The sequence below is a fragment of the Scyliorhinus canicula genome, chromosome 5 (genome assembly GCF_902713615.1).
Source record: "Scyliorhinus canicula chromosome 5, sScyCan1.1, whole genome shotgun sequence".
Classification (NCBI taxonomy): domain Eukaryota; kingdom Metazoa; phylum Chordata; class Chondrichthyes; order Carcharhiniformes; family Scyliorhinidae; genus Scyliorhinus; species Scyliorhinus canicula.
In genome coordinates, this window is record NC_052150.1 from 26,284,298 (window position 1) to 26,552,568 (window position 268,271).

A 268,271-nucleotide genomic window follows, 5' to 3' on the forward strand; every position below is an offset into this window, starting at 1 on the left:
TTCAGCACAAAACAGTCAACATACTGAGAAAATATTTTTTTTATGTTGTGAGGAGTGAGAAACCAAGAGCATTGAGTGCAGGTGGGGTGGGGGGAGGGGTGGACGTGAAAGCCACTGTGAGGGTGTTTAGCACAAACTTTATTGTCAAAGTAAAACAAATAAAAGGTCAACTGGTGGAAGATTATCAGACTCTATCCATCCATTGAGTAATGCTGCTGTACAGGCTGAGGTGATCACTGGTTTGAGCGCCAGTCTCTGCCCAGTTAGGCTAGCCCTCGAAGCACTAAGTTCTGGAATTTTCTCCCTTCGATCTCTTCCCCTACTACTTCTCTCCTTTAAGGTTGCCTTTAATCCCAACCTCTTAGACCAAGGTTTCAGCCAACTTGTGCGAAGGTCCCCAGATGAAGTTCTGTGTCACTTGCCTCTTGTGAAACCCCTCAGAATATTTTAGAATCACTACTGCAGTGCAGAAGAAGGCCATTCGGCCCATCGAGTCTGCACCGACCCTCTGAAAGGGTACGTTACCTAGGGTCAGGCCCCCACCTATTATTTTTGTATGGACACTCCAGGTGGTTCCAGTGTCCTTGGGTTAAAAAAGAGGAATAAATACACTAACCTATTGCTTTATAATTACCTCATGATTTTCCTTTCTAGCTCTTTTAATTGCACTCTTAAAAGCAGCAGTGGTTTTCCTCAGTGACATCAACTCAAATAAATCTTAACAAAAGTCTCACCTTTTCTGAGCAGACACAGGTGAAAGTGCAAACTTCACACAGACAGTCCATCAACGCCTAATTTTCCATAGTCCCTTGAATCTCTACAACTGGGAGATTTCATGTATCTTCCTTCATGGAAACAGACACAATGGGGGCGATCTGACCAAATTGGAACAGACTCCCGTGAGAAGAGCATTTAGCCATGCTGTCCAGCGGGACCCAGTTTCAATTTGGGGCTTCAGCGAGGAACGCCCCGCAAAGGCCGCACTTAGTCCCATTTCCTGCATTGAGTAGTGCCGGCATTTTTAAATGGCACCCCGATCTCTCTACCCCCCACCCCCATCCACCGACGCGATCCCCGAACTCCTCCCCAAAGCCCCAACTCACTTGTATGGGGTTCCGTGGGGCCCTCTCGCACCCGACCTAACACACACAGGGCATCTCCGGGCCCAATCTCCACTTCAGGAAAAATGCCACCCTGGCACCATCAGCCTGGCATGCTGGCAATACCCCTGCCTGTGCTACCTGGGAACCTTACCAATGCCAGGCTGGCAACCCAGGTGGCACTGCCAGGCTGGTGCTGCGAGGCTGGCAATGCCTAAGTGGCAGGCTCACACCAGCAGTGCCAGGGTGCCACTCTACCCCATAGGGCAAGCAGCTGGGGGCCTCCAAACTTCTGGGAGACCCTCATATGTGCTGCTCCATCTGGTCCCCATTTGTGGGGACCAGCATTGAATGGCACTCGCCCGATGTCTCTGAGGAAAAGGGGCTAGATCCCAATGCTTTGGGTCGATCAGGGGAGTGCATATTACAATGATACATGCAGATTTGTCAGATAGTGATCGCCCACATGGGACAGCATTCAGATCGCGACGTCTTGCGAGATCGCATGAGATATCATGAGGCATGGCGAGCCGGGTAGATCCCGGAAGAGGGATCTCCCGGAAGCTACCATCTGCGCCACCTCTTGGGCGCGACATGGTTCGTAGTTCGCGCACAAAGTAATTATCTTGCTTCCCTGCCATTTCTCTATTGCCCATTTTAAATTCTCCTGACCCTTCCCGTAATGGACCCACATTTGTCTTCGCCAAACATTTCCTTTTCACATGTCTGTTGAATCTTTTACACTCCAATTTTATTTTTTTTGCTAGGTTGCATTCATATTCTGTTCGCCCTTTATCAGTTTCTTGGCCTTCCTTTGCCGTTTTCTAAAAACCTCCCAATCCTCAGGTTTATTACTATTTCTGAACCTTTTCGTTTAATCTTATACAATTTTTTGCTTCTTTTGTTTGCCATGATTAACTGGCTTTGTTTGGGTTTTTGCACCCTGAAGGAATGGATGGGTGCATTTTGGAAGGGGCATGAAGTTAGTTGAGTTAGTTACAATTTACTATTACATACAGCTCCAGTAGTTCCCCACTGGGTCTTCTCTCATCAGTGCCTTACTGGCCAACTCTATTTATACAAAACGAACATTGTTAAAGGTTCCGGAATAAAATTAAATATATTTTTTAAAAGGTTCCTCTCCTCCTTATTGGGGAAGCTCGTATTCTGCAAGATCCACAGGATAGTTAAACACCCCTATCCCATAAAACGTGCGGATTATAACATTCTCTCCTCCTCCCACAAGTCCGAAGAATCCTCCGAAGACCGTGGAAAAGGAGGGTGACGGGCCTTTGTAGCATCTGGCTGGGTGTAGTGCACCCGAGGTTCTGGATGGGATGGCGTTTGTCAAGAAGGCTAATGCCGCTTACAACACGAACGTCACGGTGGCTGCCATTCACGAGGTTGTGGATCGGAAGGTTCCCCATTGGAGACCTCCTGCATTTCCATCTCCGAGTCCGAATCGACGACCTCAGTCATTTTGGTGTACTGACCCCCTTGCGGTCCCACTGAGGCCTGAGCAGGCAGCAGATGCGGTTTTAGAAGAGGTTTCCAAGGACAAGTTCTGCTGTGGCTTGATCAGGCAGCGGTTTGAGGAGACGTTTCCTAGGACGAGGAACTTTCGCCTAGACCTAATGTAGTTAAGTTGCTTTCGTATGGTACAACCCGGGGCTTGCACCTGGTAAGAAACTGGCCCTGTCTGGCGAAGGATAATGCCGGAGATGCACTGGACGCCATCGGCGAAGTTTCAAACAAACACTGAGTTACCTGGTACAAAGTGCCTGGAAGGTCGCCTCCGAATAGGGCTGAATCCTTGCTGTTCCTGGTTGTGACGCAGCTTCACACCTTTGTCTGGACAAATCACGCTAAGGCGGGTGCGAAGTCTCCGGCCCACCAGTAGCTTTGCGGGGTCTGCCCTACTCATTGTGTGCGGACTAATCCTGTAGCAAAACAAGAAATAAGCCAGCCTAGTGTCCAGCAATCCCGAAGATTGTTTTTTTAAAAAGTATTTTTATTCAAATTTTTAACATTTTGACATTTGCAAAACATTACAACACAAAACAAAGTAAACCCAGCACAAAACCCTACCCCCGCTCCCACCTCCTTCCTCCCAATCATCTCCTCCTTCCAACAGTTGACAGTAACCAGCTCCCCGAAATGCAGAATAAACAAACCCCATCTCTTGTGGAACCCCTTATTTGCCCCTCTTAGGGCAAACGTCACCATCTCTGAATGCAGGAACCCCATTAGCTCCCCCAGCCACGCCAAGGCACAGGTTGGAGAAGCTGACCTCCGCCCCAACAGAACCCGCCTACGAGCGATCAGTGAGGCAAAGGCTAAAAAATCTGCCCCGGCTCCCGCCTGCAACTCCGGCAGGTCTGTCACCCCGAATATGGCCCCCAGGGTACCAGGCTCCAAATCCACGTGCAAGGTCGCCGGCATGGTGCTGAAGAACAATCTCCAAAATTTCTCCAACTTCGGGCAGCACCAGAACATATGTATAGGATTGGCTGGGCCCCTCCCACACCATTCACAAATATCCTCCACCCCCTCAGCGTCGCTGTGACAAGCAAGGAGTCCATGAAATTCAGAATCACGACTACTTCGAACGTCTGGGGGGGAAGGGGTCAATAAGGGGCCAGTTGATAAAGTCAACCAGCTCAGTGCATCGGCATGTGCAATTTGAGTTCCTGGCCTAATCTCAAAGGAATACTCGCAGGCGGCTGGTAATAGGACCCAGCACTGGATTTGCATGGAAGCAATGGGTGGAATCACCTTATCCTCCTTGAAGTGTCCGAGCAAATCCTTATGATCCTTAGAGATAATAAAGTGGCGGCCATAGACGTATTGATGAGAATGTTTCACGCCGAATACCACTGCCAGACCTTCCTTCTCAATCTGCGCATACCCGCTTTTTTACTGCAGTCAATGTGCAGGAGGCGAAGCCAATCGGCCTTTTTCTTTCATTCTCCATTCGGTGGGACAGGATGGTCCTGACATCACAGGAAAAAGCATCGCATCTGATGAGTAAGGGCTTGGCTTGATCGTAATGGGTCTATAACCTGGAAGACAACAATTCATACCTTACCTGCCAAAAAACAGTTTCCTATGGCTGGCCCCAGGCCCATACATGATTTTTTATGAGGTGCAAGGGAGCCAAGGTTGCAAGGTTCGAGAGAAACATCCCGTATTAGTTAACGAGGCCAAGGAAAGAGCAAAGTTCCAAGGCGTGCGTCGGGATGGGGCCTGTTGGTAGGCGTGCACCTTCTCCGCGAGTGTAGAACTTTGTGGTCCAACAGATAGCCTAGGTAGACTACCTCCCTCACATGGAATATGCACTTTGCTAGCCAGAGGTAGACACCAGCTTCAGAAAACTGCTTCACACAGCCTCCAGGTTACCCAAGAGCTCTTGCTCAAAGGCTCTCGTGACCAGCGCATGATTTAAATAGATAGCTATACGTGGAAGCACTTGCAGTGTGTTCTCCATTAGGTACTGAAAAATAGCACAGGCAGAGGACACTCGGAAAGGAAACCGCGTTTACTCATATAGGCCCCTGTGCGTATTGATGGTGACATTTTGACATATTGCGGGAGGTTCAACCTACCTCGAGCTGCAAATAGGCGTGGCTCATTTCAGGCTTCATAAACAAATGTCCGCCCCAAGCTATGCGTAGAGATCCTCAATGGGAGCATGGGGTAGTGGTCCAATCACAAAGCCATCACTGTTAAATTATAGCCCCTGCTTTAGTGAACCGCTTTGTCCGGCATTACCATTAACGCTGCGCAATCAGCGAACCGGACAGGTCTGATGGTCCGCAAAGACTCCAAATGGCCAAACTCACTCTCCACCTTTTCCTGCAAGGCATAGGGAACCGGGCGGGCCCAAAAATACCGAGCTGAGGCTTCCAGGGTGACCAGTATGCAGGCGACAGCCCCTTCTATCTTCCCCAATCCTGCCTGGAACTCTTCGGGGTATTTTCCTAACACCTTTCCCAAACCACCGGAACCCATCTGGAGGATGTGCTGCCACTGCAGCTGCAGATGGTGCAACCAGTCACAGCCTAGCATGCTGGGCCCATGGCTCTTTACCACAAAGAGTGGGAGGTACAACAACTGGAGCCCACAAACCACCGGGGTGGTAGTAGTATCTGCGGTATCCAACGGTTCCATTGTGTAGGTGTCCAATCTGGCCTGGGTGTCCGTCATATCCAGGGTTTGAGCTCCCTTCTCCACGCAGTCAAACATTCACTGACCGACGATGGAGAGAGCTGCTCAGTGTCCAACTCCATTTCAAACAGGTGCCCATTCACCCGCACTGTAACCTAAATGAAGGCCACCCGGGGCGGCAGCTACGCAATGCAACTGCATGGAGTGGTCCTCCTCGTCTGGCTCATCTAAATGGAAAGTACAAGCCATGGTCTGGCGTTGGTCTCTACCAGGACATCTGTGTGGTGAATGTGATTCACTCTATATATAGTTGCCAATATCACTCCATGTATATATGTTCGTTATCTACCCATTGTAAGTGCAGTTGCACTATCCGACACCAGGGGGAGTCGCTCTGGGAGTACGTGAGAGTTTGTACTGGGCTCCTCCCTTGGCTCCGCCCAGGACTCCTCCCCCTGGGACCGATGTATAAAGATCAGTGCCTTAGAGCCAGCCTGTCAGTTCACCTGAAGTTCAACGACGAATAGGCTGGCTCTATTGTAAGTGTATTAAAGCCTCTGTTCAGATCCAACTACACGTGTTCGCTGAATTGATGGTTCCATCAATCTGGACCTCTGGTTCACTCACGTCCTGCGTTCACGCCAGGATCAGTGACCACACGCCCCAACTGGTTCCCTGTCTGCAGACTCTGGGGAGGTTTCTCGTCGTGAGCCTGTTCCTTCAGCTGGCAGGTTGGGCCTTTATGATCTCCGGTCCGGGGCAAGGCAGCAGTTTGGGAAGGGGCCCCTGGACGGGTGCCGGCATGCCCTATATTATCCAGCTACATGCCCTGTATCTCCTACACCCCTCACTCTCCGCGTTCCCGGAGCAGTGTAATTTGGATGGCCTGTTGCAAAGTTAGGGTAGGCTCATTTAGCAGGTTCTTCCAAGAAGCCACGTTGTTTTTTTTAAAAATAATTTTTATTAAGATTTTCAAAAACATATCCAAAACAGAAAATAACAAAAAGAAAACAATATTAACAACAACAAAAAGAAAAACACACTAACCCCCAACCTCCCTCCCTCCATCCCCCCGGCTTGCTGCTGCTGCCGGCCTATTTCCCTACCGTTCTGCCAGGAAGTTCAGGAAAGGCTGCCACCGCCTAAAGAACCCTTGTACTGATTCCCTCAGGGCAAACTTCACCTTCTCCAATTTAATGAACCCCGCCATATCATTGATCCAGGCCTCCACGCTTGGGGGCCTCGCATCCTTCCATTGAAGCAAGATCCTCCGCCGGGCTACTAGGGACGCAAAGGCCAGGACACCGGCCTCTTTCACCTCCTGCACTCCCGGCTCCACTGCAACCCCAAAAATTGCGAGTCCCCAGCCTGGCTTGACCCTGGATCCTACCACCCTCGACACCGTCCTTGCTACCCTCTTCCAAAATTCCCCCAGCGCTGGGCATGCCCAGAACATATGGGCATGGTTCGCTGGGCTCCCCGAGCACCTAGCACACCTGTCCTCGCCCCCGAAGAACCTGCTCATCCTCGTCCCGGTCATGTGGGCCCTGTGCAGCACCTTGAACTGTATGAGGCTAAGCCTCGCACAGGAAGAGGAGGAATTCACTCTTTCCAGGGCATCCGCCCACGTCCCCTCCTCAATCTCCTCACCCAGCTCCTCCTCCCATTTACCCTTCAGCTCCTCCACCGAGGCCTCATCCACCTCCTGCATGACGTGGTACACGTCTGAAATCCTCCCCTCTCCACCCCACACCCCGGAGAGCACCCTGTCCCGTACCCCACGTGGGGGCAGCAGAGGGAACCCCTCCGCCTGCCGCCTGGAAAACGCCCTAACCTGCATGTTCCCCGGGCGAAGCCCAAACTTCCCCTCTAACTCACCCAGGCTCGCGAACCTCCCATCCACAAACAGATCCCTCAACCTCCTAATACCTACCCTGTGCCAGCCCAGAAACCTGGCATCTATGCTCCCCGGAACAAACCGGTGGTTCCCCCGTATCGGGGACTCCATCGAGCCCCCACCTCCCTCCTATGCCGTCTCCATTGCCCCCAAAGTTTGAGGGTAGCCGCCACCATCAGGCTCGTGGTATACCTCGTTGGAGGGAGTGGCAACGGCGCCGTTACCAGCGCCTCCAGGCTCGTGCCCACGCAGGACGCCATCTCCATCCTCTTCCATGCTGCCCCTGCCCCGTCCATTACCCACTTATGCACCATCGCTGCGCTGGCAGCCCAGTAGTACCCACAGAGGTTGGGCAACGCCAGCCCCCCCCCCCCCCCCCCCATCCCTGTCCCGCTCCAAAAACACCCTTCTCACTCTCGGAGTCCTATGCGCCCATACAAATCCCGTAATACTCCTATTGCCCTCCTAAAAAAGGCCTTCGGGATAAGGATGGGGAGGCACTGGAACAGGACCAAAAATCTTGGGAGCACCGTCATCTTGACGGACTGCACCCTGCCCACCAGCGACAACATGTCCCATCTTTTGAACTCCTCCATTTGCTCCACCAGCCTAGTGAGGTTAAGCTTGTGAAGGGCCCCCCAGCTCCTAGCCACCTGGACTCCCAGGTACCGAAAGCTCCTTCCCGTCCTTTTCAGCGGGAGCCTACCAATACCCTCCTTTTGATCCCCCGGGTGCACGTCGAGCAGCTCTCTCTTACCCAGGTTGAGCTTGAACCCAGAAAAGCCCCCAAATTCTCTAACGATCTGCATCACCTCCAGCATTCCGCAAATGGGTCCGCCACATAAAGCAACAAGTCATCTGCGTATAATGACACTCGGTGCTCCTCCCCACCTCGCACCAGACCCCTCCAATTCCTCGACTCCCTCAACGCCATGGCCAGGGGCTCAAGTGCTAACGCAAAGAGCAAAGGGGACAGGGGACACACCTGCCTCGTCCCCCGGTACAACCGAAAATACTCCGATCTCCTCCTATTCGTGGCTATGCTCGCCATGGGGGCCTCATATAGCAGCCTCACCCAACTGACAAACCCCTCCCTGAACCCAAACCTTTCCAGCACCTCCCACAAGTACCCCTGCTCAACCCTATCAAAGGCCTTCTCCGCGTCTAATGCTACCACTATCTCCGCCTCCCCTTCTACCGCCGGCATCATTATAACATTCAGAAGCCTACGTATATTGGTGTTCAGCTGCCTTCCCTTCACAAACCCTGTCTGGTCCTCATGAATGACCCCGGCACACAGTCCTCTATCCTCGTGGCCAAGGCATCCACATTTAACAACGAGATCGGCCTATATGATCCACACTGCAGGGGGTCCTTGTCCCGTTTAAGGATCAAGGAAATCAGCGCCCGTGACATAGTCAGAGGCAACCCCCCCCCCCCCCCCCCCCCCCCTTGCCTCATTAAAGGTCCTAACCAACAGGGGGCCCAGCAGGTCTGCATACATTTTGTAAAATTCAACCAGAAACCCATCCAGCCCCGGCGCCTTCCCCGACTGCATGCTGCCTATCCCTCTGACCAGCTCCTCCAGCTCAATCGGCGCCCCCAGCCCTTCCACCTGTCCCTCCTCCACCTTCGGAAATCTCAGCCTATCCAAGAAGCGCCCCATCCCCCCCCCCCCCCCCCCCCCCACCGGGGGATCGGACCGGTACAGTTCCCCATAAAAGTCCCTGATGACCCCATTAATGTCCACCTCCCTTCGCACCACATTGCCTCCCCTATCCATCACTCCACCAATCTCCCTGGCCACGTCTCATTTACGTAGCTGATGCACCAGCATCCTACTCGCCTTCTCCCCATATTCGTACACCGCTCCCTGTGCCTTCCTCCACTGAGCTTCCGCCTTTCCGGTGGTCAGCAAGTCAAACTTGGCCTGCAGGTTACGTCGCTCCCCCAACAGTCCCTCCTCCGGAGCCTCCGCGTATCTCCTGTCCATCCTCACCATCTCCCCCACCAACCTCTCCCTCTCTCTTTGCTCTCTCCTCTCCCTATGGGCTCGGATGGAAATCAACTCCCCTCGAATCACCGCCTTCAATGACTCCCAAACTGTCCCCACCCGGACCTCCCCATTATCATTGGCCTCTAAGTACCTCTTGATTCACCCCCGAACCTGCCCGCCCACCTTCTCATCCGCCAGTAGTCCCACCTCCAGGCGCCACAGCGGGTGCTGGTCCCTCTCCTCCCCCAGCTCAAGGTCTACCCAGTGCGGGGCATGGTCCGAAATGACTATGGGCGAATACTCGGCATCCTTCACCCTCAAAATCAGCCCCCTGCTCAGGACAAAAAAATCGATCCGGGAATAGGCTTTATGCACGTGGGAAAAAAATGAATACTGCCTGGCCCTCGGCCTCGCGAACCTCCAAGGATCCACCCCTCCCATCTGGTCCATAAACCCCCTCAACACCTTAGCCGCCGCAGGCCTCCTGCCCGTCCTGGACATGGATCGATCCAATGGGGCATCCAGCACTGTGTTAAAGTCCCCCCCCAGTATCAGGCCCCCCGTCTCTAGACCCGGAATGCGGCCCAGCATACGCCACATAAAACCCGCATCGTCCCAATTTGGGGCATAGATATTCACCAGCACCACCCGTTCCCCTTGCAACTTGCCGCTCACCATCACATACCTCCCGCCACTATCAGCCACCACCTTTGGCGCCTCAAATGACACCCTTTTTCCCACCCGAATCGCCACCCCCTGATTTTTTGCATCCAGCCCCGAGTGAAACACCTGGCCTACCCAGCCCTTCCTCAGTCTAACCTGGTCCGCCACCTTCAGGTGCGTCTCCTGGACCATAGCCACGTCCGCCTTCAGCCCCTTCAGGTGCGTAAACACCCAGGCCCGTTTGACCGGCCCATTCAGCCCCCTCACATTCCAAGTTATCAGCCGGATCAGAGGGCTCCCTGCCCCCCTCCCCTGCCGACTAGCCATAACCCGTCCCCTGCCCGCCCCAAGCCAGCGCCCCCCCCCGCTTGGCCCGTTCCCCACGGCGGCAAACCCCCACCCCGGCCCCCCCTGCAGACTCCAGCTCCTTCCTGGCCATTTCAGCAGCAACCCGGTAACCCCCCCCTCCCCCCCCCCCCCCCCCCCCCCCCCCCCCCCCCCCGGGCTAGGACCCCTCCCAGCCGCGTTACTCCCTCCGTAGCACTCCCGTGAGCCAGCTAACTTCTGCTGACCCCGACAGCTCCCGCCACCCCTCCGACCCCTCCCAACGTGGGGCTACTCCTCCTCCCCCAGACCCATCAGCAGACCCTCCTCCTCCCCCTCCCGCTCTCGTGCAGGAAAAAAGCCCGTGCTTTTCAGCTCTGACCCCGCCCCCATCCAACCTCAGCGCGGGAAACAGAAGAAAAGCCCACGCTTTCCCTCTGCCCGACCCCGCCTCCGCAAAAAAAGACAGCACGCCACCCACCCTAGAAACAACCCACAACCAGCTTAAAACAGCATAAAACAGCATAAAACAAAGACCCTTCCCACCAAAAGTTAACACAGTTATTTACAAACCCCCGACCCTCAGCCAGAGTCCAACTTCTTGGCCTGCACAAAGGCCCACGCCTCCCCCGGGGACTCAAAATAAAAGTGCCGGTCCTTGTAGGTGACCCACAGACATGCCAAACTTCACACTCTTTCTGTGGAGAACTGCCTTTGTCCGGTTGTAACTGGCCCTCCGCTTGGCCACCTCCGCACTCCAGTCCTGGTAGATCTGCACTACCGTGTTCTCCCACTTGCTGCTCCGCTCCTTCTTGGCCCACCTAAGCACGCACTCTCGGTCAACGAACCGGTGAAACCGCACCAGCACCGCCCGTGGCGGCTCATTCGGTTTGGGCCTCCTGGCCAGTATTCTGTGGGCCCCCTCCAGCTCCAGGGGCCCCTGGAAGGATCCAGCTCCCATCAGCGAGTTCAACAGGATGACCACATAGGCCCCCAGGTCTGACCCCTCCAGCTCCTCCGTGAGGCCCAGAATCCGCAAATTTTTCCACCTCGACCCAGTTCTCCATCTCCTCGAACCGCTCCTGCCACTTCTTGTGGAGCGCCTCATGCATCTCCACCTTTACCGCGAGGGCTGCGGCCTCATCCTCTCTTTCGGAGGCTTGTTGTCAGAGCTCCCGGATCTCCACCCCCTGGGCTGTCCGTATTCACCTTCAGCAAGTCCAGCAGCTCCACTTTGAGCTCCTGAAAACATCGCTGGAGAGTCTCCTGCTGCACCTGCGCCCACTGCCTCCATTCCTCGAGGCCTCCACCGGCCGTCATCTTGATTCTCTTCCCCTGCTTTTTCTTAGGCGCTGCCACCGCTATTCTGCTGGCCCCACACCTGGTCAAGACTATAGACCGCTGCAGACACCTTCCCACATTGGGAACCATCGAGCAAGTACCGCTGGGGGTCCTTAAAAGAGCCCAAAAGTCCGTTCCTGGCGGGAGCTGCCGAACACAACCAGAAGTGCCACGCTGTTAATGTCGCAAACCAAGCGATCGTGTAGCAGTTCAGTCAAGGTGATGCCATATTTACAGAATTCTGCAATATTATGCAATCTGGGTGAAAGACTCACCTGGGGTCCTTTCAGTGGTATTAAACCAGTACCGGGTTGTACTATAACAGACTGGGTCAGGTTAAAATGTTGTCCCACTAATGCCACAAGCTCATTGAACATTTTAGTGTTTGGGCCCGCTGGATGTGTAAGGCTCCATATCACTCCGAACATATGCATACACAGGCAGTTAGCAAGATGACCACCTGGCGGTCATTCTCCATGATACTGTTGGCCCAGAAAAAGTAATGCATCCTCTGTGCATACTGATTCCAATTTGCCAGTCTGGCATCAAACACTTCAAACGATCCAAAAAGAGGCATAATTGAAGGAAATTTCCAACCTGCGTCCGATAAAGATGGGGCAGTGGCTCAGCAGTGTCAATAGCTATTCAGTTTTTATCCTTGTTGCCAGTTTTGTAAGGTCCCGAAGAGTCCACACTAAGTTAGTCGAAAACAAAAACTTACTTAATTTTACAATTGCTATTAGACACAGCATCAGTTGCCATATTCTAAATTAAAACATACAAATGCTTTTAAGCACACATGTAAAATTAGGTAATGATATATTGCAGATTTATACAGTAGTTTCAGAAGTTTTATTTTTTTCAAATCTATGTTCACTTACAAGTATTGAATAATAATCATAAATCATGAAAAAATAAATATTGCACTTCAAATGAGCTAATAACAGTAGCATTAATTGTTTAAAAGAAATAACAACAAACGATATTAAAATTTTCAAAGTACCTTAATAGGTACCTTAATACTGGGTCTTCTTTAGTCGGTGCCTTAATGGCCGACTCTATTTACACAAAACAAACATCGCTAGAGGTCCCCTGCCCCCTTATCGGGGGAGTTCAAATCCTGCAAGATCCATGGGATAGTTAATCATCCCTACCCCGTAAGACCCGTGTGCATTGTAACAGTGCTGTACATTATGTAATAGTTCTTTGAAGATTATCCATTGCCCATGCGCAGTCATACATTTTAATGTATTTTCCCAATCCACCCCCGGTAATTTGACCCTCAGGCCTTCATAATTTCCTTTATTCAACTGGAACACCCTGCGTTCAGGTCTAACTTCCTCATTTCAAACATAATGGCCCACAACTTGCACGTATCGGCGCAAAAAACATGGCCCGCCATACAAATTGAAAAAACACCTGTCTGTTATGCTTCTTGAAAGAATGCTCGAAGTCGTCTTTAGGTTAAGGATGATTTATTGTGTCCCACAATAAATTACAGATTACACTTGAGAAAAGGCTGCTCTTCAATGTTCTGCAACTAGGCCCCAAACAGACTAGCACCCTTCAGTTACTTGCACCTCTTGCCACTTCAACCCCTCCGGTTTCAAGTGGCGGAGGCGGGCCTTCGGCGTTCCTTTTATGGGTGTCCCCGCGCTGCCCCCTGGTGACTCAGGCGAGGATCACCACATCCCCCTTCTTCACTTTTTTTTTTTTCGTAGTTGCAGAGCTGTAGTAAAACACAAAGGTAAAGAGTTAGGTTTATATATATATATACACAGAACAGGGCAGGGCGATGCATTTGTCAGTCCATGTTCACAGGTTCAGACGGTCAGGTGCACGTCTGATCCGTGTAGACCTCCTGAGTGGGCTTGGAGATCCAGGGTCGTTTGTGTCCGTGCGGACATCTGCTGCTGGGGTGTCAGGAAGATGTATGACCGTGTCCTGTGGATCCAGTGTGTCCTGCAGATCGAGTGTCGGAAGGACCCGTGGACGAGGTATGACCTTCAGAAGGTCTCGCCGATTTCGTCGAACCATTGTTCCATCATCCGACTGCACGACGTAGGACCGTGGCGATGTTAGGCGGAGGACCACCGCCATTTTGGACCAACCCCCAGCTGGGTTTCGCAGCCTCACTGTGTCGCCGATGGCCAACGGTGGCAGTACCTTGGCCTGCTTGTCATAGTGCTGCTTTTGCGCTTGCCGCTGTTGACGCATTTGATCCAGGACAGGCGAGTGATCAGGATTGGTGAAGTGTAGCGCTGGTAAAGTTGTCCGCACATCCCTGTTGAAAAGCATCTGAGCTGGTGATAGTCCCGAGCTCAAAGGTGACGAACGGTACGACAGGAGGGCCAAGTGTACGTCAGATTTTGAGTCCGCAGCCTTGCTGATGAGTTGCTTAACTATGTGGACACCTTTCTCCACCCTGCCATTCGATTGCGGAAAGTGGGGACTCGACGTTATGTGCTGGAAATTGTAAATCTTGGCGAAGTCCGTCCACTCCCAGCTGGCAAAACAAGGACCATTGTCGGACATGACCGTCCGTGGGATGCCATGCCTGGAGAAAGTTTCTTTGCAGGCCTTGATGACGGCTGCTGCTGTGAGATCCGGGAGTTGCAGGACTTCCGGGAAGTTGGAGAAGTAGTTAATGATCAGGACATAGTTGCGGCCCATGGAGTGGAACAAATCAATGCCCACTTTGTCCCATGGTGACGTGGCCATCTCATGCTGCTGCAGTGGCTCCTTGCATTGTGCCGGTCGATGTCTTTGGCACGTGTCACAGGAGAGCACCATGTTGGTGATGTCCTCGTTAATCCCTGGCCAGTAAACAGATTGGCGCGCTCTCCTTTTGCATTTTTCGGCACCAAGTTGCCCCTCGTGAATCCTGTGGAGGATGTCCGCCCGGAGAGCCATTGGAATGACGATCCTGTCGTTCCGCAGTATAATGCCATCGACCACGGATAGTTCAGTCTTGACATTCTGGAACTGTGGGCACCGCCCCTTTGGCCAGCCATGCTGCAGGTTGTGTAGGACTTGAAGGAGGGTGGCGTCCTCCTGTGTAGCCTGACGAATTTGCTGCAGCTTCTCGTCCGTTGCCGGGAGCGTCTCCTTGCACCACTGTGCATGAGCTTCCACATCATTGATGGACGCCAGTGGCGGGTTGTCAGCGTCCATGGCTCGTGATAACGTGTCAGCTATCACAAGGTCCTTGCCAGGGGTGTAGACCAGCGTGAAGTCGTACCCGCGCAACTTCATCATCATGCGTTGTAGGCGCGGCGTCATATCATTGAGGTCCTTGTCAATGATATTGACCAGCGGCCTATGATCCGTTTCCACGATGAAAGTGGGGAGACCGTACACATAGTTGTGGAATTTGGTCACTCCTGTTATTAGCCCTAGGCACTCCTTTTCTATCTGTGCATACCTGCACTCTGTGGCGGTCATCGTCCGTGAAGCGTAAGCCACTGGAACCCAGTCCAACTGGTCATCCTGTTGCAGTAGCACAGCACCAATCCCATGTTGACTGGCATCAGTGGAGATCTTGGTAGGTTTCACCGGGTCAAAAAATGCAAGCGTTGGAGCTGCCATCAGCTGGTATCTTAGATCATCCCATTCAGCCTGGTGAGCCTGGGTCCAGGCAAACTCCGTGTCCTTCCTTGTCACGTTCCTCAACGCCTTTGTCCGTGCTGCCAGGTTGGGTATGAATTTACCAAGGAAGTTGACGAATCCCAGGAACCTTAGAACCGCTTTCTTGTCCTGTGGTCGCTGCATGCTCTGAATTGCAGCGATCTTCTCAGCGTCCGGCTTCACCCCGTGCTCTGAGATTGTGTCGCCCAGGAATGTCAGAGAGGACTGTGCGAAAGTGCACTTGGCCCGGTTGAGCTTGAGTCCAAAGTGGTGGATCCTCTGGAAGACTTGCTTCACCCTCGCAATATGGTCTTTCTCCGTCGCCGACCATATGATGATGTCATCCACATAGACACGTACGCCTTCGATGCCTTCTACCATCTGCTCCATGATTCTGTGGAATATTTCGGATGCAGATATAATGCCGAAGGGCATCCGATTATAGCAGTACCTTCCAAACGGCGTGTTGAAGGTGCATAGCAGGCGGCTGGACTCATCGAGCTGCATTTGCCAGAAACCCTGTGAGGCATCAAGCTTGGTGAAGATGCGAGCTTTTGCCATTTCGCTCGTGATTTCCCCGCGCTTGGGGATCGGGTAGTGTTCCCTGCGAATGTTCTTATTCAGGTCTTTGGGATCTAGACAGATCCGAAGTTCACCAGATGGCTTCTTGACGCACACCAGCGAGCTGACCCAGTCAGTCGGCTGTGTGACTCTTGAGATGACGCCTTGAGTCTGGAGACGCTGAAGTTCGGCTTTTAGCTTGTCCCGCAATGGAGCCGGGACCCTCCGTGGGGCATGAACAACCGGTATGGCTGTCTCTTTGAGCAAGATTCTGTACGTGTAGGGCAGTGTACCCATGCCCGAGAAAACGTCGGGGTAGTCGGTGAGTAGCAGCTGTATGTCCTCGTAAATGCGTGATGATGCAGCCGTGTGCATGAAAATCCGCTGAATGAGCTGCAAATCCTTGCAGGCTTGAGCACCGAGCAGCGAGGACCTGTTGTCTTCCACAATCTCAAAGCGTAGGCCTGTTACGACAGTTTTGTTGGCAACTTGTAGGTGGCAGGATCCCTTTGAGATGATCGGGTTGCCGTTGTAGTCAGTGAGCTTGCATGCTGCAGGTAACACCTCGTGCGTCCCTGGGACCGATGCGAGATCTTTGCTCGTTAGCAAGTTTGCTGAGGCTCCCGTGTCCAGTTTGAACGTGATGGGGAAGTCCTGTACGTGCACCGTGGCAGTCCATTCACTTGCAGAGTTGATGGCATGCACGTGTCGAGGTTGTGTCGTCAGCTCCTGTGGTCCCGCTGTGGCATTAATAATGCCAATGCTGTACGTGTGCTCCCAGGAGTTGAATTCTTCATGGTCGGAAAAATTGTCGTCGGGAGCCTGAGTGTTCGTGACATCAACTGTGCGGACTTTCAGGTTGCCATGCCGTTGAGTGGACGAGTGAAATTTAGCTGTGGATTGACATTGGGAGGCGAAGTGATTCATTTTTGAACACTTTCTGCACCTTTTTCCTTGGGCAGGACATTGCCCTTTTAAGTGGGAGGAGCCGCAGTAATGACACGTCATGACGTCATGCGTATGCTGCGTTCGCGCATGCGCATTGCGGTTTTCAGACCAGGGCCGGTATTGTGAATAGTGCGCATGCGCGGACCGATCACTTCCCGGTTCGCGTCTTTCAAGATGCTGCGCATGCGCAGACGGGCCAGAGAACGGAAGAGACGGCCTGGAAAACGGAAGAGACGACCTGTGAGGGGAATTCACCATCTTTATATCGTCCTCGTGGTGGGTGTTTTGTAAGGAATGTTTTTCAAATAGCTCCTGTACCTGCTGCATTTTCTGCTCCTGTAACAAGCATTTTTCTATGGTAGTTTTTAGTGTTAAATCGTTTTGAAGTAATAGTGAGTCTCTTAGTTTTTTGTCAGCAAGACCATAGATTAGCTGATCTCTGATGAGTGAGTTTGTTAAATCACCAAAGTTGCAGCCTTGTGCCAGCAAGCGTAACTCTGTGACCAAGTGGGTGATAGTCTCCCCTTGTTTTTGGAGTCTGTGACGGAGGGTGAATCTTTCAATGATCTCATTGGATTGAGACTTACAGTGTTCATCCAATTTTGCCATTATCACTTGAAACTTAGTTTTGTCTTCAGTATCCGCATATGTGAAAGAGTTATATGTGTCTACCAGTTGCTGGCCACACGATGTGATTAAAAGTGCAATTTTCTTTCCATCGGTGGCTGTATGTAAGTCCTGAGCTAACAAGTACATTTCAAATTGTTGTTTGAACATTTTCCAATTATAATTTAAATTACCTGTAGCTCTCATTGGCGCTGGAAGTAGCGTGTGTTCCATTGTTGCAGAAAGTCGTCTGAAGTTGAGAGGCTGCAAAGTCTGGTGGCCTGCCTGTTGCTGGTGCTTCTTCTTTGTCTGCTGTCTTTTTCTTTCTTTGTCTTGCTGGTAGCGCTGGTTCCCTCTGTTCAGAGAAGCCACTCCTGTACCATGTTATGCTTCTTGAAAGAATGCTCGAAGTCGTCTTTAGGTTAAGGATGATTTATTGTGTCCCACAATAAATTACAGATTACACTTGAGAAAAGGCTGCTCTTCAATGTTCTGCAACTAGGCCCCAAACAGACTAGCACCCTTCAGTTACTTGCACCTCTTGCCACTTCAACCCCTCCGGTTTCAAGTGGCGGAGGCGGGCCTTCGGCGTTCCTTTTATGGGTGTCCCCGCGCTGCCCCCTGGTGACTCAGGCGAGGATCACCACACACCACACTGTCCACGAACCTGTGAGCAAAAATCCCAACAGAGTTTCCAACTCCAGCACCCACCTCTGGCCTGTCCCGGGGCAGAAAGCGCAGGCCCCAGCCTGGCGCAGGAGGAGTGTAGCCACGTACCCATATGACAGGCCCAGATTGGGAAAGGCCATTTTGAGCATGCTGTGAAAGAGCAGTTGTAAAGTGAAGGCAGGTACAGCCCAAGGATTCCCCGCTATTATTAAGGTACATTTACGTTTTTAACAATTTTTTGTTTTTATTTCTTTTAAAGAATTAATGCTACTGTCATTGGCGCATTTAAAGTGTAATTTTTAATACTTTCATGATGATTGATTATTATTCAATATTTATAAGTGAACATAGATTTAAAACAAATATCAAAAGCTATGAAGTCCATGCTGAGGCAAAGTTGTGCAATGCACAACCCGCTGCAAGTGTCGTGAGTTCATCTTCACTGTTAAGGCTGTGCAGCAGTTAGAGTTCGGCTTCAGGTCTTCCTTCAACATTTCACAAGGGCATCCCATTGCTTTATTGCTGAAGTGCCGTCTCCTGGCACACATCTCCTCTGACATCATTTCATATGATGTCCTTTGCCTGCACACTCTCGGGGGTGGGTAATTGATCCACGTCTTCACCAGGTAGGCATGTAGCCTGACTCCAGATTTTGAAACTGCACTGGATTCTACAATACCTGTCAGAGAGATAGTTCACATTAGCTTACAGGAGACTTACATATGTCAACTAAGGCATTAAACATTGCTAAAACTTGGCACGTTTGTAATGCGCAGGTCCATGTGTTGGGACTTCCAAATAGTTGTACAACCTCCTTACACCAGAAGATTTAATGGAAGTTGCAGAAAATGTCAAATCCTATTATATCGTGGTCACTCACCTCTGAATGCTATTTTACAGCAAGCTTATTAATTACATGATCCTAGATCTACAGTAGCCAGTCCTCTGGTTGGCTCCTCAACAAACTGCTCTAGAAACACACCACTAACACATTCCAGAAACTTACCTTCCACACAATTAAAGCTCACTTGATTTAACCGGTCTATATGCAGTTTGAAGTCTCCCATGCTTACTGTATTGCCCATGCTACATGCGTCTCTCATTGCCTGATCAATACCATGCCCCACAGTACCATTACTTTTGGTTGGTCATAAGCAACTCCAGCCAATGTCTGCTGGTCTTGTCTGGTTCTTAGTTCCATCCAAACAGATTTCACACGTTGTTCTTCCAATCCAAGATCTTCCCTTACCACTGCACTGATCACACCCCTGATTATCAATGCAATTCCATCTCCTCTCCCTTCTTGTCTGTTCTTTCTAAATGTACAGTTTGCTTGAATATGAAGTTTCCAGTCTTGGTCACCAAGCAACCATGTTTTCATACTGGCACTTACATCATACGCATTCACCTCTAGTTGTGCCTTTAGATCATCTACCTTGTTACGAATGCTGTGTGCATTCAGGCAGAGTGCCCTTAACTATTGTCTTTTTGACACTATTCCACATTCAACACCTTCTAGTCCCACTACTACTACCTGTTACCAACTCTACTTCCTTCCAATTTGGGCTACCCCCCAAGTTCCCACCCCCCGAGAAGCTAGTTTAAACCCACCCCAAAGCACTAGCATATCTCCCTGTGAGTATATCAATGCCAGTGCTGTTAAGATGTAACCAACCTTTCACAAAAGCCATTGCTAAAAGGACTCTCAGCTGCTGTATTCATGACCATGATATTCATATTCTCTCACATAGATCTGAAGTCCTCATTTGCAAATTCACCTCCATTATCAATCAAAAACTTTGTTGCTACCCCAACTATGTCATTTTTTTCATTCTACATTCTACTTCCATTTTCCATTATTTTATCCATAATAATTTTCTTGTCCCAATGATATATTAGCGTAGAAATGCTAAATCTTGTAGACAGGTCAATAAAACACAGATGAAAACACTTCTGTCTTTGTCCTATACATTTATATCCATGGCAACTACATCATTAGGATCATGTGCTAATGGGAGGTTTACAATAAGATGAGTGGGCGTCCTAATGTACAATCGACAAATTTCATAATTCTCACTAATCAATTCCATTAGCCTTGTATACTTTTCATCAATTACATCTGCATCTTTTAACAGGATTTTTAACCATTAACAAATAGGATGCAGCTGCAAATTGGCTGCCTAGCTTTAAGAAAATCGAGATTATTTTCCCTCTTATTCCTAGGGTGGCTATAGATAAAATTTCAAGCATTGACTCATCATAAAAGAGTTGCCCCTTTAAAATTTCAAAAGACGTTTGGCGGGATTCTCCATCGGTGGACGTCGGAATCGGGAAACGCCATTGGGCGGATAATCGGTTTTGACGCCAAAATAGTGGCGGCCGCCAGTTTCATGCCAAATCTCAATTCGCCGGTGCCACGACAGTGGCGTCAATGCATTCCAGAATGCATTACAGTAAACACCGTTGGCATCTCATTAACGGACCTGATCCCGTATTCTCCGAGGCCTCCGTGATACTCCGCCTCCACTGGGGCAAATTCCCAATGCCGAGGTTCACTTTTGCTTTTAAATATCGTGAAACAGGCGCCGTGGCTGCTGAGGGAGAGAGAAGGAGGGGGTACGGAAAGTGTCCAACATCGCCATAGTTTGTTGACAGTCGGGCCACTGGCCGGGGGGGGGGGGGGGGGGGGGGGGTGGCTTCTGCCAGGGCAGGGAGGAGTAGCGGGGGGTTGGCCAGGAGGTGGACTGCATCATTGCCGGCAGCCATGCAGCTGCACATGCTGCTGACTGCCCACTGTGAACTTAGAACCAGAAGGAGGCCATTCAGCTCATCGAGTCTGCACCAGCCCTTGGAAAGAGCACCCTAACTAAGCCCACACCCACACCCAATCCCCGTAACCCAGTAACCCCACCCAACACAACCTTTTCGGACATTAAGGACAATTTAGCAGGGCCAATCCACCTAACCTGCACATCTTTGGACTGTGGGAGGAAACCGGAGCACCCGGAGGAAACCCATGCACACACTGGGAGAACGTGCAGACTCCACACAGACAGTGACCCAAGCCGGGAATTGAACCTGGGACCCTGGAACTGTGAAGCAACTGTGCTAATCACAATGCTACTGTGCCCACCTATTAGAAGATAGGTGGGGGAGTTCTCCTGATTATGGCTAATATTTATCCCTTAACGAACATCAGTAAAATCAAATTTCTGGTCATCAGAACTCTGTTTTTGCTGTGTACAAATTTCGATACTTTAAGAGTGACCACGCTGTTACCTAAGCTAGAGCAAATCTTTGAGCTGCTTTTCCCTCTCAAAATCCAAACTGCACTGCGTCCACCTGTTTGCAAACCCAAGTTTGCTTTTAACTCCAAGCTTGTTTGCATTGCATTTACTTCAGGGCTGCTTATCGGTTTCTCAATAAGATGCTCCATTTTTCTACAGTTAAAACTTCAATTCCTAAAACTAAATTTTATATTCTAATGCATAAGAATTATGAACTAGATGTTTGCAACAATTCAGAAAATGGTTTGTATTTTCCAGGATCTCGCCATTGATATTAATTGATGGGGGAGGTGTTGTGGCAGCTGATTGCAAGATGTAATGCACATGCCTGATGCCAGACTCCCAAAGCAACTTGAGATTCATAGATTCATAGAATTTACAATGCAGAAGGAGGCCATTCAGCCCATTGAGTCTGCACTAGCCATTGGAAAGAGCTACCTACTTAACCCCACGCCTCCACCCTGACCCCCTAACCCAGTAACCCCACCTAATCTTTTGAACACGAAGGGGAAATTTAGCAAGGCCAATCCACCTAACCTGCACACCTTTGGACTGTGGGAGGAAACCGAAGCACCCGGTGGAAACCCACGTAGACATGGGGCGTGATTCTCTGCTCCCACGCCGGGTGGGAGAATCATGGGAGGGCCGCTCTGGCACCTCCTGCGATTCTCCCAAACCCCCAAAATGGCGTGTCGCGTTTTGCGACACGACGCTCGGAGAATCGCGGGCCGCCGTTTTTCACAGCGACCCACGATTCTCCGACCCGGATGGGCCGAGTGGCCTGCCGTTCCCGACCGGTTCACGCCGGCAGCAACCACACCTGGTCGCTGCCGGCGTGAACATGGCACCAAAAGCTGGTTTGTGGCTTGTGGGGGGCGGAGAAGGGAGTGAGCACCACGACCGTGCTCGGGAGGGGACTGGCCCGCGATCAGTGGCCACCGATCGTCGGGCCGGTGTCTCAAAGGGACGCACTCTTTCCCCTCCGCCGCCCCGCAAGATCAAGCCGCCACGTCTTGCGGGGCAGCGGAGGGGAAGACAGCAACCGCGCATCCGCGCATGCGCGGGTTGGCATGGCCAACCTGCACATGCGCGGCTGACGTCATTAGGCGCGCCGGCCGCGTCATTCTCAGCGTGCCGAGCCTCGACACCAGTGACATGGCCCCGCGGCCAAGATTTACGGCATGGCCCTCCTAGCCCCCCGGGGGGGGGGGGGGGGGAGAATAGCGGATGAGGAGCGGCGTCTGACGCTGTCGTGAACCTCTCCAGGTTTCACGACGGCATCGGGCTTTGGGGAGAATTCCGCCCATGGGACGCGATTCTCCGCTCCCACGCCGGGTGGGAGAATTGCGGGAGGGCTGCTCTGGCACCCCCCGCAATTCTCCCACCCTCCCCCCAAATTGGCGTGTCACGTTTTGCAACACACCGCTCGTAGAATCGCGGGCCGCCATTTTTCAGGGCGACCTGCGATTCTCCGACCCGGATGGGCCGAGCGGCCTGCCGTTCCCTACCGGTTCATGCCGGCGGCAACCACACCTGGTCGCTGCCGGCGTGAACATGGAGCCAATATTTGGTTTGTGGCTTGTGGGGGGCAGAGAAGGGAGTGAGCACCACGACCGTGCTCGGGAGGGGACTGGCCCGCGATCAGTGCCCACCGACCGTCGGGCCGACGTCTCAAAGGGACGCACTCTTTCCCCTCTGCCGCCCTGCAAGATCAAGCCGCCACATCTTGCGGGGCAGCAGAGGGGAAGACGGCAACCGCGCATGCGCAGGTTGGCGCCGGCCAACCTGCGTATGCGCGGCTGACGTCATTAGGCGCGGCAGCTGCGTAATTCTCGGTACGCTGGGCCTTGACGCCAGCGACAAGGCCCCGCGGCCAAGATTTATGGCACAGCCCTCCTAGCCCCTTGGGGGGGAAGAGAATAGGGGGCGAGGAGCGGCCTCCGACGCCGTCGTGAACCTCTCCAGGTTTCACGACGGCGTCGGGCCTTGCGGAGAATTCTGCCCATGGGGAGCACTTGTAAACTCCACACCGATAGTCACCCGAGGCTGGAATTGAACCCGGGACCCTGGAGCTGTGAGGAGCAGTGCTAACTGTTGTGCCACCATGCTCCGCTCAGAGTGCAATCATGGCAAATGACTCCCTGGAGAGCAGTGGAAACACTTTAGGATGTCCTCAAAGCACACCTGAAGAGATCTAATGTTCCCAGCAACTCATGGGAATTCTTGGCTTGTGACTAACCAAAACGGAGAAGGTTCATTGGGAAAAGCGCCAAGAGACTTGATCAGGAATACAAAGAGGCAAAGTCGTGGTGTCGGAGAAAGCGCACCAACCCCCAAATGCTTCACCTACCCAACCCTACTGCACCATCTGCTCTACATTTGGCAGAGTCTGCAGATTAAAACTCATCGGACCAGTGTTGTTGCAATCATCCTCCATCCCAAGGGACTGCCTAAGAAGTGGGGTTTCCCTGGCCTCCCACTCTCCCTTCAAATACACTGCCTGTAAAACGCGCTCACAGATTTATATCAACGTGAGCTTGACTACCAGGTCTCCAGAATAGCATGTTGGACCCTGCTGAATAAATGCTACACCACATTGGTTAAAAAGATCCACAATTCTATCCCAAGGGGATTTTCACAATAACTTCATTGCAGTGTTAATGCAAGCGTACTTGTGACAATAAAAGATTATTATTTTTAAAAAGTGTTACAGCAATGGAACAATCGAGAAGATTACAGAAATCAGGAGGGTTGGAGGCCATCGGATGATTTAAATATTTTCTTAAAAGTATAATTTGTAATCTAGACAGCTAACACCAAAAGGCTAAAATCGAAATTAAAGTTATAAACATGAGAAACAATCTGAAAAAGCGTATCAGTAAAACCAAATTAATGTTAATAAAATATCCTCTTGAATTCAGCACTTTTCCTGTAAGCCAACAAGAGGTCAACTGGTGATATGTAGAAACTTGAATACAAATATTGTTAAAATAAATCTAATATAGGGGTTAAGTGTTCACATATCTAAGTGACATTGTATGATGCTAATGGATTATCCAGATATGTATCGCCTGAGACTTTTTCTTCATTTTTAACAGCAGCTCGATGGTTATTCTTTGAAGGGATCGTTCTGACATCTCTCAGTGGAGATAATGCTTTCTTGGTCGGCCAAGAGGAAATGGGTCGACAGGGGCTTGCCTCCCTCTGTGGTGTTCTTTGTGTTGCTTATTTCAGGATGATTGGGGTAGTGTTCACAAAGACCACAAAATAGCTTGAACTTAAACAAAGCTAATACTTTATTTACACTACAAACTTGGATTCAACACATACGCCTTAAGAATACACAGTTGCTCAATCTATACTCATCTACTACTAATCTCACTACTGGTTTGATTTATTAACTACTCTCACTTGCATTATCTGCTCTTCTGACCTTCACTGGCTAACTCCTGCATGCACGCCTCCCCTAAGGTCTAGCATCACTGCCTTAGATGGCTGTAACTGTAGCTCCCTCTAGTGGCTGCTCTCAACACTGCATTAACCCTTGCAGTGCTGAGAGTTATGATAATACCACACTCTCTAGGATTGTGTGAAGTGAGGACTCATCGTGTGTAACTTATCATAGAATTTACAGTGCAGAAGGAGGCCATTCGGCCCATCGAGTCTGCACCGGCTCTTGGAAAGAGCACCCTACCCAAGGTCAACATCTCCACCCTATCCCCATAACCCAGTAACCCCACCCAACACTAAGGGCAATTTTGGACACTAAGGGCAATTTATCATGGCCAATCCACCTAACCCGCACATCTTTGGACTGTGGGAGGAAACCGGAGCACCCGGAGGAAACCCACGCACACACGGGGAGGATGTGCAGACTCCGCACAGACAGTGACCCAAGCCGGAATCGAACCTTGGACCCTGGAGCTGTGAAGCGATTGTGCTAACCACTATGCTACCGTGCTGCCCTTAACTGTAACTGTTTAGATACTACTGGCATGACAGCTGTACTGAACCCTGCCCTCATTTGATGTACACAGTTCCCCACTTTGCTGCAAGAGGTTACTGGATTAAGAATGAGGAGAGAGACACCTTCATTGGCCAAGTTTGCTGAAATCAATTAAGTGTCCCTTTCCCCTCTCTGGTCAGCATTGTGGGCCAGTCACCTGAGTGGAAATCTGATGTGCTTAACTGATGTGGGTCTGTACTGAGCAGTGAATTTTCTGAATAAGCTGCGGTGGTGGTGGTGTGTTACAGATCACCGTGGTAACGTTTACATGCATATTGTAGTCTTGAACTATTCATATTGATGGCAGAGGTTCCAACTTTCTCTTCATCACATGATTGACCAGGAATCTCTTCCACTCTTCCTTCTAGCCATTTGTGCACATTGGGAGAATTTGCCTGTTGATACACACCCGTTTGGCCATTTTTTGAATGCACCTTCCTTGGCCATCAAGTCCTGAGGTGGGATTTGAACCTAAAGGCAGGAATGCTACCCATTGTGCCACAAGATCTTAATAAACTGGAGGATAGAGTATTTCTCCCACCTCCACTCCTTTTGTGATCACAATGAAAGCAAATTAAAGTGAAGGGCGTTGATCTCAGGCCCATAATCCATTATTTACATCTGCTACCAGACACCAATGCGCCTTACAGCACTGGTGCGATTTAAAACTCCTTTCGTTTTGCCCCAGCATAAACATTTCCATCAATGAGAATCTTGCATTTCCCACCAGACTAGGGGCTTGCCTGAGTGAGTTTACTAGCTTATGCAGAGTGGACCTGCATTTGCTAAACTGGTTTAAAAATGCTTGAACTTATTTCATACATGTTCCTTATATAGCCAGTAGAGAAAGGTGACTTTTAAATCTGTCATTTTGGTTGGTTAGGGAACCAGTGCCAAATGGTGAAAGGACATTCAGCTAATGAATTGATCAGATCAATTCACTCATAGGTTGAAGGTTTGAAGTCCGGATATTGAATGTGAAGTATTGGATTGAAAGAGGAGTGGGCATTAAACAGGGTTGTTCATGGATACAGAAGGCCTTCCGTTCACAAACCTGGCAGTCACATCATCATGTCTATTGGTAGTTATTTAGCATTTTGTACCAAATTGACAAAAGTTATTTAATTTAAAAAAACTAAACCTGCATAATTGGAAACCAGTGAGATAGTTAAATAGACAGCCTTAATTGTGAGAAAATTAAAGAATATGTAAGGCTCGTATAATAATGTGAACCGGCCAAGACCGCCCAGCGACCGGAGAATCCCGCCCAAAGTCAATGGACTTCTCCATTTTCCGAGTCTCCTTCATGGCGTTCTTGCGGCGGACGTGGCGGAAGAATCCAGCTCTATCTAATTGACGTGATTATGAAAACAATTCAACGTCAAGGAAATTGTAAATGCTCCCTTCCCAAACAGGCTAAAAAGATAACAAAAACTTGATTAACCTTGACTGAAGAAATGACTAGGCTTTTATTCAGTTATTAATGGCAGTTATGGTTATTGGTCAACACTTAGGCTGAGTCAAGATAAGAGATATCATTAAGAGATTTCATTGCCTTAAATCTGAGACAATGTGCATAATTAGCTTAAACAAAACAATGGGCTAACTAATTTCATTATTGACAATTATAGTCCAATTGGCATTTTTCCAATAATTGATTAAAGTGGGCTGTCAACATCTTCGGGGTATAAAAAGGGGTCTATGCTAATTGACACACTGCTTTTTTATCTTATCTGGCATGTTTTTAATAGTTGATAACATTTCTGAATTCACAATTTAAAGTGTTCTTTCTTGCCATGCCTGTCGAACCTGGTGTGATTTACAATTGGGGAACCATTGCAAGCTAGTGAACCCCATAAATCTAAGTTCAAATAAATCTTGGTTAGAAATATGTTGAAGGGCGGGGCAGCACTGTGGCACAGTTGTTAGCACTGCTCTCTCATGGCACCAAGGACCCGAATTCGATCCCGGCCCTGGGTCATTGTCCTGTGTGGAGTTTGTACATTTTTCCCATGTCTGCATGGGTCTCACCTCACAACCCAAAGATGTGCAGGGTAGGTGGAGTGGCCACGCTAAATTGCCCCTTAATTGGAAAAAAGATTTTTTAAAACATGTTGAAGATCCTAGACAAAGCTCGCAGAATCAAACCTTAGATTCTCAGACAACACAATAAGGTACCGATACTGTCACTCTGCTCAAGCTCTGCCTGAAGGCCATAAGAAACAAAATTAATGGATTTATTTCCAAGTTTTTCTGGGACATAGCGATAACTTGGGGCTGAGCAGTTTGATGTGTAAAAGCCTGCTTAAAAAAAAATGATGTTCCCTGGTCAGTTCGTTGAATTTGCTTGCATAATCGGAGCAATGTATGAGGAACGAGAGCGAGAAGGAATTGCTGATATTAAAATTTATATTGGAATTTCCCCAGGGCTTAATATTAATTACTGGTTTACTTTTATAGCTCCTCTGTGCAAAGTTCTTGAGCACTGGTTCACAATGTTGTGTAATACAAAGTTATCCAATGAATAAAAGATAATATAGGATTGGATTTTCATCTGAGAAGGGGGCAGTGGGATTAGGGAAATTTCCTGGCTCTGTCTGGCTGCCGAGGAAGAAAGCGCCTGCAAAGGACTTTCTTTCCGGGTGGAGGCAGGTACATGCTGGAATCAGGCCTACTGTGCCTGGAAAAAATACGGAGACAGCCACAGGGGCTGCCACGTGCAAGTCACTGCCCTCATACATTCTCCATGCCTTCTCATGCCCCTCCACCCACCCCATGACCCTTCATATTCTCCATGACAATCTAGGCACTTCTATGCCCCTTAACCCAGTACATATCCTGTGTCGAACCAATGACCCCTATAGTAAAATGCCTTTTGTGGAAAAAGCTTTGTCACTTATAGAACATAGAACAGTACAGCACAGAACAGGCCCTTCGGCCCTCAATGTTGTGCCGAGCCATGATCACCCTACTCAAACCCATGTATCCACCCTATACCCGTAACCCAACAACACCCCCCTTAACCTTACTTTCATTAGGACACTACAGGCAATTTAGCATGGCCAATCCACCTAGCCCGCACATCTTTGGACTGTGGGAGGAAACCGGAGCACCCGGAGGAAACCCACGCACACAGGGGGAGGACGTGCAGACTCCACACAGACAGTGACCCAGCCGGGAATCGAACTTGGGACCCTGGAGCTGTGAAGCATTTATGCTAACCACCATGCTACCCTGCTGCCCTCTAATTTATGACTTATTTATGACCTTATTTTAAAAGCTGCTTTCTTCTGCAGCCCTATAAAAATGTCAATCAACGAGACCTTTAAAGTATCAATAGCAGAAACTGCAAGCACTTAGCAACTTTATATGTGCAATTAAACATTGAGCAACTAAGAAATCCATCTCCAGAAAGACGGTGTCAATCAAGCAATATTTTCCCTCATCAAACTATTGCATGTCTATGTTCATTGAGAGGCCATGGGTGTTACACGGAGGAGCAAGTAGTGGGTGTGGGACTAGTGGTTATGATCTTGGATATGACATGCCACGTGACCTCCTTCTGCGATGTAACCATTCTATGGGCAGAATTTTATGGTGCCCTGCCAGTGGCGCTATTGGGCCGGGGATCCATAAAGTTTTCCAGGAGGCTTTCCTGCTGCCCTCCAACCCACCCAAAGACTGTGTGCAATTTTATGGCCGACTCTTGGGATGATCTGTCAACCCTCTCCCCAATTGAGGCCCGGCCTCAGCCTGGTTATCGGGAGGTTGAAAAGGGTGCAGTACCTCCTTCAGTGACTCCTTTCAAGATCGACCCCAAGAAGGGGAATTTAGTGTTGGTAGAGGGGCATAGCTTGACGCAGGCACGACCTTTTGAACTTGCCTTTCGAAAGGTTCCCTCATCCAAACTGTGATTCACGACACCTCTAGAGAGGCCAGCTCATTGAAAAGCTAGCCTGATTCCACAACAAATGCGATAGGCTAGGAGATGTCTATCGCAGCACTGGAATAGCTAGGTCGGGAGTGCAGGATCTGAGCTTACAATCCACACCACTACCCCACATTGACCTATCAAGGTGTTGGGAATATGTCCGGGAATCCTGTGGCATTGGGTCCTTGCTGCCATTTTTAAAGCTATGAGAATCACCTCCGATTCCAGGTCACAGCACTTGTGGAGTCAATGAACCTTTCTCAACTTCAGGGCTTGGTATTCTACAGGTCTACTAATAAAATTGATGTAATGGCCATAATGAGGATGGATGAAACTTAATGCAGAGAGGGATAACTTAAACGTATTGGTGGGAAGACTGAGAAGTAATAAAATGACCTGAGAGATCTGGCGTTGTATGTACATAAATCTATTTTTTTGTAAATAGTTTTATTGAACATTTTTTTAAAATACAAAAACAAGAACATCCCCTATCTCCCCCCCCCCCCCCCCCCCCTCCTCCCCCCCCCCCCCCTCCCCCTCTCCCAGACAGCCAACAGTGACCAGCTCTTTAAAATACATAACAAATGGTTGCCATCTTATATAGAACGACCCAATCAACCACCTCAGCGTGTATTTTACTTTTTCCAAATACAAAAATTCCAGGAGGACCCCAGCCACACCGGGACACTGGGTGGAGAAGCTGACCTCCACTCCAACAGAATCCACCTGCGAGAAATCAGCGAGGCATAGGCTAAAACGTCTGTCCCCACTCCTGCCTGTTACTCCGACAGCTCTGAAACCCCGAATATGGCCTCCAGGGGACCCGGCTCCAGCTCCCAGTCTAAGACCGCCGACATGGTGCTGAAAAAGAACCCCAAAAGTTTGCTAGCTTGGGATATGCCCAGGACACGTATACTTGATTCACTGGGCCCCTCCCACACCACTCACACTTTACCCCCTCAAACACCTGACTCATCCTTGCCCTTGTTAAGTGTGCCCGATTCACCACCTTCAGTTGTACAAGCCCGAGTCTCGCACACGATGACATGGCATTCACCCTCCGTAAGGCCTCGCACCACACCGCCTCCTCCACTTCAACCCTTAGCTCCTCCTGCCATTTTGCCTTGATCCCCTCCAGCTAGGCCCTGTCTTCCGCCACCAGCCTGCCATAGATACCTGAAGTTTTACTCTCCTCCAACCCGACCAGCGACTGCGCCCTCTCCACGCACATGCAACAGGAAAACTCAAATAAACCTTCCTCACAAAATTCCGGACTTGCAAGTACATGAACACCTCTGACTACGTGAGCCCTTACATCTCCACTGACTCCCCCAAACTCGCAAGCCACCCCTCCATGAACAAGTCATGGTCTTCCTAGCACCCTCCAAATTACCCCAAACCTGTCTGCAATTTTATGAGCCGTGGGCAGGCAAGGATTAAGATGGCCTGGCACCCTCTACCTAGTTGAGACCCTTAAATGGACAATTAATGATGGCCACCTTCTGCCTCAGTCAGGTTTTCCTGCTTGTGTCTTGGGACAGGAGGGGAGTGGGGTGCCCCCTAAGGTGATCAAGCATGCTCCCCACACCACCAATTGGCAAGGAGGCATTTGTCCCTGACCACTCTGGTGGCAGGATGGGAAATGCCAGCTTTAAAGACTCTGAGGAGGCTGGCGGTAAATGAACATAGATTTATTTACACTATTTAAAAGGTCTGCATAATGCAACATATCACTCGCACTACAATCCTACCGGGGAGGACTAACCACACCAGACCCTGTTTTAGGCCTGCTTTTATGTTGGCTCATAATGAGCTCTAGGTGGTTGGCCTCCGTCCCCTAACTACAAAGCTCGTACTCCACGTATCCCATGAGAGACCAAAGATGGTTTCCCCGTGGGGATCCTGACACCAAGCCCCCCCCCCCCCCCCCCCCCAATGTTCGAGTCACCCTGCAGCCACCAATGGTGGAAACCCTCTGTGCCGCTTTGCCCGTGGCTGTGTTACCATCCGTGGTAGCACTGGGTCTAGTGGATTGTATTGATTAGCCGATCGCCATTTTGGGTGACTGCCGAAGAGTTACGGCCGGGACCTCTGTTCCAGATACTCTGTCCCCCACCGCCACGGACTCCTCTGATTGCATCTCAGATCCAGAATCATTCTCCTCTTGTTGGACTGGATGTGGCAACGTAGGCGGCTGTGCCCCAGACCGAGAAACGGTTCCTGGTGTGACGAAGGCGCTACCACCACCGGCCGGGTGTCATGAAGGGCGGATTCATGTTTCATCGAGTGACCCAAGTGCTTTCTCTGGATCCTCCCCTGAACCTTATCTGAAACCCAGCCCGTACGTTTCAGCACCACACCCGGGAGCCACAATGCTCCATCACCAAAATTGCGAGCATAGACAACCTCACCGGCGGGACGCATGCTCTGGCGCACTCAAGTTGTGGTGCCTCTTCTGCATCTCCTGTTGCCGAGACTCAGAAAGGTTAGACTCAGCCAAGTCCCGAGCCTTCGGCCTATCAATAGCTCTGCAGGAGCGATCCCTGTCATCGCATGTGGCGTTTTACGGTAACTAAAAACGAACGGAACCGTGCCAACCACGTGTCTATGGACCATGTTGATTGCTTTTTAAAGCACCCTTTGAAGGTCTGGACCACCTAGTCCATTGGAGGAGGGATTATACGGGACAGTTGAAATATACCAAATGCCGTTCTGGCATATAAACAAAGCAAATTCCTCACGAGTGAACCCATTATCCATCACTGGGACCTCTGGAAAAGTACACCTGAGCTTTTCAATCATGAGCCTGGATGTCATGGAAGTCACCTACATACGTCCAACCACTTTGAGTGGGAGTGCATGAGCACAAGGACCCCATGAACGGTCCCGCAAAATCCACATGGAGGCGAACCCATGAGCGTCCCGGCCATTCCCAAGGGTGAAGGGAATCAATCGGCAGGGGTTCCTGACATGCCAGGCATTGTTGCACAACCCTCTCCATATTTCCATCGATACTGGGCCACCAGACATAACGGCGGGCCAACATTTTCATTTTAGACACCTCCAGTTGGCCGCTGTGCAGGTCCTGTAGGAGGGTTTCCTGTGGGGGGATGACCACAAGAGCTCCACGCAATATAACGCCATCCTCCAACCCGAGTTCCAAGAACTTCTTCATGAAAGATCACTGAAAGGACTTCCTTTTTCCTGCACTCAACAGCATGAGGCATAGCTTCACCAATTCCAGGTCCCACTGTGTCCACACACGTACCCGAGCAGTCATCACCAGCTTGGTGTTCATAAAGCTGAGTGTCGCAATCGCCTCATCCGCCACTGGTGAGGACGGGGCACAGATGGGCAATGACAGACGGTGTCCACATGGATAATCTTCTCGCTGACAGGGCTGGAGGGAATATTTGAAGACAGAGCCGAAGCGCCCATTGCTGGATCCTAGCCATTGCCTTATCCGCCCTGAAGAAGTCGAGTAGCAGCTTGTGGTCCGCTTTAATAAAAGGAATGTCGGCCATCAAGGTATTGATGAAACTTCTTTATTCTGAAAATTACAGGCAAACCCTCCTTCTCTATCTGCTTGTAATGAAGTTCTGTGGCTGCCAGGGCCCTTGAAGCGAAAAGAATGGGGCATTCCGTGCTGTCCTCCCAGCCATGGGCCCACACCGCCCCGATGCTGTAAGAGGAAGCATCACATGTTAAAATTAGAGGTCTCACCGGATCATAACACATAAGAAGCAGTTTTTAAGACAGACATTTTTTAACGGCAATAAACACCTTGTCTTGAGAAGAGCCCCAGTACCATTCCTGGTCCTTCCTCAACAGCACTTGGAGCGGAGCTCGGAGAGTGGCCAGTTTGACAATGAACCTGCCATTGTAGTTAACTAGGCACAAAAACGACCGGAGTTCAGCAGAGTTTTTCGGGGTTAGGGCACCCTTTATAGGGTGCACCTTACCCTCCACTGGGTGCAGACCATCCTTGTCTACCCTGTAATCAGGGAAGACACACTTACTGCACTTCAGCCTGGTGCCCAGATGGGAAAACCAATAGGTTTGCCATGTGTTCCTTCTCTGAAAACCCCATAATAAATACATCGTCCAAATAGACAGCCACCTTCAGTAGGCCCTACAAGATATACTCCATCGCCCGCTGAAAAATCGCCAGGGTGCACGAAACCCCGAATGGGAATCGGGTGTACTCAAACAATCCTCATTGCTTATTGATGGTTGCAAGCTTGATAGACTCTAGTCGAGCTCTACCTGCAAGTAAGCATGCCAATGTCCAGATGCATGAAGGAGCATCCCCAGCTAATTTGGCGTAAAAATCCTTGACCCGGGGAATTGGGTACTGACGCGAAGCCCTGTTCACAATCAGCTTGAATCACTGCAGAGTTGGATGGTTTAATTGGGCTTCATCACCGGCACCTCAGGCATGGCCCAATCCATGAATTGAACCAGGCATATGACCCCCAGATCCTGCAGATGCCGTAGTTCCACGTGAACTTTCAGAAGGAGTGTGCAAGGGATAAGCCTCACCCTGAAGTATCGGGGCTGAGCAGCGGGACCACGTGGATAGGGGCTTTGGCCCCATTATCCTGCCCAAGAGATTCCCGATGCTCATCCGGAGACATGGTGCCAGTCAAAATGGAGGACTACTAGCCAGTCTTGCCTCAACAAGTTGAGACCCAGTCACTGCACAACCAGAGGAAGGCAGACCAACAGTTGCCTGTACATTACTGGAGTCATGTTTGACCCACAATCTTCAAAGGCTCCCTTTGTAGGTTGCCCACCTCACTTTGGTGTCACTCAAGGCCAGTGACCTGTACAAAGCCGACAAAATATGCAACGGCCGACAATGGAAACGGCAGCCACTGTGTCTATTTCCATTGACACCGAATGGCTATTGGCCTGCAAATTAATCTGGATTGGTACAACACTTGGAGCTGAGACATGGTTTAATTGCTTTAAATATCTGGGGAATCTACGTGGACAGCCCTGGTTCGCGGCGACCTCGGTAGTTGTTGCCGATGGCGCTCCCTAGCCCTCATGAGTCCTTCGACCACACAATTGGCAATGCGACCGGCTCTCTCCTTCATCCTCAAGAAAAGTATCCCACTGGGTAGCAGCAGTGCCTGAGACCCGAACTCTACCATGGAATTGCTTCAGGGGCTGATCTTTCGGAGGACAGCCGGACCAGCTTTCGATGGCCGGACCAGCACTGTCCCGTGACCTAGAGGGAGTTCAAAACAGTGAGCGGCCCAAACTACGGACGCCACAGTCCATGGAACCCTGAAACCCCTGGACACCTTTCGCCACGTGTTCTCAAGTGAGGGAAAGCTCAGTGGCCAATTTCAACTCTAGAGTGGTTTCAGCCAACAGCTTCCTCTGCTTGGCCGTATTATTGAAACCACGCACGAGCCTGTCCCTCATCATCTCAGAGAGGGACGGCCCAAACTCGCAGTGTTCAGCCAGCCACCGCAGGCGGGTCAAGAAGTCCCTGACTGATTCACCAGGAGAGTGCACCACTTTATTAAAATGATACCACTGCATAATTAGGGAAGGCCTGGGGTAATCGTGTTCCAAAATCAAAGTGAGCAACTCATCAAAAGACTTGGAGTCCACTGCAGCCGGGTAAGTCAAACTGTTTATGATCCCAAATGTCTGGGCCCTTCAGGTGGTCAGGTGGAGAACTTTTGGTCTGTCTCTCCATCACCACCTCCCACCCCCCCCCCCCCCCCCACCCAAAAAGAAAATCCCACTCGCCTGGGGGGGAAAAGCCTCATGCACCCCGCAAATGACTTCCAATCTTCCAGACCCTTATCAAAGGATTGCAACTTTCCGAATAACAGCATCTTAATCCGTATGCTGTGACATCCCCAAACAGTGAGTCTGGAGTCTCCTTTAATCCCCGACAGCACTTTAATAACTCAGAGAAGGGTGGCAGTAAATGAACATAGATTTATTTACCACGGTCTGCATAATGCAGCATATAGCTCCCCAGTACAATCCTAGCTGGGAGAGCTAATCACACCAGGCCCTGTTTTGGGCCTGCTTTTATGTTGGCTCATGTCAAGCCCCAAGTGATTGGCTTCCGTCCCCTACCTGGAAAGCTCGTGATCCATGAGGCCCACGGGGAGATCAGTGATGGTTTCCCCGTGGGGGATATGACACCGCCATTAAATTCTGTCCAGTGATACTGTGCCAAAAGTATGGCATAAATAAAGTATAGTATTGGTGGGGGAAAGAGGAGGATAAAGGTGGCGAGGAAGCAACTGTAGTAATAGATGCTACCAATTTTAAAAGGGACTGGAAATAGTGTAGATGAGAGCGGAAATTGCAAATGGGCATTGATTGGTTAAGTAAGTGGTCTAAACTGGAGAAGATGTAGTTCGATGTGTGTGAGTGTGGGACTTTGTGCCTGAAACAAATGGATTATTTTCTAAATGGCAAGAGGTTAGAAACTGTGGAGGCACAGAGGTTTAGGGCTGTAAGTACATAAATCACTAAAGATCATGCACTGGTCCAAAAATAACTGATGAAGTTGATAAAGTGAATGTTGGCCCTTATCTCATGGAGACTGGAATAAAAGGAATTCAAAGTTTTTACGGATTTATAGTACTTTAGAATGCTGTTTCATTCGGGGCACTTCAGGAAGGATACATTATGTTAGAGGGGATACAGCACAGAGTAACTAAGTTACCAGATCTAAAGTGGCAAAATTATGAAGATATCTTGTAAAGATTGGGCATGTAGTTCCCTGAGCGTAAAGCTTAAGGGACAAGATGGGATGAATTACCTATTGTGCTGCAGACCCTGGTTCCAAGCAAAAGAAGGCTAATTAGATGCAGAAGCATCTCTTCCTCCATGGCAATAGATGAAAAGGCTAAAAGGCATCTTCTTGCTGTACAAAATATAATTTAACTTGTGAAGAATTATCTCCCTCCAATGTCAGAGCACAAGATTTTTGAGCGTTCTTTAAGAATTGTCTTAGAAAACCATGTTCAGGCGTTGTGACCACAATGAGAGAATAAGAACGATTTGGGAATATATATCCATGAAAATGAATCAGAATGAGCATTACCTTGCTTCCCACCATGTATATTTCTAAGCCTATATATCTGCACTGGCATATCTGGGGCATTTGATTCTCTCCCTTTCTTGAATTCAAAATGTTTGAACTTCCTATTGTTACAGCATTTGAGGATTACCATATGCTGTTTTTGAAGTGGATGTTTCAGACTTTATTAAAAATTAATTGGTGGGATGTCGGCATCATATGTTAGGCCAGCATTTATTGCCCATCCCTAGTTGCCTTTCAGAAGGAGGTGGTGAGCTGCCTTCTTGAGCCCCTGCGGTCCCAAAGATACTGGTACACACACCTTGCTGTTAGGGAGGGAATATCAGGATTTTAACCCAACGACAGTGAAGGAACAGCGATATCTTTCCAAGTCAGAAATGGTGAGTGACTTGGAGGGGAACCTCCAGGTGCTGCTGTTCCCAGGTATCTGCTGCTCTTGTCCTCCTAGATGATAGTGGTCGAGGGTTTGGAAGGTGCTGCTTAAAGAGCCTTGGTGAGTTCCTGCAGTGTACCTTGTAGATGGTGTACACTTTTGCGACTGTGCGCCAGTGGTGAAGGGAGTTTATGGTTGTGGAAAGGGTAGCAATCAAGTGGACTGCTTTGGTATGGATGTACTCATCCAGGCAAGTGGAGTGTATTCTAATGCACTGCTGGTTTGTGCCTTGTAGATGGTGGGCAAGCTTTGGGAGATCAGGAGGTGAGTTGCTCGCCACAGGACTCCTAGGGCGCAATTCTCCCAAAGGGAGACAAACAGCCGACGGCGGAGTGAAACCCGGAGTGTTTCACTCCGGCGTCAGAGGCCACTCCTCGCTCCCTATTTCCCCCCCCCCCCCCCCCCCCCCCCCCCCCCCCAGGAGCGGCGGCGCGTGAATTCCGAGTGCCCAGCCTTAACGCTTGCGTTAAAGCGGCGCGCCGGGAATGACGCGGCCGGCGGCGCCTAAGTGACATCAGCCGCGCATGCGCAGGTTGGCCGGAGCCAACCCGTGCATGCACGGTTGCCGTCTTCCCCTCTGCTGCCCCGCAAGACATGGCGACTTGATCTTGCAGGGCGGCGGAGGGAAAAGAGTGCATCTTTTAGAGACGCCGGCCCGACCATCGGTGGGCACCGGTCGCGGGCCAGACCCCTCCTGAGCACGCCCCTGGTGCTCAGTCCTCCCTCTGCCCCCCACAGGTCCCACACACAGCGGTTGCACGTTGTTCACGCCGGCAGCGACCAGGTGTGGTTGGCGCGGGCGTGAACCGGTCGGGTTCGGCAGGCCGCTCGGCCCATCCAGACCGGAGAATCGGCAGGCGCCATGAGAAACGGCGATCGGCGATTCTCCGAGCGGCCTGTCGGAAAACGTGACACTCCATTTTGGTGGGGGTGGGAGAATCGTGGGGGGTGCCTGGGCGGCATGGCGTGATTCGCCCGACCCTCCCGCGATTGTCCCACCCGGCGTGGGGTGTGGAGAATCACGCCCCTAGGCTTTGACCTGCTCTGACAGCCACAGTATTTATATGGCTAGTTCAGATTCTGGTCAATTGTAACCTCCAGGATGCTGATAGTGGGGGATTCAGAGATGGTAATTCCATCAAATGTCAACTCGATAATATCATGCCATAGCTATGGCCAACCTGGCGGCTGTGGTAGACATCGGATTGTTTATTTGTGTTGTTGTATACTGTTCTTCCTTGCTCTGTAACTGCAGTGTATATATACGTAGCTGAAAAGAATTTCTGCACAGCAAAATCGCAAAGACAGCAGTGAGGTAGCGAGTCATCTTGGAACTCGTCCACCAGCACAGTGGCACTGAGTACAGCTTCATGGTCCCCGGTGTGATACTACTTTGAGCAGGAAAAATAGCTTAAATGTCTTAACCACTTTTCAGACTTTTTAAAACAGTTGAGAGTTATTGATATTTTTAAAAATGCTCAAGGCACTTCCAAGAAATGTGGCGTCAATTCTTGCTGATGGGTGGACACAGGCACTTGTGCCAGGGGAATGATGGATTCCTCATTCTATATTGAATACCGATCTCCACCATCCACTGGACCAAATATTTAGCTGTCCAGAATTCTGAGCTACCATCTCCCTTGGCCACTTAGCTCCCCCTCTACTCGTCCATGTTTTCATGTGCCCAATAGCCTGGTAGTGCAGTAAGCAGGGTGATAATTTACTTCAAAAATATGCCAAGGAACTGACATCTGGAACCAAGGCTTTCTTAAGAAAATGCCCATAATATTTTAAACAGCAGTATTAGCTGTTTATAAAACATTGGACTTTCAAAATAAGAAGGCATTCCATAATTTGAAAACTTCTGATCGGGGCCTGCTAGCAATAGGTGTAACCAAATTCTTGAGGTTTGAGAAGAGACCATCTAATTGTAATTAGAAAATTATAATAGAAGAAGTTATTCTGCCCAATATTCTCAGTGAAACCGCAGCTACAGGGAAAAAGACATGGGAATTCCTGAAAACCAAAAGAACAAAGAACAAAGAAAAGTACAGAACAGGAACAGGCCCTTCGGCCCTCCAAGCCTGTGCCGACCATGCTGCCCGTCTAAACTAAAATCTTCTACACTTCCTGGGTCCGTATCCCTCCATTCCCATCCTATTCATGTATTTGTCAAGATGCCCCTTAAATATCACTATCTTCCCTGCTTCCACCACCTCCTCCGGCAGCGAGTTCCAGGCACCCACTACCCTCTGTGTAAAAATCTTGCCTCGTACATCTCCTCTAAACCTTGCCCCTCGCACCTTAAACCTATGCCCCCTAGTAATTGACCCCTCTACCCTGGGAAAAAGCCTCTGACTATCCACTCTGTCTATGCCCCTCACAATTTTTTAGATCTCTACCAGGTTGCCCTTCAACCTCCGTCGTTCCAGTGAGAACAAACTGAGTTTATTCAACCGCTCCTCTATCTAATGCCCTCCATATCAAGCAACATCCTGGTAAATCTCTTCTGCACCCTTTCTAAAGCCTCCATATCCTTCTGGTAGTGTGGCGACCAGAATTGAACACTATACTCCAAGTGTGGCCTAACTAAGGTTCTATACAGCTGCAACATGACTTGCCAATTCTTATACTCAATGCCCCGCCTAATGAAGGCAAGCATACCGTATGCCTTCTTGACTACCTTCTCCACCTGGTTTGCCCCTTTCAGTGACCTGTGGACCTGTAAACCTAGATCTCTGACTTTCAATACTCTGAGGTTTCTACCATTCACTGTATATTCCCTACCTGCATTAGACCTTCCAAAATGCATTACCTCACATTTGTCCGGATTAAACTCCATCTGCTATCTCTCCGCTCAAGTCTCCAAACAATTTAAATCCTGCTGTATCCTCTGACAGTCATCGCTATCCGCAATTCCACCTACCTTTGTGTCGTCTGCAAACTTACTAATCAGACCAGTTACATTTTCCTCCGAGTCATTTATATATACTACAAACAGCAAAGGTCCCAGCACTGATCCCTGCAGAAAACCACTAGTCACAGCCCTCCAATTAGAAAAGCACCCTTCCATTGCTACTCTCTGTCTTCTATGACCTAGCCAGTTCTGTATCCATCTTGCCAGCTCACCTCTGATCCCCTGTGACTTCATCTTTTGTTCCAGTCTACCATGAGGGACCTTGTCAAAGGCCTTACTGAAGTCCATATAGACAACATCCACTGCCCTACCTGCATCAATCATCTTTGTGACCTCTTTGAAAAACTCTATCAAGTTAGTGAGACACGACCTCACCTTCACATAACCATGCTGCCTCTCGCTAATACGTCCATTTGCTTCCAAATGGGAGTAGATCCTGTCTCAAAGAATTCTCTCCAGTAATTTCCCTACCACTGACGTAAGGCTCACCAGCCTGTAGTTCCCTGGATTATCCTTGCTACCCTTCTTAAACAAAGGAATAACATTGGCTATTCTCCAGTCCTCCGGGACATCACCTGAAGACAGTGAGGATCGAAAGATTTTTGTCAAGGCCTCAGCAATTTCCTCTCTAGCCTCCTTCAGTATTCTGGGGTAGATCCCATCAGGACCTGGGGACTTATCTACCTTAATATTTTTCAAGACGCCCAACACCTCGTCTTTTTGGATCTCAATGTGACCCAGGCTATCTACACACCCTTCTCCAGACTCAGTATCCACCAATTCCGTCTCTATGGTGAATACTGATGCAAAGTATTCATTTAGTACCTCGCCCATTTCCTCTGGCTCCGCACATAGATTCACTTGCCTATCCTTCAGTGGGCCAACCCTTTCCCTGGCTACCCTCTTGTTTTTTATGTAAGTGTAAAAAGCCTTGGGATTTTCCTTAACCCAATTTGCCAATGACTTTTCGTGACCCCTTTTAGCCCTCCTGACTCCTTGCTTAAGTTCCTTTCTACTTTCCTGATATCCCACACAAGCTTCGTCTGTTCCCAGCCTTCTAGCCCTGACAAATTCCTTTTTATTTTTGACGAGGCCTACAATATCTCTCGTTATCCAAGGTTCCCGAAATTTGTGGTATTTATCCTTCTTCCGCACAGGAACATGCCGGTCCTGAATTCCTTTCAACTGACATTTGAAAGCCTCCCACATGTCAGATGTTGATTTACCCTCAAACATCAGCCCCCAATCTAGGTACTTCAGTTCCCGCCTAATATTGTTATAACTAGCCTTCCCCCAATTTAGCACATTCACCTTAGGACCACTCTTATCCTTGTCCACCAGCACTTTAAAACTTACTGAATTGTGGTCAATGTTCCCGAAATGCTCCCCTACTGAAACTTCTACCACCTGGCCGGGCTCATTCCCCAATACCAGGTCCGGTACAGCCCCTTCCCTAGTTAGACTATCTACATATTGTTTTAAAAAGCCCTCCTGGATGCTCCTTACAAACTCTGCCCCGTCTATGCCCCTAGCACTGAGTGAGTCCCAGTCAATATTGGGGAAGTTAAAGTCTCCCATCACAACAACCCTGTTGTTTTTACTCGTTTCCAAAATCTGTTGACCTATCTGCTCCGCTATCTCCCGCTGGCTGTTGGGAGGCCTGTAGTAAACCCCCAAAATTGTGACTGCACCTTCTTATTCCTGATCTTTACCCATTTAGCCTCACTGCCTCTGAGGTGTCCTCCTGTAATACAGCTATAATATTCTCCCTAACCAGTAGCACAACTCCACCACCCCTTTTACATTCCCCTCTGTCGCACCTGAAACATCTAAATCCCTGAACGTTTAGCTGCCAATCCTGTCCTTTCCTCAACCAGGTCTCTGTAATGGCAACAACATCATAGTTCCAAATACTAATCCAAGCTCTAAGTTCCTCTGCCTTACCCGTAATACTTCTTGCATTAAAACATATGCACTTCAGGCCACCAAACCAGCTGTTTTCAGCAACATCTCCCTATCTGCTCTTCCTCAGAGCCATACTGGCCCTATTCCCTAGTTCTCCCTCAATGCCTTCACCTTCTGACTTATTGCTCCAGTAGCCACCCCCCTGCCATACTAGTTTAAACCCTCCCGTGTGACACTAGCAAACCTCGCGCCCAGGATATTTATGCCTCCTCAGTTTAAATGCAACTTCTTATACAGGTCACACATGCCCCAGAAGAGCTCCCAGTGGTCAAGATAACGGAACCCTTCCTCCTACACCAGCTGTTTAGCCACGTGTTTAGCTGCTCTATCTTCCTATTTCTGGCACAGGGAGTAATCCCGAGATTACAACCCTTCAGGTCCTGTCTTTTAACTTTCTGCCTAACTCCCTGAACTTCTGCTGTGGAACCTCATGCCCCTTCCTGCCTATGTCATTAGTACCAATATGTACAACAACCTCTGCCTGTTTGCCCTCCCCCTTCAGGATGCCCGCTATCTGTTCTGAGACATCCTGGACCCTGGTACCAGGGTGGCAACATACCCCTGGCGTCTCTTTCAAGTTCACAGAAGCGCCGATCTGTGCCCCTGACTATAGAGTCCCCTGTGACTATTGCTCTTCTGCGCTTTGACCCTCCCTGCTGAACATCAGAGCCAGCCGTGGTGCCACTGCTCTGGCTGCTGCTGTTTTCCCCTGATAGGCTATTCCCCCGACAGTATCCAAAGGGGAATATCTGTTTGAGAGGGGGACAACCACAGGCGATTCCTGCACTGACTGCCTGCCCCTTCTGGTGGTCACCCATTTCTCTGCCTGCACCTTGGGTGTGACCACATTTATATAACTGCTATCTATGACACTTTCCGCCACCTGCATGCTCCTAAGTGCATCGAACTGCTGCTCCAACCAAACCATGCGGTCTCTGAGGAGCTCCAGTTGGGTGTACGTTCTGCAGATGAAGCCATCCGGGATGCTGGAAGCCTCCCAGACCTGCCACATCTCACAGTCAGAGCACAGCACCCTTCTAATTGACATTGCGTTAATTAATCAGTAAATTAAATTTAAATTTTTTTGTTAAAAGTTACTGTTAACTATATGTTTCCTAGCGCTAGATTTCTACTATAAATGTGAAAGCTAAATACAGTACTCTCCAATCACTGGCTTAGATACCCCTCTAAATTATAACGAAGTAATTAAGTAGTTATGTTTAATTTGTTTAACAATGTTTAATTTTTAAATTTAGTGTAGATTCCCAACCAGCCAATCAGGTCACAGCTTTACTGTGATGTCACTTAAGTTTTCCCCCCCACACAATTTGAAAAGGTAATAAAAATAAAAATCACTTACCTTCCCAGGATACTTTATGGTTCTCTCCCTGCAGATTAAAAGTTGAGGCCAGAAGAAAGAGAACGAAACAGTAGAGAAAAAGCACCTTCTCCCACTCTGCACTGAATTACCTCACTGCACCAAATTGCCGAGTTCCAATTCCCACTCTGGATGTGTCTCACTCAGGCTGTGTCTCCTTGACCTGCGCAAAGCTTACTGAGTGTGCTTTCTGTCTGTCTTTTATACAGACCTCAGCTAACCAGGGTGGCTCACACTACTTAAGCTTCAAAGAGACTACAATGTACACCCATGTGCTACTAAACGGGCCTCAGGTGACTGACAGATAACTGCCTCTCAACAATTAGGGTGGGGGCAGCTTCAGCTAATCAGACAAGTTCAGGAATGATGTCAGGAAGGATCTCCACATAAATTGTCTTGGTAGGGGTTGATCCTCGACCAGACACTTAAGGTTTTGGTGAGATCTGGTTACAGACCAAGGATGTTTTGTTTAATGTAGAAAAGTTTGAGGTTCAAGACATTTCTCAGTGAATAAAACTACAAGATTCCACAGGTTTTGAACAAACAAAAGTAAATTTTGCTGGACAAGTCAGAAAGATGAATATCTATCTTGTAGTTTATGTAAGGTACAAGTGAGTCAACTGGTAAACTGTGGTTGAGCATACCAGATTGGACAAGAAATGACAAATGTGACCAGGACAGAGTCCATGGATTTCTTAACAACCCATCCAGACATTAGTGAACACTGAGTCAACCAATGTCGCAAACCCTTTCACACAAGGGAATCTAGTGTTCACCTTTTCACAGTAACGTCATTGCAGCATTAATGCAAGCCTACTTGCGACACTAATAAAGATTATTATTAAAGATCTTGCCTGGAATTCTCTCCAGAAGTCACTCAAACTTTGACATCTTCAATGACTGCATGCCTCGCAGAGTTTTAACCTTGATTCCCAAGTTTCCGTTCCACTGGATTTCAGAATCTGCACTCAAGCGCCAACTAACAAGCACTACTTCAGTCCTTCAGCCATGCTGGGCAAAACTACTCGAAACAGTCACCTTCTCCCCAACGATCTGCCCCACAGCACAGAGTTACTAACCTTCTGCTGCCTTCTTGGACATTTCAGAGCTTCTCCTCAGCCCACTGCCATTGCCTGGGCTTCCCATGAGTCCTTTTTCTTTATGTGCAAGCACGTCAGGCTGCAGAAGTTAGAATGCCAAATGTACATGTATAGCCTGCTGCTAGTCTGCGAATGCAAGAGAACGCGAAGGTGTGCCTGGGGTTGAAGTTCCCAATCTCCGCTTACAGGGTAGTTCTGGTTTTTAGAACAACATTCATAAAGCCACCACAACACAATTGGTTGCTGTGATGCAAGAATTGTATGTTACTCTAGAAAGATGATCAAATGACCACCCTTGTATTAATCTATTTGATAGCTGTATGACCTCACAGTGATGTTTGTGATTCTGTTTGCTGTGGATGATTGGGGATGACATTGAGGTTATACTCATATTCTTAATATCTGGGGCTCGGCTCAAAATGTTCATAACCTTATGTTGCTTGCAGTTTGTTTTAGCATCAGAAGGGGTAAGTGTTTGAATGCGAAACCTGTTTAATCACATCATAAGCCACTTGCCAATGTAACATCAACTGCCAGAGATCCATCCTAATGACTGACTCAGATGAAAGCTGTTTGTGCTCTTTCAATGTTGCACATTCAAACTCAACACAAGGGTTCAAAATAGTGACTCAGTTTTAGCAGGCAGAATGTTGGAGCTTGATTCCTGCATGTGGAAGGCGATGCCAAGATGTTGGTTGGCACAGAAGCCATCTCTACTCCCAGATTATGTAGAAGCTTTGAGTATTAGGAAAGAGCACAAATAATATTGCCAAGATATACTGGTTGAGTCACATTCCACATCGGCTTTTCTGCTATCTGTACAATCTCCTCCATCATTGGCATTAAATTAATTCATGCCCACCATATTCTCGTCTTGTTTTAAAAAAAACAGAAATTAACTTAATGCGACCAATACGTGTAGGCAGAAATCACTTGGTTGGATTTACCTGCTGGTGAAATAATTATCTGCTGGTGAAATGATCATGTGCACAGTGGGCTATAGCAGGTCAATCTGAAATCCCGCCACAGATTTGAATCACGTTACCAAAGCCTGATTACCAGGGTGTGGACCACGGAGGGGACCGGGGGTGCCGGTGAAGTGAAGGGGTGGGGATCGGTGGGGTGGCCTGGCTAGGTGCCAGCTGGCAACAGTGGCGACCATGCAGGCCATGGCACCTGGGTGCGGAGGTGGGTATGTACAATGATGATATATCACCTACCCCTACTCCCTGCAGACCGTTATGTTTGGCCATCACCCAGTGATGTTGGGTGCCATGGCGGGGCCGCTGTCCTGCATGTAGCCTTATGGAACCTGGAGCAGAGACGTGCCACGGAGGCGGCGGAGGCTGCCGCAGAAGGGCAGGTGGCAGCCGCCCAGGCTGGTGGGCCGTTAGCCCGACAGGATGATGAGGTCAATGAGGAGGAGGAGGAGGAGGTGGTGGTGCCACAGCGACGGAGGCCCCCGTTTGTACAGGCATTGCATGTCGTACCAGGATCTCATGAACCGGGCATGCAGGAGGAGGCTCAGGATCAGCCGGGAGACCGCCGCTCATATCTGCACCTGATGGTACACCTGGCACCGCATGGGCTGGGCTGGACACCCTCTCCCGGAAGCCGTCAAGGTGACGGTGGCCCTGAACCTTTATGCCACGGGGTCATTCGAGGCGCCAAGTGAGGACCTGTCCGGCATCACTCAGGCATCGGTGCACACCGCGGTGCACCCGTGCAGTGACTGACGCCCTGTATGACATCGCGGACCACTACATCCAGTTCCCTGTGGACCAGGGCCTCCAGAATGCCCGGGCAGCGGGCTTCACTGCCGTGGCCAGGATACCCATGGTACAGGGGACAATCGATGGGATGCACATCGCCATGCGGCCACCAGCAGATAACAGGGCCGTGTTCACAAAATGGAAGGAGACCTACTCCATGAATATTCAGGCGGCCTGTGACCACCGGATGAGGATCATTCACGTCTGCACCCGATGTCGAGTCATGCACGCGGTTGGGGGAAGGGGGGAAGGGGGGAAGTTGGATGGGGAAGGGGAGATGGGAGAAGCGGGCAAGGGGGAGGGGAAGTGGGGAAGGGGGAAGGGGGAGGTGATCCGACCATCAATTCACTCGAGACATGAATAGAAGTAAACCGAGGCTTTAATCAACTAGAACAGTGCCTGCCTGCGACTGAACCAATACTGAGAACTGCCTACAGGTTGACTGCTCTTAATATCTCCCTTCAAGGGGAGGAGCCATGGGCGGAGTCCATACATGCCCCAACATGTTCCCCTGTGGATAATACCATACAATGGCCCATAGGAGAAGCCCACAAGGGCAACAGCATAGACAGATACAAATACAAGGGCAACAGCACAGATACAAATAAGGGGGAAGAGGGAGGGGGAGAACGGGGCAGGTGGGGGAAGGGGGGGTGAAGGTTGGGGAAGGGGGAGGGGTTATCCAGGAAGCGGGAGATTGGGGAAGGTGGGGGAAGGAGGGAAAGGGGAGGGGGGAAGGGGAAGGTGGGGGAAGGGAGAAAGGGGGATATGGGGGAAGTTGAGGGAAGGGGATAGGGATGGGGAGATGGGGAAGGTGGGGAAGAGGGAATGAGGGATGGGGAATCAGAGGAGGGTGTGGAGGGGGGGAGGGCAATGGGGGTCTCACTTGGTGGTGCGCCCCCAATCTCTACATCTGCGACCTCCCGGTCCTTGGGACCTCCTGCAAGGTCCAGGGCCCTCTCTTCATGAACGGTGACAGGCCGTAATTCAGATGGGCCCCCTCCAGTCCTGTCACGCTCCCGGTTGTTATGGGCACGCTTCTCCTTGGGGAGGGGGGGGGGGGGGGGTAGAGGGGAGACAGAGTTAAAGGTCAACAGTGTTAGGCAGACATATACGTTCAGACCAGCGATTGTGTGTATGTTGGCAGAGGTTCACAGTCCACCCTGCCAATGCAGCCTGCATGGGTGGGTGCAACCATGTCGGTCTCAGCTAGGGCTGTTCCGCCCATCCTGGGGGGGAGGGGGGCCCCATGCCACATGTGTGGGTGGTTGGTGGTGTTGGTGCTATGGGCACAGTGGGGGATACTCACCCTGGCTGCCCTTACTAAGTCATTGACCTTCTTGTGGCACTGGCTGCCTGTCCTGGCTGTTACGGCCACAGCGCTGACGGCCTCTGCCACCTCCATCCACAGGCGCTGGCTGGTGTTTGGTGCGACACTGCAGCCGTGCCCGGGGTACAGGGCCTCCCTCCTCTGCTCCACTGTGTACAGGAGCGCCTCGATGTCCCACTCCTGGAACCTCGGCGCTGCGCGGTGGGCGGCCATCTTCCAACATTGCTGGATGTCTCTCCATTGGTGGCCGTCTTTTGATGAGCGAGGCCGGGCGCGTCTCTGACGCCGTTCCGGGTCGCGCCGCCGTGCTTGGCGTGACGCCGCTGCTTTCCCCTTCCGGTGCGGAGAGTTCCGGAACTTCCAGTCGGCCCGAACCCGGAATGGCTCGTGCCGCGATCACGGAGAATCCCGGCCCTATTGTGTGAAAATGTGAACTTGTCTACTTTGGCGATAAGAATAGAAAAGCAGTATAATATTTAACAGGAGAGTGGTTGCAAAACTCAGTGGTATAGAGGGATCTGGGTAATCTGGTAAATGAATCACAAAGTTAGTATGCAAGCACAGCAAGTGATTAGGAAAGAAACTGCAAGAGGATTGGAATATAAAAATGGGTAGTTTTTTCTGCAGCTCAACAGGGCCTTGGTGAGACCCCATCTTAAAGTCACCAACTGTACAGTGTACAGTTTTGGTCTCTGTTATGCTTCTTGAAAGAATGCTCAAAGTCGTCTTTAGGTTAAAGGATGATTTATTGTGCCCCACAATAAATTACAGAATTGCACTTGAGAAAATGCTGCTCTTCAATGTTCTGCAACTAGGCCCAAAACAGACTAGCAGCCCAGAGTTAACTTCCACACCTTGCCTCTTCAACCCTCCGGTTCAAGTGGCCAAGGCGGGCCTTCGGCGTTCCTCTTATGTGTCCCCGCGCTGCCCCCTGGTGGTACTTCCATGTCCCAACAGTCCCTTCTGTACACACTCAGGCGAGGATCACCACAGTCTCCTTGTTTGAAATAGGATATAATAGCATAAGAAACCATTCCGAGAAGATTCATGTAGTGTAATGGGTCGATAGATTAACTATCGCAATGAGCGAAGTAGGGCATGATGTAACGGTGACATCAGCAGTCACCTTACAGAAGACAGGGCAGGCAACGCTCAGGAGAGATGTTCCTACTCAGTAGCCCACCTTATATATATTTTACATGGTGTAAATAAACCAGTCTTAAGTAACTACCTGAGTCAGGCTTTTGTCTCTCTAGATAAGATGCACCACACTGCCAGCATACGATAGAGTTTACCCGACTCATTCCTGGGATTAAGGCACTTTTCTGATGAAGAAATATTGCGCAGGTTTGGTCTATTTCCATTGGAATGTGGCTGCTCATCTTATTGAAGCATATAACATCCTGAGGGGACTCAATAGGGTGAGGGAGACGAGAACTAGGGGACAGAGTTCAAGGATAAGAGGTCTCCTTTTCAAGATGGTGATGAGATTTTTTTTCTCTCAGAGGAACACTCGTCGATGGAATTCCTGCCCCCAGAATGTCATGGAGGTGGGGTCACTGAATTCATCCGAGGCTGAGCGAGATAAATTTTTGATAGACAAGGGAGTTGAGGGTTATGGGGGGGGCGGACAGGAAAGCGGAGTTGAGATCTCAGCCATGGTCCTACTGAACCGCAGAGCAGGGCCGATAGATGGAATGGAGTAATCCTATATTCCTACATCTGCAGAACCTCCTTAACATGCTTAGAGCGGTCTGGATGGGATAGATCCACCATTGCTACCAGAAACCACTGCAGAAACCATATATTTGCCTTCTCTCAGTCTCAGGATCTAGCCTCCACCTTCTTCAGCCTTCCTATATTGTACCACCGGCTTCATGAGGGTTTTATATAGTTTCAGCATTTTCAGGCTCGAAGGGAGCTCTGGGGTTTGAAACCTTTACAGCTCATCCCAGCTGGTACAAATTAGCCTTATCTTCTCATGGGCTATTAATGGATATGGGGCAGCTATTTCTGACTGAAGGACTAAATGAAAAATAAATTATTAAATGCATAGTTCAATAAATCACAACAAAGCTATCACATTCCCTTTATGTATTGAAATCATCAGTGCATTCTTTGATTTTGCTGCATATGTTGTTTGGTGGGAATCAAGTCCTTATCATGAGGGGTGGTACCAACACCTTGATAAGTTCAAGGCAACTGATGCCTTTCAGTTTTCTGGCATCTTCTATTTGAGCTCCTTTTCTGGATTATTTCCAACGCCACCTTTTGTCAATCTTTTCTTTTCGCCAAGATTTCTGTTCACTGGTTTCAAGATCGAGAGTTAACCACCATCTCATTGAATTTTTTCCAAAGGTCTTTCACAAAAATTAAGATCTGTTTGAACGTGATCTGAAGTTGGATATTGAGCAATTATTACTTGTACCCTTTGCGTTGGACAATGCAGAGCTTCAGTGCCCTGTGGGCAATAATGCGCTGCAAGGTTTAATGATGGTCTGGCCAAGGTGTATTATTGCCAAGTGACACAATCACACTATATTGTCTTAAAGTCAGCGTCCTAGTGTAGCCAACGCTGGTTTATTTTACACGGGTATCATTGTGTTGGGGGGGAGCAGCAACCTGTTGCAGCTTCAACGCTATTATTAAAATGAAACATTGTTGTAACTTCTGGGCGTGGTTTTGTGGGCCCTACAAGAGTTGGAAACGTGGAGCGTGGGGGTGGCTTGTAAGACGCAATGTGAATGTTCAATTTCCTGATGGTGGCTTGCAATGCAGATATAGTGCCACTTGCTTGTTTCCAGTTCGTCGAACCTTATGCTGCCCTGTGATGGGTTCATACTCATAACTCGTTTGCAAACCATGTGTGAAATAGCTTGTAACTAAACCAGCCCTTTGGGATAAAGTTAGCAAAGCAAAGAGCATTGGGGCACCCGGTTCACACTTGTTAAAAGATGGCATCCACCTGTCAGCTTTGTGCAGCAATTGTGATGAATGTAACTAGTTGGCAATGTTGAACTTTGTGTCTCAAGGCCGTGGGTATTAGAACGTTAGCATTCAGGTGCGGAGGAGGGAAGGGAGAGGGTAGGCGGAGGTATTCAGGGATAGGGAGTTACGTTGGAAGGAAGGGCTTAAACATCCTGGGTGGGATGGTCCATAAAATGGAAGGGGGGGGGGGGGTGATTGCAGGAAGGGATGGGAAGGTGGATGGTGTATTATGATACCAGACCAGAACCCAACAGTGGCTAGAGACCTGGACAGAAATCCCAATATTTTGTTTTAATTTTGTAAGACTGTGAGGAAAGGATACTTCGCTCAAGAAGTGATTACATGAAGAAATAGGCTTATGGTATTTTAAAACAAACTTTATGACTAACACAGTATTAAAATCTTTACCATCACACTGGAAAATAGTTTACAATTAACCTTTAAACAATGCTACTCAATACAGTGAATTCAATACCCTTAATTGCTATCTTTATTCCCACTTCAAGCAACAAGAAAACAACCATCTCAGCTCTCAATCCACCTTAAATACCAATGGCACAGAGGAATACTTGCTTTACAGAGTTATTCTTTGAGAAAGAGAGATCTATTGGCACTGCGGAAAATATCGTCTGGCTGTATGTCTTCGAAAGCTGTTTTAACTGGCTTGTTCCCCAGTCCTCAGACAAGTCTGCACTGCTTTAAATACACTCTCAGTGAGATCAGAAGTGCCTCACTTCTGGACATTTCTGAGCTGAATGAAGCACTGAACTGAAAATGCTTTCACAAAAAGCTGATGCCTTAGCTCCACCCAGAAATGATTCCTGGGACGTTCCTGCCTCCACCTGCTATGGCTCATCAACTGTGAGGTGCTCACCAGTGAGTGACCCAGAAGCTTGTCTGCTACTTAATCTTACCGAGGTGTGTGTATCTGCGCTGGTTGAGGGTGCAGGTGACAGATGTGACGTTTTACAATGATTACATCTGAGAAGTCCCCCTCGAAGCTGCTGGGGTCTGTTGATCCCAGGAGGCATGAGAATAGTCTGGGCTGCTCTCCTGATTGCCCTGCAAGGGAAGGAAGATGACGCAAGTACATCACAGGCAATAACTTATGCCAGATATTTACTCACGGCACGGTAACACAGTGGTTAGCACTGTTCCTTCACAGTGCCAGGGTCCCAGGTTCGATTCCCACTTGGGTCACTGTCTGTGTGGAGCCTGCACGTCTCCCCGTGTCTGCGTGGGTTTCCTCCGGGTGCTCGGGTTTCCTCCCACAAGTCCTGAAAGACGTGCTGTTAGGTGAATTGGACATTCTGAATTCTCCCTCTCTGTACCCGAACAGGCGCCGGAGTGTGGCGACGAGGGGAGTTTCACAATAACTTAATTGCTGTGTTAATGTAAGCCCACTTGTGACAAAATACGGATTATTATTATTACGTGAGGTTTGAGGAATAACTGTTTGTCCTTCAGGGTCTCACTTTGACTCGCTGCCCCCACTTTGCTGTCAGCACAGGCACAGTCCTGTTCCTCCCTGGCAGGTCAAGGGCTCTTTCCTCATGCGGGTGTGGGTGAGGTGCAGAGCTCCTGTGCGATTCCGGAAGGCTGTGCCCTTTCACACCGGTGTGCTTGATTTTGTCCTGCGGGGATATAGATGGGGAGAGTATAGGCAGGAGTCCTGCCAGTTCAGATGGTTGAGTATTGACATGCACAGGACTGGAGTGGGAACCAGAATGTGAGGAACAGAGTTCAGACTATGAAGAACCAAAGGCGGTATGTACCATTTTCTGGTAAGATTCCACCCAATAGATATTTTAAAAAGAAGAGAGTGACCGTTGGCCTTGCAGAAAGTAAGTCTGGGGAATTAATAAAGGAAATTTTAAAGAAATAAATTGAAAGTTCCTAATTCATGTTTTTCCAATTCAGGGCAATTTAGCATGGCCAATCCACCTACCATGATTTGCAACCCACGGCAGCTAAACTTCGCAACCCACCATTTTCGCTTGCACTTATTTAAATAAAAATTTTATTGATGTATTTGTAATTTTGTAACAATAACAGAAGAAAAAGTGTACATACAAATATAAAAATAATGCAAAGGCCGTCTTCCTCCCTCACAGGTCCCACCTTTCTTACATACTAATCAAAACTAAACACCCCCCCCGCTTCCCTTCTCTGCTGATGGTCAATTTTCTCTAAAGAAGTCAACGAACGGCTGCCACCTCCGGATGAACCCTGACATTGACCCTCTCAGGACGAACTTGATTTTCTCCAGACAGAGAAAGCTAGCCATGTCAGTGAGCCAGGCCTCTGACTTTGGGGGCTATGAGTCCCTCCAAGCTAATAGTACCCATCTCCAGGCTACCAGGGAGGCAAAGGCCAGAACGTCTGCCTCGTTCTCCTCCTGGACCCCCAGATCCTCCGACACTCCAAAAATCGCATCCTCTGGCCTTTCTGTCACCCTTGTTTTTAACACCATGGACATGACATCCGCAAACCCCAGTCAGAATCCCCGAAGCTTCGGGCATGCCCAGAACATATGAACATGGTTTGCTGGTCCTCCCGCACACCTGTCTTCTATCACAAAGAACCTTCTCATCCGGGCCACTGTCATGTGAGCCCGGTGAACGACCTTGAATTGTACCAGACTGAGCCTGGCGCATGATGTGGATGCGTTGACTCTACTCAACGCATACGTCCAGAGACCATCCTCTATCTCTCCCTCTAACTCCTCTTCCCATTTGTGTTTCAGCTCCTTGGTCCGCATTTCCTCTGACCCCAGGAGTTCTCCATAGATGTCTGAAACCATCCCCTCCCCCACCCATACTCTGGAAACTACCTGTCCTGTATCTCCCTTGGTGGTAGGAGCGGGAAGGTTGAGACCTGCCTGCGCAGAAAGTCCCGAGCCTGCAGGTACCTAAACTCATTCCCTCCCGTCAATTCAAATTTCTCCTCCAACTCCCTCAGGCTGTGAAAGCTCCCCTCTATGAACAGATCTCCCATCCTCTCGATCCCTGCTCTTTGCCATCTCCGAAACCCTCCATCCAGGCTAACCGGGGCAAACCGATGATTATTGCAGATTGGAGACCAAACGATGCTCCCTCTGCCCCCACATGTTTCCTCCATTGCCACCAGACTCTCAGGCCCGCCACCACCATGGAGCTGGTGGAGTACCATGCCGGCGGGAACAGCAGAGGCGCCGTTACCAATGCCCCCAAACTCGTGCCCTTACGTGATGCTGCCTCTACTCGCTCCCACGCCAACCCTCCCAACCACCACCCACTTCCCACATGGACATATTTGCCACCCAATAGTAATTGCTAAAGTTCAGCAGCGCCAACCCGCCCTCCCCTCGGCTACGCTCCAGCATCCCCTTTTTTACTAGCGGGGTCTTGCCCGCTCATACAAAGCCCAACATCACCTTGTTTACCCATTTTAAAAAGGCCGATGGAATAAAGATGGGGAGACACTGAAAAACAAACAGGAATCCTGGGAGGACCATCATTTTCACTGTCTGTACCCTCCCAGCCAGTGATAGTGGGAGCATGTCCCACCTTCGGAAGTCTTCCTTCATTTGGTCAACCAGTCTGGTCAAATTTAGCTTATGTAGCCATTCCCATTCCCGTGCCACCTGGATGCCTAGGCACCGAAAGATTCCCCCTACCACCAAACGGCAACACACCCAGTCGCCTCTCCTGCCCCCTTGCCAGGGGAATCACGAACATCTCATTTTTCCCCATGTTCAATTTATAACCCGAAAACTGGCCAAATTACCCCAGAATCCTCATAATTTCTCCCATCCCTTCTAGTGGGTCAGAAACATATAGGAGCAGGTCATCTTCGCATAGAAAGACCTGTGTTCCACCCCTTCCCGAACCAGCCCCTTGAGGCTCAACGCAATTGATAGCGGCTCTGCCAGCGCAAACAGCAGTGGGGAGGGGGGCATCCCTGCCTCGGCCCCCAGTGCAGCCTAAAATAGCCTGATGTCAACCGGTTCGTCCGTACACTCGCCACAGATGCATGATACAGCAGCCTAACCCAGTCGATGAAGCCCCGTCCAAATCAAATCCACCCCAGCACCTCCCACACCATTCCACCCGATCAAAGGCCTTCTCTGCATCCATTGCGACCACTACTTCTACGTCCCTACCTTCTGGGGGCAGCATGATCACATGCAGCAGCCTTCTTACATTGGCCGCCAACTGCCTGCCCTTAACAAATCCCGTCTGGCTCTCCCCAATCACATCCGGAATGCAGTCTTCGATCCTTGAGGACAAGATTTTGGCCAACAGTTTGGCGTCCACATTTAATAAGGAGATCGGTCTGTAGGACCAGCATAGCTCCGGGTCCTTCTCGGGCTTCAGGATCAGTAAGATTGTGGGCTGTGACATCGTCGGGAGCAGCCGCCCTCTCTCCCTTGCCTCATTAAATGCACTCATCAGCAGCAACCCCAGCATCCCAGAGAACTTTGTAAAACTACACTGGCTACCCGTCCGGTCCCGGGGCTTTACCCGACTGAATGGCCTTCAGCCCTTCTGCTATTTCTTCAATCCCTATCAGGGTCCCCAGCCCTTCTACCAGCCCTTCCTCCACCCTCGGGAACCTCAGCCTCCCCTAAGAATCGCCTCATCCCTTCCGGCCCAGCTGGGGGTTCCGACTCGTATAGCCTGCTATAAAACTCCTTAAACACCTTATTAACCCCTGCTGAATCTCCGACCAAGTTCCCGCCTCTGACCACTGCCTTCAGCGCCTCCCAGACCATTGCTGCCGAGACTTCCCCCGTGTCACTGGCTTCCAGATATTTTTGGATGCATTTCCTCACCCACCCGCACACCACCTCATCCGCTAACCACCGACATCCAATCTCCAATGCGGACGCTGGCCACCCTCCTTGCTCACCTGTAAGTCCACCCAGTGTGGGGCATGATCCGAGACTGATCGCTGAATACACAGTGCCCATTATCCCCGTCAGCAAAGCCCTGTTCAAGATGCAAAAGTCGATCCAGGAGTATACTTTATGTACGTGTGAGTAGAAAGACAACTCCTTCACTCTCCGCCATCCAAACCTCCATGATCCCACTCCCCCTATCTACTCCATAAACCCATTTAGCTCCTTTACCATTGCTGGCACCCTGCCTGTCCTTGAGGTCAACTGGTCTAGCCTTGGGTCAATGAGTGTGTTGAAGTCCCCCCATTGACCAGCTTATGCGTATCCAGGTCCGGGATCTTCCCCAGCATCCTTCTTATAAACTCCACATCATCCCAGTTTGGCGCGTAAACATTCACGAGTACCACAGGCAGCCCTTCCAGCTTCCCACTAACCATGATGTACCGACCTCCCACCTCAAATGACACTCGCTTATTAATCAGGTTCACGACCTCTCTAGTCTTAGAGTCCAGCCCCGAATGAAATACCTGCCTGACCCATCCCTTCCTTAGTCCACCCCCCCCCCCCCCGGATCAGCCATCACCTTTCTTAGGCCAGTCCCCAGCTCGCGCACCCGAAGGCCTGCCGCCAGGCAGCCTCCGTCCCCGATGTCCCTTTTGTCCCCGAGCAACAGTTCCTCCCTCGTCAGCAGAGCAATTCACCCCTCTCCCCCAAATAACAGCACAGTACAGACTGCCCCCTTCAACAAGCATAACATCTGCTCACCTCCCACTGCGCTTCCGTGAGCCGGCCCGCCCAGCTAGCTTGGTAGCCCCCGCCCATGGCACCAAACATTTTCCCACCTATTGTTTCGCCCCCGCCCTCCGCCACTCGGACACACATATTCAAGAGAAAACATGCCCAGCCCAGTTAACCGAAAGGAAAAAAAGAATAGAAAAACACCACATCGAAAATTCACATCTCCTTCCCCCACCAGTACAAATGCAAAGTTCAACTTAAAATACGCAGCAGCTCCAGGATCTGCTCCAGGACAGAGGCATTACAAATATAGTGAAAAAACAAAAACATTTTATCGTGAACACTGCAGCAAAGTTCAAACACCTCAGTCCCCAGCCAGCCCTTTCCCGTACCAGCCTCCCCGGACAGGCGCCGGAATGTGGCGACTAAGGGCTTTTCACAGTAACTTCATTGAAGCTTACTCGTGACAATAAGCGATTTTCATTTTTAATTTCATTTCATTTTCATTTTCCTTCTGGCGAAGTCCATCGCTTCCTCAGGCGACTCAAAATAGAAGTGTTGCTCCTCATAGGTGGCCCAAAGACAGGCCGGATTCAGCAGTCTAAACTTCAGCTTCTTCTTGAAAAGGGTTGACTTTACTTGGTTGAATCCCGCTCTTCTCCTGGCTACATCCGCGCTCAGGTCTTGGTAAATGAGCAGGACGGTGTGCACCCACTTACAGCTCTATGTCTGCCTGGCCCATCGTAAAATACGCTCTTTATCCAGGTACCTGTGCAATCTCACCACCATCGCCCTTGGGGGGTCTCCTATACGTGGCTTCTTCACGAGTGCTCTGTGCGCCCTGTCCATCTCCAAAGGTCGGGTGAACGCCCCATCCCCCATTAGCTTCTCGGACATACACGCTTGTATGCCGCAGCATCCACTCCTATGGATCCCTCCGGGAGACCAACGATCCTCAAGTTCTGCCGGCGGGATCTATTCTCTAGATCCTCCACCTTCTCCTGGAGCCTTTTCTGCTGGTCTCTCACCATCCCCATCTCCACCTCCAATGCTGTTTGGTGTTCCTCATGCTCGGTCAGTGCCTTCTCCACTTTCTGAATCGCCCGATCTTGAGCATCCAATCACTGCTCCAGCCTAGCAATCGACTCCCCAATCGGGTCCAAGCATTCCTGTTTCTGCTTGGCGAAGCACTCTTGGATAAACTTCATCAACTGCTCCGTCGACCGCTGAGTCATCGAGCCAGGACTCCGGTCGTCCACCATGCTTTTTCCCGCTGCAGCCTTCTCTGTGAACCTATTTCTTCCTTTGCAAGCACTCCTGGTCCGCCTATCCATGCACTGGTGTGGGACTCCACGGTGGCATCCACTATCAATTTTCCAAGTGAAGTCCAAGAAAACAAAAATCAGGGAAAAGGTCCAAAGGTCCGACTCGAGCGGGAGCCACCAAATGTGCGACCTACTCCTTCATGGCCGCCACCCGAAGTCCCATTTCCGCTTGCGTTTAATGTGACAGTGAGCCTGATTGGTCCTCATGATCTCACTTGCTTTGTCATTCAATGTTACATTTCTGCTAAGGAATTCAGCTGATGATTTAAGATCTCACTGTATCCGTTGATAAGAATCATGGGCTAGAGTCTCCCTACTGGAGACTAAGTTCCCACGCCAGGGTGAAAACGGTGGCATTTTATGTCAGGAAAACTGGTGCAAAACGGCCACCAATTCCCTATTCCGGGGTGGGCTAGCAGCCGACAGCATAGAGCTTCCAGCTCTGGCTGCCGATACGGCCTGGACAGTGGGCGCACATGCGCACAGCGGCGGGCTGCAGCGGCTGCACCGTGCTTCATGGCGGACGCAGCCCGCAGACCCCGCCCGCAAAATAGTCTCCCCCTTCAGCCGCCTTGTGCGCCCCGCACTGCCCCACCACAGTGCCCCCAGCCCAGAATAATGCCCCTCCTTCCAGCGGATCGACCCTCCCCTGACTGTGATGGCGTTGGACCAAGTCCGCAGCCACCACGCTGAGATCCTGACGGGTGAGACCATGAGAGTCCCATGCCACTGGGAACTTTGCCGGTCGGGGGCGGAGCATTGCAGGGCGGGCCTCAGCCTACATTTGGAGACCATGGATATGGCACGTGGCATACTCCGAGAGTACACCGCTTTTCAGGGGGCGGAGCATCGTGAAAGAGGAGCCGCCCCCGATTTCGGTGTCATTGGGGATTCTCTGCCTCGTCGCCGAACGCAATTTCGGCATTGGGCATCGGACAATCTAGCCCCATGAGTTTTGTCCTTGGACTCGTCTTTTTTTTAATTTTAGAGTACTGTTAGGGGCCAAGGTTTAGAGAACTCCAAAGTATATCATGGAGATCACCTGGCCCACAACTTTTGCTAGATTGTGGTAATGGAGAGGACATGGCCCACTCTACAGTGTTAAGTAATGGGTTAAGTGACATTCCAATTAGTTGTCTCATTTATGTCAAGTATCCAATAATTGACACTGATATGTAAAGGGGCTTCAGGTGGCCTTTGTGTCAGGTTATGTGATGTTAAAGTTTTGTGCAGAGTCTGTTGAAGTAAATTAAAGGTGTTTGTGGAATAGGAGCAGAACCTTTGACTCTTTATACAACAGCAGATACACGTCTAACATACAGGTGTGGTGCAGCAGAAATCTAAAAAGTGTTCTTGAAAGCAAAACAATGTGTATTTTATGAACTCAGTTAACCTTTTTAAAACATACAGTGAACATCATAGCAACCATTAATTCAAATACAACCCCCAAAGAATGCAACCCTCTCATCCTTAAACTTTCCTTTTAACATCCATAAAACAAAAGAATCCTTTGTACAGAAAGACATTAGGTTTAACTTCACTACTGAGAACAGTTACCACGTTGAAATCACCAAATGGACATTTAGAAGCTTTCAGAGATTCATACACATCCTGCAGGTTCTCCAAAACTAAAACAAAACTGAACACACCCTGTAGCTGCAAGTTCAACGCAAAAGTAAAAGCTGACAGACAGCCCAGCTCCACCCACACTCTGACATAACTGCAGTAAGAAACACCCATTTCTTAAAGGTACACCCACTACAGCTATTCTACAAAAAACACTGATTTCTTAAAGATACTCTCATATGTCACCTCCCCACAAGAAAAAAAAAGAAACCATCAACTTCAAGATGGTTTCATTTTCACCTTTTCACTTTCCATTAAGAAATATGGATAATGAATATACTTTTCTTTAAAAACAAAACAAAACACGCAAACATTTAATAATAACATAGTACATTTTTAATTATTCTTCCTCCAACTGGAATCCTTCTTGATTGACAGTCTCTTTGGACAAGAAGGTCTTTGCACGATCCATCCATTTTTCTACGCCTCGGCATTTCTCTTTAATGTTAGATACTTTAGTTCAATCTGATCACAGAGTCCCTTGTAATTCTCCAACACAGGAGCATTGGTTATCACAGCTTTCAGGCAGTCAAATGCCTGCTGAAACTCCGCTGTCCACTGGAAATTTTTGACGTTTCTTTAGCTAGTCCAGCTTTAAATGTTCTTTCCATGTCTGGCTGAAAATTACCAAATTGTCGATGTATACCGCACAATTGGGTAATCCTGCAACAACTTTGTTAATTAACCATTGAAATGTGGCTGGGGTGTTTTTCATGCCAATTGCATAACTTTGAATTGGTATATTCCATCTAGAGTCACAAACCCATTAGGATAAAGATACCTGCCAGTAACCTTTAAGTAAAACCAGTTTGGAAATAAAAGCTGATTGTCCCACTTTCCCCAAACGTGGGATATGATAAGAGTCTGTTCTTGTAACTCCATTAACCTTTCTATAGTCCACACACAACCGTTGTGTACCATCCAGTTTTGGTACCATCACTATGGGTGAGCTCCATTGGCTGCAACCCACTTCAATTATACCATTCTTAAGCATACTTTCAAGCTCCTTGTTAACCTGCGCCAAATTTAAAGGGTTAAGTCTATATGGATGTTGTTTGATTGGAACAGCAGTTCCCACATCTATATCATGAATAGCCATTTGAGTGCTTCCCAAATTATCTGCGCAAAATAAGCCATGTGATATCAATAACTCTTTCAGGTCAGTCCGTTTTTTCTCTGGAAGGTAACTTAACAATTTAACCCACTTTATAAGAACACCCTAATTTTCCATTTTAATTTGAGGTATGTCAAATTCAAAGTCATCTGGATTTGGTTCGACACAGTTAGAATCATTAAAACCACCTCCTTTTTCTCTCCTTCTCTTTCAAAGTACCTTTTAAGCATATTCACACATGGTGAATTTTCCTTCTATCATGCATTCTTACCAGATAATTCACCTCACTTAATTTCCTTTCAATCTGATAAGGTCCACAAAACCCTGCTTTTAATGGTTCACCTACCACTGGTAACAATACAAAAACTTTATCTCCACTGGCAAAACTACGAACTTTGGATTTCTTGTCCACTACCCATTTCATCACATGTTGTGCAACTTTTAAATGCTGTCTAGCCAACTCACCTGCTCGATTTAATCGTTCACTAAAATTTGACACGTAATCCAATAATGAAAGTTCCGATTTCTCACCCACCAATTTTTCCTTAATCAATTTAAGTGGTCCTTTTACCTCATGAACAAAAAATAGTTCAAGAGGACTGAATTTGGTTGACTCATTAGGTGCATCCCTAATTGCAAACAGTACAAACCGAATTCCTTTATCCCAATCCGCTGTATAATCTTGACAATAAGCCCTCAACATTGTCTTTAATGTCTGATGCCACCTTTCTAACACTCCCTGCGATTCTGGATGGTACACAGTTGATTTAAATTGTTTTATTCCTAAGCTATCCATTACTTCTTTGAATAACATTGAGGTAAATTTGATCCTTGATCCGATTGAGTTTCTGTGGGTAGTCAATTTCTAGTAAAAAATTTAAGTAACTCCTCCACAATCTTTTTAGCTGGAATATTACATACTGGAATGGCCTCTAGAAACCTAGCAGACACATCCATTACCAGTAAAAGATATTGATTTCCACTTTTCGTTTTAGGAAGCCGTCCTATGCAATCAATTAAGACCCTTGCAAAAGGTTCCTCAAATACTGGAAGGGTATTAAGGGCGCTGGTTTTTTCACTGCTTGAGGTTTCCCTATCATTTGACATGTGTGACATGATCGACAAAATTTAACTACATCTTTCTGTAGTCCAGGACAATAAAAATGTTTTTGGATTTTAGCTTGTGTTTTCCTTATTCCCAAATGACCTCCCACTGGTACCTCATGTGCAACTCACAACACTTCCTTTCTATACTCGACCGGCAAAACTACTTGATGAACTTCTGCCCACCTTTCATCCTTCTGCGTATGTAAAGGTCTCCATTTTCTCATCAAAACATCACTTTTTCGGTAATAACACTCTGGTATACACACAGATTCCTCCTCCGTGTATGCTTTCTGATACATCCATTTTATTTCTATATCTTTCTATTGTAACTCCGCCAATTCTCCTGAACTAAAAATATCCGGCTCATCCTCCACCTGTTCTTTTGGATTCACAGCTCCAGGGTCCCAGGTTCGATTCCGGCTTGGGTCACTGTCTATGCGGAGTCTGTACATCCTCCCGTGTGTGCGTGGGTTTCCTCCGGGTTCTCCGGTTTCCTCCCACAGTCCAAAGATGTCTCGGGTTAGGTGGATTGGCCATGATAAATTGTCCTTAGTATCCAAAATTGCCCTTAGTGTTGGGTGGGGTTACTGGGTTGTGGGGATAGGGTGGAGGTGTTGACCTTGGGTAGGGTGCTCTTTCCAAGAGCTGGTGCAGACTCGATGGGCCGAATGGCCTCCTTCTGCACTGTAAATTCTATGATCTGATCAAAAACCATTTCTGACAATGGCACTTCACTTTTATCCTCACTGTCTGATTTCTCCTCTTGCCTTAACCGGTAACTTTGCAACCTTGTTACTGCACAATCCGGAAAAATCTCAAGATATTCGTCCTTCAACACTTCAGTTGTCTGATTTTCCACTGGTTTATCAACCGCAGTAAGCATCACTCCCGCCTGCGATTCAGCTCTATCATTACCCAAGATCAACTGTATTCCTGGAAAAGATAGTTTCTCTATTACTCCTACTACCACTGCACCACTCTTCACTGGACTTTCCAACGTTACCTGATATAATGGAACACTAATCTTCTCACCCTGAATTCCACATATTACCACCTTTTCTGTCAATCCACATATTACCACCTTTTCTGTCAATATTCTTCCCAACCTACATAAGTCCTCATCTCTTACCATTAAAGATTGACTAGCTCCCATATCTCTTAAAATTGTGACTTCTTTACCTGCTCCTCCTGATACACAAGTAAACTTTACCCACACAAGTAAATTCTTTAAACTGATCTGGCACCTTCTTATCAATCACCTCTTCATCAGACTGTACAATCTTTTGCCCTCCTTTGCTTGACTTGGGCTTTCTTTACCACTTTAACAAACCCCACTGTCTTTATCTTGTTTTACCATATCAGCCTTCCCAGTGCTTTTCTTCAACCACCAACACTGTGTCTTTACATGGCCTAGTTTATTGCAGTGAAAGCATTTTAAACTTTTCATGACTCTTCCACCCTCCTGGATTTCCTTTTTAGTCTGAGGTACACTCTCCTTATTATCTCCCATCAGATCACCTTTATCTTTACCACTTGAGTATAACTCATGTCCTCAGTTTCTACCCCTCACAGGCTGAAACTGATGTTGGAAACCAAACTTTGATTTATGAACTAATTCATAATAATCTGCCATTTCTGCTGCTAATCTCGCAGTTTTAACCCTCTGCTCTTCCACATGAGTTCTCACTACATCAGGAATTGAATTTTTAAACTCCTCCAAAAGTATAGTTTCTCTGAGAGCTTCATATGTTTGGTCTATTTTCAAAGCCCTTATCCACATATCAAAATTACTCTGTTTGAGCCTTTCAAACTCCATGTATGTTTGACCAAATTATTTTCTTAAATTTCTAAACCTTTGTCTGTAGGCTTCAGGCATTAGTTCATATTCACCCAAGATGTGTTTTTTCACCCCTCATACATCCCAGAAACCTCCTCCGATTAGTAATGCAAACACTTCACTAGCACTACCTATCAGCTTTGTTTGAATCAGTAATACCCACATGTCCTGTGGCTATTTCATTTGTTTAGCTACCTTCTCAAATAAAATGAAAAAGGCTTCCACCTGCTTCTCATCAAACCTTGGCACTGCATGGACATATTTAAATAGATCCCCACCAAGCCTTCGACTATGACACTCTTTCTCACTATCCTCATCACTATCCCCCAACTGTACGTTTCCCTTTACATCCGCCAATTCTAACTGACTGTCATGTTTCATGGCCATTTTCCGAAGTTCAAACTCTCTCTCTCTCTTTCTTTTTGCCTGAACTGTATCTCACTTTCTATTTTTTTTGTTCTGCTCGGGCTATTCTTTGTTTTCCTTTCTTCTCTCTCCTTTTCCTCTCATCTCTTTCTCTCTCTTTCTTTTTCCTCTCTCTCTCTCTTTCGTATTCAAGCTGCTTCAATTATTTCTCATGTTCCATTTGTTTAATTTGGAACTGAATTTTTTCCATTTCCAGTGAGTCAAACTGTATCTCAGGCAACTTTAAATGCTTAGCCACCGCCATAATTACCTCATCTTTTCACATTTTTTCAGGTAAAGTTAACTGCAATGCTTTTGCCAACTCTAAAAGCCTGTTTTTAGTCTCGGTCCGCAAGGTACTGCGTGTGACCGTCTCCACTCCCAAAAACGTCAGAGCCTCTGAAAGAGCCATTGTCCACAACACACTCCCTACTTAAACTGAAATACCATACCTGAAAAGCACCCACAATATGCTCACCCCTCACGGTCTTTAAGTTCACGAAGCCAATGCAATAGATAGACTTTTATCCCCAATTTGGTATGGACCAGGGTTTAGAGAACTCCAAAGTATATCATGGAGATCACCTGACCCACAACTTTTTCTAGATTGTGGTATGGGGAGCACACGGCTCACTCTACAGGTGTGGTGCAGCAGAAATCTAAAAGTATTTTTTAAAGCAAAACAATGTTTATTCTATGAACTCAAGTTAACCTTTTTGAAACATCCGGTGAAGATCTTAGCAACCATCAATTCAAATACAACCCCCAAAAAATACAACACTCTAAAACTTTCCTTTTAACACCCATAAGACAAAAGAACCTTTGATACAGAAAGACATGAGGTTTAACTTCACTACTGAGAACAGTTACCACATTGAAATCACCAAATGGACATTCAGAAGTTTGCAGAGATTCATACACATCTCGCTGTGACTGCAGCATCTCCAAAACTAAAACAAAACTAAACACACCCTGTAGCTGCAAGTCCAAAGCGAAAGTAAAAGCTGACAGACAGCCCAGCTCCACCCACACTCTGACATCACTGCAGTAATAAACACCCATTTCTTAAAGGTACACCCACTACAGCTATTCTATAAAAAAAACACTCATTTCTAAAAGTTACTCTCACATGACAGTACCCAATTGTTTTTTTTCCAATTAAGGGACAATTTAGTGCAGCCAAACCACCTACCCTGCACATCGTTTTGGGTTCTGGGGGCGAAACCCATGCAAACACGGGGAGAATGTGCAAACTCCACACGGACAGTGACCCAGAGCCAGGATCGAACCTGGGGCCTCAGCGTTGTGTGGCAGCAATGCTAACCGCTGCACCATCGTGCCACCCAGCCATGCTTAGTCTTGAAATGCCTTTGAAGATTTTAATCTTTCATTTGCCAGTACTTCTCTGCACATAACACACAAACTTTGCATCCTGTTTTGCTGTGTTACAATTTCTTTTCAATGTATTTTATTCCAAACTTGTGAAAATGTTACAACACAACAATTTGGGAAACAAACTTCCCAACACTTGACTATATAGTTGTACAAACTTTTCCACTTTCTCGCCATGGTTTTCAAACAACGGCATTAACACCAACATCCTAACCCTTCTATCCTAAAGTGCCTCCTCAGCTGGTTCCAGATCATCACTGTGGACTGCCACACAGGGCTCCCCAAGGGGCTGGTTTAGCTCACTCAGCTAAATCGCTGGCTTTTAAAGCAGACCAAGCAGGCCAGCAGCACGGTTCGATTCCCGTACCAGCCTCCCCGGACAGGTGCCGGAATGTGGCGACTAGGGGCTTTTCACAGTAACTTCATTGAAGCCTACTCGTGACAATAAGCGATTTTCATTTCATTTCATTTCATGTATGTTTGGCGCCATTGGCAATGCTGCCATCATCATGGTCCTTAAGCTGGACCCATTACAGATTCCTGCTCCATCCTAACCCATTCTACCCCCTCTACTTCAACCATTGCCTCACCTTCTCCATGTTCGCCACCCAATAGTAATGAAGCAGATTCGGCAACCCCAACCCTCCCTGCTGTCTTTACCATGTAACAGGGTCCTCTTAACCCTTGGCACCTTCCCTGCCTATAAAAAGTCAGAAATAATTGTGATCCAGTTTCCGAAAGAAGGCCTTCAGTATAAAGATCGGGATTGTCTGGAATATGAACAGGAACCTCAGCAGAATGTTCATCTTCACCACTTAGACCCTCCCCGTCAAAGTAGCGTGCAGTACATTTCACTTCTTGAGATCCTCCATAGCCTCCTCCACTAGTTTTGTTGAATACCATTCGTGAAGCATCACCCATTCCCTCATTATCTGAATCACCAGGTATCTAAACCTGTCTCTAGCCACTTTAATTGGCATCCCCCCTAAATTGGCTCGCCAACCCAACTCATTCACTGGGAACATTTTGCTTTTCTCTACATTTAACGTATATTCCGAGAATGCCCAAATGGCCAAACTTTCCCAACAGACCCATGCTCTTCAGCGGATCCGAAACAAACAATAGTAGGTCATCCACATATAGCGACATCCGGTGCTCCCTTTGTTGCTCTCTGCCGACCCCCTAAGAGCCATTGCCAGAGGCTCTATCGCCAGTGCAAACAGCAGCAGTGATTGCGGGCACCCCTACCTTGTTTCCCTGTGTAGCTCAAAGTATGGTGAACCCATGTCATTGGTCTGCACACTCACCCGCGGTACCACATATAACAGGTTCAACCAAACCCAACCCTTCCCATGACCTCAAACAGGTTCAATACCTTCTGCGCGTCCATGGACACCACTACCTCTGGTACCTGACCTCCCGACAGGGTCTTAATCACATTTAATAGCTTCCTTATATTACTAGCAAATTGCCAGCCCTTTACAAAGCCTGTTTGGTCCTCCACAACCACCCCCGGGTCATAACCTTCCCGCCACCAACTGAGCCAGCCCTTTCACATCTGTATTTAACAGTGATATGGGCATATGCGACCCACATTCCAACGGGTCCTTCCCCTTTTCTGGTATTAACGTGACCGTTGTCTGCATCATCGTCTCCAGCAGCTCCTCCTTCTCCTTGCAGTGGCACAATTAATAAACTCATATCTCAAGAAATTACCTTTATGATGGTTTGTTCCCGTTTTTAGCTGCCTCTTCATGGGTTGTCTACCCGAGGCCCTGGAGCTCATATCAGCACTGCTGGCTGCTACAAAATGGAGGAATCACTCTCGCGCTCAGAGCATATGATGTCCGTGTACGGAACACATGACCTTCTCTCTCCCGCCGCTTCTGGAGAGACGTCTCCATCGATTTTTTATTTTTTTTTTAATTTTAAAAGAACCTGTTCCTGGGTCAGGAGGGTCGGTCTGCCTCGCTGGGCTCGGGCCTGCGCACTGCTGAGGGGGCACGCGTGTACGGGACGACCGGCATTCTGAAAGTCTGTCACCACCGGCATTTTCAAAAGCCTGTCGCAACCGTTGGGAACTTTTTCCCCCACAATCAGGAATGCCTTGACCGATGACCCCTGCCCGCGACCCACCCATGGGTCGTGACCCTGGCTTTAAAAAGGAGGTCAGGATGGCTTTGATCCTTTCAATCTTAGTAACCTCCTCCAGCCCTGTAATCCTTTGCGATCTTGGTTTTGTCCAATTCAGGGGTTGGATTCTCCACTTCGCCAGTCGGGTTTTCCTGCGCGCCGCACCCTCGCCAACAGCGAGATCCTCCGTTACGTCAGCCAGCCAATGGGAAACCTGCAGGCGGAACGGAGAATTTTAATTGTTGAGCTATTGGCGGCTAGGCTTTCAGCTGGCTTGGGCCAGCAATTGAATAAATGCCTGTTGCTCACAATTTCAACTGGACTGACAGTTGAAAGTAATGCGTTCCAGATTCCTCAACCTGACTTGTTATTTTTGCTTCACTTTTGCTTATTAAATTGGATTGAATATTTAAAAATCAGGTGTGAATGAAGGTTCGCTCAAGAACTGTTTTGCTGTCGAACAACATATAATTATGTCTGCACCTTGATGTGTTAGGCAGGTTGGTTCGATGTGGACTGCACTTGATGCAGGGAAGTTAGAAGCAGACATCTAACACTAGAGAAGATCCAACACTGTTTTATTCAACTATAGAACTGCTATACATATTCAGCTGTGGGTCGACACTATACTGATCAGACTGGTGACCTTGTAGTAGCCTGACCAGACTTACTCGCTACCGCATGGTGTTTGCACTTGCTAGCTCGTGGACTCTGATTGTCTCAGTAGATGGGTCCCGAGAGAGCGGGAAACCTCGTGCCCTCTGGCTTTATAGTGGTAGTGTCCTGTCTGGTGATTGGTTGTACTGTGTTGTATGCTTACTGGTCATTCTATGTGTCAATCACTGCCTGTCTGCATCTCATTATATACACACGAGTGGATATTATCTCCTCCCCTGGTGGGCGACGAATTCTTGTCGATCGCCGCAGAAGTGGATCAGGAGTCGCCTGCATGTGGATAGGTGGGATCGCTGCCATCGCGGTGGTCGCGTGGGCCGGCAGGATCGCTGGCACATCGGTAGCCTCGTGGCAGGGTACATCCGGAGGAGGTATGATGGCCGGCAGAGCACTGCGGTCAGGTGGTGGGCGTGGAACCCTTTGCAATGCCAATCTGTTGTGCCATAGCAGGGAGCCATCAGCCATATGGACAAGGAAAGACCTTGGGGCAACTTGTTTAACAATAGGTGTGACTGACCAGCCGCCCTCAGGCAACTGGACGCAAACATGATTGGCTGGAGCCAGCTCGGGTAGATCTGTGGAATGAGCATCATATATGGCCTTCTGTTGGGCCCGGGACTGCTGCATTTTTTGTAAAACCGTGAGGTGGTCAAGGTCTGGAACATGGATGGCTGGAACTGTGGTCCTCAGAGTGCAATTCATGAGCATCTGAGCTGGAGACAACCCAGTGGGGTTGCCCTGTATGCCAGCTTTGCCAGGTTGAATTCGGAGCCTGAGTCTGCAGCTTTGCACAGCAACCGCTTGGCAATATGGACCCCTTTCTCGGCCTTCCCGTTTGATTGCAGGTAGTGGGCACTGGAGGTAACGTGACAGAAGTTGTAGGACTGTGCAAAATCAGACCATTCATGGCTGTAAAACCATGGACCATTGTCGCTCATCACCATGAGTGATATACCGTGCCTGGCGAACGTTTCTTTGCAGGCATTAATCACTGCCTTCGACGTGAGGTCGGACAGTTTCACCACTTCTGGGTTACTGGAGAAGTAGTCGACCAGGAATACATAGTCACGCCCCTTGGCGTGGAAAAGGTCTACATCTACTTTTGACCACGGAGAGGTCACAATCTCGTGCTGTTGCAGTGTTTCCTTGGGTTGAGCCGGTTGAAACTTCTGACAGGTAGGGCAGTTGAGGACCATGTTGGCAATGACCTGGTTAATGCCCGGCCAATAAACCGCCTCCCGAGCTCTGCGTCGGCATTTCTCAACTCCAAGGTGACCCTCATGGAGTTGACCCAGCACCATAGCCTGCATGCTCTGAGGAATAACGATCCTGTTGAGTTTCAGAAGGATTCCCTCCACAACCGTCAGCTCGTCTTTCACGTTAAAGAATTGGGGACATTGTCCCTTCTGCCAGCCATGGGTAAGGTGCTGCATCATCCGCTGCAGTAGAGGCTCCTTGGCCGTTTTCTCACGAATTTGGACCACCCGTTCATCAGAGGCTGGGAGGTTGGTGGCACTTGGGTTCTATGTGGCAGATGAAGTCACCTTGTTCACACGGTGCGGTGATGGACTGAGATAGGGCATCTGCAATGATCAGCTCTTTGCCTGGCGTATAGACAAGTTCGAAGTCATAGCGGCGGAGTCGAAGAAGAATTCGCTGTAACCGAGGTGTCATGTCATTTAAATTCTTCTGGATTATGTGGACTAGAGGCCTGTGGTCCGTTTCCACCTTGAATTTCGGCAGGCCATTAACGTAGTCATGAAACTTGACTATTCCTGTCAGGAGGCCCAGACATTCCTTCTCAATCTGGGCATACCATTGCTCAGCGGGCATCATGACAGTGGTGGTATGGATATGAGCACTGCCATTGGTGCAGAGCACTGGCTTCCCATTGGCTCTGGCTGGTCATGTGCCTCTCGTCCGATTGGTTCGGACTAGTCATGTGACTGCTCTCCAATTGGTCGAGAGGCAAGTAGGCCCCGCCTCAGAGGTGGGGTATAAGTACCCAGAGTTCCCGGCGGTCGGCCATTCTCTGTAGTCAACCACCGGGCTAACAACTAGCTGATTAAAGCCACAGTTCGGATCCTAAATGTGTCTTGAGTCGAATTGATGGTACATCAATGACCCTGGAGGCATATGCCACTGGAGCCCAGGACAAGGAATCATCTCACTGGAGGAGCACCGCCCCAATGCCGTCCTGGCTTGCATCAGTTGATATCTTGGTTTCCTTGGTTGGGTCGAAGAACGCTAGAACTGGGGCTGTGGTGAGCTTTAATTTCAGCTCATGCCATTCCGCTTCATGTGTGGGCAGCCACTGGAATTCCGTTGACTTCTTGACAAGATGGCGGAGGGCCGTGGTGTGGGATGCCATATTGGGAATGAATTTCCCAAGAAAGTTGACCATCCTGAGGAAGCGGAGGACCGCGTTGATCGCCAAGACCTTGTTGGCATCTATCCGCACATCCTGCTGCAAGATGTGGTCACCTGGAAACTTAATATCCGATTGACCAAATGAGCACTTGGCCCTGTTGAGCTCCTGTTGACCATGTTCATGAATTTGCTGGAAGACCTGCTTGATGCGAGCGATGTGTTCCTGGGGTGTTGTGGACCAGATACTCATGTCGTCCACGTATACTCGCACCCCCTCGATGCCCTCCATCATCTGCTCCATGATGCAGTGAAACACTTCGGAGGCAGATATGATGCCGAAAGGCATGCGGTTGTAACAGTAGCGACCGAACGGGGTGTTGAACGTGCACAGCTTGCGACTGGACGCGTCCAGCTGTATTTGCCAAAAACCCTTGGAGGCATCCAGCTTCGTGAAGTATTTGGCATGAGCTATCTCACTGGTCAACTCTTGACGTTTCGGGATTGGGTAATGCTCCCGCATGATGTTGCGGTTTAGATCCTTAGGATCAATGCAAATGCAGAGCTCCCCTGATGGCTTCTTTACGCAGACCATGGAGCTTACCCAGTCTGTTAGCTCTGTGATGATGCCCTGGTCTTGGAGGTCCTGTAGTTGCTTTTTCAGACGATCCTCGAGGGGTGCCAGCACCAGGTGTGGTGCATGAATTACAGGGGTGGCGTTCGGCTTGAGCAGGATTTTATATCGGTACGGGAGTGTGTCCATTCCATCGAATACACTGTGGTACTGCGTGATAATGTCGTCTATGTCGGCTTGCAAATTTCCATCGGGCGAGGCCGTCGCCGGTGACGATGACATGGTGTGGACTCACTGAACCAGGTTCAGGAGCTTGCAGGCGCGAGCACTGAGCAGGGACGCCCTGTCAGGCCTGACGATTTCAAACCGTAATGTTGCCTTGATCGCCTTGTTGGTTACCCTTAGTTGACACAAGCCACTGGCAGCAATGGCATTGTCATTGTAGTCAAGGAGCTGGCAGGCCTGTGGAATGAATGCTTGGTCGGGCCTGGATGGTGTCGTGGTTGGATTGTGAGATGAGGTTCGCAGAATCGTCGGTGTCCAGTTTAAATCGGATGCGAGCCTTGTTAACTGTGAGGACAGCACACCACTCGTCGTCTGGATCCACACTGAGGATCGAGAGGCATTGCGCAGGCCAGCTCATGTGTGGTTATGATGCCCACCCGATATGGAAACTTGAGACAGTCAGCATCAGGGTCTGTTGGGCTGTCGGGATCGGAATCTGGCATGCCTCGTTGTATTTAGCGGACACTTCTGCACCTCAGCTGGGATCGCTGGCTGCTGAGCGGTGGAGCAGATCTGCAAAGGCTGCGTAGTGGCCAAGCTTGCCACACTGGAGACATCGGCGTCCTTTTGCCGGACATTGCCGCTTTAAGTGGGCGGAGCCACAATTTGGACACGTCATGACGCTGACGTCAGCGCGTTCCGTGCGCCATCGCGCATGCGCACTGCAGTCGGTCAACGTTCGCACCTGCACAGTCGGGTTGTCGTCCACTCGGTTGTGGCGCGCATGTGCAGGGATCTGGGAAAAGCGCGCAAAACGGCCACTCTCCTCGATGCTCAGGCCCTGCATCTGTGAGATGGCCTGCACCCTTTAATCCTTGTGGGACGCCAGCTTTGCAGTCTCTGCCACCCTGATGTGGGAGTAACGATTCTTGGCATGCTCATGGACAACGCACGTCTCGATAGCGACAGGGAGGGTCAACTGTTTGATTTTAAGGAGCTGCTGCCGCAGGGAGTCGGAGTGAACCCCGAAAATGATCTGATCCCAGATCATAGAATCAGCCGTTGAGTCATAGTTACATGACTGCGCTAGAATGGGTCAAGAAGGAGTAGAAAGGTTCATCCTTACCCTGAAGCCTCTGCAGGACTGTTTTGAATTTTGTTTTGTCTTCGCCATTGGCGAACGTAAGGGAGTTGTAGATATGGATGGCGTGATCCCCCGCAGTGGAGACAAATAGCGCGATCTTCCTGGCATCCGATGCTGCCTCGAGGTCGGAGGCCTCGATGTACAAGAGGAACTTTTGCTTGAAGATTTTCCAGTTGGCGCTGAGGTTGCCGGAGATGCGGAGTTGCGGAGGAGGCTGGATGTTTTCCATTTCGCTGGATGGCTGCTTGCTGGTGAATGCTGATTCACTCGAGGTAGGTCCGTCAATATCGGTATCACTCTGATGCCATGATGCGTTAGGCAGGTTGGTTCGATGTGGAATGCACTCAATGCAGGGAAGTTAGAAACAGACGTCTAACACTGGAGAAGATCCAACACTGTTTTATTCAACTATAGAACTGCTATACATATTCAGCTGTGGGTCGACACTATACTGATCTGACTGGAGACCTAGCAGTAGCCTGACCAGACTTACTAGCTACCACATGGTGTTTGCACTTGCTAGCTCGTGGACTCTGACTGTCTCAGTAGATGGGTCCCGAGAGAGCGTGAACCTAGTGCCCTTTGGCTTTAGAGTGGTAGTGTCTGTCTGATGATTGGCTGTACTGTGTTGTATGCTTACTGGTCATCCTATGTGTCAATCACTGCCTGTCTGCACCTCATTATATACACACACACACACACACACACACACACACGAGTGGATATTATGACACACCTCACCTCATTATCAGCATCAGTTTGACAGCAAATTAGCAATAGCCTCCTTTGCTACATTTAAAGATTAGAGCCACACTCAAATATTATGAATAAAATGGAAATGCTCCCTCTAGTGGAAATTCCCCAGAAATTGCACCTTTATTTGAAGAACGAACAATGACAAAGATACGGAACTGTTCTATATAAATGTATCAAATGCTTCAGGTTATGAATTAACTATCTATTTAACCAGCTTGTTTTGTCATCAGCAATGGCGAGTAGATTCTCATGACATGGTAAAACGAGAGCTGGTCCATTTTGGAGTGAAATTAGGAAGTCGGTTTTCATACAAAGGGCTGTGGACACCTAGATATTGCTTCCCCCCACAGGGCTAGGTCAATTGAAATGTTCAAGCCCGGTGATTGATAGATCTTGATTTGGTAAGTGTATCAAGGTACGGGCAGGTAAATGGAGTTGAGGTACAGATTAATCATGATCTAATAGAACAGACAAATGTTTTGGGACTACTTAATAGAGGTTTATAAGATGATGAGGGGGATAGATATAGTGGACGTTCAGAGACTATTTCCTCGGGTGGATGTAGCTGTTACATGGGGGCATAACTATAAGGTTCAGGGTGGAAGATATAGGAAGGATGTCCGAGGTAGGTTCTTTACTCAGAGAGTGGTTAGGGTGTGGAATGGACTGCCTGCTGTGATCGTGGAGTCGGACACTTTAGGAACTTTCAAGCGGTTATTGGATAGGCACATGACATGGAGCACACTAGAATTACAGGGAGTGGGATAGCTTGATCTTGGTTTCGGACAAAGCTCAGCACAACATTGAGGGCCGAAGGGCCTGTTCTATGCTGTACTGTTCCATGTTCAATGTTCTATGTACAATAACCCACTCTTGTACCTTTTCTGGTCAATGAATTCTACCATCAGCACATTTTAACTGGAGGATTGTCCTATTAACCTAGAATATCCAGCATTACACAGTGCTTCCGCGCCACAATCTCATGCCATTAATTGCGGAACAGAGAAGTCCACACAATTCTGGTCTTTGGTAACAACTGTGGGGAGTTTGCACATTCTCCCTAATGTGCGTGGGTTTCCTCCAGTTGCTCCGGTTTCTCCTCGAAGTCCAAATATGTGCAGGTTAGGTGGTATCCAGTACCAGGCTGACCCTGATGAAGTTCTGCGGGACATGTCTCGCTCTCAGATAGGAATGACCGAGGCGCTGCCGAATTGAATTGGATTTGTTTATTGTCACGTGTAGTGGGGTACAGTGAAAAGTATTTTTCTACATGCAGCTCAAACGGATCATTTTGTACATGAAAAGAAAATACGTAATAGGGCAACACAAGAATGTAAATACATAGACACAGGCATCAGGTGAAGCATACAGGAGTGTAGTATTAATCAGATCAGTCCATAAGAGGGCCGTTTAGGAGTCTGGCAACAGCAGGGAAGTTTTTGAATCTGTTGTGCATGTTCTCAGACTTTTGTATCTCCTGCCTGATGGAAGAAGTTGGAAGAGTGAGTAAGCTGGGTGAGAGGAGTCTTTGATTATAGAACATAGAACATAGAACAGAACAGGCCCTTCGGCCCTCGATGTTGTGCCGAGCAATGATCACCCTACTCAAACCCACGTATCCACCCTATACCCGTAACCCAACAACCCCCCCCTTAACCTTACTTTTTAGGACACTACGGGCAATTTAGCATGGCCAATCCACCTAACCCGCACATCTTTGGACTGTGGGAGGAAACCGGAGCACCCGGAGGAAACCCACGCACACACGGGGAGGACGTGCAGACTCCACACAGACAGTGACCCAGCCGGGAATCGAACCTGGGACCCTGGAGCTGTGAAGCATTTATGCTAACCACCATGCTACCGTGCTGCCCGCCTTCCCAAGACAGCAGGAGATGTAGACAGTGAATGGATGCAAGGTGGGTTTGTGTGATGGGCTGGGCGGTGTTCACGACGCTGTAGTTTCTTGCCATCTTGGATCAAGCAGTTGCTATACCAGGCTGTGATGCAGCCCAATAGGATACTTTCTGTGTTGCACCTGAAAACTTTGGTAAGAGTCAATGTGGATATGCCAAATTTCCTTATACTTCAGTATAGGCGCTGTTGAGCTTTCTTGGTCATAGCTTCAGTGAGGGTGGGCCAGATCAGATTGTTCATGATGTGCACACCTAGGAATTTGAAGCTGTCAACCATCGCCACCTCGTCCCGTTGATGCAGATAGGGGTGTGCACAATACTTTGCTTCCTGAAGTCAATGACCAGCTCTTTCGTTTTGCTGACATTGAGGGATAGATTGTTGTAGTTGCACCACTCCACTAGGTTCTCTATCTGCCTCGTCGTTATTCGAGATGCGACCCACTATGGTCGTGTCATCAGCAAACTTGTAGACGGAGTTGGAGCCAAATTCTGCCATGCAGTGGTGTGTATGTGTGTGTATATGGGGAGTATAGTAGGGGCTAAGTACCCAACCTTGCAGAGCCTCTCTATTGAGGACTATTATGGAGGAGGTATTGTTGTTTATCCTTACTGATTGTGGTCAATGGGTCAGAAAGTCGAGGATCCAGTTGCAGAATGAGGAGCCAAGTCCTAGGTTTTGGAGCAGTGTTCCAGTCCCTCAGGACATGATCAATTTGCAGGGTTACTGGGTTGAGGTGGAGGAGTGGACCCATTTGGAGCGCACTTTCAGAGGGCTGATGCAGACTTAATAGGCTGAATGTCCCCCCCATCCCCCTCTGCACAGTAGGGATTCTATGGTTTGCAGATGACAAACACATAGTTTCTGGCAGTGGATCCCAAAGGAAATTTCAAGATGAGGCTGAGGCCTATCAAAGGGTCACCTCCCACCCGCACTTCACCCCAAACCCAGGTCCTGTACAAAATTACAAAAGGCAGGAAACACCATTTCATTACCATTGAGAAATACATGGCTGAAAGAGAAGCACCAAATTCTATCATAGTGACTTATAAAATGCTGGTTGATGAAACATTTACAAGGGAGAGCTGCGCAAAGTTCAAACGGTACATTAGTAATGTGAAGATTGAAATCTTAATCTGCGCAAAATAATTGTATTTTTGTTTTAGATGTGGATGTAAATAGGCTACATTCTTAAATAAGAGTTTAGAGGTTGCAAATGTAGAGAGCCTTAAAAGGGCAGTAGTCCACCGGTTAACTTCTAAATCTTGGGCTTGATTTGATGTTCCCAGCATAAAAGTACTTGCTTAATCCTTGGCGGCTCTTCGTTAGGAGAAATCCAGAATTCAGCCCATTGTTCTGCTCTCTCCATTTCATTTTGTCCACATAAGGTACACTTGCTTATCTTGATAGAGTCCTTAGAGAGTGAAACCTTTTTATTCGGACCAAGCCAAACACCTTCTGCCCAGTTTAAGAGCATTTGAAGCAACCATTTTGTCCAGACAAACCTGACCCCTCCCATTAGCTCCACCAACTGCATTCAAAAACACACAGAATTATTTTGTCTTTTATAAAAAGGCGCCTTGGTTTGTTTCGCGGAGCTCAAATGGTGACAACATTACATTCGCACTCTATCTGCAAACTGATAAAATGGCTTCTAATATCGATTCGCAAAACACTTGCCCTGCAAAAATCACTGATTATCTCACTTGTAATCACAGCTCTAGCATACATACTGTATGGGCTGTTAACCTCGGCTTCAATACCATTACTACAAATGTACAAACTATAAAATATGACCATTTCTTATATTCATCGCATAGGAAACAGAGAAAACAATTCAAGAGGTGGGTCCCATGACATCACGCTGATTGAGCCCACCCCACCAGTTGTTTAAAGATTGGGGTACCATTTTTATATGTAAATCCCTCTGCAACCCCCCCACCCACCCAACCTCCCACAGTGCTGCCCTCAGACCCAGGCCACTGCCGAGGCATGACACTCTGCTGAGTAATGCACTCACCTGGCATCCACTGCAGGTGTATCATTCATGCAGGTCTGCTGCACCCATGCAAATGTGAATGAACTTTTATCGGAGGGAGAAGATTCAGGCATAGAGACCTGTTAATCATATGCAAAATGTATTTATAATGATGATCCCGGCCTTCAATATTGGGATTCCAAAAAATTTCTAGCGGGACCAGGGAGGGTGTAACCATTCCACCAACATAAAAGGCAATTTGGGCCACTGGCAAAATTCTGATCCACTCACCAAACCCAAACCCACCTGAAAAGAATGTGATTGGTTAATCCCGGCCATCATCCTCTCTAAAGGCTGCAAACTTTCACTTCATAAATCACGGACATAAGATTATATTGTTAATTCCAAAAATAAAATATTGCCCCTGCCAAACTGCTGCCAAAACCCTTGTCCATCACTTTGTTACCTCTAGCTATGACTATTCGGGTGCTTTCTTGACCAGTCTCCGCTCCTGCACTCTCCTCAAACTATGCTTAATCCAAATCCCACATTGTGATACTGGATTGCATCGTTATTGCCCAAAGTCCCACTCATTGTTATCCTTGATGAACTACAATGGCTCCTGGCCCAGCAGCTCAAACTTAAAATGCCAATTTGCCTATTTTAAATCCCCATCCCTTTAACCTCTGCCAGCCCTGTAGCCACTCATCGACTCTGATCTCAAACAGCTTCTGCCCCATCATTACCTTTAGACACCTAGATCCTGCACTTGCTTCCCTAAGCAAGTCCACCTCTCCACTCCTTAAAACCTATCTCATATATAAAGGGCCTCGCTACTCTTCGCATAGTAATTACAGCGCAGAAGGCCATTCGGCCCATCGAGTCTCCAGCGACCCACTGAAAGAGCACCCTACTTAAACCTCCATCCTATCCCTTTAACTCAGTAACCACACCTACTCTGTTGGACGCTAAGGGGCAATTTATCACTGCCAGCCCACCTAACCTGCATATCTTTGGACTGTGGGAGGAAACCGGAGCCTGGAGGGAACCCAGGCAAATGGGGGAAGAATGTACAAACTGCACATCACCCAAGGCCAGAATTGAACCCGGATCCCTGGTGTTGTGAGGGAGCAGTGCTGACCACTGTGCCCCCGTGCTACCCAACAGATTGTAGGACTCCAGCAGCTGAAAACACAGCCATTAATAGTGGAACTAATAAAAATAGGAGAGAAGCAAGAAGCCAGAATGAGAAGAGAGCAGAGTACACGGGAGTATTGGACTGCAGGAGGAGATTACAGAGAAAGGGACAGGTGAGGTCATGGAGGGATATGAAAGAGCGAGAGTTCTAAAATTGAAGAGCTGAAGTCCTCGTCCTTGTTGGTGAGCTCCAATTCCTCACACTCACCCCTCCTGCATTGTTTGAGCACGTCACTATAAAGACACGTTTAGCACCCTCACTTCCTGGTTGTAAAGTTGGATTTGAGTCGAGGACTGTGCTGACTTTTCCCAATTTGAGCTGAGGTTACGATCAGGGGAAAACAATTGGATTTAACACCCTCAGGGTGAGGCAGGGAGGCTTAAGTCTTTTAGATGAGGCCTTAACTGCCTACTCAAGGAGGATGGAAAACCATGGGCTGGATTCTTCTGCACCTCCCGCAACAAGATCATCACGGTAGCATGGTGGTTAGCATCAATGCTTCACAGCTCCAGGGTCCCAGGTTCGATTCCCGGCTGGGTCACTGTCTGTGTAAAGTGGAGCTGAGTCCACAAAAGATCAGCCATGATCTAATTGAATGGCGGAGCAGGCTCGAGGGGCCAGATGGCCTACTCCTGCTCCTAGTTCTTATGTTCTTATGTAAAGGCCCATTGACCTTGGGTGGGAATTTCCGCTTGCCAGGTGGGTATGGCCAGAGAATCCTGCCCCATGACACTATTCAAACAAGATAGGCAAGTTCTCCTCATTGCCCTTGTCCACATTTAAGCAACACCACCGGAATTGATTCAGTGCTAATTTATCTCATTGGTTGTTGGAGGCTTTGCTGCATGAAAATTGGTGTTGCTACATTTCCTAACAATGCTCCAAGGGCAATCAATTGGAAAGGAATTCTGGAACATCCCCTGGCATTTCTAAAATGGAGGTCCTTTATAACTTATGCTATTTCCCAAAGGCTGCTCACACAATTCCCCCTGCACTTGGGCATCAACTTCCCAAATAGTTGGAACCTTGCGCTGGTTCCTTGACAGCCAAAGTGAATTGAGAGCAGAAGGCCAGAGGACATCTTAAGCCTCGAGTGGGCAACAGTTTTTAAATTTCCAATTGACCACCACTAACCCTACCCACAACAGAAAAGTGCATTCCACATTCCCTTCACTGTGTGAAGGAGTAGCTTTCAGACATCACCCTCTTCTCTTCCCCCACCCCCTCCCCAAAAATCTAATTTTAAGCTTCTAAATCTGGTTCTACAGTTCACCACCAAAAGAAATCAATTCCATTTACCATTTAATTCCTTTAATCATCTGGATTGAGGTAGAGATTGATTTAAGACAGAGGTGATTAATTAGCTGTCAAGTATCTGATGTATCACTCTCTACATGGCCAAAATTTATTGCGGATCAAGTTAGGGCTGGGGAGGGTTGAAAACAATACAGGGAAGAAAAAAAAAACCGAGGCAGAGATGGAAAGGACCCACTACAGTCAGCGGCATCAATATCAGAAATATTTGGATCCCGACACAACACAGCATTTTACAACCCAAGCCACGGTCCACTGCACCAAAGCGGCAACAGTATTTGTCACACCAGCAATCCTCATGACCTCTGAGGACTTGGGCAGTGAGCTACTTGATACTGCTCATTCAGCAAAAAAAAAACAGTACCCTCAAGAGGTCACTTTCACTCCCAGTTTTTGCTGAGGTTTAAAAATAAAGGACCCCAGTGGCAAAACAAAAGTAAAGTAGCGGAAAACCTACATTTTCCCAGGACAAACAAATCCCAAAAGAATACCCATGGCATGGATTTCTCACTTTGAAGTCTTTGTGTAACAAAATTGATGTGTTGGGTGCTTTGTATCCGTGAAACACATACAGGCCACCAACACTTAAAATAGTACAACACTATTTTATTAAACTAGAAACTGCTGAACATAACATTGTGTAACCCACAGTAATAGTAAGATTAACTAAAGACCTGTGCCTGTCCTAATCAGTTGAATCACTCAGCACGTGGTGAGAATCTGAGCTGTAAACTATAAGCTCTTGTGCTTCTGAAAGGCTGCATCCCGAATGAGCGGGAAAAGTGATGCCCTCTGTCTTTATAGTGAGTGTGCTCTAACAGGTGATTGGCTGCGTGGTTTATGCATGTTGATTGGTCCTAGTGTATGTCCATCAGTGTGTATGTCTGCACCATGATATACTGGTGTATATTATGACAAAAATGATTTCAGAAACAATCACAGCGCCTGTCAACTTACAAAGAAAGGCAACACATACCTTATTTGGGGCAGCATGGTAGCACAATTGCTTCACAGCTCCAGGGTCCCAGGTTCGATTCCCGGCTTGGGTCATTGTCTGTGCGGTGTCTGCACTTTCTCCCAGTGTCTGCATGGGTTTCCTCCGGGTGCTCCGGCTTCCTCCCACAGTCCAAAGATGCGCAGGTTAGGTGGATTGGCCATTCTAATTTGCACTCGAAAAGGTTTGGGTAGGGTGCTCTTTCCAAGGGCCGGTGCAGACTCAATGGGCCAACTGGCCTCCTTCTGCACTGTAAATTCTACGATTATTGATAAGAGTAATGCAGCAAGGATGTAATGGTATTGCACCATCTGCACCCAGATTTACAAGGGAACAAACTCAATGTATCATTAATTGTTCTAAGGCGATGTGTAACTCTACCTATCAGTTGGTGTGGTATTTATAAGCACAGAAGAGCAACAGTGTTATCAAAGGTAAACATAACAGATCATGACTAAGTGCCTTTCAAAGGATAGCAGCATGATGTCACTGGAAGGGAAATGTCATGCAATCCAGTTTCACTTTTGCTCAAAGCACACGCAAACAGTTCTGCGGCTGATAAAACTTTCTACCCATGTAGAAATGTTCTCATGTGCCAAGTTTAAATAAATGAGCCCACAACTTGTTTGCACAATGTCACAGGAGTGATTGGTGCTAAAAACACGGCAAATGAGAAATCAGAAACAGCTTCCCATACTGTCTGGTCTTACGAAAGCATTTCTCAATTTTTATTTCATTGCTACACAATATAAAAATTACAGTAGATTGAAACATTGCTTTTACATTGCAGTTCATCAAGTATATTTCCAAGTCTGGGTTTCTCCTGGACCTCCCATAGGCCATTCAACCGCTGGAACGTTTCTTGCCATTAAATTTGATCATCACTGAATTGTACCTCATTGAATTTACCCATTTTAGTTCCATTACCCTTAAAAGCTTTGCCTAATATGCACCTATAATCAGCAGTTTTTTGGGGAACAGAGAGTTCCCAAAAATACTAAAAAAAGTCATCCCCCCCCCCCCCCCCATTATCATCGTTGTTGTCAGTGTAGTATGAATCACACCGCACAACAGAACTTCAACTCAAATGAGAATATGGTTGATGGAGCTAACCATTATCAGTTATAAAAGGAAAATAATCAAGACCAACATGAGTGGGATGCTTTTCAAACACAATAACAAGTTAGATTAGGTAGACCAACTGCTCAGGTTTCACCTTGCAGTCACCTGCAGAAGGGCAGCACGCTAGCACTGTGGTTAGCACGGTTGCTTCACAGCTCCAGTGGCCCAGGTTCAATTTCAGCCTCTGGCACCTGTGGTTTTTTTCTTCCCGTGTCAGTGTAGGTTTCCTCCGGGTGCTCTGGTTTCCTCCCAGTCCAAAGATGTGCAGGTTAGGTGGATTGGCCATGATAAATTTTCCCTTAGTGTCCAAACAAAGGTTAGGAGGGGTTATGGGGGATAGGGTGGAGGTGTGGGCTACAGTGGGGTGCTCTTTCCAAGGGCTTGTGCAGACTCAATGGGCCGAATGGCCTCCTTCTGCACTGTAAATTCTATGATCCTCTGATGTGACTATTATAAGTGTGTTGTATTGCCAGTTTATCTGGTGGAGGACTGCCCAGTCTCGTGGTAGAGTGAGGATGTGAATCAGGTGCGGATCCTGCCAGCAACACAAATCAAGTTAAGAATTCCAATTACTGGTCAATGATGGACTAAGCATTCAGATTTAGATCAGGTTGAATGATCGAGGCGGAATTAAAACAAATGCCAGAGAGAATAATTACCTCAACCCACCCTCAAACAATTCAATCAGAATCTATTCCATACATATTGGCAAGACTTGAATAACTTTAACCAGGAAATTGAACACAGGGGAACAATGATCTACATATAGAGACAAGCTGCTCTATATAAACGCCAAAACCCAGCCTCATCTAGAATTCCCATTTCTTATTGGGCATGTCCCAATGTCCAACTATAGGGACAAAGGTTAGAAAAATTGAGCAACTTGGGCTAACTTTGGAATGGTGACGGAATAAGCTCCCAAGAGTAGGCTTCAAATTGGAAAGTCCCAAGGTAAGGAGCATGGACCCGGAGGTGTTTGGCAGGCAGGAAGAGCCTGGGGTCCGGAGGGAGCAGGAGTGAAAGGAGAGCGTAAAAAAACTAAGTGATTTCAGCAGAAAGGAAAGTGTTGATTTAACCTGTCTTTAATAAATATTTTTTGTTTCTTTCTGCTGTGTCTCATTAATTGAATAAATAGAGGCATGGCAGGGTATCAGTCCCAAGGAATGTACATTCTGTTCCACATGGGGAACTTCAGGAAACTTCATAACCCCTCATGAAAGAGGCGCTATCAGCTAGAGGAGCTTCAGCAACAGTTGGTATCACCGCAGTGCATCTGCAAGCTTGGAGTTATGAGGAAAGCACATTGAGGGATGGTCACCCGGCAGCCCAAGGGTGGGTGGGCAGAGAGGGAATAGGTGACCACCATAATCAAGTAGGAGCAGACAGATAATGCAGAAGTCTCCTCAAGTTCATCTCCAACCAGTCTTTCGGTTGCGGCTATGCCTGGGTAGGTCGCACGTTTGGCAGCTCCCGCCGTGAACGGACTTTTGGGCCCTACTAAGGAGCCCCAGCGGCACTTGGACGATGATACCCGGTGTGGGAAGACGGCAGTGAGGTTCCCCCAGCACTGTATGGAGTGGAACAGGAGCGGCGCGGTCAAAAATGAAGCATTAGAGAGGAGAACGGGTGCGAAAAAGCAAGATGGCGGCGGGCGGAGACCAGACAGCGTGGGCTCATTGGTCGCGGGAGCAGCAAGAGTTTCTGAGAAGCTGCTTTGCGGAATTGAAGGCAGAGATGTTGGCCCCTATGACGGCGTCGATTGAAAGGCTGGTAGAGACCCAGAGGATGCAGGGGACAGCGATTAAAGAGGTGCAGCAGAAGGCCTCTGATAACGAGGAGGATGAGATCCTGGGCCTGGCGGTGAAAGTGGAGGAGCACGAGGCACTACATAAAAAATAGCAGGAGAAATTAGAGGATCTGGAGGACAGGTAGAGGAGGAAGAATTTGCAGATTCTCGGTCTCCCTGAAGGTGTGGAGGGGTCGGATGCTGGGGCGTATGTAGCTACGATGCTGAGTACGCTGATGGGGACGGGAGCCTTCCCGAGGCCCTTGGAGCTGGATGGGGCGCACAGAGGGCGAATGAGCAGCCGAGAGCTATGGTGGTGAGGTTTCACCGACAGGAATTGTGTCTTGAGATAGGCGAAGAAGGAGCTGAGCAGCGGGTGGAAGAATGCTGAAATTCGCATTGACCAGGACTGGAGCGCAGAGCTGGCCAAGAAGAGGGCAGGATTCAATCGGGCCAAGGCAGTTCTCCACAGAAAGGGGGGGGAAAGTTCAGCCTGTTGCAGCCAGTGCGACTGTGGGTCACATATCAGGACCGACACCACTATTTTGATACGCCGGACGAGGCATGGACCTTTATCAAAAATGAGAAGCTGGACTCAAATTAGTGGTCTGTAGCATGCTTTGGGGGATGTTGAGGAGTGGGAGGGTTTGTGTTTTTTCTGTTTCTGCGCTGGTTTGGGAAGGGTTGTTGCCCTTGTTTGATGGGGAGTGGGCTGGAGACCCTGGGCCTATGGGGATTGGGGAGAGGTTGCAGGAGAAAGGAGCTGCGCCATAGAGGGCGGGGTCGGCCCAGACAGGGAGCGCGGGTTCTCTTTTCCATCGGAAAGGGAGGGGGCGGGGCCTGATGCAGAGGGCTGGAGTCCACATCGGTTTGTAGGGGGAGTGGAGGTTGGGGGGGGGGGGGGGGGGGGGGAGACTTGGACTTTGGGGGGAAATCGGTGGCAGAGGGTGGGAGCGGCCAGTGTCAGCAGGAGTCAGCTGACTTACGGGAGTGCAATGGGGGGAGCAGGGGGGGTTAAGCAATTGCTTGGCTGGGAGAGGGGGCTGTACTGACCAAGGGGGAGCTGGAGATAAGAGGGAGAGTCGGGGCAGGGAGCCTCCGCCTGGGGGGCTGGCGAGTGCGGGAGGTGTATGTACGTGGCTGGCCTAAAAAAGGAGATGGCTCTTCGGCAGTCCGGGGCGGGCGGTAGTCCCCCGATCCAGCTGATCACGTGGAATGAGAGAGAGGCCTAAATGGGCTGGTCAAGAGGGCCCGGGTATTTGCGTACTTAAAAGGGACTGAAGGGATGGGTGGGGCAGGTCTTTCACTCCGGACTGGACACGAAGAACAGGGGGGAAGCAATCCTGGTGAGCAAGCGGGTGACTTTCGAGGCAGTTGGTATTGTGGCGGATAAAGGAGGCCGTTTTGTGATGGTGAGTGGTAGGCTGCAGGGGGCCCGGGTGGTGCTGGTGAATGTATATGCCCCAAATTGGGCCGATGTAGGGTTCATGAAGCGGATGTTAAGCCAGATCCCGGATTTGGAGGCGGGGAACCCGATTTGGGGGGGGGAGACTTTTTCGTGGTGAGCAGTGCACTGATCCCGAGAGCAGAGGGGATGGAGTATTCGGCCATCACGATTTCGGATCACGCCCCGCACTGGGTGGATCTGGAGTTAGGGGAAGAGAGGGGCCAGCGCCCGCTGTGGCGCATGGACGTGGGATTGTTGGTGGATGAGGAGGTCTGTGGGCGGGTCCGGGGGTGCATGCAAAGGTATATGGAGGCCAATGACAACGGGGAGGTCCCAGTGACTGTGGTCTGGGAGGTGCTGATGGCGGTGGTTAGAGGGAAGCTGATCTCCATTATGGCTCACAGAGAAAAGAGAGAGAGGAGGGAGACGGAGAGATTGGTAGGAGAGATACTTAGGGTGGATAGAAGATATGCGGAATCCCCCGAGGAGGGGCTGCTGAATGAGTGCCGGAGCCTCCAAACGGAGTTTGACTTGCAGACCACGGGGAAAGCTGAGGCCCAGTGGAAGAAGGTACAAGGTGCAGCGTATGAATATGGGGAGAAGGCTGTGGTGCTATGCATCACTGCAAATACACAAGGGGTTAATGTAAATACATGTAGACTAGCTAGACACTAGAGGGAGCACCAGAGACATGACATACAGACACTCAACCAATAGAACAGTAAGATAGGACACGACCAATGGGCATTCACAATACACACAGAGGTGACACTACCACAAGAGGGCATTACACCAACCCATATATAAAGGACACAGCACACATGATCTTCCCCTTTCCAGTGGAGACAGTCAGTGAGTAGAGACACAGGGTTGATTCAATATCACACCCACCATGTGGATTGTAGCAGTCTGGTTAGATAGTCTGAGTAGCTATAGAAGGAACAACAGTAGAGGCAAACCCAAGTAAGAGAATTGTAAATAGTTTAATAAAAGTATTGAAGTTATCTCCACGTCTGAACCTTCCTTTGTCAGCGAGCACATCAAGGATGCCGCTTATGCTACGCCAAGAACATAACAAGACAAAGATGAGTCGGATGCTGGTGCATCAGCTGCGAAGGGAGGAGGCGGCTAGGGAAATTGGGGGAATCAGAGACATGGGAGGGAACACGGTGCGGAGTCCAGCCAAAATAAATTACGTCTTTAGGGACTTCTATGGGAACTTGTACAAATCAGAGCCCCTGGGTGGGAGGAGGGGGGGAATCAGGTGGTTCCTGGACCAATTGAGGTTTCAGAGGAGCAGGTAGAGGGTTTGGGGGCCCCGATCTGGATGGAGGAGCTGGTTAAGGGGTTGGGGAGCATGCAGACGGGCCAGGCCCCAGGACCGGATGGGTTTCCCATCGAGTTCTATAGGAAGTTCTTGGAACTGTTGGTCCCGTTGCTGTTGAAAACTTTTAACGAGGCGAGAGAAAAAGGAACTCTTCCCCCGACGATGTCGCGAGCTCTAATCTCGCTTATTCTCAAGCGGGACAAAGACCCGCTGTAGTGTGGCTCGTATAGGCCGATTTCACTCCTCAATGTGGATGCCAAGATGTTGGCGAAGGTTCTGGCCACTAGGATTGAGGATTATGTCCCGGGAGTGATGCACGAGGATCAGACGGGGTTTGTGAAGGGCAGACAGCTGAATGCAAATGTGCGGAGGCTCCTGAATGTGATTATGATGCCCTCGGGGGGGGGGGGGGGGGGGGGGGGGACAGAAGTGGTGGCAGCAATGGACCCGGAGAAGGCCTTTGACCAGGTGGAATGGGAGTACCTGTGGGACTTGCTGGGCAGGTTTGGGGAGGGGTTCATAGTGTGGGTTAAATTGTTATACCAGGCCCCTGTGTCGAGTGTATCGACAAACCGGTTGAGGGCAGAGTACTTTAGACTGACCCGTGGAACGAGGCAGGGGTGCCCCCTGCTGTTTGCCTTGGCGATTGAGCCACTGGCCATGGCACTGAGGGAGTCCAGAAGCTGGAGGGGTTTGGTCCGGGCGGGGGGAGGAGCACCGTGTCTCACTATACGCGGATGACCTGCTTCTATACATTGCGGATCCGGTGGAGGGGATGGGGGAGGTCATGCAGACCCTTAGGGAGTTTGGAGACTTCTCGGGATATAAGCTTAACGTTGGGGAGAGCCAGCTCTTTGTGGTGCATGCGAGGGGCCAGGAAAAGAGGTTGGAGGAGCTGCCGCTCAAGATGGTGGAGAGGAGTTTTCGGTATTTGGGTATCCAGGTGGCCAGGAGTTGGGGGGTCTTGCACAAGCTCAATCTGGCACGGTTGGTGGACCAGATGGAGGAGGACTTTAGGAGGTGGGACTTCTTACTGTGCTCACCCCAGTATCTCCCCATCATTCTAAACCTAACAATACTAACCTCTCATTAGATGAATGAGAAACAAACCAAAAAGAGTTATCCAAATTGGAACATCTCATTAAGTAACTGGAACCCAAAATTCAACCACGTGATCGATAAGTCTAAAATCAGAAGATCAAAAATCTGAGATTAAGGTTCAAGATGGTGGATCTTTTGCTCAGCAAAAATATATCAACAGTTACAGTCTATTGGTTCTGAAGTAGAATAAGTAGACTCTGGGCCCAGGCCTCCCCCATTTCCAGATCAGAGGAAAGGAGGTACCCTGGAAGATGCACTATTGGACCTCTGGGAAGTCGCACACACACACTCCCTTGGAAGTTTGAATTTTCAAAGGCCAATTCTTGTGCTCACTGGGACCCTCCAACAATGTCTCCGTTGAACAGTTCCAATTTATATACCTGGACAGTTACCCAGGAAACGTTAAGACATAAAAATCCTAATTCAACTCCTGGGCAACTATACAACACTTGCTCTGTCCCCCACTGCCTGACTGCTCCACAACTTGCCTAGCCCCCGAATTGGACAACATCTCCCAACCGGACTAGACTATGCCCTGACCAACCTACCTACCCATCACCCTACGTAGGTCACCCATCCTAATCTCCTGCCACCCCATCCCTCTACACACCCTACCTCCCTTACCTTCAGAGCTGCTCACTGAAGCTTTAGGGCATTAAAACTCTTATAAACTAGGATAGATAGTGCAATGAAAAAGGGGCATGGCTTGTCTTCCCTGATAATCCAGTGCTATGCAGAAGCAGCAAATCCAGTGCTATGCAGAAGCAGCTCTATTTTAGGTATTTTCCGCAAAACTAGAGCTGGAAGAATCATCAACTGTGAGAAAGGTGCTTTTTGGTCTGCCCGAAACTTGTTGGCTTCCAGTTCAAAGTATTACCCCTGACCAAGTGTTGCAGACTGACATATTCCTAAGCCCAGGATTATGCATTAAAGCAAGGGTCAGCTGCCACAGAAATACAATGGGGAAAGGTCACTGTTTAACACATTTCAGCCATTGTGCACAAAGGGGCTAAGAATTGTATAAAATCCTGGAGATGTGTGACTCACATTGAATGTATGCAGTGACATCACAATTGTATTGAAGCAAAGAGCAACATGATCTCTTTAGAAAGCTTGTATATTGTTGCACTCTGTGATGACCATTTTGAAATATTTGCAATGTTCTTCCAGTTATTTTATAAATTAAGTATACTTTCGAAAGTTCCAGGCAGGAGTGCAGAGTTCTGGCATGGTGCAGGAAAGTAGGAGTGAAGTGGCAATCCGATGGCGATTGTCATATTCCTTAGAAGATTCAGGAATTCTGATTTTACGACAGAAACAAAACAAATGTATTTCCCCCTAATTTTAATAGTATGATCTACAAAAGGATAAATGTTCTCTACGTCTGTGAGTTTTTGATATAACCAAACTAGATATTTTCAATTCCCGAGAAAACAGCAGCAGCTTCGTTGGTTCAAAACATCCAATATTTCCTTTTAAGCTTTTATTTTAAAATATATTTTTACTCCCAACATAAGATAGTAAAACTTTGAACATGATACATATTAAATCAGCAAGTATAAAACATGTGGAAGACACATTAAGTAGACCTGGAAGTTACATCAATGTACAGTTCACATTAACAAATAATAAATTTCAAATTTGGATTATATACAACACTTGATTGGCCACCACCCCATGAAGATAGGGGCATGGAACAAATAATAGCCTACCCCTGTAGAACCCTCATTAAAGCCAATGGTCATCATACCCGCCCAATAAATCAGCATCTAAAAATTCAACCTGTTAAACCTCGTTATTAACAGGGTTAATCAACAACATTTCAATGTTCACAGCGACCCAGATAAGACTAATCCATTGATCAACAAAAGGATAGAGGGATGAAAGAAAAACAGACAAAATAAAAACCTTAAAAAAGAAAAAACTGGTAGGAAAATGGAACTGGCAGATAAAAGAATAGGTGTCACATATTCAAGTAGATTGAATAAGTACCTTCAGCACTGGAAAGAAAAATCACCCCTAAATAATGTGTTTCTCTACATTCAACTTAAAAAAGATTTATTTAGGTGAGCACAGCATGCACAGAAAGAGTTCTGAAAAACAATTGCACATCATGTGCGAATAATTATAATCGCAGAATTAAGTTATTCCCCACACAAGTGAATACATAATCTCGAATGAGCAAGAATGCAGGGAGGTAGTGTCATATCCGGAGACACCTATGCACTCCCGAGTGTCTGGTTACAGAGTAGCTATGGCTGAGGCTGGGTATTAACCCTGTCAGAGATAGTGTATTACGAGATAGAATAGAGGGTAATTGCAAAACTTGAATTGCAATATCAGTAAGCTAGAAAGCAGAATTTCCTGGGCTGCAGGTCTGCTGTACTGTGATACTTATATTATCGTCCCATGGATCAGCTATGAAATGTAAGTTGATGTCTAAAGGAAACGGGTGTTTTGTCTTTTGGGATAATGTCAATCTGCAATCATGCAGCTTGCATCAGTTACTGAACACCTATGGTGACTTGAAAGGTTGAAGAGGATTGAGAAGGAAGACACATGGAAATTTGATACTCGATGGCATTCCCTGACCTTAGCCGAGCAAGAGGTATTTACACCAGTGCTCAAACCAAGAGTGGTGGGTTAACCCTAGATATGACTGCAGCAAACTTTGGCAACTTTCACTTCAAGTTCCCAGCTTGATGAGTTTAAAATACTTGCTGCACTCGTCAGGACCTGCGGGCAATAAATAGTGTTGTCCCTCAATCCTGGAACTGTGGGGGAGTGGAAGTTGTCATCTAGTGTTCAGACTAATGGCATTCGAGAAAAATTCTAACACAAAACGTTGGAAGACAAAATAATTACTGGTCTGTACTGACTGAACGCCTCATTCGCCCATCTGCTGAGGAGAAAAGCTAATCACTGCCACAACTATTCTCCACTTCCGACATCAGGAACTCACGAAGATTTCAATTTCAGTACAGCTGTATTCGGATGAGGATATCTGGACTCCTTACCTTAAAGCACTGGAATAAATAGAGAAGTGTTCATGGACTACTTTCAGTGGTCAATAAGACCTATTGCACATCCACAAGAAAGAGACAGGATATGCCCTTAAGCATTGCAAAGGAATGTTTGTCTTGCCCAGATAAAGCATTTGAAATCCTGATTGCATTAGAAGACTCCTCTTAGTATTTTGACTGTTGTGGTTTAAGAGAAGTCTCAATTATTCAAAACAAAGCCCCAAAACATGCCCTTCTAGCCTCTTAACAACATGCATCTTCCATCACCCTGCCTCATCCTTTTTGCACACGTTGTGACACCAGCAATGTTAATATTAAACTTTAATCTCTCAGCACAGGATGTCAGGTTGCCAAATATCCACCTGAACAACATAGTCTGCACTTCCGTTGCATTTTTAAAAAAATAATTATTTTTGACCTCCAATGCCCGAGGGGCTCACAGGTCAGTTAATCTTTACACCTCAAGTTTTAAAGCATTGCATCACCGATGACTATGGTGCATGCATTCGTCTTTCTTTCATTAAAAAAAGTTAAAGCCAAGTATGAAAACCTGAACTGTAATAATTTGTTCACAGTGCAAAATATCGCAAACTGGATAAGTAAAATATCTGCATCTGATCAATTCCAAATAAACATTAAAAACAGAACCTTCATGCATTTGTATGGTTGGAATGAGATTTGTACAGAAGGGGGGGGGGGGGGGAAATAAGTACCTGCATAGAAAACCATATATAAACACTTATGGATATAATTTCTACCCTTTAAAACTATTTGGCAAAGCAGCATCCATTTCTCCCCTCTACAATCTAAAGTATATGACTGCAATAGTCTGTTTCAGTGCCTGGACAGGAAACGCATGTTCTGGAGTCATATGGCACAACTAGAAGATGCCTAGCTCATTAATTTAAAAAAGGATCAATGTCATTGCTGGTGAAGCGAAGCACTGGTGTGCTTAAAACTGTGTTTCTTCTTATTCCAAGGAATGTGACAAGTGACTGGGAGAGACCCCCAAGGTGTCTGGTGAACTGGTTAATGCAAAGGCTTGCACCAGTGACAAGATGATCGATTCTGCACACCCGCCTGGTTGTCAGAAGAGTGCATCTCAGTGCCTTACTGGTCCATGGCTTCTGCTCTCGCACCCCTGGGCCATTCCAGCTCTTCATTCACACCTCAGTCTGCTGTACTTCACAGCGAGTTCTTTCGATGGCAAAGCACGCAAGATGACCTTCAGTAAGCGTTGCTGAAAATGTTAATAGCTGCTTTCGAAACAATTTCAATAGAACTCACTTTTTGTGCAACCCATGTCCGGAAATGGTGAACACTTGGGATTCTACATTTTCCAGTGAAGAAAAACTCTGGGCCCACGTCTTCTGGCGAGAAGATGGGAAGATCCTCGAGGATCTCTCACAACTAAGATCATCTTGGCTAACTCGGTCATCTTTCTTGGAAAGTAGTTTCTCATCCAAAAGGTGGAAGGGTTAGGCAATGGAGGGGGATTTACGATTGGCATTAACGTTACCTGCATAACAAAAAGGCAAGTCAGTTGAGGAGCAAAAGACGCAATATCTACTTGCTAAAAGCTTTAGTATCATACTATCCTGTTCACGCAATCGTCACCCGAGTCTTGGACACAAATGGCATCAGGTCGCAACTCAACAAGAGCAAAACAAAAAACATATTTTGAGATGTTCTACTGCCTTGCCCCATAAGAATGTCCTTTCAGATCATTTATTTTTAAACAATGTGGCATAGTTCTTGGGTCAAAAGCTAACAGTTATTAAAACTGAGAGCCGGTAAATATTAAATTGACTCAACAGGCGTTTACATTTATAGGCCAATGGCTATAGTATAAAAGGAGGAGTTTTCAGCTTGACCAGGATCGTTCAGTCAGTGAAAAACCTGTAGCAGCATCACAAGATGCCTTAAAACTCTGTTCAGACTGCAAAAATATTGCAATTTTTCCTCAAAATTATAATGTGGATCAAGGAGGAGCGATCTGAAGTATAGAATCCATAGGAAAGGCCATTCGGCCCATCTTGTCCATGACAAAGCAATATCCCAGTTTGCCCTAATTATCAGACAGCAAAAAATACTTAACTTTGCACCTTCAATTACCCTGTTGATCAAGATATCTTTCTACAGCTATTCACTGAGGTGAGCCCAAGCGGATCAGGGATCGATAAATATTAAATTAACAGAAATTGTACAATTTCAAGCATAAATAATATGCATCAGCAATAATATTTTTATAAGATGGAATTAAAAGTAGTTTCAAAACATGCAATTTAAGCGAGGTTTTAAGACCTACTTGGTATCAGTTTTTTTATAAAATCGGACATGTTTAAATGCATCTCTGTTTTGCGACATTGCTACCAGAGACAGATATTATTTGCAATAGCATGGAGCTCAATACTGGAATATATAGCGGGAGAGACACAAAAATAAAAGCGATAAGTTGTTCTGATAAACAGAGGGATCAAATGATTGTAAAGGGCTAGAGAGAAAACAGTAAGAACTTGAGTGAATGAAAACCAGAGTTAATGGGCAGGCATTTCAATCGGCAAAGTTCAACAGAGACGCCGATAGCAGAGTTAGTGCTGTGAGAAGGTAGGAGACGCAATTCCCACGAGCCAAAGAATGTGGAAGGACCGCAGATTCATTTGTAAACAGCTTCTGCTCCCATGTGTTAATAGCCTGCAGCTCAAGCTAAAATTCAAAGGGACAAAATAATTTATTTTTTCAATTGAACCCCGTGATATTCTTGCTCCCCCTTCAATATGTATACACGATCAAGTCTATCATGGCGAGGTAAAGGATGACCTTGAGTTAATTTCAGGTAGCTTGAATTAGCATTCCTCACTCCACAATCAGACATTGCATGCACCAGATGCAGAGTACAGCTTGTTCTATCACAATTGGCCACCATTCCAATCACTCTGGTATCCATTACCACACCAGTGCAACACTTTCATTCCCCAAAGCCATCTCTCTTGGCTCCATAATAAGGTTCAGCAATTGGTGTCAAAAGATATGAGCGAGCATTGACTCAGAATCTGCACTCAATAGGAATGGAGCCAAGGCTGTTCACTGGCTCCTAAAAAAGTGATTGGGTGCGAAAGAGAACAGGTCATTCATTCTGTCTTACGTTGGATTTAGCTCAAGTGCTCGGACACACAGCACCACATGGAGAAGTATCTACTGTATGTGTTTGTCACTTGGAAAGGGAATGGCTAAGTGAAAAAAATTGCAGATTACAAAACTGTGCAGCAATTATGCCATGTATTCCATCACTATCTCATTTGTCGCTATCCAAGGTCATTAAAAATCTACTCAAACAACCATAAACTGTTTACAGAAAATATGAGGGGAAATCTGAGAGAGAGGCGGATGCAGAAGAGAGATAGAGGAAAGACCATCATCAACATGCACGGAAAATTAAAGTGAGGTCACATTAGCAAACCTGCTCAGCAGATTTAGGAGGGATCGTAACAATAGACAGAACAATGGGACAATTACTGAAAACATTTGAGTGCCAATTGCGCAAATATATCAATCTTGAACTAAAATGTTTATAATGTTGCTACCCTAGTGTGTAAAATAGGACTTTACGGTTCTCAAAATGAAATCTAGCCCACCATGCACCCATCTCTCTTTTGCTCTAGCCTAGAACAAACACAAAAGTGTGATTGTGCCATCTCTTCAAAATTTTAAACAGCTTTCAAATGCGCCATTATATCTACTGTTCTAAAGGTAGCTAGTGGACTAGGTGGCGTGCACGTGGTTTATAATCTAGTGTAGGTTTGATTTTCATTCCGTCTGAGGCAGATTTTGGGACCCGCTTCCCCACCCTGGCCCCAAAGTGGAATGGCAAAGACATCAAACAAAAACTACTAAAGAAATGGCTCAGAACAAAGTAGCTGCAGACACAGACAAGAGCTGCCTTCAAGCAGAACAGACATGACATGATCCACTGCTGTAAAAAAATCAACCCCACTTTTTCCACTGTTCCTTCACAGTTGTAATTCGTCCTACTGGCCAGCATCCAAACAAATGCATCCGCTGTTACTTCAAAATCCTTCCACCATGGCGACCAAAATCAATTCTGATCTTCCTTATTCACTAGCGCATCTCTACTTTTATATTCTATGCATCTCGCCATGGAAGCCAGCATTGCTTTAGTTTATCCACGGGGGTATTTTTAATATTTTGTGAAACTGAACGCAAAATTATTCTGTTCTTCAAGATCAACCAGCCTTTCCCAAAAGTAAATCTCTAAAAAGAAACAGTAGTGCCTTGTATTTACTGAAATGGCTGGCAGGTAGCACAGTAGTTAGCACTGTTGCTTCACAGCGCCAGGGACCCGGGTTCCATTCGCGGCTTGGGTCACTGCCTGTGCGCGGAGTCTGCACATTCTCCCCGTGTCTGCGTGGGTTTCATCCGGGTGCTCCGATTTCCTCCCACAAGTCCCGAAAGAAGTGCTTGTTAGGTGAATTGGACATTCTGAATTCTCCCTCGGTGTACCCGAACTGGCACTGGAGTGTGGCGACTGTCTTGTTATGCTTTGAGCATAGCACAAGCGGCTTCCCTGTGGTGCACTTGACAAAGGAATGTTCAGACGTGGAGATAACTTCAACACTTTTATTAAACTATTTACAATTCTATTACTTGGGTTCGCCACTACTGTTAATCCTTCTACAGCTACTCAGACTGACTAACCAGTCTGCTACAATCCACGTGGTGGGAGTGATATTGAATCAACCCTGTGTCTCTACTCACTGACTCTTCACTGGAAAGAGGAAGATCATGTGTGTTGTGTCCTTTATATATGGGTTAGTGTAATGCCCTCCTGTGGTAGTGTCACCTCTGTGTGTATCGTGAATGCCCATTGGTCGTGTCCTATCAAACTGTTCTATTGGTTGAGTGTCTGTATGAAATGTCTCTGGTGCTCCCTCTAGTGTCTAGCTAGTCTACATGTATTTACATTAATCCCTTGTGTATTTACAGTGATGCACATCACCACAGCGACTAGGGACTTTTCACAGTAACTTCAATGCAGTGTTAATGTAAGCCTACTTGTGACACTAATAAAGATTATTATTGAACACCACATCCGTTTTTTTACCTATCCCACCATTTTATTGATAGTCACTGGCAGCTTCCATTAATTTAATAATAATAATAGCTTGTTGTCACAAGTCGGCTTCATTGAAGTTACTGTGAAAAGCCCCTAGTCGCCACTCGGGGAGGCGGGTACGAGAATTGAACCCGCGCTGCTGGCCTTGTTCTGCATTACAACCCAGCTGTTTCGCCCATTAGACGCAATTATTTCCCAAGTCTATTTTGGTGCCATCTGCAAAGTTTGCCATTGATCCCTCTAGCCCTTATCCAAGTCACTGATATGTGCAGTGAACAGAAATGATCCACCCACTTTGACAATCTGCCCTCAGCTCAGTTTCCTCCCTTTGAACCAGTTCTTAAACCAGAATTTTCTACTGTGTGAAACAAAAAATGGATGATGTAATTACATTGATGATTCAGGTAGGAAAGACAATGGATGCTCGTCCGAGATGTCGGCTAGCAAAAAGGAATCAATTGATCGGCTGCTGAGCTGCAAAGGCGTGAGGCGTCGGAAGTTGGTGGGGCTCCTTGGAATCTGTAAACGTGCCCTCTGGGATGGAATGACTGTTTCTTCATTGGACACCCATGGTGGAATCATTTGGAAACCAGACTGATCCTCCTCAACAGAAAAACTTGGGTTTTCGATTCCTGCAGGAAATATTAGTATTGGAAAGTAAGAGTTAATTAGAGGAACCGCTGAAGGATTCACAAAGTGCAGCAGAAGATTCAACCTAATCCTATGTCAGTGAGGAACACTGTGACATTAGAATCTTAGTAAAGAGATAATGCAGCTGGAATGAAGCAAAGTGTGGAATACACCAATGTGGCTCAAGAATCTCAGTATACGATATCTAACATATAGTGGGAGGCTTTTTTTTTTTAAAACAAAAGAGCTTGCACTACTACCAGAAACGGCACCAATCCTTTCTTCTCTCTTCCAGATGCTGTCCAACCTGCTGAACGATTTGAGCATTTTCTGCAACATTCTGCACTTCGTTTCATGAGCCAACAGAAAGTATTGGTCAACTTACTGTGGCACAGTGGTTAGCACTGCTGCCTCAGTTCCCGAGTCCAATTCAGGCCTCGGTTGATCGTCTGTGTGGAGTTTGCACTTTCTCCCAGTGTCTGCGTGGATTTGCTCTGGGTGCTCCGGTTTCCTCCCACAATCCAAAGACGTGCAGGTTAGGTGGACTGGCCATGCTAAATTGCCTCCAGTGTCCAATAGGTTAGGTGGGGTTACGGGGATAAGGTTGGAGGCGTGGGTTTAAGTCGGGCGCTCATTCCAAGGGCCGGTGCAGACTTGATGGGTCGAATGGCCTCCTTCTGCACTGTAAATTCTATGATTTTATGAATCGATAAAGGGAACCACACAGAGCCGAGTCCTCACCAAAACTAATATCTGCCCTTGGTTAAGATATTTGCTCAATAGCAATACATACTGGGAGCCTTGGCTGCTTTCTCCTTCCTTACAGAATGGTGCCGAGTCTACCCCAGGTACACGGAGCGAGACCCTGGAGACTGATTCTAGGATCTTCAACAGCTATTTGGAAAGCCTTTCAAACTGGCTGTAACCAGCATATTTTCTATTGTGTTGATGCAAAGAAGGTGTGCACTGGTGCAAAAAGTATCTCAACCGGAATATGTGGGCTATGCTCCAAGTACAAGCACCTCTCTAGGAGACTGTTCACACCAGCTGGAGGAGTTTCCAAATCAAACATTTAGTCTCTGACATAATTATAAATAGAGAAATATCCAGAGCAGCATTCACCACTTGAACAGACAAGGTATATTACCAGCGCTGATTTCATCCGATCCATTGTCAGCAGGGGTAATTAGGAAATTAATTCCTCCATCTGATGGATCTTCTGCCTCAGAATCTGTAAGAAATAATTAGGGAGCAGCTCTTTAAAATACAGAAACAAATTAACATAGTCTAGGCAATATTACGGGTTATTACTTTCAGATGCTATGCTATGTTGGCAGTGGTGGGAGGGTTTCCAGCCAGTCTCACCAATGCAATCTTCAAGTCCAGCTGCCAGCGACAGGAGGGGGGTAGATTCAACGGGAAATTCCAATGACAGCAGCGAGGCCAGAAGATCCTGCTGCTGGCCAACATTTTGCCACCTCACATCACTGAGAAGTATTCTGCAAGGGGCAAGGGAACCCCCCCCACTCCCCAAGGAATTGAAAGTTACAGAAGTGCTCTGAACGAAATAGTGGGCGGAATTATTCGGGCATTCTTGCTGGCATCATCTTCAGGTCCCACTGTTGATAACAGCAATCAATCGAAGGAAACCTGACTATTTCCCCTTTTCCCCTCTGACCTCTCACCCCGGTTCATCCTTCCTGGCCGTCGGCGAGGGCAAGCTGCCTCCACCACCACAAAACACACCCCGGGGGTGACGGAAAACCCCGCCCAGGGATTGGTGTAGATGCAACCTGGCTACTAGAGCAGAACGTGGTGTCAAACAGAAAATAGAAAAGTTATTCCAATTCATGACTATTTTCGCCCTCAATTTGGTCAACTTAAAATCGTCAAAAAGGCTGAGCGAGAGCACGAAATGCCAGTGCCCTGCTAAAAGTGCAAATACATACTGTTGAGATTTGCACCTCACTTGCTGAATAGGTCCTTGTATAGTATCTGCCTGGCGACAGATGATCATCCATTCGGTTCTTAAAACAACAGTGATGATACTTCACTTTGCCTTCAGACAGCCAGAGCTTAAGCGGACTTTCTACTCGACCGGTGACCAATTTAGTGTCTTATAACCACCGTAACATTACCCAATTCACCACCGAACATGAATCCAAGACATTCTTGACCTGCAGATTTCTTCACGCAATCCACACCAAGAAAGCCAAAGTTTTGCCTCAAGTTAAAGGAATCTTGAACAGGGTACATTGCAATCAATTCCTACATGGGGAGTTCCAGCCACAAGGGCAAGTGCAGGTCACCTCCCTGGGAAGGAGAGCAAAATCAAAATGGAACTTGCTGGGTCATTGGGTCAGTGCACTTGGCTGGTGCATGACTGAGGTACGCTCACCATCAACAGCCCAAGGACTCTTGGTCATCCCTGTGCTACTTACGGACATGTTCAGGAGCTACTGCAGAGCTGCCAAAACCATCCATTCGCTCTCTGCCAAATATGCTTGGCGCATGAAAGGGAAAAAAAAGAAAGATACTTTGGAAGAGATGGACTCTCACAGCAGGATCTCCTGGCAAGTCTGGTCGAATATCTCGGAATTATTTTTGGATTAGAATTGTACCTCCATGAAATTAAAGAATGAGCATGCAGAACCCCAAATCAGCCAGTTACGTCCCAACTTTGCTACCTGGTTCATTTAGCCTCAGTTAGGCTTACAGTAGGAACCCTTAGGAACCCAGGAAGGATGAAATGGGGTGAGAGGACAGAGGGGAAAAGGGGAAATAGTCAGGTTTCCTTCGATTGATTGCTGTAAGCAATCCACACGCAGAGAAAGCCACAGCATCAGTCAGCTGAAACCACTATTTCCGAAGCCTATTGGGCTCCCAGCACCCACTCTCAACAAGCTCCCTCAAGAGTAACGACTTGGCCGAGAATGCAAAAGGTGACCACTCGCCTGCTGAAACGCAATCAAAGTCGTCAACTGAGCGATTGGAAAGGAGGATGGGAACAGGAGACAAAAATCAGCAAGGATGAAAATGGAAGGAAGAAAATGCAAATCAAAATTACCTTTAACCTGGAAAGAAACAGAGTGTGTCGAGAGCTTTCCATTTGGCACGGCATTGCTGTGTTTCTGAAACAAAACCAGGACAGCTATAACAAGGGTCAAGGTTCACAGGATATGTTTTATTGATTTGTTATTCTGCATTTCCAAATGCAACACAAATCAAAACCAAGCACATCATTCAAATGCAAAACATGATTGATTTAAATCACAAGAGCATGAAGATTCAGGAGCAGAATTAGGCCATTTGGCCCATGAAGTCTGCTCCAACATTCGATCATGGCTGGTGTTCCTCATCCCCATTGTCCTGCCTTCTCCCCACAACCCCTGATCCCCTTTTTAATCAAGAACACCAGATTTGTGCTTTAATTTCCTCCCCACAGAACACTGCACAGGGATACACATTTATAAATAACCTTTAACATATTAAAATATTCCAAGGTATTTTGCAAGAGAATTTTTGAACAAAATTTGAAAATTAAATTAGACCTCATGGGTCTAAGCAGATGGAGGAATGATGCTGATAATTAATAGTCAGGGATATGCAAGAGACTGGAATTGGAGGAATACAGCTATCTTGGTGCATTGTACGACTGCAGGGAAATAGGGAGAGGTGAGGCTTTGGATTTGGATACGGCAACAAGGATGAGCATTTTAAAATCAATGTGCTGCTCAACTGGGAGCCAACGTAGATCGGGAAGCAGTGAGCACGGGGCATGGAGAATGAACGGGATGTAGTACGAGTTCAGAAGTGGACAGAAGGATTTTGAATGATTCAAAGGTTTTTGAAAAGGGTGGGAGGATGGGAGGTTGACCAAGTCTTGGGGTGACAAAACAAAAGTTTGGATGAGGGATTCAGCTGTAGATGAGCGGAGACGGAGAGATAGCTGGGGAAGTAGGAGAATGTCAGACAATGTTGCAGAGGTGCAAATAGATGGTTTCAATAAATCATAGAATTTACAGTGCAGAAGGAGGCCATTCGGCCCATTGAGTCTGCACCAGCTCCTGGAAAGAGCACCCTACCCAAGGTTAACACTTCCACCCTATCACCATAACCCAGTAACCCAACCCAACACTACTTTTGGACACCAAGGGCAATTTATCATGGCCAATCCACCTAACCTGCACATCTTTGGACTGTGGGAGGAAACCGGAGCACCTGGAGGAAACCCACGCACACACGGGGGAGGACGTGCAGACTCCACACAGACAGTGACCCAAGCCGGAATCGAACCTGGGACCCTGGAGCTGTGAAGCGATTGTGCTATCCACAAGGCTACCGTGCTGTCACTGCCATAAAGGTGTGAATTTGATTGGAAGCTCACCTCAGAGTTAAATATGGTATCAAGGTTGCAGACATAGAACATAGAACAGTACAGCACAGAACAGGCCCTTCGGCCCTCAATGTTGTGCCGAGCCATGATCACCCTACTCAAACCCACGTATCCACCCTATACCCGTAACCCAACAACCCCCCCTTAACCTTACTTTTATTAGGACACTACAGGCAATTTAGCATGGCCAATCCACCTAACTCGCACATCTTTGGACTGTGGGAGGAAACCGGAGCACCCGGAGGAAACCCACGCACACAGGGGGAGGACGTGCAGACTCCACACAGACAGTGACCCAGCCGGGAATCGAACCTGGGACCCTGGAGCTGTGAAGCATTTATGCTAACCACCATGCTACCCTGCTGCCCAACCCTGCTGACAGTGGGTTCATTCTCAGGCAAGCGTCCGGAAGAAGGATGGAGACAATGGCTAGCAAGCAAGGTTTGCGTCCTGGGCTGGGATTTTCCAATCCTGCCCTCCACTAGAATCTTTACGAGTAGGAAAGAAAATTTGACTGACTGCTAAAAGGTCTGTTGGGCAGGAATTTCCAGACCCACGGTAGCGGAACCAGGAAATCCTGCCCTTTGGACTTCCAAATAATTAGTTGGAGAAAATGTATGCTCATCCAGTAGTGGATTCCTGACAAGCAGTCTGATAATGTGGAGGCAGTGGTGAACTGGGTATCATCAGTACACATGGAACCCAACATGGATGAAAATGCATTGGTGTCACTGACTGATGTCACTGAAGAGCAGCATGTAGAGAAAACTAGAAAGGGACCACGGTTATTCAGGTGAAGGAATAGTGTTACGGTCCCAGTTTGAGATATAACTGGACGGGAAGATGCCAGAATGGATCCCAGGCTCAAAAAAACTAACTTTTACTTATTTAGAAAAAACATGGGAGGAAAGGGACTGCTCATTAGTTTTGACAAAAACCACCCCCCTTTTTTCTGAACTGATACAGATTTTAAATAGTGACTCATATTACAAAGTATATCTTAAGCTACAACAGTCTCAGCAACACAAGGCCCCTTTAAACATACAAAATGGGCTGTGATCAATTACACTCTCCACTCTGAAACTAAGTGAATTGCTGTGGGTTTCTCCTCCGAATTCTCCCAGCTGATTGCCACGAGTGTTCCAAACTCCACTCCCAAACAAAAGAAACACGCTCGAAAATCTTTTTGACATTAATGCTTGCCATTGGCAGTTTGCATTCCAAAGTCCAGACCAGGTTTTGCAAATGACTAAAAACAATGGGTGCGATTCTCCGGCCGCGTTGCGCCCAAGGGAGAATACATCGACAAACAGGCCTTCCAATTTGGCCTCACCCCGCCCCTTGTCAAAGCTCCTACTGCACTCTCCCCTCCCCCACCCCCGCAATGCGTTTTCAGAAAGATGGTCCCAATTTAACTTTATAGTTTGTAAAATGTAAAACAACCGCAGTGAAATTAAAATTGCCGCGATTTCAATTTACCTTTTTTGCTGCCCTTTCTTTCTTCATGTTCTTAAATTTGGTGGTGTAATTGTTTCCGAGCTTGGTGGGTTTGAAATGATCCAGCCTCTTTTTCATGGTGCGTTGGAAAATCTCTTTATCTTGTTTCTCGCCATCACTGCGCACCAGCTTATGGCGGCTGTAATTAAGCCTGTACTTTAAAAATAAACCATTGGGCCAGTGAATGTGGAGTGCGGCAAATCATTTCACCCCGAGCAGCTCACTCACCTCCCCTATTACCTTATTGATCAAGTAACAGTATCGAGGGACATAGAGCAAGAGTGGGTAAATAAAATTCAAATGACTTGGGACTGGATAGTTTATTCTTGATCCTAATGTCTTTCTGAAAGGATGAAAACATCCAGGGAGAACAAGTAGATGTACAATCCAATGTGGGATATAGATAGGAAGGAGCTTTTCCTCTCAGTAGAGGGGTCAGTAACTGGGGGTATAGATTTAAGCTAAGGGGCAGGGAGATTAGAGGGAAAACCCTTACCACCCAGAGGGTGGTGGCAATCTAGAGCTCACTGCTTGAAAGGATTGCAGAGATGGGAACACTCAAAATATTTTAGTATTACGATGAGCATTTGAAATGCCATTGCATACAAGGGGCAGCACAGTGTCAATGGTTAGCACTGCTGCCTCACCGCACCAGGGACCCGGGTTTGATTCCGGCCTCAGGTTACTGTCTGCGTGGGATTCCTCCGGGTGCTCCGGTGTCCTCCCACAGTCCAAAGATGTGCAGGTTAGGTGGATTGGCCATGCTAAATTGCCCCTAGGTAGTGTGCTCTTTCAGAGGGCCGGTGCAGTCCAGATGGGCCAAATGGCCTTTTTCTGCACTGTATGGTTTCTACTGCAAGGTTAAGGACCAAGTGCTGGAAAATGGGATTGAAATAGATAGATACTTGATGGCTGTGCAGACACGATGGGTTGAAAGTTTTCTTTCTGTGCAGACAGAAAATGCTAATATATGTAAATAGGCTGATCAAGAGGCAATTCTTTGCGAACCTTTTATTTAGCAACACCTTGAAATGAGAACTAAACTAACTGAATGTCAGGTGATGACAGCTTCTGCTTGGGCATTAATCAGATCAACGTCTGGATTTTAAACTGAATGAGGAAAAAAATGCACAGCTTTGAATTCTGAACATTTCCAGAAGGGAAGATACACAAACTGCCCGAATGAGCCGCGTAAGTTTCCTTACCCGTTTCCTGGGTTTGTATAAATGTTGCTGCAACATGTGGTGAGTGACTATTTCCTCTCGATCCTTCGGGCTCTTTGCTCTGTTCTCAACCGCTTGCATATCCAGGCACACCTCACTGGTACTCTCTCGTCTGGGCAAACAAATATATTTTTTCACACAGCCTTGACCCCTTTGGTCACAATCTCACCTCAAGAGTTTAAAAGTGCCCCATTCCGGTGACTTAACCATGTAGACCAAGCCACCATTTCCTGTGGAATACTGAGGTAGTACTGCACAGGTGGACCTGTCACATTAACCAAGGCATTTCCCACCCCCTCCCCTCACCACCATTTTCAGCAGGCGGAGATGGCGATGGGGATTGAGAACGTGTCCCCAAACGTTCATTTTTGGCATTGGGATTTGCCATTTTGGTTGCCCTCACTCCCCACCATGAAAACTCAGGAACCCCATTACCATACTGAATTCCCAACTCTACTTAATGCCCCCCTCATCAGATAATTCCTCCTCCCCCCCTCACCCTGCACAGTCAGCAGACATTACAACAGTGTTTGGAAAACGTAGCCCTGGTAAAAACAATCCATCGGGTGCTCACACCCAAGTATAGGCCCGAGGGGGGAGGGTCATGACCAGGCACAGCCCCTTGGTATGGCGTGGGACCCCCCTTCCAGGATTTATATTGACCGTGTGGAAAAATAAGGCAGGAAAAGCCAGCAGTGGTGCAGCCGGGCAGCACACCGCTTTTTCACATAAAAAAGAAATGGAAAATTCCCCCTCTACATGTAAATAAGTTACAGAGTAGCTATATTACTCCTAAGCAGTGTTTCCATGCACACCCCAGAGTATAGCACATGATTAACTGATGTCAGTGATACATCATACATTAGGATATCTATTCTGTTAACTCTTTATACTACAGTGACTACGACTTAATTAGGTATTTCATGGTCATTAAAGCTGTTGGTGATATCCGAATGTTATGAAAGATGTTATATATAAATGTAATTCTTTCTTCAAATCAATTTGAAAAATTCCTCAGGATCTTTCCCCACTCGGGTCCGTCCTCCATCTGGGGCATATTTTGTGGGCCAGAAAAATATGCACTTTACAAAGAATAGCCCTCAGTGTACAAGCAAATAATTTTACCCGTTGTGCCAAAATTTTCTTGTGGCCGATACTTACAACACTGCAGAGACAGAGGAGTCTACAACGGAGTGACGGGGGCCAGTGAAGTCAACATTAACATCACTGCTCGAGCGAATAAAAGCCAAGGACCCTTTCCGTTCTCCCTGCAAAATTGAAAAGCCACGAAAGTCAGGCATCAACAGTCAACGAAACAGGAATTTCTCAATTAACTTTTAACTGTAGGCATCTGGGATGGATAAACTGTGTCAGGCCTAAAGCAGATAGCCAACATTTTGTTTTTTCCCCACTCAAGTCCACAATCTTGGCTGACATTTCAGAGCCGGCATATGCACAGTGACTCCTGAATGACCGCCTTCTGTGCTGTCAGATTCTAATTTTCATCACCATTGCGGCCAAGACTGACTCACAGAATGATCGATGGTTCCATCACATGCTGAGCTCCGGCAAGAACATTAAACCCAACCAGACATCAAACTTAATTGCCCAATCATATTATTTAAAATAAGTGAGCTGTCAGTCATACTGTATTTATGGTGCTCACTTGAAACATGATTTAGGAATTTATTGTTCGAATAGACACGCACCTTAGATAATACTCACCATCTTGGAGAAAAAGGAAACAATTAGGCAAAGACGATCAACAGTATACTTAACTGAACAGTTTAACACTGCACTTTTACAAAGAGCAAGGAAGTGTATTGTTCAGCTGAAGATCTGTGCCCTGCTACAGGAATATGGCTGTGTGTAATTTAGTGCCCCAAATTAAATCAGAAGCATGGAAGGAGAACGCAGGTGAAAATCTTTCTGGAATAAAGGTTCACCGAACACAAAGCGAGGGAAGTTTCCGGAAGGAGAACGCAGGTGAAAATCCTTTTGGAATAAAGATTCACCGAACACAAAGCGAGGGAAGGTTCCGGAAGGAGTACGCAGGTGAAAATCCTTCTGGAATAAAGATTCACCGAACACAAAGCGAGGGACGTTTCAACCCTCGCCAAGGAAAGGCAAAAAGTCAACAGTTTTAAAAAACATGACATGAACAAGGTGGAGGAGCTTAATTGCCCTGGAAATATAAACAGGCTTTCTTTGGGTTAGGCAAGCAGAATGGTAAACAAAGGATGTTACCCTATTCACCCTCGCTCAGCAAAGTGCCAGAGGGGAGATAACGCAAGGAAAACTAGGTTTGCACCCTTGCTTTGCAATATCTTATCAAACATACATCTGTTCTGCTTATTATTTTGTAATATCTCCCATTCACCAATTAGGTAAATCACAACTGCAAACTTTTATTGCCATATAACGACAATGCAGAGGCTTGCAGCCTGGTGACTGGAGGTCAGCTTCCAGGATCGAACTGATGCAGAAACCCACACTTGCAAGGGTGATTCCCCCACCCTGGTCACCAAATTGGTCACCTGGGTTACATGACCTTCTCAACAGATTGCCCCTAACACCACAAATATTCACTGGACAACACAATTGTACAGCTTCAAGACAAGGGATAAAAAAAAGGAGGCAGCCAATCAGCCTATCGTGACTGGGTTAGCATTTTGCAAGATCCATCAAATTCATCTTCTTTCCCCAAAGCCCTCCAAATTTTTCCTTTCCAAGCACATGTTCAATTTCCTTTCTAATGTTGCTATTCCATCGTCCTTCCAGGTAATAGATATCAGATCATTGCAATGCATTGCACAAAAAATGATTTATTTTCCCCTCATTCTCCTTCCACTTCCTTCACCATACCTTCCTGCAATGTTCTACGGAGGAAATGAGGAGAAATTATCAAATCTCTTCCTGGATTTCAAAAACCTCTAATTAAATTTGGGCAGCACGGTAGCATAGTGGTCAGCACCATTGCTTCACAGCTCCAGGGTCCCAGGTTCGATTCCCGGCTTGGGTCACTGCCTGTGCGGAGTCTGCACGTTCTCCCAGTGTGTGCGTGGGTTTCCTCCGGGTGCTCTGGTTTCCTCCCACAGTCCAAAGATGTGCAGGTTAGGTGGATTGGCCCTGCTAAATTACCCATAGTGTCCAAAATTGCCCTTAGTGTTGGGTGGGGTTAGTGGGTTATGGAGATAGGGTGGAGGTGTGGGCTTGGGTAGGGTGCTCTTTCCAAGAGCCGGTGCAGACTAGATGGGCCGATTGGCCTCCTTCTGCCCTGTAAATTCTATGAAATCGCCTTTGATTTTCTCTGCTCAGAGACGAATCCTAGCTTCTTTTGCCCTCAAAAGCTAAAGTTTCCCCCTGGTGTCATTCAAATATTCTTTGTACCCGCTCCCAAATATTGTGCTGTGGATTGAACACAATACTTCAGCTGAAAACGAACCTATGATTTATATGGTTCGGCATTTATCTTACGAACATGCTCCTTTTTGTTTAAAAAACATTAATGTATCATCAGGCTACCAGATACAAGGTCTGCCTTTACTGCATCTGCGTAATAAGACGTGCCACCAGTAAGATTACCTCAGACACGTAACTGATGGCATCCTTCAGATTCAGCTCACGGAAAACGCTGAGGATCTTATCCCGACTAAGCTGTGCCGATTTCCTCATCATTATTTTGCTGAGGTACTTTCGATCAAAGTTAGTCCACCTGAAATGGAACACCACCATTTTAAAGGAGGTCACAGATTATGTAGACTAACCAAATTGTGAACGCAGGATAGAACTGCAAAGCAGAAAAATCTAATGGAGATCAATTATGTGGAATGTCATTTGGCATGGAATTATAAAATTGTGATGTTACAGAAAGGAAGTCGGACTGTGGAAGTTTTGGATTATATTATCAGCATTAGCACAGATTTGGCAAAGAGCCAGTGGAAAGAGGATCTGATAGGATATCAAGTACCCCTCCCCAAAAAGTATAAAAATTGTTAAGTTACACAATAAAAGGAGAACGTTAATGATTGTACTGAACATTTACAGAACTCTTGGTAAAATAATCTATCACAAAATTTACATACTTGTCTCGAAGATAGTTGTGCCCAATTTGCCCAGAAATGTCTTCTATTGCAGACAGAATGTGATCAAATGCCTTTTAAAAAAAATAGTGCAATTCTTTAAATGAGGGGGAAATCGGACTTGCAATATTAGCATACAAGGATAGTGGTTTCAAATACTCTTAATGATTCCTTTGTCTGAAAATAAAATTAACTAGAACTACGCACAATTGCCATTTACAAGATCTGTGAATCCAACAACTTTTGTTTAGAGATTAAGGTTGGGATTTTCTGGCTCTTCCAGTCGTGCCGAAGGTGACCCCTCCCAACGCCCAGCGGATTCCCAGGCGGCAGGACTGGACATGCAAAACAGCATAGACATTGGCAGGACTAGAAGATGCCATGGCGACCAATGGTAAGCCACCTCTTCTGCCAGGAAATAGGTGGCATGGTGGTACAGTAGCACCAGGGACCCAGGTTTGATACTGGCCAGCCTTGGGTGGCTGTCGTACGAGGAGTTTGCACGTTCTTCTCGTGCCAGTGGGGGTCTCCTCCGGGTGTTCAGGTTTCCTCTCCACAATTCTAAGATGTGCAAGTTAGGTGGATTGGCCACCCCAAATTGTCCCTTGATGTCCAGGGATGTGCAGGTTAGGTCACAGGGTTAGGGTGGGGCAGTAGACCTGGATGGAGTGCTCTTTTGGACAGTTGGTGAAGATGGGCTGAATGGCCTCCTTCATAGATTCTAAGCCGCGATGGGAGTATGGAAAATCCCACCCCAAGTTATACTGGAATTTGCTTTAACAAATGCAAATGATGATCAACGTAGACATAATTTGAATCAATTCATCCACTCCTGGCAGCCTTTGTTTCTACATTTGTTCTTTGAACAACATTATTACACTGGGTGGAATTAAGAATGAACAAGTGTAATTTAGGGCGGGAAAATCGGTGCGAATCACGCCGCTGTTCTGGCACAACTCCCATCATCACCTTCCCACTTTGTCATTTTTCTTTTGAGGGCTCATGATTTGTGGGCCGTGCCTAGACACGCCAGTAAACCTGGCCTCAGCACCCTTTCTAAAGTGGCAGTTCAGGACCCTGCATGCCCCCCCCAATCCCCCACTCCCTCCAAAGGATCACTAGCACCCGAGCTCTCCCAATGGATCTCCCTCCAGCCCCCCCCCCCCCCCCCCCCCCCCCAGTTCTCACCAGCAGACGTCGCCAATGTCCCCCCCCTCTTCAGGCCCTGCCACTTGGCAGTTCTAACCTGGCACTGTCCCCCGGCAAAACCAACTTGCCCTGGCAATAAATTCTGGCCTTGCTTGCGACACCCATATGCAAGAATTTTTTTTTTTTGATTATAAAAAGCACCCGCATACCAAGAATAAATTTAGCAAAGAGCAAATCCAGGAATCCAAAACAAATCCATGAATCCAACAAGTGAGCACAATGTGCAGATGATATCATGATTGCCCTTCTACTTCAACAGTAGCCATCATATACAGCTGCCGTCACACCAGTAGTGATGTCAGTGACATGCTCCCAAATAGACCAATGTGCATCACCACAGTGCTTATTTATGAAGGGATTTGCCGCCGTCTGATAAACTTACTCTTCCATGGAGCTTTTCATTGAGTAAGGGCTCCCTCTGCTGACTTCTCTTTACTTTCAGCCAGTTGACCAATGGTTTGATCGTCAGCCCCTGCAAAATAGCACAAAATCAGCTCAACATCATCAACTAACAGAATCCATGCTTCTGATAGGAATAGAACGAATTCCACAGGTCAACAACAGAAGTCATCCATCTCCAGGGCTAGAAATTTAATTCAGAATACATCAAAATACCAAATTTTCTCTTCCCCGCGATCTTCATCCAGTACAGACCAGGTAGAGTGCGTTCCTCCTCTGCACACAAGAGCAGGAGGAAATAGGAGTAGGCCATATGGCCCCCTCAAGCTTGCTCACTCCATTCAACAAGATCATGACGGATCCTTGACCTTTTACTGTCCAATCATCTATTAATTTAAGCTTTGAATATACTCGACAAATAAGCATCCATGGTCCTCTGCACCAGAGAATCAAAACCCTCTAGATAAAGGGCATGGAAGGAGCTTCAGCTAAAACATGGCCCGTTCAACATATGGACTGCGCATATGCATTAAATCCCTTAGATCTGTGTATTAAGAAAAGGACAGATTAGGGCTGCATGGTGGCATAGTGGTTAGCCCTGCTACCTCATAGCACCAGGGACTCTGGTTCGATTCTGACCTTGGGTTACTGTGTGGAGTTTGCATTTCTCCCAGATGCTCCGGTTTACTCCCACAGTCCAAAGATGTGCCGGGTAGGTGGACTGACCGTGCTAAATTGCCCGTTAAGTGCAGAAACAGCAGGTGGAGTTACAGGGATAGGGGCGGGGGAAGCGGGTCAGTGCAAACTCGATGGATCCAATGGCCTCCTCCTGCACTGTAAGGATTCTATGATTTGCATTCATATAGTGCTTTTCACAGCCTCACGATATTATCAAAATCATTTTACAGTCTAAGTACTTCAAGTGCAGTCACAATTGCAATGTAGGAAGGTCTGCACCCATTTTGTACACAGCTCGGACTCCAACATAGCGGATATAATGACTAGAATACTGGTTCTGGTGACGTTGTTTGAGAGATACATGTTCAACAGGACACTGGGATGAACTCCCCTACTCTTCTTCGAATATGTACCACAGCAGCATCTGTACCAACCCCAAAAAGAGGGCAGGCGAGACATTGTTTTAACATTTTGTTAGATAGGTAAAATAGCTTTACATCTGTGTGTTGATTGATGCATTGTAGAGGATGCGGACAGCACAGCATTAATGGTTACCTGGATGATGACCGTGAAGTACACCACAATGATGGTCGTACTGACAAACAGTTGTTTCACGTGCACATGCTGACCTTCCAGCAACACTACCAGAGCAAAGGCCACAGCTCCTCTGAGGCCTCCATATGACATCACCACCTGATCTATAATCTCCAACTGCACCACACGGTAATGGTTGAGAATCCAGGTCTGAAGTATAACACCTAAAAATATTGGAAGAGTGGAAATATTTTAGTTAAATCTCAAATCTACTAGCATTTACTTAAATGTAACACACGCAGCATGGCATAGCTTCGCAAACCTATGAATTCCTTGAATCAAAGACCCTCAAAAACTGAAAAGAATCTGGAGGCAAATAATTTCTGAAATATATAACTTTCTGAGTACTCTTATTTAACACAGTAAATATACTTAAGAGCAAATATAATAAGTGTATGCTGCTGTGAAAAGCACATCATTAGATTAGATAGGAATTTGAGTTGCCCGCCAGGAATGGGTTCCGGTACTTACAGGTGAGGGATTTTGTCCGGAAGCGGGTACAGTGCTTTCCTCACCTGCCACCCCACGGGCTGCAGGACAAGGTGGTGTCAAAAACAGGTATCGTGGAGGGCAAGACACTTTATCAGGAGTTGATGGATCGGGAGGGAGCCTCGATAGGGGTAGTGAAGCGCAAGTGGGAGGAAGAGTTGGGGACGGAGGTACAGGCTGGGGTGTGGGAGAAGGCACTGAGGAGAGTGAACACATCCTCGTGTGTACGAGGCTTAGCCTTATTAGTTCAAGGTGGTCCGCAGGGCACACATGACTGGCCAGGTTGAGCAGGTTTTAGGAAGGGGTGGAGGATAGCTGTGGGCAGTGCACAGGTGGGCCCGCAAATCTTGTCCACGCTTTGGGCCTGTCCAAAGCTTGGGGGATTCTGGCAGGGGATTGCCGACATTATGTCGGAGGTCTTTAAGGTGAAGGTTGTCCCAAGTCCAGAAGTGGTGATCTTTGGATGTCAGAAGATCCGGGAGTCCAGGGAGGCGAGAGAGGCCGATGTCTTGGCCTTTGCCTCCCTGGTAGCCCGGAGTCCCGCCATTATTGGAACAGCGGGACTCAGGGCCCCTGAAGCCACAGGTGTGGGGGGCCAAAAAGAATGTAGGGTGTTGGGTATTTAGTTGGTTTGATTATTTGTAGCCCTGTTGGTTTGTTTTATTTTATGGTTGTGTTTGATGTATAAATATTTAAATGCCTCAATAAAATATTTTTCAGTATAGATTTATGTCACATATGTAAGGGATTTAGATTGGTCTTTGTAAACATTAGAAATAAGGCAGCTTTAAGTGCGTTTAATTTAATGTTTCGGTGCCTGGCACGGTTAAAACATATCGGGCGCAATCTATCGGCCACATCGCGCTCTAATGGCAGCGCGACATGGTCGGTAGACCAGAAGAAGTCTCCCACAGGCTTCCCGACAGCCACGAAGCTTCGTGGGATCTACCAAGTCCTGCGAGGAGTCAGGATCTGGAACCCGCCCACCTTGGGCGGGACCAAGCCGTACTCGCATAAGTAGGCCTGATACCTACTCAAGGCCTACTTACCAGGTAGGCCGCAGCCGTGTGCGTTCAGTACTTGTCCACACAAACGTGGACCAGGCGGAACGGCACATGGGGGTTTCCAGGCCATCGGAGGCTCCTGGGTGGTCAGGAATAGTGCAAGTTGGCGATCAATTTTTTTATTTTTTTTTAATTCAATTTTATGGGATGTGGGCTTCACTGGCTAGGTCAGCATTTGTTGCCCATCTCTAGTGCTAATTCGGATTCCTCTCCCCGCAGGTGCTTCCTGACCTGCTGAGTGTTTCCTTCAAACATGAGCTGGGCAAAAATTTACTTCAGGAAGAATCTCCTCCACATGGGAGCAGAAAGAAAACGCTGAAATTATTAAATATTAAAAAATAAATACAAGGAGAAACCATCTTATAATATCAAAACTAGGTCCTTTACAGCTTAATCAAATACTTTTGCAGTCGCCTAGTCATCAATGGAAGTTGGTTCAACAACAGCCTTCAAGCACCCACCAATGATTCTGTAGACAGAAATGAAGACCAGTGTGAGAAGGATAAAGGCCGTGTTCCATGTCCATTTTTCTGTGTCCACTGCAGAGATTCCCAAAAACATGAAGATAATGGTCTCCGCTCCGCTTGCCAGCATTTTCATTGCGTACCTGACGGTGGTGATAGACTGCTCACAGAGGTTGGCCTTGACATATTTCTGGCAGCAAATGCCACAGAATGTAATGCTGGTGGAAAAGAACCAAGAGGGGGTAAGGATAGAACAGAAGCAAAACTTCAATAACATTGCCCGTAATGAATCTCACCATTGCTGATCTTTAACAAGTCCTTATGGAGCCCTGGAAGAAGAGTTTGCCCAAATGCGGGGGGGGGCGAGGAGAAATCTAATCCCTTGCCCAGCTACTCCTGGTAGTCATAGTTTTGAGGCTGAACAGACTGCCGAAACAAGCTAATATTTTACCACACCATGAAACAATAGATGAATGCTTCAACATGCTACACCAGCTGTCACAAGACGACATCTGTGGCCAATTCTAGTGTCCTCACTGAAATTTCCTTTTGTCACAAAAAGAATGAGCAAGACTTAGCACCTCTCAGCGACTTAGCACAGAAGAGAAGACTGCCCATTTTTCTCTAGATTTAACACATTAATAGGCATATTCTCATAATCCGTACACATTTAAAGTATGACTATTCCCATAATTTTGTTGCCATATTTTTGAATGTGGTGGAAAGTGGAACATATACAAGGAACACTCACCTAGTTGACCAACCTTGGCGCGTGAATAGACATTGGCACGAAGCAATAGAGCCAAACCTAATCTTATGCATCATCCAAACCAGCTGTATTTTTAGCAAGAACCAATGTGTAGCAAACAGCCACTGCAAACTCTCTCCACAGGGGCCCAGGGATGACCGATTGTAGCCGCAATACTGTAACCCCAGTTGAGATCAGTTGAAAAATGAAAATTGCCTATTGTCACAAGTAGGCTTCAAATGAAGTTACTGTGAAAAGCCCCTAGTCGCCACATTCCGGCGCCTGTTCGGGGTGGCTGGTATGGGAAATGAACCGTGCTGCTGGCCTGCCTGGGTCTGCTTTCAAAGCCAGCGATTTAGCCCTGTGCTAAACTAGCCCCTAGAGAGTTTACGCTGATGTGGGATTTGAACCTAGCCATCTTCAAGCTTCAGCTTTATTGACTAAGTCAGTAGGAGAGGCCGCCCTTCCCTTTCCTTTGGTGTGTCCCCCCAGGCCACTTCAGATTCATAGCTCAAGGTGCATGCCGGTGCCTTTTCTGCTGCTAACTACAGGCAGGAGAGAACACACAGTGAACATCAAACAGTTTTTTAAAAAAATACTCACGCTAATATAGCGGAAAGGGAAAGCATCTCTGCGGTGAGGTAGGACAAGTATGAAATGATAAAGACAAATCCAGGTTCGATCACCCTCACATGCTTGGTGAATCTGGTTATCAGGGACAATATGAATGCAAAGAGGATGCCAACGGCAGTTCCACCCAAACTTACAACAAAGAAAGAAACTAGAGAAAGAAAAAAAACCGTCAATCTGATATCAATTTTTTTTTTTAAATTAAAAAATGGTAGTTAGCAAACTATAATACTGCATAGCAATGAACAGATCTACAAAAGCTTGGTCCGATGAATTAAAAAATGAAGAAGTCAACGGACTATAAATGCTGAATAGCAATAGTAATTTCATTATAATGCAGTAAAATGCTCCCAAGGAAATTTATAAAACGTAATTTAGCACCAATCACCAAGGGAGATATTAGGGCAGATATCCACAAGCTTGGTTAGATACCTAAACGAGGAGGAAAGAAAGGAAGAGGGATCTGAGGAGGAAATGCCACTGGTGAATGCACAGCAGAGCAGTTAAAATCAGGAGAGGGGTTCACAAGAGGCAGGAATTGGAGTAATGTAGAATCTCAAGTGGATTTAGAACTGAACGAGGTTAGAGATAATAAGGGGTGAAGCCATTTGAAAACAAGAGGTAGTGAGAATTTTAATGTAGAGACATTGCTCACCAGCGAGCTCATACGAGGTCCATTAGCACAGGGCATTTGGTTGAATGGGACTTGATGCAAACTAGGATATGGGGAGAAGAAGTTTAAATAAGGTTATTTTTGCAGAGGGTGGAAGCGGGAAGGCCAGCCAGGAGTGTACGGCAGTAGTCAAATCAAAAAGTAACAAAAAGGAATGCTTAAATGTTTGAGCAGATGAGCTGAGGCGCTTGGGGGATGTTGCAGAGGTGGAAATAGATGGTGTGGATGGGTGGTTGGAAGATCATTTCAAGGTCAAATATGACACCAGTGTTGCAAAGCCTTTGGAAATTACCAGGGAGAAGAATGGAGGTGGTGGATAAGGAAGAGAGAGTTTGTGGAGAGCACCAAGGACAAGGGTCCCATCAGCCATAGCTCAGTGTTGCCTCCAAAGTTAGGAGATTATTTATTTTTAAAAAGAAATTAGAGTACCCAATTCATTTTTTCCCAATTGCGGGGCAATTTAGTGTGGCCAATCCACCTATCTGTATATCTTTTGGGTTTTGGGGGTGAAACCCACACAAACACGGGGAGAATGTGCAAACTCCACACAGACAGTAACCCAGAGCTGGGATTGAACCTGGGACCTCAACGCTGTGAGGCAGAAATGCTAACTACTACGCCACCGTGCTGCCCAGGGGATTATTAATTGGTTAGTTTTACCAAGACATAGATGCTCAGAAACCTTTCAAAATGGTGGATGGGATCCAGGCATCCTGGCCCTGGTAGATCCCAATTTCACCAAGGGAAAGGGGGTGAGGTGTGAGCACACGGATGCAAGTTGCAGTTTGTCTATGCTATTTCCAAAAAAGAAAGTGCACAGGACAGGCAGATATGATTGTTCTGCCCCAGTAACAGCCTTAACTCAGTATTCTGTGCCTTTAAACACCCTGCTCTTTAAATATTTGGAAAAAAGCAGCATGCCCGAGTCAGAGTTTGAAAAATTACTGTTCTAGCAGTTTCAATAGATGTTTGCTGACATAACCACATGTGCCATAATTACAGCATTTTACTGGTCATTATCTGAGTGGGGAACCAAGTTCATAATTTGATTGAAAGCTCTAAAATGTTAGCACAAATTATCAACTGTCTTTGATGTGGGGTTTTGAATACAAATTTGTTTTTAATAAAGGGATTAGTTACAGATTGGATTTAAATATATTTTGTGGGTTTTAATTAAAGTATTTTTTTTTTAAATACAAAGGGAGCCTCTAATGAATACAGTAATAACCTTGACAGAACACATGGAGCTGGGTTGATGGTTTTCCCTTGTAACTCAAGGAGTAGGAATTCCCCCATTAACTGCGGGACTACCATGTGTACATCAGCCAGATAGGAACCAAGCAACAGAGAGAGGGGGGACCCGGTGAAGTGTAACCGGGCCCCTGTATAATAATACGCATTGCAAATAAACGTCTTCATGTTACTCGTCTGACTCCCTTCGCCTTTATTAAAAATACTTTAGAACTTTATTTTATTTCAGCTCAAATGGCTCCAGAGGTTTGCCCATAGTGGATTGGTGGATATCAGGTGCATTGACATGGAGGGTGTAAGGAAGATCAGTGGGGATGTTAGCTTCTGGCTTCTGTTGAGTAAAAGAGTCAAGAGTTCGGCTCCTTTCCCAACACCTTTATTTTCCTTGAACACACTCCATACAAAACTCTATCACCACCACAAGTGCCACCTGCAACCCCTTTATATATCAGTGTCAATTATCAGATACTTAACATCGATTTGACATGTAATTGGAATGTCTCTTAACCCATTCCTAACAGAGGAGGGTGGGGAAGAGAGAGAGAGGTGGAAGAAAGACATAGGTTGACATTAATTGGCATTTAGTTGGCATAGGGATTAGTGGGAGGCATGAAGGGCTACAAGGTCTAATACTGAGCAACACAACAGGGACAAAGTCTAAGCAGAAAGATGCTGGCCTTTTAACCAAATCCCCTCGGAGCACAGGGATTTTAACAACCCTCCCCCCCCCCCCCCCCCCTCCACGCCAAGTGTCACCTCCAATGGGGTGCTGGGGGGGGGGGGGGGGGGGGGGGGTACAAGTTATGGGTGTCAGTGGGCCCATATCCTGCACCTGCTGGCACTGCCCATCCACAAACAAAAGCTCCATTATTTAAAGCAACCCTTCCAAAAGGTGCCTGTGCCAACAAGATCATTTCCTCTCTCAAGCTACCTATCTCACAGGTGAAAGTCCATTGCAGGTTTCCTTCCTAACAAAGGACATGAAAGCTCAGTTGGCCAGATGCCTAGTGGTTCTGAGTTATACCAACAACGTTACTTTGATACTTGCACTGGGATCTGCCTTGAGAATGGAAGGCAATAACAGATCCTGCACTGACAAATAAAACTGCCCAAGAACACAGCTCAGGATTAAGCATGAATAGATAACAAGCCAAGGGTTTGCCTTTAGGAAGAACATGCATAAAAAGGACATTAGGTGAGCCGGTTGGGATTTTGTGGCTGGATTCTTTATGCTTGGTAGTGCTCTCATACCTATGCCCTTGAAATAGTCCAGGCCTTCAACATTTTCTGCTCCAACTTCAACAAATGACTTAAAGACATTGTACAGCACCTAAAAATAAGGGAAAAAATGAGGTCAAATCGAATTGCACTAGAAGATATTTTTTATACAATCTTCCTGCTCTGATACAAAAAGAATCCTGGATTCAGACATCTTAATTTCCAAAATAGGTTTTCACAATATCTTAGTATAGACAGAGGCTTGTCTGCACAAGTGGCAACAGCTGACATATCACCACTCACATGACCTTGCCCCATCAGCTTTTTGGCAGGTGTGTGCGCATTGGAGCAACATTAAATTCATCTGGGAAACTTTCATTCCTGTATTTCCTGCCTGGAAATCTCTCTTACACTACCACCTTCCCCACCCCACTACCACCTACCCCACCCCTACTACTCTCCACCCACACTTGACTCTCTTCACAACTCTTGGGAGGGCTGGCTTCTTCCACCCCACCCATCGCAAGAACGCCACGGGCCCCGTGTGTCTCAGTGCCTGACTTAGTAACAAGAGGCGAGCACGGTCAGCATTTGGGGTACAATTAACTACTTCAATCGAACCAGCTTGGTTCACCTGATAGAACTTCTATTCCCCGTTAGACAGTCAGGATCAACAAGCCCAGTACAGCACCTGAGAAACCTCATCTGGGCATGTTGCTGCACTATTGAGAGAGAGTTGCATTGTCAGAGGTGCCAATTGTTAGGAGAAATGTTACGATGAAGATCCGTTCTGCCAGTTGCCACTGGCTCACGCAGACATAACGGATCCCACGGCACTCAGATAAAGAGCAAGAGGAACATTCTACCCTCTGACCTGGTCAACAGTCTGAGCCAGTGTCACCTTTACTGAGTACCCAATACATTTTTTCCCCAATTAAAGGAGCAATTTAGCTCGGCCAATCCACCTATCCTGCACATCTTTGGGTTGTGGGGGCGAAACCCATGCAGACACGGGGAGAATGTCTGTGCCAACTCCACACAGACAGTGACCCAGAGGCTGGATCGAACCTGGGACCTCAGCGCCGTGAGGCAGCAGTGCTAAGCCCAGTGTCACCTTTTCAATAGGTCATGTTCTCACATCATAACAGATTAGGGCTTTTGCAAAGCTTTTCCATTGCGAATGGAGCTATAAAAATGGAAGTCTATTTTCTTTTTTTTCCCCCCAGACTCGGATGTACACGAATTGGCTGTTACAATTGCAGTCATACAAGGACTGTGTTCCAAAAATAGTCTTGGAAAGCACTTTAGGATTCAATGATAAAATTCTGAATAATTTTCAGGGTTGGCAGATGAAGAACGGTCTATTCAGCTGAAAAGCATGCCTAACAATTGCCATAGTGTCATTACGGCACAAGGGGAGGCCATTCATTCCAGAGTCCATGCTGGCTCTCTGTCGAACAATCCAGCCATTCCCCTGCTCCACCGGCTGGGAGGTTCATTTCCTACAAGCGTTTCCTCCAATTTCCTTTTAAAAATCAATCATTTCCTCCTCCGCCACCCTCATGGGCAGCGTGTTTCAAGTTATTTCCACTCACTATGTGAAAAAAGATCCTCACATCCACTCTGCATCTCTTGCTTAAAGCCTTAAATATGTCCCTCCTAGTCCCAATGGCTGTCCATCTTACTTAAACCAGTCTTAAATCCTGTACACCTTCATCAAATCCCCCCCTCCCCATCCTCTGTTCAAAGGAAAAACCAGCCTAGCTTCTCTAACCTGGTAGCTAACCCTCCTTACACTCGGAGCTGTAAAAGCTCAGCAGAGGCCCGAGAAGATAAGTTAAACAGTATTTAATAAACCAACATAAAGTAAAGGCCGTAACGCAGTTACAGTTCCAAATTCCCAAACAGGTCTACCGGCTTCACGCCGGTCACAATCCGAGCCTGCTTTCATAATAAGGCTTATTTTTACTAGGCATCCACTAGCAGGGGAGCTTGTATCCCACGGAGAGATCAATTGAGTAGTAACTCTTGGGAGGGCTGGAATCTTCTGCCCCACCCATCGCAAGAATGCCATGGGCCCCATGTGGATGGCTGTTGCTGGACATTCCACGGTTAGGTTCAATGCTGGGTTCGAAGAGCATCAGGAACCTTGGGCGGGATTCTTCGGTCGTCGACGCCAAAATTGGGTTCGGCGATCAGCCAGAGAATCAAAGTTCCCGACCTAATCGGGGGGGGCGGTGCCACTTTTGCGATGCTCCACCCCCTCCAAAGTGGCATACTCGGAGAGTAAGCCGCGCGACGCATCAACGGCCTCTGAACATTGCCTGAGGCCCGCCCCCAATGCTCTGCCCCCGACCGGCCAAGTTCCCGACGGCGTCGGTCGCGTGTAATCTCATCTGTCGGGAATTTGGCGTGGCGGCTGCGGATTCAGTTCAGCGCCATCAGAGTCAGGGGTGGGACGATCCGCGGGCAGGGGTGACTTTATCAGAGACTGGAAACACTGTTGGGGGGCGGTAGGGGGCGTGCGAGCGGGCCAAAGGGAGGGCACTATTTTGCAGGCCGGGTTAGCGAGCGGCCGGCACCATGTTGCACGGCGCAGCCACTGCAGGCCGCCATGCGCAGCCACGGACCCGGCAATTCTCGTATCGGCAGCTAGAACCGGGTGCTCTACGCAGCCGGCATGCTAGCCCCAGCTACTCGGAGGATCGGTGGCCGTTTTGCGCCTAATTTTCAGACATAAAATGCCACCATTCCCACACCGGCTATGTCCTATAGCCTCACAATCGGAGAATCCAGCCCCCTAAGTTCAGTTTTCAAAATATGTGGAAAAGAGCAGAAATTCAGCCACAGAATCATTGGATTGTCTAAAAATATGCTACTGGTTCACAAATATCTTTTGGGGAACCAAACTTGCCATCCCCAGGCCAGTGATGGACACTAGCCCCAGACCAATGGATTGGGTTGCCAAACTCCAGAAACCCAAGATCAATCCCCTGAGCACTGTTGCGTGCGATCCCGGAGAAAGATCATCTGGACAATAAAGCAGATTGGTTTTTTGCCATTTTCTTCAACAGATATTACTGTTTGCCAGATATGGGCGAGGGGTGGCACTGACAGTCAAGCATCATCCAATTCGGCAATGCGTTTTTTTGTTTTCCAATTGGTGTATGAAGACAGTACGTCACGAGGGTGGAGGTGTTGGACGACTAATGGCGAGTGTGTGGGGGGGTGGGTAAGTCGTGATGAAACCTCCAGGAACATTTGATCACAGTTGGCAACCCGATTGACTCTTACAACAAGTACTTCATCAGCTGCAGAGCACTTCAGGGGTTCAGGAGGTTGTGAAAAGCACTGTATAAATGCAACTCATTTTTTCTAGAGCCTAGGGCGAAACCACTCAGCTGTATAAAACTGCTCTAAGAAAGAAAAATGCTGCATGGGGCATAGCAGTTCAAAAGGATGGTCCGGAATCTCCTCCGGATAAGGAGCCTTGCCAATGGTCAGCACATCTGGGGGACAAAAAGGCTTTTGACCTTACCAGAAATATTTGGGGCAATATCTCACCATCAAAATTACAAAAAAGGTGCCAGGTAAAATCTGAACCTTTTTCCCTGCAACACCAGATTACAGGCAAAGAGTGGCCAGGGTGTTTAAACATCACTGAACTTACCACAGTGACAGCATCATTAAGCAGAGATTCTCCAAACACAATAATGAACAACACTTCATTCACGTGGACCTCCTCAAACACGGCCAACACAGCCACCGGGTCAACTGCTGCGATCAGACTTCCGAACAGGAGGAATTCCAACAAGCCAGCATCGAGATCTCCTGCAAAAGTTGAAACCACCAGGAATGTTACCTTCCAGTCGCAACTAGGGAACGAGCAACATCTTGCATTTGTATAGCACCTTTAATGCCATAACACATTCCAACACGCTTCACAGGAAAATTGGGCAGTCAACAATTAACAAATTATCAGGCTATGTTCTTTCAGAGTAGCTATGAGGGTAAAACTGGCAGAGCCATCTGAAGTGAACGGTTTAAATTTTTTTCGGATGGTTCCCAGACCAATTGTCCAGGGGTAGTTAGCCCTTCTGGATAAATGCTGGTTAAACCCTTAGCTGGAAGCATCCGAGAGGGATTTCCTCATGCAGTATTGGGTTCAACCCCCCCTCCCAAATATAATTCTTGGAAAGCCAGGAAGTAATAGCCCAATATGTTTTACAGATAGTCAGATGAGGGCCAAATAAGGCCAGGCCAAAAGAAGACATTTGCTCTTCTGGAAAATGTGCCATGGAATTGTTGATGCGCACCAAAAACAGGGCCACAGTTTAACACTTGACACTAAAGGTGACAACTAGGACAGTGTAGCAATCCTTCAAATGGGCTGAAATCTCTGGATTGGATGCCAAAACCCTCTGACGCCAAATGTTCTGTTCACTACTAGAGAACAGCTGGCAACTGAAGCCAAGGACAGCGTTAGTAATTCGCAAACAGACTCCACGTGCCAATTACCTCGAGGCAAAATGAATCAATATTCACATTTACTGCAATCTTAAACAGGAACACAATATTGCCTCATCTGCACATTACACAATTGCTCACTCAGGTGTGTCCAGGCTCGGGTTGAACATTATAGCTGAAACATTATAACCTTTTGATTCAAGTGGTGTCAGCAGTAACAGTCTCTGCCCGGAGTCAGAAGCCCTTGGTTTGAAATGTCATTCCAGAGGTCGGAATACACAAATCGCAGCTGATATTCCTGTGCATTACTGAGGAAGTGCTGCACTGTCAGAGATGCCGCATTTCAGTGGAAACTTAAAACTAAAGGCTGTGACTGCCCTCTCAGGTATACTTAAAAGATTCTGTGGCAATATTCTCCTGGAGCCTGGCCAGTATTTATTCTTTAACCAACATTACTAGAACATATTTTCTGGTCATTATCATCACATTGTTGTTTTGAGTCCTTGCTGTGTGCAAATTGGCCATCACGTTTCCTGCACCAAAGCAGTAACTATTGAAAAAAGTATTTAATTGGGTATAAAATGCTTTAGAATGCCTTGAGGAAATGCAAGATACTTTATTTTGTACAACCTGTAATTTACACAACCTGCCTAGAAAAGGGAACAATGCCGCAATTTAGCTGCTTGTAATATCTCGGAATAGATCATTTTGCTTCCCCAAATGAAGAAACAGATCAGACTTGGCGAGGAAGCAGACATTAGAATTAGCACACTCCTGGGCAATTTGCCATCCTAAACGCAACACAAAGCATCCACCTCGATCTTAAAAAAACACTGAACAAGTTTGTAACCTTTTGAAGGCTAAGTTTCCATGATCCTTTGCGGGGAAAACGTGCTCTTCGCGGCTGTGTCCTGAATCATCAATACTGGTGCAACGAGACTCGATGCCAAGTGCTCAGCCTCAATAGCAAACACTCAAGTTATGCATAAACATGTCCCTGCAGCCAGTTAGAAACCAGCCATGCCAAAACCACGTTGGTATGAAGTGCCTGGGCATACTATTAGAGGCTGGAGAGCGAGGACCACAACTTTTATTTTACCCTGGTCACACTTCAGTTGCAGGAGATAATGCTTACCCATAATGCCCGACTTGAAGACGCCATAGAGGGAGAGACCAGTGGTCGCAGCATTCCAAACTGTCCCAATGACAGCGTACATTAGAATCGTCCCAAGGTTCCCGAAGAAGTGGCGGTTGGGCATGAAGTATCCGGCGTCCAGTACAATGGGCGGCAGGAGGTAGAAGAAGAAGACAGTCGGCGTCAAGGTGAAGGAGGCGGTGTGATCAGCGGCCCAGACAATCCCTCCCAGGATGAGGCCCAGAACGATAAGCAGGGCACTTTCTGGTACCACATTGGTGACTTTTTCAGACAGATGGAAAACTGACGAAAACAAAAGAAAAGAATAAATCAATAACTCTGGTTATCGTGGAAATTGCTCAAGCGTTAAATAATATAAACCAAATGGACATCCCCACTTATCCAGCTATATGAGGGCTGGAGATTGTCACTTATTCATTCATTGGTCATTCCGTCCTTCATTTAAAGTTCCCTTGATCTCAGCAATAGAAGCACACACCAGGCATGATATACTCCATTACCTTAAAGCATTACATAGATACATAGAAGATAGGAGCAGGAGCAGGCCTTTTGGCCCTTCGAGCCTGCTCCTCCATTCATCACGATCATGGCTGATCATCCAACGCAATAGCCTAATTGTGCTTTTTCTCCATAGCCTTTGATCCCAATTTCCCCAAGTGCTATACCCAGCCGTCTCTTGAATGTATTCAAAGTTTTAGCATCAACTACTTCCTGTGGTAATGAATTCCACAGGCTCACCACTCTGAAGAAATGTCTCCTTATCTCTGTCTGAAATGGTTTACCCTGAATCCTCAGGCTCTGACCCCTGGTTCTGGACACACCCATCATTGCTAACATCTTCCCTGCATCTACCCTGTCCAGTCCTGTTAGAATTTTATATCAGTCTCTATGAAATCCCCCCCCTCATTCTTCTGAACTCCAGCGAGAACAATCCCAACCTAGTCAATCTCTCATTATTTATAATAAATATGAATTAATAAACAAAATTTGAGATAAAAAGCAAATCAGTATAGATTTGGAGCATCAGCACAAGCGGCACGTCTAGTTTTTTAAAAATATATTCATCAGGTTTGGATGGTGTGATAAATACGATTACGTGATTTGAACTTTAAAAAATTTCCAATCAAGGGGCAATTTAGCATGGTCACCCCACCTACCCTGCAATTCTTTGGGTTGTGGGGGTGAGACCCATGCAGACACAGGGAGAATGTGCAAACTCCACATGGACATTCACCCGGGGGTGGGGTCGAACTCGGGTCCTCGGCTCAGTGAGGCAGCAGTGCTAACCACTGCACCACCCTACATGGTTTGAACTCGAACTGAACCCATGCACTTCGATGAAACAGTCCTTTAAAAGAAATCAGTGATAATGATGCTAATAGAGTGGAATTAAATAAAATTCAAAATAATGTTTTGATTTTTTGTTTGAAAGCATTAATATTGTTTATATTTCCACAATGGTGTGGAGTTATATTTCCACACTGATGCTGAAATTACTCAACTGTCCAAGTGTACAGACTCCCATGATAATTTAAAAGACCCACACCTCCACAACAGCAAGAATTGAGAACACAAGATGTACACTGAAATAGGTTTTGAGTCAGTTTTGTAATCTGTGCACCCTAATTAAACCAACATCAGCCCACATCTAGTCAAATGGACCCAACATAAGTGTACTTGATCAGGAATCTTGCCACTCTTTCCTCTGTGCAAACTGTTCTAAGGGTTAAGATACACTTCCACAGATGTCATTAATGAACACGAGAAAGGGGCGCAATTCTCCAACCCCCATGCCAGGTGGGAGAATCGCAGGGGTGCCGGGCGATTGCTGCCCTGGCACCCGCACGCGATTTTCCCACCCCCTCCAAAACGGCATGCCGCGTTTCACGACAGGCCGCTCGGAGAATCGCCGCTCGTTGCACGCGAGCAGTGATTCTCCAGCCCGGATGGGCCGAGCAGCCTGCCCAATATGCCGGGTTCACGCCGGCGCCAACCACACCTGGTCGCTGCCGGCGTGAACAGCGCGTGAACGCTGCGTGGGCGGCCTATGTGTGTGTGTGGGAGGGGGGGGGGGATTGAGCACCAGGGGGGCGCTCAGTGGTGGTCTGGCCTGCGATCGGTGCACCGGCGTCTCTAAAGGACACACTCTTTTCCTCCGCCGCCCCACAAGATCAATCCTCCATGTCTTGCGGGACGCCGGCAGGGAGGACGGCAACCGGGCATGCGCGGACAAGTTTGGACAAGTTTTTGGACAAGTTTTCCCTCATCTATAATTAATCAAGCATCTCAAAAGGAATAAAAATATTTCTGTGATCACATGTCCCCAGTGGGAATTTTTCTATTACTTTTAAGTTCCATTTTTCTTTTAGTTTTTATAAATTTGGATAATCCAATTCCCCCCCCCGCCCCAATCAAATTAAGGCGCAATTTAGCATGGCCAATTCACCTAGCCTGACATTCTTTGGGGGGTTGTGGGGATGAGGCCCACACACAGACACGGGGAGAACGTGCAAACTCCACACCGGCAGTGAACTGGGGCCGGGAGCGAACCCAGGTCCTCGACTGCGTGAGGCAGCAGTGCTAACCACTGAGCCACCCAGTTTTATTTGTAAAAAAAAAGTACCAAACATCCCTTAAGAGCAGTACCTGCATAGACACAGAAAGGGGGACATTCATTTTGGTGAAAGAAATTATACAGCAGAGACAAAAGGCATTCTAAATAACTCAACAAAGGGTAACAACTGTACCACAGAGCAGCAGTTCAACAAATGAATATTTTATCCAAAAGGAGTCAAGCATTCTTTTCTCCATTTTCTTCGAGCATAATATTCAATGGAAGACTGATTAAATTAGGGCTAAATTGTGTAAGTTCTAAAAGACATCTATATAGCACCTTTCACAACAGGTACAGGGCATCCCAAGGAATATTACAAGCCAATTAAGTCCTTCTGTAGAAACAATCACCAAACTATCCTGCATTTGTGATTATTGTGGTGAATGTAACATGGTAATTCACACTGTATCTTTGTAAGCGCAGTAGCGTCATCCGACCACCAGGGGGAGTAGCTCTGGGAATGTTTAGGAGTTTGTACAGGGCTCCACCCTTGGCTCTGCCCATGACTCCACCCCCTTGTGCTGCTGTATAAATACCCTTGTCCAGAGTCAGCCTGCATTTCACCGAGAGTTCATCAGCCCTACAGGCTGGCTCTGTAGTAAGTCGATTAAAGCCTATATTCATATCGGAAAACACGTGTCTGGTGAATTGATGGCTCCATCAACTATGTCATCAGGAATAGCTCTCACATTAACGGACTGAACTGAGAATTCATAATGGCCCACAATTAACTTTTAGGGGCAGCTCAGTGGTCAGCACTGCTGCCTCACAGCGCCAGGGACCCAGGTTCGATTCTGGCTTTGGGCAACTGTGGGGAATTTTCATGTTCTGCCCATTTCAGCCTGGGTTTCCTCTGGGTGCTTCGGTTTCTTCCCACAGTCCAAAGTTGTGCAGGTTAGGTGAAGTTAAGGGGATGGGCACAGGAGTGGGCCTAGGTAAGGTGATCTTTCAGAGGATGGGTGCAGACTCAAATGGTCTCCTTTTGCACTGTTGGGATTCTATTCAAGAAAACAAAACCAGAAAATCGTATGGGCTTGTGCGTTATAATCTAAGGGTATAATATAACTCTGCTGCTAAAGGAATTTATTTGGTCTATACATGTCTTCCCAGCAACCAACACTTCCTCAGCTATAAAACGCTATTGTAGTGACCTGAAGTTGTGAAATGCATTATACAAAATGCAAGTTGCTTCCCTGTTCACACAACATTTTTAATGTCCAAAGCACTTGGGCTGATCCCTGATCAGAGCTGTCTTAAGATGGGACCCTTAGAGCTACTACACCCTTTTGCAAGGGCACACGCAGACATACCACTATGCTGCACAAATTGGAGCTTCAGAGGGATCCTTTCACACTTTGGGCGCGATTCTCCGGAAAGATTTCAAAGTGTGGTAGGAGCGGGAACTGTCGCCAGCTTCCCGGCATTCGGCCCAGCGAGGCTGCCATCGCTATCCAACATTAATTGGTCCACTTAACAAGGCCCCATGGATAATGTCATGGGTGCTAAAAACAAGGATGGTGATGAGTCCAGGGGTGGCAATTTTTGGGGTTTCTGACTTCCCGGAAGTCCAGGGCGAGAAAGAGGCCGACGTTTTGGCCTTGGCTTCCCTAATAGCCAGGCGGCGAATACTGCTGGCATGGAGGGACTCAAAACCCCCGAAGACCAAACTATGGCTTTCGGACATGTCAAGTTTTCTGGGTATGGAAAAAAATTAAGTTTGCTTTGAGGGGATCTGTACTGGGGTTTGCCTGAAGGTGGCAACCATTCATCGGCTTCTTCGCGGGAGAACGAATGTCGGGGGGGGGGGGGGATTAGAGTAGAGTAGGAGGGATAAATAGGCGGGTAGTGTCTATGGGAGAGGAGCGGGCTTGTGCAGTATGGTTTGATTGAAGTATTGATTTTACGTTGATGTTTGCACATTTTTGCTTTTTTTTGTTATCTGTAACTGTTTACAATGCCGAAAAATACCTCGATAAAATTGTTTGTTTAAAAAAAAAAGAAACCAGGGCCCCATGGGCTTCTCGCCGCAAATGAAAACTCAGCAGCTGATTCGCCAGGACCGCGCACGCCAGCCTCGCTCTAACAAGGTCGAGGAGCTGCATTTGCTCAGCCAATCCCAGCCAGCTCGCAATAATGGCGCCCAGGTGACCAGCCCCAAGTTTCAGGGATGCAGATCTGGGGAGGCTCCTAGACACACTGTGGAGGTCAGGAGGAGATGTTCTGTTCCCCCGAAGCATCCCGGAGGGTTAGCCACAGGGCAACCAGTGCTGCCTGGGACAAGGTGGCAACAGCAGTGAGCGCCGGGAATGTTACCAAGAGGACTGGCCTCCAGTGCCGGAAAAAGGGCACAAGTGAGTAGACACCAACACCACCCCCCCCCCCCCCCTCCAACCCCCACCTCTCCCTTCAACCTTCACATTTCCCCCCACCACCCCCCACAACCATGAACCACACATGTGGCTAACAATGCCCTCTGTCTTCTCAGGAAAAGCTCTCCCACAATCACTTGGAGAGGGCCCAGATTGGCAGTGGGGTACCAGACTTGAGAATCCTCACCTCTTCCGAGGAACGGGACCTGGAGGTGATTTGCGTGGCCAAGGACACAGCGGTCACCAATGCGGAGGCTGGGGTACGCTATAGAAGCAATGAACCACTGGGCTCCACTCAGAGGGAGGCCCTGTCAAACACGAGTTATTATTGCCTTACTGACTCACCCATCCCTCCCATCTGACCACACGTCCATTCTCCCACAGGTCCTCGAGCCGACAGTACCGGGCCCATCCCGGTGGCCCCCTCCCCAGCCTCTCAGACGACCACCTCAGAAGAGAGCTCCGAGAAAGACACAATCGAGGCATCACAGCTGTCGTCCCCACCCCCACCAGCGCAGATGCACAACCTCGGTGGGAAACGTACGTGGTCAGCCTCTGTGGGGCAGCACAGTAGCATTGTGGAGAGCACAATTGCTTCACAGCTCCAGGGTCCCAGGTTCGATTCCGGCTTGGGTCACTGTCTGTGCGGAGTCTGCACATCCTCCCCGTGTGTGTGTCGGTTTCCTCCGGGTGCTCCGGTTTCCTCCCACAGTCCAAAGATGTGCAGGTTAGGTGGATTGGCCATGATAAATTGCCATTAGTGTTCAAAATTGCTGTTATTGTTGGGTGGGGTTACTGGGTTATGGGGATAGGGTGGAGGTGTTGACCTTGGTTAGGGTACTCTTTCCAAGAGCTGGTGCAGACTCGATGGGCCGAATGGCCTCCTTCTGCACTGTAAATTCTATGATTTCCATATGAGAGCTGGAAATGTCCCGCAGAACCTCATCTTGGTCAGCCTGGTACTGGGTAACATCCCCCAGTGAGGCAGACATTCTGCTGCGACTATAAGCATAGCGGTCACTGACGGTGATACCTTGGACGCCTCCGCTACTGGTGTCAACGTAGTGGCTCTCCACTGTGCTTTCTCCCCCCCCCCCCCCCCCCCGAGCAGTGTTGACCTCTGTGCCATGCATAGTCAACAAAATCTCCTGTGCCCCTGGGATTGCTTCAATTGGCCATGGATCTGCTGGAGCGTTGCTGACACCTCCCTCTGAATGTCCTGACCATGTAACTGCTCCCTATCATCTCCATCAGTTCCAGGAATACCTCTTTCATAGGCTCAGCATCAAGCTGGGACGCAGCTGGGTCCTGGGATCCAGCAGACTTCTGTTTCACCTGGGGGTTTCTACCTCCACCAGATGTGCAGCAGCAGCTGCTGTGTGGTGCTCACCAGATTGTGCACCAGAAGCCTGACCACGAACGTTTCCCACCGAGGTGTGTGTATCTGCACTGGTGGGGGGTGGGGACGACAGCTGTGATGCCTCGGTTTTGTGTCTTTCTCAGAAATGGCAGAGGCGCTGCGGAGCTTGTCCCAGTAGCACTTGGACATTGCCGAGGAGCTGCAGAGCATGTCCCAATCACTGAGGAGCACCACCGTGGGCATTGGCACGGTGGTGCAGACTATGGGATCCACCAGGGCTGGCAGAGCTCGATGATGCAGTGGCAGCTGGGGCTCAAACCAGCTCCACCCGCTGTCCCAAGGCCCAATGGCACTGACCAGGAGAAGAGGGTGTTGAGTGGCAACCCAGACACATCCCATGCAGTGGTGACGGTGGCCACAAGCTCCCACTCTTTCCCCTCCCCCCCCCCCCCCCCCCACAAGTTCCACCCCTCTGATGGGGCCGCATCTCAGTCAGCACCCGGAACAGGGCAGAACGGCTGTGTATGTGCCACCCAGTGCAGAGGCTTTCCGTCCCAGAGGACACCCGCCAGGGGCTTCCAAGTCCACAGGTCGAGGAAAGCAGCTGGCTGCCTCCACCTCAGATGTGCATTCTGGGGGCACACCTAGACGTAGTGGTAGAGCTAGGAAGGCAAAGCACATAAAGGATCGCTGAGGGCACAGGGAATTGGTAGGGGGCGAGGGGGATGGCATCATTGGGAGAGTGGAGAATTGTTAAACGCAATAAACATCCTTGCGCACAACAAGCATGATGCCTGTGTCACCTTCTTCCACTAGGCCGATCTCCGAACACTTGGCCCATCTCTTCAGTCATCCACCCTCCCCGTAGCATTCACCCAACCCCTCCGGCTGTCTACATGTCCCTGGAGCTGTGCCTCATCCCCTGGATGTTCAGACGTTGGCTGCTGCGTTTATGGTGTTGCCTCCAAAAGGTGTTGAGGCACAGCGTCCAGGCATCACAGTCTGACTGGAATGCTAGGCAACGACTCCCACATTCTAAATTGCCTGTCCACCCATGGGAATCCACTTGGGTTGTGTGAAGTGCTCACTTAACCACAATTGTCAAATCCCTATCAGCAACAGCCTTCAGCCGCACGGCCAGAAGCCTCGCCAGTCGGTGGGGGTTATGGGTGGTTGGTGGGGCAGAGAGCAAGGTTACCCTCCAGAACAGGCACAATCGAGTGATTGGCACGATGGTGCCGTGCGTGGACCCCTCCCCCCCACAACAGTCCCCCCCCCCCCCCCCAACCCTGGATATCCCCCAACTCCCATGTCCCTCAACCCCACCGAGCACTGGGGTACCCAGCACCCCAGGGTTCCTGTGAACAAAGATGGTTCCTCACCTCCTCGCCGAAGCCCTTCCTCCAGTTTATAAAAAGGGAGTACCAAGCGGCATTAGCATGAGCACTTGCTGGGAAGGCCCACGAATGACGGGAAGCACTGGATATGGGGTTGCTCCTGTTAATTGTATGGAAATAGGGCTTAAGTGGTGGTAACTGGTTTCTCTCCATGCTCTGACGAGATCCCGACTTCGCCAAGGGGAGCAGGCCGCTTGCATCGCAAACTGCCTGGCGGGATCTCGTCTCCAGCCTCTCCCGCTATCACACCTTTTATCTCCTCAGCTGTTATAATAATCCCCCCACCCCCCCACCCCATGGCTCTTGCTGATAGCAAGGGATACTGTCCAATTTGCGGTCTCGTCCTCAGTGATTCCAGCTCCCACTTTGAGGAAATTAACTACTTCAGGGAAATCCCAGCTGCGTGGTTATGAAATTAGGGTTTATGATTCTGCAACTTTGAACCATGCCACATCAGAGAAGGTTTTTGTTAAACATTACTGAATAAAATAGTTTGCTTACAAAACGTTATGGAACACAAAAGGAAATCAACCAACTTTTTCTTTTATGCTCCACAATGTATTTTTGGCACCAATGTCATTATTTTTGTGTGAATGATAAGGTGCAAGTTGTAAATGAAGTGGTTTACCACATTCCAAGGACACTGCTGATGGAAAAGTACAGCCATGCTTCCCCTCTGCTGCACTTTCACGACCTGGACAAATCTCCAGGTCCGGAATGGCAACTGGTGACAAGTGGTGTCCCGCAGGGTTCAGTGTTGGGGCCACAGCTGTTCTCTTTATATATTAACGATCTAGATGACGGGACTGGGGGCATTCTGGCCAAGTTTGCCGATGGTACAAAGATAGGTGGAGGGACAGGTAGTATTGAGGAGGTGGGGAGGCTGCAGAAAGATTTAGACAGTTTAGGAGAATGGTCCAAGAAGTGGCTGATGAAATTCAACGTGGGCAAGTGAGAGGTCTTGCACTTTGGAAAAAAGAATAGAGGCATGGACTATTTTCTAAACGGTGACAAAATTCATAATGCTAAAGTGCAAAGGGACTTGGGAGTCCTAGTCCAGGATTCTCTAAAGGTAAACTTGCAGGTTGAGTCCGTAATTAAGAAAGCAAATGTAATGTTGTCATTTATCTCAAGAGGCTTGGAATATAAAAGCAGGGATGTACTTCTGAGGCTTTATAAAGCACTAGTTAGGCCCCATTTAGAATACTGTGAGCAATTTTGGGCCCCACACCTCAGGAAGGACATACTGGCACTGGAGCGGGTCCAGCGGAGATTCACACGGATGATCCCAGGAATGGTAGGCCTAACATACGATGAACGTCTGAGGATCCTGGGATTGTATTCATTGGAGTTTAGGAGGTTGAGGGGAGATCTAATAGAAACTTACAAGATAATGAATGGCTTGGATAGGATGGACGTAGGGAAGTTGTTTCCATTAGCAGGGGAGACGAGGACGTGGGGGCACAGCCTTAGAATAAAAGGGAGTCACTTTAGAACAGAGATGAGGAGAAATTTCTTCAGCCAGAGAGTGGTAGGTCTGTGGAATTCATTGCCACAGAGGGTGGTGGAGGCCGGGACATTGAGTGTCTTTAAGACAGAAATTGATAAATTCTTGATTTCTCGAGGAATTAAGGGCTATGGGGAGAGAGCGGGTAAATAGAGTTGAAATCAACCATGATTGAATGGTGGAGTGGACTCGATGGGCCGAATGGCCTTACTTCCACTCCTATGTCTTATGGTCTTATGGTCTTAACTGTGTCCCGGCTGCTGTGGGAGGCGAGGATGGAGATCGGCAAATTTTGAATTCCTCTCTGGCCACGGGGCAGGTGCCAGAGGACTGGAGAACAGCTAATGCGGTCCTACTATTTAAAGAAATGTTGCAGAGACAAGCCAGGGAACTATACACCAATGAGTCTCATGTCAGTGGTTCGGAAACTGCTGGAGAAGATTCTGAAAGAATCGATCTCCACTTGGAGAGGCAAGGTTCAATCATGGATAGTCAACATGGCTTTGTCAGAGGGACGTCATGCCTAACACATTTATTGAGTTTTTTGAGCATGCAACCAAGCGAGGGTAGTAAAGTTGATGTAGTTTACATGAATTTCAGCAAAGCCTTTGACAAGGTCCCACATGGGAGGCTTATTAAGAATGCAAATGCACATGGGTTACAGTGTGATTTGATAAGGTGGATTCATAATTTGCTTTCCGGTAGGCGACAGAGGGAGATGATAGATGACTACTTTAGTGTCTGGAAGCCATTGACCAGTGGTGTACCACTGGGATCCATGCTGGGCCCACTATTGTTTGTCATTTATATAAATGACAAGGGAAGCACGGTGGCCAAGTGGTTAGCACAACCGCCTCACGGCGCTGAGGTCCCAGGTTCGATCCCGGCTCTGGGTCACTGTCCGTGTGGAGTTTGCACATTCTCCCCGTGTCTGCGTGGGTTTTGCCCCCGCAACCCAAAAAATGTGCAGAGTAGGTGGATTGGCCACGCTAAAATTGCCCCTTAATTGGAAAAAATAATTGGGTAATCTAAATTTATTTTAAAAAAATTTAAAATTTAAAAAAAATTTATATAAATGCCATAGATCACTACGTGAGGGGTAGGATCAGTAAGTTTGCCAAAGACTGGCCGGGTGATTAACAAGAAGGTTCAGTGTCTTGGGTTCCAGGGAGATAGATGGGATGGTCAAATGGGCAGATGGAATTGAACCCTTAAGTGCCTGAGGTGATACACATTGGAAGGAGTAATTTAACAAGGAAGCAAACTATGAAAGGTCTGACACTGGGAAGTTCCAAAGAACAAAGGGACCTTGGCGTGTTTGTCCATAGATCTTTGAAGGCAGAAGGGCACGTTCATAGGGTGGTGAAAAAGGCATTTGGGACACTCGCTTTTATCAATTGAGGCTCGATATTAAAAGCAGAGAGACCATGTTGGAGTTGTTTAGTACTCTGGTCAGGCCACAGCTAGAGTTGTGCGCGCAATTCTGGTCGCCACATTATAGGAAGGATTTGATTGCCCTGGAGGGGGTGCAGAGAAGCTTCACTAGAATGTTGCCTGGAATGCAACATTTAACTTATGAGGAGAGGTTAGATGGGCTTGGATTGTTTTCTCTGGAGCAGAGAAGACTGAGGGGGTGACCTGATTTAAGGTATACAAGATTATGAAGGGCATGGACAGGATGGATCGGGAGCAGCTGTTCACCCAAGGGTCAGTTACGAGGGGACACAAGTCCAAATTGAGGGGTGGGAGGTTTACAGGGAGGGGATTTGAGGAAAAATAATTTTCACCCAGATAGAGTGGTGACGGTCTGGATTGCACTGCTGGGAGGATGGTAGATGCCTCACATGCTTTAAAAAGCACCTGGATGAGCACTTGGCACACCATAACATTCAAGGCTGTGGACCAAGCACTGGTAAGTGGGATTAGGCGGGCAGGTCAGGGCCTTTCATTGCGTCAGTGCAAATTCAATGGGCCGAAGTCCCTCTTCTGCGCTGTAGTATTCTGTGATTGTGACTCATCAAGAACTTGTCTGTCCTTTAGTATAGGCCACACTTCACCCTCATTGGCTGCTGCACTGGCCTGCATTAAGTCAATTAAAGCCCACCATTTGCCAACTTGCCCCTCCACAAAAACAAGGGGGAAAATTGCTCATCGGTCAATAAATAATAGATATACACAAGCAATAGGTACCCACAAGCAACTAGAGGCTCACAGTCCTCCTAAGCACAAACCCCCATCCTCAAAATTAACAGGATCTAACATCATTTTTTAAATGCCTATTTTGGTGGTGAACATACTGTTAACCCCCTACAACCAATTCAACGGCCTTCAATTTCAATTTGACTTGGTCGGTCAAAATCTGTTAAGTGCCAACTTGGTGCGATTGATTCTGGCATAAATAATGGGGCATAGAAACAGCGGTATCCAGTAAATTATAGAAGTCAATTTTCTGCCAATCTTATAGTTTTGTCTGTGGAAGTTGACGTTTGCAGTGAACTAAAAAAAAAGAAACATAAGGAAACATAAAAAAGAAATGCAAGTTTCAATAATGATGAAATCCACTTCCAGAGCATTGCTTAACTGGATATTCTTCTGTGCCAGGACAGCGTTGGGCGATTCCACGAGAGAAGGTAAGTGCATCATGCAAGATGCAATAGAAATAGAAATCTAATCTGCAGCAAGAATCCTTCTGGCTCCTTTACCCAATCTCACCTCCTCTTTCAGCAGCACAAGAGGCCAAATTCAGCATCCCAGCTGGCAGCAGCAGCAATTCAGTAACCACCAAAACCCAGGCTGGCCTAGTCTCGGTGCTCAGTGCCAGCACTGCATCAGACACATCCAGCTGCATGGTTGCACAATCAGAAACGGTTTGACAAACCGCAGGTCACTTCATTGCATGGTATTTACAATATCAACATCAAGTTGCAGCTCATCAAAACAAAAAGCTCCTAAAAAATGGCTATTATAAGGATTTATAATTCTGAATAATGGAACCACGAGAGTCAACTGGATAATTGACCCGGATGGAATTTGGACCCTGGGGATCTTCAGCAGCAGTCATTTGCATCCTATTTATTAAAAGGAGAGATTGATAGATTATTTCTGATTAACAACATAAAAGAGTTATGGGGCTAGTAGGCATGATCAAACGGCCTCGTCGCGCCCGACTCACTGATGTGCTGAGGCCGTTAAATCTCACGAGAGGCCTCTCGCGAGGCTTAGAAAGCCCCGTGAGATCTAACTAACCTCGCGAGATGTCAAGACCTGGATGTCTAACGTACTGGGTGAGGCATGTGCCAGATTCTCCCAGCACCCAGGAACTAATGGCCTCCCCAGTGAGACCTGGACCGGGCACCATTAGTACTGGCCCACACAAATTTGGACCAGGAGCGACGGCACTTGGGGTTTTCCCAGGCCATTGGAAACCCCTGGGTGGTCAAGGACAGGGCAGGATGCCACCCTGGTTCTCCCTCAGGCACCCTGGCAGTGCCATAATATCCATGTGGCACTGCCAGGCTGGCAGCACTGCCAGAGTGCCTGGGTGGCACTGCCAAGGGCCAGAGCCAGAGGAGGAACATGCCCATGAAAGGGGTAAGGTCCTGAAAGGCTTGGGCACATTGCCCGTGGGTGGAGGTTGTAGGGAGCACTTTCAAAACGGTGACCCGATCGGAGGAGCCGGTTTGGCCTGCGGGTTCAGCTCTCCATTGCGGAAAAAAATTCCTACGTGTGGGCTAGACCGGGGAGAAACTCGCCAAGCACAAAACGACACTTGTTTTGGTTAAATCGCACGCAGTATCTGATCGTATTGAATGGCAGAGCAGGATCAACGGGCTGAATTCCCTGCTCCTGTTCCAATATGAATGAACACTGCTAGTCCACAAGGAATATAGCCCCCCTTGCGGAAAAACCAGAGCTTCAAACCTTGCTTCTCACCAAACTATTCCACACAGAGGGCAACAGGGGAAGCTGCCTCTTCAGGAGAGGAGTACAAATGTAAATAATACCAATTAGGGAATAAACCAATCCAATGCACATACTGATGTGCCATTTACGATACTACGTCTTTAAACTCAGTTTCCCCAGTTCCAGAATATCACATTTGGGGAATAGTCGAGGGGAGAGCGAGTAACCCTCACCCGACAGACAGCAGCCTTGGCTCAGTCTCCTCCAAGTCAGAAAGTTGTGTATTTAAATCCCATTTCAGAGACTTCAACACCTCCCTAACCAACCTGCCTGCTTTAAACCCAACCTCTTTACCCACCCTAATGTCTCCCTCATTCTCTCAGTGCTGTTGGTTTGTCCAGTTCATAGAATCCCTACAGCACAGAAGGAGGCCATTCGGCCCATCGAGTCTGCATCGATTATTTTTGCAAGACCACCCTACACAGACACAATCCCGCCCTATCCCTGTACACTCCACCCCACCTTTGGACACTTGGGGGTAATTTAGCATGGCCAATCTGCCTGACCTGCATAGGTCAGTGGGAGGAAACTGGAGCACGAGGAAACCCACACTGACACAGAGAGAATATGTAAACCCGCACAGAGAGACAGTCACCGGAGGTGGGAATCAAAACCGGATCCCTGGCACTGAGGCAGCAGTGCTAACCACTGTACCACCTAGATACTTTCTTATTCCCTTCCTGCATCGGGTGGTGCATTTAAGCAGACTTTTGTCTTGTTTCCATAGCTAGTAATTCCCGAAACAGGTCACTAGTTTGTCCCCAGGGGCTTATAGTTAGAGTGGGTATCACTCCACATCAAGTGTGGCTGACCATGAGTCTTTCACTCTTAGTGCCAGCCATTGGCATGTTTGGATGGATATGCAAGCTGACACACTGAACAACCCATTTGCCCGCTTTATGAATGCACCTCAAGTCCTGGGGTGTGACTTGAACCCGTAGCTTCTAGCTCAGAGGCAGCGATGCTAGTGCCATTTAGAAATGTTTCGCAAAGTTAAAATCACAATGTGGGGCAGCACGTGGTGCAGTGATTACCTCTGGGACTGCGGCACTGAGGACCCGGGTTTGAATCCTGGCCCTGGGTCACTGTCCATGTGGAGTTTGCACGTTCTCCCCGTCTCTTTTATGTTTCACTCCCACAACCCAAAGATGTGCAGGTTAGGTGGATTGACCACGCTAAATTGCCCCTAATTGGAATTTTTAAAAAAGAATTGGGTACTCTTATTTTTTTTAGAACAAATGTTAATTGTACAATCCTACAAAGGGGAAAAGGCGACATGAATCTTATCTGAAAAGGAATGGCTTTTGAGATACAATGTTTAACCTTTTGAAAATGACAGGGACTAATCAAGGCACAAAAGCCCAAATGGACTAATAGGTGCACCGGGAAGGATGAAAATCATGTTTGATAGCAGATCCAAAGAGGAAAGTGTAAAAGTCAGACAGGAAAGTGCAGGTGTAAAACTTATAATGGAACAAAGAGTAAAGTTGAGGGAAGTTTGAAATGGATGAGCTAATCGTAGATAAGATAAGAGATGGCAATAAGAAACAGTGATATCAGTTCAATCATTCCAATGAATGACAATCTTCCAAAACGCTGTTGCGTGTGTGTTCGGGGAACACCTGGAGGTGCAAATATTGGGGATCCAACTGAAGATCAGGCCACTGCCAAAATGTGGAAGACATCTCGAAGGGCACAGTAGCCCTTCCTCCCAGTGCCCGCATCTCAAGCACATGGCGGAGAGCAACACACAGCAGAAGGCTGATCACTTCAGCCAAACAGAAACAGAGGCTTAAAATTACACTACATCAAAAAACAAAAAGTGTTAAAATCTTAACCACCGAGCTATAAATATATGTTTACGGTGTATCTAATTTAGGCTGATGCAAATTGTTTCGTTGGAGTTATAACTTTGATTTTGGTGTTAATGTTAATAAAGTTGGTTAAATGCTTAATTAGATGGAGGCACTGAACTACACAAGGGTCTTTCTCCTTCTGAGCCAGAGACTCCGGGTTCAAGTCCCACCCCAGGACTTGATGGGTCAAGGAAGGTGTGTTCACAGTGTGGTCGGAGGCACTCCTTGCCAGCCTTGCTTAAATGTAGAGTGGTGCCCCTCAAGCAACCAGCCCCTGGTGGCAGGCTAGCAACCTGTTCTAGGAAAAACAGTACGATGGAAATAGATGAAAGTCTGCCTTGCATGCCATTAGGTGTGGAAGAGAAACAACAAACTGATCCATACGGAACCAAGAACCACAAATTTGGATCAGAAGATCCAAATTCATCTGGAATTCATCGCCCCAAACCTCTGCCCCCTCAGACACTTCTTGAAACCCAAGTCTTGTGATCTTTACCCAATAAGGGTTCAGTGAGAAGTTTTATTCGACAAGACTCCTGTAAAGCACTGTGGGATGTATTATGTTAAACGTGCTAGCTCTGTACACGCGAGCATTTTTTAAAGAAACCCTTAAAACATGGTTTGGACCAGATGTATACTGCAATCTGGTCCAAATATGGGGCAAGGCAAACTCACCAGCCTCCCAGTCATATGTTTCCCGGTGGCGTGCTGTTACTGGCAGCACGATTCCCTGCGCCCGCCGCTTTCAATGGGGGTGTCCCATTAAAGCCACCACACATTGCCGGCAAACCCACAGCTCGGGGTGCACTGCCAGCGGAAACAGAGAACCCCGCGGTCAGCGAACAACCGGAGAATTCCGGCCCGGATGTATTCATCAGACATTTGGGCCTCACATACAACCAAATTGAGACAGGACGATGGCATTTAATCCAGTAAACGACCTTTCAATATGGAAATGAAAACAGAATGCTGTGAAACACTCCATAATTATTGGACATCTGCCAAGAGAGAGGGAGGGGGCGAAATCAACACTTCAGGTCAATGACCCCTTTCTCAGAACCAATATTTCCTTATTTTATTTCAGCATCTGTAGTACTTTGCTCTTCGAGTGAAACCATATAATATCAACTTTAGCTGCTGAACAGCTCTCTTCTAGTCACTAAACGCCATGATCTTTGGAGCTTCTTATCTGTAACCATGATACTGGCAATGCCTTGGCTAAAGAGTGAAATACAAATCTTCCTTGGTGGGTGAATTTGTTTGAACTTTCAATTGTAAATATTAACTTGGAAACAAAATTCATGAATTAAAAAGAAAAGGAGGAATAAAAAGCTAGAATCCCTTTCCACAACCTCCATCTCTCCCGCAGTTCTTTACATCCAGAAGTATTAAGTGGAATCACTGCTATAATGTGTGCTCATTGAGTTTCCAGAAATTGGAATCTGATAAATGATCAGATAATCTGCTTTTGTGATGCGAGAGAGATTAATGTTTAGCCAGGACACCAGGAAGAATACTGCTCTTTCATCAAAATAGCACCACAGGATCTTTTTGCATTTTCCTTCGCTTCGATTTAGCATCTTGCTCGAAAAGGCAGGTCATCCTGACAGTGCAGCATTCCCTCAGAACTGCCCTGGGAACATCAGCCGGAATTGTGCGCACAAATATTGAAATGCCATTTGAATGCACAAAAACATGATGCAGGAAGTGAGAAGGCTACCACTGGAGTGCAGAAGGTTTACCAGACTGATCCTGGGGTGGTAGGGGTCAACGTGCATGAGGTGGGATTGAGTTAGTTACGATTGTATTCACTGCAGTTCGGGAAAGGAAGGAGGGAGGTGCGGGGGGGGGGGGGGGGGGGGGGGGGGGGTTTCGTAGAAACCTATACAATTTTCTAACAGGACTAGATGCAAGAAGGACATTCCTGATGGTGGGGGTGTCCAGAGCCAGGGATCACGATTGGAGGATATGGGGTCACCATTTAGGACTGAGATGAGGAGGAGAAATTTCTTCACCCAGAGAGCGGCCGACCTGTGGAATTCGCTACCATAGAAAGCAGTGCTCTATGTGTCATGACCAAAGTTAACAACAGCGAAACAGGAGCGTTTGAAATATTAAGTTTTTCATTTGTCTGGCTGCAAGAGCAAATTAAAATGGATTATGTGCTGTACGTGTTGTTTGACATGAGTGAACATCAGGAGCCCCTTACAGAATAGAACCAATTTGACTAAACTACCTGCTGACATCACTTGCAGGGGAAAGGAAATACCCGAGCATCTCAGTAACAACGCGGTGATGAGTAAGCCTGTTGATATCTAAACTGGAGAGGTTGCCCCAAAAACAATTTGCCCAACAAATACCTGATTTCAGATGCTCAGTTAGTCGGGGGTCATTTTGCAAAACGTTAAATAAGAAACTCTGATGGCATAAAGACTGTTTGAAAAGCATATATGACGAGGAGAGAGATTCATGTCAGTCTTGGTATTTGCCAGGCTCAATAATGAACTAAAATATTGGCATCTGTAAAAATAGGCAACTTGCCAATTCCCTTTCTCTCTCTCTCGAGACACACTCATACTATTCATGATGGTGCCAACAGTCACTAAGATCACTGTTTCCAAGAATCAGTATCTGTTTCCAAGAATCAGTATCTGCTTCAAAATATTACGAGACCCAGGGTGTGCAATTATCCACAAAATAAATGCCATTGTCACATCAAGGTGGAGCAGCATTTGTCTGCTTAATTCCTGGTGACAGATAGCAGAAAGCTTCTGAATGCAACATCACGAACACCATAAGTGCCCCAAGAACCTCATAATTGCAAGGAGAGTCCACCAGATAGGAAAAGTTCTTTGCTCCTAAGATACAAGGCAAAATGGACTAAAGCAACCATGCCAGATTTTAGCAGGTTGTCCATGGATATACCCAGCTTTAAGCCTCCAGTTGTCTTTTAGATGATCATTTCAGTTATACTGGCATAGACAGAGCATGCCATCAACATATCTGGTAACTAGGTCTTTTAATCAGGGCCCGACTGATGTGGCTCTCAGGATAAGAAAATAAGTAAGGCAGGTTGCTAGTTCCACAGAAAGCGGCACTTCTATCTGAACGCTGATCCAAATTCCACCCTTTCAACACATTGCATGAGGGAGGTGGTGAGCAGGATGCATTAATTAATTTCCTCCCACCTCTAGCTTCAGGTGACCGCCCTCTCCTCAGAAGAACTGCACGGTAGCACAGTGGTTAGCACTGTTGCTTCTTTGCAGCTCCAGGGTCGAAGGTTCAATTCCTGGCTTGAGTCACTGTCTGTGCAGAGACTGCATGTTCTCCCCGTGTCTGCGTGGGTTTCCTCTGGGTGCTCAGGTTTCCTCCCACAAGTCCCGAAAGACGTGCCGTTAGGTAATTTGGACATTCTGAATTCTCCCTCCGTGCACCCGAACAGGCGGCAGAATGTGGCGACGAGGGAATTTTCACAGTAACTTCATTGCAGTGTAAGCCTACTTGTGACAATAAAGATTATAACTTGCATTTCCATATTGTCAGAACATCCCAAAATCCTTTGCGTCATCAATGCATTATTTTCAATATGTAGTCACTGTTATTTAGAGATCTGCATCAGCCAATCGGTACGTTGTACGGTCACACGAAAAACAATTGGCATTAAAAAAAAAAATCACCAGAATTTAGGACGGGATTCTGTGATCCTGAAGCTAAGTGTTGATGCCGTCGGAAACGGCATCGCGTTTCTCGACGGCGTCAACCCGGCCTCGGGGTCAGCAATTCTGCCCCGACAGGGGGCCAGCACGGCACTGGAGCGGTTCACGCCGCTCCAACTGCTGATCCCGGCATTAAACGGGCGCCGTGGGGTCTGTGCATGCGCAGTGGCACTGGAAGGAGGAAGGCACGTTGAAGGAAGTCACTGCGCATGCCATTGCGCATATGCGCAATGACTTCCTTCAACGTGCTGGCCCCGACGCAACATGGCACAGGGCTACAGGGGCCGGCGTGGAAGAAAGGAGGCCCGTGTAGACGGCGCTGGTGGGACACGGCTTTTTTTAAAAAAAATTAACGACGACCGCTCGGCCCATCCCGGGCCAAGAATTGGCGGGCCGGCCGCGTAGAACGGCCCGCGACCAGCATCGCGCCAACCACGCAAGCACCAATGGCGCCGATTCTCCCCGGGCCGAGAGAATCCCCGCCCTTGTTTTTTGTTAGTGTTGGCTCCATAGAATTAGCAGCCCTGAATTGAGCCTTTTGAAACGTGTTTAGAGATCAAAACAAATCTCCCTTGGTACTTATCAAAATCCATCAGCACAGCCTCCTATCCCTCTCACCGGTCCCCCACCTCTTACACTCGAGTAGCTTTCCCTTGAACACAACTGTGCCAGTCACCTAAACTTGGTATAGCAAGGTCTACCGTTTTACCACACTGGGTAAATGAACTTTCTCCTGAATTCCCTATTGCATTTACTGGAGACCATCATACATTGATGGAATAAAATCATGCTGACGCTTAAGACCAAACCGATTGTTTAAAAAGCCTCCCTGTGCTCAGCACCTTGTAGTAGATTGTGACAGATGAACAACTTACAGCTACAAGTAAAGAAGCTCAACAATTTCCATTGTTGCCACCTACTGCACATTATTAGTACATGCTGACAGGAGAGGCAGTCCTCTCGGACAGCAAGGTGGCGCAGTGGTTAGCACCGCAGTCTCATGGCACCCAGGTCCCAGGTTCGATCCCGACTCTGGGTCACTGTCCGTGTGCATTTGCACATTCTCAGTGTTTGAGTGGGTTTCGCCCCCACAACCCAAAAGATGTGCAGGAGTGGAATTTGAACCTGGAGCCCTGAGCCTCAATAGAATCATAGAATCCCTATAGTGAAGAAGGCCATTTGGCCCAGCGAATCTGCACCGGTCCTTGGAAAGAGCATCCTATGTAAGCCCACACCTCCATTCTATCCCCGTAACCCCACCTAACATTTTTTTTTGACACAGGGGGCAATTTAGCATGGCCAACCCACCTAGCCTGCACATCTTTAGACTGTGGGAGGAAACCAGAGCGCCCAGAGGAAACCCACGCAGAGACAGGGAGAAAGTGCAAATTCCATACAGTCACCCGAGGCCGGAATTGAACCTGGGGCCCTGGAGCTTTGATGCAGCAGTGCTAACCACTATGCCGCAGACAGGAAAAGCCATGGCTGACAGCTCAAGCTAGTAGATGGCACCTCAGTTCAATGGCGGCATTTTCCCATAAATGGCAAAGACTGACAGTGGGCGGGGAAAAGCGGTGTTGATGCCACAGACAGCAAATGGTGGGTTTCTCCACCATATCAACTGGGCTGGGGATCGGGGAAAAGAGAAAGATCAGGCTCCACACCAGATTGTTGGGCGACCACTAACTTAGCAACATAGAAATGAGGGGATCGGGGCACCATTTCTAAAAAGGTACAGCGACCGAACCAGTTCATCTGGAACCACCCCCCCCACCTCAGTGTCCAGGATCCCATGGAATCCCAGATGCAACTCCTAGCAGAGCGACTGGTTAGTGCCAAGCGATGCCTGCAAGGTACCCAAGCATGGCCCTCCTCCTCTGAGTGCTAAACTCACCCGAGCACCCCTGGGATGTCTACTTGCCAGGTGCAGCGCCTTCACAGGCCAGTTGGGGTTCACGCAATTCTGCAATCATGCTGCCATGGATGGATTCTTTGACAGGGTGGGGATAATGACATGGTAATGTATTCAAATGAGGTTCTGGCATTGAATTGATGAGGGTTTGGGACAGGGGACAACTGCATCATGCATTTACACGGATCGAAAATGCGGCTTTACACTTTTGCGGTCACCAAAGCCACCTGATGCGAACAGGTGCGGAAAATCCCAGCCCATGTTTCCGTTCTTAAATACGTGCTCTAAGCAAAGCTGCTTGGGCATGACCCAAAATTAGCATTAGTAAGTAAAGAGCAAGATAAAGTCAGGGAACCCACTAAACAAAAAAACAAGCTTACGAACGGAATAAAGATTGCGACATTGCAAGCTGACAGCCGTGCCACAATGGAAGTCTAATAAATGATAACTTAACAGCACTAAAAAAAACAGTCCCATGTTCAGGATTGACAAAGACCAGTACACCACAACCGCCAAAACAAAAACAGCTCCTAACATTCAAAAAGCCTATTAAAGCTCAATAGGATCACTAAACCTGCCAGGATACACACCAAGCTCAGGGCGCATTGCTCAGGGTATTCTCTGCTTTTTTATAAATACTGCTGAAGTAGACCAGCCTTTAAAAATCTTGCAAAATAAATTCCCAGCAACATTTCCGGTTTCTGCGGCTCTGGATGACGGGGTGCAGGAAACACCAGGAAAACTTCCCAAGGGAACCACAGCTACAAGGAAACTCGGAGAATCTTCTGGTATTAATTGCACGAGATTAGTCGCTTGCTCAGGGCCAAGAAGACTTGCCCCACGTTGAAAGCAATATTACGCATGACACATTTGTGATAGAAACAGTGCGAAAATGTTAGCTACAGCTTGCTGAAAACATGACGCCAAAAAGTGCTTTACACTCCATTTTTAAAATGCACTTTTGAAGTCACTATTATAGAAAACATGGCAGCCAATTTGCACATAGTAAGCTCCCACAAAAACAGTGGTGTGAGATTGGTTTCTGTGATACTGATTGAGGGGCAAATATTGGCGGAGACACGAAGAATAATTCCCCTGCTCTTCTTTGTTGTGGATTAAAAGTATCTGATGACAATATTCAGAGAGCAGATGGGGCACCATCATCTGACCCAAGAATTAGTACAGTGTATGGTCTGTGGTGCTGGAGTGTCAGGTACATCTTTGTGTTCACGTCTTTGGCATTAGGTCTCCTGTGTGAACAATATTAGTGTTCAGTGTTGCTAGGTACAAAGTAATTAGCGACTTTTGACCCATGACTCCCAAATTTCTCCACAACAGAGGAATCGCCTCAACTCATGCCCCAAGTTTGCGGAGTCGAATTGATCGAGATTGATTGATAGGATTAGTCGATAACTCAATATCATTGTATCCTGCGAGTACCAGGATGGTAGAAAACAAAATTAGATGGACCCGTGGAGTTTACCCAGTGTTGCAATTCCCAGGTTGTATTCTCCGGTCCCCCTGCCGCATGTTTCTTGACGGTGCACCATTTCGCTGGTGGCAGGATTCTCTACTCCAGTCACTTGCCAATGGGATTTTCCATTGAAGCCCCTCACACAACTGGGAAACCCGTGGGTGGGAGTGCAATGCCGGCGGGAACAGAGAATCCCAACTGCCGGAGAATTCCGGCCCCCATGTTCGAGATTGTTAGCCCATCCGCCCCATAAACCATCCACTCCTTCCACTATTGACATTTTCACGGCCTCCACTACCCCAGAAGACACCGGGTGCATCCTTCTCCAAACTTTCCTGCAAGTCAAACAGCATCACACAATTTGGGACAATTACCAAAAGTCAACGGATAGTGCTCTGGGAGTGCTAACATCAATGGAGTAAGTACACTGTTCAAAATAGCAATACATCAATTATCATAGAATTTACAGTGCAGAAGGAGGCCACTCGGCCCATCGAGTCTGCACCGGCTCTTGGAAAGAGCACCCTACCCAAGGTCAACACCTCCACCCTATTCCCATAACCCAGCAACCCCACCCAACACCAAGGGCAATTTTTGGACACTAAGGGCAATTTATCATGGCCAATCCACCTAACCTGCACATCTTTGGACTGTGGGAGGAAACCGGAGCACCCGGAGCAAACCCACACACACACAGGGAGGATGTGCAGACTCCGCACAGACAGTGACCCAAGCCGGAATCGAACCTGGGACCCTGGAGCTGTGAAGCAATTGTGCTATCCACAATGCTACTGTGCTGCCCTACACCACCACTTTAAGGACAATTAGGCATGGGCAATAAATGCCAGAGGCACCTAACATCACTAGCATATTGTTTTTTAATCCCAGTGAAACAAAAGGAATTAGCAAAGTGCGCCCTACAAAACTTCTATGCAAATACCCTTCTTGAGCATTCTGAAAATACAAGACACTCTGGTGACCTAGTGGCACAGCACTGCCACCAAATGGTAGGCCACAGCTTTGCAACTACAAATCTTCCACAGAACTCCATCTCAACCTCTGCAATACACCTGCCTCGAACCTGGGACCTCGGCACCGTGAGGCTGCAGGGCTAACCCACTGTGCTACCGTGCTGCCCCCATGGCCCCTGTCCCCAGGAGTTTTAGAGGAGGGAAAAAAAAAAGAAGAGCGTTCTCTCATATCTAGCATGCATCTCTAAAAGCAATGACAGCAGCACCTCGAGCTGATTATTCAAATACAACTGCCGGGTATCCAATATGGTTGGTAGGGGCACAAGGAAAATGCAAAACATTGTGGTACGAGGATGGGAGGAGACTGTAGGGGACAATTGATTAGATGGGCCGAATAGCCTGCTTCTCGGTCAAATTTCCCACGTATTTTGAAATTGCAAGTCAAATTATTCCCCCTTCCTTTCAACGGAAAATAGCCACAAAAAGCCGAAGAAATTTTCCACTGGGGGGGGGGGGCACGGTGTACAAATCATAGAAGGTTTCTGCAAGGGCAACCCAACTGGTCCCAGCTCCTTCTCCTAGCCCCTTAGCCCCACAAATTCTCTTCTTGGGTGCTTATTCAATTCAATTTTGAAAGCCACGACTGAATCTGTCTCCACCACACTCGGGCATTCCAGATCCTAACTGGTAGCAGCTTGGGTTCTTCTCATCTCACCTTTAAAAACAGGCATCTTCGGGTTCTTGACCCATCCTCCAAAGAGAACAGTTTGTCTCTTATCTATTTTTGTCTAAACTGTTCATGATTTTGAGCAGCTGTCAGTCTCTTCTCACAACCTCTCCTCCAAGAAAAGAATCCTAGCTTTTTACAACTCACCCCACGTAATGAGATGGAAACAAAAAATGCTGGAATAACTCGGCAGCTGTGGGAGAGAGAATCTGTGGGAGAGAGTTAAGTGCAGAAGGGTCATATGGACTCGGAAGAGCTGAAGAGGGGTAGAAATGCTTCTAAATCCCTGGAACATTCTCAGGAATCATTCCTTCACTTTCGCCAACACCTTCACATCCTTAACCGTGGGGCGAAACAAAAGAGAAATAGTGGAACATACTTCAACCACAGGGGATATTTGCCACACTTCTCGCTGCCTTCCGAACCATCAAACGTGTAAATTCACCTCAATAAAAAAAGTTTCTTCAAAACAGATTGTGGTCAGTAAATTCCCATTTGCCTGCTAGCTTTAAGTGTGTGGCTAGTTAATGGAGCTGTTCAATTAGTCCCATCATGTGCAAAAGAACCCGGTTGATCTTTTTTGAAGCAACTTAAGTAACCTCAAACCACATATAAAGGAGCCATTCCCCTCAATTTCACTTTTTAATTTGGTTGTAAAAATAATTGCTTTGCTTCCCGAGGCTACGGATCACAAAATATACTAATGGTCTTGAAGGTGGACTGTAACGAGAGCCTTTAGCAAGGGATACCAGAGAGCAGAGCAGGAGATTTAAACAGCAGAGAGCCAGCAAATTAGATGTCAGAGTAAAGCTCAAAACAAAATAGATGGGTGAGTTCATTGGTTAGTATTGTTTTTAAAGTGGTGAGCATTTGTGTTTTGGTGTTAACGAAACAGTTGACAGACTAAAAAAACCAAGAAGAATTTACAAATAAATAGAAACTAAAGGATTTTTTTTTTTTTTTTAAAGCATCAGGGGAAGAGAGTACAAGGGATAGGCTTCATGTTTATATGGTAGCCGACTAAATAGAGGCACTGACTGTACATCTCAAACCACATGGTGACTCCAGAATATCTAAAAAAGGAACAGTAACTGTCAATGGATGGAGCAAGACAAGCTCCAGGTTATGGAACTTGGGCAACAGCTGACATCACTGCAGTGTAACCAGCTAGGCTGAGAACTTTGGGGACCACATGTTTCAGGAGGTTGCCACCCTGCAGCTCGGGTGCATAGGGAGAAGGGCGGGGGATAGATGAACGCCAGAGAGACGAGGAGTGCCAGGCAAGTAGTGTGGCAAACTCCAGAGAGCATTTTGCTCTGTAACCAATATTCACTTCGAGGATAATGGTTCCTCTGGATCACAGCCAGAGCTTAATCCACAGCACCATGGATGGCTCAGCTGTATAGGTGATTGGGGCAGAAGGAGAAAGGTCAGAAAAGCAATCGGGGATTCAGTAGTCAGGGACAGGTGTTTTTGCAGTTGCAAACATTACTCCAGGATGTTACATTTCCTCCCTGGTGAAGGGTTATATATGTCACAGCAGATGCAGACCACTTGTGACCGGAGTGATTAATCAGCAAGGAGGTCATGGTTTAAATCAGTGATATAGGTAGGAAAAGAGATGTGTTCCTACAGGCAGATGATGCCAGAGAGTGCAAGGGCATTTAAAAGTAAAACCTCCAACAACAAAAAAAAAGGTAGTAATATCTGCATTACTCCCAATGCCACAAGCTAGCAAGTGCAGAAATAGAATACCTCCGATGAATGCGTGGCTGGAGAGGTGATGATGCAAGAGGGAAGGCTTCAGATTTCTGGGGCATCGGGACCTGGTTCTGGGGGAAGGTTGAGACCTACACAAATTGGATGGGTTGCACCTCAAAAGGGCCATAAGCAATATCATCGCAGAGCGGTTTGCCAGTGCTTTTGGGGAAGGTTTAACGGTGATGGTAAACGGAGCAGAAATTCAGATGGGGAGAGAAGCAAAGCTGGAAATGGAAGGCAGAAAATTAGTAAGACTGCACGGAAGACAGAGGAAAACAAAGGCTAACAGAGACAATAAAATAAATTTGGTACTGCTAAGGACGATACATGCTTCCATGCAAGGGAATCTTGTGAATCAGACAAAGTAACTGAAGTTATAGTCACTGACACATGGCTGAAAGGGTAGAGAGGAGCAACTCAATGTAGGGTTTTCAGATCAGAGAGGCGGTGGGGGTTTGTAATATTGCTTATAAAGAAATAATTGCAACTGTGAGGGGAGAGGATGTGTCAGAAAGTTCGAAATGAGTGAAACTGAAGAAAAGGGACTATCACTCCAATGCTAATGTCTTCTGCCTTCACAAACCGGTTCCTGTTTTGGTCTTGGCCCGGCTCTCGCTTTTTATGTATTGATAAAACATCTTTGGATTTTCCTTGCCAATATTTATTCATGCCTCTTCTTTGCTTTCCCCAATTTTACTTCACTCCTTGCACTTTTTCTATACTCTTCAAGGCTTTTGGTATTTGACACGAGCTTTCTATTTCATTTTTGCCTTATCCTATCCAGTACGCACAAGGGTCTCGAGCTTTGGGACTCCCACTGTTGCTCTTTGTGGGAACATTTGTTGTGAACTCTTCAGTTCTGATGCATCTTCAATAACCATTCCCAGTCCACTTTTGACAACTCACATGTCCGCTTCGTAAAATTGGCCATTTACCTACTACTAGACTTTCCACCCCCCCCCCCCCCTCCCCATTATTAACAACACTTGCACCTGCTTGGCCAATTTGTACTTCTCTTATTGGGCTTGTTACATATTAGTTCTTTTAAAAAAAAAATCCTGAATATATTTCAAGAATCCTGCATTATCCATACTTTTTACACTGGTCTAATATACCCTGGAATCATGATGTGGAGGTGCCGGCGTTGGACTGGGGTGGGCACAGTAAGAAGTCTTACAACACCAGGTTAAAGTCCAACAGGTTTGTTTCAAACACGAGCTTTCGGAGCACTGCTCCTTCCTCAGGTGAATGGAGAGGTACGTTCCAGAAACATTTATATAGACAAAGTCAGAGATGCCGGACAATGTGAGCATTTGCCGGTACTCAAATCATTGCAGATCCAGAGAGAGGGATAATCCCAGGTTAAAGAGGTGTGAATCATGAGGTGTGAAGGACCTGGGATCATGGGGGTGGGTCGTGGTCTCCTGATTAGGGGTCGTCAACCCTCTAGGATTGTACTAAAATCATCAGGGGTAAAACTCATCTCCTGGATGCTGCTGCAAGCAATCCTGGGAGAGAGCGAGAGAGAGAGAGAGAGAGAGAGAGAGAATGTGCACTTGACACTTGTTTAGTTATAAACATTAATGGAGGTGGGGCAAAATAGGCTATTTGGGGCAGGGCAGTTGAGAGATAAAAATTCATGAGATGAAACCTTCAGGAATACACCCAACCAGAGTTGGCTGTGCTGCCGCATGTCAAACTTATCCCTCAATCTATCTCATCATTGATGCGCACAAATTGGCCGACGTAATTCCCTACTGTGAAGGACTTTGAACCAACCCAAGGTGAGAAGGACACGCTATAAATGCAAGTCTTTTTTTTAAACTTAATTACGTAATTGAAAATTATAGCGAGTTGTACATTTTAGGAAATTTGTCACAAAAAAGAAGAAATAATGTTTGATAGAACACAAAGTTCAGCGAATTTCCACTTCATCTGATTAATGGGGCGAGTGGAGGGTGGGAAACAGATACAACATGGGGCTGGCGTTGAAGGAATAGCCTGTAGTCTCGGAATAGCTTCTATAAATTACTGTCCTCAGGCAGAATGTGCATTAATTTTATGTGACATCTGTAATCCCACATGAAAAGCGGCATCAACTTTATGAACATCAGGGAAGGACACCAACATATTTTTACTGCAGAAGAGTGATCAGAGCGATAGGAACGCGGCATTAATTAGAACCAGAAATATTTGTTTTGCTAGGTGTCTCAATGCTTTTATGGTATTAATCTTGCATTTAACCTTATTGTTAACCTTGCAGCTGGTCTCCATGAGCTGTTGTTGCACATGGCGGAACACAAGGGCCATTGTGGAACAGAAGGAGACCAATTGTCCCAGAGTCTACAGCCTCTCACGGTTACTGCAATTTTGACATCTACTCTTAGAGAAAAACAATGACAGGTAGGCAAAAATCAGGTTACACACCAGCAAAGTCCTCGCTCTGGATGTTAAATATCAGCACTGTTGCTTTGCAGAAACTAGAGGACTGACTTGAATGGTTTTCTTCAGTAGGTTATGAAAACCTTCCACTTGCACATTCCCACACTAAGTACAAGCTCATGAGAAAATTTCTAGGTGGGACATTGCTCCCAGGCTTCGCTTGAAAGGAGACTATTATGCAAATAAAGGTTTGCAACCAACCATGCCAGACAGTGACACGGAGAATGGGAACCACGATGGGCCAATAACAGAGCAATCTTTCAAAAAAAGATGCTGTGGCCTTTGTTGCTCAAGTCACAAAGGGCGGGATTCTCCAATCTCGCGGCAGAGTGTCCACGCCATCATAAACGGCGTTGCGTTTTACGACGGTGTGAACAGGCCGCTCCCAGTACTAATTCTGGCCCCTACAGGGGGCCAGCACGGCACTAGAGCGGTTTACGCTGCTCCAGCTGGCAATCCAGGTGCGAATTGTGCGCCGCGGGATTCACGCATGCGCAGTTGCACCAGCGCCAACACAGTGGCCTCCTTCAACACGTCGGCCCCGACACAACATAGCGCAGGACGACAGGGGCCAGCGCATAGGAAATTAGGCCCCCAGCCACCGAGGCCAGCCTGCCGATCGGTGGGCCCCAATCGCGGGCCAGGCCACATCGGAGGCCCGCTCCAAGGGGTCCGACACCCCCCCCTCTTCTCCTCTTCCCCCCCCCCCCCCCCACCACAGGCCGCCACCCGACCCTTCCACGCCGTGGTCCGCCAGCCCAGAGCAGGTTAGAACGGCCCCAGCAGGACTCTGCTCTTGTCTTACGGCCCATTTGGGCCGGAGAAATCGGCGGACTGGCTGCGTAGAGCGGCCTGCTACCAGCGCCGCGCCAACTATGCCGATTCTGCGGAGAATCGCGTGCCGGCATCGGGGTGGCATGGCCCGTTCGTGGGGATTCTCCGGCCCGGCCCAGGGCTGGGAGAATCCTGCCCAATGTGTCTAGAAGGTCATAGCATTGATTATGTCTGTGTGGGGTTATTTGATTATAACCATGGCATCACCTCCATTTCAAATGAGATTTGGTTGCCTCAACCAGGGCAGTTACAGGCCGCTACAAAATAGGCATGAGATTATTGGAGAAAAGGAAAGAATCGGAGACGTAGATACACAAATACACGAGGCCATTCAGCCTATCAAGCCAATGTTGGCTTTCTGTAGAGCAACCCAATGCCCTGCAATTTTCTTTCCTTAAAGATTCCATTCAATCTATTTTTAAAATTATTGATCTTTAAAGATTCCACCCAATCTCTTTTTAAAATTATTGATCATCTTGGCTTTCACCATTCTTGTAGATATCAAGTTCCAAGTCTTTATCATGCTGCGTGCCTCGCATTGCACCATGCATCTCTTGCCCACAGACTTTATAAATAGTCCACAAACATTAAATATCTGGACCTCAGCTAACAGGAAGAAATTTTGCCTCTATAATCAGAGGGCCATAGAGTCTTGCAGCACAGAAAGAGGCCCTTCAGCCCATCTTGTTCGTGCCAACCATCAAACACCTAACTATACTAATCCCATTTTCCAGCAGTTGTATGCCAAGTCCTCTAACACCTCTATCAAATGCAAGTAACAATCGCAACTTCTCATGGTTTTTGTAGTCAAAATCCCTCATCCCTTGTCTGGTTCTCCACCATCCTCCCCCAGCTTTCACACATCCCAGTGTGGTGACCAGAAAAATGGATGCAATGCCCTCGTTACGACCTAACCAGAGCTATACAAAATGGTTCAACATAAACTTTCTTGCTTTTCCACTCAAATTAGCTCGATTTTGCCATCCAGGTGCCAAGTAAATCTGCATTGGGCAGCCAAAAATGGAGGCGGAGGTGGTGGTGGGACACTGGAATGAACGTATTTGACGGATGCATGGGGGAGATAAATGAGGGGTGTAATAACTCCACCACCAAGGCCAGTCTTCAAACAAAACTTGTTCATTCAAACAAAAAACAACCACTGACGGACGCTAAATCGGGGATACCGGTTAGAATCGGAGCTGCGGGTTTTAACCTCCTGCCGAATGGTTCCTATCGGACGAGCCTCTGCTCCATAGGGGAACTTGTATTCCACAAACCCCACGAGAAGATCAATCGACAATCCGCAGTGTCCATAGTGGCCATCATAACAAGTGGGCATGGGATGGGAGGGTGAAGTGTGAGGTTAGCAGGCCCAATAGTTATGAAATGAACAGAACTGGGCCAATGAACTAGCAAACAGATACGGGCTTTTCTAACGTGCGAGCCTCAAACACACACCAACCTCGTCTACTTCACAAGGTCGAAATCCATCTAACCCCAATCCCAGTGGGGGTGGGGGAAATAACATGCGTGCAAGTGTATTTTTACACAAGGTGAAAATATAATGTTAGAAGATGGCCCAACTCAATTTCTGAATTAACATGAAAATTCTGCCCAATGCCTCCATGTATGTAGCCCGTATTGGAGGGAGTGATTAGCAACAACCTGTCCCGAATTATCAGCACATTCCTCATTCCTGACGATAGTCCAGGCCACATCTTCTGGAGAGCTGGATTGAATATGGAGGTTACAAAATTGGGTTCTATTGCAACGCTAGTGTTAAACATTCTGTCAACACTCACAACAAATGAATAATGAATCTGGAAGGAACTGGAATCCAGACACCCTTATCCCTGCAAGCAGCCAAAAAAAATAAATAAATAAGAAAACCCAAGCCAATTCTTGATATTGACCAGGAAGAATATCGCCCTTGTTAAGTCCTTGAGCCCAGGATGTTGTGTACTTCACACTACATTTGACAAAGCGATGATTAACTAACTCTCCTGTTCACCCAGTTTATAAAAACACACATTCCAGAGTTCTAATGTCTACTTCTTAAATCACTATTCCCTACCAGTATTTTTCCATTGAACAGCTTACATTAATTCACTAATCTTTTAGGAAATTGTTGCAAAGCTAATTACCATCAATTGTGGAGCAAAATGCTTATGTATTTTTTAATCCAGCATAAAAATCATGCATAAACCTTTTCTGTACTCCACCCAAATACACAAAGCATCAATTTCACACCCTCCCCCCATATCCCTCCTTTGTCAGAAAGGTCAACTCATGCTGGAATCAAGTTCCACAGCAAGTGCTGGCAAGCTATATGGTTATTGCAGATCATTGCTAAAACCATCTGATGTGTACGCACACTCCGCCCCCACAGATCACTGTTTAGCAGGGGGGAGCCAAGAGCCCGGGATAAATTTTCCTACACGTTAAGGAAGTGACTTGCATTTATACAACATGTTTCACAGCTCCAGGACTCCTAAAGAGCTTCAACGGCAATCAATAGTGCAGCTACACAGTTAGAAATGCAGCACATTGCTTTTTGTGAGACTTTGCATTCCATGCATGGCACACACTTCAGATTCACCAATTAGCTTAATGAGAACCATCCCCACGTCTTCAATTAAAGCATTAAATTACCAGATTAGAAGACATTGAAACAAATGTACTTGGCAGTGTGCGAACCATTTTTCATAATACACCCCTTTTCTATTTAATTATAATTTTATTATTGCTGCACACATCAGGATGGTAGAAGGCAATGGACCTCTCTTCGTGATTTCAATGTTTCTTCCCTCACTCAAAAAAAAAACAGATAGGTATACCCAGAACAAATACCGAAACAGGATTTACAATTTAAAGGAAATGTTCCACTACAGGTGCGTTTTGGATACGTATGTACAATGCACACATCAAAAACTTGCAGCTATTCACCGAGAACTGCAATTGCCAAAAACATGCTCAGGCGAGCCCATTTATCATCAACAATTCAGAACAGGATGGTGGTGAAGTGGTGGGTATGAAATATTTTGAACCAGACGTTTGACCGAAATGACAGCATGGTTTGGCGTATAAATGTTTATACACTCAAGTGCCACAAAACTAATCCTCCAAGACAAAATGTTTCTTTTATCCAAAGCCATCCCACCTTCCACCAACATTGCAATCGGTAAATGTCACAGCAGCATTGGGATGAAGTCCAGGTTTAATGCCTTCATTTATCAAGCAGTGTGTGTAGACAAGGGAGGAACTATACATAGGCAGACCAAACCTGCACCAACTCCACTGCAGGGTTTTCTCCCAATCATACGTCAGCTGGCAGGAAGAACAGCAAACACTACCTTTTATAGCTCTTAAAATTTTAAACTTGCAGCAACTGGAGGCAGATTTGTGAAATTTGAAAGAAAGCGCATTTTCCTTTTAGCATTAAGGGGTACTGTTAAGTGACAGTCCAAGCAATACAGGGTTCGATGAACCCCAAGAATGTACCTAATCCACTGAATCGTTCTAATATTAACATTTAATCTTAAAACTTCAACATTTTTTCCCCCTGCATAGATAAAATACAAATGGAGACTTCAAAGTTGGATCTTATTTCCTTATACAAAGTAGAGGAAATAGCACCCCTTCACATCCACTTCCACCACTATCGATGCACAGTGACCATAGCGTGTACCATCCACATCAGGGGTGGGCAAACTACGGCCCGCCAAAGGTCTTTATGCGGCCCACCAAGATCAAGTCATAAAAATTTTTTTTTTTTTTGTTTAAATTGTTTCTAATTTTTTTTTTATATAAGGTTAATGGGGGAGGGGGGGGGCTGTTGGGTTACTGGTATAGGGTGGATACGTTGACTTGAGTAGGGTGATCATTGCTCAGCACAACATCAAGGGCCGAAGGGCCTGTTCTGTGCTGTACAGTTCTATGTTCTATATGAGGCGCCCAGAATCATAACCGGGTGAAGTGCCATTTTTGAAAAGTAGAGAAAAAGAGGGCTAAAGCCAGGATGCCGCCGGGGGAAGCGCTGAGGTATATGCCGCACGCTAATTGGTTATAACCGGGACTATTAATTAATATACTATGCGGCCCTTTAAAATTGTGAATTTCTGAATGTGGCCCTTGCACGGAAAAGTTTGCCCACCCCTGATCTATGTAGTCATTTTCAAATTTAGGGTCATAAGCTGTTGTGACGTTCCTGATCGCAGGAGTAAATGCTCAACCTCCACAACTGGTTCTTCAAAATGATGGCCGCGACCGGCTTTCATAAACCAGGCTGTCCCGTGCATGCGTGTCCCCTCAGCAGTGCACAGGCCCGGAACCCAGCCAGGCCGACCACATCCTCCGAATGTCCGCACGCTGACCAGGAGCAGATTCTTTTTGAAAAAAAAAAAAAAAAAAATGATGGGAGTCTTCTCTTCAAAAGCAACAGCAGGGAGGTCATGTGCCCTGTGCACCGGCGTCATGTGCTCTGGGTGGGAGAGAGATTCCTCCATTTGGTAGATGCCAGCAGTGCTAGTATGAACTCAATGGAACAGCCAACTAAGAAGCTAAAATGGATGGCATGGTGGTGTAGTGGTTAGCACTGCTGCCTCAGAGCACCAAGGACCCGGGTTCAATCCCATCCCCAGGTCATTCTGTGATGTCTGCACATTCTCGCCATGTCTGTATGGGTCTCACCCCCACAAACCCAAAGATGTGCAAGGTAGGTGGATTGGCCACACGAAATTGCCCCTTAATTGGAAAATTGGGCACTTAAAATTTATATTAAAAAAGCTGAAATCAGGAACAAAGCAGTAAAAAGAAGTTTTCTTGAGGTATGGGTTTATTAATTGTGCCAATGCAAATCAAGATGCAAAGCCCATGTGTGTTATACACAGGGAAGTACTGGCAAAATATTGAAGTCCTCAAAACTTCAACAGCATTTGAAGACCAAGTATGGAGAGTTTGAGGACAAACCTCGGATTGTTCAGATGCAGTGAGATACATCGGCTGAAGCCCTTAGCAGAAATGTAACATTGAATGGTAAAGCAAGGTGAGAATGTGAGGGTCAAGCATGCTCAGCTGTCACATTAAAAGGAAAGCAATAATGGTTGGTCGCAAAGGTTGGCCGGCGTGGGTCACGAAGGTTGGCCAGTAGGTACAAATAAGACCCAGGCAAAAAACGTTTGAAAAACACTGCTCTACATGATGAAAGTTGCTGCAGTGCCAAAGATCTTTTGACAACATCTCCCAAACAATCAACCTCTACCACTGAGAATGACAAGGGCAGATGCAGCATAGGAACACCACCACGTGGAAGTTCCCTCAGAGTCACCCACCATCCCATCTTGGAAACAGATCACCATTCCCTCCAGTACGCTGGGTCAAAATTCTGGAACTTCCTCCCTAACAGCACTGTGGCTGTACCTACACCCCATGGGCTACAGCAGTTCAAGCTCCACCACCACCGCCACCTCAAGGGCAATACAATTGTTGGCATAGCCAGTGATCTATGTTCCGTGAAAGAATAAAGAAAGATTTTTTTTCTGGTGGTTGGGGTGACCATAATGGGGACAGTAGAACAGAAGGGAAACTTCTGTTGCGAGGCTGTGGAGTGACTTCTAGAATTAGTGGTGGAGGCAGAAACTTAGTCAAAATTAGAGATCAGATGGATGGATGGATGGGATATGGCAACAGCGATGGACGCAAGAAAATGGGGCAAAGGATATGGAACAGGGCGGGTATATACACATTATAACTTCATTGTGTATGCTGATTGGAGTACAATTAATTGCTCCAGAGCCTCATGCACATTGGCGTTCCAGAGCAGAGGGGGCTACATCACCGGGGGCCATCTTTCCAGCGAGTTGCTAACCGAGTCAGGTGGCTATAAAAAGGTGCCTCGGCAGTATTCAAGGAAAAGCATCTTCCTTCTTCCAATATGTATCCATTTTCTCTTTGCAAGCTAGCTAGTGTTTGCCGCTTGGGAGCTTTGAACATCATTAAGAAAGGCACACAGACTGTGCAAGTTAATTGATATATTAATGAAATAATAAATCAAACTTAAGAAAAGAAGTTGGAAATACCTCATAGGTACTGGAGCGGTTCGGGCTTGGAACAGGGTTCACCTCTTGGGTAAAGCTCCTATACAACGCTCCCATGGCAAGCGTATGGACCAACAATACCAACTCCCAATACTTCCAGCTGCACCAGACAAGTATGCCCACTGTCCCCGCTGCTGTTCGCACTAGCAATCGAACCGCTAGCAATCGCGCTCAGGGCAGCAAAAAATTGGAGGGGGATCCGAAGGGGAGGCAGAGAGCACAGAGTCTCACTCTATGCAAATGACCTGCTCCTCTACATCTCGGACCCACAGAGCAGCATGGACGGAATCATTGTGCTCCTGAAAGAGTTTGGAGCCTTCTCGGGCTACAAACTCAACATGAGCAAAAGTGAGATCTTCCCAGTACACCCGCAAGGGGGGGGGGGGGGGGGGGGGGGCTGCCGTTCAAACAAGCCCGACACAAATTTCGCTACCTGGGGATCCAAATAGCCCATGACTGGAAGGGATCCACAAATGGAACCTCACCAGCCTGACGGAGGAAGTAAAAAAGGACCTGCAAAGGTGGAACATACTCCCCCTCTCCCTCGCGGGGAGAGTCCAGACGATCAAAATGAACGTACTGCCCAGGTTCCTCTTCCTGTTTAGATCCATTCCGATCTACATCCCCAAGGCCTTTTTAAAGCGCTGGACAAACTAATCAGGGCGTTCGTATGTGGGGGGGGGGGGGGGGGGGGGGGGGGGGTTAAAAATGCTAGGATCCCAAAGAAGGTCCTACAAAAAGAAACAAAATCCAGGGGGGGGCTAGCCCTCCCGAATCTACAATTCTACCACTGGGCGGCAACAGCCGAGCGAGTAAGGGGATGGATCCAGGAGCCAGAAGCCGAGTGGGTGCGCGCGGAGGAGGCCTCCTGCGTGGGGACCTCCCTCCGGGCCCTCGCCATGGCAGCACTCCCATCCCCACCCAAAAAACACTCCAGCAGCCCAGTGGTGACAGCCACCCTCCAATCCTGGAACCAACTGCGGCAGCAATTTGGCCTGACCAAAATGTCGGACAAGGCTCCCATCTGCAACAACTATAGGTTCACACCAGCACTGACTGACGCCACCTTCAAAAGGTGTAGGCAGAACGGAGGGACACTGCCAGTCAGGGACCTATACACGGATGGCAGGATCGCAACACTGGATGAACTGATAGAGAAATTTCGGCTAGCCAGGGGGAACGAGCTACGGTATCTGCAGCTCAAAAACTTCTTACGAAAGGAGACAAGGGCGTACCCACAACCGCCACAGCAGACACTACTGGAAGACCTACTGGACGCAAGCATCCTCGATAAAGGGAACTGTAGCGACATGTATGACCGACTGGTAGAAAGGGCCGACACCGTACTGGACGCAACAAGAAATGGGAGGAGGACCTGGGGATTGAGATAGGGTGGCGACTCTGGAGCGAGGCACTGCATAGGGTCAACTCCACCTCCACGTGCGCAAGGCTCAGCCTGACGCAACTAAAAGTGGTACATAGAGCCCTCTTAACAAGAACCCGTATGAGTAGGTTCTTCCCGGAGGTGGAGGACAGATGTGAATGGTGCCAAAGAGGCCCGGCCAACCACGTCCACATGTTCTGGTCTTGCCCCAGACTTGTGGAGTACTGGACAGCCTTCTTCGAGGCTATGTCCAAAGTGGTGGGGGTGAGGGTGGAGCCATGCCCGATAGTGGCGGTCTTCGGGGTTTCAGACCAGCCAGATCTATTCCTGGGGAGGAGGGCGGACGTCCTTGCCTTTGCCTCCCTGATCGCCCGCCATAGAATCCTGTTTGGCTGGCGGTCAAGAGCACCACCCAGAACTGCAGACTGGCTGTCCGACCTCTCGGAATCTCTCCAAATGGAGGAAAACAAATTCGTCATCCGAGGATCAGATGACGGCTTCCACAGAACGTGTTCCGGGACCTGTTTGTGGCCAACGAACAAGAGGAAGAATAGCCGGGTGGCCAAGAATCAGGGGGAAATGGTCGGGAGGGGAAGGTAGCCGGGGCATGGAGGAGAGAGATGGACTGGGGGGGGGGGGGGGGGGGGAGAAAGACAGTTAAACCTGGGGAGAGGGAGGCGAACCGTGGAGGGTGGGGGCAGGGAAGCGGGAGCCGGAGGGAGGACACGGGATGCCAAACCGTGCATGACATCTCCAGGAGCAGGGAACGAGGAAACTGGAGATGGAGGACGGGAGGAGCGGCAGAAGCGGGGCGAACGTGGGACGGCAGAGAGACCCGTCCGGGAAGGGCGGGCGACAGCAACACAGCACAGCCAAATATCGCACGCTGTGATTTTCTCCCCTGTACCCAAATGTGTGCTTGCCTCCCCCCCCCCCCCCCTCCCCACCCCCCCCCCCCCCCCCCCCCCCCCCCCCCCTCCCAGTGTGGTGGTGGCATTCATTCCAGGGGCTGGTTTGGCACAGTGAGCTAAACAGCTGGCTTGTAATGCAGGACAAGTCCAAGTCCAGCAGCGCGGGTTCAATTCCTGTACCAGCTTCCCCGAACAGGCAGCGGAATGTGGCGACTAGGGGCTTTTCACAGTAACTTCATTGAAGCCTACTTGTAACAATACGCAATTATTATTGTTATATTGTAGCCCTTTCCTTTCGAAAAGGTGACAAGTTTTGCGGCTGTTGCCAGGGCAAACTGGCTGTGATGGTCTTCAAATGTCAATATCCAGGCTGGTGTACACATGAAATTATCCGTCAGCAAAGGAGGTGTTCTGCAAGACACTTCTGCCCTTATTGCAAAGCACAGACACTACATTGCATTAAAGTGATACGGCGATATCCGACTAGTTTATCAAGTTACACGAGGGGAAATTAATAACAACAACCATATCAGTTAACTTTGTAATGGAACCATATTTCTTTCTTGGAGCTACAAAATCAAGAGCACCTCCAAAACGTTGCCATATAGATGCACAATAACCATAGAATACCTAGAGTGCAGAAGGAGCCCGTTCGGCCCATCAAGTCTGCACCGAATCTCCGAGAGGGAGAGTGCACAAATCCCACACAGATAGTCACCCAAGGCCAGATAGAACCGGGTCTCTGGGGCTGTGAGGCAGCAGTGCTAATCACTGTGCCGCAAACAAAATAAAAATGAGGCAATCCCACCTACTTTGTGCTGAAAAAGTTTTGTTTTTTGCCGCAATGATTACCCAAAACGCACAATGAAAAAAAAAAACTTTTGCTCTACTAGATCACGTATTCATCAATGTAGCAATAGCATGCCTCAGTAGGTGCATTATAGTGATATGTAACATGCACAAATATTCGGACTAGAGGAGTTCACAAGTATTAAAGTTCAATCGATTAAAGTTAGCCTCATTGGACTACAGCCCTTTAAAACCAATATACACAATGCAGGATTTAAATTTTAGTTAAGTTCTCCAGAAAATGAAGCACGTGGTTTTGATAAAAGCTCCTCACCATAAAGCAAAGTGTTCACCTACAATTAATTCCTACTCAAGCACAAATGACCTTTGTCAGAAAACTGTGTGGTCAATTTTGCGAGACTTATTTAAATATGGAACAAGAGAAAATCCCAGTATTTTACCCAGTTTCCATGTCTAACAAACAATGGGCCGTTAGCATTTGATTGAACTCCGAATCCATCAAAGGTTCGGAGATGGGAAAGAGTTCAGACACTCCAGTAGAGAAAATTATATACCCGCGTCACACTAACACTTATGCCACAAAAATCTATTAAAAGTTCAGCACAATTTACATATAACTAGCATGTCTCAGAAGTGCCTTCTTCAGATTATGAGAACTGCGTTTTAATTTTTATCTAAAGTATTCTTTGATCTCCAGTAAGTTGCTACGCTCTGATGCAACCAATGGACCAAAGGAAACTGGAGAACAATGATAGCAGTTCCGCAAATAGCAGAAGAAGATGGTCACATCTTCAACATTCCCATTTTCAGAATTGCAGCTATACTGAAGCCACTTCAGGTTGGGCGAAAATTCTAATTATTCAGTTCTGCCTCCTCCAGAGGTCAATACAAAATTGAAATCAAGACTCATTCATTCTGGTTCACTTTGTGCACATAAATACAGCTACTCAACGCAACATGGTCCCACCTCTAGTGCCAAAGACCTAGGTCAGTAGCCTGGAACTCCCTACCCAACACCATCATGGGAGAACCATAGCAATGAAGGCTGCAGAATTCGGCTGAAAGCAAGTGCTGCCTTGCCAGCATCACAAGATGCAGAAAATAAATAAAAGTGAAAAGGGAAGTTATGCCTTGCAAACCATTCCTAAAACACCCACCTTCAAATCTGTAGGTTCAGATGCCAAATCTTTTGCCAGCTATTTCGAAATGTCATTCTATTGATCTAATTTTCTCAGGTGTGAGTTTAACCCCACCCAGGCAGTAGTGGTTAGCACTGCTACCTCACAGCACAGGGAACCTGGGTTCAATTCCAGCCTTAGGCGACTGTGTGTGGAGTCTGCACTTTCTCCCCGTGTCTGTGTGTGTTTCCTCCAGGTGCTCCAGTTTCCTCCCACAGTCCAAACATGTCCAAATGGTCTCATTCTGCACAGAATAACAGTTACGTTGCTGCAATGTCCCTTTGTGCAGTATTTCCTCCTTTCTATTTCCAAATATTGAAAGCCAGAGGTGAAAACAGTTGTAGATAAGCAAATAATTGAATCCAAAACAACTAGGTTATGTGCCTGGAACTACAATTCGGACTATGGTACAATAAGTAAAATTGTTAAAATGCTCCCAGTATTGAAACTGAACTCGACAGCAACTAAAGTACTACAAATAAAATAAAAAGTTTTATTTGACATCTTGTTTCCAGGTGAACAGTTTTGCACAAAGGGACAAACAGCAAGGTAACAGTTACTGTTTATTATGGAATCATAGAACTCAGAGGCTCCCAGCCTCCCACGTATTATGGGCGAGGCCCTCGCTCTCTCTTCTTCCCCCCCCCCCGCTCAAAAACATCCGTTTAGGACACCCTCACCAGCACACAAAAATGCTACACTGCACAATTTTGGGTTGTGAGGGAGAGACCCATTACGGACACGGGGAGAATGGGCAAACTGAACATGGACAGAGACCCGGGGCCAGGATGGAACCCAGGTCTTCGGTGCCGTGAGGCAGCAGTGCTAACTACTGCTCCACCATGCTGCCCTCCTGTTACTTATGAATGTTGTTCTGGTCTCGTTATGGCCTTACTACACTCCCTACTGCACAATATTCTTGCCATGACCTCTGCACTTCCCTCCACCATTGAAGACCGTCTTTCAAGCCACCTGGAAACGAGCTCTTGAACTTCCTTCTTAAACGCTTTCCCTACCCCCAACTCACTTCTCCCCCCACACCCCTCCTATCCTCCCCCTAGAGTAATTTTTTAAAACACCACCTCTGTGCCCAAACTTCAGACTAGTTGTTCTAATACTTGGATGTCAAATGTTGCCAGATAAGATGCCCAGGAAGCACTTTGGGAAATCTTTGCATTAAGTGGTTATTGAAAACCTGTTGTGATGTGACACAGAAATTTAGTTTTTAAACAGATGTATATATTTTGTTTACTGCATACTCCTCCTTGGGAGTATTTGAACAAGCACCAACCGAAAGCTCTGGATTATGCACCACTGGCACTTTGCAGTGTGGACACACAGACCCCCCCCCCCCCCCCCCCCCCCATTGCCACGGGATCAAGGTTCGCACCCACTAAGGGAGCCAGCACCATATTCTCCGGGCTCATGTGATTCTCCGGCTCAAAGAGAATTAAGTGCTTTCCAATTGCGTCCCTTTACGCTGAGTAATTTTGAAGTGGTCATCTATAAATTGATATCATTTAACTCGTGGTCCAGGACCTGTTAATTAAAGCTCGATATTCATAAATATTGCAGTTAGAGCATTTAGTGAGAAAGAAGATGAATCGTGCGATGCCGACAGCTGTGGTGTGTGGAAGCTGTCAATCACAGCCTAGTAAAAGTAATATCAAAGAGAAATGGATGAACAGCTTGCAGCTCAAAGATCTGATGGGGGGTTAAACACAACTGGCTGGTTTTCTCTTTCCAGGAATGGACAGGTGCTGTATCCTCTGCCTGAGCCAGCAGGCGTATTAGCCAGGTGAGGTAGCGGTAATTTTTTTTTCCCCCCCCCCCCACTGCCTCTAGAGTGCTCTTTAGCTTCCAGACAGGGGGTCTCACTTCTCGTGGGCTTGCTTGGGGGTGGGCAGCCAGTCACGGGACCTTGCTATCATAGAACATAGAACAGTACAGCACAGAACAGGCCCTTCGGCCCTCGATGTTGTGCCGAGCCATGATCACCCTACTCAAACCCACGTATCCACCCCATACCCGTAACCCAACAACCCCCCCTTAACCTTACTTTTATTAGGACACTACGGGCAATTTAGCATGGCCAATCCACCTAACCCGCACATCTTTGGACTGTGGGAGGAAACCGGAGCACCCGGAGGAAACCCACGCACACAGGGGGAGGACGTGCAGACTCCACACAGACAGTGACCCAGCCGGGAATCGAACCTGGGACCCTGGAGCTGTGAAGCATTTATGCTAACCACCATGCTACCCTGCTGCCCCTATCGGGTCGCATGCTCAAAATGGGGGTCCGGGTGGGGGTTGATGGGATGGTTGTTGGCCATCCCATGGAGTCGGAGAAGTCGGACGAGACAGCAAAATCCTCAAATGGTGAAAATACCAGTCTTTTACTTTTATTTCTAGATTTTACAAGAGGATGCTGCAAGTACTCAGCACCCAGTGAAAATAGGGCCAGTCATTGAGCATATACAAATAACCTTTGCTAAGGATTAATGATTCATATAATATCTCCAGTACCTCTCAAGTGTGACCCTGGACAGTGAATTTTCATAGCTAGGAGGACATCAATCACAGCTGTGTGCGCGTCTGATCCTCTCCTCACTCACTTCTGACAAATTCAATGCACATGGGGCTACTGCACAGTGATTATGTACAGTGAAACTAGATGATGTTTCTTCCCTCTTTTGCCTCGGGAAGAAAACTTGTAGTTGTAAACACTGCCTGGACTGAGGGTAGACTGGGAAAGCGAACATGGCGCAGGTTCCAAAAGTCGAGCAGTTGGCAAATGGGGGCCCGGGAAAAGAAAGTTTGAAAAACAGTGATTTATATCACCAGCAACCCACCTGCGCTCCATAACCCTTGCCTAACAGAAAGAAAAAAATCAGGGCAGCACGGTGGCCTAGTGGTTAGCACAACCACCTCACGGCGCAGAGGTCCCAGGTTCGATCCCGGCTCTGGGTCACTGTCCGTGTGGAGTTTGCACATTCTCCCCGTGTCTGCGTGGGTTTCGCCCCCACAACCCAAAAATGTGCAGAGTAGGTGGATTGGCCACGCTAAATTGCCCCTTAATTGGAAAAAATAATTGGCTAATCTAAATTTATAAAAAAAAAAGAAAAAAATCAATGTTAAAATTTAACTGGCACAGCTTCACTAGTTTTTTTTTTAAAAAGCATTCTCGATTTCAATTACCATTTGAAGTGCATCCCTCAGCTCCTTTAAGCATCTTAAAGATCTGAATTAAATAACCGCTTAAATCTTCTACACCAGAGCATGCAAGCCTCGTCTACTCAACCTGTCTTCAGAATTTAACCCTTTCTTCAAAACCACTTTCTTTCTACAGGTCTCAATCTTCACCACTCTTACCCCCAATTCATTCTTAATTGGGCAGTCACCCTTTCAAATACATGTTGAGAAACAATAAAAAGTAGAGTCCTGGTTTTGGCCACATCTCTGTGCTGTGTGAACTCAACACACCAATATAATAATCATAATTATACCAGAAGTAAAACGCAAGGGATACAGGGAGATTGACATTTAGGTTGAGACACAAGCCAGGCTACAAAGCTGCCAGGTAATTTGGAGAGGCCTCCTCCAGTGCTGAAAATCCAAAGAGGTTTTGAAATTTAAATGATGCCATTAGTCCTGCTGCTCTTCTATGGCATCTACAGTGTCGGTGTGCTTTTCTGGTTACGATGACCAGAATTCAACCTTCTCCAAATGTAGCGAGATACCTTAAAAACTCAATAGTTCAGTGTAATTCTGTTATAGGTTTCGGACAAGCGAGCTGCTCGCTCCCACCTCTCCTTCCTCCCTCCCCACACCCCAGCAATCCATGATGGGAAGGGAAAGGCATGACACCATCAGGAACCATCCGTGCTGTCACAGATCTGATTGTACGAAAGCAACTTTGCTATCAGCAGCAAACTTGACGAGTTTACATTTGATTGCAATTTAACTTGGTCATTAACTTGGATTAGAATCAACAAAGGTTCAAGGATCAGGCCCTGCCAAATTCCCTTCAATCCCTTATTTTTCCTTCGCCCTACAAACCTCTCCATTGTTTTAAATACATTTCTTATCTGGTTCCACATTCTGCCAGAGATCTTGTCTGCTGCTGTGTGGACAATAAGCTGTTTATATATCTGATTTAGATTTGATATAAAGGGTGTTGGAAAAGCAAAGTGAATCAACCATTCAGTCAAAAAAAACATGAATTAATTGTTTGCTTGCACTCACATTTAAATCAATACTCAGGACATTAATCATTGACTCAATGAGCAATACATTTTATTATGCTTCCCATTATACATTGAGACAATTATAACATTGAAGGAGCTTACAATTGCACACATCACTATATCAAGTGGATTATTAGCAAGTCACCAAGTCAGCTGTTTACAAACTCTCTCTGGTTAAGGATCCCCTAAAATTTATAGTGTGAAATGCTGTGGAATCTCAACTTTCTATCCTTCTATGAAAGAACAATATTTTTTGAAAATTTGGGTACAATTTTCAAACGATCTGAAAATTGCACAGAATCCCTTTATAGATGCTTGCTGAACCCTGGTTGACCAACATTGCGCTCAAGTATTAGTATTGTGTAAAGGAAAATGATTTACTTGCAATAAAAGACAAGTGCACAATGCCATAAACTCAAATCAAGCCCCAACTTTAATAACTTGACAGGCTTTGAAATTTAAAAAAAAAATCATACAACAAATACTAACTTAATTGTAATTTGTAAAACTTTACTTCATTCCTGTGTGCAACCATGATTACGCCAAACAATGTCAACCAGAGTTTGTTGTACTGCCCCTTAAAGCACAAAGGAGCAAATAACTTACAAGTGAGTATAAGCGAGTACATTTCAGAAGTGCTTTATTGACTGTAAAGCACTTTTTAGGGGGCCCCGTGTTTGCAATCTGGAATACACTTGAGAAATTGATTTTTCAGGCTATGGGAAAAGGGTTTTTGAACGCAGCTGACTCAATTACACTTGGAAGGGGCCAGTATAGGCTCATGGGGAAATGGCCTCTTTTATGTTGTAACCATTCTATGATTCTATGAAAGGCAAAAAGAATCACATTTTTTTTGTTTCTTTTTCTTGCTTTTGTTTAGTTTCCGTCATTGCCACAAAATGTTCCAATGTTTCTTCTTGCCAATTCAACACTTTGAACTGTCACCACTGTAGAAATGCAGGAACTGTAACTTTACGCATAGCAAGTCCTGACAAACAAACGCGATAACAACCAAATAATCGTTTTTTAAGCGAGAGATAAATATTGGCAGGGGAACTACCCTGCATTTCAAATAATGCCATGGGATTACATCCCATAAGAGAGCCAATGGGACTGTGACACCATAGGATAGTCTGATATTGCCAGTGCTGTACTAAATTATGTGACCACGCCTGTAGAGTGGACAACCCACAAATCTTGTCACATCCAAAGGGAGACTGCACCCACAAAGCCATGGCTAACACCAAATGGAAGCAGGGTGTCTCACAGCTGGGTTGTTTGCCTCCATGACTAGAAAAAAAACAGGCTTGCTAACACTCACCCAACACTTGGGACTCAAGAATAACTTTGCGCACGTGGCATCAGAAAACAACGGACACCCACAAAACAGTGCTGTGCAAAAGCTGATGCTTTGCAGAATGGAGAGATTGCAAAGCAAGACATCCAATAAAAATTGCATTCAGTCTGGTGGTGGCTCCGGAGCTGATTAACAAGGTTTTTGAGGAGTTTTACGAGAGGTTGTACAGGTCACAGCCACCCGGGGGAGACCGTGAAAGACAGGAATTTCTAGATGGGTTGGAGTACCCGAGGTTAGGGGAGGGGGACAGGGCTATATTAGAAGGAGGAGATAAAAGATGCGATTGGGAGGATGCAGTCAGGGAAGGTGGCAGGGCCGGATGGGTTTCCGGTGGAATATTATAAAAAATTTAAGGATAAGTTGGCACCCCTGATGGTGGGGATGTTTGAAGAGGCAACAGGGAAGGGAGTGCTGCCACAAACGTTGGGGCAGGCATCGATTTCACTGTTGCTTAACAACAGATAAGGATCCGACAGAGTGTGGGTCGTATAGGCCCATATCACTGCTGAATGTGGACGCAAAAGTATTGGCGAAGGTACAGGCGGGTAGGCTGGAGGAGTGCCTCCCGAAGGTGATAGGTGAGGATCAGACAGCGTTCGTGAAAGGGAGGCAGCTGTTTTTGAATATTAGGAGAGTTTTGAACGTCGTTATGGCGTCGGTGGAAGGGAAGGAAACAGAGGTGGTTGTGGTATTGGATGCCGAGAAGGCGTTTGATCGGGTAAAATGGGGGTACCTGATGGCAATGCTGGAGTGGTTTGGGATTGGACCAAGATTTGTGAACTGGATAAAGCTATTATATAAAGGAGCTGAGGGAGAGTGTCCGCACAAACAACATCAGCTCGAGATACTTTTCTCTCCACCGTGGGACGAGACAGGGATGTCCTATGTCCACCCTGCTGTTTGCACTTGCGATTGAGCCGTTGGCCATCGCATTAAGAAGTTCGGGAGCATGGAAAGGAATTGTGCGGGGCGGGGCATAGGGTGTCCTTATATGCCGACGACTTGCTGCTGTATGTGTCGGAACCGAGTGCGTCGATAGGAGGATTGGAGCTACTGCGGGTATTTGGGACTTTCTCGGGGTACAAGCTGAACCGGGACAAGAGTGGGTATTTTGTGGTGTCTTGGCCGGGGGTGGGGGAGCTGCTATTCCGTAGGGCAGGGACTCACTTTAGGTATCTGGGGCTGCAGGTTGCCCGGGAGTGGGGAAGGCTTCGCAGGTACATCACTAGTTTGGTGGGGAGAGTGAAAGCCGCTGTGGCAAGGTGGGATGGTCGCCCTCTGTCAGGTCAGGTACAGGTGGCTCAAATGAATGTGTTGCTGCGAGTTCTGTTTATTTTTCAATGCCTACCGATTTTCCTGCCAAAGTCTTTTTTCAGCGAGATTGAGGGAAGGATTACCTCGTTCATATGGGGAGGGAAGGTGGCCAGAGTGAGGATGGTGCTGCTACAGAGGGGAAGGCAGGCAGGGGGTTTGGGTCTCCCGAACCTGATATACTACTACTGGGCGGCAAATGTGGAGAAGGTGCGGAGCTGGGACAGAGGGGTTGGTTCCCAGTGGGTCAGAATGGAGGAGAGTTTGTGCAGGGGGTCGGGGCTGAAAGCACTAGCAACAGCACCGCTCCAGATAGCTCCGGGGAAATACTCAGGGAGACTGGTAATAATAGCTTCATTGAGAATCTGGACGCAGTTTCGCCAACACTTCGGGTTGGGGACAGGGTAAAGGGCAATGCCGATTCAGGGGAACCACAGATTTGAGCCAGGGAGGTGGGACGGAAGCTTTCGGAAATAGGAAGAGAAGGGGATTAAGACGCTAAAAGATTTGTTTCTTCGGGGTTGATCTGCAGGATTGAGGGAGTTGGAAGCGAAGTATGGGCTGGAGCAGGGAGAAATGTTTAGATACATGCAGGTTCGAGATTTTGCCAGAAAGGAGATACAGAGCTTCCCGGAGGAACCGGCTTCCACATTGCTGGAAGAGGTGCTGACGACAAGGAGACTGGGGAAGGGGATAGTGTTTGCGGTGTACGGAGCTATTTTGGAAAAGGATGAGGCACCACTGGAAGGGATCAAAGCTAAGTGGGAGGAAGAGCTGGGAGAGGTTATAGAGGAGGGGGTCTGGTGTGAGGTGCTCCGGAGAGTGAATGCCTCCACCTCATGTGCGAGGTTGGGGCTGATACAGCTGAAGGTGGTATACACAGCACACCTCACGAGGGCAAGGATGAGCCGATTTTTTGAAGGAGTACAAGATGTGTGTGAACGTTGCAGAGGGAGGGCGGGGGGGGGGGGGGGGGGGGGGGGGGGGGGGTGGTTGCGCTCATCACGTTCATATTTTTTGGTCCTGTCCAAGGCTAGGGGAGTACTGGAAGGCGGTGTTTAGGGTAATTTCCAAGATGGTGCACGTGAAACTAGACCTCGTTGATCGCCCGAAGGCGGATCCTGCTGGGATAGAGAGCGGCCTCTCCACCCTGTGCCCTGGCGTGGTAGGGGAACCTGTTGGAATACTTGACCCTTGAGAAGGTTAAGTTCGAACTGAGGTGAAGCTCGGAGGGGTTCCACAAGTCATGGGCACTATTTATTATGCACTTTCAAGAACTGGATAACATCGAACATTAGTTTGGGGGGAGGGTCAGTGTATATTAAAGATGACTATGGGTAATCCCTCGGACTTCTTTTTGTCATTTGTTTATGTTAACCTGCGGGCTGATGTTTGGGGATTGGCGGGAGGATAGGATCGTTGTTATTGTTATGGGGTTTGACATATTTGTTGTTGATTATTGTTTGTTGTTGGTGGGTGTAAATTCGGGAGAAAATGTGAAAAAGGAGAATAAAAACTTTTTTTTTTTTTTTTAATTGCGTTCAGTCATCCAGTGCTTGCGTACCATTTTTGACATTAGTCGATAATCCTGTTCAACCTCATTGCCTTCTAGTTTCAGCCAATTATATTGCAGAGGACATCTATTGTTTTATACCACTTCGGTCATAAAATAACAAACCTTGTTTGAAATATAATACAAAGGTTTACTTGTCAGCACATAAGACACATGCCAACAAGTCTTTACTTTCTTCTGAAGTTCATATAAACAAAATATTTTGGATTGACAAGGTTTCCCTTTCTCTTACATCCAGTGAAAAGACTGATAACTATAATTCTCCTTTCCCTACAGCTCTAGGATTTTTCTTCATTTCACACAAGTGAAGGAATAGGAAGACATGTTACAGAACTGTTATAGAATTTACAGTGCAGAAGGAGGCCATTCGGCCCATCGAGTCTGCACCAGCTCCTGAAAGAGCACCCTACCCAAGCCCACACCTCCACCCTATCCTCTTAACCCAATGATCTCACCTAACTTTTGGACAATACAGGGCAATTTAGTAGACCAATCCCCCTAACCCACATATCTTTGGACTTTTGGGGGGGGGGGGGGGGGGGGGGGGGGGCCGGGAATCCCCAAAGAAATCCAAGCAGGCACAGGGAGAACGTGCAGACTCCGCACAGACAGGTGACCGAGCCAGAATCAAACCTGGGTCCCTAGCGCTGTGAAGCACCAGTGCTAGCGACTGTGCTACCATGCCGCCCCAGACTTAGAAGGCGCTGTGCACCCAAATATGGATAAAATTGCCCAGCGACACTCAACAGCTCAACGAAGTAGGCAGTATGTAAGTGGGCAGCCCTAGTCAAGGGTCAAATTCCACCCCACGTTGAGTTAGTTTGATATTAGCCAAGATGGCAGCACAGTTTCCACAAATTAGCTTCATCACCACTTTCAGACAGCCATGTGGAAAGAGGGGAATATTAATCCATTCAACAACGGCAGGTGCAATAGTCCACAGGGAAAGGATGAGATTTCTTGCCTATAAACTTAGAACACCACGTTGTCACAGCTTTAGTGAATGCTGCTCATTATTCACTGAACAATCGCTTTCCCTGAAAAATAATTTGGGGAAATCTTCTCCTCTTCACACCTACCCCTATAAAAAGTAGCGAAGCAAAATAGGAAGGCATTCTGCATGTTCCAAAAGTGTGACTGAAAAGTTCAAAGTCTGCATTGGGCAAGACAAGTTAGCCAGAAGCGGTTTATTAAGTCACTACAACTGAATTTACCCTCCAATGCTCTCTGCTGGTAAACCTGATTAGTTGATCCCCGCAGACCAGAAAGGTTCATGGTCCACGCTGTTCTCTGTTTCATCAGTTGATCTCCGAATGGAGAGATGATCACTACAATTAGCCTTAGAATCAGAAATTAGGAGCTGATCTACATTGGATCAAAAAAAAGGTGCAATTAAATCCATAGCAAGGCTCACAGCACTCACCATTATTTAAGGGCAAATGCTAAAGAAATCTTCCATCGAGGGAAGATGCACGATTAAAGTACTAAAAAGTCAGAAGTTGCAGTCCGAGATACATCACTTCACTGTGAATTTCATAAGGTGGCATCTCATTCTGGCTTCCCAGTCAAATACATTATATGCCAAAGTTGTGGTGCTTGTATTGTAAGTATGAAATAAGCCCACCACAAAAAGATGCTTCATCTTTAACTTTTTTTTAAAAAATTCCAATAAAGGGGCAATTTAGCATGGCCAATCCCCTACCCTGTACATCTTTGTGTGTGTGTGTGTGTGTGTGTGTGTGTGTGGGGGGGGGGGGGGGGGGGGGGGGGGGGGGGGGGAGAGAGAAAGAGTGTAAACTCCACATGGATAGTAAACCAGGGCAGGGATCAAAGTCATGTCGTCGGTACGGGGAGAATATGTAAACTCCACATGGACAGTGACCCGGGGCAGGGATCAAAGTCAGGTACCATGAGGTAGCAGTGCTAACCAGTGCACCACCATGCCGCACGTCTTTAACTATGTTTTTAACAACACGATAACTGTAAATTAATTCCAGTCAACCTCTGGCACTGAAAATTTACTGTGACAAATACAAAATGAAATGAAGTGAAAATCGCTTATTGTCACAAGTAGGCTTCAATGAAGTTACTGTGAAAAGCCCCTAGTCGCCACATTCCGGCGCCTGTTCGGGGAGGCTGGTACGTGCTGCTGGCCTGCCTTGGTCTGCTTTAAAAGCCAGCGATAATGTCATCCCCTTCAAGTTTAATCTTTGTTGGAGACCTTTTTAGATTCAAATTAAATTTTTATTTTTCTCTCTAAATCCAATCTTTTCTCTCCTTTTTTTATTTCTCTTCCAGGACCTGCCTGGGTGAATGTAATGTTCATTATATAAGACCATAAAGCCATTAGACATTGCCATCGGTTTGCTATGCCATCCAATCATGGCCGATATGTTTTTTTTCTGTTTTTTGTTTTTTTTAATGTTTTATTCTCCATTTTCATATTTTCCCCCAAAATGCACCCCCCCACCCCCAAACAGTAAACGGTAACAAATACAAAGTCAATCCCCTTAAAAAATAACAGCGATCCCATACTCCCACCACCCCAAACAACAGCCCACCTATCAATATATGTATCCAATAAACAAAACCCTCCCACAGTGGAAACAAAAAACACAAGAGAAAAAGAGAAAGGAGTCCGAGACCGCCCATGGTCATCATATAGTGCCCACTCCTCCCTTTCCCCCATCCCCCCCCCTCCCCCCCCCCCCCCCCCCCCCCCCCCCCCATGGTCACCCTAGAATCCCCTCCCCCCCCCTCCTCAACGCCATCCAACCTCTGAAAAAGTACCGTATGTGATACCCAAGAGCTGTAAACCCTCCCCTCCCCTCCAATTCCTCCTGCCCACTACCTCTTGTAAAACTCCTCCCCCCAACCTTGGTTCCTTCCCCCCAAACTTTCCACCCCGGCTAGACCACTCGGAACCTGTTCTGCCAGGTTCCGATGACCGCAGTCCCTCCCCCCACCTCACTCCTGTTCACTGACCGGTTTAAACCGGCCAGCACGGAGGCCCCCACCCGGGTCCCTTTCCCCCTTGCCCGGCCCTAGAAAAACCCAGAAATCCCCTTTTAACACACAAACCCCGCATATCCACCTACACCCCAAAGAGCCCTCACTTAGAGTGCAAGTCCCAGCACCTCTCTTGTCCAAATATATACATTGTCCCCATTAGCCCATACACCCACACTCAGTAAAACAAAAAATAAATAAAAAGAGACAAAAATGAAGAAAATATAATCCTGAGATTACATCAGCACGTGGCCATATCTCAACTTCTCAGTTCTGCCACAGTCCTTCTGCCTTCGCAAACTCCTCTGCTGCCTCCACCGTTCCAAAAAGTCCTTGAGCTTGTAAGTCACCCTCAGCTTCGCTGGGTATACAATGCCGCACTGCACCTTGCTAATGTACAGTGCCCTCTTCACCCGGTTGAAAGCAGCCTGCCTCCTCGCCAGCTCCGCCGTAAAGTCCTGGTATACACGTATACCAGCTCCAGCCCACTGCACCACCCGCTTCTGCTTGGCCCAGCACAGGACCTCCTCCTTCACACAGTACCTACGGAAGCACAAGGTCACTACTCTTGGCGGCTCACCCGCCTTTGGTACAGGCCTCCCCGACCGATGAGCCCGATCCAGCTCGTATCGGGAGGGATCCTCCCCCTCCCCCAATAGCTTCGCCAGCATAGTGGCAAAATACTCCTTCGGCCTCGGCCCTTCAACTCCTTCGGGCAGCCCCACAATCCTCAAATTCTGACGCCTGGACCGGTTTTCCAGGTCTTTCAATTTTCCTTACAGATCCTTGTTCACCTTCCGCATCTTCTTCCCCATCGAGGTAAGTTGATCATCATGCTGCACCACCATCTCCTCCACTACCTTCAGCGCCTCTCCTTGCGCCCGCACCTCCGCCACAGCGCTCGCCACCGCCGTCGTCACCGAGGAAATCGGCTCCTCCACCAGCACACTCAAAACCCCCCTCATCTCCTTCCTCATCGCCTCCAGGTGTTTTGTAAACTGCCTTTCGAATTCTGCAGCCATTACCTTGGTTATTTGTTCAGCAGTAAGCAATGAGGCCTCCCCTGATGCTCCAGCCTCCTTTTTTCCTGGTGACCCCGTGGTGACCTCTCCTCTCCCTGACGGGCCCCTCAGCTGTTCTTTTAACGGCCGTTTTCTTACCGACCCTTGACATACTCTTCTGCTGTGCCTCCTCCGTGCCTTTGATGCCTCCGTGGACCTTGGGACCAGGCTTAAAGCCCCGAAAATGCCGTTTGAAACCGGGAGCCCTCCGTTGCGCGGTTGCTTCCCGCCCACCGTCACCGGAAGTCCGGCCAATATGTTTTTCATCCCCATTCTCCTGCCTCCTCCCCATAGCCCTTGATCCCCTTATTCGTCAAGAATCTATCTATCTCTACCTCGGTGATAGCTTATATTTTTCTTGTTACACTCTTACATTGTTCATTTCACAATATTTCAAATCGGATTGGTTACTTAGACACACAAAGTTGTTTGCCGTATTCACTCAAGATTTCAGATGTCCTGTACAAAAAGTGTGCACCTCCAGCAAATTGGACTGAAAACAATGATGCAAAATACAATGGCGATTAGATGGGCAAGTGTAAGTAATGGCGAGCACTGTTCGTTAACCTGTTAAGTATTTTTGGACCACATATTCTAGGATTGTTGCGACACTAGAATTCTCAAACTCCATTTCATCTCATTGGAGACATGTCACCAAACACATCTGTATGTGTATTCCTCTCAACTTCCAAGAAACTCAACTTCAAAACAATTCAAATGAGAATAATTTACCATGATAGAGAAATCCAACATCACTCAAAAAAAAACAAACAATGGTACATTACTGCCCCAAACCACCTTTAGTTACTAGACTAGTTATAGCAGCATGTTAATTTAGTCGCACCGGTAGAATTATTGGTAGGTGGGGCAGTACAGTAGTGCCATGGTTAGCACTGCTGCCTCACGGTGCCGAGGACCCGCGTTCGATCCCAGCCCCGGGATCATTGTGCAAACTCCACATGGATGTTCTCCTAGTGCCTGTACAGGTCTCATCTCTGATGTTCTTTGCTTTGTGGATGAGGATGGCGTGTAGTGTCTTCCAAAGAACATCAAGCTATGTTTTTAACAAAGCTAATTTATTAACACTACTATTAAATAGATTTGAATTTACAAGATTACAGCTAAACTAAACTATGATTTTATCTACAGAACTTGTAAAAACATGACTAGCCTCTAACCCGCCTAATCACTTTCTTCCAGAATCAAGGGTGATTCACACGTGTGCTCTTGATCACCATCTAGTGGTTGGAAGTATCACATTAAATTGTTAACCCTTCATTTACAATACATATTGTCACAATCCCCACCACCCAAAGATGTGCAGGGTAGTGGATTGGCCACGCTAAATTGACCCCGATTTGGATTTTTAAAAGTTTGTCGGTTTAAGTGTTGGGAAACCGAAAAAGGAGAGAGTCCAAAGATGTGCGGGTTAGGTGGATTGGCCATGCTAAATTGCCCGTAATGTCCTAAAAAGTGAGGTTGGGGGGGTTACGGGTATAGGGTGGATACGTGGGTTTGGGTAGGGTGATCATTGCTCGGCACAACATCGAGGGCCGAAGGGCCTGTTCGGTGCTGTACTGTTCTATGTTCTATGTTCTATGACTGCGTTAATTAATCGAGATACACGTCGACAGTTGAAAAGCCGATGCCAACAATCAAGACTCAACAAGTGACAACTTCAGCAAGATGTGCAACGAATCCAAGTCCATGAAACCCCCACTCTCTGATACACAGGTCAACTTCTTCATACAGAATCTTAAAAGCTGGGCAGGCACTGGTCCAGTAAACCCCTCAATATTTACCTTGTATATGAAAAAAAATCCATTAAAATAACAGCTTTAAGAGAAGTCTTACAACACCAGGTTAAAGTCCAACAGGTTTGTTTCAAACACGAGCTTTCGGAGCACGGCTCCTTCTTCAGGTGAATGGAAAGGCTTGTTCCAGAAATGTTTATATAGACACAGTCAGGGATGCCCGGAATGCGAGCACCTGCAGGCAATCAAATCATCAAAGATGCAGAGAGAGAGGTAACTCCAGGTTAAAGAGGTGTGAATTGTCCCAAGCCAGTTCAGTCGGTAGGCCTCTGCAAGTCCAGGCTTGTTGGTGGGGGCCGAATGTAATGCGACATGAATCCCAGATCCCGGTTGAGTCCGCATTCATGCGTGCGCAACTTAGCTATAAGTTTTTGCTCAGCAATTTTGCGTTGTCGCGTCTCCTGAAGGCCTCCTTGTAGAATGCTGACCCGGAGATCAGAGGCTGAATGTCCTTGACTGCTGAAGTGTTCCCCAACTGGAAGGGAACAGTCCTGCCTGTTGATAGTCGCACGATGCCCGTTTATTCGTTGTCGCAGCGTCTGCATGGTCTCGCCAATGTACCACGCTTCGGGACATCCTTTCCTGCAGCGTATGAGGTAGACTACATTGGTCGAGTCGCACGAGTATGCGCCGCGTACCTGGTGGGTGGTGTTTCCACGTGTAATGGTGGTGTCCATGTCGATGATCTGGCATGTCTTGCAGAGATTACCCTGGCAGGGTTTTGTGGTGTTGTGGTTGCTGTTCTGAAGGCTGGGTAATTTGCTGCAAACAATGGTTTGTTTGAGGTTGCGCGGTTGTTTGAAGGCCAGTAGTGGGGGTGTGGGGATGACCTTGGCAAGATGTCCATCCTCGCTGATGATGTGTTGGAGGCTGCGAAGAAGATGTCTGCGAAGAAGCAGCCTCCAACTCATCATCAGCGAGGATGGACATCTTGCCAAGGTCATCCCCACACCCCCACTACTGGCCTTCAAACAACCGCGCAACCTCAAACAAACCATTGTTTGCAGCAAATTACCCAGCCTTCAGAACAGCAACCACAACACCACAAAACCCTGCCAAGGTAATCTCTGCAAGACATGCCAGATCATCGACATGGACACCACCATTACACGTGGAAACACCACCCACCAGGTACGCGGCGCATACTCGTGCGACTCGACCAATGTAGTCTATCTCATACGCTGCAGGAAAGGATGTCCCGAAGCGTGGTACATTGGCGAGACCATGCAGACGCTGCGACAACGAATAAACGGGCATCGTGCGACTATCAACAGGCAGGACTGTTCCCTTCCAGTTGGGGAACACTTCAGCAGTCAAGGACATTCAGCCTCTGATCTCCGGGTCAGCATTCTACAAGGAGGCCTTCAGGAGACGCGACAACGCAAAATTGCTGAGCAAAAACTTATAGCTAAGTTGCGCACGCATGAATGCGGACTCAACCGGGATCTGGGATTCATGTCGCATTACATTCGGCCCCCACCAACAAGCCTGGACTTGCAGAGGCCTACCGACTGAACTGGCTTGGGACAATTCACACCTCTTTAACCTGGAGTTACCTCTCTCTCTGCATCTTTGATGATTTGATTGCCTGCAGGTGCTCGCATTCCGGACATCCCTGACTGTGTCTATATAAACATTTCTGGAACAAGCCTTTCCATTCACCTGAAGAAGGAGCCGTGCTCCGAAAGCTCGTGTTTGAAACAAACCTGTTGGACTTTAACCTGGTGTTGTAAGACTTCTTACTGTGCTCACCCCAGTCCAACGCCGGCATCTCCACATCATAGCTTTAAGAGAGTCATTCAGACTCGAAACGTTAGCCCCCTTCCCTCTCCCTATATTTTGGTTTTTGATTAAAACAGACCAGACGTATAAATTGAACACAAATGTCACCATCTGCTGTGGGATTTGAACCCAGGTCCAGAGCATTACTCGATTACTAGTCTATTGATAATACCACTTTATCACAGCTATTCCCTGGCCTGATGCATAGCTTCACTGACCTCCAATGCACACAGAAACACACGATTTGAGATTAAAATAATCAACTCCAAAGGAAGTTCTATTTTTAAACCACGTCCTGGTGACACACACAATCCAAAAATTAGTTTGCATTAGCAGAAGACAACACCTCAAGAGTTTCAACATCTAATGAAGACCCTCCCCAATTGCTCACCAATTTTAGCCAAACCGGCCACCAATATCCAGACGGCAACCATGTAGGGGTCTTCCACATGTTGCCAATCAAAAGTGACCATCTGGAAACGGCTGGACTTGGAGTTGGTGCCGGTCGGAGTCTCCCCAGTGACCCGAATGGGTTCACCCGTTCCTTCTGCCGAGCAGCCGAGCGATGCAGCCAGAGCCAGCAGCAGCACAAGGGGCCAAAGGCTGCAGCCACCCCCACGCCGCCGCCTATCCCCGGCCATGTCGAGTGCTCAGGCAAGAACCCTCTTAAACTGCTCCATTTATAAAGCCGGCCAATTAAAAGGAGGTGGGGCCTGTGTGTCTCACCTCGGACAGAATTACAGTAACTGCACCTATAATTACACCAAGACTTCGCTCTCTCTCTCTCCTTTGCCAGCTAGCTCAATGAAACCCACCCCTCCTGGTCAGCCGTGTGGCCAGTGTCCTCTCTCTCCTTCAGCTCAAGTTCAAAGTTAAAGGTTTCCTTTGCAGAAAGTCTATTCCAAAAGGCTTGTCCTTGGTGTTCCTAGGCTACCTCTCACTGTAAACTTCATTCCCCTTTCTCCCCCCACAAGAAAAATGTAAACATCTTCCTTCAAGCAATTAGACACTTTGTGACCCCCCCCCCCCCCCCCCCCCCCCCCCCCCCCCCAAGTTTCAGCTGTCAAACATTCAGACCACCAAAAACAGAAAGAAAACACACGTTCAGCTACTTACCCAGCCAGGAAGCGCAGGGCATGTGCCATGGCAGAGAAAGCAACGAGACATTTGAACTCAGACCGACGCCTTTCCCAAACTGTGATATATCAGAATATTCATTTATATCCCAAAGAAAAAGACGCGTACAAACTCCAGCAGAGTTTGCATTAAAGATGCAAGTTGCAAAGGTCACCTTTAAAAGAACAGTTAATAAATGAAGGGCCAATATGATGTAACTTTTAGTTTGCTAACTCGCCTGCAGGATAAGGGCTTCTAGCAACATGGTCATGTTGCAGGCCACGCATTGCTGGGCCGGTGAACACATTGGCTCCCAATAATAGGATTTATTGGCGACTTGTACAGAAATTTTAGAATGCAGTTGGGTACCCAGCCGTCTCAAGTGAAAAAATGTTTTCTTTTAATGTCGTTCATTTGTGGAGTTAACCGTGCATTAGAATAGCTAAATGTGTATAAGTCAACCATTAAATGTGCATTTCAAAAAGCCTGATTGACCCGGGTTTACCAGCATTTTCTGTTTTCAGATTTCCAACATCCGCAGTATTTTGCTTTTACTAAGGTTCAGTGAGGGCCTGCCCTTGGGAGGTAGGCAGGATGTTACAGTTTCAATATTCATACTGTGGTGATATGCATCATTTTAAATACACAAGGGGTTAATGTAGATACACTAGGAGGAGCACCAGAGACATCATGACACAGAGATTCAACCAATAGGTCAGTAAGATAGGACATGACCAATAGGCATTCAAGACACCCAAAGGTGACACTACCACAAGGGGACAACCCATATAAAAGGACAGGGCACACATGCTCTTTCTCTTTCCATAGGCGACACTCAGACAGGGGCAGATCAGGAAGCATCACACCCACCTTAGAGCAGACTGGTTAGTTAGGTTGAGTTACGATAGCTAGATCAGCAGGAGAGTCGAACTCAAGTAGGAGAATTGTTAACTGTTCAATAAATGTGTTAAACCTAAACCTATCTCCAAGTCTGAACCTTCCTTTGTCAGAGTATACATCAAGGAAGCAGCTAATGCTACATGAAGAAGCATAACACAACATGGTACCAGTAGTGGCCTGTTGAATCTCTATAGTTCAACTCAACAAATCCGACTACCAGCAACAGCACCCAGGCAAGATGTTCGAGATTCCGGTTCCGCAGCAGCTCAGGTACCATGGCAATCTCAGTGCAAACTGGCGTGTGCTCAGGCAGAGATTCGAGATCTACCTGGTAGCATCCGACCTAGATGGCATGGCGGATGCAGAGAAAATAAAGCTTCTGCTCACCATTGCAGGTGAAACTGCAGCCAAAATCTTCAAGTACTTCAAAGGGCAAGACAAGAGAGACTTCCAGACAGTCCTGGACAAGTTCAAGAATACTGCGAGGAACACACAAGAGAGAATGGTAAAAAACCTCAGCTCTGGGTCACTGTCCGTGCGGAGTTTGCACATTCTTCTCGAGTCTGCGTGGGTGTCTCACCCACAACCCAAGAAAAATGTGCCGAGTAGGTGAATTGGCCATGTTAAATTGCACCTTAATTGAAAAAAGACTGGGTACTCAAAAAAAGGATAAATATTGCCAGTCATGTAACTAGGTTTTAATCCTGACAAATACATTAAACTCCCTGGATATGAATATTCCATATACAACTTCTTGCTCCCAAAAATGTTTACAACCGCAAACAGAAAAAAAAAGTGTTCGTTTGAAGAGAATGAAGAGTTTATAGCAGTGGTGGGAAACCTACGACCCAGGGGTCACATGCAGCCTATCTGGGTTCAGAGTGTGGCCCACAAGACATTTTGTTGACCGTTGCCCACGTGCAGGGTCGCCACATCTTGTGTAGCTTTTTCTCTACTTGTATAACTGAAGTGACACACAAGTAAAGCTGATTGCGCTGTGCGCATACAGTACGGTGAAAGCAGTGCATCCAAAGTGTAAATAGTTCTTGTTTTTACCATTATACATTTTTTTTTTAATTTAGCGTAGCCAATTCATTTTTTTCAAATTAAAGGGCAATTTTAGCATGGCCAATCCACCTGTCGTGCATATGTTTTGGGTTATGGGGGAGAAACCCACGCAAACAGGGGCAGAATGTTCAAACTCCACGCGGATAGCGACCCAGAGCCAGGATCAAACCTGGGTCCTAGGCGCCATGAGGCAGCAGTACTAACAACTGCGCCACCGTGCTGCCCTTTTACCATTTAAAGTTGACGACAGTTGTATTTACATATAAATGATTAAACATTTTCAAAAGTGGTCGTGAAATATTTGGCTTGCATTAAATATAATTGATCTTATTCATGAAGGTCACGGTTAGTGAACAATGTTGATTTCAATCTTGCAGCCCACTGAGATGGAGGGATTCCCACGTGGTCCACTAGGTTGCCTGTCACTGGTTTATAGTTTGGAAAACATTCTGTAGTTCGGTGTTTATAAAAATTAGTATTTTCTTTTGCTTGTTTTATTTTAGAAACTTACATTTGAGCAACAAGACATGTAATGTCTCTGTTGAGAAATGCAAAACACTTTTTGTTCCCTCCAACAAGCAATTCAGAACCGAAGGTTTAACCCACAGGAGGCCAATCAACCCATTGTCTGTCCTAGTTCCTTACTAGAGCAACCCAAAAAACTCTACATAACTCTGATAGCCTTCCTCACCTTCAAGTAACATTCTCAATTTTATCACCAAAGATGTACAGTGGTTAGCACAGTTGCTTCACAGCGCAAGGGTTCCAGGTTCGATTCCCGGTTTGGGTCACTGTCTGTGCGGAGTCTGCATGTTCTCAGTGTCGGTGTGGGTTTCCTCCGGGTGCTCCAGTTTCCTCCCACAAGTCCCAAAAGGCGTGGTGTTAGGTGAATTGGACATTCTGAATTCTCCGTGTACCCAAACAGGAGCCAGGATGTGGTGACTAGGGGCTTTTCACAGTAACTTCATTGCAGTGTTAATGTAAGCCTACTTGTGACAATAAAGATTATTATTATTATTAATGGCCTTGTCCTCTAGCACTTCCCATGGTGAGACATTTCAGTGCTGCAAGAATCCTTTGTGCAACAAATTCTCGCTCTTCGCTCATGATGGTAAATTGTCAAATTAAACTTTTGCCACAAATTAGAGTTATTAGTTGATCTAAACCGGAGGCCCAGTAAGGGCTAAGGATTCCAGTTAGTAGGAGAGAACTCTGCTTACACAACTGGCTGCAGCAGTCACTACCCAAAAGAAAAGGGCATTGGACATGAGTGCATCACTCAGTCTTCTCATCCACGTCTTCAGATGCCTACTAAGAATACCAGACCTAGTTGTGCCAGAAAATTACAGTACTCCAGGCCAGTTGTATTATTGGGACAGCAAAATAAATATTTGATCTCCATATTTGCACTTTAGAACACATCGTACAACAAAAGGGCACACTTACAACATGTAGAATTCATTATGCAGTTTGCACTCTGGGTCGTTAATCATTTCAAAACAACATTTTAGCAGAGCTAACATAAAGTAGAGATTGCACTCGTCATTAAATATTGTTGTTGCAATTATCGTGCATTTAAGTTATCTCGTGAAGCTTCATGGGTAGGCAACATAGAAAACGGGCAATGTGCCATCAAAGCAAAGATTACAAGAGAGCTTGGCTGGAGAGATTAGTGCTGAGGAGCTTCTAAGATGCAAACCGAGCACAACCAGGTGGCGAGATGTAGGACTCAATGACTGAACCAAGCAGTGGAAGGGGGGACGGGGTGAAATATACAGAAGAACAGAATTTAGCCAGCAAAGGTAGAGGGGAAGCCAGAGGCTAAAGGCTTCATTTGTAAATTTTTGAAAGAAGGCATGATTTTAAACCTTTTCATCTTGCACTCAAATCAGGACAATCGCAAGAACACAATGCAAGAGGAAGCACCAACTTCATATTGTACAACGAGAGAGGTGATTGGTTGGCAGGTTCACCAATTGAGAGAGGCATTGCCATGGAGAATGCACCTGTTGATGCCAAGCAGTTTGAATTTTAAATCAGGCAGCATGACTCCGATTGGTCACAGCAACGCCCTGAGGATTGAACCAGCGAATGGCTGTCACATTTTGCTTGTTTCGCTGAAACAGGCACAATGTGTGTGCACGTTCTTTATGTCTGCAAAGAACAAGGTCCTGTGTATTAATATATATGTAGCTTGCAGTACTTGCAACTGCACCACACTGCAGACCCAACTGCCAATTTTAAATTGGTTAACAGCACAAAGATTATAGCATACGGAGGATTATTTAGCAAATATTGTCCAATCTAATGTTACACACTTTTAGTTTTGTAAGCATGGCCTGATTGCAAACATTAGAAAGGACATGCTGTTTGATATGACCCACCAGTCTTCAAGATATACAACCTACATACCTAGCATCCCCGACACGGAAATTGTCTATACCACATTACTTGTTTGAGAGATTTGTTTGCTCGACAGCAGCATCCTGGTTAGTGGTGAATACTATTCATGTTGCTACTACATTGGACCAGTAGCATAAAGAGCTACCTTCTGTTGCTCATTTTTGTGAATTGGAAGTAGACTGGACACTTATGATATGTAGGTTTATAACAATCTGATCATGGTAGCCATTATCCTGCACAATGTCTTTGATGCACCCTATTTCAGCATCAAGCTAAATTAATCAAGCAGAAATCATTCCCATGACAATGCCTCTACCATTCAATCAGAATCCTCTTCTCTTACAATAAAAAGTTGTTTTGCCTGACATGGGTATTCTTGTGATTGTCCTGAGAAACATGGCACAGGGAGGCCAGAGAATCTTGCCCACTGAAAGGAGATTCCGTATTAACATTCAAGAGAATTCAATTAATACGTGAACATAGAACATAACAGCGCAGTACAGGCCCTTCGGCCCTCGATGTTGCGCCGTCCTGTGAAACCCCTCTAAAATCCCTCTACCCTATTCCCTTATCGTCCATATGCCTATCCAATGACCATTTGAATGCGTTTAGTGCTGGCGAGTCCACTACTGTTGCAGGCAGGGCATTCCAAGCCCTTACTACTCTCTGAGTAAAGAACCTATCTCTGACATCTGTCCTATATCTATCTCCCCTCAATTTAAAGCTATGTCCCCTCGTGCTGGACATACCATCCGAGGAAAAAGGCTCTCAATGTCCACCCTATCTAATCCTCTGATCATCTTGTATGCCTCAATTAAGTCACCTCTTAACCTTCTTCTCTCTAACGAAAACAGCCTCAAGTCCATCAGCCTCTCCTCATATGACCTTCCCTCCATATCAGGCAACATCCTTGTAAATCTCCTCTGTATCCTTTCCAATGCTTCTACATCCTTCCTATAATGTGGCGACCAGAACTGCACGCAATACTCCAAATGCGGCCGCACCAGAGTTTTGTACAACTGCAACATGACCTCATGGCTCCGAAACTCAATTCCTCTACCAATAAAAGCTAACACACCGTACGCCTTCTTAACAACCCTCTCAACCTGGGTGGCAACGTTCAGGGATCTATGGACATGGACACCGAGATCTCTCTGCTCGTCCACACTACCAAGAATCTTACCATTAGCCCAGTAGTCTGTCTTCCTGTTATTCCTTCCAAAATGAATCACCTCACACTTTTCTGCATTAAACTCCATTGAATGGTAGAGGCATTGTCATGGGAATGATTTCTGTCAGCCCAGCTCTGCAGCTTATCTATGTCCCTCTGTAACTTGTAACATCCTTCTGCACTGTCCACAACTCCACCGACTGAAAGGGAAAACGACAAGGCAATGGAGAAAAAGAGCAAGGGAGTGGTCTGGTTTTGGTAAATTTACCACGAGTAAGGGGCTGGTTTAGCACACTGGGCTAAATCGCTGGCTTTTAAAGCAGACCAAGGCAGGCCAGCATTTGGTTCAATTCCCGTACCAGCCTGCCCAAACAGGCGCTGGAATGTGGCGACTGGGGGCTTTTCACAGTAACTTCATTGAAGCCTACTTGTGACAATAAGCAATTTTCATTTCATTTAATTTCAGAAAGGGTTGTACAGGTGGCCATTTACTATGGTACATCGGTGCGATTTTAAAAACTAGTCACAAGAGCTTTACAGCACTGAAATAGGCCCTCATGTCTGCACCTGCCATCAAGCACCTACCTATGCTCATTCCATTTTCCAGCACTTGCTCCATAGCCTTATACGCTGACATTTCAACTGCTCATCTAACTGCTTTGGTTGTGATGGTTCCCGCCTGATCCATCCCTTCAGGCAGTGAGTTCCAGGTTCCCACCCCCCTCTGGCCAAAATAAAACTTCCCTCCAAACCCCTCACAATTTCCTGTCTCTGACCTAATGACGCCTTGTTATTGACCCCAAGAGGAAAGTTTTCTTCTTATCGACCCCATGTTCCTCAATTAGCTTTCCCCATCAGCCTCCTCTGCTCCAAGGAGAACAACTTCAGCCTAACCAGCCTCTCCATAGCCGAAATGCTCCAGTCCAGAAAGTGTCCTGGTGAATCCCCTCTGCAGCCTGTCTGGTGCATTCCCTTGCCTTGTTAGTTCTCCTAAAAATGTAGCACCGCACACTTTTCAGGGTTAAATTCCATTTGCCACTGTTCTGCCCATCCGATTCTAGGCATGGATCAAAGCTTAGGCAGCACAGGGGCTGACCTGCTGGAGGCAGAAGCAAGCCATCTGTGTAAGATGGAGAGAAAACGGAGACAAAAGGGAGTGTGAACTCAATGATGATTGAATTTGTCACGTGTACCGAAGTACAGTGAGAAGTATTTTTCTGCGGCCGAGGAAAGCACACAGTACGTACATAATAGACAAAAAGAATAATCAGAGAACACTGGCTTTTCACAGTAACTTCATTTGAAGCCTACTCGTAACAATAAATGATTTTCATTTCATTTCATTGACAAACGGTACATCGACAAACAGTGATTGATTACAGTGTGGAACAAGGGACAAAGCAAATCCATGAGCAAGTGCAGCATAGGGCTTCGTGAATAGTGTTCTTACAGGGAACAGATCAGTCCGAGGGGGAGTCGTTGAGGAGTCTACTCCCAAGTCGTGGTCATTAATATAGATCGAGAAAAGGGATGGTCCCAAGACTGAACCCTGGGGAAATCCACTCTATTTCAGTCTGGAAAAACAATGGTTCACCACTACAGTTTCCTGTTACTTAGTCAATTTAGGATTCATGCGACCATAGTGTCAGCCTCCGTGTGAAAATCCCCTTTTGTTCCCCAATCATCCACTCCTCCTTTTACTACCTCCATTTTATATTTATATGCCTATGGAAGAACTTTGGATCCCTTTCATGTTGACCGTCAGTCTCTTCTCATGCTCTTAGCTTTGCTGCTTTTTTCCCCCACTTCCAACTCAGAACTTTCTATATTCAGCCTGGTTCTTGATGTATTATCAACGTGACATCCGTAATGTCTGCCCCTCCTCTGCTTCATCTTGCTCTCTCCTCATCCGGGGATGTATGGCTAGATTGGTCCTTCCTTTCCCTCTTGTGGGATTGTATACATACTCCCTGCTCTTTAAAGACAACCCATTGCTCAATTAGTTTTTCTCCGTCGATATTCGATTCTAAGTTACATGGGCCAGATCTATTCGGACCCCATTGAAATTGGCTTTCCTGCCGAAGGTAGCTAGGTCCATGCCGCTTTCACTGATCCCCCTAGGCAGTTGGGGGCGCGGTGAAGGTGTTGTCATTTATGAAGGAGATGGGGGTGGGGGGGGGGGTGAACCTGTGGAGGTTTCTGCATCCGCGGGAGGGGGAGTATTTGTTCTTTTCACCAGCACACAATGTGTATTCGAGGATAGATTTTCTGGCTACGGGAAAGACACTGTTGGCAGGGGTGAGGAAGGCAGAATATTCTGCGATTGTTATCTCGGACCATACTCCGCAGTGGGTGGATGTGGTCCTAGAGAAGGGGTCGGCACAGAGGCACCTGTAGACTGGATGCGAGGTTGTTGGCAGATCCAAAAATTTGCACCGAAGGGGACGCGCAATTGAGGTTGGACTACATAGGGTTTAATAGGAATGGAGAGGTGTCACCATCGATAGTGTGGGAAGCATTGAAAGCAGCAGTGAAGGGTGAGGTACTCTCGTTCAAGGCTCAGGTGGGTAGGGAGGCAAGAAAGGAGCGGCATCAGTTGGTAGAGGAAATTTTGGCAGTGGATGGAAGGATCCAGGGCGCGATTCTCCGCAAATGCGGCGAGTCGTAAAGGCTGCCGTGAAACTGGCCGTGTTTCACGGCAGCCTCCACGCCCCCTCCCAGGACCCGATTCTCCCCCCCGGGCGGGGCTAGCAGCGCGGCCCGTGAAGCACGGCATCGCGGGCTTAGCGACCGTCGCTAAGTCCGCGCGCCAAGCGTCACGGCGGCTGACACGCACGATGGCGTCATCACACAGACGCGTCAAACCTGTTCATGCGCAGGCCGTCATGCCCCTCAGCCGCCCCGCGGACTGATCCTGCGGGGCGGAGGAAGAACAAATAGTGCGCGGGTATCGGACCCGCTGCCCGCGATCGGTGCCCACCGATCGCAGGCCAATGCCACCCTAGGCACGGCCGTGCCAATCGGTGCCATGGTTGTCCGGGACGGCACTTTGCGGTTGTTTTCACGAATGGTGAGAGCAGGTGTGATTGCGTTTGTGAAAACAGCCATAAAGGCCTGGGAACTCGGCCCATCGGCCTGGGGAGAATCGCTGTTCGCCGTAAAAAACAGCGAGCAGCGATTTGTGTCGTGGGGCAGCCGTGGGGGGGTGGGGGGAAGAGAATAGCGGGAGGGCGGGGAAAATTGTCGCGAAGGCCCTCCCGCTATTCTCCGACCCGTCGTGGGCAGTGGAGAATCGCGCCCCCAATTCCTGATCTTTGGGTAAGGAGGAAGGGGCTGCAGGCCAGATTTGACCTTCTGTCCACAGGAAAGGCGATTCAGCAATTAAGGCATGTAAAAGAGGGTTGTATGAACGGGCACCGCTAGTTGGCGGGCCAGCTCCGCCGGCAGTGAGAGAGATTGTTAGGGTCTGGAACAGGACGGTTGGTGGTAGCGACGCCGGAGTAGATGATTGAAGAGTTTGATAAGAAACTGAATAAGCCGGAGTTAGACACAAGGGTTTTTTTAGGGCAGTTGAGGTCCCGAGGTGTGAGGAGGAGGAGAGGACAGGGTTGGAGGAGGAAGCGTGGGCAGAGATAGGGAAAATGTAGACAGGCAAGGCACACCAGATGGCTTCCCAATGGAGTTTAAGTAGTTTCTGGATAATATAATACATTAAAATATAATCTTTATTAGTGTCACAAGTAGGCTTACATTAACATTGCAATGAAGTTACTGTCAAAATTCCCTAGTCGCGGGCAGCACGGTGGCAAAGTGGCTGGCATTGGGTTTTTTTTAAATATAAATTTAGAGTACCCAATTATTTTTTTCTCCAATTAAGGAGCAATTTAGCAGGGCCAATCCACCTGACCTGCACGTCTTTGGGTTGTGGGGGTGAAACCCACGCAGACATGGGGAGAATGTTCAAACTCCACACAGACAGTGACCCAGGGCCAGGTTCGAACCCAGGTCCAGCGCTCAGTCCCAGTGCTAACCACTGCATCACATGCCAGCCATGGCTAGCATTGTTGCCTCAGAGTCGAGGACCCAGGTTCGATCCCAGCCCCAGGTCACTGTCCATGTGAGTTTGTGCATTCTCCCTGTATCTACGTGGGTCTCACCCATACAACCCAAAGATCTGCAGGGTAGATGGATTGGCCATGCTAAATTGCCCCTTAATTGGTAAACAAAAGTAATTGGGTACTCTAAATTTATTTATTTAATTCATTTTAAATCCCCCAGACACCACATTCCGGAGCCTGTCAGGGTACACTTGAGGGAGAATTCAGAATGTCCAATTAATCTAACAAGCACAACTTTCGGGACTTATGGGAGGAAACCGGAGCACCCAGAGGAACCCCACGTAGACACGGAGAATGTGCAGACTCCACACAGACAGTGACCCAAGCCTGGGTCCCTGGTGCTGTGAAGCAAAATGCTAACCACTGTGCCACCATGCCAGTTGATGCCGCTGCCAATGTTAGCGCACGGGGTAGCGAAGGGGTACTGACAAAGACGATGGGACAGGCATCCATTTCTCTGCTGCTGAAAAAGGATAAGGACTCAGCAGAGAATGTGGATCGTACAGGCCAATGTTGTTATTGAATGTGGATGACAAGATTCTGGCAAAGGTGTTGGCAGGTTGGAGGGGTGCCTACTAAAGATGATTGGAAAAGAGCAGATGAGGTTCGTGAAGGGTGGACAGTTGTCTAATATGCAGTGCCGGTTGCATGTGATGCTTTCTCTGGAAGAAGGGAAGGAATTGTGGTGCTCTGGATGCAGAGATGCAGAGAAGGTATTTGATCGTGTGGAGTGGAGCTATTTGTTTGCAGTGTTGGAAAGGTTTTTTAAAAAATAGTTTGGACTTTGGCCCCAATTTTAAGGCTCTACTCATTTTGCACTCTGCAACGTACCTACAAACCAGGACAGCTACATTTTAGAGGGAATGGATAGACCTTGCAGTGCATTCACAGGGTAAAAGTTTGGAAAAGGAATATCAGCACAGGTCACAACACATGGACATTGATACTCCGAGTGCAAATTGTCACCATATAATGGGCAAGCAAGGCTTTCATCCTTACAAAAGGCAATCTAGAAAAGAGAAAACAATCTGGCTCAAGCCTCAGTTTATTACCCATCATGACCCCGCACATCCTCCATCTATCCAGGTTGTCAAATCAAATTAATGTGATGACTTGCATGTGATAGAATAGAACATCACAGTAACCATGTTCAGTCCTTCATTTGTGGGGAATTAGTTCACGAATGCTAGACAGTAGCAATGGGGCAAGAAATATAACCCATGATTAGAGAAAGAGGGATATTAAAATTACACGGGTCCATATAACAGATTACCACATGAAGAGCAAATAGAAAGTTCGCTTAATCCAAAACAACCATAGGAGGTGTGGTTGAGAGTCATTGGTACTCAACCATTACCCACTCAAATACCACCTAGGTCAGGAACTAACATGGAGGAACAGCAGCCATTAACATTGCAAGTGTTTTTTTCAAAAAAAATTACAAAAAAGGAGAGTTAAAGCAACCCATGAGATCAAAGTGAATGGTCCAGAATTCATTTTGCAGATGACAAGTCTCCAAATTATATTTTATGTCTACAGAAGAGAATTTCTACAGAACAAAAACAGGCCACCAGCCCATGGGGTCTGCACCAATCCTCTGAAAGGGCACCCTCCCTCGGCCCACTCCCCCACCCTATCCCTGTAGCCCCACTTAACCCATACATCCTTGGACACGAGGGCCAATTTATCACGGCCAATCCACCTCACCTGCACATCCTTCGACTGTGGGAGAAAACCGGAGCACCCGAAAGAAAACCCACGCAGACACGGGGAGAACGTGCAAGTTCCACACAGGCAGACAGTCAGCCCAAGAATTGAACCTAGGTCCCTGGCACCGAGGCAGCAGTGCTAACCACTGTGCCACCCTAAAATAAATATGTATTTAATAAAGGATTCACGTAACAACAGGTAACATTCGAGATGGTTCGATTATTACCCAGGTCCCCAACAACAAACCAGAAAACAGTAAAGTCTTTGCCCCGGAACTGTCTCGAACCACTAACCTTTTAGTTAACCGCTGAACATGCTGACCAATTGCACCAGAGACGTACATTTTCTTTTTTTTTATATAAATCAAAAGATCATTAAAAGGTTAAGTAGTGATTTAATTATCACGCAATCGTATCCCCTTAGCAATAACAAGCATGGATTTAAAGGTCTGGGGATTATAAAGGGAATGAAAGACTGAAGTTGGTGGTTGAACATGGAGAAAAAAAATGTTATGAGCCTTCACTTTAATAATAGAAAAAAGGCAAGAAAGGAAAATAATATATCAACCAGCATGTCCGATATGAGACACACACACACACACTGTGTTTGTTTAGGGAGCAAGAAGGAGGAGGGCAACAATAATTTTAACAACACCAGCTTTTTTATGAAGCTGACCACCTCACGCACACTAGAATATATAAAAGTATGATAAATCTCACCAGGTACACTCAGATAATCAGAGCTGATCTTATCATTTTACAGATGCCAATAGATCGATATATTTGCAGCATTGCCTGTTTTTATTGCGACTTCCAGCTGCTTCAAAAATAAATGCTCGTACAGTGTAAAAGTCAAGTGATTTAAAGCACTATAGTGTATTGCAAAATCAGTTAGATTTTAAAACCAGATCATAAAAATTGCATTTGTAAGCAAGGACATGCTAAAGTAGCACATAAAGTGTTACACAATTGAACAAGAACATGGTACCTCAGCTGTACCTTAGTAACAGTCAAAATATCAGGATAATTCCCTTGCTCTTTTCATAAATCCATGGGATCCCTCAAAGGGAAAAACATGGTTTATCATTTCATATCCAAGAGCGCACATCCGACAGTACAGCGCTCCCTCCTTGGGTTCGGTGCTGAAGCCTTTGGACTAGAGCCCAAAACATTCGGATTCATGACCAAAGAGAGAGTGAGCCAAAGATTTCTAATTAGGAAGACACCTGGCCAAAAAGTGATGATGTGGAGATTCACCTGAGGAAGGAGCAGTGCTCCAAAAGCTCGTGTTCGAAACAAACCTGTTGGATTTTAACCTGGTGTTGTAAGACTTCTTACTGGGCCAAAAAGTGGTTAGTGCCAGATTTCACTTGGTTTGAATCAGAGGTAAAAAGAGAGTCAGAACAAAGGAAAGTATTTCATTGTCTAGTTGTACAATCACCTGTTAGATAAGGAACCAAAAAAATAAATAAAATACCTCCCAACTTGAAATAAAATGGAACTGTGCTCACTATCCTCATCCGAAGTACATCAAGCGACAGGAAGCACCCAAAATACAGTAGCCTTAGTCCGACAATATTAGTGATTATGTGCGAGGAAGTATCTTGTTCATAGTTACAATATAGCCCTACCCTACCAGGTTTTACTGTCCAATGTTTTAAAATACAGACCTAGATCATCTTAAATGCAATCATAAAATGGATTAATATTCTGTTGCGATGTAATAAAGTTTAAAGACTAGGAAAATTATATTTTTAGACCAAGAAACACTGCAAACACAGCTCATTTATTCTCTTGGGAATATTTTACAGCACCATGATTGCAACCAAGAATCACAGTGCATTTGGACGAAGTGTACTCTAAAACCCAATTAAAAAGAACTATCCCAGTAAACGGTGGCACAGGACTTGGGTTCAATTCCAGCCTCGGGCAATTGTCTGTGTACTCTAAAACCCAATTTAAAAAAGAGCTATCCCAGTATACGGTGGCACAGAACTTGGGTTCAATTCCGGCCTCGGGCGATTGTCTGTGTGGAATTTACATTTTCTCCTAATGTCTGAGTAGGTTTCCTCTGGGTTATGGGGATAGGGTGATGTGTGGGCCTAACTAGGGTGCCCTTTCCAAGGGCCAGTACAGACATGCTGGGCTGAATAGCCTTCTTCTGCACTGTAAATCCTATGATTCTACAACCAGGGGATATTCCAAGTGTGGTCAAGTTGCCTAAAAAATATGAACACTTTTCTCCTACATTATCCTCCCCACCCCCCTTAAATTCTCCTTCATTCGCTCTCTCTTTCTCTCTCCACCCCCACCCCCCCCCCCCCCCCCCCCCTCTTCCAAATCATGCTTATGTCATGGCAAGAGTGTGATTCGGGACCCCTGCAATGTGACACATAATGGGGTATCATTCAAAATGAGAGAGAGAGAGAGAGAGAGAGAGAGACAGAGAGAAAGAGAGAGAGAGACAGAGAGAGAGAAAGAGAGAGAGAGAGAGACACAAACATGTACAGAGAGAGAGAGAGAGAGAGACAGAGAGACAGAGAGACAGAGAAAGAGAGACACAAAGAGAGAGACTGTGATGCAGCGGTTAGCATTGTTGCCTCATGGCACCAAGGACTCAGGTTCAATCCCGGCCCCGGGTCGCCGTCCGTGTGGAGTTTGAACATGCTCCCTATGTCGGAGTGGGTCTCACTCCCACAACCTAAAAGATGTGCAGGGTAATCGAGAGAAAAAAGAAGAATTGGGTACTCTAAATTTTTTTTTTTTTAAATGACAGAATGCAACAAGGTCTCTTGCTTCAAAATAACAGCATACCTATGAACTGTACAATCTACCTTTCATATCAACTGTACAATCTAATCTTATTGTTTTATCATTCCTTAATTGGAATCAGGCAATCCCAATCTTATCTTGCATTTCAATACTAAATGCAAAACCACATTCAACCGAATACAATGGGAGAGATAACAAATATCAAAACGCTAGTTTCGTAATATAGCTGCAACAAGTTATTTGGCATGTTTGAAAACCAACTTTTGGTCTTAAGGCATGGACTAACATTTAATGACACATTATACTAGCCAATAAACTTGGTACAATTATAAATATTGCTCCACAACTTGTTTGTTTGGAGTCAAAAGAAAAGTCATCCAGATTACAGATAACACTTGCAGTGTAGTAACCTTAAAAAATAACTGCTTGTGAAAGAATGACAAAGCACTAATGTGGATATTGAGGCCGGATCAGCATTGCGATGCTACAGTTTGCCTCAGTATCTATTCTAGGAGGAAGAATAAGTTGTTACTCGGAAGGTGCAAGCCCTGGTGGTTGTGGTATTATCATAACTATCAGCAGTACAAGGGTTAATGTAGTGGTGTCGAGAGTAGCCACTGGAGGGAGCTGCAGATACAACAATATAAAAGGCAGTGATGCTAGACCTTAGGGGAGGCATGCATGCAGAAGATAGCTAGTGAAGGTCATAAGAGCAGATACTGGGAGCCAGGTTAGATTATAGTTTATACCAGTAGTGAGATTAGCAGTAGATGAGTAGTTAGTTAGAGGTTATTGATCAATTGTGCATTCTTAAGGGCGAAGTGTCGAATCCCAGTACATTAGTGTAAATTAAATCATAGCTTTGTTTAAGTTAAAAGCTATTCGGTGGTCTTTGTGAACACTACGCCAACCATCCTGAAACAAGCAACACAAAGAACACCATAGTGGTGTAAAGCAACAAAAAGGATCTTGCGAACTCAAATCCACCAATCACTAGAAGTTGCATCACAAGTTATCAAGGCCACTCCCCCTCCCCCAAAATCAAACTACTTTTTTTTTTAAATAGAGAGAAAGAGAGAGAAAAGTAGGAAGTTGTGCTAAATTGGTATCAAGACTTACTGACTGCCGGTTTGGTCATTATGTTGCAAAATAATCTAGAGGCATCAGAGAGGGTGCAGAGAAGGTTTATAAGTAGGATACCAGAAATGAGTGGAGGAGGGTCAGGAAAGAATCGACTGCCTGGCTCTCTTTTTCTTGAAGAAAGCAAGCCGAAAAAATAGTTCTTTTTTTTTAAAAATAATCATGAAAAGTTTTCATAGAGTGGATGCAGAGGATATTGTTTCCACTTGTGGGAAAGAGCATTACTAGAGACAATAATTCCCTCCAGGATTTCTGCCGAATATGAAAATATTCATCCAAGAATGGCGAGAATATGGATCTCAATAGCACACGGAGTGGTGGAATAGTACAGATGCATTTAAGAAGAGATTAGACAAGCATATATATGTGGAAGAAGGGAACAGAGTTATGTTGGGAGATTTAGATGAAGAGGCTTGAATGGAGTGTAAATATCAGCATTGTTATAGGAGTGGGGTTTTCAGAACCCCAAAATGTATCACGGAATTCAACCAACGTCTCTCTTTAATGTATTGTTGCTTTTGAAGCACACGGCTTGGTCTCCAGGTGTGGTATTACAATTATGGACACGTGGGTTTTAAAACACAACGTTTATTCCACGAATTCAACTTAAACTTTTTAAATAAACATTGGATCCCTTAACACCCCTTACTTCAAAGATAACCCCGAAAATAATACAACACTAAATAATCCCTCAAAATGTTCCTTCAAACCTCCAAAAGACTCAACACCATTAAACAGAAACACATCAGGTTAAGGATATTACTCTTATGAGTTTAAATCACCCCAAATGATTCAGAGATAGTCTTTCCTGGCAGAGATCACAGCAGATCCTGGCAGAGATTACTGCAAATACAGACACACCCAAGCTCTTTTTTCTTCATGCAGCTCTCAGCAAACCAGCCAGGCACTTTTCAGCTGCTCTCTCAAACTGAAACTAAAAGCAAAAGTGAGCTCAACTCAGCTACCCCGACCCTCAAGACATCACTTCAGTAATATGAGCTGCTCCATTTCTTAAAAGGTACATTGCTTAAACATCCATTTCTTAAAGGTAGTCTCACGTGACAGCATGGATTAGTAAGGGTGAACAGACTGTTGGTGTCATGCATCCTATGTAATCCTGCATAATCTGTGGCCCAGTGCAGGGAATAGCTCACTGCCCTAACTGCACCATCTTTAATACAAAAGGTACTTAAATACCCTACAAATTAAGATAGTCAATTTGATTGGCTCTTCATCTGCTATCTAAATGTTCATTCCTTCCACCAGAAGAAAACTAAATAATGTACTCACTAGCATTGGCAGCAGTCGTAACATGTGACCCCCATGTGTATGAGTGTTGGGCAACAAGAACTAGGATGGGGCTGGAAATCAATCTCTGAACAAAAGCACAAGTGCTCATTTTAAACAAAAATCAGATATAGGACATGGGCATCGCTGGCGAGGTCAGCATTTTGCCCATTCCTAATGACCCCCGAGAAAGTGGCAGTGAGCTGCCTTCCTGAACTGCTGCAGTCCATGTGTTGTAGGTACGCCCACCATAGAATCTCAACAGTGCCAGAGGAGGCCATTTAGCCCATCGAGTCGGTACCAACCCTGTGAAAGAGCATTACACAGAGGCTTACTCCCCCACCCTATCCCTACCTAACCTACACGTCTTTGGACTGTGGGAGGAAACCCACCTGGGCAGGGGAGGAACTTGACAATCACCCCAGACCGGAATTGAACCCAGCTCCCTAGCACTGCGAGGAAGAAGTGCTAACCATCATGCTGCCCTCTGCCCCACAGTGCTGTTAGGGAGAGAGTTTATGGAATCTGACCCAGTGACAGCAAAGGAACGACGATATCTCCAAGTCAGGATGGTGAGTGACTTGGGAGGGGAACATCCAGGTGGTGGGAACCCCATGTATCTGCTGCCCTTGTGTTCTAGATGGTGGAAGTCAGGGTTTGGAAGGTGCTGCCTCATGAGCCCTTGATCGAGTTCCAAGCAGTGCATCTTAAAGATGGTCCACACACCTGCCAATGTTCGGTGGTGGAAGAAGTGAAAGTTTGTCAAAGGAGTAGCAATCATACCATCTTTGTCCGGGATGGTGTTAAGTCTCTTGACTGTTGTTGGAGCTGCACTCAACCAGGCAAGGTGAGAGTATTCCATTACACTGATGTGCGCCTCGTAGATGATGGACAAGCTTTGGGGAGTCAAGAGGCAAGTTAATCGCCTCAGCATTCCAAGCCTCTGACCTGCTCTTGTGGCCAAAGAACCCGTGGCTATTCCAGCACAGTTTCTGGTCATTGGTAACCCCGAGGATATTCATAACAGATGGGCAGGTTGCCCCAAAAAGGAGGGGGGGGGGGGGGGGTGCTTTGTCCCGGATAGCATTGCAGATTCTCACTGACCAGTGAAAATCCAGGGGTGATGGTGTAGATCACCTAATTGTATTCACACAAGCACAAAATAAGATCTCACATCTGTGGTGTTCTTTGTGTTCCTTATTTCAGGATGGTTGACGTAGTGTTCACAAAGACCACAAAATAGCTTGAACTTAAACAAAGCTATGAATTTATTTACACTACTAATTTGGATTCGACACGTACTCCTAAAGAATGTACAGCTAATTTTAATACAGATATAACTATGAACAGCTCTCACACTATTTGTACTTCTGACTTATATACTTTTAACTGTAGCTCCCTCTAGTGGCTACTTCATTAACTCTTACAGTTATGATAATACCTGAATAGCCAGAATACAAAATAGTTCCAGGTCCACAGAGAACAGAATTTGGAGGAGGTAACATCCCAAGTGGACTGTGGAAATATGTACCCAACATAACATTGCCTAGACTTCCGAGGCCTCAAGAAATCAAAGATGCAAGGAGCCAGAATTGGAGGAGTGCAGAGTTCTGAGCAGGTGGAGGGTAATTGGGAGGGATTTGAACAGCAGGATGAGAATTTGGGGTTTATGAACCCAGAGCAAATGTGGGGCAATGAATACGGGAGCGATGGGTGAACAGGACTCATGAGAGTTGGGATACTAGTAGAATTTTGGATGAACTGAAAGAGGAAGACTGGAGGTGTCAGAAACCCATACCTCAAAACATCTGAAAGGAGAGAGGAGTCATGCAGACTTGAAATGCTAATGTTTCTGTCCACAGGTTCTCCAGCATTTTCTGTTTTCACGTCAACAGGTCCAAATAGCGGAAAGAAAGAAAACCCAAGGCAAAAGGGTGCATAGGATGCAGAAATAAACAGGTCAACAAGTCACAGTCACGTTCAAACTCGACGATGCTTTGGTCAGTGTCTGGTGTTGGTCATCATAACACAAGGGGGGGGGGGGGGTTGCTTAAAAGCAAAGCTACAAGGTTTACTCCCATTGTACTAAATAGGAGGAACGTGGGGTTAAACTGGAGCTTTCCAGCCTAGGTGGTGTAATCCTGAGATAATTCGTTATTTACAGCACAGACAGATCTATTTGGCCCATTTTGTCTGCACCATATGTGGACAGGGTGGAAAGAAAATCCGGAATATTTGGTACCAAGAGTGCAATTTGGACAAAGGAGCAGAAATAAAATAATAAATAGTCAGTAAATTCAAACACGAGAAAGTCTTGGGTCGTGATTTAGCATCTGCGTTAAACGTGGGTGCAAATCCCATAACGGATGCTGAAACTTTGAGGCCACAAACTGGATTTCCACCAGTGAGATTTCAGATTCCAATGTTCCCTACCCCCACTCTCAGAAGACACATTCAGCTTCATGGCCGGGATGGGCACGAGCTTGATTTGTATACATTATAATATTAGCAGCTAGACACCACAACTTCCGCCATCATCCCACCTGCCTGACGACCACTGAAGTATGTCATGGTGATGATGATGCTGGGGGCGCATAGACATGTCTAGCCCCTGGACGGTGAGGGGCATGCCCAGGCGGTCCCAGGTGCAGGCCCTCTGGGGAGCTCCATAGGGGGAGTGGTGGGAATGGCAGGGAGAATGTCCCGGTGCCTGGGGGGGGGGGGGGTCAGGGGTATTTTTCTTTTGCTCATATCAGGTCACCCTTTATAGATGATGCCCCAATCTCGGTGGAGCCAGCCTTGCCCCAAGAGTGATGCCGCAAACTGGCATGGAGTGTCAGAGAACCTGGAGGGAAAACCAGCTGTGCAGCTGGAGAGCTATGTGCCGGTTTCACACTGAAGTTCTGACAAAATTGTGGGCCGACTGCACCCCTGGAGTTATTTAATAAATAATTGCCCTGTGGTAGGGTGGGAGACAAATGTGCCAATCATTCTTACCAAACAAAGGGAGATGGCCTTCCTAACAGGTAATTACTTGTGATATTTGGACTTTGGTCATTATTGATCGAGTGTAATATTTTCCATTGATCTACTATTAGATTCTTAATTCTAAAATCCAAGATTGGATTGAAGTGGGAACAATATATAATTAAAACCATTCAATAATAGGGTAGCAGAGTGCAAACATTTTACTGCAAGGTAGTACAATCACTTGCAAGTTAACAGCTAATCTCAGGTCTTGAGATTCATTATGGTTATTTGATTACTGCACTTCCTAATCAACCTCTAGTATATTTAAGTAAATTATTATTTGATTACTGCCCTTCCTAATCAATCAACCTCCAGTTTATTAAAGTAAATTATTAAACATGTCAGGAAGCCAAACTGCACAACAATGCACAAGGCTTGGAAGTCTTATAGTGAGTGACTCCCCCGATTTTTCAAGAACTTCTTCGCCCAATGTGCAAATAATGTGATGGAATCCTCTCCATTTGTGTGGCTGAGTGCTGCTCCAGTCAAGAAATTTGATATCACCCAGGGCAAAGCAGTCCACTTCATTGGCACTCCTTCCACAACATTAAACATGCTCTTCCTCCACCATCAGCACACCGTGGCTGTAGTCGGGTCCGTACTATCTTTAAGATGTTCATCAAGGCTCCTTGGCCAGCACTTCCATTCACCACCACTTAGATGGACAAAATCAGCAAACGCAAGATAAGATTGGGAGGGGGTCCCGGTGGGGGATAAAAGGCAGAAGTGGGAGGAAGGGTTGGGTGGGAAGTTGGAGGCCGGGGTGTGGGCTGAGACCCTGCAGAAGGTGAATGCCTCCTCACCATGTGGAGGCTAAGCCTCATTCAGTTTAAAGTGCTTCGCAGGGCACATATGACGGTAGCGCGGAGGAGTTGATTTTTTGAGGGAGTAGAGGACAGGTGTGGGCAGTGCACAGGGAGGCCCGCAACTCACGTCCACATGTTCTGGGACTATCCAAAGCTAAAGTAGTTCTGGCAGGGGTTTGCAGGCGTAATGTCCGTGGTGTTGGGGGCGATCGTGGCCCCAAGTCCAGAGATAGCAACATTCAGGGTGTCAGAAGACCGGGGAGTACAGGGAGCGAGAGGCCGTCGGTTTGGCCTTTGCCTCCCTGATGGCCCAGAGGCGGATCTTACTTGGGTGGAGGGACATAGCTGCTGAAAGCGGGGGTGTGGGTGAGCAACCCGTCAGAATTCCTGAGGCTGGAGAAGGTCAAGTTCGTCCTGAGGGGGTCGGTTGATGGGTTTGCTCAGAGGTGGAAGCCATTTATTGACTTCTTGAAGGAGGATTGAATAGTTAGCAAAAGGGGAGGGTGGTAGTAAGGGGGGTTAAAATGGGGAAGGCAGGACAGGAAGAGGGGGGAAAACGGGTGCTGGTTATTTACAATGTTGTATAATTTTGCCTTGGTGTGTTTTCATGAAAATGTCTGAATAAAATATATATATATTTTTTTTTTTTTTAAACATCCACTTGTCAAATGTCAGGGGGCAGTCAGCTTACAAATTGCCTCAAGATATTAGTGAAAAATGAAGTGCATACAAGACATTAGTGAAATGTTACTGGGCCACAGGAGTGAAAACACTGACCAATCTGTATATTTTATGTTAAAACAAACTTAATGAATCATAGAAATAGCTTTACAGCTAACCACCAAAACAGTTCTTCAGTAAAAGTAGAAACCTGAACTTGCAACCTAAACCTACCACTATATTCAATTAAGCAAACCAATACATGCTAAATATCACTCATGAACAAAGGTAACAACCAGGTTTCTACTTGCTTTTCCCGGTGCAGAATCTTTGAAGGGAACACTTTTCATTTCTGGACCAAAATGAACACCTCTGTTCAGATTAGATTAGAGTTCTCGGACCTACTGGCTCTTCGGACAGACCTGGCTCCTCCCAACTGTACCCAAAACATAAGAGATTTATTCTTTTGTCTCTTTTTACAAGATATCCCTGTACTTGTTTATCCAGGGCCAAATAGCACCCCTCAGACTATCTACACCTCAGGTAACACAAAAGCCAAAGTGTACACAAGTCCGATGAACAGAAATCAGCTAAATGATTGGAAAGAGTTGGTTTTAAGTGATATCCATTGAAGCATGGTTGCCTAGGACATCAAGGAGAATTCTCCTGCTCATCAAGATAGACACACAGGACTCTCTACGTCCACTGGAGTGTTGGATGGCAGGGGTCACCCTCAAAAGACTGCCTCCCACAATACAACACTTCCACAATACAACACAATGATTACGTTCTGGACCTCCTGTTCAGCATGTATTGGAGTAGTCACACACGTGGGTGCTCCCGCTAGAGATTGCAGTTTAGGCTCTTTCTGCTCAGCCGGCAATGGAAATTTGATAAAACACTAGTGTAAGTCTCATGGGCCAGGGATTAGAGAACCCTGAAATATATCATGGAGTTCACCTGACCCACAACTTTTAATAGATTGTGGTATGGGGAGCACACGGCCCACTCTACAGGTGTGGTCCAGCAGAAATGGAAACGTATTTTTTTAAAGCAAAACCATGTTTATTCTACAAACTCAAATTAACCTTTTTGCAACATACAGTGAACATCTTAGCAACAATCAATTCAAATACAACCCCCAAAGAATACAACACCAAGTAATCCTTAATAACTTCCCAAAACAACATCCAGACAAAAGAAACACCTTTTAACACTACTGAGAACATTTATAATTCTGAATTCACCAAATGATCGATAGATAGTCTTTTCACGGCAGAGAGATCAACAGTACACTTGCTCTGTCTGGCTTCAGCTCCAACACTGAAAACAAAACTAAAACACGCCCTGCAGCCTGCTCAAAAAGCAAAAAGCTGACAGACAGCCCAGCCCACCCACTCTCTTGACATCACTGCAGTAGTAAACACCCATTTCGTAAAGGTACTCTCACATGACAGTACGTGTACCCCACAAGAGGATGCGCAATCGGTACCAAACCAGGCAACAAGAGAAATAGCTTCAAAAGTGGAAGCTGGGTGTCTTGGTAGAAAATAAAATGCCAGAGGTGAGCACATTGCCAGGAGCCACCTGCCTAACTAGAAATTCTGGCTGTGGACTGCATAGAGATATCTTAGGAGGATCAAGAAAAGGTGATCGAGGCGGCTATTGCCTCGATTTGAGGGGTGCTGGCCAAGTTGGATGAGGTGATGAAGCAGCAGGGTGCAGAGCTGCAATAGGTCGGGGTGGCTTTATTGAGGCAGAGCACCCAGATCGCTTCTCAGGAGGTGCAAATGGCCACTAGGTGAAAATATACCATGATGTGGGTACGGAGCTGGCTAGGAGGTGTGCAGCTTTTAACAAGGCCAAGCAGCACTGTTCCAAAATAAAGCTCAGTTTGGTGTGGTTTACACTGCACGCCTTTGGGTGATGTACGAGAATAAAGGACCACTACTACTTCGAGACTCCAGAGGAAGTGAAGGAGTTCATCCAAAGAATTGGACTGGGGTCAAAATAAGTCTATTATTACGGGTTAAGTGAGGTTTGTTTGGAGGTGGGTGGGGGTTCTTCGGGTTTTCTATTTATCTATCTTTGCTTACCAAAGGTTGAAGATGTGCAGACAAGGCTGTTTGTAACTTTTACATACGGAATTGTTCTGTGGGTGTTATTTACTGTTAGATTGTTAAATTCGGTTTTGGGTGAGGGGTTGGTTTGTTGTTCTGAAATTGTGGGATTGTACAGGGTTCTTTGTCTGAGAGCTATACCTCTAACTAGATTAAAAATCGACAGAAGTGATGAACAGGTGGGGCTAAATCTGCGGCTCGTATGATTTGGCGGGGGGGGGGGGCATTTGGGGACCTGGTTGTGGTGGGTGAGTTTTTGTTGTTATCTCCTCCTTTATGGAGTTTACTTCCATCTTCAGCACGCTTCCCCATTCCTCCCCCTGTTGGGGAGGGCGGGGGGAAAGAGGGAATGGTCGCCGCATCCTGTTCCTGCTCCGCACCTCGGCTCACCAGCTTTTCAGCTTCCTGGTTCGCCTGAACCTCCGCCTCACCCCGTGGGGTCGTCTGCCTGCGCGGCCGCAGCCCCTGCCTTTTTCCTTCACCTTCGATGCTGCTCCTTACATCTCACCGTTTCCCCGATGTATTGTTTGCAAGCATATTTCGGTTATGCATCTCTCTTTTCTCCCCCCTGGGTTTTGGTGTGAAAAAATTATTTTATTTTAGTTCGCCCCAAGAAAACCCGGCTTTTTTTTCTCCTTTTAAAAGGTGATTTTTTTATATATGAAAATGAATTTTTTTTCCCACTTTTGAAAGTTTTTTTTTAATTTTCAGGAGAGGAACAAGAAAGGTTGAATAATAAAAAAAATAGAGTTTTGTTTGTGTGTTATTCTCTCCGTGCTCAGACTTTCAGGCAGTTTCCGAGCGATCCCCATTCCTCCTCCCACGTGCACCTCACCGGGCCTAGTCTCTCCTCTTTTTTTTTTCCCTCTCTCCCCTCTTCAGCTCTGTGGAATGGAGCTTTGGCGCCTGGGGAGGGCCGATTTTGCGGGCCTTTAAATTTTTTTTAAAAACTCACCGGGAAAACCCCCGGAAAAAGCCGTGATTTTGTGGATGTGCGGGAGCGTCTTTGCAAAGGCCACTCCGTTCACGATCGGCACCGAAGTTCCCGTGGGTTAGTTTTTGGAATGTGGCTGGGGACTCTTTGTCTGGTTGTATTAACAAAGAACAAAGACCCAACGGAATGTGGGTCATACAGACCCATATCTCTGCTGAACGCAGGCGCCAAAATACTGGCCAAAATCCTAGCCAAAAGGCTAGGAGACTGTGTACCTGAGGTGGTCACAGAGCACCAGACGGGCTTCGTCAAAAGTAGACAGCTTAACTCGAACATCAGGCGCCTGCTGAACGTGATAATGACCCCCTCCGGGGAGAGAACACAAGAGGTGATCGTCTCCCTGGACGCAGAAAAGGCCTTCGACAGAGTCGAATGGAAATACCTCAGAGGTACTGGAGCGGTTCGGGCTTGGAACAGGGTTCACCTCCTGGGTAAAGCTCCTATACAATGCTCCCATGGCGAGTGTACGGACCAACAATACCAACTCCCAATACTTCCAGCTGCACAGGGGCACCAGACAAGGATGCCCACTGTCCCCGCTGCTGTTCACACTAGCAATCGAACCGCTAGCAATCGCGCTCAGGGCAGCAAAAATTTGGAGGGGGATCCGAAGGGGAGGCAGAAAGCATAGAGTCTCACTCTATGCAGATGATCTGCTCCTCTACATCTCGGACCCACAAAGCAGCATGGACGGAATCATCGCGCTCCTGAAAGAGTTTGGAGCCTTCTCGGGATACAAACTCAACATGAGCAAAAGCCAGATCTTCCCAGTACACCCGCAAGGGGGGGGGGGGGGGGGGGGAGGCAACACTAAAGGGGCTGCCGTTCAAACAAGCCCAACACAAATTCCGCTACCTGGGGATCCAAATAGCCCATGACTGGAAAGGGATCCACAAATGGAACCTGACCAGCCTGATGGAGGAAGTAAAAAAGGACCTGCAAAGATGGAACACACTCCCACTCCCTCGCGGGGAGAGTCCAGACGATCAAAAATGAACGTACTGCCCAGGTTCCACTTCCTGTTTAGATCCATTCCGATCTACATCCCCAAGGCCTTTTTCAAAGTGCTGGACAAACTTATCATGGCGTTCGTATGGGGGGGTAAAAATGCTAGGATCCCAAAGAAGGTCCTACAAAAAACAAAATCCCGGGGGGGGGGGGGGGGGGGGGGATAGCCCTCCCGAATCTACAATTCTACCACTGGGCGGCAACAGCCAAGCGAGTAAGGGGATGGATCCAGGAACCAGAAGCTGAGTGGGTGTGTGTGGAGGAGGCATCCTGCATGGGGACCTCCCTCCGGGCCCTCGCCATGGCAGCACTCCCATCCCCACCCAAAAAACACTCCAGCAGCCCAGTGGTGACAGCCACCCTCCAATCCTGGAACCAACTGCGGCAGCAATTTGGCCTGACCAAATGTCGGACAAGGCTCCCATCTGCAACAACCATAGGTTCACACCAGCACTGACTGATGCCACCTTCAAAAGGTGGAGACAGGACGGGGGGACACTGACAGTCAGGGACCTATACACGGACGACAGGATCGCAACACTGGACGAACTGACAGGGAAATTTTGGCTAGCCAGGGGGAACGAGCTACGGTACCTGCAGCTCAAAAACTTCTTACGAAAGCAGGCAAGGGCATACCCACAACCGCCACGACAGAAAGACCTACTGGACGCAAGTATCCTAGAGAAAGGGAACTGTAGCGACATGTATGACCGACTGGTAGAAAGGGACGACACCGTACTGGACGCAACAAGAAAGAAATGGGAGGATGACCTGGGGATTGAGATAGGGTGGGGACTCTGGAGCGAAGCACTGCATGTCAACTGCAGGGTCAACCCCACATCCACGTGCGCAAGGCTCAGCCTGACGCAACTAAAAGTGGTACATAGAGCCCACTTAACAAGAAACCGGATTAGTAGGTTTTTCCCCGGAGGTGGAGGACAGATGTGAACGGTGCCAAAGAGGCCCGGCCAACCACGCCCACATGTTCTGGTCTTGCCCCAGACTTGTGGAGAACTGGACAGCCTTCTTCGAGGCTATGTCCAAAGTGGTGAGGGTGGAGCCATGCCCGATAGTGGCGGTCTTCGGGGTTTCAGACCAGCCAGATCTATTTGTGGAGAGGAGGGCGGACGCCCTTGCCTTTACCTCCCTGATCGCCCGTCGTAGAATCCCGTTTGGCTGGCGGTCAGCAGCACCACCCAGAGCTGCAGACTGGCTGTCCGACCTCTCGGAATCTCTCCAAATGGAGAAAATCAAATTCGCCATCCGAGGGTCAGATGACGGCTTCCACAGAACGTGGGAGCCATTCATGCAATTGTTCCGGGACCTGTTTGTGGCCAACGTACAAGAGGAAGAATAGTCAGGTGGCCAAGAATCAGGGGAAAATGGACGGGAATCGGGGGAAGGGGGGAGGGCTACGGGTTCTTTATGGGGGTTTGAAGGCAAGCGAAGGCCCAAAACCAAACTGTAAATAAATGCCTATAAACATGTGCCTCGGCCATATTGGGGAATGTAAAATATGTGTGCCGGCTAAAGGGGGCGGCCACAGTTGTTACTATGAAGATGCTTACCTGTAAATATACATGTTAATTTTTGCGTGTTTTTTTTAAATAATTTGTAATTTGTTGGACATAAAATATGAAAACTCAATAAAAAACATTTTTTTTTAATAAACAAAGAAAATTACAGCACAGGAACAGGCCCTTCGGCCCTCCCAGCCTGCACCAATCCAGATCCTGTATCTAAACCTGTTGCCTATTTTCCAAGGATCGACTTCTCTCTGTTTCCAGCCCGTTCATATATCTGTCCAGATGCATCTTAAATGATGCTATCGTGCCCGCCTCTACCACCTCCGCTGGCAAAGCGTTCCAGGCACCCACCAATCACTGTGTAAAAAACTTTCCATGCACATCTCCCTTAAACTTTCCCCCTCTCACCTGGAAATCGTGACCCTTGTAATTGACACCTCCAATCTTGGAAAAAGCTTGTTGTTATCCACCCTGTCCATACCTCAATTTTGTAGACCTCAATCAGGTTCCCCCCTCAACCTCCGTCTTTCCAACAAAAACAATCCTAATCTACTCAACCTAATCTACTCAACCTTTCTTCATAGCTAGCACCCTCCATACCAGGCAACATCCTGGTGAACCTCCTCTGCACCCTCTCTAAAGCATCCACATCCTTCTGGTAATGTGGCGACCAGAACTGCACGCAGTATTCAAAATGTGGCCTAACCAAAGCCCGATACAACTGTAACATGACCTGCCGACTCTTGTACTCAATACCCCGTCCGATGAAGGCAAGCATGCTATATGCCTTCTTGACCACTCCATCAACCTGCGTTGCCACCTTCAGGGTACAATGGACCTGAACTCCCAGATCTCTCTGCACATCAATTTTCCCCAGGACTCTTCCATTGACCATATTGTCTGCTCTAGAGTTAGATCTTCCAAAATGCATCACCTCGCATTTGCCTGGATTGAACTCCATCTGCCATTTCTCTGCCCAACTCTCCAATCTATCTATATTTTGCTGTATTCTCCGAAAGTCCTCCTTGCTATCTGCAACTCCACCAATCTTAGTATCATCTGCAAACTTGCTCATCAGACCACTTATAGCTTCGTCCAGATCATTTATATATAATCACAAACAACAGTGGTCTGAGCACGGATCCCTGTGGAACACCACTAGTCACCTTTCTCCATTTTGAGACACTCCCTTCCACCACTAATCTCTGTCTCCTGTTGCCCAGCCAGTTCTTTATCCATCTAGCTAGTACACCCTGAACCCCATACAACTTCACTTTTTCCATCAACCTGCCATGGGAAACCTTATCAAACGCCTTACTAAAGTCCATGTATACGAAACCTACAGCCCTTCCCTCATCAATTAACTTTGTCACTTCCTCAAAGAATCCTATTAGGTTTGTAAGACATGACCTTCCCTGCACAAAACCATGCTGCCTATCACTGATAAGTCTATTTTCTTCCAAATGTGAATAGATCCTATCCCTCAGTATCTTCTCCAACAGTTTGCCTACCACTGACGTCAAGCTCACAGGTCTATAATTCCATGGATTATCCCTGCTCCCCTTCTTAAACAAAGGGACAACATTAGCAATTCTCCAGTCCTCCGGGACCTCACTCGTGCTCAAGGATGCTGCAAAGATATCTGTTAAGGCCTCAGCTGTTTCGTCCCTCGCTTCCCTCAGTAACGTGGGATAGATCCCATCCGGTCCTGGGGACTTGTCCACCTTAATGCCTTTTAGAATACTCAAAACCTCCCCCTTCTTTATGCCGACATGACCTAGAGTATTTAAACATCCATCCCTAGCCTCAACATCCATCATGTCCCTCTCCTTGGTGAATACCGATGCAAAGTACTCATTAAGAATCTCACTCATTTCCTCTGATTCCACACATAAATTCCCTCTTTTGTCTTTGAGTGGGCCAATCCTTTCTCTAGTTACCCTCTTGCTCCTTATATACGAATAAAAGGCTTTGGAATTTTCCTTAACCGTTAGCCAAAGATATTTCATGACCCCTTTTAGCCCTCTTTATTGCGCGTTTGAGACTTGTCCTACTTGCCCGATATTCCTCCAAAGCTTCATCAGTTTTGAGTCGTCTCGATCTTATGTATGCTTCCTTTTTCATCTTAGCTAGTCTCACAATTCCACCTGTCATCCATGGTTCCCTAATCTTGCCATTTCTATCTTTCATTTTCACAGGAACATGTCTGTCCTGCACTCTAATCAAACGTTCCTTAAAAGACTTCCACATTTCAAATGTGGATTTACCCTTAAACAGCTGCTCCCAATCCACATTCCCGAGCTCCTGCCGAATTTTGTTATAGTTGGCCTTTCCCCAATTTAGCACTCTTCCTTTAGGACCACTCTCGTCTTTGTCCACGAGTATTCTAAAACTTACGGAATTGTGATCGCTATTCCCAAAGTAATCACCGACTGAAACTTCAACCACCTGGCCAGGATCATTCACCAATATCAGGTCCAGTATGGCCCATTCCAGAGTTGGCATATTTGCATACTGCTCTAAAAAAGTCTCCTGGATGCTCCTTACAAACTCTGCTCCATCTACGCCTCCAACACTACATGAGTCCCATTCAATGTTGGGGAAGTTAAAATCTCCCATCACAACCACCCTATTGCTCCTACATTGTTCTATAATCTGTCTACATATTTGTACCTCTACTTCACGCTCACTTTTGGGAGGCCTATAGTAAAGCCCCAACAATGTTACTGCACCTTTCCTATTTCTTAGCTCTATCCATATTGCCTCAGTGCTCGAATCCTCCATCGTGCCCTCCTTAATCACAGCTGTGATATCATCTCTGACCAGTAATGCAACTCCTCCACCCCTTTTACCTCCCTCTCTATCCCTCCTGAAGCATCTATACCCTGGGATATTTAGTTGCCAGTCTTGCCCATCCCTCAACCAAGTCTCAGTAATACCAATATCATATTCCCGGTACTTATCCAAGCCCCAAGTTCATCTGCCTTACCTGCTACACTTCTCACATTAAAACAAATGCACCTCAGACCACCTGTTCCTTTGCGATCATCATCTCTTCCCTGTCTACTCTTCCCCTTAGTCACATTGAGTTTATTATCTAGTACCTTACTGGCTTTAGTTGCTGCTTCTTTACTGACCTCTAACTTCCTAATCTGGTTCCCATCCCCCTGCCACATTAGTTTAAAACCTCCCCAACAGTGTTAGCAAAAGCACCCCCGAGGACATTGGTTCCAGTCCTGCCCAGGTGTAGACCATCCGATTTGTAATGGTCCCACCGCCCCCAGAACCGGTTCCAATGTCCCAAAAATCTGAACCCCCTCCCTCCTGCACCATCTCTCAAGCCACATATTCATTCTGACTATTCTTAAATTTCTACTCTGACTGTTTCGTGGCACTGGTAGCAATCCTGAGATTACTACTTTGGAGGTCCTACTTTTTAAACTCAACTCCCTAAATTCTGATTGTAGGACCTCATCCCGTTTTTTACCTATATCGTTGGTGCCTATATGCACCACGACAACTGGCTGTTCACTCTCCCCCTTCAGTATGTCGTGCAGCCGATCTGAGACATCCCTGACCCGTGCACCCAGGAGGCAACATACCATTCGGGAGTCTTGTTTTCGACCACAGAAATGCCTGTCTACTCCCCTTACGATTGAATCCCCTATGACTATAGCCCTGCCAGTCTTTTTCCCGCCCTTCTGTGCAGCAGAGCTAGCCACGGTGCCATGAGCCTGGCTACTACTGCCTTCCTCTGGTGAGTCATCTCCCCCAACTGTATCCAAAACGGTATACCTGTTTTGGAGGGAGATGACCGCAGGGGACACCTGCACTGCCTTCCTGCTCCTTCTCTGCCTTTTGGTCACACTCACCAATCCTAATCTGCGGTGTGACAAACTTACTGAACGTGCTATCCACGACCTCCTCAGCATCGCGGATGCTCCAAAGTGAGTCCATCCGCAGCTCCAGAGCCATCATGCGGTCTAACAGGAGCTGCAGCTGGACACACTTCCCACACATGAAGGAGTCAGGGGCATCGGCCGTGTCCCTGAACTCCCACATTGAGCACGAGGAGCATGACACGGGTCTGGGATCTCCTGCCATTTTCACACTTTACCTTAACTGATTACAAATAAAGTATCAAATAATGAATAAGTGAAAGGAATAAGGATTCTACTTACCAATCACAATACTTACCAAGACACACAGAGTTATATTTCTCCCAGCTACTGCTAATTGGAGCACTTTCCTTACCAGCCAATCAGGTCACTGCTTTGCTGTGATGTCACTCTTCAAGGCAAGTCTTTAAAGTTTTAGAGGTAAACTTACCTTCCCGACGACCGCGGTTGTTTTTTTTGTTAGAGGAGGGGATGTGGGGGGGGGGGGGGGGGGGTAAACACTGAGGAAGTGTTTTGGGTTTAACTCACTTGACAACAGACCCTCCACATACAACCTTCAAATTACGCTGACCGCACTGCACGTATGCAAATTTCCCCGGAACAGTCAATCAGTAGCTCTGCTCTACTGCCCTCTGCTGGATGCTTGCCTTCACTTGAACACCTCGGGTCTCTTGCACAGGTACACCTTCAAATTACACTGACCGCACTGCACGCATGCAAATTTTCCCGGAACAGCCAATCAGTAGCTCTGCTCGACTGCCCTTGGGTGGGCCTGGTGTCAGCCCTTCTCGGAGGACTGCTGGACTATCCCACAAGGCAGGAATGGCCAACTATGGTCCAGGGCAGTCTACCCCCCCCCCAAAAGTCCGCTGGTCACATGGCCCGGTAAAAGAGATTCAGACTGTTTTACACTTTGAAAGCCACTATGGTGCTCTTGCAGGAGACCCATTTGTGGATTAGAGATCAGATAAGGTTACTAGGGCTGGGTAGGATGATGTTTCCTTCGGCGCTTGACTGTAGGGCCAGAAGGCAGCACGGTGGATCAGTGGATTAGCACTGGAGCCTCACGGCACCGACGTCCCAGGTTCGATCCCGGCTCTGGGTCACTGTCCGTGTGGAGTTTGCACAATTCTCCCCTTGTTTGCATGGGTTTCACCCCCACAACCCAAAGATGTGCAAGCTGGGTGGATTGGCCACTCTAAATTACATCTTAATTGGAAATAATGAATGGAGTACTCAAATTTGTTTTTTAAAAAAGAAGACAGTAGGGCCAGAAAAGCAGCAATCCTGGTTGAGGGTAGCCTTTTCGGTGGAGGCAAATGTGACTTGGGAGGTATGTAGTTGTTAAGTGAACGGTTAGCGGGTGCACCTGTGGTGCTGGTCAATGTGTATGCCCCAAATTGGGGAGACGACTTTTATTAAAAAGTTGTCTCGGATCCTGGATCTTGAGCCCCACCCCATGGTGGGGACTTGAATTGCTCATTAGATCCCTGGCTGGATAAGTTGAGGCTGAAGGCATTGAGGCCTTCTGTGATGGCGAAGGCACTGTTGACCTTAATGGAGCAGATGGGGATGGGGGTGCGGGGGAGGGGGTTAGCTGACCCTTCGGAGATTTCTACACTTTGGGGAGAAGAATTTTCCATTCTTTTCTGGTTCACCGGGTTTGATTTTTATTTTGAGATAGGTAGGTTCCTGCTGCTGAAGGTAGTGGAGTCAGGATACTCCGATAGTGATTTCGGATCTTGCTCCGCATTATGTGGATGTTGTGGCTTACTGGGTCGGGCCCCACTGTGGAGGTTTGATGTTTCGCTGTTGGCGGATAACAGCTTTATCCACCAACAAAGGAGTATTTCAGATTTAATAGGAGTGAGCAGATTTTCCCTTTCACATTGTGAAAAGATGTTGAAGGTGATTTGATTTAATATTGACACACTTATTAGTATGCAATGAAAAGTATTGTTTCTTGCATGCTTTACATACAATGCATACCGTACATAGGGAAGGAAGGAGAGACTGCAGAATATACTAATGTTAGTCATAGCTAGGGTGTACTCTATGAGGTAGGTCCATTCAATAGTTTGACGGCAGTAGGGAAGAAGCTGTTCTTGGGTCGGTTGGTACTTCAAACTTTTTCCTGATGGAAGGAGGGAGTATGTCCAGGCATTGGGGGGGGGGGGGGGGGGGGGGGGAGGAGAAGAGAGACCAGGACACCCAAAACCTTGAAGCTATCGCGTATTCTACTTCATTCCCATTGATGCTAACAGAGGCATGTTCGCCTCTATGCTTCCTGAAGTCGATGACAATCTCCTTCATTTTCTTGACATTGAGGGAGATTATGGTCATCGCACCAGCTTCTCTATCTCATTCCTGTACTCGGTCTCGCCATTGTTCGAGATCCGACCCACTACGGTGGTGCCATCAGCAAATCTGAAAATAGAGTTGGTGGGGAATTTAACCACACAGTCATAGGTGTATAAGGAGTACAGTAGGGGACTGAGGACACAGCCTTGTGGGGCACCGGTTTTGAGGATGATCGTGGAGGAGGTGTTGTTGCCTATCCTCACCGATTGTGGCCTATGCGTTAGGAAGTTCAGGATCCAGTCAGAGGGAGGAGCCGAGGCCCAGGCCACGATGTTGGGAGATGAGTTTTGTAGGAATAGTGGTATTGAAGGCTGAGCTGTAATCAATAAATAGGAGTCTGACATAGGTGGTCTTTGTTATCTAGGTGTTCCAGGGTTGAGTGCAGGGACAGGGAGATGGCATCTGCTGTGGACCTGTTGCAGCGATAGGCGAACTGTTGTGGATCAAGGCAATCCAGGAGTCTGGAGTTGATTCGTGCCATGACTAACGTTTTGAAGTACTTCATAATGATGGATGTCAGAGCCACTGGACAATAGTCATGGTGACCTCAGATACAAGTTCATCCGAGGCTTTTAGGGTGGAGGGCATGCACTTGCTGACCTCTTGCTCAAAGCGGGCATAGAATGCATTGAACTCATCAGGGAGAGGTAGTTGGAGCTGGCAATTTTACATGTCTTCATCTTGTAGCCCACCATGTCTTGCAGACCTTGCCATAGTCAGCAGGGGTCCGTGTGGTTAGCCTGGGACTCTAGCTTGGTCCGGTACTGTCTTTTGCATCTTTGATGGATCTCCCTAGACCATATCTGGTTTTCTGTCTAGGTCGGGGTCACCAGACTTTTAATACCCCAGATCTAGACTTCAGCTAGCAGTGGATATCCCTCTTCGTCCAGGGTTTCCAGTTGAGAAACACGTGGATTTGCTTCTTGCCCAGATTCTTCCAGATACCACATACCTCAAGCAGGTACCAAGTGCCTTTGAATCAAGGATCATCGCACCCTTCCCTGCCCTCAGTGAGCGTCTTTGAACCCCGGGTGGGCTTGTTGTATGCTCTTCATGATGAGCCCTGCTAGGTTAATATCAGTGGCAGCTGGTTGTACATGGGAATTCTCTGAACTTAAATGTGCGGAGGTGGGAATGTGACAGGGTCTCCACCTGATTAAATGCCCTCTGTCAAACTCGCCATGGGGAGTACATGAAATTCGAAACATTGGGGCGGCATGTGGCACAGTGGTTAGCACAGGGACTGCAGCACTGAGGACCCAGGTTTGAATCCCGGCCCCGGGTCACTGTCCGTGTGGCATTTGCACACTCTCCTCATGCCTGCGTGGGTTTCATCCCACAACCCAAAGATGTGCAGGTTAGGTAGATTGGCCACTCTAAAATTGCCCCTGGCCGCGCTACAATTGCCCCTCAATTGGGAAAAAAAATAATTGTGCGCTCTAAAAAATATTTTAAATTCTAAACATTGGTTCTTCAGAATTATTGTTTTTTTGACAGATACTTCCAGAAAAGGAATCAGACTAGCATGTTGAACGAGGATCTAATTTCGGCCAAGGTTCTGGAAGCTAATGCCCTGTGCTCTTCATACAAAGTTAATGCAATCACCTTTGTGACAGACTGCTTAAGAATCCATTGCCATAGTTAATGCAATCACCTTTGTGACAGACTGCTTAAGAATCCATTGCCATAGTTAATGCAATCACCTTTGTGACAGACTGCTTAAGAATCCATTGCCATAGTTAATGCAATCACCTTGGTGACAGACTACTTAAGAAACCATTGTCATAATTGGAGGAAGAAAACAATAAAACACTGTTCAAGAGAATTCAAGAATTAACAATCATGTGCAACAAGGCGTGTCCTCCAGTAATAGTAAGTTACCACACCTCAAAGCCCGGGTCATTACAAGTAGCAGTCTCAACTAATGATGTCAAAATGACACCATCAAAATTCAAGCATTGTCATCAGACCAAACTTCCAGTTGCATCAGGCCTGCAACCCATGCAGCAAGCAGCGGCAAAGAAAAGATCCCGAACCTGCTCCTAGCACTAACGAGCAAGACATTTTGACTTTTGATCGTTTTGCTGGTGGCAAATATAGTTTTTCAACTTGAACAAACAACGGAAAAAGGGTCTTGGGGGGGGGGGGGGGGGGGGGAAAGAGAAGAGAAATCAACTCAATTCTTAAGGAAGACATCTCATGTAGCCAGTAAGAATCACAAGTCGGTGAGCCAGATACAAAGTCCAATGTTTTTAACTCAAACGGTCAAGAGGAATTTTCTCTTTGGGTCAGTTTCTCATGAAAACCTATTGCCACATTGCCACATTTTGCAAGATGCTAAACCAAGCTACCGACATTAGCACATGTTGAGGGTGGCACGGTAGCACAGTGGCTAGCACTGTTGCTTCACAGCTCCAGGGCCCCACATTCGATTCCCGGCTCGGGTCACTGTCTGTGGGGAGTCTGCACGTTCGCCCAGTGTCGGAGTGGGTTTCCTCCGGGTGCTCCGGTTTCCTCCCCCAGTCCAAAGATGTGCAGGTTAGGTGGATTGGCCATGCTAAATTGCTCTAGTGTCCAAAAAAAGGGTAAGTGGGGTTATTGTGTTACGGGCATAGGCTGAAGTAAGGTGCTCTTTCCAAGGACTGGTGCAGACTCAATGGGCCGAATGGCCTCCTTCTGCACTGTAAATTCTATGATTCTTTAAAATAGAAAACAATTCCAAATCGGCACAGTCTGCAAAAAGAGAAAAGACAGATTAACGGTGTAATGTTCCTTGTATAGTTCTCCAAGATGGCCGAAAGTCATGTTGTTGACAAAGAACATCAAGCTAAGTATTTTAAACACAGCTAGTTTATTTTACACTTCTGCAAATAATTCACACTTCACTAAATAATAGCAAATAAGATAGTATAAAATCTATGTTATAGATTTTATCTTTTCAGTACAGCTAACAACCCGTCTCAACTGCTCACTATCCTTCTTCACAACCCTCTCCCAGAATACCTAGAAACGCAGACTTTGATAAGGCTACTCTGGTGCCATCTAGTGTTGAGATATATGAACATTGTTAACCCTTTACACGCCTTACATTACACATATCATTACAAACGGTTTGAAACACTTCATCAGAACTACAATAAAACCAGCACTAAAATATGAAAAAACCTTCAGGTACAAAGACAAAGTTAACGTGCTCGTTGACTTGAAAACTAGTCTTTAGTGGTCGCATTTCCACTCAAGTCAGAAGGTGCAGGATTGAATCTCACCCCAGATGGCTTTGGCCATCAGAGGAGGCCAGTCTGAACTCTGGAATGGCATCCACTAGAGGACAAGTATAGATAATGCAGTTAAGTGGGTGGGGGTCACCCCCTCCATCACTGTGTTGTGGAAGCCAAATGACACACTTCAGCCTTGATGGGTCAAACGATCCAGCTGACCAGTATGAAAGATGGTTACAGCCACAGCAGAGTTCACGTTTTGACCGGTCAGCACACCACAGGGTGGTCACGAATCAGTGTTCACACCACCCATCAGGTAAAAACCATCCGGTAAAAATCAATGATCCAACAAGCAACAGAATTCAGAAAGCTCTGGCTTCAAGAATCCCGGTATCACCACACCCACAATCACCGCCAACATGAATTCCTGTAGATCCCGCACCATCAGACCTGCACTCCACATCCTGCAACTCAACATGGACGTGTTAACTCCTGCCAAATGACAACATCAGCAACATGCAATTAGCATGACCTGTATCCAAGAAACATGCATCCCACAGCTTTTGACCCCAATAGGTCATGCTGCCCATCCAAAGCACGGGCAGGCCATATACATTCAATCAACCATGATCGATGTAGCCTACTTTGATACAATCACGATGGAGGTGTTTTTAAGATTGCAAATGTCTACAAGTGCGGCTGGGACAAATGTGCTCTCCCTGCTCTGTAATTCCCAGCTTACTATATTGGAAGCTTCAACACCACTCAGACTGAGGCTGCAACAAGCTTGATACTAATGCCGCAAATTGAGCCACACAGAATAATCTCAATCTTATCCAAAGTCCCAAACAGCTGGGACCTTTCCACTTGCAGGTGGAAGCGTGATTACAACACAACACATGGCAATCCACTTCCAACATCATGCCAAGTCTTGCATAGATTCCCACACAGCCTGCACAAACACTGACCCACATCGGCCTTCAACTACCCATCATCACCAGCAGCAATGGAACCCATGAAAAGCCAACTGGGGCAAATACCACAAGCCACTGGAACAAAGTGCGGTAATGATGCCACCTACCATATACCCATAGAGCAGGTATACAGCACCTGCAAAGCTATCGACAACACGGCTACCAGATCCACCCCACAGGGATTATCACACAATGTACACCCCCTGCCTCGAAGTGGATGTGCTTTTCCCCTGCAACACTGCGGAAACCTGTTACCCAGATGTAGCTGATCACTTGATCGAGTCCTTGGACTCTGCTCACCAAGTTAGATGGGAAAAGACAGCCAGAAACTGAAATTCACCCTTTCCAGCGAGGAATGCTGGAGGCTACTACACCACCTTGGAACAGCCCAGCAAGTCTCACACTAAGCCAGCTACCTGTAAATGACAACAAAGTAGCAGCCCATCTCCTCCATATGGGAAAGGTACCGCTGGGGAACCAAGTGAAAAAAACAAAGACTGAGTGGAGACCCTTTCAAAGGCATTACAATTTCAGATCATGCCCTCAACCAGTCACTGCAGTGCTTTGGACAATGATACAAAACAAAATCAAACCTGGCACTGCTACCAGCTGATGTGTTGGGCAGGCTGGGTCGATGTGGACTGCAGTTGAAGCAGTGTAGCGAGAGACAGACCTCCAACACTTGATAAGAAGCGACACGATTTTATTTAACGTCTTAACAACTATACATGTTCAACTGTGGGTTGACACTATGCTGACTTGACTGGACACCTAGTACTAGCCTGACCAGACTTACTAGCTACCGCATGGTGTTTGCACTGGCTAGCTCGTGGACTCTGACTGCCTCAGTGGCTGGGTCCAGAGAGAGCGGGAAACCTAGTGCCCTCTGGCTTTATAGTGGTAGTGTCCTGTCTGGTGATTGGCTGCTCTGTTCTGTGTGCTTACTGGTCATCCTGTGTGTCAATCACTGCCTGTCTGCACTCCATTATATACATAGATGTATATCATGACACCAGCAATGACAACATTCTTTCAGAGCCCTCAAAAGATTGACCCACAGTTCGGGGGTGTGGAACGGAATAGTGTGGGGGGGGGGGGGGGGGGGGGGAAATAGAGCATAGGGTGTCCTTATATGCCGATGACTTGCTGTCAATATGTGTCGAAACAGAGTGTGTCGATAGGGGAATATTGGAGCTGCTTCCAGTGTTTGGGTCTTTCTTGGGGTACAAACTAAATCTAGACAAGAGCGAATATTTTGTGGTGTCTCAGCCAGGGGTGGGAGGGGGGGCTGCCTTTCCGTAGGGCAGGGACTCACTTTAGGTACCTGGGGGTGCAGGTTACCCGGACGTTGGGTTGGGGGGGGGGGAGGGGGGGGGGGGTCTCCGCAGGTACAACATTTCTAGTTTGGTGGGGAGAGTGAAAGCTGATCTGGCAAGGTGGGATGGTCTCCCTCTGTCACTGGCTGGTCGGGTACAGGCGGTTAAAATGAACGTGTTGCTGCGATTTCTGTTTATTTTTCAATGTCTGCCGATTTTCCTGCCAAAGGCTTTTTTCAGAGAGATTGAGGGAAGGATTACTTTGTTCATATGGGGAGGGAAGGTGGTCAGAGTTAGAAAGGTGCTGCTATAGAGGGGAAGGCAGGCAGGGGATTTGGGTTTTTCGAACCTGATGTATCACTACTGTGTGGCGAATGTGGAGTAGGTGCGGAGCTGGGTCAGAGGGGTTGATTCCCAGTGGGTCAGAATGGAGGAGAGTTTGTGCAGGGGTCGGGAGTGAAAGCACTCGCAACAGCGCCGCTCCCGATGGCCCCAGGGAAATACTCAGGGAGTCCGGTGATAATAGCTTCATTGAGAATTTGGAGGCAGTTTCACCAACACTTTGGGTTGGGGGCAGGGTCAAGGGGAATGCCGATTCGGGGGAACCACAGATTTTAGCCAGGGAGGTGGGATGGAAATTTTCGGAAATGGGAGGAGAAGGGGATTAAGACACTTGTTTCTTAGGGGTCGGTTTGCAGAATTGAAGGGACTGGAAGCGAAGTATGGGCTGGAGCAGGGGGAAATGTTTAGATACATGCATGTTTGAGATTTTGCCTGAAAGGAGATAGAGAGCTTCCCGGTGGAACCGGCCTCCACATTGCTGGAGGAGATGCTGACGACAGGGAGACTGGAGAAGGGGGTAGTGTCAGCGGTTTACAGAGCTATTTGGGAAGAGGAGAAGGCACCACTGGAAGGGATCAAAGCAAAGTGGGAGGAAGAGTTGGGAGAGGATACAGAGGGGGGGTTCTGGTGTGAGGTGCTCTGGAGAGTGAATGCCTCCACCTCGTGCACGAGATTGGGGCTGATACAGCTGAAGGTGGTATACAGAGCACACCTCAGGAGGGCGAGGATGAGCCGATTCTTTGAAGGAGTAGAAGATGGGTGGGAACGTTGCCCGGGGGGGGGGGGGGGGGGGTCGCTAATCACGTTCATATGTTTTGGTCCTGTCCAAAGCTAGCGGATTACTGGAAGGAGGTTTTTAGGGTAATTTCTAAAGTGATGCATGTGAAACTGGACCCAGGCCCCCGGGAGGCCATATTTGGGGTGTCGGACCAGCCAGGGTTAGAAACAGGTGTGGAGGCAGATGTTGTTGTCGTCACCTCGTTGATCACCCGAAGGTGGATCCTGATAGGTTGGAGAGCAACCTCTCTGCCCTGGTGTGGCATGGGGACCTGTTGGCATTCTTGATTCTTGAGACGGTTAAGTTTGTACTGAGGGGGAAGGGTGGAGAGGTTCTACAATTCATTTATGCACTTTCAAGAACTGGATAACATCGAACATTAGTTGGGGCGGGTGGGTAGGAGAGGAGGAGGGCTGTGTGTGTGTTAATGGCGACTATGGGTGATCCCCAATTCCTTTTTGTCATTTGTTTGTGTGAACATGCGGGCTAATGTTTGGGGTATGATGGGAGGATGGGATCGTTGTTATTGATATGGGGATTGACATATTTGTTACTGATTATTGTTTATTGTTGGTGGGTGTAAATTTGGGAGAAAATGTGAAAAAGGAGAATAAAAATAATTTTTTTTTTTTTTTTTTAAATACTTTGACCCACGTACCTGCTGCTGGGTTAGTTCAATCCCTCAAGGGTTATCTGAGAAGGAATACTGCCTGAACCCTGGTGCATGTCCAAAATCTTCAGCCTCCCAAAATCAGGCAAAGACCCAACCTTATCTTCATACTACTAAGCAACATCTCTGCTTTATGTGCTGCAATGTCTTAGAGCACTTCACCTTACAGCGGAGAAAAAATCTTGAAAGCTGAACAACCTGACTTTCAACACGGCTGAAGCACATACAACCTGGTTGAAGCCCAAACCACCTTAATTGAAAATGTACTTTAAAAATAACCTCAAAACAGGCGCTGCCTTTCGCGACCTCACTGCAGCATATGACATGGTCTGACACACCGATCTCGTTGTCAAAATCAGTGGGATTCTCCCTCCATGGGTGACTTAAGGCCATTGAATTATCACTTGAGGTAAATGGTTCAGAGTGCACAACAGTCCTCCGGGCATCCCAAGGGGTCTGTTCTCGCCCAAACCTTTTTGATCTCTACATCAATGATCTGCCTCAAACCCAGTCTCAGAAGTTTATGTATGCTGACAATGGGCGCAATTCTCTGGAAAGATTTTCAAATGCGGTGATGAGTGGAAATTGCCGCGAGCTTCCCGGCGCTCGGCCCAGCAAGGGGGAAGGTTGAGAAGGTGGGGCCCGAATATCCTCAGCCGGTACAGGAATTGAACCCGCGCTGTTGACCTCGCTCTGCATCATCCAGCCAACTGAGCTAACCCAGCCCCCATTTTCCTCATGTCCCATGGTAATGTACAGTATGGATTAAAGAGTGACTTATTTCACTGTTACAAAGAAACTTCATAGCTTGCATACATTTTGTAAGACACCACACCCATGACAGATTACCATCAAAGGCATCACTGCCACAGATTTCACATCGCTGTGCACACATGTAAAAAATAATCTTGTGCAGAGATCTGGGGTTTTCAAACTTTGTTTACAGGAGTGTATTCAGACAAAGAAAATGACACCGAGCCACAAAGTTAGATATTCGAGCAGGAACCAAAAGCTCTTTCAAAGAGGCAGGTTACAAGGTATTCATTCTCAGTTTTTATAAACAGACCAGATAAATGGACATCTCTGCAGTGGAAAGAACTGCTCTCGTAGGGATTCCTCGACCAATCTCTTCACAAATGTACTGTCCAAAAATAATTGTGGTGATATGCATCACTGTAGATACACAAGGGGTTAATGCAAGTACACTTAGACTAGCTAGATACTAGAGGGAGCACCAGAGACATGACACACAGACACTCAACCAATAGGTCAGTAAGATAGGACACGACCAATGGGCATTCACAATACACACAGAGGTGACACTACCACAGGAGGGCATTACACCAACCCATATATAAAGGACACAGCACGCATGATCTTCCCCTTTCCAGTGGAGACACTCAGGGAGTACAGACACAGGGTTGATTCAACATCACACCCACCACGTGGATTGTAGCAGACTGGTTCGTCAGTCTGAGTAGCTATAAAAGGATTAACAGTAGAGGCGAATCAGAGTAGGAGAATTGTAAATAGTTTAATAAACATGTTGAAATTATCTGCACGTCTGAACCTTCCTTTGTCAGAGTGAACATCAAGGAAGCAGCTTATGCTACGCCAAGAGCATAACAAGACAGTAATCAAGGCTCTCTGGAATCCACAGTCTTCACTGTCTTCCAATACTTGCACCAGAAAAAAAGCTATTACATCACAGTACCCATTTTAATTCCATTCCAACCCTACTAACTGGACAAAAGAAAAAAAGACCAATCTCAGGACATTCCACAATGCTTCAGAGCCACTACTATCACATAGAATAACTCACAGCCAATTTGCCTAGCTCAAGCTCCCATGAAATAAATGACCAAATCAGTTTTAGGCATTTATCAAGTGATAAATGTTGGTTTGGACGCGAGGGAAATAGTAATTCAACATAGTACTACCTGGAACAGAGCCATATTGTCTCGATATTGCAAGTGTGTCCATCCTGGGACTTGAACCCACGATCTCTTGATTCAGTTTACTACTATCAAATTGTTTTGTAGCAGAGTAACAGCATTGGCTGGTGCTGTCATGTGTTACACAATGACATTGGAGCATCTCGCAGGCTTTTCTGTTGCTCACTAGTGTATCTTGTTTAAGCAGCATCTTGGAAATAAACCCCTTGCACTATGTTATAGGAATTCTATGTGCGCCACCTCTGATTCTCTCTTTGCGGCTACAACAAACAAAATAAATACGGGTTGTCCTCGCCCACAAGATATTACTGTCCCACAAGGCAACATAAAGCAGGGCGGGGTGATCCTGAAATTCCATAAGGAAGATCTCCATCAGAACCACTCCAAGAAAATAAAAGCTGGTAATTTTGTATGATGGTTTGTTGCCATTGGTCAGGGCTCGGTCCAAGTCACAGGAGATCTTGAACCCTGTGTCAGGACCAGTGGCTGCAAATAAACTGAAATGATGCAGCACCTTTGCCCTGGCCCCCAACCCGCAGTATGATAAAGCACAGAGTTAAACGGCAAGATGGAATGCATTCCAAAAGGTTTTCTACTGTTGACGGGACTAGATCAAAAGGTCATTGCAACAAATTTGAAAGCAAAACATTCAGAGCATAGCGCATAGCAGGGGAATGTCAGGTTGAAGAATTCACTTCCAGTGTGAATGATGGAGCTAGAAGGATCAACAACATTTGCAGTTACGTTGGATGGAAAATAGAGAATAGGGGACATGGTTTATTTTCTGTCTGCAGGAGACAAAGACTGGTTTCCCTGATGGAATCTACGCATTTATAGAATCAATGGAGGCAAGTTTCTCAAACAAAAGCACAAGGCTTTAATCCATCTCGTCTACGTTACATCTGACCTGGGAGTACCACTGCACAAGGGTGTTCAACATTCAAGGCTAGAAGAAGTGTTCCATTCCTCAGTTCTGGTGTCCTGTCGGTTTAAAGACTATTGCGTGACCAAGATATTTGGCCGGAAGTTGAAGACTGCGTCATTAACATTGTGATAGCTTCAATATTTTCCCTGTGCCCCAAGAACAAATCTCTGCTCAATATGGAGAAAGAGGAATTACACGTCAGCTAGTGCAAACTGAACTCGCATGAGAGCAAAATAGAAACAGAAAAGTTTGAGATTCCACAAAAACATTTGAATACAACCAACAAACCAGAGAGTTGCAGTAGCATTAATAAACCTTGAAGAATTTCAGTTTGAAGAGAACACCTCTTGGTAATTGGAAGGTCCTCCATCAGTTTTGTTGCCGTCACCAATACATTATGCAGTCTGTCAAACGATTAAGCATTTCCCTCAGGTGACCAATGCATCCCAACTGGTATCCTTTTCATTTGTCAACTCTACTTCAGATCCCTTGCATTAAATCAGAAAAGTCAGCAAGGTGATAAGAGCAGGGAATATCTGATAAATAATTATTACTTGGCAGAAAGTTGGTATTGAGCAAGTGGGAGTAAACAAAACCAAGCAATCTGGACAGTGTGTCGCCCCTCACCTCCTCTGGGGGGACTCCCGGAATCTGGCACATCATAATTGAAGATTCTTGTGTTTTTTTGCCTCTGTAGATAGTTCAGGCAGTGTCCTATTGGGCCCACCTGCACCAACATCCGTCTCCCTCCCTCCCAACCACCCCCCTTTCCCCTTCTGTTGGTACAGAGGCGAGGGTATCTTGTCTCTCCAGTGCAAAGTTTAGTGCTTGTACCATTTGTCTTTTATACAACTGTGTTGTGAACTGGTTTCATAAGAGTATTCTAACCCCCCCTCCCCGTACGTTGGTACCCAGGGGAGGGTCCCCTGTTTCTCCAACACAAAATTAGTGTTTGTACCGTTTGGCCTTGTATATATTTTTAATAAAAAAGATATGAAACAACAAGGATAGAAACAAGGGTTGCAGTAACATCCAAATCGCACTTTTTAAAATTAAAAAATTTGTATGCATGATAGATACGTAATAGGAAAACAAACGGAACAGTTTAGCTCCCAACTGCTCAAGAGCTTTGATCAAATTACCTCAAAATATCATGAGTCCTCAGTTTTACAGATGGTGGATTACAAATCAGCTTCATTGGAGATGATAGCATTCGGCCATTTTCCCTGCATATGTTGAGATATTAATGAAATGTGAGCTTTTGATGGCATTTTAAAAGAACTTCTTACGTAGCCAGTAGCCCTATACTTCAGATTGGCTGGTTCAATTCTGGGCTTTCCCCACCAGCCACCCCCAGGCCACTAGACAGATACAGAAAGGTTTCCCTCGCTTGAACAAGTTACATTCTGGTGCTTGGCAGGATTGAATCAGCGCACTAGAGAAAGTCTAGTTTGGGACTAGTTGAATGTTGACTGTTAAACAATAACGTGGGTCAGACAATAAGAAAACTACTAAAATCCTCTACCTATTAAATTACTATAATAAGAAATTAACTAAGAGCTACGACAAATGTGACTATCCACTGAGACGACCATCTCCAGACACGAAGGTAACAATGTCACGTGGTTACTTACTGCCACCTGCTGGTTGGAGGTTGTATCTATTAATATTCACATGACTACGGGAATTTAGCATATCCACATTGACTCTTACCAATTTTTTTACCAGGCTGTGATGCAGCCAATGTGCATCTGTAAACAAATTGATAAGAGTCAATGTGGACATGCCAAATTCCCTTAGTGTCCTGAGGAAGTACAGGCACTGTTGTGCATTCTTGGTCATAGCGTAGTCTTGGGTGAACCTGGACAAACTGTTGGTAATGTGCAGATCTAGAAATTTGAAGCTGTCAATCATCTCCACCTCGACATTATTGATGCAGACAGGGGCCAGGAATCTCCCCTACCCGGCGGGGCAGGGGCCCCGGCGTAGCGGAGTGGCGCCAACAACTCCGGCATCGGGCCTCCCCAAAGGTGCAGAATTCTCCGCACCTTGAGGGGCTAGGCCCACACCGGAGTGGTTGGCACCATGCTGACTGGCACCAAAACCGGCGCCAACGGCTTTTGACGCCCGCCGTCGGGGCTGGCCGAAAGGCCTTCATCGGTTCGTGCATGCTCCGGTGCGTCAGCGGGCGCTAACGTCACCACCGGCACATGCGCGGTAGGGGGGTTCTCTTCCGCGTCCGCCATGGTGGAGGCCGCGGTGGCAGCGGAAGAAAAATAGTGCCCCCACGGCACTGGCCCGCCGGCCGATCGGTGGGCCCCGATCACGGGCCAGGCCACCATGGGGGCACCCCCCGGGGTCCGATCGCCCCGCGCCCCCCCCCCCCCCCCCCCAAGGACCCCGGGGGCCCACTCGTGCCGCCAATCCCACCGCCACAAGGAGGTGGTTGAAACCACATCGGCGATATTGGCCTGTCAGCGGCGGGACTTCGGCCCCCGCCAATTCCCGGGTGGCGGAGAATTCTCTGACCCTGCCGGGGGGGGGGTCGGAGAATTCCGCACAGGAATGTGTTCGATACTTCGCTTCCTGAAGTCAATGACCAGGTCTTTGGTTTTGCTGACATTGAGAGATTGTTGTTGTTACACCATGCCACTAGGTTCCCAATCTCCTTGCTGTACAGACTCAACATTATTCGAGATTTGACCCACTATGATTGTGTCATCAGCAAACTTGTAGATGGAGTTGGAGCCAAATTCTGCCAGTCATGTGTGATAAGGGAGTATAGTAGGGGGCTAAGTATGCAGCCTTACAGGACCCCAGTATTGAGGACTATAATGGAGATGGTGTTGTTTATCCTTACCGATTGTGGTCTATGGGTCAGGAAATCGAGGATCCAGTTGCAGAGGGAGGAGCCAAGTCCCAGTGCTAACCACTGCGCCACATGCCGCCTTGCCTCATCACTACTAACTGGCACAAAGTCAGTAGCCAACGCTGGGAACACGTTCCTTGACCTACAATTGGCTCAGAAGCCATGCTGCTGTCACGGAGTCAAGGCCTTGACCTAACACCAAGACAGCATTAATCTGCTATCATGTAAAATTCATGCAACTTTCGAGCTTAGTTTTCTCCAGGTTTTAAAGCCATCAGAATGCGGAGATGAAATAACATCCTACCAATTCACTCCTGGATATCTAATTGCATTGTTGTGCGTTAGACTGTTTATTAAAGAGAGTGTATCATGCAGTTACATGACCAGATGCTTTCAAAAATCTCTTTTATACCAGCATTTAGCTGACAGCTAAACAAAGCATGTTAGTTGGTAGTATGTTAATACCGGAAATCCAATTGCCAGATTAGAGTGTTGCATAGACCTCCATTTTAAGTATTACCAACTCATGCAGCTGCCTGTTGACATGCACCAAAGCGCCCTCAAAAGAATGGGCATTTGGAACACAGTCCCAGAAGACGATCAGAATAGGCAAACTGCATTCCTTCAGGAGTTTGCCCCTTTTGGAGGGGCAAATTTTAAAAGTGGCCATGTTCCAGTTTGCTATCCCCCAAAGGATCAACACAGGCTGCGCCAATTCATTGGCCCACTCATACCTTATACCAATTTCTATTCTTCGCTTATGACCATTCCATCAGTACCGGCCTATTCTACAATGAGGATGTGGGGGGGGGGGGGGGGGGGGGGGGGGGGCAGAGCATGGGTCGCAACACAGCCTAGTGCAATCTGAACCAAACTCATCTGTCTGCTGTGTATTATCTCCCATGTATTATCCATCCTGAACGGACTAGCAACTGCGAGTAGAAACTTGGCTGGAGCTGGTCTCCTCCCACCGCAGGGACAAAATGGAGAAGCCCCCATCACCATACTAGGCAAGACTAGCTGATACACCTTAGATTGAACCTTCCTGCAGTACATGGCTCAGATACAAGCATCTGAAGCATCAAAATGGGTGGAGAACAAAATGCTATAGTTGATACTTTGAACCCAAATCCTTTGAAATTTCAATACATTAAATTTAATTAAAGCCCAAAATACTTCAAGGAATGTTTCCTGCACATAGAAAAAGGGAAGGATATTGCATAGCTATTTTTATTTATGTTTCAAAGTAGTTTTAATTATTGCCCTCTGAAATGAAATTAAATCTTATTTGAAACTTGATCCACATCATTTAACCATTAAGCCTTTTTTGAAATTGGCATCAACCCTATTATCATGTTTGTTCCCATGGATGGCCAATGATTCAACACAGACACGCACATGCCAAGTACTGTGGGAACAGGAAACAATGACATTAGGTCTCCTTTTACCATCAACGTCACTGTAGCAACAGTTTACAACTGCAAGAATATCCAGGGTCTCGTTTCTCTTGTTGGACAATGGATTTTACGCCACTAGATGGTTCCAAAAAAAAAAAAAAAAAGAGTGCGTTCTCCAGGTCCCCAGTGTTGACAGAGGAGCCCAGCACATCAGAGAAAGCATGGCCTGAAGAGTAATGTAAAAGCAATTGAGTGGTATCCAGAGATATAAAATAATTTCCTGTTCAATCTCAAGTGAGGTGAGGTGGTCAGCTCCCCACTTGAAACACCAAAATGGCCCCAGCCAAATTTGCAAACGACAGGTCTGCACAACTGCAACCACAGTGCATAGTCTTTCCTCGACCTCACTGCAGCCTTCGACTCCTTCAATGCTTTGCCTCTATTTTCCAACTCCATAGTACTGCCCTCGTCTGGTTCCATTCTTACATATCCAATCTTGGCAACACCTCCACCAATATATTTGCTTTGAAATCTCACGCCACAACTTCTGTAATTCCCAAAGAAGCTGTCCTCATGCCTCTCCCCTGTCATGTGAGAGTACCTTTAAGAAATGGGTGTTCAAGAAATGTACCTTTAAGAAATGGGTGTTTGATGTCAGAGTGTGGGTGGAGCTGGGCTGTCTGTCAGCTTTTTACTCTCATTTTAGGCTGTTTGCTGCAGGGTGTATTTTTGGTTTGGTTTTCAGTGTTGGAGCTGAAGCCAGACAGATCAGGTGTACTGTTGATCTCTCTGCCATGAAAAGACTATCGGGCAGCATGGTAGCACAGTGGGTTAGCACTGCTGCCTCACGGCGCCAAGGTCCCAGGTTCAATCCCAGCTCGGAGTCACTGCCCATGTGGAGTTTGTACATTCTTCCCGTGTTTGCGTGGGTTTCGTTTCCACAACCCAAGATGTACAGGGTAGGTGGATTGGCCACGCTAAATTTCCCCTTAATTGGAAAAAATGAATTGGGTACTCTAAATTTATTTTTAAAAACATGAAAAGACTATCTCTTGATCATTTGGTGAATTCAGAATTATAAATGTTCTCAGTAGTGAATGTAAACCTAATGTGCTTCTTTTAAAAAGGTGTTTCTGGGCAGCATGGTGGCGCAGTGGTTAGCATTGCTGCCTCACAGCGCTGAGGTCCCAGGTTCAATCCCGACTCTGGGTCACTTTCCATGTGGAGTTTGCACATTCTCCCCGTGTTTGCGTGGGTTTCGCCCCCACAACCCAAAGATGTGCAGGGTAGGTGGATTGGCCACACTAAATTGCCCCTTAATTGGAAAAAAATTAATTGGATACGCTAAATGTTTTTTTTTTTTTTAAAAGGTGTTTCTTGTGTCTTCTGGATGTTCTTTGGGAAGTTAAGGATTACTCAGTGTTGTATTCTTTGGGGTTGTATTTGAATTGATGGTTGCCAAGATGTTCACTAAGTTTTAAAAAGGTTAACTTAATGTTCATTAATAAACATTGTTTTGCTTTTAAAAAACACTTTTCCATTTCTGCTGTACCACACCTGTGGAGTGGGCCGTGTGCTCCCCATACCACAATCTATTAAAAGTTGTGGGTCAGGTGAACTCCATGATACACTTTGGGGTTCCCTAACCTCTGGCCCATAACACCCCCCCCCCCCAAAACAAAACAGGTCTCCTATTCAGTGGCAATATGATCTGGTGACATGCAGGATCAGGTTCCAGATGTGTCGCTGGACCCTTTCTCACCCCTTCACTGCTCCCATGTTATTAACCTGATTACGGGAGTCTACTATGAGTCACAATTTCCTCTGATCAAACACTAAGGCTGAAGTCTTAGATATGGTCCCATCGCAAATGCAGCACTTTTGCCAATAAATCTATCCCCTTTCCCAACAAAAGCAGTTGGTTTTCAATCTCAATACCCTGATTTATCATGAGTTGATCTTCCAATCCAATTTCCTTCATCACAAAGGCTACCTAATCGCATCTTAACTAACAGTGCACCTTAACTCAGTGCTCAACTATGTGCCTATACAGCGGAAACCATCAGCCATGGCTTGATACCTCCAGACCCAAATATTGCAATGGTATCCTGGACAATCTTCTGTCTTTCACCTTCAGTAAGTCTTAAAACACTGACAGTATCTGCCCAAGAGCAGGTTACACGACACCAGACAGGTGAAATATTCACCCAACTGTTTAAAATCACTATGTACCTTTGTGCCTCCATCTCTTAGTCTTCATCTTCCACTAAGACCATCTCTCTTCGATCATTCCTCCCATAGCTCAACATTGTTTTGTTAATATATTATAGCATTTGTTTCCTATGTTACAAGCACTGTATAAAAGCAAGTTTTTATTCCTATATCTCCATACATTACAATTGCCTCACTTAGAGTTATAGAATTAGTTACTTTCCAATAGAGTCAATATTTCTCCGTAGTCAAATGCAGCAGCCATTTTGCCCCAATACCCCACTTAAGTGGATGGTTGGGACATTGCTTTAAAATCTCAAAGGATTTTAGAGGATATGGTCCTTTCACACAAGTGTTCAAAATGTACAGGTATAAATACTTTTTTTTTTTAAACCCACACACACACCCCAAGAATCTTAGCCGATAAATGCCAATCTCTGGAATGGGGCAGGTGTCCTAGTCCCAGTACCTGTGCCACAAATAAGGAAGCAAGATCACTTGCATTATTTTCCAGATATCACAAATCAACACCTTGGTTGCCATCCCAACAAGGGCAAGACCACCAGCTGCCAACTGTCTTAGTCAAGGAATTATTGCCCAAAACTGACAGCAACCAAACAATTATAACCAATAGAAATTGCAAGTAGCTTTGAAAATTCCCCATACTGGGAAGCATTTTTGCTCCCCCCTTGCAAGGCACCGCTAAATGTGGAGTTAAAAGCACTATGCAAATGCAAGGTCCTGTAACATCTTTACAAAGCTCAGGTTACAAAAAGAAAAACTTGGACCCTTTGGACATTTAACATTTCAACATGCCCACCCATCACCAGGAGCATACTTGTGCTTGTTCTTTCTTCTTTCATGAGATGTAGACGATGACCTCGCATTTACATGGAACTCACATTTAGCGATACCTCCAGGGGTGGGAGGAAAAGGGAGCACGAATGTTTCCCTGCTTAGAAATTAAAACTGAATTATTTACATGTTTTAATTGGCTAAACTTCAAAAACAATTAACTGGACGATGCTGGCAAAGTCAGCATTTATTGCCCAATAACTGAACAATTCAGAGGGCAATTAAGAGTCAACCACATTCATAATTGATTTAACCGCCAAGCTAAAAACTAATGAATTGCATCCATATAACATCACGCACGACCTGAAAATGCCCCTAAACACTAATAATGATAGCTTATTGCCACAAGTAGGCTTCAATGAAGTCACCGTGAAAAGCCCCTTGACAGGATCTTCATAATGTGATCACTATTGCCATGTAGGAGGCATGGTAGCCTTTTGACCAAGCCAAGAACCCCCTCCCCCCTCCCCAAATGCATTGTGATCATGAAGAGATTTTTTTTTTGGCAATGTTGACCAAGGGATAAATATTGGACAAGAAAACAAAAATAACTCCACCAGATTGGCTCTCCGCTCCTCCCCGCCCAAAGAAACAAAAGTAGTTCTGGAGAGTCCACTTGAAAGAGCAGAGGGACAGAGAGGTGTCCAGCTCCAATACTGCCCTGGAATGCCAACCTAGAATTTTGTGGGAGAAATGACACCAGAGCCATGAGCAATCGAAGTTAGAGCAAGTCATTTTTTTTTAAAAATGTAACAAACACTTCAAAAGAACATTTTTACTTCTCTCCCCTCTCCCGCCATCTCCCCCATCCAAACACCTTTTGTGACTGGACCATCAGAAGGACAATAAGGCTCACACAGCGGGGAGCCCTTTGCTGGCTGGGTCCCACCTCCTCAAATCCATCACAGTAAAAGGGATCAGTTTGATGAAACAAGCATGTGCATATTATACCAATACAACCCGATTGGAGCTTTCATTTCCCGGCTTGGCTGAGAGGAAAGGAAACAGATACAGTTCCCAGAAGGGAAGGTCTGCAGGACATTTTTATTCAAGCACCTTTCCCCATCACTCACCGACTTTACCCAGGCTGGCCACTAAGATCCACAGTGCTATGACATAGGGAGCCTGGACGTGCTCCCAACGGAAGGTGACGATGTGAAAGCTGGTGTCGTTGCTCCCGTGAGAGTCGCCGTGCTCGGTGTGGCTCTCCTGCTCCGCCGTGTTCCCAGCCACCGGGCAGCAGAGGAGCAGAACCAGAGCTGTCAGCAAGGCGCTTCTGGCCACACAGCCGCTCCTATCTCTGCCCATCTTCTCGCTGTGTGTGAGAGAGGCTGAATGAGTTGTGTATGTGTGTGTGCCTCTGACCAAACCTTGAGTGAAACCGGTTCCCAGTATTTAAACCACCCCTCCCAGTCGTCCTGTTTATCAATCCGACCAATTAAAGGCGAGGAGAGAGTCAATTTGCAGGTCTCCAAACAACACCAGGGGGAAGGAGGAAGTTTCTGTCTTCACACTTTGCCATGCAGTTCAAACTTTTGTTTTTCTTGGCGGATTAAATTACAAAATTGGACATGCGTTTCACAAGCTGTCAGCAATGTGTGCAGATTACCTCTGTGCTCACATGCTGCCCTTGCTCTCACCTGTGTTTTTTTTTTGTTTTGGACACCTTTTAACTTAAACTCACTGATCAGTGTTTTGTCAAATGTCCACCTCCAAATTCTGGTAAAGAAACCCTCGGCTCTAGCATTCAAGCACAAAATGGTGACTAGTTATGAAGGAAATTTGTTTTCAAAGTTCTGAGGAAGTAAGAGCCTCAAATTGTGAAATTAAAATGTGGCAACTTACCTCGTTTGAGACAAGGAAGGAAAATGTGATAAAAACTCAATTGTGTAAAAGGACAGGAGAGAAAAAAACCTCGAGATTGACAGCCTGAACTATTTTTATCCATGGGATAACCAGTGGCTTGATTATGAGTTTTTACTGAGTGTGGCACTGCTGCCTCACAGCGCTGAGGACCTGGGTTCGATCCCAGCCCCGGGTCACTGTCCATGTGGATTTTTCACATCTTCCCCATGTCTGCGTGCATCTCCCCCCCCCCCCCCCATGACACCAGATGATGTGCACGGTAGGTCGATAGATTGGCCACGCTAAATTGCCCCTTATTAATAATCTTTATTGTCACAAGTAAGCTTACATTAACACTGCAATGAAGTTACTGTGAAAAGCCTCTAGTCGCCACATTCTGGCGCCTGTTTGGGTACACAGAGTGAGGATTCAGAATGTCCAAATTGCTTAACAGCACGTCTTTCATGACTTGTGGGAGGAAACCCCCCACGCAGACACAGGGAGAATGTGCAGACTCCACACAGACAGTGACCCAAGCTGGGAATCGAATCTGGGGCCCTGGAAAAAGAATGGAGTACTCTAAATTTAAATACAAGAAAAAAAGAGAAGGAAGTTTCTTTCTTTACACTTTGCCATGCAATTCAAACTTTTTTTCTTGAAGGATTAAATTACAAATTTGGACGTCAGTTATGTGCGTGGATTACCTCTGTGCTCACATGCTGCCCTTGCTTTCATCTGTTACACTTTCTTTGGACGCTTTTACCTTAAATTCACTGTTTTGCCAAATGTCCACCTCCAAATTCTGGGGAAGAAACCCTACGCTTTAGCATTCAAGCACAAAATGGTGACTGGTTATGAAGGAAATTTGTTTTCAAAGTACTGAGGAAGTAGGAACCTCAAATTGTGAAATTAAAATGTGGCAACTCATTGTGAAAACGTTTGGGACAAGGAAGGAAAATGTAATAAAAACTCAACTGGGTAAAAGGACAGAAGGAGAGAAAAAACATCGAGATTGACAGCCTGAAATATTTTCATCCACTGGGTAACCAAAGTGTGCAGATGGCTTGATTAGGAGTTTTTATTGAGTTATTGGGCAGTGGTTTTATTTCCGGGGAACACAAAATGGATATCAGGACCATTTCCAGATCCAGAATCCGCCCCTGGGGTTGGGACGGGGAGGGGGAACAGCCACTGACCCTGAATTTCACAAGGATTTCCAAATTAATTGGCTTGTATGTGAATTTTGCAGCCAATTAGTGGCTGCAGGCGTGGGAACATATTGAGGCCATAATCAGATCAGGCTCGATGGGGGGCGGAGGGGGGGGGATGTGTTCTGGGTGCCAAGTCATTGGTGTCCTCATTGAATTTTCTTTTGTATTTTGATTCTGTCAATAAACTAAAATATTTGCAGACTCGGTGGGCCAAATAACCTTCTTAAATCTTTTGGGGACAGAGGGGGGCCTGTGCAAGTGCAGGCCTGATTTAAGCAGACCATGTGGTGGTAGCAGACCATGTGGGGGCTGCTATTTTATTGCTTTACCTTCAACCGGGAAGATGTGTTAGACAATGCAGAAGCTTGGATTCCCAGGGCAGGGCAGGGCAGGACAAGGCAGCCCCTTGTTAAACTGAGGCAGAGCTGGCACTCATCCACCAGACAGTGATGCAGAGGAGGGAGGTCCTGTTCCTGGAGGCTGAAAGAAAGATGCCATCCAGTCAGCTGACGTAATGTGTTGCGCAGTCTCTGGGTTCGATGTAGAAAGAAGTTCAATGAACTTAATCATTCTGGTGTGGTGAGTGGTAATAGAGAACACTCAGTCAGGCCTCAGTCTCCAGCAGATGCACCAGCTGAGCTTGAGTGCACATGTTGCTGCTTCTGAACTTTGGTGGAGTGTGTTTTCAGTGTATTTGGTCACCGTTAGTTATTTCCTGCAGTTTCCTGACTTCTTACCTCCCATTCACCTCTGACTCGCTCACCTCCTCCCTTCCACTCACTGACCCTCCCACTCACCATTCTTCCCATTCGTAGCCCCTCTCATCGTAGCCCCTTTCCTAAGTCCTCCTTCACAGTAAGCGTTCAGGAGGGGAAGCTGTAAACAAGAGAGAGGGTTGGTGGGATGGATGGCCAGTGGGGGAAGCGGCATGTGAAATGGAAACAATGGTTGGGAGAGGTGGCGAGCAGGAGAGGCAATGAGTAGGACGGTCGGGAACTAGAGAATCAGCGGGCAGGAGTGACAGTGCACAGGAGTGATGGGTGGTGAAAGAGAGTCGAAGCAGGAAAGACAGCAGTGTGATAGTCCGGGAGGGAAGTGGTAAATGAGCAAGAATGTCAGCAAGTGAGGAGGACAGCGAATTGGAAGTTCAATGAGTGGGATAGTCAGGGAGCGGGATGGTCAGGGAGCATAGGATGACCAATGAACATACAACACAGAACAACCAATCCCAGACAAGACACCACCACGATAAAGCTCACAGGGCATTGAGACTCCCGCTCTTTTCGGGGCCCAGACACTGAGACAGTCAGAGCGCACAAGTCAGTGGACATTATTGCCATGTGGTAGCTAGTAAGTCTGGTCGAACCAGTAAGAGGTCATCAGTAGGATTAGTAGAGTGTCAACCCACAGCTGAACATGTGCAGCCGTTCATAATTTAAATAAAACCGTGTTGGATCATCTCCGGTGTTAGACATTTGTTTCTGGCTTCCCTGCATCCAGTTGCAGTCAACGTCAAACCAACCCGCCTAACACATCATGGTACCAGAGTGCTATTAATCCTGCCGAACCTGCTTCGAGTAAATCTGCAATGACCAGAAAGCGGCCATCCAGCGACATGGAAAACATCCAGCCTCCTCCGCAGCTCCGCATCTCCGGCAACCTCGCTGCCAATTGGAAGATCTTCAAGCAAAAGTTCCTCCTATATATTGAGGCCTCCGACCTCGAGGAAGCATCAGATGCAAGGAAGATCGCTCTATTTCTCTCGACCGCGGGGGATCACGCCATCCATATCTACAACTGGCTTACGTTTGCCGATGGCGAAGACAAGACGAAGTTTAAAACGGTCCTGCTGAAATTCAACAGCCACTGCGACATTGAAGTGAATGAGAGCTTTGAACATTACATCTTCCAACAGAGACTTCAGGGTAAGGATGGACCTTTTCTGTGCTTCCTGACCCAGCTCCGCATCCTGGCGCAGTCATGCAATTACGGCTCAGCTTCTGATTCCATGATCCGGGATCAGATCGTTTTCGGGGTCCATTCCGATTCCCTTCGGCGGCAGCTCCTTAAAATAAAACAGCTAACTTTCTCTGTCGCTCCTGAGACGTGCGTGGTCCATGAGCATGCCAAGAATCGTTACTCCCACATCAGGACGGCGGAAAATGCAAAACTGGCCTCCCACGAGGCAGAATGGGTGCAGGCCATTGAAAAAATGCAAGGCCTGAGCATCGAGGAGAGTGGCCATTTTGTGCGCTTTTCCCGGGTCCCGACGCATGCGCGCCACAGCCGGGTAGACGATGAGGCCAACAACCCTAATGCGCAGGTGCGTACGTCGGCCGACCACACTGCGCATGCGCGTTGGCGCACGGAACGCGCTGACGTCAGCGTTATGACGTGTCCGAATTGTGGCTCCGCCCATTTAAAGTGCCAATCTCCAGCCAAAGGACAGCGATGCCTACAGTGTGGGAAGCCTGGCCATTACGCGGCCTGCTGCAGGTCCGCTCCACCGATTATCAGCCAGCGGTCCCAGATACGGCAGAAGTATCCGTTCAGCACAACAATACATGCAGGATACTGATCCCGACTGCCCAACCGATCCCGATGCTGGTTGCCTCGAATCTCTATATCAGGTGGGCATCATAACCACACGCGAGCTGGTCCCCACTGCACTGGCAACCCGCCTTTCGACCTCAGTGTGGATCCCGACGATGAGTGGTGTGCTATCCTCACAGTCAACCAGGCTCGCACCCGATTTAAACTGGACACCAGCGTGTCTGCGAACCTCATATCGCAGTCAGATCTCGACAGCATCCATGACCAACCAAGCATTCTTCCTCCAGCATGCCAACTCCTCGACTACAATGGCAATGCCATAGCTGCCAGTGGATCGTGACGGCTAGGGGTATCTCACAAGGAATTCAAGGCAACGATTCGAGATCGTTCGGCCTGAAAGGACGTCACTGCTCAGTGCTCGCGCCTGCAAGCTCCTTGCCTTGTTATGCTCTAGGCGTAGCATAAGCGGCTTCCCTGTGGTGCACTTGACAAAGGAAGGTTCAGACGTGGAGATAACTTCAACACGTTTATTAAACTATTTACACTTCTCCTACTCGGGTTCGACACTACTGTTAATCCTTCTATAGCTACCCAGACTGACTAACCAGTCTGCTACAATCCACGTGGTGGGTGTGATGTTGAATCAACCCTGTGTCTCTACTCACTGACTGTCTCCACTGGAAAGAGGAAGATCATGTGTGTTGTGTCCTTTATATATGGGTTGGTGTAATGCCCTCCTGTGGTCGTGTCACCTCTGTGTGTAACGTGAATGCCCATTGGTTGTGTCCTATCTAACTGTTCAATTGGCTGAGTGTCTTTGTGTCATGTCTCTGGTGCTCCCCCTAGTGTCTAGCTACTCTACATGTATTTACATTAACCCCTTGTGTATTTACAGTGATGCACATCACCACACTCTTGAATCTGGTCCAGCGCGTCCACACCATGTCCAGGACACCGCCGCAATGCCAGCAATCCTGCCTGTCCAAGTGCCGGCGTCTCCAGCTCCACCTCTGCGGCGATCCACCAGAATTCGGCGCCCGCCTCAAAGACTGAATCCATAGACTTTTTTTTTGTAAATTTTGTTCAGTTTGCTCTGTATCTGCACAATAGACGCCTTCCCATGTATATATGTCCGTTAACTCACCATTTGTACATAGTCAGGCATGTATATACCTTCACGTTTCATAACTTATTTTTTTTAAAAGGGGGGCAGTGTCATAATATCCACTCATGTATATAATGAGATGCAGACAGGCAGTGATTGACACATAGGATGACCAATGAACACACAACACAGAACAACCAATCACCAGACAAGACACCACCTCTAAAAGCTCACAGGGCATTAAGACTCCCGCTCTTTTCAGGACCCAGACACTGAGACAGTCAGAGTGCACAAGTCAGTGGACATTATTGCCATGCGGTAGCTAGTATGTCTGGTCGAACCAGTAAGAGGTCGTCGGTAGGACTAGTAGAGTGTCAACCCACAGCTGAACATGTACAGCCGTTCATAGTTTAAATAAAACCGTGTTGGATCATCTCTGGTGGTAGAAGTTTGTTTCTAGCTTCCCTGCATCCAGTTGCAGTCAACGTCAAACCAACCAGCCTAACACATCAGTCAGCAAGCTGGAGGAGTTGATGAGTGGGACAGTCAGCGAGCTGGAGGTTTAGTGAGTAGGAGGGTCAGCAAGTCATGATCCCATTGCCAGGTGCCACCTTCTTTGTGCTCAGCTAGTTGTGTTTGGCAGCTTTGTCCTTCTCCTATGAACCCATGATGCCAGGAGGGTGACAACCCCCTGCACTGTCCACTCTTTCCGCAACCCTCAATGATCCAATGGCGCCTCTGTGCCACAGTCCGAGTGCCACTCTGTGTCATTCATCCTTTCCTGGAGCCTGCCTAACTTCCTGGGCCAGACATGACAAGGATCTTGCTGTGTGCCCGCTTCCAGAGAGCATCCTATCCGGCTGCATCCCAGCCTGGGTATGGCAACTGCTCGGCCCAAGATCGCAAGAAACTGCAGACTGTGGTGAACTCAACCCAACGCATCACACAAGCTTGCCACCCCCACATTGATTCTGTCTACACCTCTCGTTGCCTCAGGAAGGCAGACAGCATTATCAGAGACCCCTCCCACTCAGGCATTGCCTTCTTCCAGTTCCTTCCATCAGGCAGAAGGTACAGAAGTCTGAAGACACGGAAATCCAGACATAGGAACAGCTTCTTCCCCACAGCTACAAGACTGCTCAGCGACTCCCCCTCAGACTGATCTGTTCCCTGTAAGAACACTATTCACGATGCCCCATGCTGCTCTGGAAATGAAAATCGCTTATTGTCACGAGTAGGCTTCAATGAAGTTACTGTGAAAAGCCCCTAGTCGCCACATTCTGGCGCCTGTCCAGGGATGCTGGTACGGGAATCGAACCATGCTGCTGGCCTGCTTGGTCTGCTTTAAAAGCCAGCGATTTAGCTCAGTGAGCTAAACCAGCCCCTGCTCATGTATTTGCTTTGTTTGCTTTGTTTGGCCCCTTGTTCCACACTGTAACCAATCACCGTTTTGTCAATGTTCCCTGTTGATTATTCTTGTGTCTGCTATGTACATACTGTGTACGTTCCTCGGCCGCAGAAAAATACTTTTCACTGTACTTCAGTACATATGACAATAAATCCAATCACATCAGTTCACTGGTCTTCCCTGGTCAGGTTTTTCAATTGAATTCCAATTTCTCCATCTGCTATGGTGGGATTCAAACCCAGGCCCACCAGAAAATTACCCTGGGTCTATGGATTACCAGTCCAGTGACAGTACCACTAGGCCACCCCCTCCTCTCTTCCCCAGTCAGGTGTGCAGCATATACGTCCCAGTCAAAATTAGAACATGCCCTTAATGAGCTCTCATTGGACTACTTAAAATTCTGAACTGCCATAATTTATAGTCATAGAATTTATAGAATTTACAGTGCAGAAGGAGGCCATTCGGCCCATCGAGTCTGCACTGGCTCTTGGAAAGAGCACCCTACCCAAGGTCAACACCTCCACCCTATCCCCATAACCCAGTAACCCCACCCAACACTAAGGGAAATTTTGGACACTAAGGGCAATTTATCATGGCCAATCCGAGGAGTCCGAGGAGATAGGAGAGGTGCTAAATGAGTATTTTTCGTCAGTATTCACACAGGAAAAAGACAAAGTTGTCGAGGAGAATACTGAGATACAGGCTACTAGACTAGAAGGGCTTGAGGTTCATAAGGAGGAGGTGTTAGCGATTCTGGAAAGTGTGAAAATAGATAAGTCCCCTGGGCCGGATGGGATTTATCCTAGGATTCTCTGGGAAGCTAGGCAGGAGATTGCTGAGCCTTTGGCTTTGATCTTTAAGTCATCTTTGTCTACAGGAATAGTGCCAGAGGACTGGAGGATAGCAAATGTTGTCCCCTTGTACAAGAAGGGGAGTAGAGAGTAACTATAGGCCAGTGAGCCTTACTTCTGTTGTGGGAAAAGTCTTGGAAAGGTTTATAAGAGATAGGATGTATAATCATCTGGAAAGGAATAATTTGATTAGAGATAGTCAACATGGTTTTGTGAAGGGTAGGTCGTGCCTCACAAACCTCATTGAGTTCTTCGAGAAGGTGACCAAACAGGTGGATGAGGGTAAAGCAGTTGTGTGGTGTATATGGATTTCAGTAAAGCGTTTGATAAGGTTCCCCACGGTAGGCTATTGCAGAAAATACAGAGGCATGGGATTCAGGGTGATTTAGCAGTTTGGATCAGAAATTGGCTAGCTGATAGAAGACAAAGAATGGTGGTTGATGGGAAACGCTCTGACTGGTGTCCAGTTACTAGTGGTGTGCCACAAGGATCTGTTTTGGGGTCGTTGCTGTTTGTCATTTTTATAAATGACCTGGAGGAGGACGTAGAAGGATGGGTGAGTAAATTTGCAGATGACACTAAAGTCGGTGGAGTTGTGGACAGTGCAGAAGGATGTTACAAGTTACAGAGGGACATAGATAACCTGCAGAGCTGGGCCGACAGGTGGCAAATGGAGTTTAATGCAGAAAAGTGTGAGGTGATTCATTTTGGAAGGAATAACAGAAAGGCAGAGTACTGGGCTAATGGTAAGATTCTTGGTAGTGTGGACGAGCAGAGAGATCTCGGTGTCCATGTCCATAGATCCCTGAAAGTTGCCACCCAGGTTGAGAGGGTTGTTAAGAAAGCGTACGGTGTGTTAGCGTTTATTGGTAGAGGAATTGAGTTTCGGAGCCATGAGGTCATGTTGCAGTTGTACAAACCTCTGGTGCGGCCGCATTTGGAGTATTGTGTGCAGTTCTGGTCGCCACATTATAGGAAGGATGTGGAAGCATTGGAAAGGGTACAGAGGAGATTTACAAGAATGTTGCCTGGTATGGAGGGAAGATCATATGAGGAAAGGCTGAAGGACTTGAGGCTGTTTTCGTTAGAGAGAAGAAGGTTAAGAGGTGACTTAATTGAGGCATACAAGATGATCAGAGGATTAGATAGGGTGGACAGTGAGAGCCTTTTTCCTCGGATGGTGATGTCCAGCACGAGGGGACATAGCTTTAAATTGAGGGGAGATAGATATGGGACAGATGTCAGAGGTAGGTTCTTTAGTCAGAGAGTAGTAAGGGCGTGGAATGCCCTGCCAGCAACAGTAGTGGACTCGCCAACACTAAACGCATTCAAATGGTCATTGGATAGGCATATGGACGATAAGGGAATAGTGTAGAGGGACTTTAGAGGGATTTCACAGGACAGCGCAACATCGTGGGCCGAAGGGCCTGTACTGCACTGTAATGTTCTATGTTCTATGTTCTAATCCACCTAACCTGCACATCTTTGGACTATGGGAGGAAACCCACGCACACACGGGGAGGATGTGCAGATCCGCACAGACAGTGACCCAAGCCGGAACCGAACTTGGGACCCTGGAGCTGTGAAGCAATTGTGCTATCCACAATGCTACCGTGCTGCCCTGTGCATTAGGTGGATTCTTAGGGTCAACCTACCCTCTACCCTGGTGAAATTCACCTCTGTAAAGAGAACGGCATACAAGGTAATGCTGATATATTCGTCCCTCCCGGCCTCCTCTGTGTGCAACTCCTACAAATTCAATATACTGCACCGATCTCAGCCGGAAGTTATGGAATTTCCTCCTGAAACCACTCCACCCACGACCTCACTTTTCCCATTTCAGCACCCTCTCACATCAGAAATTCACTTGATTGTCAGCCTTGGCAAATTAACTAACTATCCTTCCTTCATGTGGTTGTATGCAGCCAACAGGGTGATCCGAGATATATTTCCACAGGACTCTGGAAAGACCCTGAGTGAAGGGGTTGAGGTTGGGTTAGGGTTAGCTTTCGCAGCCACTGGTAACCAGAGAGCAGGTCTTCCTGTAGGAGGCTTCTGATATCTACTTCCACTTGATGTGACAACCTCAATGTGCAGAAGCACCGCTCGTCCCCTGATGTTTAGGAAGCTGAATAGTTCTCTGCAATCACATGTAGGCTGGACCAGGTAAGGATGGCAGATTTCCTTCCTTCCAGGATGTTAGTCAAACAATAGGTTTTTCCAACAATTGATGATAGCTTCAGGGCCACCATTACTGAAGCTAGCTTTATATTCCAGAATTTGTTATTTAAATTTAAATTCCACCAGCTACTATGGTGCAACTTGAACCCATGTCGCCGGGCCTCTGGATTATCAGTTCAGTCCATAGAATCCTTACAATGCAGACGAAGTGTGCACCAACCCTCTGAAAGAACACTCTACCTAGGCCCACTCCTCCGCCCTATTCCTGCATACATCGCCTATATATCTATGGACTGTGGGATGGAACTGGAGCACCCGGAGGAAACCCATGCAGCCACGGAAAGAATGTGCAAGCTCCACAAGACCTCCAAGGCTGGAATCAAACCCAGGTCCCTGACACTGTGAGGCCGCAGTGCTAACCACTGTGCCTCTGTGCTGCCCCACTCACCTCCTCGCCTTATCTTGCCACTTTGAACGCCTCCCAAGTTGAAAGAAAGCTGTGCCCACGCAGAAACGCTGTTTGGCATCTGCCAGAAAGAACTGAGACGCCAGCTGAGATAAATCTTTCTCTATTCAGGTGGAACCTGACTAGTTTAAATGGCCACCTGATCCATGGCTCAAACCTGCTTCTGTTTCTCCAGTCAGTTACCTGAGCCCAGGATTGCGGGAGTCAAATTTGGAGTCAAGTTAAAAATGACTTGCAAAGATCCCATTAACATCAAAGGTTTTATAGCACCAACGAGCACTCCCTACCCGCCCAGCTGCAGTAATTAAGAAATTGAATCAGGCGAGTATGTTCCTTGCTGGCATCCAAACACACTTCTGTTAAATTACAAAATGGTTGCCATGAACCTGGCTCATATTTCTAGTTGGAAAATCAAATATTTTAAACGGTTTCCCCACCTGTGCCCCAGACTCCCATTTTTGGGGATTTAAAATTCCCCCCTATATTTTTTTAAAATCTAGAGTACCCAATTCATTTTTTTTTTCAATTAAGGGGCAATTTAGCGTGGCCAATCCACCTACCCTGCACATCTTTTGGATTGTGGGGGCGAAACCCATGCAAACATGGGGAGAATGTGCAAACTCCACACAGAAAGTGACCCAGAGCTGGGATTGAACCTGGGACCTCGGCGCCGTGAGGCAGCAGCGCTAACCCATTGTGCCACCCTGCTGCCCCCGCCCCCTTATATTTCTGACTGTGTAGTTCTACCTCAGAACTGCGCTGGAATGTTAGCCCAGATTATTCAAATCTGATTGTATCACTTGAGCTGACAAACTCTGCCCTTCAGGAAGAACCAAGCTGACAATCTACTACTTTTATAGAATATAATGCAGCAATAATAAATGTGATTTACAACAGCATATCATTATCAGTTTTGATGACTGAAGAGGGAGTAGGGGAAACTAGAACCCGAGGGGTACAGCCTCAGACTGAAGGGACGATCCTTTAAAACAGAGATGAAGAGGAATTTCTTCAGCCAGAGGGTGGTGAATCTGTGGAATGCAATGCCACAGAAGGCTGTGGAGGCCAGGTCACTGAGTGTCTTTAAGACAGAGATAGATAGGTTCTTGATTAATAAGGGGATCAGGGATTATGGGGAGAAGGCAGGAGAATGGGGATGAGAAACCTATCAGCCATGATTGAATGGCAGAACAAACTCGATGGGCCGAATGACCTCATTCTGCTCCTATGTCTCATAGTCTTGTGTAGTTCTGGTTAAGATCAACAGTAAACCGAAGAAGAGAAAATGCTGGGAATAATCAGAAGTTCATGGAGCTTCAGTAGTGAGAGGAACGGTGTTAACATTCCCGGTAATGTTTTAATACCAGGGAGCTACACATGAGTAGCAAAACAGGGCGACCAGGCACCCAACCACTGGGGGCCTAAAGCAAACAGGCCCCCTCCAAAACCTGTACATATGTTCTCAATTCACATTCTACTCTGTACGGTACATTCTCAATGGGCCCTTTGTATTTTATATTTCCTGTTCTTGCCTCATATGGGTAAATACTGGCAATTTTGTTACCAATCAAATTTAAATAACCAATAAAAATACTACATTCCTGGTAGATGACTTTTGGCGGAACTGGAATAAGTTAGAGATGCTGCAGGTTTAATAACATACAGAGACCATGAAAGGGGGCACGAGAGAAAAAGAACCAAAGGTCTGTGATTGGGTGGAAGGTAGGAGAGGTTAACAAATCCAGCCCCTTAACCCACTGAGATATCTTAGTGCCTCTATATCTGTCCTCCTGTGCATCCACAATTTTTGGACTTCCACCATTGCTGGTTTCCACCTTTAGTTGCTTGGCACTGAGCTCTGGGGTATTCCTTCCTACACCTTTCCGCCTCCATCTTATCATCCTTCTTTAAAACTCTCCTTAAAACCTGCCTCTCGATCAAATTTTTGGTCACCTTATCTCCTTCTGTGGTTGGTGCCGTGATGCACTATCAATGACCACAGAAACAAGGTTGTACTCTGAACTGAAGGCTTTAATAGACAAGATGTTTCCCACAGCAGCCCAGGTACAGAAAGGAAGCTGTGGGGGATACACGGGCTCTTATACCCTGCCTTACTGGGCGGAGCTACCGTACAATTCTAACCAATGAATGACTAGTGTTACATACCATTGGGCCAATGAGCAGTGAGCCTTCTCCACCAATGGTGTCTCGGCATTGCTAGGTACTGTAGTACCTCTAGTCATACTGCCACATTCACCCCCTGTTGGAAAAAGAATCCGGTGGGTGGGGTGGCAGATTGGTCACCCAACCATAACTGGTGGCCCGCACGGGTTGAATAGCATAACTGGTAGTATGACTAGTGTTGAGGTACTGCACTACTCTCATACTGCGTCTGCCCACTGGCCCATAACTATTTACAAGGACATAATACAGTTTCGCAATTTCACAATTGGCTATGTACATGTCACATTAAAAGTCTATATACAGTTCATAGTGACTGAATCAGACGGTCGGGGGCCTTTGCGATCGACGGAGCATCGGCGGAGACGTCGGTGGAGATGCAGGCGTCTGTAACTCCGGTAGCGTGGATCCAGTCCCCGTAGCGGCTTCAACACCTCAGATGGCGCTGGTGAGGGTGGCCGGCCCGGGGAGGGGACATCTAATCCTCTAGATGGCGCTGGTGAGGAGGTTGACTGACCAGGGAGGGGAGCGTCTGTAGAGTGGTGGGCGGGGGGGGGGGGGGGGGGGGGGGGTGGTCCAGGCAGGGCCAGCGGGAAAACCGGTTGTCCAGTTAAGGGGGCGACAGTGAGGTGCGCCGGTGAGGGGGAGGGTGGAGCTGGTGGTGAGGGCGAGGGAGGGGATCCAGCAGGCGCCAGGTACCGTAGGGAGACCGTGTCTTGTCGGCCGTCGGGGTGCACCACGTACGCGTACTGGGGGTTAGTACGGAGTAGATGGACCCTCTTGACCAATGGGTCCGACTTGCGCGCCCGCACGTGTTTCCGGAGCAGGATGGGCCTGGGGGCTGCCAGCCAGGTCGGGAGTGAGGTCCCTGAGGAGGACTTCCTAGGGAAGACAAGGAGACGTTCGTGAGGTGTTTGGTTAGTTGCAGTGCAGAGCAGAGACCGGATGAAGTGGAGGGTGTCTGGGAGGACCTCCTGCCAGTGGGAGATCGGGAGATTCCTAGACCGTAGGGCCAGTGGGACGGTCTTCCAGACCATTCTGTTCTCCCTCAACCTGTCCGTTACCCCAGGGGTTGTAACTGGTCATCCTGCTCGAGGCAACGCCCTTGCTAAGCAGGAATTGACGCAGTTCATCACTCATAAAGGAGGACCCCCTATCACTGTGTATGTAGGCAGGGAATCCGAACAGGGAAGAAATGGTGTGTAGGGCTTTAATGATGGTGGTTGTTGGTGGATGGTCATTGACTACAGTCAGACCATCAACACGTTTACGCAGCTGGATGCGTACCCCCGACCCCATATATCCGACCTGGTCAACAGGATCATGCAGTACAAGGTCTTCTCCACGGTAAACCTAAAGTCCGCCTACCACTAGCTGCCCATCCGGACGAGTGATCGAAAGTACACTGCGTTCGAGGCGGATGGGCGACTCTATCACTTCTTAAGGGGTCCCTTCCCTTGGATGGGGAGGGACCCGTCGATGGTGCGTATCGTGGCCTTTGCAATATCCACTTTGATGCGGCCGAAGGCCTGGCGGGCCTCCGTCGACAGGGGGAAAGTCGTTGTTTGGATAAGAGGACGGGCTTTGTCGGCGTAGTTGGGGACCCACTGAGCGTAGTAAGAGAAGAACCCGAGGCAGCGCTTCAGGGCCTTGGAGCAATGAGAGAGGGGGAGCTCCATAAGGGGGTGCATGCATTCCGGGTCGGGGCCCATCACTCCATTTCGCACTACTTAGCCGAGGATGGCTAGGCGGTCGGTGCTAACCACACATTTATGCTTATTATACGTCAGGTTCAGGAGTTTTGCAGTCTGGAGGAATTTACGGAGGTTGGTGTTGTGGTCCTGCTGGTCGTGGCTGCAGATGGTGACATTATCGAGATACGGGAATGTTGCCCGTAAACCGTATCAGTCAACCATTCGGTCCATCTCTCGCTGGAAGACCGAGACCCCGTTTGTGACACCGAAGGGAACCTTTACGAAGTGGTAGAGTCACCCATCCGCCTTGAACGCAGTGTACTTGCGATCACTCGCGCGGATGGGGAGCTGGTGGTAGGCCGACTTTAGGTTTACTGTGGAGAAGACCTTGTACTGCTCGATCCTGTTGACCAGGTCGGATATACGGGGTAGGGGGTACGCATCCAGCTGCGTAAACCTGTTGATGGTCTGACTGTAGTCGATGACCATCCTGTCCTTATCCCCGGTCTTTACCACCACAACTTGAGCTCTCCAGGGGCTGTTGCTAGCTTCGATGACTCCTTCCCTCAGAAGCCGCTGGACCTCGGATCTGATGAACATCCGGTCCTGGGCACTGTACTGTCTGCTCCTGGTGGCGACGGGTTTGCAATGCGGGGTGAGGTTTGCAAACAGAGAGGGGGGATCGACCTTGAGGGTCACAAGGCTGCAGACAGTGAGAGGGGGTATAGGGCCGCCGAATTTAAACATTAGACTCTGAAGATTACACTGAAAATCTAGCCCTAGGAGTGTGGCCGCGCAGAGGTGGGGGAGGACGTAGAGCCTATAATTCTTGAACTCCCTTCCCTGGACCGTGAGGTTCGCTACACAATACCCATTTATTTCAACTGAATGGGAGCCAGAGGCCAGGGAGATGTTTGATTAATGGGGTGGACAGGAAAAGAACAGCGCCTTCCCGTATCGGGGTGTATAAAGCTCTCCATGCTCCCAGAGTCGAGCAGACAGGACGTCTCGTGCCCGTTGATCAATACCGTCGTCGTCACTGTGGAAAGAGTGTGGGGTCGAGACTGGTCCAGGGTCACCAATGCCAACCGTGGCAGAAGTTCAGAATCATCATCGGGCGGTGCGTGGTCACCTGCGCTGAGGTCCTTGGAGTCAGTCCAAGATGGCGGCGCCCACTGGTCAAACATGGCTGAGGGTGGATAAAATGGCGGAGCCCATCCCCCGCAAGTGACATCGGCAGAGCAAGATGGCGGCGCCCGGAGGCCACACGTGGCGCTGGCGGAGGAAGATGGCGATGTTCGTGGGCCGCATGGGGCCCGTGGAGAGAGTTGGAGCGGCGATCCATACTCGCTGCCCGGGACCGCAGCGACCGCTCAAGCCTGGCAGACCGCCATGAAATGGCCCTTTTTGCCGCACCCCTTACACGTTGCCGAACGAGCCGGGCAGCGCTGTTGGGGGTGTTTCGCCTGCCCGCAGAAATAACAATGGGGCCCAGTGGGGTTGGTGGGGCGTCTCGCAGCGTAGGCCTGAGGTGATTGAGAGTCCGCTGAGGGGGAATTCCATGCTGCCCAGGGGGCCGCCACACGGTTCTGGGCGTAGGTGTGGGCGTTTCGGGAGGCAACATCCAGCGAGTTGGCGAGGGCCCGTGCCTCCTTGAAGCTCAGAGTTTCTTTCTCAAGCAGTCTCTGGCGGATTTGTGGGGACTGCATACCCGCAACGAAAGCGTCCCGGATCAATAGTTCTTTATGTTTGTTAGCCGAAACTTGTGGGCAGCTGCAGTTCCTCCCTAGCACGGGGAGCGCACGATAGAACTTGTCTAGTAACTCACCAGGGCTCTGCCGCCTCGTTGCCAGTAGATGCCGGGCATAAACTTGGTTCATAGGGCGGATATAATGTCCTTTGAGTAGTTCCATTGCAGAATCGTAGTCAGTGGTGTCCTCGATGAGTGTGTAGTTGTCCGGGACCACTCTCGAGTGCAAGATCTGCAGTTTCTGCTCCCTCGTAGTTGTGCTTTCTGCCGTGTCGAGGTAGCCGTTGAAACATGCTAACCAGTGCTTAAAGGTTGCTGCTGCGTTAGCCGTGTGGGGGCTGAGTTGTAGAAACTCCGGCTTGATGCAGAGCTCCATCCTTTAAAATCTTGTCTATTAAATTGATGCACTATCAATGACCACAGAAACGAGGTTGTAGTCCAAACTGAAGGCTTTAATAGACAAGATGTTTCCCCCAGCAGCTCAGGTACAGAAAGGAAGCTGTGGGAGATACATGGGCCCTTATACCCCGCCTTACTGGGCGGAGCTACCTTACGATTCTAACCAATGGATGACTAGTGTTACATACTATTGGGCCAATGAGCAGCGAGCCTTCTCCACCAATGGTTTCTCGGCATTGTTAGGTACCGTAGTACCTCTAGTCATACTACCACACGCCATACTTTGTTTGATAATGCTGCCCTGAGCGTTGCGTTGGAAGCACTGTATAAATATAAGCTGTTGTTGTTGATGGCATAAGACAAAAAGGGGGTGGTAATGGAGCAAATAAAGAAACAAATGTTGGGTCCAGCGGAGGTAAATTCCAATAGCAGATTCATTATCAACAACTTCTGTCCAGAGAAGTAGGAGGAGTGGTTATGATCTTGTCTGTAAAATTCAGACACTTTGATTATTCAAACATTCTACCTCGATGCCTTAATTTGAGAGATGAACAATGGACAGACACAAGTTTACAATTCAACCCAAATTTATTTTGAAACACAATTAAACACTTATCCCAACCACAATAAGCTCAAGATTCTTAATTCTACCCGTGCTGATGAACTGGAGCAAGCTGCATGTCCAATCCTCCGAGTCTAGGTCATCTCAGGGCCTTTATCTGCGAAGATGGGTCTTGCACGTTGTTTCCTTCTGTCCTCAGGTCTGTCGTTGAGTCTTCTTTGATGCCTCAGTGTAGAGTCTTTGCTGGGGGGGTGGGGTGTTTCTGGAGGCATCTTTCTTATACCCCTCTTCGTACCCTTCCAGACCAATGAGGTCACTGGGCGGGGTTCACAACACTCAATGGAGTTGCCGATTGCAACTCTGCAGGACACCAGGAACTCTCCAGAGGTCTATCCTCAGGTGCATTTTCTGCATGTAACCTTGCCAATAAAGGTCATCTCGGTGCCAGAACATCTGGCTTCATCTGGGCAATCCACAACAATCGATCCATCTGAATGGGGCCGATTATCTTCCGACGTAGGACAAGCCCAGACTTGTCCTGGATGTCTGTCTTTGACCACGATATTCAAGATTGGCTGTTTGACTTCCCAGCAGACCTGTCTTTGGTTCTTTGTTTTTTATAAACTTAAGAGTAGCCAATTATTATTTTTTTCCAATTAAGGGGCAATTTAGCGTGGCCACTCCACCTAACCTGAATATCTTTGGGTTGTGGGGGTGAAACCCACGCAGGCAAGGGGAGAATGTGCAAACTCCACACAGACAGTGACCCGGGGCCAGGATCGAACCCGGGTCCTCAGCGGCATAGGCAACAGTGCTAACCACTGAGTCACCATGCTGCCCCATGGCTGTGGTTCTGACTGTGGCTTTTACTTAAAGTGTCCAATTCTGTATCAGGCCGAAGATTCAGGCCATTGGCCATTTTACCACAGTCGCACTTCTTGATCTAGTGATCGTCAGTGAACCAGATCACATAACTCGAACCAAGTCCCCAAACCGGAAAGTATTAGAATCTCAGGCAAACAATCCGACCCAATTATATATCTTTTTCCAATTCAGGGGCAATTTAGCATGGTCAATCCACCTACTCTGCACATCAGGCAAACAATCCTAACCCCGAACCCAACATATATACATTTCATAGCCGTCATTAACAAAGTACAACATTAAACTGCTTATTTCCAAAATAAACTGTAGAAAATACAAATACATATAAAAACAGATGAATACAAGAAAAAACCCTTTTGCAGGTGAGAGTCCTTAATATGCCTCTTGGTAATGGCACTGAATCACAGTTTCCATATCCAGGCATCTGAATCGTTCCTTTCTGGGCAGCACGGTGGCACAGTGGGCAGCACTGATGCCTCACGGCGCCGAGGCACAGGTTCGATCCCGGCTGTGCGTCACTGTCCGTGTGGAGTTTGCACATTCTCCCCGGGTTTGCGTGGGTTTACCCCCCACAACCAAAAGATGTGCAGGGTAGGTGGATTGGCCACGCTAAATTGCCCCTTAATTGGACAAAATAATTGGGTATTCGAAATTTTTTTTTTAAATAGTTCCTTTCTGGCGGATAGGAATGTGCCTGGCGGGATGATTGGAGCATTACCTTCTGCCCGACCTCATACTCCACGGGGGTTCACTATGGCAGAAAAGTTTGCCGTTTCCTATTTCAACAGTGCTGCCATTTGTTCAGCTTGAACGTTTTCCAGCAGTGTCTTGACTGCTGTCTCATGGCTAAGGGCTGCAAGCTTGGGTTCGGATAAAGCCAGCCCTAGCCGGGGTTCAACCCCTCTCACAGGTCGCCCTCTCACCAGCACATGGGTGTGTGTGTGACCCCGGTGGAACTGGAACTGAGGACAAATGGCAGGACTTTGTTCCAAATATGGTTATTCTGCTGGGTGGTCTTACAGGTCATTTCTTTGTGGGCGTTGTTCATCCTTCCCACTGTCCTGCTGGTTTGAGGATGATGCACAATGTGGAATTTTAGTTTGATTCCAAACAACCTCATTACCCCTTGCATCAACTGGGCGGTGAAGTGAGAGCCTTGGTCTGAATCTTCACTGCGTGGGAGACCACACCTAGTGAAGATTCGCTACACTAGGATATCTGCTGCGACTCTGTTCATATTGGTTCTAGTGGGGAAGTCTTCTACCCACTTACTAAAAGTGTCAATGACGACGAGGATGTATTTATTTGTAAGCGCCCGTGCCGGGTGGTAGGAGACCGATGTAATCGCATCTACAGAGTTGTCCAGGGACCTTCTACGGGGAGGGTGTGCCTCAGATCTCCCTTGTGGTATACTTGTTGGAATTGTTTTGGCAGACTAGGCAGTTTTTGACAATGTCACATGTCTGGCCACCAGCACAATCCCTCACTTCGCTCACCCATGGTTCCTGCCCCTTGATGGCCCTGGGACATAGTGGTTTTGATAAATAATTTGGTTGCCGTCCCGAGTTGGTACCATGTACCAGCCATCCTGAAGGGCTGGCCTGCCCTTTACTGTAATTGTATTCCGCCAATTATCAAAGGAAGCAGGATGTGCTCCTTCCTGAATCTGTTTCAGGTCCTGGTCTCTGCTGTGAGCCTGGTTAGGGTCGTTAATTTTGTTGTGGCTTACCGTCACGGCATTGACCCATTCGGTAAGGTTTGGGGGGGGGGGGGGGGGGGGGGGGTGTTGTTGCCATGGTTCACCCTCCCGGGCGCCCTTATGTTCCCAATTGGAGTGTGATGGGCATTAACATTAATGATGCCGTACTCACTGGCTTGGGCAGTCTGAAAAATAAGCAGGGGTACAGACGGTAAAGTTTTTCCATCTGTCGAGACAAATCCTCTAGCTTTACACAGTGGCAGGAAGTCAGTTAAACGATTACACACATTAATACTGTCTGAGTGTATGTCTGCCGATGTGGGGAACTGATCAGGTGGCTGACCACATAAGCTGCTGCAGCCTGCACCCTCAACTGAATGGGAAGCTTTAAGGATATCTCCCTCGGGGGCCTGTCTTTCTGGTTTTCCACATAGATGCCACACCCTGCCTTTCTGTTCCCATCCACCACCATAGATGATCCATCTCAAAATATTTTCAGGGCCGGTTTGTCCGCTGGATCCTCCCCCCTTTTGTTTTGGCACAAATGACCCCTCGTTGCCGTTACCTGGCACTCGTGAGGTTTCCCTCCATAGCTCAAGTTGTCGACTAGGAAGGTGGTGGCTTGGGTACACTTTACCGTGATGTTGCAGCGCTGGAGAGTGAGGTTCCAGCACTATACGGGTTTGACCAACAGTCCCACGTTTAGTCCGGGCGTCCAGCAATAACTGGATGGGAGTGTGCTCCGTGAGAATGGTCAATGGAGTCTGGCCTAAGATGTAACTGAAATGTTGTACCATGCAGACAACCACTAAAAGGTGCTCTTCGCACACTGAGAAACCCTGGTTGACTGGAGTAGGAGCCGGGAAGCATCGGCCACCTTCCCAAGATTCCCGTGGCACTCCTGCAGAAATGCGACTCCAAGTGTGCTGTCCGTGGCTGCAATTTCCAGAGAAAAGGGGAGGTCCGGGTTAGGTACGTGCAGTGCAGAGGCCTGCACTCTGACCTGTTTTAGTTCTGAGACAGCCTGCCTGTGGTGCTCCGTCCACTTCCACGGGGCATTTTTCTTCTGGAGGTCTGAAAAATTGTTCTCTTCCTCTCCAGGGCCGGGGACCATGCCATCCATATCTTCAACTCCCTCACATTTGCTGAAGGTGAGGACAAGTCCAAGTTCAAGACAATCCTGCTTAAATTCGACAGTCACTGTGACATTGAGGTAAACAAAAGTTTTGAGCGCTACATCTTTCAACAGCATCTGCAGGGTAAGGATAAACATTTTCAATCTTTCCTCACCCACCTTCGCATCCTCGCGCAGTCTTGCAATTACGGCTCCACCTCCAATTCAATGATCCGCGACCAGATCCTTTTCGGTGTACAATTCCCCCCTACGCCGGCAGCTCCTCAAAGTTAAGCATCTCACCCTTGCTATAGCCATCGAGACCTGCGTTCTGCATGAACACGCCACTAACCGATACTCGCACATTCAAGCAGCAGAAACGGCGCAGCAAGGCCCCCACGAGGCAGAACGGGTGCAAGCCATTAAACAGCTTCAGAGCCTGAGCCTGGATGAGGGCAGCCATTTTGCATGCTTTTCATGGGCTCCCGCGCATGCGCACACCGACCGAGGGGACGGCGAGGCCGAAGACCGCACTGCGCAAGCGGCACTACATACGACGGCACCGCGCATGCGCGATGGCGCATTGGCCATGATAAATTGCCCGTAGTGTAAGGTTAATGGGGGGATTGTTGGGTTACGGGTATACGGGTTACGTGGGTTTAAGTGGGGTGATCATTGCTCGGCACAACATTGAGGGCCGAAGGGCCTGTTCTGTGCTGTACTGTTCTATGTTCTATGTTCAAACGTTCTGACGTCACAATGTGCAACAACTGTGGCTCTGCCCACTTAAAATGGCAATGTCCTGCAAAATCCCGACACTGTCCCCAGTGTGGCAAGTTTGGCCACTATGCAGCCCCATGCAGGTCTGCTCAACCAATTACCTCTCTTCGCTCCCACCAGCCACGCAGGGACATCCGGACCGTCCAGCCACCAGTCACCGATTCCGACTCCGACATGATTCCGGACATTGACACCGAGGCTCCCAAAGCACCATTGCAGGTGGGCATCATCACCAAACACAAGGTGCTGCAGAAAACAAAAGCCAAGTCCTTCCCAGTACTCAGCATTGATCCAGACGACGAGTGGTGTGCCACCCTCACGGTCAACAAATCTCGCATCCGATTCCGGCTGGGCACCAGCGCTTCGGCCAACCTCAGTGCACGGTCTGACCTCGAGAGCCTCCACGTCAAGCCTACCATCCTGTCATCCGCCTGCCAGCTTCTTGAATACAATGGCAATGCCATTGCTGCCAGTGGCTCATGCCAGCTTGTGGTGTCGCACCGTTCCTTAAAGGCCACCCTGCCCTTCGAGATAGTAGGGTCCACCAAAGCTTCCCTGCTCGGTGCTCAGGCGTGCAAACTCCTAAACCTCGTCCAAAGGGTTCACTCCTTGTCACCCCCTGAGACTTCAGCAGGAAGGACAAATATGAATGCGGAATACAGGGTTAACGGTAGGGTTCTTGGCAATGTGGAAGAGCAGAGAGATCTTGGGGTCTATGTTCATAGATCTTTGAAAGTTGCCACTCAAGTGGATAGAGCTGTGAAGAAGGCCTATGCTGTGCTAGCGTTCATTAGCAGAGGGATTGAATTTAAGAGCCGTGAGGTGATGATGCAGCTGTACACAACCTTGGTAAGGCCACATTTGGAGTACTGTGTGCAGTTCTGGTCGCCTCATTTTAGGAAGGATGTGGAAGCTTTGGAAAAGGTGCAAAGGAGATTTACCAGGATGTTGCCTGGAATGGAGAGTAGGTCTTATGAGGAAAGATTGAGGGTGCTAGGCCTTTTCTCATTAGAATGGAGAAGGATGAGGGGCGACTTGATAGAGGTTTATACGATGATCAGGGGAATAGATAGAGTAGACAGTCAGAGACTTTTTCCCCGGGTAGAACAAACCATTACAAGGGGACATAAATTTAAGGTGAATGGAAATTTAAGGAAGATATAGGGGGGATGTCAGAGGTAGGTTCTTCACCCAGAGAGTAGTGGGGGCTTGGAATGCATTGCCTGTGGAAGTAGTTGAGTCTGAAACATTAGGGACCTTCAAGCGGCTATGAGATAGGTACATGGATTATGGTAGGATAATGGAGTGCAGATTAATTTGTTCTTAAGGGCAGCATGGTAGCATTGTGGATAGCAAATTGCTTCACAGCTCCAGGGTCTCAGGTTCGATTCCGGCTTGGGTCACTGTCAGTGCGGAGTCTGCACATCCTCCCCGTGTGTGCGTGGGTTTCCTCCGGGTGCTCCGGTTTCCTCCCACAGTCCAAAGATGTGCAGGTTAGGTGGATTGGCCATGATAAATTGCCCTTGGTGTCCAAAATTTCCCTTAGTGTTGGGTGGGGTTACTGGGTAATGGGGATAGGGTGGAGGTGTTGAGGAGGTGTTGACCTCATGTAGGGTGCTCTTTCCAAGAGCTGGTGCAGACTTGATGGGCCGAATGGCCACCTTCTGCACTGTAAATGCTATGATAATCTATGATTAATCTCGGACAAAGGTTCGGCACAACATCGTGGGCCGAAGGGCCTGTTCTGTGCTGTATTGTTCTATGTTCTATGTTTTATCTCCGGACGCCGACTTTCAAACACAACTGAAGAACATCATCACCCAATACCACGGTGTATTCGAGGGCATGGGAACACTCCCATACACGTATAAAATTCTGTTAAAACCAAATGCCACACCTATAGTTCAAGCACCTCACCGGGTACCAGCACCCCTCAAGGACCGCCTCAAGCAGCAGCTGCAGGACCTCCAGGACCAGGGCGTCATATCTGAAGTAACAGAACCAATGGACTGGGTCAGCTCCATGGTGTGTGTTAAGAAACCATCCGGTGAACTGCGCATATGCATTGATCCCAAGGACCTCAACCGCAACATTATGAGGGGATACTACCCTATCCCAAAGCGCAAAGAACTCACCTGCGAGATGGCTCGCGCCACATTTTTCACAAAGCTAAACGCATCCAAGGGGTTCTGGCAGATCGAACTTGACGCATCCAGTCGGAAGCTCTGCACCTTTAACACCCCATTTGGTTGGTATTGTTACAACCGGATGCCGTTTGGCACCATCTCAGCATCAAAGGTGTTCCACCGAATAATGGAGCAAATGATGGAGGGCATCGAAGGGGTTCGCGTAAATGTAGACGACATCATTGTCTGGTCTACCACCCCATAGGAGCACATTAATCGCCTCCAACGCGTCTTCCGGAGAATCCATGAGCATGGCCTCTGCCTCAACAGAGCCAAATGCTCCTTTGGTCAAACAGAAACTAAATTCTTCGGAGACCACATTTCACAGTTTGGCGTGCAGCCGAATGCTGACAAGGTGTCGGCCATTAATGCCATGAAGACACCGGTGGATAAGAAGGCGGTCCCCCGCTTCCTGGGCATGGTCAACGTCCTGGGGAAGTTCATCCCCAACCTCGCATTCCTCACCACGGCTCTTCGAAATCTGGTTAAGAAGACAACCGAGTTCCAATGGCTCCCCGCCCACGAACAGGAATGGCAAGATCTCAGGGCGAAACTTACCAAAGCCCCGGTGTTGGCATTTTTTGACCCTGCCAAGGAGACAAAGATCTCCACGGATGCCAGTCAGTCCAGCATTGGAGCAGTGCTCCTTCAACATGACTCCTCCTCCTCATGGGCTCCAGTCGCATACGCATCGCGTGCAATGACGCCCACCGAAAAACGCTATGCGCAAATCGAAAAAGAGCGTCTGGGCCTTCTCATGGGAATTGTCAAATTCCATAACTATGTCTATGGACTCCCAAAGTTCACAGTCGAGACAGACCACAGGCCATTGGTCAACATTATTCAAAAAGACCTAAATGACATGACGCCGCGCCTGCAACGCATTCTCCTTAAACTCGGACAGTACGACTTCGAACTCGTCTACACCCCGGGTAAGGAGCTCATCGTTGCCGATGCACTCTCCCGTTCTGTCACCACGCCCTGCGACCCGTCGGGCTTCACGTGCCAAATTGATGCTCAGGTGGCGTTTGCCGCATCTAACCTGCCTGCCACGGACGAATGACTCATCCAGATTCATCGTGAAACAGCCAACGATCCTCTGCTCCAACGTGTCATGCGCCATCTGACAGACGGATGGCTCAAGGGCCAATGCCCTCAATTCTACAACATCAAAATGACCTGGCGGTGGGAGATAGAATTCTACTAAAGATGGACAGGATCGTCATTCCGCACAGCATGCAAAACCTCGACCTTGAGCAGCTCCATGGGGGCCACCAGGGAGTGGAGAAATGCCACCGACTGTGAGGCAGTGTACTGGCCTGGTATCAACCAGGACATTGCCAATGCCATTCTCAACTGCCCGACATGCCAGCGATTCCAGCCTGCTTAGCCAAAGGAGACCTTGCAGCCCCATGAGCTGGTGTCGTCCCCCGGACCAAGGTGGGCATTGACCTTTTCCATGCACTAGGCCGGGACTACGTCCTCATAGTGGACTACTTGTCTAACTACCGGGAGGTAGTTAGGCTACACAACATCACATCGACAGCGGTCATCCATGCTTGCAAGGAAACCTTCGCTCGCCATGGCATCCCGCTCACGGTCATGTCCGACAATGGCGCGTGTTTTGCTAGTCAGGAGTGGTCCAATTTTACCAAGCAATATAACTTCACGCACGTCACATCCAGTCCCCACTAATCCCAGTCCAATGGCAAAGCTGAGAAGGGGGTGCACATTGTCAAATGACTCCTGTGCAAGGCGGACGATGCGGGATCCGACTTTTACCTCGCTTACAGGTCAGCTCCATTGTCCACTGGCCTGTCACCGGCTCAATTGTTGATAAACCGCACGTTGCGAACGACAGTACCGGCCAGTCATGTCCCAGACTTGGACAACCTTCTGGTCCTTCGTCGAACACAGTTGTCTCGGGCCCAACACAAATCGGCATACGACATCCGTGCCACAGATCTCCCTGCTCTTGTTCCTGATGACCAGGTTCGTGTACAACTTCCTGAAGGTGCCTGGTCTGCCGCCGCTGTGGTACTCAAACAAGTGGCCCCCAGGTCATTTTTGGTTCATCTACAAGACAGCTCTCTTCGTCGCCGAAATAGGCGGGCACTACAACTCCTTCCACGCTCGCCGCCAGATCGTCATGTCCTGCCTCGCCCTCAGGAGTTTGCAGATCTCCCTTTTGTGCTGCCACCCTCTGAGACTGACACAGTCCCGTCCATCCCAGAGCAGGCGGCCCCTGGCCCACCCTTGAGGCGGTCAACCAGAATTCGTCGCCGACCACAGAGACTGAATTTTATGAACTGCGTAAATTCATGGACTCTCTGAACTCATGAACTGATTGTTTCGTTACCCTGTTCATTAATTCACTACTTTGTTAACATACTGTTATTCTTGTTATGCTTTGTGTTATATACTGTCTATCTGCACTAGACACCTTCCCGTATAAATATGTTAGAAATTATGTACATAGTCCTGTAAATATGCTCACATATGCTCCACATAGTCAGGAACATTCATATACCACACTATTTATTGCCACGCACACATTTTTAAAAAAAGGGGTGGATGTCATAATATACACACAGGTTTTTTCTTCAGAACCCAGATCCAATGTCGGGGTGTTACCCAATTCTACCCATTTGGGCCATTTCTTGTTCAAATATCTCCCAAGTGTCCCTTCCCATTTGGCACGGCTTGCCATTTCTAGCTCTCTCTCTCTCCCCACTAGAGTTTGGCATGGGTATGTGGGAATCGACCAGGGCAGGGGTCCGGCTTACGCTAAAGTTCCTCCCACAGACTTTGCCCAATGCCCTTGACTATCCTGGTTGAAATTACATACCGTATATACTCGCGTATCATGCGACTTTTGAAGACCTAAATTGTAACCTAAATTTGGGGGTCGCATGATACGCGAGATACAAAATTCGCAGGTGTTTTACTTGCTGTTTTTTCTGTTGGGAAGATGTTCAGCCACTTGACGTTTCCATTCATAAAAACATGCACCCCCTTCTCAGCTTTGCCATTGGACTGGGATTAGTGGGGACTGGATGTGACGTGCGTGAAGTTATATTGCTTGGTAAAATTGGACCACTCCTGACTAGCAAAACACGCGCCATTGTCGGACATGACCGTGAGCGGGATGCCATGGCGAGCGAAGGTTTCCTTGCAAGCATGGATGACCGCTGTCGATGTGATGTTGTGTAGCCTAACATGAAACGGGAATTGCATCGCACCAGGGCACCGTTGGCAGTGGCCCCCCTCCCCGGCGATACTCCTCCCCGCGATGGGCCGAGCTGCCATCCGCTTTTGGGCGTAAATCAAAACAGGTCCGTACCAGCGGGACCTGGCTCTGTGGGCGGCCTGCAGAGTCCTCGGGGGGGAGGGGGGGGGGGGGAATCTGGCCCCAGGGGATGCCCCACGGTGGCCTGGCCCGCGATCCCTCCGCGTCGGCTGCTGTCAACCTCCGCCATGGCCGGCGTGGAGAAGAACCCCGTTGCGTATGCGCTGACGCCAGCGCACGGCGGAGGCCCTTTGCCGCCAGTTGGCGCGGTGCTAAGCCCTTCCGCGCCAGCTGGCACAGCGCCGACCCCACCGTCACCGGCCTAGCCCCTGAAGGTGTGGAGGATTCCGCACCCTCCGGGCGGCCCGACGCCAGAGTGTTTCACGCCACTCCTCAGCACCACCCCGCAGGGCAGAGGAGAATCCCGCCCCTGGTTTATGGCCCAATTTACTGGTCAGATGCCTGTAATCTCACCCAATCACTTGAAACCTGGCCGGCACTTGGGTAACTGTCCTCTGAATTCAGGCTCAGGCTGGAGTATACAAGGTTGATGGGTTCAATTTCGAGTATCTAGGTCACTCCATATTGAAGACCCCATTGTTGCCTGCAAAATTCAGCCACTTCGACCAGTTTATTATTTAAACATTTTACCCAGATGCTCTTATTTAATAATAATCTTTATTGTCACAAGTAGGCTTACATTAACACTGCAATGAAGTTACTGTGAAAAGCCTCCAGTCGCCACATTCTGGCGCCTGTTCGGGTACACAGAAGGAGAATTAAGAAAGTCCAATTCACCTAACAGCACGTCTTTCGGGACTTGTAGGAGGAAACCGGAGCACCCGGGAGGAAACCCCAATGCAGACATGGAGAGAACACACAGACTCCACACAGACAGTGACCTAAGCCAGGAATCGAACCTAGGACCCTGGAGCTGTTAAGCAACAGTGATAACTACCGTGCGAGATGAATAGAGGACAGACACAAGTTAACAATCAACCCAAGTTTTTTTCGAACAGATTAGAACAGTTTATCCCGACTCCTGGTGGCGGCCATGAAGTGAGTGGTCACACATAAGGTGGCTCCTGCTTGCGGATTTGGTTTTTGGCCCTTTTTGCCCATTTAACGGGTGTTGTTCAAGTGGAAAAGTGATGTAGTTGGAGCGTTTGGAGTCCTGCTCCGTCATGGGATATTTGGAGGCTAGAATACTAAGATTAAATTGAGTAAGGTGTCCTTCCCTGACTCAGAAGGCCCTTGTGTCACAAGAGGGGAGGAAGTGGAGGAGGTTTCTGCATTGTCCTCTCAGTGGATCACTAAAAGGCTGCTGGAATTTCTGGTGGAGGAGTTTAGGAAGCAGAGGCAGGCGGTCAAGTATGATCTGGCAACGGTGACTGAGCCACTTCGGGCAGCTCCGGACAGGGTGGAACAATGGTTGGAGGTGCAGGGCTTGACAATCCAGAAGGTCATGGAGCATGATGAGGTGATGATGTTGACGAAGGGGCAGAAGGCATTGAAGGACAAGGTCGATGACATGGAAAATCGCTGCGGATGCCAAAATCTGAGGAATGTTGTGCTGTCGGAGGACATGGAAGGTGTGAATGCCACGGAAAATGTGTCAAAGGTGTTTGGAAGCTGGTGGGGGAGGGGGCTTTCACAAACCCACCCAAAGTGGAACAGGCCCACTGGTCATTGTGGCAGAAACACAGATCTGGGGAGCCACTACAGGGAATCATCATCTGATTCCATAGGTACACGGACAAGGAAAAAATCCTGAGATGGGCGAATTAATTTGAGAATGCAGATGGGAAGGCACACTGCCAAAATTTACCTGGATGTTGGGGCATATCTGGCAAAAAAGTGAGCGGGGTTCAAGAAGGCCAAGGCACTCTTTATAAGAGCAAAGTGCGGATTGGAGTGGTGTAACCGGCTCGCAGTGGGTCATGTTTGGAGACAGGGACCATTACTTTGATACACCGGAGGAAGCTAACGGCTTTGTGAAGAAACACGGACCGGGGGAAGTTTGAATGTAATAGTTGGTTTCACCTGAGTGGTGGGATTTTGTTATTTTTCTATTCTACATGTTTCTGTTGGGCATGTTTGATGATTCTCTGTCCCAGGGAATCTTACCAGCCACACTGGTGCAAGCACCCACTTCCTCGTTCCTGAAGAAGGATAAAGGTCTCCTGGTCTGTGGGTCATATCGGCCCATCTCTCTGCTGAACGCTGATGCAAAGCTATTGGCGAACGTGTTGGCAACTTGTTTGGAAGTGCCTGCCGGGGACATTTCCTGAGGATCAGAGGGAATTTGTTAAGAGCTGGCAATTGTTGGTTGCATTAGGAAACTCCACATTTGGTGCTGTTGCCCTCATCGAAAGCCGAGCCAGTGGTAATCATCTCCATGGACACGGAGAAAGTGTTTGACCAGGTGGAGTGGGGGTATCTTTTTGAGGTATTGGGGCGGTTTGGCTTTGGGCCGAGGTTCATTTTGTGGATTAGGCTGTTGTAGAGGCCCCCCCCCCCCCCCCCCCCCCTCCTCCTGGCGAGCGAATGCACCAATGCATTAAATTCAGGTGCTTTCAGTTGTATGTGCATACAAGGCAGGGGTGCCCACTTTCCCCGTTAATGTTTGCTTTGGCAATCGAGCCGATGGCTATCGCACTTTGGTCATCGGCTGGGTGGAAGAGTATAGAGAGGGGAGGGAGAGAGCATAGTGTGTCCCTGTGCACGGACAATTTATTGTTGTATGTTACGGACCTTCTTGCTACTATGGGTAAGGTAGTGGAAGTGCTGAGGATCAATTTATTTTTATTTTCATTTCTTCCATTGATCTGCTTTTCCCTCACCATTGTCTCCCCCCCCCCCCCCCCCCCTCCCCGCGCCCCCCTCCCCCTGCAACTGCAACTGTACTTGGGCCAACTGTTCCTAGTTGCCCTTTACGCACTACTCACTTTTGTTCTGTCTTTCACACATTTTAATCTCTTTATGTGCCACTATCAGCACTCTTCTTAGCCTTAATCACTCAATTTACATTCCTTTTGTCTTCTGTCCCCGACATCTTTATCTATCTCCCCATCCAGCCCCTTCGCTCTGCTCCCCCACCACTACAGTATAAATCTGACCCCATGTGGCAGAGAGCAGGGATTGAGAGGCTGGGAGTTCAATTTATTGATGGGAGATTCCATGTTTACAGGATTTGGAGGAGGAGTTTGAATTGCCGGGAGGGAATGGGTTTCGATATCTGCTGATAAGGGATTTTGTGCGAAGGCAGATTTCGACCTTTCCGCTTCTACCGCCACAGGGGATACAGGACAAGGTAGTTTCTAGAACTGGGGTGGGGGAGGGGAAGGTTTCAGAAATCTATAAAGAACTTATGGAGTGGGAGGAAACCCAGATAGGTGAGCTTAAGCGTAAATGGGAAGATGAGCTGGGAGGGGAGGGAGAGGCGGGTCTGTGGGAGGATGCTCTGAGCAGAGTCAGCACATCCTCATCATGTGCCAGGCTCAGTCTGATACAATTCAAGGTGGTTCACCGGGCACACACGACGGTGGCCCAGATGAGAAAGTTCTTTGGGGTGGAGGACAGGTTTTGTGAGGTGCGCGGGATGGCCCGCAAACCATGTCCACATGTTTTGGGCATGCCCGAAACTTAGGGGATACTGGCAGGGATTTGTAAATGTCATGTCGACGGTGCTAAAAATGAGGGTGGTGCCGAGTCCACAAGTGACGATTTTTTGCTAATGTGGAGGGACTTGAAGCCCCCAAAATCAGGGGTTTGGGTTAGCGACACGGCTGGGTTTATTAGGCTTGAGAAAATTAAGTTTGCTCTGAGAGGATCAACGTTAGGGTTCATTCGAACGTGGCAGCCATTTATCGACTCCTTCGGAGAAAACTAGATTGTCAGCAGATTTAATAAATGGGGGGGCGGGTAAGGAAGGAGTTAGGCTATTTTGTGTTTGGAGTAGGCGGGAACAATGGGAGATGGAGGGATGGGTTACGCACTGAACTATGTTTACATTTGTATCGTTTATTGTTATAAAACCATAAATGCCTCAATAATATGTTTTTAAAAATAAATTAATTAATTAATCTGACCCCATTTCCAGTTCTCTGTAGCTTTGACAAAGAATCATCCAGATTCGAAATGTTAGCTCCCATCTCTCTCCACAGATGCTGTCAGACCTGCTGAGATTGTCCAGTGTTTTCTGTTGTTGTCTCTTTGTCATGGTTATGCATAGATAACGAGTGCCACAAGCTATTCAGCCGCAAAGGTTTCACAGCCAAGATAGATCATGTCCTCACCTGATCACTATCATGTAACATCTTTGGAACAGTGCAAATCAATAGGTGTCTTGCGATAATGATCAAAAGCAAAGATGTCGGCTTGACCCTCCCTAGCCCAAAGGCATCCATTTCAACATCCCGGTGCCTGCCCCAGCTGAAGCCAGCAACAATCTGTAGATTTATGCATAAAACCATTAGGTATGTTAATATACATTTGTGACTGAATTGGTGTCACATGTCAACTTACTGTTAAAACTTAAAGCATAGTTCCTTCAATAATTAAGCGAGTTTATTCAGTGAATTAATTGTGCAAATCAACCACTAATCATAGATCATAGAATTTACAGTGCAGAAGGAGGCCATTCGGCCCATCGAGTCTGCACCGGCTCTTGGAAAGAGCACCCTACCCATGGTCAATACCTCCACCCTATCCCCATAACCCAGTAACCCCACCCAACACGAAGGGCAATTTGGACACTAAGGGCAATTTATCATGGCCAATCCACCCAACCTGCACATCTTTGGACTGAGGGAGGAAACCCACGCACACGCGGGGAGGATGTGCAGACTCCGCACAGACAGTGACCCAAGCCGGAATCGAACCTGGGACCCCGGAGCTGTGAAGCAATTGTGCTATCCACAATGCTACCGTGCTGCCCAACTAAGGTCCTAACTTGATTCCTGATCCTGATCCTGACTTGTGTGCTGAATAACTGATCTCAGTCTCGAGGAGCTGGGGACACTACAATTGCCCTTTAGTGTGTTTGAATTCTCGAGAGGATAATCACTTGCGGTTCTGTTGGCTGATGGCTCTTTCAGAAATTATGTTAGAGAGGGTAATAAGTGAGGACAGGATTGAATTTAGGTTTAGTACTGTCCCTCTCCCTACCATGACATAAAAGAGGCTGTTGTCATTATTGTGGGGCTTCCAAACCATCTATAATTGTTGTGGAATCTCTGGTAATTAAAAATTAATCTCTGGGATATACTTCTGCGAGCAAGCTGGGAGGGAACTCATAGCTCCACTGGAAAGAAAGTGTGTTTATTTTCATTTTCTATGAATTCTTTACATTTCTTAGGTGTAAAAACATTGGTAACAATGAAGTTGAAACTCAATAGAACAGATACTTCTGCCCCGCTGTGTTAACTCAGTTTTATAATAATTGTACTACTCTTTCTGGAATTTTTCCCTGCCCGGTTGATAATCTGTAACTACAAAGCTAAAAGAATAAATATTTTATTCAGAGTTTCATTGCGGAGACTTCAGGCCAATTGACATCCGACAACCTGCTTTGAAAACTCTGCTCTCGTTTTGATAGCTGTGACAAATGCCACCACTGCAGCTGAGACAACCCCCACAAACATGAGGAAAAAATTCCAGGATCCAGATCACACCTGCACCAAAAACAAATTCACTCTTCCTTGGGCCAAACCCAAGCCAAACCTTGTTGAAATCTGTCTATTATTCTTGATATATATTGTTCACAGATGAACAGACTAACAAACAGGGTTGAAAACTTTATCTCTGCTCACCTTCAATGTCGGCGGTAACAACAGGGTTTTTGGCAGTCAAGTATGACACAATTGGAGAATTAAGGGTTTATTCACTTTCCAGTTAACCGTGGGAAGAAGGATTATTTTGTGAGGGCCACGAAGCATCCAGCACGAGTTTGTAGAATAGACAGAAGTAACATTTATTTACAATTGCATATACACACTCGCAACAACAGCAGCAGCAGTTCTCTCTTGCTGTTCACTCCTCTCTAGCTGATTCCATACTGATTGGGGAAGCTCATACTCCCTAAGGATTGTGGGATTGCCATTAGTCCCCAGCCAGTGGTAAGCAGGCAGGTTATAACATCCCCCCCCCCGTCCAAAGTCCAAGGAATCTACCAAAGACCCTGGCGAAGGAGGGCGTCGGACTTGTTTTGCCGCAGGCCGGACACCATTTGCATGAGGTGCTGAATTGTGCGGCGTGTAACAAGATGGAGAATGCGCTTCCGTGATGAACGGCGTAACGGTTGTACATCCACGGCCCGTGGGGCCCCCTCTGGGGCGTCCTGTGTCTCCAGCTCGGAGTCAGAGTCCACTGCCTCCGTCATCTCGGTGTCCCTATCTCCACATGGTTCTGCAACGACCTGCGCAGGCTTTGAGTGCGGCGCCAGAGGAAGATCATGAGGAATACTCTCCACTGTGTCTGACCTCTGCGGCTGTAGACATGAGCTGTGGGGGTGGGGAATCTTTTGAAGAAACGGTCTTCTGGACTTGCTTGCGGTGGAGATGACACTGGGCTTGGGCTTGCACCTGGTAAGAGATAGGGCCTGTTCAGTGAAAGATAACACCAGGGTCCCACTGGGCACCACCAGCAAAATTTCAAATGAACACTGGGTCACTGGGCGCAAACTGCCGAATCGGCCGCTGCCGAGAAAGGTCATGTCCCTGCCGTGCGGTGTACGTTTGCGCCAGTGTCCGGGAAAACTATGCTAAGGCGGATGCGAAGTCTCCGGCCCATTAGGAGTTCCGTGGGAGCTACCCCAGTCACCGCATGTGGAGTGGTCCTGTATGAAAACAAAAAACGAGCCAGTCTCGTGTCCATACACCCGGGTGACTGCTTCTTTAGGCCTCGTTTGAATGTCTGCACTGTGTGCTCTGTCAACCCATTGGAAGTCGGGTGGTATGGAGCGGTGCAGACATGGCGTATGCCGTTCATCTTCATGAACCTCGCAAACTCCTCACTTGTGAACAGAGTGCCGTTGTCCGTGACCATCACCTCGGACAGGCCATGTGTACTGAAAGACAAACGTATCTTCTCGATTGTTGCGCAGGACGTTGTGCCTACCATCTTTCTTTTAAAATATTTTTTTATTCTCCTCCTTTTTCACATTTTCTCCCAAAATTACACCCACTAACAATAAACAATAATCAGTAACAAATACGTCAATCCCCATATCAATAACAACGATCCCATCCTCCCACCAAACCCCAAACATTAGCCCGCATGTTCACACAATCAAATGACAAAAAGGAATTAGGGATCACCCAGAGTCGCCATTAACACACACACAGCCCTCCCCCCAACCCTCCCACCCACATGCCCCAACTAATGTTCGATGTTATCCAGTTCTTGAAAGTGCATAATGAATAACGCCCTTGAATTGTAGAACCCCTCCATCCTTCCCCTCAGTTCAAACTTAACCTTCTCAAGAGTCAAGAATTCCAACAGGTTCCCCCCGCCACTCCAGGGCACAGGGTGGAGAGGTTGCTCTCCAACCTATCAGGATCCGCCTTCGGGCGATCAACGAGACGAAGGCTACAACATCTGCCTCCACACCCGTTTCCAACTCTGGCTGGTCGGACACCCCGAATATGGCCTCCCAGGGGCTCGGGTCCAGTTTCATGTGCAGCACTTTAGAAATTACCCTAAAAACCTCCTTCCAGTAATCCTCTAGCTTTGGACAGGACCAAAACATATGAACGTGATTAGCGTCCCCCCTCACCCCCCGCAACGTTCACACACATCTTCTACTCCTTCAAGGAATCGGCTCACCCTTGCCCTCGTGAGGTGTGCTCTGTATACCACCTTCAGCTGTATCAGCCCCAACCTCGCGCACGAGGTGGAGGCATTCACTCTCCAGAGCACCTCACACCAGACCCCCTCCTCCGTATCCTCTCCCAACTCTTCCTCCCACTTTGCTTTGATCCCTTCCAGCGGTGCCTTCTCCTCTTCCAAAATAGCTCTGTAAACCGCTGACACTACCCCCTTCTCCAGTCTCCCTGTCGTCAGCACCTCCTCCAGCAATGTGGAGGCCAGCTCCACTGGGAAGCTCTGTATCTCCTTTCTGGCAAAATCTCGAACCTGCATGTATCTAAACATTTCCCCCTGCTCCAGCCCATACTTTGCTTCCAGCTCCTTCAATCCTGCAAACCGACCCCTAAGAAACAAGTGTCTTAATCCCCTTCTCCCATTTCTGAAAATTTCCATCCCACCTCCCTGGCTCAAATCTGTGATTCCCCAAAATCGGCATTTCCCTTGACCCTGCCCCCAACCCAAAGTGTTGGCAAAACTGCCTCCAAATTCTCAATTAAGCTATCATTACCGGACTCCCTGAGTATTTCCCCAGGGCTATCGGGAGCGGCACTGTTGCTAGTGCTTTCAGCCCCGACCCCCTGCACAAACCTTCCTCCATTCTGACCCCCTGGGAATCAACCCCTCTGACCCAGCTCCGCACCATCTCCACATTCGCCGCCCAGTAGTAGTACATCAGGTTCGGAAGACCCAAACCCCCTGCCTGCCTTCCCCTCTGTAACAGCACTTTCTCACTCTGGCCACCTTCCCTCCCCATATGAACAAAGTAATCCTTCCCTTAATCTCTCTGAAAAAAGCGTTTGGCAGGAAATTCGGCAGGCATTGAAAAATAAACAAAAATCGCGGCAGCACGTTCATTTTAACCGCCTGTACCCGACCCGCCAGTGACAGAGGGAGACCATCCCACCTTGCAAGATTGGCTTTCACTCTTGCCAACAAACTAGTGATATGGTACCTGCGGAGCCCCCCCCCCCCCACTCCCAGGCAACCTGCACCCCCAAGTACCAAAAGTGAGCCCCTGCCCTACGGAATGGCAGCCCACCCACCCCTGCCCCCACCCCCGGCCGAGACACCACAAAATAGTCACTCTTGTCTGGATTTAGTTTGTACCCCGAGAAAGACCCAAACACTGGAAGCAGCTCCAATATTCCCCCTATCGACACACTCGGTTCCGACACATATAACAGCAAGTCATCGGCATATAAGGACACCCTATGCTCTATCCCCCCCCCCCCCCCCCATCCCCCCGCACGATTCCTTTCCATACCCCCGAACTTCTTAATGCGATGGCCAACGGCTTAATCGCGAGTGCAAACAGCAGGGGGGACTTAGGACATCCCTGCCTGGTCCCACGGTGGAGAGAAAAGTATCTCGAGCTGATGTTGTTTGTACGGGCACTCGCCCTCGGCTCCTTATATAGTAGCTTTACCCAGTTCACAAATCTTGGTCCAATCCCAAACCGCTGCAGAACTGCCATCAAGTACCCCCATTCTACCCGGTCAAACGCCTTCTCAGTGTCCAGTGCCACAACCACCTCTGTTTCCTTCCCCTCTGCCGGTGCCATAACGACATTCTATACCCTACTAATGTTTGAAAAGAGCTGCCTCCCTCTCACGAACCCCATCTGATTTTCACCTATCACCATCTGGAGGCACTCCTCCAGCCTACCCGCCAGTACCTTCGCCAATACCTTTGCATCCACATTCAGAAGTGATATGGATCTAGATGACCCACACTCCGTCGGATCCTTATCCTTTTTAGCAACAGGGAAATCGATGCCAGCCCCAAAGATTGTGGTAACACCCCCCTCCCTATCGCTTCTTCAAACATCCCCACCATCAGGGGTGACAGCTTATCCTTGAAATTTGTATAGCATTCCACCGGAAACCCATCCGGCCCTGCCACCTTCCCCGACTGCATCCTCCCAATCGCATCCTTTATCTCCTGCTCCACTATCACTCCTTCTAATGTAGCCCTGTCCCCCTATCCTAACCTCGGGTACTCCAACCCATCTAGAAGTTCCTGCATCTCACGGTCTCCGCCAGGTGGCTCTGACCTGTACAACTTCCCATAAATTCCTCAAAAACCTTGTTAATCAGATCCGGAGCCACCACCAACTTCCCTGTCCTATCCCTCACCTGTACAATTTCCCTTACCACTGCCTCCCTCCGGAGCTGACCTGCTAACATACGTCCCAATCTCCATGCCTTATCTCCATGTTCGGAAATTGCATCCCTTGCTCATCTCAGTTGCTGCACCGCCTTCCTGGGAGATAGTTGGTCAAAGCTCGCCTCCTTCCTCTTTTCTAGCTTCGCTGGGTCCCCATCTTCTGCATAACTCCTATCTGCCTCCAACAGTGTCTACCATCTTATGCACCTCTAAGCATTTCGACTGGGCATCGATTAATAGAAGAAACATGGATCCTTGAAAAGGGCTGGCGAAATCCGCATGCAAGCGCGCCCAAGGCCGCCCTGGCCATTCCCCGTAATGTAGGGGCATGGCCGGCGGGCGCTTCTGATGCTCCTGGCAAATGGAGCAGTTTTGGGCCACCTTCTCAATGTCGGTGTTGAGGCCTGGCCACCAGACATAACTGCGGGCCAACATTTTCATTCTGGTCACACGCGGATGCCCATTGTGCAAGTCCTTTCGTATCAGCTCCTGTCCTTTTTCCGGGACAATCACACGCGTCCCCCACAAGAGAATACCGTATTCCACGCTAAATTCTTACAGCTTGGAGGAAAATGCCCGAAACCTCGCTTGGGAGTTGTCTATGTTGCCCACCATACAGGACTATGTGCCAAACCTTTGACAGGACTGGCTCCTTCTGGGTCCACTCACGGATCTGTGATGCCGTGACAGGCAAGGAGTCCATAAAATTTAGTGTTGCAACCACCTCACCAGTCGTGGGGGTCGACTTGGGGCCGGTCGACAAAGGCAATCGGCTCAGTGCATCGGCATTCGCTATCTGGGTCCCTAGTTTATGCTCTAGATAATATTCGTAGGCAGCGAGCAACTAAGCCCAGCGCTGGATCCATGCGAAAGCAATGGTGGTATTGGCTTATCCTCTCGGAAAAGTCCCAGCAGAGGTTTATGATCAGTCACGATAGTGAAGTGGCGGCCATACACATACTGGTGGAAACGTTTCACCGCAAAGACCTCCGCCAGGCCCTCCTTCTCGATCTGCGCTTACTTCTTTTCCGCTGCTGTCAATGTGCGGGACGCGAAAGCTATCGGCCGCTCGGCCCCGTTTTCCATCTTGTGGGACAGGACGGCCCCAATACCATACGGGAATGCATCACATGTGATGAGCAAAGGCTTTCCAGGATCATAGTGTGTTGGTAACCCAGACAATCCAGGAATCCAGGAGGAGAAAGAGGCAGACGTTCTGGCCTTTGCTTCCTGGTCGCCCGGAGACGGATACTATTAGCTTGGAGAGACTCAAAGCCCCCGAAGTCGGAGACCTGGCTATTGGACACAGCTAGCTTTCTCTGTTTGGAGAAAATCAAGTTCGCCGTGAGAGGGTCAATATTAGGGTTCGCCCGGAGGTGGAAACCGTCGACTTCTTTGCGGAAAATTAATCGTCAGCAGAAGGGGGTGGGGGGGGGGGGGGGGGG

The 268,271-nt window shown here is 47.5% G+C and overlaps 1 protein-coding gene across 3 annotated transcripts; it reads right to left on the bottom strand.

Moving 5' to 3' along the window:
• Window positions 1-88,019: 88,019 nt before the first annotated feature.
• Window positions 88,020-229,983, bottom strand: LOC119965858 (sodium/hydrogen exchanger 3). 3 transcript variants are annotated; one of them, XM_038796783.1, is made up of 17 exons: window positions 229,706-229,983; window positions 121,576-121,878; window positions 119,644-119,804; window positions 116,007-116,085; window positions 112,805-112,982; window positions 111,451-111,671; window positions 109,398-109,600; window positions 108,148-108,237; window positions 106,560-106,630; window positions 106,060-106,189; window positions 103,636-103,742; window positions 102,457-102,586; window positions 101,234-101,407; window positions 98,426-98,489; window positions 96,506-96,589; window positions 95,120-95,360; window positions 88,020-91,113 (listed from the first exon to the last, which is right to left on the bottom strand). In XM_038796783.1, the coding sequence occupies exons 1-17, from the start codon at window positions 229,938-229,940 to the stop codon at window positions 91,110-91,112; spliced, it is 2,475 nt and encodes an 824-aa protein (XP_038652711.1). In that variant the 5' UTR covers window positions 229,941-229,983; the 3' UTR covers window positions 88,020-91,109. The 3 variants fall into 3 exon arrangements, with proteins under 3 accessions (XP_038652711.1, XP_038652713.1, XP_038652712.1); XM_038796785.1 differs by lacking the exon at window positions 229,706-229,983 and adding an exon at window positions 177,426-177,620; XM_038796784.1 differs by lacking the exon at window positions 88,020-91,113 and having other exon boundaries at window positions 95,116-95,360.
• Between the last annotated feature and the right edge of the window lie 38,288 nt (window positions 229,984-268,271).

Excerpts from the sequence above, each read along its gene's own strand:
- LOC119965858 (XM_038796783.1), bottom strand. The coding sequence starts at position 229,940 with ATGGGCAGAGATAGGAGCGGCTGTGTGGCCAGAAGCGCCTTGCTGACA. Across the intron at positions 101,408-102,456 it reads TATACAAACCCAGGAAACGG|TACAGGCTTAATTACAGCCG; the intron begins GTAAGGAAACTT and ends TTATTTTTAAAG. Across the intron at positions 96,590-98,425 it reads TGTTTCTTTCCAGGTTAAAG|ATTCTGAGGCAGAAGATCCA; the intron begins GTAATTTTGATT and ends TATTTCTTACAG.